Consider the following 261533-nt stretch of genomic DNA (forward strand, 5'->3'; position numbering starts at 1 on the left):
TGGTACATAATTTTAGAATTCTTCAGTGACAAATACCAATGCTTGCAGAATTTTCTACATTATAACTACAGTTTATTTATAATCCAAAGGTACATAACATTTTTATTATCTCTGATGATATATTAAACATCTTTTTGCATAGCAATACCTTAATTAACAATACAACAAAATGTAACTTAACACAGGCACCAAAATGAATTAAATACATCCCTTTCTTGATCTCCTCTCCCCTACAACACAAACACATATCAAGCAAGTGGCAATGGCAAAAGCAAAGGGAGTGCTATCCACTAATCTGTACATCCCTCCTCACAAAATATCTGTAACACTCTCAGCTCCTTAACATATCTGCAGAAACACATTGCAAAGTAAAGCCATTATATATACCTGCACCAAATCTGGGGAGAATGAATGATCTTATGGCAATCTGAATGTGGAAGCTTTTGTATTTCAGTATTTGTATATGTATAATGAATTATAATTATTCCAAAGACTAGAGAGATAGACAAAGACAGAGTGAGTTTTCATGTGGCATTTAAGTAGTAATAGTAAAATGTTTCTCTAGCTAACTGAATACATATACATTTCTAGATTATTATCTGTAGCTAATGAGTCAGTTCTTCAATGCGAAGTTAAGAGCACCCAACACATTGCAGGGTCAAGGTTCCAGTGGATAAGTCAATCTTCCATTGAGTTACAAGCACGTGGGACTAGTTATGAACTACAGATTATTTCTTTATTATTTTATTTATTTAAAATATTTTTAATAAATATTTAAAATATTCGAGGCAGCTTCCAAAAAATTTTAAAACACAATACAAATATATATAAAAAATTTAAAAATACAAGACCCCCAAAGGGACATAAAACCCACTAAAAATGTCTCGAGAGAAGGAACACACACATACAGATTCAAACGCCAATAAAAGCACGAATAAAAAGGTGGCTTTAGCCTAGTGCCAAAACAATGTTAATGTTGGCATCATGCGAATATCCCAAAGAAGAGAATTCCACAGCCTGGGAGCAAAAGCTGAGAAGGTCCTGTTCCACGTAGATGTTCATCTTATTTCCATAAATGGGGGAAAACTGAGCAGAGCCTCCCCAGCTGACCTTAGTCCCTGGGCAGGTTCATATGAGAGAAGACACTCCTTCAGATACTCCAGACCCAACCCGTTTAGGGCTTTATAGGTCATAACCAAAACCTTAAATTGTGCCTGGAAACACACCGGAAGCCAGTGCAACTGCCGGAGCACCGGCCTAATGTGCTCCATATAATGAGTATTAGTTAAAACTCGAGCAGCCACATTCTGGACCAGTTGACGTCTCTGAAGGCTCTTTAGAGGCAACCCCACATAAAGTGCAGTTGGAACATTATGCCTTTATATTATACTTATTTAGACCGAGGGAGAACTAAAGGTCCCATCTCAGACTAGGATGCCATACAAATCATTGGAAGAAATGGTTCCTAACTCATAGAGCTTCTGATTTAAATTTATATCCAGTTTTCCATTAGTCTCTCTTTTCTAGTAATAGTTGATGGATTTGAATGTAGGAAGATATGGGAATGAACATTCCTTTTATATCATATATGATTGACATATATATTTGAATACCTTGCAGAGGAGCAGCCATGTATATGCCAATATCCCTAACTATTCCGCTTTGGGTGATTTTTTTTCTATTATCCAGTTTCCTATAAAATAGATTGCTGGATGTTAGCCATCAAAATAAGGGATATTGCTGACTAGCACACACAAGAGATATGTGGAATATTTTGCAATAAGGGGCTGGGAATCAGAGAATCTGGGTTTCTTTTCCCAACTTTGCCTTGCTCTGTGACCAAAGCAGGTTACTTGAGGCCAGATTTTCTAAAGTGACCTCTAATGTGGGCTGTTTAATGTAAATCCAATCATAGAATCATAGAATCATAGAATCATAGGACTGGAAGGGACCTCGAGAGGTCATCGAGTCCAGCCCCCCGCCCTCAAGGCAGGATCAAGCTCCGTCTACACCATCCCTGACAGATGTCTATCTAACCTGTTCTTAAATATCTCCAGAGAGGGAGATTCCACCACCTCCCTTGGCAATTTATTCCAATATTTGACCACCCTGACAGTTAGGAATTTTTTCCTAATGTCCAATCTAAACCTCCCCTGCTGCACTTTAAGCCCATTACTCCTTGTCCTGTCCTCAGAAACCAAGAGGAACAAATTTTCTCCTTCCTCCTTGTGACACCCTTTTAGATATTTGAAAACCGCTATCATGTCCCCCCTTAATCTTCTTTTTTCCAAACTAAACAAGCCCAGTTCATGAAGCCTGGCTTCATAGGTCATGTTCTCTAAACCTTTAATCATTCTTGTCGCTCTTCTCTGTACCCTTTCCAATTTCTCCACATCTTTCTTGAAATGTGGCGCCCAGAACTGGACACAGTACTCCAGCTGAGGCCTAACTAGTGCAGAGTAGAGCGGCAGAATGACTTCACGAGTTTTGCTTACAACACACCTGTTGATACAACCTAGAATCATATTTGCTTTTTTTGCAACAGCATCACACTGTTGACTCATATTCAACTTGTGGTCCACTATGACCCCTAGATCCCTTTCCGCCATGCTCCTTCCTAGACAGTCGCTTCCCATCTTGTATGTATGGAACGGATTGTTCCTTCCTAAGTGGAGCACTTTGCATTTCTCTTTATTAAACCTCATCCTGTTTACCTCCGACCATTTCTCTAACTTGCTAAGGTCATTCTGAATTATGTCCCTATCCTCCAAAGAAGTCGCAACCCCACCCAGTTTGGTATCATCTGCAAACTTAATAAGCGTACTCTCTATCCCAATATCTACATCATTGATGAAGATATTGAACAGTATGGGTCCCAAAACAGACCCTTGAGGAACTCCACTTGTTATCCCTTTCCAGCAGGATTTAGAACCGTTAACAACCACTCTCTGACTACGGTTATCCAGCCAATTATGCACCCACCTTATCGTGGCCCTATCTAAGTTATATTTGCCTAGTTTATCAATAAGAATATCATGCGAGACCATATCAAATGCCTTACTAAAGTCTAGGTATATGACATCCACCGCTTCTCCCTTATCCACAAGGCTCGTTATCTTATCAAAGAAAGCTATCAGATTAGTTTGGCATGACTTGTTCTTCACAAACCCATGCTGGCTATTCCCTATCACTTTATTACCTTCCAAGTGTTTGCATATGATTTCCTTAATTACCTGCTCCATTATCTTCCCTGGGACAGACGTTAAACTGACCGGTCTATAGTTTCCTGGGTTGTTCTTATTCCCCTTTTTATAGATGGGCACAATATTTGCCCTTTTCCAGTCTTCTGGAATCTCCCCTGTCTGCCATGATTTTTCAAAGATCATAGCTAAAGGCTCAGATACCTCCTCTATCAGCTCCTTGAGTATCCTGGGATGCATTTCATCAGGACCTGGTGACTTGCTGACATCTAACTTTCCTAAGTGATTTTTAACTTGTTCTTTGTGTATCCTATCTTCTAAACTTACCCTCTCTCTGCTTGTATTCACTACGTTAGGCACACCTCCAGACTTCTCGGTGAAGACCGAAACAAAGAAGTCATTGAGCATCTCCGCCATTTCCAAGTTTCCTGTTACTGCTTCTCCCTCCTCACTAAGAAGTGGGCCTACCCTGTCCTTGGTCTTCCTCTTGCTTTTAATGTATTTATAAAAGGTCTTCTTGTTTCCCTTTATGCCTGTAGCTAATTTGATCTCATTTTGTGCCTTTGCCTTTCTAATCTTGCCCCTGCATTCCCGTGTTGCTTGCCTATATTCATCCTTTGTTATTTGTCCTAGTTTCCATTTTTTATGAGACTCCTTTTTTATTTTGAGATCGTGCAAGATCTCCTTGTTAAGCCAAGCTGGTCTTTTTCCATATTTTCTATCTTTCCTACACAGCGGAATTGTTTGCTTTTGGGCCCTTAACAACGTCCCTTTGAAATACTTCCAACTCTCCTCAGTTGTTTTTCCCTTCAGTCTTGCTTCCCATGGGACCTTACCTACAAGTTCTCTGAGCTTATCAAAATCTGCCTTCCTGAAATCCATTACCTCAATTGTGCTGGTCTCCCTTCTACCTTTCCTTAAGATCATGAACTCTATTATTTCGTGATCACTGTCCCCTATACTGTCTTCCACTTTCAAGTTCTCAACTAGTTCCTCCCTATTTGTTAAAACCAAATCCAGAACAGCTTCTCCTCTGGTAGCTTTTTCAACCTTCTGAAACAGAAAGTTGTCTCCAATGCAGTCCAGAAACTTATTGGATAGCCTGTGCCTCGCTGTGTTAGTTTCCCAACATATGTCTGGATAGTTGAAGTCCCCCATCACCACCAAATCTTGGGCTTTGGATTGTTTTGTTAATTGTTTAAAAAAGGCCTCATCCACCTCTTCCACCTGGCTAGGTGGCCTGTAGTAGACTCCTAGCATGATATCACCCTCGTTTTTTACCCCTTTTAGCTTAACCCAGAGACTCTCTACACAGCTATCTCCTACATTCATCTCCACTTCAGTCCAAGTGTGTACATTTTTAATATACAAGGCAACCCCTCCTCCCTTTTTTCCCTCTCTGTCCTTCCTGAGCAAGCCGTACCCTTCCATACCAACATTCCAATCATGCGTCCCATCCCACCAGGTTTCTGTAATACCAATGATATCATAGTTGTATTTATTGGTTAGCAATTCCAGTTCTTCCTGCTTATTACCCATACTTCTCGCATTTGTATATAGGCATCTAAGATACTGATTTGATCTTGCCTCCCTGTTGTGCCCTGACCCTCCTTTCTCCTTGCCATTATAGGCCGTAGTCCCCCCCATTTCCAACCCATCTCCCAGTACCGCACATTCAGCACTTACCTGTGGGCTTTGCTCACCTGCCCCCGACAAACCTAGTTTAAAGCCCTCCTCACAAGGTTAGCCAGTCTGTGTCCATACAAGGCCTTCCCGCTCCTGGAAAGGTGAACTCCATCTCCGCCAAGCAGTCCTTCCTGGAAGAGCACCCCGTGATCAAGGAAGCCGAATCCCTCCTGGTGACACCATCGTCGCAGCCAGGCATTCACCTCCAGAATGCACCTCTCTCTGCCCGGGCCCCTACCTTTGACAGGAAGGATAGAAGAGAATACCACCTGCGCTCCAAACTCCTTCACCCGTACTCCCAAAGCCCTGTAGTCACACTTGATCCGCTCAGTGTCACACCTGGCAGTATCATTTGTGCCCACGTGGATGAGTAGCATGGGGTAGTAGTCAGAGGGCCGGATAATCCTCGACAATGCCTCCGTAACATCTCGGATACGGGCCCCTGGCAGACAGCATACCTCTCGAGATGAGCTGTCAGGGCGACAGATGGGTGCCTCCGTTCCCCTCAGAAGAGAATCTTCCACTGTTCCTGTTCTAGCAAATCGAAGGCTGCAGGAAATAAGAATACTCAGCCCTTCACCAAGATTCAACTCATGTTGTGGTAAGAGAACCAGTTCTCAAAAGACAGGAAAGAACAGAAACACTATATCTGAACTGCTGATCAGAGTATCATCACATCACACTAGCCATTCTTCAGTACAATATGTCCTCAGAATGTTTTGACAGCTGGGTCTAGTTGTCACTTACAAGAGAACTCTGTCACCTGCTCAGGAAACAGAGCGTTCAACAACATTCTTCAATAACAAGCTAGGAAATTATTTCTCTCTTCTCCGAAATGATTAAAAGGGTTGCTGCTATTACATATATAATTCTAGCACAAAAGATTTGAAAAGGGATTCTGTAACTGAACTGTTTCAAGGAATGTTTCCTTAAGGCAACCTGATATCTTTTAAGAATGATCTTCCATGGATAAAATATAATAAATAATGGAACCGGGGAACTGCATGGAGTTGCAGGGTTCATGTGTCTTTCAAATTGATTTTGGATTCAGAAAAGTAGATTTGGTTCACAAACCCTTTCCCCCACTTTGTAACTTAAACTTATGATCCAGATTTTCTCTGAGTTATACTCATATAAATCTGGAGTAACTCCAATGGTGGCAAGTAAAAGTTACAATGTTAAGCATTCAAAAATTAAGGTTGTTGGAGCAATCTCTCTCTCTCTCTCTCTCTCTCTCTCTCTCTCTCTCTCTCTCTCTCTCTCTCTCTCTCTCTCTCTCATAATGATGCATTCTTTTATTATATGATCATATCCTATTATTCCCACAGAACTCCTCCTTCACTGAGTACAGGTGTGACTATGATTTCTGAATGAGACAGTTTTTTAAATATTTAATATTAGCCAAAGTGTTCAAAAGGTGGCCTCTTCTAGCATGCTGCTAACTTTGCAATTTTCAAGATGACTGAAGCGGGAGTCTTGTTCTCCAGATGCAACATGAACCTGGGGGAAATCAAACATCAATTTTTCTTTCAACATTTCCACCGTTATGAGCTGAAATCTTGTGTGATTTTCGTGCCATCTCACAAATTATTGGGCTCAATGCAGGAGTAACTAGGTGAAATTTTATTAGCCTGAAATATACAGGAGGTCAGGTGATCCAGTGGTCCCTTCTGGCCTTAAACTCCATGAATCTATTAGTCTTGATTTGGCCTAAAATCTGTACCCCAAACTCTAGCTTAAATCTATTGCAAAATTGAATAGCACCTCCTTGGGACATCTCTAACATTTGTCAGAAACTGACTCGGCTTAGATCAAAAGGGACTGATTTGGAATCCAGACTCAAATCTGGATCTAAATTTTTGTGCCTACACCCTTATCTGTAAAAAAACAAAACAAAATCAAAGCCCACAACCCTGGATTGAGATGGTTCCAAATTCTGTACTTGATGCCCTTTTCTTTTGTATAGGTGGAGGGCTTTTTGCTGTGTTGCATCAAATCTCTTAGATTAATGAATGACATTTAACTGTTCTGCCGGTTCCTTGTCTATCAAATTAACTGCAGCAATATGGTGCTTATGTGAAACATTTTAAAACTCTTTTATTAAACATCATCCTGTGAAAGAGAAAAAAAGATCTTGCAATTCAAGAGATCTGGGACCATTCCCACCTCAGTCCCAGTCATCCCATGTGACCTTAGGCAACTGGTTTACTCTCTCCATGCCTCAGTTCTCCATCGTAAAATGAGAATGAGAATCCTTTTCCCCCAGCCTTTGTCTGCCTTGTCTAGATAACCTACCAGTTCTTTGGGGGCAAGGACACCCTCTTACAATGTTTCTATATAATGCTTGGCACAGTGAGGCTTTGATCTTGGCTGAAGCTTCTGTACTATAAATAACTAGTAGTAACATACATAGTCCAACAATACTCACTAAATTTTCATGCACATATCCCTTTACGCCATATTTCCATTTCACCCTAAAAGGAAAGCAACTATCTGCACTGGGTTTCGGATAATCCACTTTTTGTTTTGATCCATGTACACATTAGAAACTGTAGGGAAACAAGTACGTGATTCAAAAGCGGAGGTCTATTTTATCACTACAAAAGCTGGTCTTTGGTGAATAAGTTTGTTACTGTTTCAAGCACTGTTTTAAAAATGCAAATCCTGGATAACTTTTTTTCTTTTTTTGTAATTGTCATCAACACTTTAAGCTAGCGCCTCCAGGTTATGTTATGCCCTCAATCTCATTTGCTCTTATCTTTCCTTCCTAAGTCTTACACATTTGGAAACAGGTGGGATCAGCCACTTACAGTAAAACTTCACTGGCAGAAAGAGGGACATGTGCATCAATTTATGGGCCCTAACTATCGCTGAGGCATAGAATTCCACAAGTGCATGCCTCTTAACCTGAAATGAGCAGCAGGCCCCTGGCATTCTGCGTGTGGAGTTCGGCAACAGGCATTGCAGGCATTTCTCTCATTGGTGGGAAATCTCACTGCATTTTTGGCACAGTAAGTCTCATGTTCAGCTAGAACATAGAGATAAATTGTGGCACATTCAACTGCTATTAGTTTCAAATTAGCTACATCATTTTGAATGTTTTGTATCAATATTACGGCAGCTAGGAATTCCAACGACGAGGCCACATATTAACAGCGTGCACTCACTAATCCTGGGAAGATCATGCCTCCTCGTCCATGGGATTTAGGTTTGTCTCAGTGATTAAAACAGATTTGTGGTGTGAATTGTTAAACTGCACTGTTGATCACAAGTCATTCATGAAAGGCAAATACCTACCCCTTCTTGTCTTCATATATAATCAGCTGCCCTGATGCATGTTCTTAAAAATAGAAATAAGTAAATAAGTAAAAAGGTTATGGCCCAGACTGTGTTTTCTTCCATATTTAGTTGTCAGAAACAATCAGCTCACAAAACAAAGGGAGTGTTTTAATCAAAAAGCTGGATTTTTTGAAAAGCATTTTTGGTCAGACCTGTCTCCATATTGCAGCTGAATCATGCAGTGCAGTGTATACAGAAGGAATTAGGCATGAGCCAAAATATTAGCTGAGAGCCATCTACTGGCATTGGTGAATGTGGAAGGACCATAGAAGAGCTAAGCCCATGGCAATATTCTAGCATTACTATCTGGCCATCAGGGTTACTTTTAAAACCTTTTAATTTATTTCCTTCACCATATGTCTACAGTGAGCTCCCATAACAAGGGTCAAGGTCTATGACAGCAGAGCCAACTCATATCTCTTGGCATGGTTCTTGCTTAGCTCATATTTAAGCTTTCTGGCTTGCCTGGGTATAGATGACATTCATTTACATCTCTATCTTATACAGATTGGCCTTTGAGAGAGAAGCTGTGGACCCCTCCACCAGGGGTTCTGAAACATTTTTTTATCAGGGTGTGTGGAGAGCCATTGAATCAAGCTGTAAACCGAGTATATGATGGAAACCACTTCAAATCACAACCAGAATCCCAACACGCGTAGTTTCAGCACCTATGCCCTCTGCTAGGTTATGTTAGCTATAAATCTCAGCCTATGCTGCAGGATTTGTAGGAATCTTTACACAGTCACTGCTAAGATCTCAGATTTTTAGTGAACTCAAAAGTAATGCATTCATCGGTGCAAAGGTATTTTGTCTGCAACTGAAAATTTAGCATTTGACTCCTGATTTCTTTATTTTTTCTGGATATGTAAGTCAGTGGAGTGCTTTAGAGAAGGATTAGTAACATATTAATCTTTGTCGGTGCAAATTATGATCCCTACCCCTGAGTGACTTAAGTTATGCCAACAAACTGTAGTGTGGACATCGCCTCAGTCTGAAGATATAAATTCCAGTCCTGATTTCCACCAATGAAAATCTCAGCAGATAGATTTTCTTCCTAGATATGCATTGTTAGGTGATAGTTATTTAGAGAGAGGTTTTTAAAGGTCCAGATAAAGGTGCACTTTTTGCAGTGGAAAATCTTCCTCTTATTTATTAACACTCTCACTTCCCTGCTGGATATTTAAATGATTTGAAACCATCAAGCACATAGTATATCTTTTACTTAGACTATAAGCTCTTTGGAGTGAGGACTATCTTTTTGTTCTGTGTTAGACAGCATCTAGAAAAGTGGCATCCTCTGCCATGACTGGGGCTCCTAAGCACTGCAATAATACAAATAAAATCATAGAAGTAATAATGAATAGCTATCCAGTATATCCCCTGGGGATGACTTGCCCTTATTCTCCCATTCTGTTCCTTCTGGTGTCTGTCACACTCATTTGTTGCATCTTATCATCAATTAGTTTGTCCACTCCTCATGGAAGGGGTCATGGAAGGGGTCATGGAAGGGGTGCATGTCCCCCAGTTGGGGACAGACAGACACACAAACTAACAAGCAGACAAAACTTCTGAAATATATAGTAGCTAGTGATCCCCTTTCTCAACCCCTGCCCCTTGCTGGCCCAATGGGATTATAAGGGCACGTCTAGACTACTTTTTCCCCCCCAAAAGGAGAAATGTAAATTCAGTGCTAATTTGCATATCTTCTTCTGATCACTTTTTCGAAAGCAGGTTTTTCAAATGTGAAAGTAGTCTGGACACAGTTTTTTTGGAAAAAAACCCTTTTTCAAAAAACTGTGTAAACTTCCTTTTTTTAGGAAGAACAGTTTTTTCCAAAAAGGGGTTTTTCAAAAAAACCCAAAAAACCGTGTCCAGACTCCTTTCACTTTCAAAAAACGCGCTTTTGAAAAGGCGATCGGAAGATGATACGCAAATTAGCACTGAATTTGCATATCTCCTTTCAGGAAAAAAAATTAGTCTAGACGTGCCCTAACTGTCCCAGTCCCCATTTCTGGCCCTTTGCTGCCTCCCCTTGTGGTCATTCTACAGTATAACTGTCCATCCTACCAGACCCCTCCCTTTCCATTTTATGAGAAACAACTGAATTTCACACACATTCCATTATCCTGGCACAACCAAACTCTAACCTTCCTTTAAGTTAGGATAAGAGGAAGCTGCATAGCAAATGTGGTGAGCCTAGCTCTTACCATTTAGGAGGAGCTCTTGAACAAACAGACTCTCAGATGGATGGGATGGACTCTCAGACATTTCTAAAATATATAATAAACTTAGAAAACAACACATGGTCTGGTAGCACTTTATAGACTAACAAAACATGCAGATGGTATCATGAGCTTTCGTGGGCACAGCCCACGGTCATCTGAAGAAATGGGCTGTGCCCATGAAAGCTCATGATAGCATCTACATGTTTTATTAGTCTATAAAGTGCTACCAGACCATGTGTTGTTTTTTAAGTTTATCCTGTACAGACTAACTCTGCTACCCCCTGAAGCTTCTAAAATAGGGTATGTCTACACGACCACCCTACTTCGAACTAGGGTGGTTAATGTAGGCAACCGGAGTTGCAAATGAAGCCTGGGATTTGAATTTTCCGGGCTTCATTTGCATATTGCCGGGCGCCGCTGTTTTTAAATGTCCGCTAGTTCGGACTCCGTGCCCGCGGCTACACGCGGCTCGAACTAGGTAGTTCGGATTAGGCTTCCTATTCCGAACTACCGTTACTCCTCATGGAACGAGGTGTACCAGTAGTTCGGAATAGGAAGCCTAATCCGAACTACCTAGTTCGAGCCGCGTGTAGCCGCAGGCACGGAGTCCAAACTAACGGACATTTAAAAATGGCGGCGCCCGGCAATACGCAGATGAAGCCTGGGAAATTCAAATCCTGGGCTTCATTTGCAACTCCGGTTGCCTACATTAACCACCCTAGTTCGAACTAGGGTGGTAGTGTAGACATACCCATATAGAGTAAGGTTTGTAAAGTCATGGTGTGTTTGTCTAACACTGTGTTATGAAACATGAGTTAAAAGTATCTCTCTGTCGATAATGGAAGACATTGTAATAATGCACCAACAGACCTTTCAATAACACTGTTTTAATGACACACAGGTCAGCATCTCAATTTAGACTCCCTGACTGATATAATGAAGGAAACTAAAAATTTCAGGAATTTCCCTATTATTATTCCATTATAAACAAGTGATATGGTCACTCTGAAAATAAGCTTTTCCTGTACTTGATTTGGAATTTACAACTCCAAAGAAGGGCTGCTTAAATGCCATTGAGTGTAGCACTGTCTTGAGAATTTGTATTCAAATTCTAAGACATTTCATCATTCACCATTGCTTTAAGTTTATGAAAAGTTTGGTTTGCAGAATGTCTGGTGAGGAAAGGTCTTCTTCATGCCAACCTTTGTTAAGGTATCTGGTTACCTTCCCAGAAAAACCATCTTTCAGATTTTGCTCTGATTGTTAATATCAATATGTTTAGAATACCACCTTCATATATTGAAGAGTGGAACTGAGCCACAATGCTTAATCTCACACTAAGCTAAATCCTTTCCTATGCTGATGCACAAGATTAGGGCTGGAAGATAGGTAACAGGACATGATCTCTCCATAGCTCTCTAGAGAATGCTAGGATCAATGGCTCACTAACCCGAGAAGGGATGTGGTATGCTGCTGAGGTGTATTTCTAGTCTATAGTCTACAGCCAGCAACAGAAAACCAGCCTAGAGGATCAGCAAAGTGTATACTGATGTGTTTTTCTGCTGCCCATCATGAAGGATTCTGCCCTGGCCAGCAGGGTAGCTGAAGCAGAGAATGCAATGGCTCCTCCAACCTACATACCTACCTTCAGGAGCTCCCTTATCCTTCTTATCTTTCAATGGTATCCACTACATCCCTCGGGATCCCTGGCACCTTGCTGCATCTGTCAGCAGTGATTTTAGGGCCAAATCCTGTTATATCAACCCTTTCGTGTTTGTAGGACCAGCTCTAATACACTTCATGGGGCTTAATGGAGCCTGGACACTCCAGAAAGCCATATAACCTGGTGGTGCCCCCAAACTGATTAACTGTGAGGACCAGAAGATAAGAAGGGCAAGAGGAAAACTTTATTCTTTCCCTCTTTTGGAAAAGCCAGTTCTTCATGAAAGCTTATCATGAAAGATGTCTTCTACCCTAGGCAGCTCTACCAGATTTGTAGTGCCACTCTCAGGCTTTTACCAGAGAAGAAAGTAAAACATTGCTTGGAAGTTGGGAACTGTAAGTCTGCAGCAAGCCTATTCACTTCCTGGAGAGTGTGTTTGGTGGGGAGGAGAGAAATGACCAAGCACAGGTGACTTTGCTTTTCCCAGTACTCCTTGGCTATATATATATTTTAAAAGCAGCTTTAGCATGAGTGCCTAATCCCCTCTCCCACCCAGTTTTGAAAATACTGATGGTTCTTGCATCAGTTCAGGATCAGACCAAGAATTCAAACATCCATTCAGCTTTCTGTGTATCAAGTTGTTGGGGGCAAACTGTAACCCTGTGATCTTTTTAAAATGAATTTAAAGACTCTTATCACATAACAGTTCTGCCATTCCACCACATCTTATGAAAGGCCCTCCTGATGTCAAATAACATTATATAATTCTGCTGTCAGTGCTGGGCTGTAAGAAAAATGTGTACGTCTATAATTTCCACCTATGAGAGTGTGGCTATATTTTAAACTACATGTAATTTTGGTGCCCATGTGTATGTGCAATTAAACAGTTGCATACAATTTCTCTCTGCACCTGAATTTATATGCCTAGCTTGAACTTTCAGCCTTCAACTTGAAGTTTTTCTCAATAATGGCATGAAAAACATAAAAACGTTCAACCTTTGAACTCCCTGTGTTATTGTAGTGATTCACAGTTCTATTTGAGAATAACAAAAGCAAATCATATACTATAAACAGAGGGAAGATTTAAATAAGACTCAATATGTGCAGTTGGACTTGACATCTTTCACATATTTGTTCCTATAGTGGTGGTGATTCATGACACAAATGTTTTTATCCATTTACATCTTTCTTTGTCACAATAGTCCAAGTAATTAACCAAGTGAAGAGGCTGTCAATTAAACACTGATACTAATCTAGGCATAAAAGCTCCCTTAAGAAACACTGATTTGGAACATATTTTACAGCATCATCAACACTGACTTCATTCAGCTCAATTCTCAAAGAATTGAGTGCTCCAAATATTTATGTGTCAGCCAGGCAACATTTGTTAGATGAATGGCCCTTGCTACAGATAACAGTCAATGCAAAGAATGCTTGGAGAATATGCTGTCTATTGTGCAGCCATGGCTTATTTTGTCAGGGAGGGGGTGTTATATCATTAATTAATGTCGACATCTTTAATGATAAAATTGTCAAGGACAATTAAGAAGATGATTATAGGTGTCCTTGGCAACCAGAATGCAGCACTGATTTTAGCTTATTTTTACTAAGTGTAACTTAAAGGTCAGTTTCTTTGAAGTGTGAAGACTTAAGGATTCCTTGTATAGTTGTCATTATATACTAAGCTTAGAAAAAATATTTTTTCTAATCATTCTGTGCAGTAAATGAAAATTAACATGAAATTCTTGTTAAGAAATTAAGGCAACATATTTCAAACAATACTAAACATCTAGCTAGTATAAGGTCTTCAATAACTAGTGGGGCTTTTCTCTGAGCCCTGGTCTACACTAGGGAGTTATTTCGAAATAACCCCCCCTATTTCAAAGTAAGTGGAGCGGCCACACTACCAAGCCCATTCTTTCAAAATAACAGTCTGCTTATTTCAAAATCTGTACTCCTGCTTTCCTCGGGGAATAACTTATATTTCAAAATAGTTATTTCAGGAGTGATTTCAATTCTAATCATCTCAAAATAATTTCCTAGTGTAGACATGCCCTCAGGGACAGATCCAAAGCCCACTGACGTGAATGAAAAGACTCCTGTTGATTTCCTTGGGTTTTGGATTAGACCCTTGGTCACTCAAACAAATGAATGGATCCTCCTCAATTAATCCACCATCTACTAATAATTTCCTCCTTTTCTTGCCTTGATCTTCCAGCACCCCATTCCAGAAGATTAATATACTAGAATATTGTATTTCACTTGCTAAAGAACAGACCCCTAGGTTTGAAATCAAGAGTACTGGATTCTATATAGGATCCTGACACTGATTTGACTTTGAGTAAGTCACTTTACTTCCTCATGCTTCTGTTTCTCCTCCAACCATTAGTTTGTCTTGTCTATTGAGACTGTCGACTGCCTGGGACAGGAATTGTCCATTTCTATGTTTGGAAAGTACAATGGGTTGTGGCCTCTATCCACTAAATGTGATATAACAGTAATAACACAATACGTTGAACCCCTCTAGTCCAGCACTCTCAGGTATGGCAACTTTTGTGGTTCAGCATGATTTTAGTTAGCTGGATGCCCATTTATTATGGGTGTGGTCAGGGCTGGATTAAGAGGGGGGTGAGCCGGGCAGCTGCCCGGGGCGCCAACTTATGGGGGGGGATCCTGATTGAAGTGGTAAGGGGCGCTGTGCACCCGGGGGTGGGGCCATGCATGTGCCACGCGCCCACTGCCCAGGGCGCAAGTATGGCTCGGTCCAACACTGGGTGTGGTCAATTTTCCTGTGGCATCACAAAGTTTGTTTCCAGCCACCAGTCCTGGCTCTCAGTGTTCTGTGCCATTATTTAGCTCTCAATTACCACTAAATGTCTTCTAAGCACCCATTAAGTAGTGGACATGCTGGTAAAGCTGCTAGACAATACTGACCTCCCGTGATTCAGCAAATTCTTTGGTTCGGCAGTCAGGTCCCAAGGGTGCTAGACTGGAGAGGTTCAACCTGTAATATTAGCATGTGACCTTGAAAGGCACTTAAAAGGACAACACAATCTACTCACCTAGGAGAAAATGCAATTTCATTTATAAGGCATTCCCAACAGAAGCAGAATATGGCCTTTGAGCTTAGCATATCAAACCAATCTCCAATAGTTTAAGAGGAATTAAGGAAAAAGTTCAGAGTTACATGAGAATAAGATTGGATACAACTATAAAAGATCAATCATTTTGTTTCCATAGTTAATTATCTGCACTTGGAACAATACACTCTCTTTCCGGGCGTTATCCTTCTGAATACAAACACATGCACTAAGACATAGCTGTCAGTTCCTAAGTTGTTGTTAGGTACAATGCTGTTGTTTCTACTTCTGTTTTTGACAGGTGACAGTCAGTCATGCATTCAAGAAAGCCCAGGAAGCTAAGAGCTTGTCCCATTCTTTCCATTTGTTTACCAAACACCCCATTTCACATGGAGCCAGAGAGTAATGGTGTTTCAGTTTTGGAAACTGGCTACTTTGCAAAAATGTGAAAAGCTGTAAAAAGCTAAAAGCCACTGATTTAAATGTTAAAGAAACAAACATGCCTTGTTTCCCATTGAATAAACTATGTTCTAAGTCTTCCTTTCAATCCCCCATGCAACAGACGGATTCACTTCATCTCACTATAACACCAAAGCTATTCTTTTAAAGTAGGGAGATGAAGAGCTGCTCTTGAGTTTGGGCTCATTGGAGAGCAGGAACAGAGCTAGGAGCAGTAAAAAGAGTTTGAACATCATAATCAGGACCATTGTATTTACAGAAATACATTAAATTATCCCTTACAGTGGCGTTGGTGGTAGATTATTTTTTGTATGTATTATTTAATTAGATTCACAAATGCTTACAGATGCTTATCTAATCTCTAAACTAAATTCTTTGAAGGTTGCTTGGTGGCCTGCATGAAAGGTTTTCAACCTAATTTTTAGTGGCTAAAGGTTCATGTCATACCAGCGGGCATTAAGTGATACCTTTTTGCCAGCAACCACAGAACATTCTACAAAGACTGACTGGTCCTAAAAAATGTCCATCCCTTCACTTCCCAAATGTTCCCAGGTAGAGGCACACTGAAGGGGAAAACCTGTGCTGTCACTGTTCATGCTGAAACTGTTCTTCAAATAAAGAGACGACCCGAAGAAGAGCTCTGTGTAAACTTGAACGCTTGTCTCTCTCACCACCAGAAGTTGGTCTAATAAAAGATACTACCTCTCCCATCTGGTCTCTCCAACAAGTCTACAGGTCTGTCAAGACAACAGCTTTCACCAACATTAAGATCAGGTCTGCATCTAAAACATAGGTTGACTTAGAGATGTAGATATCCCAGAAAGGTGTAATTAAGCCCTAAGGGTATGTCTACACTACAGCGTTAATTCGAGTGAACTTAATTCGAAATAGTTAATTCGAATTAAGCTAATTCGAAATAACGCATCTATACACAAAACCTATTTCGAAATAGCGTCTTGCGTCCACACTGAGTGGACCCTGAACCGAAGTTAAGGCTGGCCAGAACCAGTGCCAGCAGGGCATCAGGTTAAGACTTAGTGTGTGGGGCTACTGTCTGAGGCTAACTGAGCTCCGTGCTTAAAGGGATCCTACCCCCACCCCAGACAGACAGTTCTAAGGGTTCCCCGCTTACTTGTCTACCTCAATGAGGGACAGCAAAGCAGTCCTGTCTTGGAATGCCCTGAGTGCCCGCACTTGGGACACCACAGCTCTCAGCCACATGGAGCCAGAGCTACCCCTGGGCACACCGGTGCATCTTGTGGGGTCGTTGCCATCAGCCCAGCTGCACTTGCTGCAGGCTGCCATCCGGGGGGGGGGGAGTCCATCGGGGGGCTGTCAGGATCCAGGAGGCCCTACAGGAGAGCATCCACCCCAACGAGCCCTCAGAGCCACCCCAGTACTCCCCACCGGGGGCTCGTGCAATTCGAAATAGTGGTTTGCATGTATAGACACTATTGAAGTTAATTCAAAATAACGCCTGATATTTCAAATTAACTTTGCAGTGTAGACATACCCTCAGTGTTTTCCACAGAATCTTTCCCATAAGATATCAAAAACATTAGAAACAAACAGCTACCTTCCAATATAGCTGCAACACTACAATGAACCATGTTAGTCTTAACAGTACAGTTGCTGTGGTATTAGTCAGCCATGTATCGTGCAAAATGGCAGTTTGATTGTGTGCTAACGCAATTTTATTTTTCACAGTGTCTTCCATACTAACTAATAGATCATTCTGCTGGCTCAGAAACTGTAATGCAGAGCCTCTCTCGTGTTGACAGATTCCATCTGCTCCCCTTTGATTAACATCAATATATAAATCATTTAATACATGTAACACTGCATAACAAGGTATTAAGAAATAGACGGTAACTAAAACTGTGCAATCCTTAGGATTTCATTGCCACTGCTCTGCAGCACCAGAATGAAACAAGGGCTATATGCAAGCAAAAAGGTGAGTAAAATATAGCAACTCACTAAAAAAAATTATATAAATAAATGAGATCATGAAAAAGGCAGGCATGACAGCTTTTATAAATGGAGATACATTTGGGAGTTGTTCCAACTCATACTAGCTGATCTAATGCAATTACAAGTAAATATGGAAAAGTACTACTTTGTATCTCCAATTACTGGTAGATGATTAGAGGACAGGTGAAATTCGGTAAAGCTATGTCTACACTGCAGGCTTCTTGCGCAAGAAGTGTTTTGCACAAGAGTTCTTGCACAAAAGGTCTTGCACAAGAGCACGTCCACACTGCCATGTGCTTTTGCACAAGAGCATCCATGGCAGTGTGGATGTTCTCTTGCGCAAGAAAGCTCTGATGGACATTTTAGCCATAGGGGTTTTCTGTGCAAGAAACCCTTGTTGCCCATCCACATTACCTTCTTGCGCAAGAGCTCTTGCACAAGAGAGCTTAATACTCATGGGGAGAAGAATAACTCTTGAACAAGAAGCCCTCTTTTCTTATGTTTTACTATAAATTTACTTGTGCAAGAACACGCATTCAGTGTGGACACTCCACAAGTTTTTGCGCAAGAACTATTGTTCTTGCACAAAAAGCCTGCAATGTAGATGTAGGCTAAACGTATTACAAGGAAAAGGCGAATCAGGCTGCATTCTCTCTAATATTTGTAGATGGTCAAATGTAGGGAGTAAAAACATGCATAATGTGCCTTGTAGGAAAGCCTTATAAGCAGATTAAGATGTTGAAAGCAAAGTGGATAAAATACTTTTCTCCACTATTGCAGCTGAAGTAATAGGCATGAAATGTATATGGCTAAGGGTCTGGGATTGCCACCATTCATGCCCAGCAAAGTTATGTGAAAGGTCAAGGCCACAATGTCTTTCTGATAACATCTGAGCAGAACACGAGCATTTGGAAGTGCTCATCCACACATCTATACAACTAGATAAATTAAACACCTACACAACAGCTATGGCAGGGCTTGCAGTGCTCAGTGAAGGACAGGAAGATTCAACCATTTTAATGACAAATGAAAGATCCTAAAAGAAAAAAATTACTAGCAAACCCATAGCAATCATTATTTCAAGCTTCTTAAATCATAAAAGAGATAGTGGGAAGGGATGAAAACAGAAAGAGAAAGAGAAACAGAGAATGAGATTGATCAACACTTCCAGTATTTGCTCAGCACTTGACTTTCATTAGAATGTGAGCTATGATTTGTAGTGCAAGACCAGAAGCCTATAATATTGTTTTAAGTTGTAGCAGTTGTTACACTCTGTTTACTTTGAACTAACTGGAATGTCAGCCCTGTAAATTACATTCCAATGGAAGTGCTGTACTCTTCTGACTGAGCAGATCTCTCCAAGAGAAGAGAGGTAATTCATTTTAGGTACCTCTCTCTCTCTCTTTCTTTTTTCTTAGATCTCAATTCAGGAAAATACTTAAACAAGTGTTCACGTGCTTAAGTCTTAACTAGGGATGGACATACTCACCTATAAGCAGATGAATAAATCCAATTGAGATCAATGGGATGTAATTGCATACATAACGTTAGGAAAAAACTTACACTGTTTCCTGAACCTGGACCTAATTGCAGAACAACAAGAGTTCTGCACTAGTAAGGATGCATTGAAGTCAGTGAGACTACTCGCAAAAGCACAGGTAAGCTCATGGCTACCTGCTTGAAGGATTAGGGTACAAGAAAAAGACCTCAACAAATGAAAGAAATGAAGGAGCATAACGACTACTGAAAGGGAAACATTTCAAAGTCACTGGGAAGTGGTCCAGCAAAAGCACTACTAGTACTGGAAAGTACAGAATGGTGTTGTGGTCCTCACCCACCATCTGCAAAACAGATGAGCATTTGAAGAGTGCATGAAGTGCTCAGAAACTGGTGGAGGAGTGCGTTCATAAGCCAAGAAGAATCTCATCCTCACTTTTTTTCCCTCCTTCCTCTGTCTTTTACTCTCTCCTGAGGAGCATAGTTTATTGTTAGTTCTGTAAATAGTTGAGTACTTCTATCTTAACCTCCTCTGGTGACTTCCTTCCTTCCCCTTCTCCCCCACAACACAGGAGAGTATCTACAGTACTCTAATCTGCATTGGCTTAGTTCCCACTATGAAACCCCACCCTCTACATCCTTATAAGAAATGAGCTCCTAGAAACCATAAATCTTTTAGAAGTCTTCATCCAAGGTGTTACTGCCCTGAAAAAAAGTTAAAAAGAATAAACAAGTCCCATATGGCACTTGTTTCCAATTGTTCTCTTTAAATTAGCTAGGCTTTCCCAAGGTATTTATCATACGTATTTGCTGAGGTGACTGAAAAGAGGAGTTACTTTCTGTTCCTATTACTTACTGTGCACATTCTCAGAGATGAATGGTTCCTTCTGATTACTTATTTCATATCTTCTACTTTGCTTCCTACCAGTTTTAGAAGCTGCACTGTTTTTCTTAAAACTTTCCCACCACTCCCCCTAACCTCTCCCCAAAGGCTGAATTCAATGAATAGACATATGATCATTCAGAATCCATTAAAACTTCCTGCAAAGTTGAAGAGTCTCTCTAGGTAAAGTTTCATTCTTATCTTACTTACTAATCAGAAAAGGAAGTCCTGTTACACTTACTCAGGCTTAATGTCTACCACTAGCACTGCTATCTACACAAAAAGTGATGCCATCCTCATGCTTCCTAGCAACTGAAGTGCAATTTGTGTGGCACCTACAGGCAAAGCTCAAGGAAATGTTGACTATTTGCCTGACCTGTCTGTTTGCTTTCTTAGGAGTAGTAACGCAACAGCAAACAAGTTTAAATGCAGATCTTCTTTGGCAAAGTCTCATGTTAAACATCTAAACAAATGTTGACGGCTGAGTTTGAGGAAAGCACTTTATGGGGTGAAGCTTGTACTCATGATTTGTATGATGGGAGAACTTCTACAGGTTTGTGGGGGTTGATTCAGATAAGCAATGAAATCCCTAGTTAGTTAACAGGAATTAGCTTAAATTTTTTATTTTTATTTGCTCTTTTCTCCCTCCTACATCCTTTCCTGAACTTCACCACATCTTCTCCTCTTCTTCCCACTAGTTCTTTAACTGCCCTCTACATTTAGCTGATCCTTCTGCACCTAGATACTGTGAGAGGTCTGGCTATCTCTCACTTGTGAACTGATATATTTATATCTGTTGTGGCTGGCTCAGCCCTTTCTGTGTCAGGTATCAGAGAAAGAGAGAGGAAGAATGACAAGAGTCAGAGGATCCAACCTATGGAATTATATCTAGTGGCGGCAGATGAGAAATTAGAATAAAAATGGTGGGATAGGGGGAGTATCTTACCTAACAAATTTTGGAATAGTTTAGAGTTAAAAGTCTGTAGGAAGGATTTTATCCACTTTAGGACATTTCTCGTTTTCCAGCTATCACTTCTAGGCTCCACTTTTTCCTAATTATATATGTTTTTTGTTTCAATTATACTTATTGCTCTAGATATGTCAGAGAGCTAGTAACTCTCTAAAAGTAACTTAGGGGTGTAAATATCTTGCAGAGATACACTAGGAAAGTATCTAGATATAACAGAAATCAACTGAACACAGCAACATTTCACTATCAGGAAACATTTTGCAATGATGAAGTGTCATTTATTCTGAGGAATGATCTCCTATGGAGAAGCATGAAAGCTCTGTTGCTTGAGATGTTTAAAAATTGTCTAGGGCCTCTCAGAAATGCTTTCCATTTTAGTGGCCAAATGTCCACATTATCAAAAATGGACACTATTAGGTACCTTTATTAATAATCTAAGCATAGAGGAGGGAGAACCAACAGGTTTTGGTTTCTGGTGTCTCGTCTCTAGAGATGATCCTCCAGGCTTAAGACTGAAAAATACTGGTAGAACAGTTGTGTGTTTTGCCACTGCTATGTTATCACTGATTGATCAGAACATGACAATGGCAATCAGATCATTTCAGGAGCCCTTAAACAGTATTTAAAATTGAAACAAAAATCCTCACAAGAAATAACTGAAAATAGTACAAATACTTGCCAGAGCTGGAGGTATTTGAAATGCAACACATCTCTCCGCAAGTATCAGGGTATGTTAATCTTAACTCATCTTCCTCCCTGCCTCTCGCATTGGCCATTTCCCAGGCATCTCCATCCTGAATTCTAGGACAATATCATCAAGTCAGTAGGACCATATTATGTTGAGGGTAAAATTTCCAAAAATGCCTGTGTGAACTTAGGAGCCTAAACTACATTGACTTTTGATGAGAGTGAGGTTCCCAAATCACTCTGAACGTGGCACTTAGATGCCTTGGAAATTTTTACCCAAGAAGTGATTATTATTTTAACACAACTCTGAATTTAAAGTGGAAGATTGTTTTCCATTCTAAAAAAAAAATATCTTTTCACATGGGTAGAGTTCAAGTAAGTTTGATTTCAAATGAGAACTAACATAGTTAAGATTTTTGTTTCTAAAGTGACAGAGATCTGACAGTATTGTTGGTAGATTTCTCTGTGCCTTTAATCAGCATTAACTGCAGCTCAGAACTCGGCCACAATCTGTATTGAACGCAAAGAGAGTAAATTGGGCATGATGGAGGTTTTTTGACGCAGGAAGAAAGCAACATAATACTGAACATGGCTCAAGTTGCACTGTGAGAAAAGAATGAGTGAACTAACCAGGTCTACAATTCCACAATACAAAAAAAGAAAAAAAATGGTGGTGGTTGAGGAAAGGATATAATTATTCAAAAAATTAGAATAAAGAAACAAAGTACTTTGACTAATTTATCCCTGAATATTTTTAGAAGTTAAATGTTCTCAGCCCAGTGAGAAAATATGACTTTTTCAGAAGTGCTTTAGGAGCATAAGTCCCATTTTCAGAAGAATCTTAGGCCTAACTGCCACTGAATATTAATGAAGCTTAGTGCGATTTTAAAAAGCATTGACATGCCTGACTCCTAGTGTTTTTTCACTGGGAGGTAAGTCCTTAACCTGCTTAGGTGCTTTTGAAAATCCTAGTAGGCACCTCATTGCATTTTTAGTCACCTACATACCTGTAAAAATCTGGTCTTCTGTACCTAAATCACTTCTGTAAATGGAATTGTGATTCCTAACTCACATAAGCACATTTGAAAATGGTATTGCCAGTCTAGAATATTATAGGTTATGAAGGCTAAAGCAAAATTCTCATAAAATATATTGCTCTGTGAAATGTATGAATGAGGCAGCTGGTATCACCTTCTATCTCTACTGCTTTTGTAGATTTATAATTATTATTTATCTGTATTACCATAGCTCCTTGGAACCCTAGTCATGGACCAGAATTCATTGAGTTAGGTTTTGTACAAATACAAAGCAAAAGGACATTTCCTGCCCTAAAGCACTTAGGCTGTGTCTACACTGGCATGAATTTCCGGAACTGCTTAAAACGGAATACTATTCCGTTTTCAGTTTTTCCGGAAAAGGAGCGTCTACATTGGCAGGCTGCTTTTCCAGAAAAGCCCTTTTTCCGGAAAAGTGCGTCTACATTGGCCACAGATGCTTTTCCGGAATAGTATTTTCGCCATTTTCGCGATCAGGGCTTTTTTCCGGAAAAGACTACTGGGCTGTCTACACTGGCCCTTTTCCGGAACAGTGTTCCGGAATAAGGACTTATGCCCAAGCGGGAGCAGAATAGTTTTTCCGGAATAGCGGCTGATTTTGTACAGTAGAGCGTCGTTGCTTTTCCGGAAATTCAAGGGCCAGTGTAGACAGCTCGCAGCTTATTCCGGAAAAGCGGCTGATTTTCCAGAATAAGTGGCCCAGTGTAGACCCAGCCTTACAGTCTAAGGATAACTGGAGTCCTTGTTCATTAGATCCCACAAAGAGCTTAGAGTTAAATAGGCCTGGGACCTCCAAAATGTCAGCCTCTCTCTGGTGGGATGCACATGGGAAAATGTTCTGCCCAGTCCAGCCTCCTCTGCAATGGAATTTCCTTTCTGAACCTCACCCCTTCTCCCTCTCATATGGCATTTTGTCTTCCATCCATCCCTGATTTTCTTCCCAACTAAGGGAGCCCAGATCACCCCAGAGGCAACCAGCCATGAGCTCTATAACGACTGCCTCCAGCTACTCAATCTTGGACTCACTGTAGTAGTGTAGGGTTACTATGGGGGCTGGAGCCTACGGATCCCACCTTAACCCACCCCCTGAATAAAGATTAGTGCCTGGACCCTATCTAGAAGCCACTTACACACATGAGTAACTTTCCTCACAGGAGTAGACTCACCCATTGAGTTCAGTGGTACCACTCATGAGGAAGTTACTCATGTGCAAAATGCGTTTGCAGGATGACATCCAATCAGTAAATACAAAAGTAATATCCTCTCCCCCTGGAAAACCTTGTGGTCAGCTCCTAACTGAAGACTCAGAATAAACACAGGACCACACCGTGGCCTTTACTGTACTTAGGGCTCGCGATGACTACATTGATCAACTGGGGGTATGTCTACACTACCCCGCTAGTTCGAACTAGCGGGGTAATGTATGCATACCGCACTTGCTAATGAAGCCCGGGATTTGAATTTCCCGGGCTTCATTAGCATAAGCGGGGAGCCGCCATTTTTAAATCCCCGCTGCTTCGAACCCCGTGTAGCGCGGCTACACGGGGCTCGAACTAGGTAGTTCGGACTAGGGTCCTATTCCGAACTACCGGTACTCCTCGTGAAACGAGGAGTACCGGTAGTTCGGAATAGGCACCCTAGTCCGAACTACCTAGTTCGAGCCCCGTGTAGCCGCGCTACACGGGGTTCGAAGCAGCGGGGATTTAAAAATGGCGGCTCCCCGCTTATGCTAATGAAGCCCGGGAAATTCAAATCCCGGGCTTCATTAGCAAGTGCGGTATGCATACATTACCCCGCTAGTTCGAACTAGGAGGGTAGTGTAGACATACCCTGGGAGAATAATTCACTCTTCCACACTTCTTAGCATTTCACTTGCAGTGTTGAACACAATGGCAGGTGATATAATTTCACTGAGCAGGGGGAGCAGGACCTGAGGAAACTGTTCAGGGCATGCACAGCTCTGGGGTTCCATGTGGAGCATCACGGACTCAATGGAATGGAGCATCAACATTCCAACTTCTTCTGTGGGTGAGGAGGCTGGAAAAAAGAAGGCAAACTCTAACCCTGATGGAAGAATAGGGACCCCCCTTCCTGCACTTATACAGTGGGGTACAATTTGTCCCTGTGTTCAAAACACTGAAAAACCCATTACCATGGCACTACTCAGTAAGGGGGGCACCAGGGTTTTTAGTATTTAAAAAAGAGGCTTTTTTAAATTAGAAACATTCTGATTAAAGCCAAAAAGGTGCTAGAAAACAGTTGCCTTTCAACAACAACACATGTAGATAAACTCCTGCTACCAAAGCGTTGTGGCTGAAATCAACATTAAAACTCTCTCTGACCTCAATAGAGCGTCATCAGGCCCTAAAAGAGCATCTATGTCGGAATAACCCCCATTTAGAATCCTGGAAGCAGCAATTGTTTATTAGAAGTGTTAGCTGAATTTAGATAAATCCTTCCCAATATTTGGTTGTGGAGGTTCTCTAGCATATCCTGGGGATGTGACATGTTGCTTAGAACCTTTGATAATTGGCATCCTTGTACTAGTTGTAGCTTGTGTTGTTATTTTACACACACAAAAGAACACTCCATTTTGTTACATTTCATTTACAATCTCATTTTAAGCTCTTTAGGAAATGTTTTCCCAATCTAGATTTCTATCCTTTTGGGTACAGACAGAATAATACCATTTGTTGTCTTCGTGGATATATATATATATATATATAAATGTTAACAATAGAACACAAGGCCAGAGCCAGCGAATGGCTCTATTATATTCAAGAGATTGAGTTTCTATTCACAAAGAGCCGAGTAGATTCTATTCTGTGGTTTCCCATACAAAACACTGAATACCTCCAAATGGGGCTGTGGGTATCAAAACACTAAATGTGAATAGCATTTTGTCTCAAAGGAAAGAATTAATTAAATCAGAACTGTACAAGTCTATCTTCTAATAAAGCCACTTTGACATAAAACCCCTTTACCTTGGCTCTGAATCACTCTGAGCTCTGCTGTAAATGTCTTTGCCATAAACATGCACCTTACGATATCATACAGAAGATGGGTTTCCATTAAAATCATAAAAGATATAAATGTGCACCCAAACCCCTTAGTGCAGCAAATGGAATTTGCCCTGAAATAAAGTATTTGCCATTTATCTGCTTTGAGAGTTGTTTTTCAATTGCTTTCATATTTAAAATTAATTACAGCTTTTTTAAAAATACATGAATGAAAGTAGTCGTAATTGCCTTTGAGAATCATTATTTGAGTGCTATTGAGGAAAAAGTCCTTACTTCCATGGTCCACTGGTTCAAACACTCAAAAATATGCATTGGAGTGGCAAATCATACCAAAACAATAGGAAATAAAAAGGAGAAAATGTATCTTATTTTGCTTATGCATAAGCCATATAGAACTCTATAAAATTATATGTCTGGTCACCAGGTAAAGTCTGACAGGCAAAAGGAGACAGCTGATTCAATGATAGAAAGTAGAACTGGGTGAATAAATGACTTTTTGGTTCTTGGAAAGGGCGGTGGCAAAGGGGAAGGAAATAAATGAATTTTGGCTTGAATCTGAAAATTTCCACCAGAATTTCAGCAAAATGAAAAATCTGACCAAAGGAAAAATGTCATTTGGCCAGCAATTTTTTTATTTCCATGTGTTTTTAAAGGGTTAGATTCACCAGATAGCTGGAGGAGGAGGAGGAGATCACTTCAAAACTTTTAGCCCAATGGCATAGGTATTAAGCTGAAAGAGGGGGAGATTAGGTTCAAATCCCCAATCTATGACAGGGATTTGAAGCCAGGTCTCTTCCCATCACCCTAAATAGGTGATTCTCAGGGTAACCCTTCTTCAGTTGCCTCATCTGTTGAAACTGTTCCACTTTGTTTAACATACTAAACTAGTCAAAAAGGCAGTCAGCAAGGCTATGTCTACACTACCAGGTTATTTCGAAATAACAACTCCCAAAATAACTATTGTGAAATAAGCTTATTCCTCTTCATAAGCAGAAGTTATTATATCAAAATAACAGGCTTGGTAGTATGAGGGGGTGTCTAGACAACAGGGCTTTTTCGAAAAAAGTGGCCTTTTTTTAAAAAAACTTCCCCTACGTCTAGACTGCTGCCGTGTTCTTTCAAAAGTAAATTGAAAGAACGCAGCAGTTTTTTTGACCATGGAAAACCTTGCTTTACAAGGAAGAACGCCTTTTTTTGAAAGTGCTCTTTTGAAAAAAAGCACTATGTAATGCAAACTATGCTTTTTCGAAAGAGAACATCCAGACTGGTTGTAGTCTAGATGCTCTTTTTTGAAAGAGGCTTTTTCAAAAGAGGCTTGACGTCTAGACATAGCCTGGATGCTCACCTTGTTCTTTCAAAATAAGGGGAGTTATTTCAAAATTACTCCCCAGTGTAGTCATGCCCTCAAGAGTGAGAATGATTCTATAGTCCAGAATAAATTTTATTTTATCCTACCTCAGAATAATAGCCTTCTTGTTAGAGCATATGAGGGAAGGAGAAAATCTGCATCCAAATCCCACCTCCAGAGTGGGGATTCAAACCTGAGATTCTGCCCTGATTACAGAAAAGGTTACAAGGATGGGCTCTCCCCCCAGGCACACTTACGCTGTTTTTTTCATGAATGTAGTCCAAAATGTCTTTTCTGTCTACAACTATTCAGAAAATTCATGTCTGATTCATGAACAGAGTCAGCCAAAATTGCATTTTTCAGCACACTGTCCAAAAAATTTCACCCAGCACTAGCAGAAAGAGAAGAATTCACATGCCAGACAAGGTCCACAATTCCCATTTCCCTATAACCTGAATAGTCCCTTGCAGCATGTGTACTAACATTCTGACTTGGCAGCATTTTACATTCCCTTTGCATACATTTCAATGGCATTGCAACATGAGGACGGGGACAAATCTGGCTCAGGATCTCCTGTTGTCAAGGCAACTCCTTTCTGTGAACATCATCCCAAAGATGATTTTAGAATTCTGTCCAAGGTATATATTACAAAGTTTAAGGAGAGCAGTCCAGATGCGTTTATATGCCACCTTTGTTTATATGCTGCAATTGAGCATGAGGGAGGGGCCAGTATAGCCTCTGTAAGATGCTAGAACTGCCTAAAGGCTGTTGTAACATATGGCCAGCTGCCCACAGTCCCAAAGAGCCATTTCAGCAATCAGGAATTGCCAGTGGGAAAGGAGTCCTGACACAACTCTTTCCCCCAGCCACTTTCCCCTATGCTGAGGTGCAAGAAAAGGTGATTCAGAGTCACTGAATTAGGTTTATGCCACTCAGGAATCTTCTTTCCACAAGGAGAATCCCCATCTCTGGGACAACAACCAGAGCAGGGGCTTTGACTCAATTCAGTGAGCTATGACAACCAAGCCAAGGGTGGTAACCCTTCTACTGGCCTTTCACAAAGCTGTACTGATGGACCCAGACACATCTTCTTAGACATGTTTTAACAACAGGCAACAAGCTCAGAAGAGCAGTTTTAAGTTGTGTGAAAGAAAAATATATTCACAGCTGCACTGTGATTACGCGGATTTATGCCCCGTAAGTCAGAGCGTGGAAGCTGTGTCCAGTCAGTACCCAGCAAACATATGTTCTTATCCTTCCATCCAAGCAAGGAGGTAAAAGACAGCCTACTGGTTCTGGAGGCAAGGACACCAGACCAAATTCTCCAGTTGTTTAAAATGCTATGTTAAGTTCAAGGTAACGTTAGCTGGAAAGGGTATATTTATGTTTTGAAAGACCAGAAACTGCTAGGCCTAGCAGCCATGTGCTACAAGATAAATACCACTTAAGAATATTTATATTTCTGCTAATGGACATATTGTTCAGAGCAAATCAAGAATACAGAACTCCTTGCTATTCCTCCAAACCCAGTGTTTACTAGAAGGGAAAAGACATTGACCTCTGACTTGTAGCGGGTAAATGTTACATTTCATTCAGCAAACCAATGCCCAAGTGCTTTCTATGCGGCTTTTTAGTTGATGGCATCTGTTTTGTAAGTGATGGAGACTGTTGTCCTATTTTAAAAAGACACTCTGGTTACAAAATGTATTTGGCTTCATTATTCCTGAGATGTGCGGTGTGAGATAAATACAGCAAGCAGCCTGTGTTACTTCAGTTTGGGAACTAAGAAGATATTACGTGACTTATGGAAATTACCCACAGTAATTTACTTGTAAATATTTATGGATTGCTATTACCAACTGCTGTGGTCAATTTTATAATAAAATATGAGTTAACCACCATTTATCTTTTATATATCTTAGGAAAGTTTATTGCCCTGCTGTTAATAAGTTCTAGACAACTGCAATGTAACCAGTAAGCGCTTGTTACACCCATAGAGAGATATTGTTAGATTCCACTGTGGATTCCATTACCTTGCTGTGAGAATTTTTTCTCTGGTATATCTCCTCCTAGCAGTGCAGCTTTTTATGGTGTTTTCCTCTCATGATTTCATTTAGAGAACTGATTGCATGGAGGAATTGTTTCATCCTAGATTGTAACCCACGCAGAAGTCAAAGGCGGGGGAAGATTCTTAAAGCCTTCTGTCTGAACCATTTGCCTTTTACGTGGCACTAAAACCTCACTTGGAGCTACATCAATCAGTTTAAGGTTGGTGAGGGGGAATATTTCAATAAGGATTCCCTCCTGGAGATCCCCCCCACTCCCACATTATTCCATCTAGAGCAGCATTTGATCCTTCAGAGAAAGTTAAAGGGCCTATCTCCAAAGTTGGCAGATCCTCAGAAATGCATGGAAGGAAAGAGCCACCCATGCTGAGGCTCACTTATCTTTTCCAGGGATTCTACATGAAATGGAAGGGGAGAGGGGCTCCTTTCCCAGCTCACTCAGCCTCCTCCAGACTAAAGACTCTTTAGTGAAGAGATGGCCTCTGTACCCAGGAGCTCACAATCCACGTACATGACATGAGGGAGCAGGTAGTTATGAGCAACAGACTGAGGAAATAGAGAAGAGAAGAGGTAGCATAAGGAGAGGAAAGGTGACACCGTGGTCAGTCAGTGCACCGGTTCAGCTCTTGGAAGACCTCAGCTCAACCGTGGATTTCCTGGGGGACTGTGAGCCATTCACTTAGCCTCTCTAGGGCTCAACTCCCCAGCTGCAAAGTGGAATAATAGTAGTGCCCAACTTCACAGGGTGTTGTGAAGCTGAAATCATTAAAGATTATGAGGTGCTTGGATACTGTGATAAAAGGGGCCTGTTAGGTACTTAAGAGCATAACGTAACAAGATGATACACGTCAGCAGATACTGGAAAGCCATCTAGAAGCTGATAAGGGTTTTGTACACATCACTGCAGATGAGAGTTGGAAGGAGGACAGTGAAATGGACTCACAAATGTTTACAGGAAATGTCTCCCAGGGTTGAGGGGCAAGAAGCACAATTCCCATTAGTGTTAATGGGTTATCCTAATTACATGCTGTGCTGGCACATCCCAGGAATTACACTCTGATAATCTATTTTGCATTTGATAAGCAGCACATAATTAGACCACATGACACACTGCTCTGTGCAAAGTATCATTCTGATGCACAGATCTGAGCACTGAGCTGCCCTGGTTGCAGCCATCAGCACTGCTGACTGATTCATGGTCCCATCAGGATTCTTTCTATTGGCATCAGCAAGAATTCCAAAGAGAGTTTTGCTTGTAATTAGATACAACCAGATCACGATTGCTGCAGATGCAGAACCTATCAAATCATTGCTCTGTAACTCACTCAGTTAGGGTGAAAGTGCATTTTCGGAGCCCAATCAAATAGCAAATAACATTGCTTTGGTCTTTACTCACAATCTGTGAAGAAAGTATCATCTTCTTTCTCACCCTAGAAATCCAGGCCAGTGTGGAGGAACGTCATGTAGGTGAGGCAGAAAAGCTTGCACTACCTGTAATGGTTCTAGACTTCTCCTTTGACTATAGAGAGACTCAAAGTATTTGGATAGAATCCATTCAAGTATAGATGAGTCATGCATGTACAATAACCATTCTGAACCATGTAAAGAACCCTAGCATTTTATTCTACATCTGTACTAGCACTATTCTAAAGTGCTGAAGATGCAAGTCCATCCTCCAGGAAAAAGGTCATCCATAGTTTCTGGGTGAAAGCTTTTAGAAGCAGTGCATTCTGGGAGATTTCAAAAGTCCATCTGTACATTGTGGGACAGTAGTTGGAGGACAAGTTGAACCACTTCAATTAGCCTACATCCATATTTGCACTGAATTGTTTCAGACTGAACAGTTTACACTGAGCAAGTCCTTGGATCTGCTGGGAGCAGTTTGCTTCAAGTGGAGGTCTAGCTGCTCCTAAACTAGTTGGGACACATTTGTGCATGGATGTAAAATGTTTCACAAGTGTGCTAGAGGGAAGAATGGTTTACGATGATAAATTTCTCTAGTGTAGGCAAGGTTATGGTGCTGCTAATTGATATGCTAAATTCACTTTAAAAGAAAGCAAATTGTGTGTCAATAGGTACAAGAGACCAACACTCTAGCGTGGAACTCAACTTCAGCTCAGATTATTTCACTTTAGATAACTTTCTTATTTGTGAAAATGTAGTATGTACTGGTCACAGGGGGTATGTCTACACGTGGACCCTAGTTCGAACTAGGGATGAAAATGAAGGCGACCGAAATTGCTAATGAAGTGGGGATTTAAATATCCTGCGCTTCATTAGCATGATCCCGCCGGAGTGTTACTCCGCTCAACAGCTGTTCTGAAAGTGAAAGTGTGCCCCGGGACGCGTTAGTTCGAACCAAACCCCTTGGTTCGGACTAATGTTACTCCTCATTTTTTGAGTTCCATGCTCCTTATTTTTTGAGGAGTAACATTAGTTCGAACCAAGGGGTTTGGTTCAAACTAATGCGTCCCGGGGCACGCTTTCAATTTTGGAACAGCTATTGAGCAGAGTAACACACCGGCGAGATCATTCTAATGAAGCGTGGGATATTTAAATCCCCACTTCATTAGCAATTTCGGTCGCTTACATCTGCATCCCTAATTGGAACTAGGGTGCAAGTGTAGACGTACCCAGGCAGAAGTCAATACCACGCTCTGGTTGCTGTTGTTTCCAAGTTATATAAAGTTTCAATTCAAACAATATACACATTAAATACAAGCTCTCTGTGCCTCAATACAACACCACACCCAAGGGTGCACATTGGCCAAAGGGAATTTAGAGAAAATCGAACCAAGTCTTCTCTTCCACTATCTCCTCTCCAGCTTGCAGAGAGGACCTGGTGCCCCAGGGCACCATGCTATTTTCTCTCAAAGAGGTGTAAGACATAGGCATGTGCCCTGCCTCCCTCCCCCTTTCCCCATGAAATGGGGAGCTCTAGGAGGAATTCTGCTACATCCTGGAGCTCATTCTGGGGTAGTGTCAGTTTTCCCATCCCCAGCACAAGGGTCTATGTAATTTTCTTGCCACTAAAATAATCCTATAAACAGAGGGATTTTCATGTTCGCCTGTTTATTTTTTCTTACTCCAGTCTGCGTAGAAAGGATTAGAGTGAATTTAAACTGCAAATGTAAAATGACACAAAAGGTCTCAGTCTCTCAGGTTTTAGTTGGTCTTCAGCACATGCAACACAATTCTTTGGTTTCCTACAAAGAACACAAGAATTTTAAGAATATATTGTAAAAACTGGCAACTTAATCCATTCCCAACAAGAGAAATCCTGCTCCGTGAACTCCCCCTTCCTGCTCTGTCTGGATTAGCCACAAAGTAACAAAGGCAATGGATTTTCACTCAGGTTCTGTGACCGACACAGGGCTATATGGCACAACAAGACAAGCCAGGTGAATTTCATGTTTTGTCTACTCATGTCTCTTAGTGACACCAGCACAGCTTCAAAGGCACAGCATACTTGAAACAAGCCATAGAGGAGTCAGGAATAAGAATCAAAGACTGAGTGCTAATGTTTCATATTAAATGATTTCATATAGAAAAAGACTTTGGAGTAGTAATACTCAGTGTCTCAGGAGCCAAAATAGCCATCAAAGGTCCCCAAAAGAGCCTAAGTAGTGTGACATCATTATTTCATTTTCTAACCATGAAAGTAAGACAACGTACCCCAATGGTCTGTTTCTCCATGTGTTTCTCATGTGTGGAGACAATGCCACTCAGATGCTCAGCACCACTGAGAAACAGTCCACAAATAAATACCAACAACAATTGTGCTATTCTGAATTTTTTTTAAGTTTTATTGGACACAGGCAAATAGACCTTGTCCTGTTTGTATTCAGCAAGTACTGTACAACTGGGGTGGTTTGAGCCAACAATAAATATAATTTACATATTATTTATTTTTTAAACTGCCTTATGCCAGTTACTTAAGCTTCATATAAAATAATGAAATCATACAGCTGTGGCCCTTTTGGGGGCTGTTGATGGCTAATTTGGCTCCTGAGCCACTAAGGTTCAAGTAATGCTGCACTAAAGCTTTTTTCTATATGAAATATAAATATCTTATCAAATATATGTTATACAATTCTCAGACAAATGACTAAGTATTCTACAATTGGTTCATAACCAAGTAAAAGCATCCTGACTGGTTAATAATTAAATCACATGGGCTACATCTACACTGAGGAGCTATTTCGGAATACCAGAAGTATCCTGAAATAGCTATTCCGTGTCTTTTGAGAAAACCTGTTATTTCAAAATATAATGGGCATGCTATTCCGACGTCTCTGTAAACCTTGTTCCACGAGGAGTAAGGGATGTTTCAGAATAGCACTCTATTTAGAAATTAACTCGAAATAAGCTATCCCATTTGTGTAGCTCAAGTGGCGTAGCTTATTTCAAGCTCCAGCTGCAGTGTAGATGGACCCAGGGTGTTTTTTACTAGCATGTATTACAAAGGGCCACAGAAGACATATTGAAGAACTGCTTGTGGCTCACAAACCAGTCTGTATATCACTGCTTTTGTGCCTCAGCTGGGCCCCAATGCAGTGCAAGCAGATATCCCCTCTTATGAAGGCATTTCAAGAAGTCTTGAACTTAATCATGTGTTTAAGAGCTTTCCTGAATCTGAGTTCTGATGACCATTATTACAACAAGTTCATGACCACAGTTGTACCAGAGACTGGACCCTGTTCAGTATAACTTTATTTTCTGTAACATTTCTAATTGAAAGTGGAACCAGAGTATAACACAGCTATTTCTCATGTAATACTAATTACTATTGATCCTGTTCACTGCAAAGTCATGACCTTACCTTATATTAGCAGTAACTGTGACAGTCTTCTCCCTGTATTCACATCTTTCATAGGACTATGATAAATCTTGTACAAAGTATGTCTGCTAAGGTATCATTTGAAAACTCATAATTTGCTGATTATTATTGTCCTGGTAAAAAATGTGTGACACCATTGTATGTAAGTTATGTGATTCCACTGATGTTACTAAGACATATTTGAATCTGGAGAGCAATCTCAGACTGGTTCTCCAGAGACAGAAGGATAGCCAATGCTTCAGCCAAGAGACTATAAGATCAAACAGGTCATTATCTGGTTAAGTGGCCATTCTTTGGCAAGAAAGAAAGCTGGATAGTAGAAGACACACATTTCTGGGAGAAGGTTTGGGATAGGGATTTCGCTGGTGTTACTCTGCAGGGTAACTCAAGAGTAGCTGTAGCGCTTGTACAGTATGCCTGGGAGTAACTTAACATGCTGGAGGCTGTGAGTGAGCAGACCAGGAGCGGAAGCTCTTGAAGCAATGCCATGGAAATGGCATCCCAGGTTGGAGAACTCAGGGGCCATCTAATGGTAGATTATTCTTTATTGAATTCTATTGTGATATAAGCAGGTAGTGATTACAAGGCCTTTGTGATCAAGGATATGTGATGGAGGGGTTTGGGGATGTTAGTGAATGCTGCATCCCAGATTCTACAAGGGGTAACCATGAAGTAAGACAATGTACCCCAGTAGTCTGTTTCTCCATAGTGTGGAGACAATGCCTCTCAGATGCTCAGCACCACTGAGAAACAATCCACAAATAAATACCAACAACCATTGTGCTATTCTGAAATATTTTTAAGTTTTATTGGACACAGGCAAATAGACCTTGTCCTGTGTATATTCAGCAAGTACTGTACAACTGGGGTAGTTTGATCCAACAATAAATATAATTTACATATTATTTATTTTTTAAACTGCCTTATGACAGTTACTTAAGCTTCAGTATATCCGCAATGTATGCACATCACATTTAACGGGCTAGGCTAGCGGTACATGATAGTGCTTTGTTGACTTCAAGCATTTAAATGGACTTATCTACTCTCTCATAGTTGTGACTCATTAAATGGCATGTTTGCAAGCAATGCCAAAATACAAAAGCATCTCTCACACAAGTGATATGCCCTAGATGAGTTCAGCACTGCATAGCATTGCTGATAGTTATTTTGAGAAATCAAAGGGACTTTTGGAAGTAGCAGACTAGTGGCATGTTCATCATCTATCATACAATGTGGACACTAGGCATATGCTGCTGCAGGCACCAAACAGGAAAACCTCCAGTGTCATGTTATAAATTAACAATTGTGCTGCAACTGTTGCTAATGGGGAGAAATAAAGATATCACTGAGATGAACGCATCACAGCAGTTAAGAAACTAGATTTATCAGTGTAGTGCCTTAGTGATTTTTGACCAAACCATTTATTTCAGTGGGTCTGTTTCATCCATTTTATAACTCCATTGACTTTACTCAACGTTCCCATATACTGAAGTACATTTACACTACAGTACACACTTAAGTGTTTTGAAGTACTTTAAATATTCTGTATACAGAACTTACATTTAAGTACTGAAATACAAATAACTAAAGTACATTTAAAGCCTAAGTATCTATTTTTTATCTGCAAGTACTTTTTCAATTTTTTCTGAAGAAGTATTTGCAGATAAAAATAGGTACTTATGCTTTGTTTTTTGAAAATGTCCATGCTCATCAGGCAGATATGTTTGAGATTATGCAGTTATGAAAGAAAATGCTCATTTCATAGAATGATAGCTTATCTGTTCTTCAGAGTTACAAGGAAAGTTTGTAAGAGGAAGTCATAATATAATCACTATTGTTGGGAAATTCCACATCACCAGTGACAACACTGCTCCTGTCTCTTCCACTTACACGTGTATCAAGACAGAGAACCTAACCATGGATTCCTCTATCTAGACCCTGGTGTGGATTTTCAGAGACTGGCCTGCTTTTCCCACCCTCAGAAAGCCAAGCTGGGTCAGGGGGGAGAGACTGTCCAATGTGAAAAGTGTTTCTGGTGGAATCTCTCAGGAAATAGGGAGGTGGGAGAGCTACACAAGGTGGTGGCTAAGCTGAGGAGCATCCGGATAGAGAGGACTGTTGTCATGTCATATGTCTGGGGGAAGATGATACAATTCTGTCACAGGGATGACACAGGCTTGCTGGTTACTTCTGGCAGCAGGCAGTTCTCTATCCCTCCTCCCAACCCACACCATAGCGATGATGAACTATTATACTGCCCTGACATGAAGCAATGAGGTATTGCCCCTCAAAGTGAATAAAGAGAAGCCATGAAACTCCTCTGCCCCCACCATGGCTAGAGGGATCACGGCCACCTAACCAAGAAGAAGAGGTAGATGAGCTTTTTATGAACTAACAAAATTATCCAAAGCATCAGACGGGGTGGCGATGGGATACTTCAACTCTCTAGACATTTATTGGGAAAATAACACAGCAGAGCTCAATTAATCCAACAAGTTATTTGAATGTATTGGAGAAAAATTTTTATTTCATAACAAAGTGACCTGGTGACAGGCTGTTCTAAATTTGATTTTGACAAATAGAGAGGAGCTGGTTGAGAATTTGAAAGTAGGAGATAGCTCGGGCAAAAGTGACCATGAAATGAGGAGTTTGTGATTCTAAGAAATGGTAGGAGGAAAAACAGTAGACTAAAGATAATGGATGTCAAGAAGATATATTTTAGCAAATTTAGAGAATTGATAGGTAAGAGCCCGTGGGAAGAAAATCTAAGAGACTTGGCAATTTTTCAAAGAGATATTATTAAGGGCATAACTGCAAACTATTCCACAGCATAGGAAAGGTAGGAAGTATGGCAAGAAACCATCCTGGCTAATCTGGGAGATCTTCAGTGATCTGAAACTCAAAAGAGAATCAGGCAAAGAATGGAAAGTAGATCAAAATACAAAGAATGAAAATAAGCAAATAACATATAGACGTCAGGTCAAAATTAAAAAGGCCAAGTCACAAAATAAGTACAATTTAGCTGGAGACATAAAGGGTAACAAGAAAACATTCTACAAATATATTAGAAGGAAGAGAAAGACCAATGACATGGTATGCCCATTACTCAATGAAGTGGGGAGGGGGAGGACCAATAACAGAAAATGTGAAAATGGCAGCAGTGCTAAAAGACATTTTTTCAGTTTTCACCAAAAAGTTTATAGCAATTTAACATCTAAATTACCAAAAATCAGGTAAGATCAGAGTCTAAAACAAGGAAAAAGCAAGTTACTTAGGTTATGTCTATGCTGGAGAGCTTACAGCTCCACAGGCGAACTGCTACAGCTATGCCCTTTAAGGTCTCCTGTGGTACGTCTAGATTACAGGGTTTTTTCGAAAAAAGTGGCCTTTTTTTGAAAAAACTATACCTGCGTCTACACTACTGCCATGTTCCATAGACAGTAAGTCGACAGAATGCAGCGGTTTTGTCGACAACAGTAAACCTTCTTTTACGAGGAAGAACGCTTTTGTCAACAGAGATCTGTCAACAAAAGGGTGTGTGTGGACACAGGGAGCCAGTTCTGTCGAAAAAAAAGGCCTCCAGGAACAAGCCCTGGTGGACAGTCTAGCCTTTACCTGTAGAGCACTTCTGTGGTTCCTGGCCACAGCCTCTTAAAGGCACAGGCACCCAGACAGGTATTGCTGTCTGGAAGCCAACCAGAGCACCCGTGCCAGCCACACTAGCCATGTCCCAGCCTCAAGGTCCCCCTATCCTTTCTCGGGATAGAGAGCACCCACTCAGGGGCACCAAAAGGTGGGCACCAGCCTGGTCAGAGCCAGAAATAAAAAACCTGCTGGAGCTTTGGTACCAGGAAGAAGCCCTGCAGGCCCTGCAAACACGCCACAGAAATGTGGACATGTATGAGTGCCTGGCCCAGGAACTGACCACCAAAGGGCATCACCCCCACACCATGGCACAAGTGAGGGCTAAGGTCAAAGAGCTGCGGCAGGGATATGCCAAGGCCCAGGACCAGAGCTCCGCTCCAGGGCAGCCCCACATAGATGCCCTTACTACCAGGAGTTGGAGCACATCCTGGGCGGTGGGGAAACTCAGACTCCACTGCATGTGGTGGAATACGGGATACCTCACCACATTGTGGACCCACCCCTGAGGGAGGAAGAGGAAGCAGGAGAGGTGGGAGAGCTGCACCAGGAGGAGGAGGAAGAGGAGGCAGCAGTAACCGTCTCCCAGGAGCCAGTCCTCCAGACCGCAGAGGCCTCCTAGGCATCCATGGACAGCGGGGAGGGAACTTCAGGTGAGAGCTTTGAGGGGTCACCACACACAGGCGGGTTGGCAGTGAGGAGCCATCTAGTCCCATTCCCACTGTGGGGCCCCTGTGAGGCTTTCAGGCCGCTACCCAACTCACACGCAGTGTCACGTGTAACAGCCCTGAGTCTCCTGTCCAAAAGAGAGCCCCTGAGAGCCACGGCATGCCCTCGGGGACAGCAGGGGTGCACACAGACATTGTCTCCTCTTCTTTTAACTCCATAGACAGACCCTCTACCCAAAAGGGGAGCACCACATCCGCTCCACCACTATCCAGGACTGTGGCACCCGCAGGCACTGGCGTGTCTACACAGACCTGCTTTGGGAACACGTAGTAGCCCTGCAGGACCTCAACAGAACCCTCCAGCAGAGGACGGAGGCAAAGGCCAATGGCACACCAGGCTGCTGGATGAGCTGGTCCAGCAGTGCACTGACATCTGTGCCACAATGGGGGAGATCTTCGCCTTGCCTGCCCCTATCATGGGCACCGCTCCTCCAGCACACCAGACCCCTGCTCCCCCTGCTCCTCCAGCCCCCAGCTCCTCCAGCCTCTCCTTCCCCCCTGCCCCTCCTGCTCCCGAGCCCTCACAGGCCCAACAGCTGCCCCCCATCCTGCCCAGGCCAGGACTGGCTCTCGCTTCACCAGATCCCAAGGCTGTGCTGATGCCAGGATGCAGGAAGGTGGCAGGACCCTGCGATCGGGGAAGCAGCATCCTACTTGAGCTCTCTCCCTCCTCCAGGTTTTCAACCCCCTATCACCCCAGTTAAAGGACATTTCAGTTATGTTACAAAATCTTTATTTTTGACGGACAAATTTACTTTGTGGATAAACAGGTGAACAGTTAAAAGAGAAAGTTTTGTTAAACAGTTCACACATTTTCTTTACTGCTAGTGTTTCTAATTAAACAAATTTCTGTTTACAAAGAAAACCGGGTGTGTATGTATTCTTTATGGGAAGAGAGTGAGGGTTGTGGAGGGAAAGGTAGGGGTGGGCCAGGCCAAACCCCCCATGGGGGAGGCCCTGAGGAGAGTCAGTGGGCTCCTCCCAGAATCTCTCTCTCAGGGCCTCTTGGATTTGGACACCAGCCTGGTGAGCCTGGCGGATGGCAGCCATCCAGGGCTGCTGAAATTGCCCCTCCTCACCATCAGAACCTATCTCCCACCCCAGCAGGAAGGCCTCCCCTTTCCTCGTCACCAGGTTATGGAGTGCGCAACATGTGGCCACCGCTCAGGGACCCTTTAGGCAGCAGCCATGCATGGCATCTCCTTCAAACCTTTCCCTCCGTTTTCCTGAGCCACTTCTTTGTACCCCAGCACCTTCCCAGCCCTTTGTATCGGCGGCCTCATTCTGGCAGCCATCAGTCTGGAGCCCCCTCTTGCTCCCCTGACCTTGCCTAGCACTGCTCTGTCCATGTTGCTGTCTTTAAGGCAGCTAGTCCTTCTCTTTCTTTCTTTGCAGCGAGAGACTGCCCTCTGATCTACTAAGAAGCCCTTTATATATGGCCCTCTCTGGCCCTGAGATTGGCTGCTCCAGCAAGCCTTTCCTTACATTATACATACAAAGAATCTAGCAGGAATATAGAAAAAATAGAAAATGCATCAAAACCAAAAAAAGTTTTTACAATTCTTTTTCCTTTTTTCTGAATAGCTCTAAAATGTCTGCATGTGCACATGTGTGCACCACACACCCCATCGCACTAATTAATATTTTTACTAAACTGTGCCCTGTGTAGTCTGCATGGAAAATAGTCAGTCTCCTCACCTTCCAGCAAAGATTTAACACAGGTGCTGTAGGGAGGTGCAATATTACTTAGACTTTGATGTTTTATAAGCAATAATATATTCACTTTATACAGTGGTGAAACTAAATGGCAGTTGTCAAATTAAATCCACATAGTACATTTTGGAATACATTATCTTTGATTTTTATTGTGTTTATGCACTAACTGATTTGCAAAATTTAGCAATATGCAATGGGTATCCCAGATAATGTCCTCAAGATCTTACCTGCACAGAGGATCAAGCCCCTTTGGAGTAACTCCCACAGAGGTGGTGGCAAGAAGCAATCCTGGGCATGCCTGAGGGAGAGTACAGAAGATCTGACTGTAGCCTGCCCCTGCCCCCTTCTTGTATCCTCCCTCTCCCACACAAATCCACAGAGGAGCAAAGCTCTACCTAGCCCTATTCTTCCATTTTGGCTTTAAAGGACCTATGATGTCTATGGATGTCAAGCCTGAATTTGCACTGTCCCAGACAGGATTTGCTTGCACAGTTGGACAGGTTTCTGTTTGTCTGCAGGATTTGTACACAATGCAGAAACCTTTAGAAAATTTTACTGTAAAAGGATGTTTTGTTTGTGGAGGTGCAAATGACTTTGTGATTAAGTTAGTGGTCTGGTCAAGAGATTTAGCTTCAGTTCCTGGCTCTTTCATAGATTTCCTGGGTGACCTTGGGCAAGTCACTTTATCTCTCTAGACTTTATTTCCCCATCTATAAAATGGAGAGAAAAGAACTTTTCCCATGGTTTGTCTGTCTTGTCTATTTAGACAAGAAGCTCTTCAGGGCAGGAATTATCTTTTACTGCATTTCACTGCCCAGGCACAAGGGGGCCCTGACTTCAGGTGCAGATGCTGAATTCTACCACATATCTTCAGTAAATAATGACAGCAACCCCCAGGTTTGTGCCTGCTCCTTCAACTGAACTGAAAATGCAAATCTCAGGGCCAGACGGTAGACACAAGTCAGGAAGTTAAAGGCTCACATACTTATCGCTGCTACTAATTATTGCAGGTGCAAATCTACAGGTACAGCTTATAGCCTCAAAGAGGGGCTTAGGCCACAGACCTTCGAAAATTTGCCCCATAAATGTCTAATTACCAGAAGCAGCCAGTCAATGCCTCTTTAATTGCTTGTTTTGTTTTGTGTTCAATATGGGAAAGATGGACTATATTGATCCAGAAATTAAACCTATTGGAATTCAGTGAATCATGTGACAATACATTATGGTTGGATGGGCAAAAAGAAAAATAGGAAGGAAGGAAGAGAAAAAGTTCATTCACTGTTTAGACTAGTTCTCTCCTTTAACTTAAGGCTAAGAATTAGCCCTGCTGTTGATAAAAAAGGGCTCAACAAAAATATATTGCATTATAGGAACAAAATACTTCATATATTCCATAATCAGAGGGACAGAGGAAGAGCCACCATTCAGGAAAGAGCTATGTGAAAAGCCATTGCTTCCTTGAGGATACACAGCAAAATTCTCTGTGTGGACAGGGACCAATTTTTTCCCTTTTATAATCATCATAATCCACCAGAAATAATATATAATTCCTTGTAGCTACACGGCTGTCACACAGATGGATGGTGTAATGTGTCCCCACCTTACTTTATCCTCCCCCCTCATCTTTTCCTCCACTCATTGGGCGTTCCTGTATTTGTCATTTGGTAATGTATATTCCAGCACATGGCCATACAGAGGTAATGCTTCATGCTCGTTATGCACTTATAAATGATGTGTACTGCCTTATGTCACAAACAGTAAATCCTTTATACCAAAAGCCTGCTCATTTTCACACCATTCGCTTCTTCAGTAACAGTTGTCCAGATTTTTTAATTCAGCTCTTTATTCTAATCCAGCAACTGCTGGTCTCAGACAGGTGCAGGGATCAAACAGGCTCAATAAACTAAAACATCTGGCCTTAAAATGATAATAGCCCCTTTTACTCTCCAAGTCAGAGGAGGAATGTGAAGTTTCCAAATGTTAAATCATGCAATTAGCCCCTGTTATATTCAGGTCTAGAAAACAAGCAAGCAAGAAAATAGCATTTCCCCCTTTCAGTTATAATTAGTGGTGTTGTTTGGTCTCTTCACAAAACCATCATTCTAAGATTTAGAGGAATGCAAACTGACCAAATAAAGGTGCCAACTGATTATGTGCTAAAAAAGGACCGAGCTTAACAAAATTAGAGATCAGCTGTGCCATTAAACACAGCCCGGCATTGGGGAAAGGGCAACTTCAGGAAGCATTTATGCCTGAGGGAGGCAGATTTGCTGCATGAGTGTGTTCTTGTATAAAGATACACTATTCATTTTTTAGACAGTGCACTCTCTCTCCCCGAGCAGGCTGTTGTGCAGAGAAAGAGCTGCGCCCTGCCACTCTCTGCCCTGATTTATGGCCGTGTGCGCCTTGACCACACGGAGGGAGCAGTCACTGTGGATCCACTAAAAATGGGGAGTACAATCAGAGCTGATTAAAATATTTCAAACAATAACTTTTTTAGCAAAAACAAGGAACTAGTTTTTAATTTAAAAAGTTTCCAACTTCTGACTAATTCTACCAGCAAAACTGATTAGTTCTGTACATAATGTGCAAAGGCAACTCCGAGTGTTCTCCCCTGGGCACCAAAGCAGGCCACCAACCCGGGTTAATGAAGATGGGGAAGGATTTGGCCCTAAACCAGTCTGATCCAACACTTCAGCACAGTGTTAGTAGGTGCTGCTTTTAAGGTGATGTAAAAAATTGAGGTCATCGTTAGAACTGACCAAAGGTTAACAATTCCAGTTTTGTGGAAGCTTTCAAGCTTTTTTAATTCATTTTTGTTCCACATTGGAATGTTCTCAATGTAAAAATGGAATTGTGCTGAAATGTCCATTTGAGCTTTTCAATCCTGGAAGAAGGCAGCAGGGCAGGAGAGGGTGAAGCCTGGTGGTGGGCTGTTGTAGATCCATGTGCAAGTTCCTGCTTTGCCTGACTCAAAGCAGGGTTGGTTCCATCCCAGGTCACATCAATGCCTTAACCACCAGGTTACAGTCACAGAAAGTGCCTCAATAAAACAAACAACATATAAAAAAAACACCTTTGAAATGGAAACATTTTGGCTTCTGTGATATTTCATTTAATCAAAAATGCTCTGATCAGCTTTAGTCCAGACCTCTTATAATCAATGACTATCCTAGGGCAGTGGTCTCCAACCTTTTTACACCCAAGATCACTTTTTAAGTCTCAGAACAGGTGAAGATCTACTGCCCCGCCCCTTCCTTGAAGCCCCGCCTACATTACATGAGGAAAACTAATGTAAATGCACTGCGCAGGTGCGCAGTTCAGAGAGGGCTCAATAGCTACTCTTGGAGCCCCTGAGATCTACCGGTAGATTGCGATCTACTGGTTGGTGACCATGGTCCTAGGGACTCTTTTATAAAATGCCTTAACCCAGCATTCTGGCCAAATAATTATTTGAATAGCTCTGCTCTCTAGATGTGACTTCTGTCAGTTTCTGTTGAATATGGCATTTTTCTCATTTACATTTACACTGTAGCCTTCTTGCGGAAAAGCTTATGCAAATGAAGTGTGGCATAGAATATCACCATGCTTCATTTGCATAATTTATTAGCTGCTGCTTTTGTGCAAGAGGCTTTTGTGCAAAAAGGAGCTGTGTAGACGGCTTCTTTTTGTGCAAAAACCCCACTCTTGCACAAGAGCCGTTCTTCCTCATTTTTTCAGGAAGAACGGCTCTTGCACAAGAGGGGGATTTTGTGCAAAAAGGAGCCGTCTACATAGCTCCTTTTCATATAAAAGCCTCTTGTGCAAAAGTGGCTGCTAATTAATTATCCAAATGAAGCACAGCGATATTCCATGCTGCGCTTCATTTGCATAAGCTTTTCCGCAAGAAGGCTACAGTGTAGCCATAGCCTCAGAGAAAAGGGTTAGTTTTGTTGATAACACACAAAATTGGAAGCCAAAAGATAGCTCTATTGCTATAGTTCTATAGTTCTGACACTACCTTTTGTGTGACATTGGGCAATTCACCTGCCACCGGGTTTTCAAAAGAGCTGGAGGTCAGATTAACAGTTGTTTAGCACCCACGATTGGGCCTGAGTTTCAAAAGTCCTCTGTACCCAAAATGACAATCTTTTTTCAAAATCTGACCTCAATTCCAGATGCTGAGCAATTTTGAAAATGCCATCCTTAATCTCCCTTTGCCTTGGTTTCTTCATCAGTAAAATGGTGATTATAATACTAACCCGCTCTTGTGAAGGATCCAAAAGGCTCCTTGAAGCTGCTGATTTAAAGTATAAAAGAACCCAACCTAGAGACACACCTCAAGGGGGAGGGGACTACACATGAAACATATCCCCACATTCCCCTTTTGATGCTACTGTTCAATGTGTAAATCATGTCTGTCATGAGGAAAAATGTGTCTTTCTTTCCCACTCCCAGTATTACAGGGACAAACAGAGTCCTACATTAAAAAGCCAGTGTTTACTCAGAATGGTATAATCTGAAACATACTCTTTGGGATTGAGTTTGTCTCTGTGCCTCTAGATTAGATCCAAGGCAACACTCTTTGTTCTAATACCTCTCTAGATCAATTTAAAATCTACTATGACTCTGACTGATATTCAGTGTTCCCTCTGGCACTCCCCTTGCTTGTTGACATGGTGCTAGGCTTTACCTTACTCAATCTAATGCCTCATGTCAGGGATGGTAAAAAGGATTTATGTTTCGGCAAGAGCTGAAGCAGGCACCTCTGCACTCAGAGTCCACTCAATGTGCAGCAGCAGTCAAAAAAGCAAACAAAATACAGGCAGTCCCCGGGTTACGTACAAGATAGGGACTGTAGGTTTGTTCTTAAGTTGAATTTGTATGTAAGTCGGAACTGGTACATATTGTAAGGGAAACTCTGGCCAAACATTTCTCCAGAGCTCAGTTTTATTCTCCCACACCTCACTTCCCTCAGTCCTTTATTCTCAAGCTGAGGTGTCTGCTGAGAAAAGCCGCTCCGCGTCTCCCTGGTCTGCTGTGGGGGGGGGGGGCGCTAGCTTCGCGTCTCCCTGGTCTGCTGGGGGGAAGCAGCTAGTGCGGGGTTGCCTCACCCCGTTTGTAAGTAGGGATCTGATGTAAGTCGGATCCATGTAACCTGGGGACTGCCTGTATTGGGAATCATTAAGAAAGGGATCCATGATAATACAGAGAATATCTTATTGTCTCTTTATAAATCCATGGTACATTGACATCTTGAATACTGTGTGCAGATGTGGTCACCTCATCTCAAAAAAAAAATTGGTAAAGGTTCAGAAAAGAGCCATAAAAATTATTGGGGTTTTGGAACAGCTGCCATATAAGGAGAAATTAATAAGACTGGGACTTTTCAGCTTGGAAAAGAGTTGACTAAGGAGAGAAGATAGAGGTCTATAAAATCATGGCTGGTGTTGAAAAAATGAATAAAGAATTATTTACTCCTTCCCATGACACAAGAACTAGGACACAACAAATGAAATTAATAGGTAGCAGGTTTAAAACAAACAAAAGGAGGTACTTCTTCACACATTGCTCAGTGAACTTGTAGAACTCTTTGACAGAGGTTGTTGTGAAGTCCAAGACTGTTACAAGGTTCAAAAAAGAGCTAGATAAATTCATGGAGGGTAGGTCCATCGATGGCTATTAGCCAGGATGGGTAGGAATGTTGTTCCTAGCCTCTGTTTGTCAAAAGTTGGGAATGGGTGACAGGGGATGGATCACTTGATGAGTACATCTTCTGTTCATTCCCTCTGGGACATCTGGACACTGCCAGAAGACAAGATTCTGGGCTAGATGCACCTTTGGTCTGGTCCAATACAGAAAAATGATAATGAGCCTTGATTCATGTTTCTGTAGCTCTTCCTAGAAATCACCAGTATAGACCCCAGTCCTGCAATTTACAACATGCATGCATCCCTCAGAGACCACTTGATGTCACTTGGGCTCTGTGTCTGTGCAGTAGAGACAATTCACATGCTGCACAGTGAAAGATCTTGGCCATATTTTACACTGGCTACTAGTACCATCAAACTAAGGAACTTATCTTCTGTTTATATAGTATAAAAACAATTATTTTTCTAATGTTCTGTATAAATTTCAGAGGCTCCTCATTCATTCTGACAGCTCTGTCACTCTGTTACTTGTCTTCTTAGAAATGTTGTCCCTGGACTCATGAATCTTCAGTTCAAATGCTTACTTTTAGTACAGTAAATCCATCGTATATGGCTCTGTTATAAATAGAATACTGCCAGCACCTCTTGTAGGAGCTCTTTAAATAGCATGCCTTTTCTCACATCTATTTAGCTCTTCAGCCACAGTAACATATCATCACTTCATTACATGCCCAAGGTAATGTCATCCAGAATGACATCACCAAATATAAACACTGCAGAGAAGGGTTTCTCCTGTCACTCAGTTAAAACCTGAGGAGTTTGTTTTCATGAGAGAAAGAAGAGTCTTTCTGGCCTACCATTTGTGAGTGCTCCTTTGCAACACTCGCATGCAAACATGAACCCCAACAATCCCTTTCTATATCGTACACACATTTGAAAGCGCTAAGCACCTGCAGCTGGGTCAAATGTTCAAAAAAGCCCAGCTACTTTTTGGGCACATAAAATAGTAGGCAGATTTTCAGAAGAGAAGATCTGGCCATTGTTCACAGTAGGAACTGCTGGGTGTTGAGTGCCGTTGAAGAACTGGCTGCAACTGTAAGCCCGGAGTACATGAAAATCAGGCCATAAGTTGTTTTTTTGTTTGTTTTTAAACCTATGCCTATAGTCTTGATTTTATTCTTAATTGCATTGATGTAAATCAATAAATTGACACTGGTTTAAAATTAGTATACATGAGACTGGATGCATTTTCTAAAGTGTAGTCTAACGAAAGTTAGATTTCCATATGGAAAAATCTATATTTCTCCATCTGAACTAGATCCATTCCCAGACAGTTTAAAGGAACCAAAGAAAGAGAAAATCTCCCAACCTGTTAATAATAATCACTCACCCAGCCCTCTCTTGAATTATGAAGTTTCAAGTACAATTTAGAAAGTTATCTTGCAATTTTGTAGAAATTTTCCTATCCAACTTGAATGAAAATTTTGCTGCAACTCTGTTAATTGCCACCACTCTATAACCTCATTCTTTATTCATTAACTGCTTGTTTGCATTATTGACTTCCTGTTGTTTTTATTGAGCTATCCTGCTACACACCTACACTGACTCAGGAAAAAAGAGGTAACAATGTGAATGAGTAGCTTAAATTCTTCCTTGCAATATCCTGAACTTCACCTTGTGCATGTAGAGGTGGCTCAACACTGTACTATATGGGTCAAAGGTGACTTTTACCTGCCATCGTGCTGCTTATTCATCTAATTTTGTCTAGTGCCTCTGACATTCTTCACAGTCTTTTCTTTTAAATAATTTTGTGTTGTCTGCAAATGTTGTTATCTCAATGTTCAGCACCTTAACCAACACTCATTCTAGAGGGGAACGTTGGGGTGCTGCTCATTTTCAGCCTCTTGTTAGATTGAAAATTGAACGTTATTCTACCTTTTTGTCCCCTGTCTCTTGGACATGTTCTAACCCATGACGTTGTTTTACCTCTCATCCCATCGATACATGCTTTTCTTAGTAACCTCTTGTGAAGGATTTTTTTAAAGTCCAACCTTTCTTGTTTATTCTAACTGTAATTTCTTGCTTACAAGAGTGGGAAGTTAGTGTGGGAAGACTTCTGCAAAAAAAGTAAGTTTTGCACTGGGCTCTGAAAATGGCTAGACTCATTTCCTCTAATAGTTCACTCAACAGGCAGATACCTGATCCAGCAACACTTCTTCTCAAGCTATTGAAAGTTTCAGTGGATGTTGTCTTAGAGACATGTATCTCACTCATCTGACCACAAATTAAGCAAGGGGATAGGTCTATCCAGGACTATTAACCAAGATGGTCAGGGACACAACCCCATGGCATGGGTGTCTCTACACCTCCGACTGCTGGAAGCTTGGACTGTACAAAAGCAAATGGATCACTCAGTAAATTGCCCTGTTCTGTTCATTCCCTTTGAAGTATCTGGCACAGATCACCATACTAGATGGCCCAATGGTCTGTTCTAGGGTGGCCATTTTTATGTACTTAGTCTCTGGTCTAACCAATCCCAACCTACTGCGGTTCTGAGGGAATGATACAAGAATCTTGAATTGGCACCAGAAGTAAACTGGCACTAGTGTGCTGTGTTCCTAAAATATCAGATTTAGAATGTTAAGGATGTTCCATCAAGATGACAAAATAGCTGTGATGGATGGTAACATGATATAAAAAATTCTAGATGTAAGAGAATTAAGAAATATTAGCTCAGTCATACAATGAAAAAGGAAAGAATTTCTTAGTTGCAGAGATAATTATTCCTGACAAAATTTTGTAAAGGAGATTGATTTATTCCAGTCACCTACTATTATACTTACGTGTTTATATAGAGAGAGGGATGTTAAAACATAGTTTTTCTTGATGGGCAACAGAATGACATCATCATACACTCTCATGCTCTCTGGCTGCAAAAGCAACCAGAGAGATGGGGAGTGACGAGCATAGTGAGCACGGAGCACAGCCCGCTAGTAATTATTAGCCTATTTTACCCAAGTAATTATTTATACCAAAACATCTTCCATTTATAGTAATTGTAGCATAAAGTTAATTGCCTAAGGACTGGGATTTTCAGATTATGAATATGAAAGGATTTTCAAAACTGTTCCTTCTACAGCAAAACAGAGCAAATAAAACAAAATTATGGAAGTCAATTACTGTTTGGATTTTTGTTCTGTTTCTTCCAGAAAAGGAACCCACTTGAAACAAGTGACAAGACTGGGGACAGCTCTGCCAACCCAGCTTTTCACAACCAATTTTTCATAATATACTTTGTAGTCTCCGGGTACATCTACACACTACAGCGTTAATTCAAGTTAACTTAATTCGAAATAGTTAATTCGAATTAAGCTAATTCGAATTAACGCATCTACACACAAAACCTATTTCAAAATAGCATTTTGCTATTTCAAAATAGCACGTCCACATTGAGTGGACCCTGAACCGAAGTTACGGCTGGCCGGAACCAGTGCCAGCAGGGCATCAGATTAGGACTTAGTGTGTGGGGCTGCTGCCTGAGGCTAACTGAGCTCCATGCCTAAAGGAACCCTAACCCCACCCCAGACAGACAGTTCTCAGGGTTCCATGTTTGCTTGTCTACCTCAAAGAGGGACAGCAAAGCAGTCCTGTCTTGGAGTGCCCTGAGTGCCCACACTCGGGACACCACAGCACTCGGCCACATGGAGCCAGAGCTGCCACATGGAGCCGGTGCATCTCGTGGGGTCGTTGCCATCAGCCCCACTGCACTTGCTGGAAGTTGCCACCTGGGGAGTCCATGGGGGGGCTATCAGGACCCGGGAGGCCCTGCGGGAGAGTGTCCACCCCGAGGAGCCATCAGAGCCACCCTGGTCCTCCCCACCGGGGCTCATACCTCCTTCCTCCCTCACATCCTTCCACTTACCCCTCTCCAGCCCCTCTTCCTGATGTCAAATAAAAGACACCTATGTTCAAAAACAGAAACTGGGTTTATTGAACAAAACTGGGGGGGGGGGGGTCATGAACCTCTGGGGAGACTGGGAAAAGGAGGTGGGAGAGGAGAAAAGAGAGGGTGGGAGAGGGGAGGGAGAAACCTGGAAGGAGGGAGCTGGAAGGGGGAAGCGAGGGGAAGAAGGGGGAAGGGAAGCTCAGGGCGCAGGGTTGGGGGTCTCGCTGGACCAATTTAATTGTCATGCAAACCGGCTCCCGGGTTCGCATGTGGCCTTTGGTGGCCAGGCTGGCAGCTATCCTGCCATAGACGGCCACATTCCTCAGTCTAGTGCAGAAATCATGGACGTTGGGGGCATCCCTGCAAATCTGAATAAGGTCCATGATCTCCACCCTGGACCAGGAAGGCACCCGCCTTCTCCAGCCCCTGTCAGGCTCCTGGGAGCTGGCAGACTGCTCCTGGGGAGTGGTGGAGAGCTGGCTGCCAGTGGCATGCTGGCTCATGTTTTGGGGCCACTGGGTCAGGGCCCAGGCACTGTGGCCAGGGTCTACCCCTTTAATGGCTCTGGGGCTGGGGCAGAGGAGAGTAATTTTTCCTGGTTGTGCCCAGAGTAGCCACCAGGGCTCCCTAGGAAGGACTTAATTCCCTATTTCGAATTAAGTGTCTACACAGCACTTAATTCAAAATAGCTATTTCGAATTTGGCGTTACTCCTTGTAGAATGAGGTTTACCAAATTCGAATTAAGCACTCTGCTATTTCAAATTAATTTTGAAATAGTGGTTTGCATGTATAGACGCAATTAAAGTTAATTCGAAATAACAGCTGTTAATTTTGAATTAATTTTGCAGTGTACACATACCCTCAGAGTTGGAGATCAGCCTTCTCTAGGCAGCAACAAATCCAGCATTCCAGTTAAAATATTAATCAACAATCAAAAGTAGGCATCTTCTGTTGTTCCAACCTCTCCTTTTCAAGAACCTGGTGCAAATTGTTAATGCCCATACGGTAGGTTACACTAATAATCCAGAAGTTTACCAGCAAATATGGTTTATTCTTTATGCTTCTGATCCTGTCTCCATTACATCAATGGTGAAATTTGCATTGCCTTCAAATTGAACTAAGTCAGTTCTTCTAGATGCAAAATCCTGCCAATATTATTCAGAGTAAGGCCAGAGTAATCATGACAGAATTGGGACCTATCACAACTGGCAGCCATGTTAGGACATAGGCTAAGAATTGGATGGACATGGAATTAAGTTCCCTGATCCCTCTAAGGGTATTTCTGCACTGAAGCCCATATAGGTGTACTCAAACTAGCTTTGATTAGCTAGATCACTTAAAAATAGCAGTGAAACCATGACAGTACCAGCTAGCCACTAAAGTGCATTTGCAGGATTCCAAGCTTGTATTTGGTAGCTAGTGAATCCTGACCTGACTTCCCTGCTATTTTTGGCAAGTTAGCTAGATCAAAACTAACATTGTTATGTCTACACGTGCTGCAGTCTTTCTGCATGGATACAGTCACATTGATATAAAGGTGTTCTATACAGGTATAACTATTGCCAGACAATGAGGGGAATAAGGATACTGATATAAGGCACCTATGTTAGTCAAGGCACATCACCACTCTGCCTTAGTTTCCCTGCATGTAAAATGGAGATGATACGCACTTCCTTTGTCAAGTGTTTAGAGGTCTACTGATCAAAGGCACTCTATAAGACCTAGCTATTGTTAGTATATTTGGATAGCTGCATTTCCTCTAAAGAGTTTACTGGTGTAATGATATTGTTTAAAAGTCACCTACTTCCCTGAAATATTTTTACCAGAGGTATCCTGGAAAAGCTCTACCTCATCCAAGGAACGCGTCTGCTTTTCCAAAAAAAATGTTGGAAACGTGGATGCGTTTTGTTGGCATCCCTGTAAACCTCATCTTAGGAGGAAAAAGGGATGTTCCAAAAGAGGGTTTTTTCCAAAATTTGGTCCCACGTAGACGGGCCAAATTATGGAAAAGCCTCTTTCAGAAGTAAATGGGAAAAAGGTACTCAAATTGCATTTCTTTTTCCCATTTATCTTTGTAGTCTAGACATAGCCAGACATAGCTCATGCTGTGCTTTTAATAGCAGGTATGAAGTGTACCACTCCTACTCATGCTGAGCAGTATCTTACTCCCTGTTACTTTTACCATTTTCGATTTGAAACTGAAAATAGAGGAAAGATTCTCCCTCTTTTCCTGATTGCTTTGTGATTGCTATCAATAAATCTATAGGCCAAGGTTTTCAAAAGTGACTAATTATTTGGAGTACCTCACCTTTCAGGTGCTCTGCTTGGGACAATTCAGCACAGAATTCCTTTCTTCATCTTTCACATTCATGGACATATGTCACACTGTGGTTAAAACAGAGAATATGGAGAGTAAATGAAGAGATCATGATGTGTGTCTTTGAGACCCACCATCTTGGGAAGTCACTTCATCTCTCTGCAACAATTACTCCATTTACTCAATAGGAAAAATAACATATTCCTAGTCCATGTGTAGTAGTGAGGATTGATTCATTAACGTTGGAAAGTGCTTTGAGATCTTGTAACGGAGGGCACTGGAAAAGTGTCATAGGACCACTACTAAGTCATCATCTCGAATTTAGCAAAAGCTTTGAGTAGTGATGCAGACTTATTGCTGGAATTAACACAACATTATCGCTCAAATTTGATAGTGCCCTTTATTCAGGGTTTTTATTTGTATTCATAGAAAAACGTAAATAAGTGCTCGGGCTGGCCAATCTATTTCCCCTGTAACTGGCAGCATTCACAATCACTTTATTGTATGAAATAATGTCCTGTTTTCTCCTCCCTTTATCTTGCTTGTGTCTGACCTTCCATTAAAAGTTGCTTGGAAACTGCTTAGAGAACAATCAGTGGTGCTTATTGATATCTTCCTTTTGTGTTTCTTTGCTATTCTGTCTTTTTTATTCCTTTCTAGAAGCTTTAAGCTAAAAGAAGATGAAAAGAAGCCTAAGAACCAAAGCCTTTTTTTTTTTTTGCATTAAAAGGAATGAAAAAAACACCCTCCCCTATATACACACTGACGCATTACAGGAAGAAAGAAATTCACTCCCAATAAAGGTTCCAGCAGGTCTTTTCCTCATATGTTTTCATCAAGTGCTTTACACATTCTACTCAGCACCCTGGTAATTAAAAACTGGAGCTATAAAGAAAGATATTTCCCCCTAAATCTACCTTCCAATCACTCCTGTACCAAAGTGGCAGACAATGAACAGCTGTATAGTATCCATTTTATCAGATAAGCATTATAAAGCCAGTTTACATGTTTTGCTAATAGAAATATATTCCAGAGGATTCACAGGATTAGAAATAGGACAATAATGTATATACTTTGTATATGAAATAATTGTGACACCTGAAATAGCCGATGATGGCTTTTTAAAGGCAGACACTGGAAAGGAAGATGTTAAGGCATATCCCTGGAAAGTCAAGCATAGGCATAAATTCTGAGTGCTCCAGGGCACAAACACCCCCAAAATAGGAGTGCTCAAGCACCAGCAGGGCTGGATTAATCTTTTGTGGGCCCCAACGCCTAGATCATGTTCTTATTCCTCACAGTGCCACACTCTACCCGGAGGCCCATCCTCACTTAGCCTTCTCCCCCTGATGCCCTACTTGCTGCTTGCCTGGGAAAGAGAGGATGGAGAGGAACATCCACCAGCAAAAAGAAAAGTCAGCAACTGTAAAGTTTTCTCATACCAGTGTTGTGATTTCAAGAGACCATTGTAGTGAATTATTAGATCTCAGTTTGGCTTGTTGGGGCTGTTGGGCAAAAAGCAAAAGCAAAAGCCAAATGCTGTTCCCACTTGGGAATTAATAACACCCCAACACAAAGTGCTCATATGATGTCTCTATACAAATATATAAGGCCCAGTTCTGCGTGCCTTTATTCTCCCAGGCTGTCTGTCTTGGCTCAAGGTGGAGAATTGCTGTGGCTTGTAATCTTAATGAGCAATGCCACTGTTAGTCTGTGTCTATACAGCAACGTTATTTCAGAATAACTGACATTGAGTGGGAGGACTTCTTACTCTGGCTCCTGTACCCATCATTTTATGAGGAGCAAGAGAAGTCGGAGGAACTCTAACTTGGACTTCCTATAGTGCAGACAGTGCTAAAAGCCAAAATAAGCTATTTCAACGTATGCTATTCAATTGACATAGCTCAAGTTGCTTAGCTTATTTCAGCTTTAGTCTCGCAATGTAGACATACCCTAACTGCGATTGAAAAGTGCTGGTGAAGTGGAATCTATGACAAATTAGAGACATCCCTTGGGTTCCTCTCAAGTTGCCAAAGTAACCCTAAACTGGGCAATGCTTAGGAGCTCTGTTTGTTCCTTTGGCTAATAAAAATGCTACTCTGTAGAAGGGCTTAAAATATAAGGCCTTTTTCACACATATGTGCTTTAAGTATTAAATTTTTCTTTACCACTTCCACAGTATGTCTTCTGTCTGCCACAGTGTAAGTCACAAATGCAGTTTGACTTGTCTTTTAAACTGTCAACATTTAACTTAAGTGTTCCTAACCAAGTCCTCTGAGACTATATTAGGAAAATCCTGTAATTTAAGTATTATATTATCTCTACTATAGTGTAAAATACTAAATTATCAAGTCTAACATAACCTACTCACTCATACTCTGCATTGTGTAAAGTATTATTACAAGCAGGCACACCATGTAAATTATCCTGAGAGATGCTAAGTGCCCCCAGAAAGGGTGTGTGTATTGTGCTGAATGTCCTCTGCTCTCATTTAAGTTAATGGGAATTGAGTAAACATGCCCAGGATAAGACCCCATCTATCTATTATGTGTGTCTTCTCTAATTGCCCAAACTACCACTACTGTTTTTTTTTTTTTAAAAAGGAAGGCAGTAAGAGAAACAGGAGCACTGCCTATTACATTATTTTCTTTCAAATACTAAGCCATCAAAATACTTAGTCAGGGCACGTCCTATCTCCAACTGAATTAAATGCCAAACCTCCCACAAGACCTCAGTGAGTCTAGAATCAGCAGCTAAATGTGCAGCAATAGACATGATAGCACCTTCAATTAAGCTATCATGTGAACTGAGCACTTCCTATTATAAATTATTTGTCAACTTCATCCCAGCCTGGCCTGTGTGTTTGTCACATCCATGTATTACAGGCTATAAACTCTTTGGGGGCAGCGATTATCACTTATTCTATATCTTCAGAGGGGTAGCCAACTTAGCTCATGATACCCATGAAAGCTCATGATACTATCTACATGTTTTATTAGTCTTTAAGGTGCTGCTAGACTATTTGTTGTTTAAGTTTTTCTGTTTATTCTATGTTTGTACAGGGCCATCATTTCCTATGGGGCAAGGAGGGCAGATGCCCCCTTCCCAGACTTTTTGTAAGTCTATATGCTTCATTATGTCTTCCTTGTCCTCTAATACCCTGCTTCTACACTCTGACTTCAGACTTAGTCATTAGGAAAGCAATAATTGCCCAGATTTTCCTCATTTGCAATGCTATTTGGGACGCATGTACTTTTACCAAAAACCCTCTTCAGGGTGAGGATTTACACCTTAATCTGTGAGAGTTCAGCCCTGTTGATCAACTACAGAAGAGAGGTTATAAATGGAAGGGGACCTTGCAGTGCATAACGGAGATTACATAGTGCTTCTTCTATAATTACTTTTATTAACTAACCAAACAAGCTTGTAAAGCAGAGAGAGACCAGTACAAAATAAATATTTGCATAGCTCATACCATGCCTGACCATCACCAAAATCACCAATGCTCATCATATTGGCATCCCCACCAGAGCAAGCAGGCCGGGATAAAAGCTTTTATAATGGGTTAGACAGATGCCCACTGGGATTCACACATTCATTAATTTTAACTCATTTTCCTTATTTGAGCTTCCACACCTCACTACTTTTGGGGTGTCCTGTTTATCATAGCATGGTATTAGTTCCCCTTATAGTTGATTTATATATTTTAAAAATGTGCATCTGTCTGTCTGTCTGTCCATCTGTGAATCTATTTGTTCAAGAACACCTCCTAAACAGTAAGAGCTAGGACCACTAAATTTGGTATGCAGTTTTTTCTTATTCTAACGTAAAGCAAAGTCAGGGTTTGGTTGTGCCAAGAAAATGGGAAGTTCCAGGAATGATACTGTTTTCCATAACATGGAAAGGGAGGGGCAGAGAGAGGAAGGATGCAAAAAGGAGGGACACAGAGAGGAGGGACACATTACTGAGAGTGCTACTTGGGGGCAGTGAGCACAGGGAGAGCTATATGCAAAGTGGCCACTGGGAGAAGCCACACCCCCACCAAAGTGGCCAGCAGGTCTTTAGCTCCACCGTCCTGCCCTGCCCCGCCCCTAACCCTTTGCTTCCCCAATCCTTGGCTGCAGCATGAGGCAGGGAGGGCACATGCTGGCCAGAGGGGCTGGGAGGAGGGGAGAAAAGGTCCTGCTGGCAGGTGATGGGAGGAGGAGAGAAAGCCCTGCCAAATGGGACCCCCTTTCCCTGAGCCCCTCCTAACCCTCACTCTTGCACCCCCCACATGCCCTCAGCCTCCTGCCCTATCCCCTCCCACATTCCAAGGCCCTGCATTGATTCCTGCACCCCCCACACCACAAGCCCCGTGCCCTGAAGGACCCAAGCAATGCCAGAAGTCTTCTAGTAATTAATATTTACATAATCTTATCTCCATAGTTACAGGCAATTACCAGTCTCTAAGATTTCATGTTGGCTACTGATGATTATCTTGTGATGTCTTCTAGGTGTAGAAATTTTTATCCAAACTTAGCAGTTACTTTTTAAACATCAGCATATCATAAACAAGTACAGGCTCAGTAGGCTTATGATTAACTTACTTATGCAAATTGATCCAAGCTCCTAAACCCTAATCTGGCTATGCTAAGTATTTTACAGGCATATACCCTGGGGATCTGTGTTACAACATTAGTACATACTTATATTTCACCTCTATTTCCTATACATACCCGATAACTTTTATCCTCAGTGTATAGAACATTCTCTGTGTAGACTTCTTTCCATCCCCTGATTTTTTTAAGGAATGAAATCCCTTTTTGCTTAGCACCTAAAGGCACTACTAGGATGTAGGATTTAGGCACCATCACACTATAAAAGTCAAATAGATACATATAGACACACACAATGTGTTATGATAATATCAAATGCTAAATTCACAGATTATTGTTTTCCAGTTTTCATTGTAGACTGTCTCCAAAAATGATGCCTCAACCTCCTCCCTAAGCATGGAACATGTAGCAGCATTTTTTAATTTGGCCTAAAAGTTTCCAAGTAGAAGGACTTAATTTCTGGCAACTCAACATGAAATCTTGGTCCCATTGAAGTCAATGGCTTCAGTGGGTCAGGATTTCACCATGTTCATATAAAATAGGTTCCCTTTCCCCATCTACTCAATCTAATGAATTTGTAAATACAGTCCACGAATGAGAAGCATGGCTGCTTGAAACTATGTTGTATTTCAAAAGACATTTACCCCTCGAGAGTCTGAATTTTTCATATCTTCCCCCATACTGCTCAGGGCATAACAGAAACATTATAACCATGACTCTCAGTTCTTTCAATATTCTCCTTTCAAAACCATAATGCTTGAAGTTTTTACTTGTCCTATCAATATTTCCTGATTTCTGCCCTCACACTACTGATCAAATCATTTGCAAGGCAAGGATTGGTGTAAATCATGGGATTTCAGCAGGAAAAAAGCTAACTTTTAATCCATGCTCACACTTTCATACCTGTTGCAACTACAGCCATTGCCTACACACAATGCTTTTTTTTTTAACAACAAATAGTGCTGGTACTCCAGGGGAAAAGGTGTTGAGCTCTGACTGGAGGTGCCGGTACTGCATACCAGGCAGTACCATCACAAAAAAAAGCACTACCTACACAGAAAGTAAAACATTTACTACATTTGTTTTTCAATATGACTTAGTAAATGGAAACAGGGAGGAATCAGTACCATGTGACCAGCCGGTTCTCCTTCCACATATCATCTACTTTTCTTCAGATCAGCAGCGATCAACATGCTTGACCTAAAGCCCTTACAGTGAACACCCATTTTTGCTGCTTCTGATGCTAACAAAACTGATTCTCTAGTGTTTGAAAGCACCATTGCAAAATGTTTCTGACTACATTTCTCATTGTCACTGTCTGATAGGCTTGAAACCTGAAGGTCAGTATTAAGATACATTCAAACCCAAAGATGTCATCATCTATGATCAGTTTCCAGTCTGTCTCCGATGAGGAGTTCTGCAAAGTAACTACATGGAGTTCTTTACATATCTTTACATAGCACTATTCCTTTGACTTATCCTCAAGATACAAGTCAAGGTTAGACCTATCAGTGTTACAGAAACTATTTCTGGGTGAGGAATGCTCCAACTCTTCTGACTAGCTATTTTATTTTATTTTTAGGATGACTATTTTTGTTCTTTTCATCTTCCATCATGCTGCTCAATCACTCAGCTTGCTTAACTCTATCTAGAATTTCTCACAATCCTACTTAGCTTTTATGAGCCTAAACAAAGTTGTATTTTGTTGAAAAATTTCACCAGCTCACTTGCCAAGACAAATCATTTAGGATCAAAACCAACCATGACTTGCGTTCTGCTAGAAAAAGAGCTTTTCTGTTATTGATATACAAATTGAACTGAAATTATCCTGAAAACACCAGGGGCATGACTACACAGCTGGGCAAAAGTCGAATTAAGCAATGCCACTTGAGCTATGTCAATTGCGTAGCTTAAGTCAGAATAGCTTAATTCTGGTTTTGGCACTGTTTACACAGCACTCTTCCTTTGACTTCCCTTATTCCTCATAAAATGAGGGTTAGAGGAGTCAGAGTAAGAAGTCCTCCAGCTCGCCATTATTTTGAAATAACAGTTTGCAGTGTAGACATGCTCTTTGTTATTTTGGAATAATGGCAGTTATTCTGAAATAACGCTGCTATGTTGACATAGCTCAGCAGTGGAACCTCATTCTTTTTCTATTTTTCAAAAAATCTGCAGAGATTCACGATGTGCAAATGCTATTTTAGTATTTGTCCACTTATGGAGAAATGTACAGACACAGGAGCTACTCCTATTTGTGTCACTGGGAGTGTTGCTGTTGGCCAGGTCTAAAATACACCTATAGAGAAGCTATTGATCACAGTTTTAATGAAAACAAAACAAAAATCCACTGAACAGTACCATTGATTTGCACAATGTTTTGTACATGTATGTATAAAATAGGGAAAACACTTGGTTTAAATTTTGCAGCCTATATATTAATTTTAAATGGCTTCTTAAATATATTAGATCAGATTGTTTTGGGCATCTGAGTCAGACCTTGTCAGAGAGACCTCCCGTGACAGGACCCGCACACACACACTATGTTATGGTAATATCGAATGCTAAACTTATAGATTATTACTTTCCAGTTTTCATTATGGACTGTCTCCAAAAATAATACCTCAACCTCCTCCCTAAGCATGGAACATGTAGCAGCATTTTTGGATTTGGCCTGAAAGTTTCCAAGTAGAAGGAATTCATTTCTGGCAACTCAACCTTGCAAAGGAGAAATTGCTGTAGTGCAAGGAATCCACAAATTGCTCTCCAGTTGTGGGCCCAAAAGCAGACACCAAAGGCTCTCCCATATGACTTGTGTACCATGGCTTCCATTCCCCCCCCCCCCCCAAAAAAAATAGATTGCTCTCCTTCAAGGGCAATTTCCCTAAATACTTCCCACAATGTAGTAGGCTAATCTGGTGCAACAAGATATAGTTTGCACCTCATTTTGTGACCTGAGATGCATCAGACCCAGTGTATTTCTAGCTCATGAACAGAAATATGAGATCCCCTAGGGATGACATGGGAGAAGGTAGGTGGGAATACATAGAGGAGTAAAAGGAATGGAAGTGGGAAAAATAGCTCGCTGCACCTAAATTGGCATAATCTTTCCAGATAGGAATAGAATTTCAGCTGTTTTCCAGGATTACTTTAAAAGCCTGCTCTCAAGGGAAGTCATCTAGAAGCCAGTTAAAGCCATTTATTTAAAATTTTAGGTTCCCCAAAATAAGAAAAGTTATGCTCAGCAGAATGGCAGACTTCTGTTCAGGTGCATGTCCTTGACTTTGAGGTCTGGCATGTTTACTGTCAGCTGCTGGACAGTTCTTTCGCCATGCGGCTCAGTAGCTCTGAGCTTCCTTTCATTTCTTGCCCTGTCACCATATTTCTGCCCTTTTAGGCTCATGCTGAGCCGCGAGACCCTCTCTCAGCTTCTTTTCCACCAGACCCCAGTTTCTGTGTAAAGCAAGTTCTAGCTCTGCAGTGGCAGGAGCTGTTGCATGCAGAGTTTGGTTTGTACAGCCGGATGACTTTTGTATAACAGGCTCAGGTGGTTTAGCCTGTTCTCACACAAGCTACTGGTATTGTTGCTCGGTGCCCTCACTATCCCCTAGTTGCAGTAGTTAGTGCACTTGCAGCAGCCATCCATAAGTATGGCCTTGGATGCTTTGTGCCAGGACTGAGGAGGAAGTCATTTGGACGGTACTTGGACTGTACTTGCACTCACTGCTGGCTCGGTGTGGCCCATGTGATTGTAGATGGCTGCTGTGATGTCAGAGAATATGGGGGGGGCTGTCCTTCTGTACTTGATTGTTTATGAACCCTCCTCTTGCTTTCCACTTAGATCGGTACTGAATGAGTTGAGGGCTTTGGTCTCTCTAAACCAGTGTTTCTCAAACTTTTTAAGACCGAGGAACACCAAGGATTTTTTGTTGAGCCAAAAAAAAAAAAAAAAAAAAAAAGAAAAGTCAGGGGAAAGTAATTGAGCAACAACAATTAAAAAAAAAGGCGGCCATTTTGAACTCTGTTGTTCTCCATGCCACACCGGTGTTCCCTGGACCACAGTTTAAGAAACACTGCTCTAAACACACTGAATTTCTGATTTATGATCAAACAAAAAACAGGACTATGTAGTACTTTAAAGACTAACAAGATGGTTTATTAGGTGATGAGCTTTCGTGGGCGAGCCCACTTCCTCAGATCAACACTTTATGATCCACACTTTTCCCCTTATCTGGATAAGACTATTTGGACCCACCTCAGAGCTTCCCCTAATTATACCACTGGGGTACCTACTTGCACCTGCCTTACTGATGAGGATGTACTTTCCAGCTCAGCAACATTTGACAGAAAAAAAATGTGAGAAGGATAATATTTAAAATCAGCCCATGTATTTGGAAACAACAGTCACGGACTTCTGTGCACCTGTGGTTACAGAGCCACAGTTCAGAGAGAATCCAATTCAGATATAAAGTCTGCCTTTTCTGAGCTAAATGGAAGTTGGAAAGCACACTAAGTCAGTGAACAGCCTTGTGAATCAGCCTGTATACTCTGCGCTTCTATTTGCTTGTACAAAGTTCTTTGAACTCCAATTTAGATATCTCTCCTAATTAATGATCATTTCAAGCTGTTTTCAAAAGCTATTGGATTTTGATTAGCCAGCAAATACAGATGGCTTCATTTTCTCCTCTGGGCACATAGTTCCCTGTCTCCTTAGCAGTTAATTGAGTAGGTGAATAATAGTGCCCTCACGCTAACAGGCTACACAGGGTGGGTGAAGACTGCTTGGTCATCACCCAGAGAACTTCACTGACATTAAACAACACTCATCAAATATGAACCAAAAAGGAAAAGAGGAGCCACATCAATGTTTCCTGATGCATCCAGAACTGACATTTCCTGGGCAGGTGGCACCTTAAAAGCCTTGTGCGCATCCTTTCTTTCCAATGAACACTTCAGCTTGTTCCTTCCCCCAGATCTTTCTGATCAAGTGATTACAATCAGGAAACACAGACAAAAGCTTTTTGTTTCTTTCCTTAACTGAAATGGGTCGATTTTTGTCCTCCTCTACACCTGTATCTCTCTGCTGAAGTCCATGGACTTGCTTGAGCAAAGCTAAAACTAGCACTTGACACAACATCGAGATATGTCCTTGTTTTTATTTGTCGTCTAAACGGTGATGTGAATGCCTTCCAAGTTTGAACAACTTTAATACCAAATGTGTGTGTTTCATTCCTTTTATAGCTGTTGTTCAGCACATAAAAACTACAACTAAGCAATATTACGGTGGTAAAGTAAAATGATCTAAAGACAGGAAATAGGTAAGTAACAGTTACATGTGCAAACTTAACTCTTCCCCCTTGCACATATCTATTATGATGTAGTATGTGAACATATGATAAAACACTGTCCTAAAAAATACAATATTTTTTTAAATAAAGCAGTAAAATGCACATTTTATAACACCTTGTAGTAATGGCTACAATTCTGCATATGGGAAAGTGCACATGGTCACACAATTATGCTCTCTGATGTATAATATGCAATTTTTCTATACCTTTAGATATGAGTGTATTGTAGTTACACAGATATCATAGATTTATTAGACATGGTTACATGGTATTTGTCCAATAATTCAGAATTATTCTGTGTTCTAAATAATCTATTCATTCTTTTAAATTACATGTAATACAGGGCAAATGAGAAATGCTTGTGCATTATTTGTTACATTTAATAATGATAAATTATAATGTGTTTTATAAGATTAGATTAAAATGAACATGAAAGGGTTACACACACAGTCAATTTGTCCTTTTCATATGTGTTCATTTTTTAAATTGTATCCTTTGGTATATATGGTTGTGACAATTTTCTTCCACTATTTGATCTGAGGAAGTGGTTCTGGCCCACGAAAGCTCATCACCTAATAAACCATCTTGTTAGTCTTTAAAGTGCTACATAGTCCTGTATTTTGTTTCAGTCAAATCAAAATATGCTTTGGGTGTCAATGGCTAGGCTTAGAAACCTTTTTCCTCACTTTTTTCAGTTCTAGTTGAGACCTCTAGACTATGTGTGAAAAGCTTCTGTAATAAAGGTTTTGTCTACACTTGGACAAAACTTAAAAGAAAGTATATGAAGAGCTGTTTTAATTCTGAAGATTTTTCACCAAAAATAAAGAAATATATTAGAAAACAACATTCTTCACCCTTCCATTCAACTAAGAAACTAATGAAAGTTAAATAATGACTCAGTTCTTTACAGATGTCTGCTTTTATCAATATACAATAGAGACAGTGAAAGCACACATGGATACAAAAGTATAAGTACTTTTTTGACAAGCCAATAATGATATATAGGAATAGACACTGATATCACTTATTCCATTGTACATGTATTGATTTCATTGGAATTACTCTGGATTTGCACTCGTGTGTATAAGATAAGATTCACAAAATGTTTAGTTTTTATTCTATACAATTTTTCATTGTGATGGGCACATCCAAGCATCTGCCTACAGTCATTCGATACAAAGTCTTCAATATTTTGGCACCTCTAGAAAACTTGTAATTGGAAAGTGTGTAGTAACAGTTTAATCTCTCCTTTGTTTTAATATTCTTGGGGGGGGAGGGAGTACATGTACGTGGAAGTTGACTTTGTCCTGTAACAATCTGTAGGAATTGGGGATATTTTGTGCATTTCAAAGGACCCTTAACGTTTCACAGGATTAAGTCCTTACTATTTACTTCCTTAAGGAAAAACCTGCATGTATGCTAGAGAAAAGGGATCAATAATATTAAGAGGTAGAAGGCAGATGCATAAGCTAAAAGAAGGGTTTGTCTGCATGTGTTGCATTTGAGTTCTCTTGGCCTTGGAATGTACTAAATAAGTCATTGTAAACAGAACTGTCCACATAAAGGACTGAGTATAACCAAAGTGTGTTCAATATATTTAAGCCAGCTCCTCAGCTTTTCAAGGGATGAAAGGTGTTTTTATCACTAGCTCCAGGCAATATGTATTAGACCCTGGTGGCTTCATATTGAAAGGCAAACACACAGGATTTGCAGTCATTCAATAGGCAACAATATTTTTAAACATACTGTGGATTACTTTCATTAATTATTTCTGTTTAGTGAACAGAAATAATTTCACAGCATCTAACCAAAAAAATCTCTTGCTATAGTTGGTGATGTCTATTCATCTGTTCAAACTGTATAAAAGATCAGTATGCCTACCTTATAAATATTTTTATTTGGGCAACCCAATGATCTTGCATTGAGTCCTTGGGGATTAAAAAAGTACCTCGCATTACTTCCTAATAACTATCGATCAAATGACGGAGCAGAATTGACAGGCTCCAGAGTGAGCCATCCCCAACCAGTCTCACTAAGAAAAAAGGCACTTTGGTATGGGGCATCTGTTGAAGAGCAGCAGCTAGAAGTCAATGTGAGGAAATAACAGAGGACATCACCTGCAAAGGAATACTGTAAATTAAAATATACTTGATGGGTATACCTCAGCAGTATGCTTCAATATCAGAGTAATTTAGCTTCAGGAATGAATGTTGCTACACTCATGAATGAATTTGATGTGTTTTGCTTGAATAATGAAATTAGGATTTGGTCTCTTGTTTGTAGAGCTCTCTACACATTTACATTGTCAGTCATGTCCCTCATTGTCACTCAAACTCCTGCCCCATAAAACAAGATATATGCACTACACAGCATACCTTACAAACCAGAATAATAAAGCTTTTGGATTACATTACACAAACTTGTAAGAATAAAAACCACCCACAAGCAGGAGTACAGAGCTCAAGTTACAGGATTTCTCCTTTGCACAACACAACATTTTATCCTCTTTGCAATGTGTGCACATTCATCAGTCCCCATCATGAGACAGAACTGACACCTGTCAACACATCACTCTTTCACAGCTACAAACATCCTCACTTCCTTTCACCAGTTCCCACCTGTACCTCCTCAGTAGTGACTCCCACTCTTACATCATGAGCCCAGTCTCTTAACATGTAAAGCTAGTTCTTCTCCTCTTACAAGGTATAAAAGAGCAAATCAACAGCAGCCACATTGGAGTAGGAACTTTTAAGGAAGAAAAATATCTTGTGTTGCAATTTATCTCCCACTCTCCAATCCTTCTCCCACAGGAAGCCTGTGCCCTAACAAAGTTGTGGGTGACTAGCTTTTTGTAGCACAGGACCAGGATGCCCCCTGTCTGGTGGCTTGGCTGGCAGATACACAACTGACAGTTCAAACTTCCTGGGTGAGGATTCAACAAATAAACAAGGACTCTATAGCTGCAGCCTCCTACCCAAGGACTGTGCAGTCAAGCTGTTTATGGCTCTGGTCTTCTAAGTATAGGCTGAGCAATTAAACAGTCTCTCTCAAGCTGGAGTAAACAACTATAGTCTAGCGATCTGGCCTCTGGGTAGGAAGTTGCTCAGACTTCCTAGGGAATGGCAGATTAAGTAACGCTGTCTGGGGCTCACGCCTTCTGGATGGGCTGCGGACTGAAACAGTTTGACTTCCTGGCTGAAGCTAACACCACCACCACTGCAACGGCTCAGGCCTTCTAGGATAAAGGAGCAGGCCGCTTGGTTGAGGATGGAGCCAATAAGAGTCATGGTCTCTGTCCTTCCGACCTAAGAGTTAGTGCACATCCAGCCCTGTGTGTGGAGCTAGGGAGACCCAGGCCCACCCTGCTCCCCCAGGTTTCAGCCCAGAGTCCTAGCAGCTATGGGTGGTCTGTCCAGGGGTCAGAGGGGAAAAGTGAGTCACTATCTCACTCCCTGGTAGGAATATAGCAGCAAAGTCTCATTTCCTGGGCCATTTCCTATAGATTCTTAGTGGCGCTATTCCATTGCTGTCTGGCTCACACTGTCACTGTTGGGGTACGTCTACACTACATGCCTCTGTCGGATTTGCATGTAGATTTGTTTGTTCAGCAAAGGTAAATGAAGCCGCGATTTAAATGATCGCGGCTTCATTTACATTTACATGGCTGCCGCGCTGAGCCGACAAACAGCTGATCAGCTGTTTGTCTGCTCAGCACGGCAGCCATGTAAATGTAAATGAAGCCGCGATCATTTAAATCGCGGCTTCATTTGCCTTTGCTGATCTGTCTAATCTACATACCTCTGCCGACAGAAGCATGTAGTCTAGACACAGGGGACAAAACTTCTTCCATTCCCTCTAGCCTCCCAGGGCTGTGGCTTGCCTTTTCTCCTGGCTGCTGGTTATGGGCTCTGCTGCTGGCCCACCTCCCTGGGAGAGATGTCTGCCTTCTTCCTACTTCAACTGAGTTGCAGGGCTCAGCTTTTATACTTCCTGTCCCACCCTGGCACTTCCTGTGAAGGGTTATGGCAGGGGTAGATGCCTCCAATAGAGTGAGTTAACCCCCACTGTACCAGAGTGAGGCCATTCTGCCTCCCTACAATGCCTTTGGAGCATCGTTTGTTAAGTTTGCCAATCTTGCTGGACATTAATAGCCAAGATAACTTTTAGACCCCAATTCTGAAGAGTGCAGAAGAATTTAAGATAATGGAACCTAGGCATGGGCTTAAGTGACTACAGAGTAGGGATAGGATTGCTCTCACACTTGATGTTCAGCATATGGAGAAGTCTTTCCAAGATCCTGAGCCTGCAGACACTTGAGTGCACAAGCAACTTTACCCATGCAGTTAGTCTCAAAGAAGTCAAAACAGGTAAATCCGATTTGGGGAAGTCTAGAGTAAACTGACCCTGGAAAGGGAGTAGGCAAGAAAAGGACTAGTTTTTTGTATGCTTGTGATATTTGAAAAGGATTTTCTATAATACTAATATGCAAGCAGGCCTTCTATTTGCATGCATGAAGTTAAACATAAGTGTTTTTGGGATCAGGTGCTTCGACTGTAAATGCTTCCGAGCAGAGAATCTTTGTTTTCTGTCTTGCACAGCACTAAGTCTATTGTTGTGGTTGTTTTGATGACAATCAGAATAAATGTCCTATACCATGTGTCCAAGAAAAAGCCACAAATATTTCATTAGATAAAATGCATTTGTATACAATAATCATCATAAGGGTCATATTCTGATAATGGGTGCTTATTGTACCTTGAGTAAACCATTGATCAGCATGCTCTTAAACATAAGCTTTGTCCTGTATTTTTCATACAGCATTTATTTCACTTACTTTGTTACATAAATGTCTATCGACCACAACTGAGATCAGAGCCCATTGTGCTAGGCATCTCAGAGAAACTGCAATCTAAATAGACATGACAAAAAATGGTGGGAAAGGAAACTGAGGCCCAGAGAGGTGAAATAACTTGTCCAAGGTCATAGAGCAGGTCAGCAACAACCAGAAATCAGACTTAGGCACTAGATTCCAGTGTTTCACCCACTTAACACCACTAACTCTCTGAGACACAGGCTATCAGCCTCCCAGAGTAATGCTATAGCAATTGTATTTACAGATTAAAATGTTTCTTCTATTAACTTCAGTGCATTTTGGATCAGGACCTTAGCGTGTGAAAGCTAGCGTCTGCTTGTGAGCAAATGATTTTTTTAGTGTAAATGTTTTATTGCAATATTTTTTATTTCATATGAAATGTATGGTCACGTAAGAGCTAAGTTCCATTATTATTACTGTGTAACTACAATCATTTCTGAATTTTACACACCTGGCATAAACCTCTCTGAACAAGCTATTCCAATCAGCCAAGCCCTTTTATTTTCACATTATACTGATCTGAATTACATACCTGTAGGTGCCATTAGGGCACTGTGAAAACTAACATTTCATTTGCCCTGAGGCAATCTCAAACTGACCTTTAACTGAAGTGCAAATCACTTTAGTCCACTGTGGGCCAGCAGTAATCCTTGCTTAGTTGACTTTGCTGTTGGGCATCTATTGCTTTGATTTAAAAACCTGTATCTCTGGGTGTCTCCTCTTCTCATGCATTGTTTAAAAAAAAATAGACTACTACAGCATTAGCTATCAGCAAGTTTGGAAAATGAGGATGTATTTTTTACTAAGCCTTTTTAAACACTCGCAGCTGTATTATTAAAATAAATTCTTTTCACTGCAAGAGGACTTGGCAAATATGAAGATGTGTTTTAGTAGAAGGCATCGATCTACTAAAGAATGGAAGAAAACAAAGGTGAAAAATGTGTCCTAATGGAACAAATAGGAAGCATTTGCGCCTTTTCTTTTTAATAGTATTAATCTATATGCAACACTTGTACAGCCTTTCCCATCTTCATAGCACTTCAATTGTTTAAGTAGTCTTGCAGAGCCACCATTTCACAGACCTGCTATGGTGCTAGTCCATTCTCTAGACCATGGGTCTCAAACACCTGGCCTGTGGACCACCCCAGGCTGGAGCAATTGCACAAACACTTCCTACTTGTTCCATTAGAACATTTTTCACCTTTGTTTTATTCCCTTTCTTTAGTAGAGTGTGTGTTGTGAATGACGTAGTGGACACTCTTCCAACTCTAGCTAGATGGGTCAGTTACAAGCAGAGAATGGCAGCCAGCTTTGGGGTACCTGAGCTGTTGCTATCACTCCAGTCATAAGATGAGTTAAAGGTTTGGAAGCATCTGGGTATGACCTGGCTCAAGAGAGACTTTAGTTGCTGCAAAGTACAGGCAGTCCCCGAGTTACGCGGATCCGACTTATGTCGGATCCGCAGTTACAAACGGGGATTTTCTCGCCCCGGAGGACTGGAGCGGCGGGACGCCTGGTCCCGCCGCCCACCTCCTCCGGGGCAAGAAAAGCTGCTCCCCGTCTCCCTGGTCTGCTGGGGGAGCCAGCAGACCAGGGAGATGGGGAACAAAGCAGCGGAGGACCCGGGCCGGACCCGCGGTGCTGATCTGGAAGCACCGCGGGTCCGGCCCCGGGTCCTCCGTGGCTTTGCTCAGCGTCTCCCTGGTCTGCAGACCAGGAAGACACTGAACAAAGCCGCGGAGGACCCAGGACTGGACCCGCGGTGCTTCCAGCTGATCTGGAAGCGCCGCGGGTCCGGCCCCGGGTCCTCCGCCGCTTTGCTCCGCGTCTCCCTGGTCTGCTGTGGGGGGACGCAGCTAGTGCCCTCCCCCAGCAGACCAGGGAGACATGGAGCAAAGCCCGGGGCCTGTGGTAGAGCAGGTGGGGCGCTGCCGGTTGGTCCCGCAGCGCCGGTTGGTCCCGCTCCTTGGTGCTACTGGATCAGTTTCAGCAGAGGCTGAATCAGGATGCCTGGGGCAGAGCAGCTGGGGTGCTGCTGGGTTGGTCCAGTAGCGCCAAGGAGCAGCCACGCTACTGGACCAACCCAGCAGCACCGGAGCTGCTCTGCACCAGGTGTCACCAAGTCACACGCTGCTGAAACTGACCAGCGGCTGACTACAGGAAGCCCGAGGCAGAGTTGCTCTGCCCCAGGCTTCCTGGAATCAGCTGCTGATCAGTTTCAGCAGCAGCTGACTTGGGGACGCCTGGGGTTCTTAAGTTGAATCTGTATGTAAGTCAGAACTGGTGTCCAGATTCAGCCGCTGTTGAAACTGATCAGTTTCAGCAGCTGCTGAATCTGGATGCCAGTTCCGACTTACATACAGATTGAATTTAAGAACAAACCTACAGTCCTTATCTTGTACGTAACCCGGGGACTGCCTGTAAACTGCTCATCCTCCTCAAGTGCCCAAGCAAGATTAGAAGTGCGACAAAAGCAAAGGAGGCTAGAAGTCAATCTACAGTGAAATTTTAAAAATATGCCCAACGCTTCCAATATAATGCTGTCCAGTCAAAATAGGTGACTGGTGGTTGATACCTTGAGAGACAGCATTTCTAGTAAGTTAATCAATGTACTGGGTATTAGAAGGCCTGGGTTCTACTCCTAATTCTGTTGACTCACTTCATGGCCTTGGGCAAGTGAACCAACCTCTCTATTCCTCCATTTCTCCAACTATATGTTGGGGATAATAATGATCCATTTTTCCAAGTGTCATGTAATAGGTACTAATATAAAAACAGAGCATTGTTTCACTGCAAGTAGAAATGGCAACTCCAAAGCAAAGAGGTGGCCAGCTTGGAGAGTAATATGAAGTGGGTGGTGGTAAAAAATAAACTGAATAACCACAAAAATACCACAGTATTGCAAGAAATTAAAAATGACAAAGTAATAAATAAAAGTAACTTTCAGCTGAGATGGAATGTGGGGGCCCAGAGGCGGGTTTATTCAACTCAGCTAGGCCTTGCAGAGCAGGTAAGCACATACATAAGTGCATTGCTGAATGAGGGTCTTATTGGAACCACTGCTTAGGAACCACATGGATGCTGGTCTGAATCTCACTGATGGTATTTTTCAGGCTACATCTACACAGAGAGAATGTCCATCCCTGGGAGACTTGGTGCTGGTGAACACCGTAAATAAAGAGATCAAAAGCTGAGAAGTGGCAGGAGAGTCTGATAACAATGTATTACTCATCATTCACTTTCCACAACCCCGCTCCCCTTTTTTGAGATGCTTAAAGTAATGCAAGTTAAGTTCTTAGGGGGCACCCAACAAGAGATTTTAAAGGAAAAACAAGAAACTTTATTGGCAGCTTGTTTTCTCCACATTCTTCCAGTCGTAAAGATCATACTGTTGCATGAACTTAAGAGAAATCTTTAAACTGAGATGAACTCCATACCCTCCAAACATATGTACGTGTGTGTACACACAGACACTTAATTTCCCTTTCCAGTATCACAAGTTCCCTGCCCCTGCGTTTGCAGCATGGCTAAGCTTTAGCTGGCCCCCTGCTGATGTGTCTCTGTTTTCTTCTCAGCTGTCCCATCCAGCAGCCACAGTTCTAGAGTTACAGGACAGTTTCTAACTTTGTGCCTGTCCCAAGGCATCAGGACAGAGGCACATGATTTGTAATTTATGAGGACACCCATAGAGCTGTCACTTTCAAGGCAGGTGTTGTGAAGCTGGCAAGCAGCCTGAGCAGAGAAAAAGACTGACCTCACCCTGAAATAATGGTAGCTAACATGGTCACAGGACAAAAAGCATTGACATAAGCAGACTTTAAAAATAAATAGGTCATCCTGCTAGACTGTGTCACTGTCTTACAGCAAGAAGCCCTGAGGTACCAATTTGTAGTAAAAGCGAGAGTGTGAATGGATATTCACTGGATTTATAAAAGGGCAGTACGGTGATTAATAATTTTGTAGCCTTTACATAAGTATTTCCATTATGCACCACTGCCAGAATTGTAGATTGCCCCACATATACATAAGTCTAATATAATAAAACAGACTGCTTTTCGATCTGCATGCACAACCTGCAGCAGACGCAATATACAGAAGTATCAGAGGGGTAGCCGTGTTAGTCTGAATCTGCAAAAGTGACAAGGAGTCCTGTGGCATCTTATAGACAAACAGATTTATTGGAGCATAAGCTTTCATGGGCAAAGACCCACTTTGTCAGCTGCACAAGAATTTCAATTTCTTGTATGCACAAGAATTTCAATTCATAGGAAAGTTGCAGATAGGAGTCTATCACCACTTCAAAGGAAGTAACTGCAGAAGGCAGTAACCATCCCTGTGACCTAAGCCAGCCTTGTTCTTCAATTTATCCAAATGTGAGAAGGGACTGAAATCCTGTGCTCCCACAGACCAGGAGTCACAGTATCTTACAGGAGGAATTCAGTACCTCATGGGACCAGGCTATTTTGTGGATGGGTAGGGTGCAATGGATTTGGATTCAGAAAGCACAAACCCTTAAAGATTTGTTTTACTATATTAAAGAGAAATCTAAAGTACAAGAGGTTTGCAATATAAGGACCACAGCCTGCTGTCGTAATGGAGGCAAAACACAGTTCTGAGTGACTGAATTAACTACAGGCAGTCCCCGAGTTACGTGGATCCGACTTATGTCGGATCCTACGAACGGGGTTTGCTGCCCGTCTCCCTAGTCTGCTGAGACGGGGAGCAAAGCCTCTGAGGACGCCGGCAGCGGGACAGGCACGGCGCATCTGGGCTGTCCGCTGCCCGCGAGCTCCCCGGCTTTGCTCCCCGTCTCCCTGGTCTGCTGGACTTGGGGACGCCTGGGGCAGAGCAGCTGGGGTGCTGCTGGGTTGCTCCAGTAGCGCCATCTCCAGCAGACCAGGGAAACGGGGAGCAAAGCCTCTGAGGAGACCAGCAGACCAGGGAGATGGGGAGCAAAGCCGGGGAGCAGGCGGTCAGCGGACAGCCCAGACGCGCCGCGGCTGTCCCGCTGCCGGCATCCTCAGAGGCTTTGCTCCCCGTCTCCCTGGTCTGCTGGTGTCCAGCAGACCAGGGAGACAGGGAGCAAAGCCGCGGAGGACCCGGGCGGTGGGAGCGCGGTGCGTCTCGGTCCACCGCCCGCGTCTCCCTGGTCTGCTGGGGGGGGACGCAGCTAGTACGTCCCCGTCCCCCCCCAGCAGACCAGGCTTTTCTCCGGACGCCTGTGGTAGAGCAGCTGGGGTGCTGCCAGTTGGTCCCGCAGCGCCGCTCTGCCCCGGGCTTCCTGGAATCAGCCGCTGATCAGTTTCAGCAGCAGCTGACTTGGGGATGCCTGGAGTTCTTAAGTTGAATCTGTATGTAAGTCGGAACTGGCGTCCAGATTCAGCCTGTTGAAACTGATCAGAGGCTGATTCCAGGAAGCTGGGGGCAGAACAACTCTGCCTCGGGCTTCCTGTAGTCAGCCGCTGGTCAGTTTCAGCAGCGGCTGAATCTGGACACCAGTTCCAACTTACATACAGATTCAACTTAAGAACGAACCTACAGTCCCTATCTTGTACGTAACCCGGGGACTGCCTGTACATGTAATTTGGTTCAGTGAGAGTTAGGCCTGAGTACAGGCTTTAGGATGTAGTCCAGGTTTTTTTTTTTTTCCCCAGAGGGTCCTAGGAGAGCAGGACACCCAAATCCTGTGGTTCCTTTTTTCAAATTTCTAGAGTTAGTCCATACTGTCCAGTGCAGGCCAGATACAGTGACATTTTATTTCACAAAGCAGATTATTACCAGAGGTTACACCACCACAATTTAGTGAAGTCATGTAGTTTCAGTCAGTGGGAAAATCCATGCAGAATTTGATACTAGATAAGGAGTGCAAAATCTAAGTCTAGAGAATCTGCTATTAGTCACAATAGACATAGGATCTGATTGTATCTAGGCTCTATTCACCTCCTTGATTTCATGGGGCTGCACTACTCCAAGTGTGTGCAGAATTTTATCCTCTAGGTCAGGGGTGGGGAACCTAAGGCTTAGGGGCCCGATGCAGCCCCCGGCTTGCCTGGATCTAGCCCTGGAGGTTCGGGGCTGCCCCCAGCACTGGGGAGCCCACACTGGTGAGGGGCAGGGAGTTTTGTTTCTCACTTGTGTGCAGCCCCCCAACTTCTTTTTCTGTGGGTCAAGGACCCCAACCCAAAAAAGGTTCCCCACCCTTGCTTTAGGTGCTTTTGAGTGGCTAATACCCAAGTGCTAAAATGAAAACGACCTGTCATTTAGTCCCATTCCTCCCTTGTGTATGTTGAAATCTCTCTCCCCCCCCACACACACACTGAGCACTATCTTCAGCAATTGCATAGCTCCTAGGCTAGAGTTAAGAGCCATGGTTTTTGTTTGGGCCCTGTCTCTATGTAACCTCCATGTCTTTTAAACACAGATTTACTAATCAAGGAGATATGATGAGGTATCCACTCCACAGAGGACTGAAAGGGGTTAAGATGGCCAGGCAGGCCAACTCCATAGGCTGCACCTGGAGGAGCAGCCAGGGAGCAGGGAATTAATACAGCAGCTAGAGGGTCCTATATAAGTCAGAAAGCTGCCAAGAGACACAAGCTTCTATGAAGTGGGTTGTTGTTTCTCCCTTGGAGAAGTGAGGTGTGATAGGACTATATAGGACAGTCTATAGTTACTCCCTGGTAGAACAGTGTTGGGAGGCTGACCAATCTGAAAAGGGTGGAAGCTGGAAAGATAAGAGAAAGCTTGAGGAAAGAGCAGCAAGGAATAGGATTGTAGGCCTTAGCTGCTGATTAGAAGGCTCCTGAGTGGAACCCAGGGTAGAGGGCAGGCCTGGGTTGCCTTACTAGCCACTGGGGATGTGGCACATACCAAGAAGAGGACAGTGGGCTGCCTAGGACAATTTCTTCTGAGAAAAAGTTTGTTTTTGTTACCCTTTTTCCCCAGAAATGGGAACTATGCAGTGACCTGGCCAGAGGGCCAAATCACAAATAAGAAGCTGCAGTTCTTGAAGCAAGAAGGAGCTGCAGGGTGAGAGGGTGACAGAAGAGACCATCCGGGGAAGGTGCAATGTCTGGCCAGAGTTAATCCTCAGAGCCATCAGGAGGATGTTTCACTTGCAGTGAGTGGACCAGCAGGATTCTTAGTTTCTTGACATCCATATCCAGCAGATGAATAAAGCTTCCTCAGCATGGAAACTAGAAGATACCCCTGAAAATCCAGCAGGTCCAAGAGAATGAAGAGATATATTGGACACATGGGGCGGGCAGCTCAGTGCAACCTGCTAAATAAAAGAAGTTTACCTACAACTGTCCAAAGTAGACAGATGATCCCTATTTGAGATTTAACGTAAGAGCAGCCATATCGGTTCAGACCAAAAGTCCAGCTAGCCCACTATTCTGTTTTCCAACAGTGGCCAATGTCAGGTGCCTCAGAGGGAATGAGCAGATCAGGTAATCACCACATGATCCAAGAAGCAAGTGATCACATTTATAATGTGCAAGCAAAATAAAGTTCAGGCCAGTAATGTATACTCTTGGTGATTCAGTAGGGTCAGTTAATTGTTGAAAACAATTATGAACCAGAACTGGAAAGCAGAATTTAACCAGAAAAATGTAAATGATGGTTGGAAATTGTTTAAGAATCTCTTACAGATGCCCAAAAAGGCACAAGACAGACAGCTGTGATGGTTAAAAAAAACCAATCTAGTGTAGCGGGTAAGTCAAGGCAGGCATGCGTGTGTATGTGTGTCTGTTGTAAGTGTGACAAATGGACTAAAGGGAAGTTAACAGTAATGCATTTAAGCCAGAAGTTAGGAATTATAGAAAATTGATAAGGGAAGCCAAGGGACACAAGGAGAAAATGATGGCCAGCTTAGTTAAGACCAATATGAAGTTTTTAAAATATATTAGGAACAAAAAGAATCTGGACAATGGTATTGATCCATGATGGAAGTGGTAGATTCATCAATAATAATGCAGAAAGAATAGACGTGTTCACTAAACATTGGGAAGGGGGAATGACAGACTCATGATCTGTTGCTGAGAACAGATTTTCCATTCTACTGGAATCTCTGGAGGAGGTTAAATAGAAGCAATTAGACTTTTTTAAAATCAGCAAGTCCAGAAAACTGGAATCCAAGAATTGTGAAAGAGCGTACCAAAGAACTCACTAGACCATTAATGTTGATTTTCAATAAGTCTTCTTATATGTGACCAACATTCTCAGCTCCATGCTACATCTTAAAAAACATTTGACAAAGTGGGTCTTTGCCCACAAAAGCGCCAAAACATCTGTTAGTCTATAAGGTGCTACAGGACTCCTTGTCGCTTTTTTAAAAAAACGTTAGATCACAAATTCCAAATTCCAAGAGAGTAGCTAACCATTAATGAGGTCAAATCTTTCTTGTGCAATTTAGGCACCATTTCTCGTGGTTTTGATTCTAGCTTTGGGCCAGATAACCTTGCCCTTCTTGGAAGTGCTGTGCTTCCCCTCATTTTTTGCTTTCCAGCTGACATTCACCACTCCTAAACCTCCTCTCTGTTCTGCTCAATCAGGCTAGCTTGGGTCTGAAGATATTAAACTGCATAATAACAGATGATATCACAGCAGGAGTCTTAAGACCCACAATGGCTTTAACAGTCTCAGTAAAAGAAAGCATCTCTCTCTTGCTCTTGGTAGCCATTTTGTAAGACAGGCCAAGACAAGCCAAACATCTGTGAACAATTTGCAGCATTTCATGCCCTAAGTAACATTTCTAATTGTGAATGACAGGCCAATTAAGGATGAAAAATTCCCATCAAAGCAGCTTCTGCAAGTACCAGAGGTGAAAGTAAGCTTGTACAGCCCTGTATGCCGTAGCAGCAAGAAAGTGGCTGGCAAGGTCCAGTGCACCATACTGGTTATTTATAGCCAGTACATACAGTATATCAGAAAGACACCATACTGCCCCCTGTCCCTTTGCTGCTGTCCCTCTCCCCCAGCTCCATCTGTGCTGTAGCAGCCCCCTCAGGAGAACAGGCCTGGGGAGTGAAGTAGGGGCAATTCCCCCTAACCTCCCCGCTGCCCTTCCCATTGGCAAAAGGAGCAGAACTCCCAACCTTGTGAAGGCTCTTTCCACAATATCGGTCCCCGATATGTATTATCCAATTATCTTTTTCCATTCTGTTCTCTCCCTGTTCTATATCTGGCTTACTTTTGTACTGAGTTGCCATTACTTGTGTGAGAAAATGACCGGGTGGTGGCTTTGACCCAACAAAAGGATCAGAGAGCACTTAAACATGGCAACCTATGTACTGATCAAGAGTACAGAGGAGACTGTAGCACTTTCTCCAGATCTGTGCCACATAAGGCCTTGATGATAACCGAGTAGGTACAAACCACCTGAGTGTACAAGGCTTTATTGTAGTGCTTCATCCTGTTCTCAAATTATATGTACCAGAGCAAAATGCCATCCCAGAATAAAGTCATAAGGGGTATCATTTTTATTCAATGCTGTTCTAGCATTACCCAAGCAAAGTCTCAGGCAGGAGGAAATTGAACAATTAATTTAATCTGGGCTGTTGAGATGTAACATTGGGAACTACCCGTATGCAGATTATTTGCTCACATGAATGATTTTAACAGAGTCTCTGAAGTATTAGAGAAGGCACCCCTCTGCAAGCCACATGGCTGTGTAGAACTTTTGGGGAGCTGAGAAGACAAGCAAGGTTTTCAAAAGTGCCTATGTGTAACAGAGCAGAACTCACCACCAGAGGTGCCTCCTGCCGGTCACTCAGGGAATTAGCTCTTTGGTGCTGGAGCACCCCCTTGTGGCTGGTATCCCACCTGTTGTTACCTAGTCTTCCTCCACCTCTGTGTTAGGACCCATATCGGGGAGGGGTGTCTTTCCCCTCTGGGAATCCCCAACCCCTATGTCCATCTTGCCTCACTGCCAGTCTTCATCCAGCCCCTGCTACAGGGGCAAACTGCAGTCTGAAATGACCACTCATCTTTGGCATGTGGGTGTGGACCTGCTGCCTTTGCCTATCCTGACTGTCCTTTAGTAGCCTCAGGCCTTGCCAGCCTGGGAGCTTGTCTTCCCCAGCTCTGCCTGCCTTTCCCCAGCCCTACTCTAAGTCAAGAAGCCTCTGACTTCCCTGGTCCAAGTACTTCCTGCTCCACACCTAGAGCAAGAGTGAGTCTGTCTCTACCTCTCCAGGAACATTTATTTCTACTGCTTTCAGCTGGGCTCTAATTGGCTCATACCAGCCACAGCTGCTGACCCCACAGCTCCACTGTTCCAGCCCTCTCCTGGGCTGGATTTTAACCCCTTGAAGGGCCACTGCCGGGCAAATGCTCTGTCATACCAAGTAACTTAGAAGCAGAAATCTCATGGGCTCCTGATGAGACTTGTGCTCTTAAATCACTTAGGTGTCTTTGAAAATCCAAACCTAACTGATCAGAAGTCTGCAGCTTGGAGGAAATTGGGTAGCTCAGAAGAGAAGTGAAGAAAGTTTGTCACCAAGAAGTCAGTTAAAAATTACAAAGGAGTCATTTAATCTGTTCCCTGTAATGCTGGTCCACAGCCATCTAAACCAGCCCACATCGTGAATATGGTACATTAAGCATAGCAGTTCAGTTCCACTAGGTATGGTAACCTGCTCACTCATTCATTAAAAGTACAGCTGGGCTGAGCTTTGCTGTTTCAGTTCTCAGCACTGTGCATTAACCTTTTCTTTCTCTCTGACCTATGCAGTTTCTCATCAATTCACAACCTCAAAAGAGAAACGCAGTTGGAATAGGAATGTTTAACCTGTTTTTTGATCAGCGCTCATAAATAAGTTTAGGTTTGCTGAAAAATTAGAGTCAGTGTCACTCAAAGATCATGATCTAAGTAACCCTTTCAATAAACCTGGTCGGAGTCTTGAGTTTGTAATCAAATGCTGAGGGAGATGAGATTTGCATGGCTTTGGGTCCAGAAATTGAGCCAAGCTTTCACTAAAATTAAGATCTCCTAGTGACAAAGGAGGTGGACCCTCCTTATAGCTCTTTAGATACTCACCCTATTACAAGTTAAATAGGCTAGATGTTTACAGGATACTTTCCAACAAACCAATTAGATATTTCTAGGATATCATCCCCACGTTTGGCTTTTTTATATATAGTTTCATGCAGTGTATGCATTATTCCAATCACACAAAAGCATCCATTATACGGGTGCCAGTCATGGCACCATACTTAGGGCTGCATTGAGTTTGCACTTCCAGCAGGGATTCAATGTATATGTATTTGCATCCCATGAAGAATATAGTACACCCTCCCCAACATTATAACACTTAGGCTACGTCTACACTTGCGAAGCATCCACACTGCAAGCCCATTCTTGCACAAGAAAAAGTACAGTAAAGCATCAGCAGAGAGGGCTTTTTGCACAAGAGTTACTCCTCTCCCCACGAGGAAAAAGCCTTTTTGCGCAAGGGCTCTTGCGCAAAAAGGCTAGTGTGGATGGGCAACAGGGGTTTCTAGCACATGAGAGTACAAGAAGCCTGCAGTGTAGACATAGCCTTACTCTTTGTGTAGAACATGAATTTTAAAATGAAAGTGCTCACAAAAATACAAAAATGACTGACAATAGTAGTAATTTCAGCTAGAAAATGGCTGATTTATTTCAGGCACTCTTTGTTAAACATTATGTATAACATCTGTACATAAGAGGCAGATTAAAATATGTGTGGAAAAAAGCAAGGTTTAGAAAGGGGATTTGATATGCTTGTGCTTCATTTCTAAATAGCTTAACACGTCAGTGGAGGAATGGATGTGGTATTGTTTCTAACCGTTATAATGTAATATTTCCCTCCTGGTTCTTAAATATTTTTAGCTTGCTAACATTTAGTGAATGAAAAGGTATTGCTGTTTTCCATCTAAACTCATGTTACAAAAGCTTCTTGTGAAAGCGTGACCATAAAGTCTCCATTCCCAAACATTATTTCCAAACTGCTTTAAGTCACACCCTCACCACATTCTTTAGAATTTGCACTAACAGAAGTACAGCGTTTACTTTTACAGCCATTGATTCATTGTACTGGAGCTGTTTCAGTATGGAGGAGGTGCTTTTAATTATTAAAGACCCAATTCTGTGGTATAGTACTGGAAACTGTACAAACTGTGCTGAACAAATAAAGCAGATCTCTTTATTCTTCCATAACCCTGCTGTCAAATGTGTTTATAGCTCAAGTTTTAGCAGGAGAATATACAAGAATATCTAAGGTGTTGGGTAGAAAGTCAGAATACATAAACACAAACTTTTCTTTTGGTGGCTGTTTCTCACTCTCAGGTTAGCTCCTTTCCACCCAGCTGGGTGGCCAAGAAAATAATAAATTTGATCCCTGCAGAGCAGTTGGTTTGGAATGTCTCATTACTGGGAGTCAAACACAGAATCAAATTGACTAAATCCTATTGGAATTCCATAAGACAGCAGTTTTCCTTAAACTTTGCTCAGCAACATTTGCACTTCTTGATGGTTACATTAATGCACCAAACACTTTCCTATTCTTTTTCCTTTCACCTCATCAGGAGTTTTAAAAGATTTTCTTCTCATCAGTTGAGGAAATCCTTTTTTTAGAGCACTTGCAGGGGACTTCTCTTTTAGGAGTCTTTCCCTTAACTGGGCTGAGCCTCGAACAGCAAGATCTCTGAGTAGCCTGACTTAGATTGGCACTTTAGCAATGGGCATTTCTACCTGGCTTGATTTGAAGTTACGCAGAACAGCTGTGTCTAGACTGGCCACTTGCCAGCTGTCTACACTGTCCGCTTGAATTTCCGCAAAAGCACTGACGATCTCATGTAAGATTGTCAGTGTTTTTATGGAAATACTATGCTGCTCCCGTTCTGGCAAAAGTCTTTCCAAAAAACTTTTGCGCAAAAGGGCCAGTGTAGACAGCAGAGATTTGTTTTCCACAAAAAAGCCCCGATCGTGAAAATGGCGATCGGGGCTTTTTTGCGGAAAAGCGCGTCTAGATTGGCTGCGGACGCTTTTCCGCAAAAAGTGCTTTTGCGGAAAAGCATCCTGCCAATCTAGACGCGCTTTTCCAAAAATGCTTTTAACGGAAAACTTTTCTGTTAAAAGCATTTCCAGAAAATCGTGCCAGTCTAGATGTAGCCAACCAGAATCTTGTAAATAAAACATTTAAAAGTACTAAATGCTGGAGATTGCGACAGACACCGCAATGTTCCCTACCCAAATTAGAATTTTGAAAACAGCTATATCAATGTGTGGAAGGGTCATAATCATTCTCAACAAAAATATGCAGAAAGCTTTCTCCAAGAAAACTGACATACTTGTTCCTCCCTGTAAAGCCTTGCTAAGGCAAATGCCACTGAGCTCTGCTGTTAAACCATAGTTTAACAAATTTTACTAATTTTTTATATTTGCTTTCATTAGGATCGAACCTGACTATGGCCTTAAGGTACTAAGTGCCATTGTGTTTAATGCTGAACAAATACAGAATGAGACAGAGTTTACCATCTATGAAATCCCACACGCCCCCACACACACACACGGTTTGGAATATGTAAAATCCGTGGCTCTCAAGATCAGCCCTTAACAAAGGTAACACCATAGTGCTGTAATTACTTGTAAATATGTTAATAACCTTTTTTACTTTAAAAAGAAACAAGAAAACTTGAGGTCTCTCTGAAGTGGAGCTTGGGAGGACTAAGTGGAATAGATAGCTCTCAGTGGAGACCTTGTGGGCTCATGTTTCACAACCCTGTCTGTCCCCATTAGTTCCAGTTGCTAGCGGGTTTGACTGTACTGCCCATTAAAATATTATACTTGACCCATTCCCCCACCTCTTGAATGCAGTTTTCACTTGAATGCAACACTTTTCAAATTTCTTAGTTTAAAGATGCACTGTATCTTTCATTTACAGAAGGGCTAACTCAAGGTTGTAGATTCCTGGGAAGACAATTTGATCTGACACAAATATAACTGCATGCAAGAGACCCTGATTATTCTTTGATTTGGCAACAAATAGATGTGTGACTTGCTGTAATGAGAGTCAAAAGTTAAAAAAGAAAGAAAACCATGAACTTAAGATAATCAAAATGGTGAGTGAATTATACAGACAAATATGATTTGTCAAGTTGGCTTAGAAGATTAATGAAAGAGGAAACATATCATTAAATATTGGTGAACTATAATTAATCAGAATGAACCCTCTAATCTCAGTGTTCAGAATTTCACTGATTTTTGCAAATCAAAGAGTAGTTGTAATGGCTTTACATTTAATCCCTTTTCTTTTGCATATTAGAACCATTCGGAACTTGTAGGTTTAGGTCACAACACTTATGACTAATGGATCTGAATATCTGTTGACTAAGATCCTAATTCAGGGACACACTTAAGCAGGTTCTTAAGTCATTCCCTATTCAGGACAACACTTGTTTAAATCCTGTTGATTCCAGTGGGATTTAAGCCTGTAGTCATCACAGAAGCTACTCTGCAGATACTTTAAAGCCTATTTTGTGCAGAGGCAATTAATGGATCACAAGAAGCAGTCGCAACATAGTAACTAAAACAGATTTGATTAGGGTAACAGTGTCAGGTTTACAGGGTTTGTCTGGGAATGAACAGCTCAGGGTATTGGTACCTGTAATTAGATGCAAAACCTTTCACCTATAAGCCAGGGATTAGAAGGAAGCCCATTCAGTAGTCATCAAAAAGCTACTGCCACAGAAGGTTGTTCCCTAATATGTGAAATGAGTTGGTGGTCTCAATCCAGGTGTTCACATAACAAAAGTCCCTGTCACCAGTTGGCACCCTTAATGGCAATCTTAGTGGAAAGACCCAGGACTGAATGAGCATAGAAATAACATTAACAAGAATCTCACTATTCTTGCCTCTCAGGAGGGCTCTTCTGTAGCTAACATAGATGTAGTTTAACATGTAGAAAATTAGGGCTGGATGATGATTTTGTTCAGTTTGTTGGCAATTCTGAAAAAAAAAATCAAGGGACAGTTGGTTCCAAGTCAAACTGAAAACAAATTCAAAAGTTAATTTTAGGTGAAACAAAATTTGAGCCACAATGAAATGTTTTGGTTTGATTTTGAAACTTTTTTTTTTTTTTACATAACGACAATTTTGAAATAAAAGTCATTATGCCAACCCACCCTCCTCCCAAAATGCTACATTTTGAAACTATTGAAACAATGTTTTAGGTTTTTTTCAGAATATTTTAAGTTTCTATATACTAAAACAATTTGAGGAAATTAGCACATTTTTAAAGTTTGTGTTATCAAATAGTTATTTTTCCACAGAAAAAAAATCTTGTATAAAAAAGAAAAAAAATCACTCAACTCAACTGGTGGGGTCTATACAAGACATGTTCCATGAACAAAGGACTTTACACTCCAGGGGTGAAAACCTCAACCTATTAAATTAAATGGCAAAATTCCTCTTGACTCCAGGAGGAGCAGAATTTCACCTTAGGACTTTAGGACCACTTTGTGCAGGCATGAAATAACACTAAGCTTAAAGGAAAAAGACAGACTAAAGCACAAGGCTGAGTAATTGCACAGGTGATTTACACTCAGCAGATAGTTAATTGGATCAGAGATACCAACAGTGGAAAATCTGGCTCCTTTTTTCTATTACATACACATAAGTAAAGTGATGCACAGTGACATTATGGGACTTGCCCAAGGGTGATCCAACAAGTTTGTGGCACAGCTGGAAATAAAATGAAGGCATAGTGACTCTCATCCTCTTTCTATGATCACTGAACCACACATACAAGTGAAACTCAAGCAATGTTATCTCAGCCTTTTCTCCCTTAACTAATGGTCAAGGAAATATGAAGAGGCAGCAATTGTCTCTTCCCAATAAAAAACAAACAAACATAGGAATAAAATATTTTTCACTGATCACATAGAGCTTGTCAAAAGATAGAAAACAGCATCCACTGAGGAATGCTTCAACTCCTTTGATCCTGTTGAAACTCATGTTACCAAATTGTCTCGTACAAATTCCCAGCCACCACTAATTTGTTACTTGCAGGCCCTCTCCTTTTCCCTAAAAGTGACAGATGCTAGAGTTAGAATAATAATCTGCACAGATGAATCCCACCGCCCTCCCAGCCTTTAAATTTGCCAGTCCTGCTGAAGCTTCAAGGCATGGCGAGTTAAGCTTAAGATTCTCAAGATTCCCCACAACATAGCAGCAATGCTTTCGAGAGTTTCTGCAGCTTGTTATGAAAGATGCCATGCGTGATTACTGGAGGGTATATTTGCATTGAGTCTGAATGCTTGGCACAAACTGTAAACAGAAGGCGAGGTAGAAATGGATGGAATTATTAGTTTACACCAGAGTAATTACAATGATTAATCAATTATGTTACTGAAATACAATATCTTGTTAGTAAAAATGCTGGTAAAAATTAAAGTGACCCACAGGCATTTAAGATAAATTATGGTGAAATATGACAAGTATGCAAATTATGAGGGATCTCTTTTATGTTTACATTTGTGCATTTTTCTCGGGCTATTAGTGGAGCTGCCTATAATTTGATCTCATTGGACACAAGTGCGTTCAGTTTGGAAAGTATTCTCCAGTACCAGCTTCCAATCACTATACCGACTTGGAATGTATTCCTATACTGGGGTAAGTGTTAGTAAATATTTTTAAGAGGAAAATTGCAGCTAAAATTAGCCATGACTGCATTGCAGCAATCACATAAAAAAGCCCAGATTAAAAAAAGTTTACAAGACGAGTTCAATTAGGTATTTGGTTGACTTAAGCAGTTGAGTTAGACAATTATAGACAGCTACAGATTCCATTACATAACCATGAAGCAATGTCCACAAGAACTTCTATTTGTGCATCCCTCTATCTGTCCAAGACCTCTAAACTGCTTTTCAGTCTGCTTGTCAAGTACTATAGGTTGGACCTCCCTTGTCCATAATCCTCGGGCCCTAACTGGTCCCAAATGAGGGGGATCTGTTAGACCAGGGGAGGTCCCTCCCCTCCTGCCCCATGCTAAATCACTGTCCCCCTTCCCCCCAGGGCTCCAGCCCATCCCACTTCTGCCTGGCCAGCCATTGCTGCCTGGGACGGAGCTCTCCAGCTCCCACTGGTCCAGCTGCTGCCAGGGCCAGAGCTGTGTGGCCAGGGCTGGAGCTCCTTGGTTGCCGCTGGGGCCAGAGCTCCACATCCGGGGCCAGAGTTTCCTGGATGTCACCGGGGTTGGAGCTCCACAGCTGCTGCTGACCCCCAGCTACTGCCCAGCTGCTGGGGCCAGATCTCCCCACTGTGGCTCTCTGCTGTCCCCTATTCCCCGACACGGAGCTCCCAGCTGAGTAGCTGCTCTCCGCCCAGTCACATTCCTGCCCCATGACCAGACCTCCCTATACCTCGACTCTGTGGTCCAGGAACACCTGTGGTCCTGCCAAATGTTGCCAGACCAGAGAGTACAACCTGAACTCTCTCTCCTTGTGTGGGGTTCTCACTGCTTAACTATGAAATTTGCATTATGAAATGAACTCTGCTCTCCTGGTTTCTGAGCCTACAGGCAGACCCTCACATTCGCATGGAAGTCAGTTGAAATAAATAGGGTTCTGTCCTGGCAGTAGGGTCCATCCATGTGGCTCTGGTTGTGGGACTGGAAGTTAAAGTGGTCTGTTTTAACTGCTTAAGGGCCAAATCCTAAAGACCTTACTCAGGGCTAAATGGTCCCATAACCTCAGGATGAAAAGTCCAGGTGAACTCTCAGAGGAAGAGTCCCTCTCAGAGGCATGCTTCAAACTGTTCCATAGGCAGGAATCGGACTTGTACATGAGGCCAGGGCCATATATCGAGGCGCTTCATGTCTCCAATTGGCTCTGGGACCTTAATGCCTTCCCTCTAGCCCCAAGTAGTGCAGCTCCTTCAGAGCTGTGCTCCAGGCTAAATCACTAGGCACTGGAAATCTCCACAGGAGCAGTGCAACAGTGATGAGCATCTTCTTCAGCTCCACCCCCAAGCTGCCCCACTGAATATGGGCCTGCCTTCTCCTCTTGTAGACCCCAGCTCTGTGGACTGCTCTCAACAGGATGCCAGAAAGACTAGGTGTAAGGGAGGACAGAACTAGTGATGAGACCAAGACCGCCTTTTCTGTGGGTCTGTGAGGCACAATCAACCCCTCAATTCTTTAGTAAAGACTCCAGACAAAGTAAGTAGCAATTTTTCCTTAGTAAGGACTGCAGCACAAGAAAAAGCCCCAGGGGGGGCTGAATGCTGCATGATTTTTACTTCAGTGGGAGCTTTGAGTGCAGAAATAATCCAAGGACCAGCCCTCACACAAGATAACAGTTTTGCTTTCACAGATCATTTACAATCTCTCACAAAAGTCTTTCAGAACAAATTCAGATTCTTTAAAATAAGGCTCACCACTTTAGAGATCTAGAATGACAAGCTCCAAGTTAAGGCTGATGTGGTGTAGAATATAAGGAACAATTTGTTTACGCTTCCTAGCATGCCACTTGAACAAGCCACATTCATGACTCTTCTATCCAAAGTAAGGCAAAACCACTTCAATGTTTTCTGCCTTGATCTTATAAAGCTGCTCCTATTTCTTGGTTGATGTCCTCAACTGTCATAGGGTATGTCTACACTGCAACACTATTTCAAAATAACTTAGTCTGTGTCTACACAAAAGGCATTTATTTCGCAATAGTGTCAAAATACTATCAAGCTGGAGGACTTCTTACTCTGACTCCTGTAACCCTCATTGTACGAGGAATAAGGGAAGTCAGAGGAAGAGTGCTCTATTTCAAAATGTGCTGTATAGATGCTCCCTATTTTGAAATAAGCTACGCAATGGACGCAGCTCTATTTGTGTAGGTTATTTAGAGTTAAGCCCTGCAGTGCAGATGCACTCTTAGATTCAAAATCTTCCATCCTACACCAACATGGTGTACGCAGGCTGTTGCTCAGATACAGGGCCATCAGTGGACCATCGACCAGCACAGTTACACATTGAGATCTCTGTATGCTTTTCTGAGATGATGCACTAGCAGTGTGCCTATGGTGTTTATTTGTTTGGGGAGTTGATTTGGGTTTTTTGTTTATGGGTTCTCTCTTTCTTGGTGCCAAATCTTTCCACAGTTCCAACCACTGATGAGCAATCTAGTGCACCCAGGGCTCTAGATAGCAGCTGGTATTTTAAGCATGGTTAAGCCATCTCAAACCAGGCCTATGTGACATGGCACACAAAATGCTAAATGTATCTTGCAGCCCTCTGTGCACTAATACTTTTACCTCTGCTGGAGCAGGTCAGCATGAGTGACTATGAGGTGTTGTAAAGAAACAGGCAGCATATAAAGAAGGTCTAAAAGAGACTGATTATTTATAGCTCACTACATAGTTGTTACTATGGTTTGATGCAAGATTAAGGCTAGCTTTGTCCTGCAAATTGAAGAGTATTTCAAAGTGTCTAAAGCTGGAATTAAGGTTAGTGTTTGTAGGTGAGTGTGTGTTGTGCATCTTCCCCTATTTTGGGTAACCCCCTCAATGTGCCTGACAGAGAATTTGAATCTGATGCAGCCCACGTGTAGCTGTCCATACATTTCTGCCAAACTTTTAGCACATCTCTGGTATTACTGCACAGTAAAAAAGGTTATGTTTGTGTACCGGGCTCCAGGCCCAAGGAGCATAAAGGGAAAGGAATTGTGAAAGGAATGGGGGGAGCGGGGGAAATAGAAGATGATGTGCTAGATAGTCCTGAAATCCTCACTGAAGGTTACATCTTATTCCCAAACATATGCATGCAGAGCCACACGTGGATATATTCCAGAGCAGAAACTGGAGCTTAGCGTAGCTTGAGATAAAGTCTAATAGATAGCATGTGTATACTGTGAGGACTTGATTCTCAATTACACCAACAGCTAAATGCCTCTCAGAGCTATTCTGGTGCTGTAAAAGGCCCTTTGAAAGGGCAAAAACAGCTCCCTTAGTATGTACCCTGCAAAAATGGTCCCTAGACCAGTCCAGAGCCTATATTAAGGGTCTATGTGGGTCCTGATCCCAGCCCCCAGGACAGGAAGATGACTAATAGAAGGTAGGCTATGTTCAGGGAGAAGCCTTGACTAGAGCTTGACTGTGACAATTCTCTGCTTCCTGTGGCTTACGGAGGCTCTTGGAAGCAGACTGTAAGTTAGACAAGTCCAAAAGCTGCTATATCCCACTCCTCCTGCACTTGACATTTATGACTTCACTAATTCCTTCATTATTTTGGTTCTTGTGAATTGCAAGTGGACTCTGGATACATGCAAGACAATGGGAAAAAAACACAAGTTTAAAAATCACAAGAGTAGAAATGTATGAACTTCACAGGCCACTGTACTTCAGGGATAGATCCTGGCTCTAGAAGTCAACTAACTTCTGTGCTGCAAGAGGGGCAGCCAACAGAGGTAGAATTCTATGTCACTCTAAAAGCCTGAGGCTCACAGTTCTATGGAAGATTTTATTGATGAGGTAATTTTGCCAATGCTTGTGATTTTAACCCAAGTGTTATGTTGTGTATTTCTTTAAGCCCTTGCTTCTGGACACCTGGGATTGTGAGATTTCAGCTTTTTAATTTTTAAGTAAGTTTCTAGCTTTCATGGTTTTGGGGGGAAATTGAAAACAGCACCCAAACTTATGTATTACTCTACAGCAAGAAAAATACACTTGAAACAAAATGGGGAGGGGAGAGAACCCAACATGTATTTAAAATAACAGTTTTTAAGATAGACTCATGATTTTAACAGTCTGTCACTGGATTTTTGAAAACCAGGAGTTGCTGATACTGCATAACTGACTAGAGCTACCAATGTGCTTTCTATTTAGTTTTTTTAAATGCTCATGAAATGTCCCTCTCCTTGGGCACCTTTTAGTGAACTGACCTCCTTTAACATGACTTTTTTATGCTAACACAACAGTATATAGCAATCTTTGGGATAAGTAAAAAATGTCCTTTTCATAAGACTTAGATAAATACTAGTTCTGACCAAACCCTTTTATTGCACTGTTACCTTTTTAGTTGCCTCATTCTCCATTAGCAATGAAAACCTGGTTTGTGTGCCATGTGGTGGCCACTTGGACATCAAGGTTCCAGGAAATGTTCCCTTGCTGCTCTTTGTTCCAGTGCTGTTTAGGAAACCAGCACAACAAGGTTGTACTAGAGATTAAGGATAAGTATTGTGTAATTGACTAATCAAATAGTTGATGCATTTTTGCGTTGACTACTCGATAGGGCAACGCTGCCCCTTTGAAATGCCATTGCAGCGTTTCAAAGAGGCAGCGCCGCACAGAACCTGTGATCAGCTGCGAACTCCCCAGCTGACCCTGGGCTCCATGCAATGCTGCTACTTGAAGTGCCCCCCTATTCTCCTCCTTGTTGCCTTTATCTGATAGAGGCAGCAAGTGGGGGGAGGGGAGAGCGACTAGTTGACTATCCTGTCAACTATCCAATAAGAATTTGCTTATTGGATAGTCGACTAGTCCCTGTCATCTTTACTATAGGTACATGCATACTTCCGGTTCTTTTTAAAGGAGGCCAAAGATAATGTGGAATCAAGTACTCAAAAAGTATTTGTTTCCCTTATGACTGGTGAGGGGCACAGTTGCTTTGAGAAAATGGATTGTTACATTTTGGTGGCAATTGCCTGAATCTCAGCCCAGGTGGCTCTATTGGATTCTCATACACTGAACCAGCGCCTCAACATCCTCATCCCATGGTCAACAACAGCAATCAAACCTGTGACCTTAAGCTCCTATACTAGCATCTTGACTCCGAGAGCTGCTTAGCACCCATTGACTTTAGTAGAAATTGTAGATGCTCAAGCAAGTCTAAAAAACAAAAAAATCAAAGCTGCAACCTTTGTCATTTGAGCAAAACAAATAATTCTGTTAGTACTCATTAAGTAGCATCCTATCTGGGGCCAGCCTTTAATCTAGATGAAGAGATGATTGCAGTGCAATAAGCTGGTACGCTATCCATAAAGTCCAAACCTTTATCAGCCAATAGGATACTTCCTTCTTTCATAATAAGCCTTCTCCCTCTATCACTTTAAAAATAAAATGAGTCATGGTTTTGGAAGAAGTTCATTGGATAATTTTATAAGTACATTAAATTGTATTTTGTAAATACATTAAAAGCAAGAGGAAGACCAAGGACAGGGTAGGCCCACTGCTCAGTGAGGCGGGAGAAGCAGTAACAGGAAACTTGGAAATGGCGGAGATGCTCAATGACTTCTTTGTTTCGGTCTTCACCAAGAAGTCTGGAGGTGTGCCTAACGTAGTGAATACAAGCAGAGAGAGGGTAAGTTTAGAAGATAGGATACACAAAGAACAAGTTAGAAATCACTTAGGAAAGTTAGATGTCAGCAAGTCACCAGGTCCTGATGACATGCATCCCAGGATATTCAAGGAGCTGACAGAGGAGGTATCTGAGCCTTTAGCTATGATCTTTGAAAAATCATAGAAGACAGGGGAGATACCAGAAGACTGGAAAAGGGCAAATATTGTGCCCATCTATAAAAAGGGGAATAAGAACAACCCAGGAAACTACAGACCGGTCAGTTTAACGTCTGTCCCAGGGAAGATAATGGAGCAGGTAATTAAGGAAATCATATGCAAACACTTGGAAGGTAATAAAGTGATAGGGAATAGCTAGCATGGGTTTGTGAAGAACAAGTCATGCCAAACTAATCTGATAGCTTTCTTAGATAGGATAACGAGCCTTGTGGATAAGGGAGAAGCGGTGGATGTCATATACCTAGACTTTAGTAAGGTATTTGATACGGTCTCGCATGATATTCTTATTGATAAACTAGGCAAATATAACTTAGATAGGGCCACAATAAGGTGGGTGCATAATTGGCTGGATAACCGTCGTCAGAGAGTTGTTGTTAACGGTGCTAAATCCTGCTGGAAAGGGATAACAAGTGGAGTTCCGCAAGGGTCTGTTTTGGGACCCGTATTGTTCAATATCTTCATCAATGATGTAGATATTGGGATAGAGAGTACGCTTATTAAGTTTTCAGATGATACCAAACTGGGTGGGATTGCAACTTCTTTGGAGGATAGGGACATAATTCAAAATGACCTTAGCAAGTTAGAGAAATGGTCAGAGGTAAACAGGATGAAGTTTAATAAAGAGAAATGCAAAGTGCTCCACTTAGGAAGGAACAATCAGTTCCATACATACAAGATGGGAAGTGACTGTCTAGGAAGGAGCATGGCGGAAAGGGATCTAGGGGTCATAGTGGACCACAAGTTGAATATGAATCAACAGTGTGATGCTGTTGCAAAAAAAGCAAATATGATTCTAGGTTGTATCAACAGGTGTGTTGTAAGCAAAACTCATGAAGTCATTCTGCCGCTCTACTCTGCACTAGTTAGGCCTCAGCTGGAGTACTGTGTCCAGTTCTGGGTGCCACATTTCAAGAAAGATGTGGAGAAATTGGAAAGGGTACAGAGAAGAGCGACAAGAATGATTAAAGGTCTAGAGAACATGACCTATGAAGCCAGGCTTCATGAACTGGGCTTGTTTAGTTTGGAAAAAAGAAGATTAAGGGGGGACATGATAGCGGTTTTCAAATATCTAAAAGGGTGTCACAAGGAGGAAGGAGAAAATTTGTTCCTCTTGGTTTCTGAGGACAGGACAAGGAGTAATGGGCTTAAAGTGCAGCAGGGGAGGTTTAGATTGGACATTAGGAAAAAATTCCTAACTGTCAGGGTGGTCAAATATTGGAATAAATTGCCAAGGGAGGTGGTGGAATCTCCCTCTCTGGAGATATTTAAGAACAGGTTAGATAGACATCTGTCAGGGATGGTGTAGATGGAGCTTGGTCCTGCCTTGAGGGCGGGGAGCTGGACTCGATGACCTCTCGAGGTCCCTTCCAGTCCTATGATTCTATGATTCTATGAATACTTTACCTTGAAGAGGGAAGTTAATTCATTTGGTCCTCTGGAACAATGCAATTCTCCACAATAAGGGAACAGTTCACCCGTGCAAGAGATAGAACGTTCTCAAGGACTGGTCTGGAATCATGGAATGAACAGCCACGGGAACTAAAGACTATCACAATCTTCACCACCTTACGGTCCAACTACAAGGCACATTTGAATGACCTTGTGTCACACGCCCACCTCCACCCCCAGGGTATATGGGATCGGGGCACCCATGTTAATGGCACTGAGGCCCCGATCCCTGGTTTAATCTGGGCTTGTAAGTCCTGGGGGATAGGCGTGCCCATATAAAAGGGGCAGGCCCGAAGTAGTGTAGCCTACTTACCCCGCAAGCCGACCGTCCCCTCATGGCAGCCAAGGGGGCGGGGTATAGTCCGTGCCTGTTTTGGGGTGTCTTTTCCCTCTCCCTGTCACAAGAGTTCCATAGGAAGAAAATCCCTCCCAAAGGATGGCCTTCACCATCTTTACAGCATTTGGTTCAGGTGGAGTAGGGGAACTCGGGCCCTCCCCCGCTCCCGAGCTCTGGCCCCAGGACCCTAAGGTGAGGCCACACCGACCTCACTCGAATGGTGAGTTATACGTGGATCAGTCTCCACTCCTCTCGGGGGGTCTTTATTTACTGTCCGTGTCAGTGCCCCCATCCTGGGACTGCTTCCTACGGCTTTCAAATGCTCCTCCACTGGGTGCGCCCCTCGTCGGTTGAGAGAGTCTGTTCCAGCGTCCGTGGGTGCTGTTCCCACCCTGGGGCTTGGGTCCCAGGCTCAGCTGCGCTGGCTGCTAAGTCCCTCCCTCGGCGTTTCTGTCTGCCTTGGTGTCGGCCCCCATGCTCCTGGCTGCTTTGGTCCTGGCTCCCGCCTCCCTGGCTTGTTCCCCGCTGGCCCCGGTATCTCTGGCGGCTTCTGCTCCCCTCCCAGCATCTCCGTCCACTCCTCTTCTGGCCCTGGCATCCCCGGCTGCTTCCGCCCCAGCCCTGGCATCTCCTGCCGCTTCCACCCCGGCCCTGGCATCTCCCGCCACTTCCACCCCGGTCAGCTGAGCCGGCGCCGCTCTCTCTCCTGCCAGCTGGGCCAGCGCCGCTTTTGAATGTGGTGCGCAGATCAGGGCACATGTGCAGCACCACCGGAGGGGGGGGCACTCCGGTCTATTCCCGGGCCTGGAGCCTCGGGTATGCTACAGCCCGTGAGAGGGAACGTGTTCACCCTGTCACACCTTGCCTTCTCCTACATAAACAGGCAGCATCACACACATTAAAAAAAAATTGGGAAACAAAGCAGTCTGCTTCCACACATTTCTCCTCTTGCAGAGAAACTGAGAGAACAAAACATGTGACATTTATTAGTCACATTGCTCAGTGCACTATTGGCTGACACTCTGCTACGTCAGTGATGAGCCAGGTGGATGAACCTATACAAAATAGAATTTCAGAATAATATCTGAGTAAATCAAAGGCTGTAAAACAAGGCCGGACCTGCCCAAAGCCAAGAATAGAGTCATACCGAACAAAAATAAACCCTAATAATTTCTTTTTGGTTACTTTTTGTTTGATATTGTTTTATAAAGGTAAAGCAACTGCACTAAAGGTCTGTGATGGTATTCCTTATGGCCCCAACACCAGCAAACTATTAAGTATGTATTAATTTAAGCACCCACTTATATGCTGTGTCAAACAGGAAGAGCTTGATGAATTGAGGGGTTTGTCAGCTGATGTTATTAATGCAAGAGATGGAGAACTTAGGAAACATAATAAATGCGCCTTCATAAAGCTGCAATTTTGCAGGGCAGCAGCAGGCACCTCTCCTTTTACACAGGCAGCTGCTCCAGAAATACTCACTTGTTTACTGTCCACACCATATGGGTGGTGAGAGCATGCTTCTGAGTGTCCACCAAAATGCACAAGAAAATGTAACCCTGGAGCCTGTGACTGGTATCCTACTGTCAGCTGATCCTTTCATTTTCATTTCTTCTTTGCTAGTTTATGAACTCTTGTCTATTTTTTCCCACGTTGTAAACACTGGAGCCCTTACAGATGACTGTCATTCTCCTCCTGCCTGTCATACACCTTGTTTCCAAGTATGGTCACTATGAGAGAGCTGTCGCTTGGAGTCTTTGTGGAAAATTAATGGCAGACAGGGAAGGGCAAAAAAGACAGGACAGATGGCTCTGTCACCACCAGCAGCCTGATACTATGAAAGAAGTTCAGTGTCTGGGTAAATGCCACTCTGTTCCACACACATTGATCCAATTGCTCTTTCAGCAGCTGTCTTGCTTATTTTTTTTACATATTTTTCCTTGTTCTTCTGCTTAAACACACTCACCACAGTAAAGCGGTCAATGTTTGAGTTAGCAGCTAGGTGCTGATGGCCTGAAATGTTGTTTAATTAATTACAAACACATTGTTATTCTGCTAGAGGGAGCTGGTGCTGAATAATGTTGTTCTGAGTCTTGTTTACTTGCTGGTCACCAGCCAGATCTAGTCAGCTGGAAGCTGAAGGGCAATATCTACAGTTCTAATTAAGGAGGCTAGTGTGGAAGGATGTCATCTCACTTTATTCTTTAAGTAGCATTACCTCTGGTTTCACTTTCACAGGGAAATACCTGGTGTTACATACTGGGTGTAGGACAGGAGTATTTAAGAGGCAGTTTATTTTCTCATTTATGAGCCTTGGCAAATGATACACGTTTGTTTTATCCTCATAATCAATGGAAAGGTAGTTAAGCTCTATATCTTTAAGATGCCGATGAAGCCTAAAAGTAAATCAGGATGAGACATCTGATCATGTGGTCACTGGTTTACAGGGAGACAGCTAGTGCTCCGGAGCAGCGGAGCTAAAGCCAAGTCCCTTTGTTATGTCGTCATAGGCCACATTACCTGTCATTATAGTAAAAGTTCTACATTGTCTGTGACTCCAGCCCACATAAGTAAGGTTAGAAACAATTTGCCTCATGACTACACATGTGCAAAACCCAGTACTTTGGTGATATTTTGCTTATTTGATCCATAGAAGATTGTCATTTCTACATGATTTTTGAGGCATAAGGAACACATTTCCAGGCCTGGATGAAGTTATGTAACTAAAGAATTATACTCTTGCAAGTGGAGTGGGTGAGAAGCTAATGCAAGTTGGATCCATGCAGAGTGTTCTTCTTGTTGAATTCAGTACTTCCCAAGCACAGTATTCCCAGTGAAGACCCTCATTCTGAGGAATTATGGGAGATCCTGCAAATTCTTTGGACACTCAAAGGAATTCTGGGAGATGGGAGTTAATACACCATAACTCATTGGGAATTGATGCCATTCCTGCTATGTATCCCACTATGGAGGGCACACAGGAGGAAAGAAAGGAAGATCAGAACAGTTTATTTGTACTGAAAGCTTCATTTGTCCTGAAAACTAGAGTTGAAAATCTGGAAAGAGACAAAGATCAAGGTAAATGATTTTCCAGTGAAGTATGAAAGCCACTAGAGAGAGTGAAAACTGCCAGGCCTGAAGACAGACTCCCCTCTAGCCAGTTCTGGACCCTGTTTGATACAGACTTCTACCAGGATGAGATTCACTTTTACACCAGGACCACAGTCACTGATTAGTTCAGTCCCACTTTGAGCAGTTCTTACCCCAGAATTGCAGCATGGGACTGCCAGGATAAGACCATAACTTGAGCAAAACATGCTACTAGTTACCCTGAGGAAGCTGGCTACACCAGATGTTCACCAGTCAATGGGACACCACTTTGCGATGGGCAAGTCCAGAAGGTGTTTTGAGTGCCTGGACGTACAGAAAGTACTGCAGAGGCATGTCATTAGAGTGGAAAATGGGCTGGCATCACTGTGGACTTTAAACATTTGGGCTTTCTATGTTGTACTGATGTCATCAATGGCACCCTAGTCTATGCTATCAATCCAAGTAACATGGAAACAAGAATACCATGCTGTGAGGATACAAACTATGGCTAGTTTCTGGACATATGAACTTAGATGCCAGGATTTTTCAAAATCTGAATTTTTCAGGTGTGTACAGAATGCTACAGTGTTGCAATCTTACAACCTACACTGGGGAATCTCTAAGCCTACCCTGCTTCTTGTCCTTTGAGTTAGGAAGCCATCCCCTCATTACACCAACCCTGACATATACTACTTTAGCTACACGTGCTCAGAATGGGGATGGATTCTGACTTAGAGGCACAAAGCTAGATGGAGGTGGAAATTGAAATACCGTGACAATTCCACACATTATTTTAAATACACAGGACCATATGTTTAGCAAGTGTAAATTGACATATTTCCATGTCAAGGAACTGGGATTATAACCTATTAAACAATTTTTAATACACACTGTCTACTAGCCCTCTTTTCCCCTGTTACTGCGGAATTGACAAGTGCCCACTTCATTTTAAGTGGTGTCCTATACCATGTGTGAATGTATGCTTAGCAAACTGTCCCACCACGTGTTTATCTCGGACACTCTGGTTACCATCTCAAAATCTAAGGAAGAGATCTGTGAAGCTCAAAAGCTTGTCCCTCCCGCCAACTGAAGTTGGTCCAATAAAAGATATTACTTCATCCACTTTGTCTGTCTTATATCCTGAAACTAAAACAGCTACAATAACACTGCAAACTCATATAGCTACCAAAACACATTAAAAATATAACAACTAGTCACAAGTCCATGGTGAAGTCCAAAGACTGCAAATGCTGTCATGAGGGTAATCTCCCTGTGCTGACTTCAGTCAGGGGCAGAAAGCAAGACCAAGAAGAGTAAGGGAAGCTGGTGCAGTCCAATACATGCTACTGATGTCATGTGGTGTGGTATTACATAGAATCATAGAATCATAGGACTGGAAGGGACCTCGAGAGGTCATCGAGTCCAGCCCCCCGCCCTCAAGGCAGGACCAAGCTCCGTCTACACCATCCCTGACAGATGTCTATCTAACCTGTTCTTAAATATCTCCAGAGAGGGAGATTCCACCACCTCCCTTGGCAATTTATTCCAATATTTGACCACCCTGACAGTTAGGAATTTTTTCCTAATGCCCAATCTAAACCTCCCCTGCTGCACTTTAAGCCCATTACTCCTTGTCCTGTCCTCAGAAACCAAGAGGAACAAATTTTCTCCTTCCTCCTTGTGACACCCATTTAGATATTTGAAAACTGCTATCATGTCCCCCCTTAATCTTCTTTTTTCCAAACTAAACAAGCCCAGTTCATGAAGCCTGGCTTCATAGGTCATGTTCTATGTGAGAAACTGTGCTGTGGCCTCTGGTGCTAGAATATTGCCTTCATTGCCTTAGATATTGGACTCCCAATTAATTCCATATATTCCCTGAGAGTTCTACAACCCTTATCTCTGTGATCCTTCTCATTTGCCTAATTATTGTCCTGGAATTCTGCTCATTGTGTTCATAGATGATTTAATATTCTTAGCCCTGAGTTTAACTATTTCTGGACAGTGGCACAGCCAGAAGGGTCCACTTGGGTGAGCCCCAACACTGGGTGAGTGGACAATGGTGGGGTTACCCCCAGCCATGCTCTCTGGTCGAAGCAGCAGTGGTGAGGGTCTGGGTACTTTCCCCATTTACTAGATATTTGAGTTTGAGAGTCTGTCTGTCTCTGTTCATCCATCCCTGAGTCCGTTTGATCAAAAACTCTTCCTAAACGGCAAGAGCCAGGACCACGAAATTTGGCATACAGCTTCTTTTCATCCTAACTTAAAACACTTGATTTGTCCTATCTGGGCTTTGAAGTACATTGTTAAGCTCAGCTTTCGGGCATAATTTTAAAAAACCTTCCTCTTTTTTCACTAATCCAAATTTTTTGCCATTCCTCTTATTTTTTCTGTATTTGGCTTTTAAATATCTATTTACTCAATGGCGTTTTTAGGTCAGTCTTTTCATTTCTTACAGCACTTTTAGTTGCTTTGTCTACCATTTCCTTCCCTGTTATTCCTATATGCTCTGGGACCTAGGTGACTGCTACATGTATCCCCATCATCTGCACTAAATCTGTTATTGAAAATAGGTCATTGATTAAATCTCTTCCACGCAAGGAAACACCCTGTTGTATTGCCATAAGTTCTGATACTGAATCCAAAAAAAGTGACCCCTGCTACTGTCTGTACATCCAAGATCTAGTTTTACAATAGCATTATTGCTACTAATTTAGCTGTATTTACATTTATAAAATCAGGTATTTTTAGACATACTAGTTCCTAATTTTGGTATAAGTACGCTATTTATTCCCTTCCTGTGTTTTTCCTTTTGACCCATCTGCCGCTATATGCAAAAACAACTCCACTTCTCAGCTATACACTGGTATAATTCACTTTTATATGCATTCTCTCCTTTTTACCTTTAAGTGGGGCAATAGGGCCCAGCAGCTAAATCAGTAATAAATACTCCCTATTGCAGAACAGAATCAGTAAGGCTATCTGGCCAGAATCAGTAGTCCAGATATAGCACCCGCCCCCCTCCTTTGAGAGTTAATTAGTTGGGGTAGTGGGACCCAGGCCCTCCCTCGCCACTGGGTCCCAGCCCAGGTCCCACCATTGGCTCAGCAGGGAATCCACCCAAAACATGCTGAGCTCACAGGGTGCTCCAGCTCCGCACCCTGGGCTACCTCCTACCCTGTTCCAGACCATCAGCATCTTCCCCACCTGCATTCTCCAGGCAATGTGCTTTCCCAGACCGTCTCCACTGGCTGGCCTCCAACAACTGCTCCTCTGGAGGCAGCAACTCCTTTCCCTGAAGTAGTCAGCCCTGACTGAGCTGCTCCACTGGCCTTTATACTGGTCCTCCAGTTGGCGCACGCTCAGCAGGGCTGTGGGGAAGAGGCTCTCTCAGCCCGGCAGGCCTGGTGAACCCCTGCAGGCCCAGTGTGGGGTTGGTACATCCGGTCACACCTAGGTTTAAGCTAGGGTAAGAGGAAGCTGCATACCAAATGTGGTGGCCCTAGCTCTTACCATTTAGGAGTAGTCTTGGAACAAACAGACTCACAGACAGACACACATTTCTATAATATACAGATTGCTTAAATAAAGATCAGGTTGATGACTCCTCCTTGCAATGTCAGCACTCATCTGCTGACCTTTTCTCCTTTTAACCTCCCACATGCGAGACAGGTATTCATGGCAAGGCTAAATAAACCATGCTGATTGGCCCAAGCTCCCCTAGGCAGACCATCTCTAGCTTCTTCTGCTATTACTACCAGCTGTGCCCTTGTGCTGCTGCCATTCTCCCCACAGCCTTGGCTCCCCCTGCTACACAAAAGGAATGTTAGGTGCTCTACCCCATTACACTTTTCTGAGCTCATTTGACAGGGAGCACAGGGGAGACATTGCATACACACATTCCTCGTCCTGGGTCTTAAACAGGTTGCTTGTATTGGCCATAGATTAGAGTAAACTAGCTGCCATTATAAATACTGGAAATTGCTGTGAGTAGAGCATTTCACTGTCACTTTCTGTCTGGCCCCCCAGATTTTTCCAAAAGATTCGGGCACATGATCAGGGGCCAGTGAGAGGACACCTGAAATTAGGATATTCCTGGGAAAAGTAAAAGACCTAACAGGCTCTAATGAGGTAATGTCCACGCACATATGAAGAAAATCTAAAAAAGGAGAAGTCATGGTGGTGGAGAGGTGGTGGTGAAATACAATGGTTATAAAGAAACAGACATTCATTTTTTAGCTATTAGTATTACAAATAAACATATTGTCAGCCTTCCCCCTCTGGCACCTCACCCAAGTCATCATTCTTTAGCAGCCTCCCAAGTGGGTATTAAGGAAGGATTTGAAGAAGGAGAGGGGAGCAGCCTCAGGGCTCAGGCATGAGGGGCGGAGTGACAAAAGCACTGTCACTGACAGGCAGGGATGGCTGGAGTTACGGGATGAGAGGCAAGTCTGGTGATGGGAGATGAGCAAAATAACTGTTAGACTAATTCTTCTGGCGAAGCCACATTTTAGTTTCACAGGTCACAGAAAAAGCATCTCAGAGATTCAAATCTCAGTGATTAATTTTTAAAAATTGAACCTCATGATTGGTAATCGAGGACAAATGGTTTATTTCTAAACAACTAATCTGCCATCTGAGGTTTCACTCTGGAATAAGCTTTCGCAGTCAAGTTACAAACTCGTGAAAACAAAGGTCATGAGTCTCCTCTCCACTTCATTGCACAGGGTGCCACACTGGCTTAAAATTAGCATAGCTGAGTTGGAAATCGGGTCTGGAGATTTCTACAATGGAAATTGTATCATCATCTTAACTTTAGCTATAGTAATACCAGAAGTCATAGGAAGGCCATCTAGGTCTATTTCCCTGAGTTCTAATGCATCTCATATGACCTCTGAATCATAGGAGCCTAAAATGATAAATTACATACAGCTCTGACACTGAACCTGGGTGCATCTAGCGCCTTTTGCTTTTTAATATGTCTACCCTTTGTTGGAAATGAGCATGTGTGGTCACAGTTTGGCTGCCTAATTTTAACGACGAACAGGGTTTGCTTATCCCCCAGGATCCAGATCCAGGCTAGAAATAGGATACAGAGAGATGGTCATGTGTTTGACAAGGAGCCGGGCAGCAGGCCAAAACACATTTGAGCCGGATGGAATTTCTTGCCCCTGTGAAAATGCAGCGCTAAATCTTCCTCTCCCTCACCCCTCTTTACGCACAAGTGGATCTCTCTAGTAGAGTGAACTGTCACCCGAAACTAACAAGGAGGATGTGTCTCCCAGCAATCTGAGCTTCGGTCAAAAGTTCATGACTTACCAGCCCTATGCCAAGTTGGACCAAGATTTCTGAAATGGTTAGAAAAATATTTTAATGTATTTCACCTTGCTATGCTAGTTCATTAATAACCACTAAAAATGCAGCGACTATGGCTGTAACATTCCTTGACATCCTCAGCATATGACTAATAATCATGAAACTCTTTTACTGACAGTGAAAGCACTCTGTGAACTCTCTATTTTCCCTGGAGTTTCATGGAATCTTTAACAAATGTAGCACATTTGCCATGTCCATTTTTACGAGGTAGTAATGGCTGCTTAGCCATTCTTAGCTGAGGCTAGTACTTTGTCTATGTAAATCAGCGCTAGTTTCCTCCCTCTACAACACTACCACCCCACTTGTCTATTTTGAGGAAATTTTCTCCCAGAATATTTTGCTCTTGCAAAGCATAGACATATGTATGGTTTCTTATATTTCCTTTTTACCCACTTTGTTTTAAGCCTCTCTCTGGGGTCCTAATATGGAGATTTGGCAACACATTGAGTTGTTTCCATGTGAGGATTTTATGGACTGAATACTGCACTGAGTGGAAAAGCTCAGCAATCAGAAGGCAGTCCAGAATGCCTAACATGCTGGTATATACTAAAAACTAATGTATAAAAACTTATATCTTTAAATGAACATTTTATGGTGATTCCTACTTTTATGTTTTGCTTATAGCGTCTCTTTTTTTCAAATAGTTCTCTTGGCACATAGAGCAGATATTGTCCACTATTAGAGCAATGTAAGTCCAGAGTAACCGCATTGCCTTCAGTGGAGTTATTTGGGAATTGCACTAGTATAACTGAGTTCAGAATCTCCAGGTTTACGAATCCAGAATGACACTAATGGCCCACATGACAGAAGAGACAGGACAGATGTTCTGAAGTGTTCAGCACCCAGAAGCTACCCAAAACTAGACAAAATCGACTGACGGTTCTTTTACATTGTGATCTGATGAAGCTCCAGGAAAGAACCTGACCCCTATGTCACAGTGCTCTTCTTTATAGTGTACAATGAAGGGCTTGGTTCTGGCCCACATCATCCGCCCACTCCAGAGCCATGTGTAATAGTTGTCAGGAATCAGGGCCTGTGGTGGAGACAGTCTGATGAGTGCTGCTGGCTTGTTGTAGGCTGCCTTAGAGGCTACGCTCCCTTATTGGTTGGAAGAGTCAAGCAGGCCGGCTCTGACACAGCAGCAAGCAGCAACAGTAGCAGTTTAGTGGCTGTTCACAGCCTTTGTCTAAGGGCTGTGCTAGCATCTGCCATGTTCTCAGTCCTGTCCCAGACTTGTCTCACTCCAGGTAACTAACCCTCAGCTCTGATTCCTAACGTCTGACTTCCACTGCGACACCAGGCTTCTGACTCCAGCTCTGACCCGGCACTCTGATTTCTATCAACTTACGGTCCGCTGGGCCTGATAACTCACATGCTAGTCACTGACAGTCCTGACCCATCACACCAAATCCAGCTCCACTGCATAGCAGAACCCTGCAGCTGTTCTAATTTTTACCACAAGTCAGTTGATCTCCAGCCAACTTCAGGATTGTAAAGAGGGAAAGGTGGCTTAGAGCCATTTTTTCTGCCTATTACCCATGGAGCTGAGCTTCCAGTGCATTGATTCCAAATTGTACCTCCCTAACTGAATTTCATTACTCCTACCAATATCCTCCACTCTCCCCCGTTAGTTATACTAAATAAATCCTTTCTAGTTTCAGTATGCACATTTTTCAGACACTTCGAAGGGAAGTGAAAAAGATTTTCTTCTCTAAAAAAAATCCCCATAAATGTAGAGCTTCTGAGGTGCAGGATTCACCTTGTATTTCTATCCAAAGATCTCATCATTAACAAATTTAGCTTCCCAACTCCCCTGTGATGTTGGCAAATATTAGTTTCTTCTTTATCCTCATATATCTTCAGATGCACACGGTCTCCACCAGTTTCTACCATTTATTCTGGTCTTGCACTGGTCTGTTCAGACTACTGCATGTCATATTGATGGATTTGGCTCCTTACTCTATGTTTTTCAAAGCTGTCCTCATTCCCCGCCCCCTTTCCCAGTAGAGTTCATATGCCAGGGAAGTCATGTTGGTGGCATCCGTAAAATGTGTCCATGTTCTTCTGACCATATCTGATTGCTCTACTGACAATCTCTGATGTTACAAGAAACTATTTCAAATGGATTCTGAAGATCTTCCACAGGCATTACCTTTGGAATGAGTTTATCTTCTTAGCAACTTCTGTTGTAGATTTCCATGATTCTGTTCCATAGGGGACAGATGTGGTGCTAATATTAAAACTCGTATTTTTGTGTCAGTGCCAGTCTTGTTTCTTTTCCAAATCTTTTCAAGTTTGTCAAAGTTATTTGCTGTTTTTGATATTAGGTACTTGACATCTAGTAACATGTTGTCATCACTGCAGTTTCACTCCCTAGATAGGAAAAATAACACTACACTTAGTGCTTTTCATCCACACTAATGTGTACTTTGGGGACATAGATAGCCATATATTTTATCTTCCCCTTTTTGATAAACAAACCAACTTGTTTTGCTATGTATATCAAAAGCTGGGTCTTTTCTTGCAGTAAGTGATGTGTTGAAATAAGAACAATATATCCACAAAAACAAGGCCATCCAATTATTCATAAAATTCTTCAGTTGCCTTTTGTGGTTACTTTCTTCATGACACAGTCAACGACCAGGACAAGCAAAACTGGGGACACAGAATATACACTTGCTTTACATTCGCCCCCTTGGAGTACCACTCCCCCTTGTCGCCACAAACCACTGGCTGGTGTCCCCATCTCTGTCTGCATATTCCGCAGTGCCATGTAGATCTTTGATTCTAAATATTTTTGCTGGTATTTTACAGTGTGCTGATCTTGAGAAATTATGGCAAAAGCCTTCTGGAAATGATTATTACAATTTTCTGTGAGGGGAACCGTGTTCCCTCTAAGCTGCACAGCACAGCTTCACAGGTGATTAATCAGCCCCACCCAGTCATTCAGCTCTGTGCAGGGAGCCCTGAGCCTCTGACTGGGTGGGGCTAATTAATCACCTGTGAAGCTGTGCTGCCAGGGCAGCTTAGAGGGAACACTGGTGGGGAGGCAACAGAGGAAATGGTGATTTTTTTCCAAAATATTTTTCTATTTTTTCCCTAAATTAGATAAATGTTGGAATTGGGAATATTTCAATCAGCTAATAGTTAGTCAAAAACTGGAAGGGGTTGCAAAAATGTGTCCAAAATGTGAGGTTTTCAATTAAATTTCCAAAATAAAATAATTAACAGCTCTAACAAGTATTGTCAACCCCCCTTGGGCAATCTACTATGCTGGGAAATAGAAAGTGAAGGCATGGAACGATGCAGCCTGGGAATACCCCGTCCAGATGGGAGAGGGGTACACTTCTTTACCCAAGAGAGATAGTAGCTGGGGAGCTAGAAGTCTGATCATGGCCATTAAGGAGAAACACAAGTGCAGTTGACCAGATCTGTGAGAGGGAATTTTTAGAAAATGGCTCAAGTGTCGATTTTTAGAAAATGGCTCAAGATCAGAAGCACACTTCAGATGGTGTAGGGAGCAGGCAGCTGAGAAGAAGCCTGCTAGGAAAAGGCCCTCAGTATACGAAAGAGAACTAGAAGGAAAAAAGAAGAAAAAAGACTGACAGTGGCAGAAGAGGGAGAGGGACATTACTGCCCCTGTGTCATGGAGGGAGAAGCATTCAGTTAAGAAGTCTAATTACACCAGAAAATGCAAAATGATGATAAGCTATGCTACAGCTTGATACACCTTCAAGAGGTCTGATTTTTGGCGTACTTTCTGGAAATCAGCTCCCTTTATGTTATCTCTATTTGGGCTACCCGGAAGTGGATCCAAACATGAGCTTTCACCTGAGTGTTAAGTTCATAATGGTGATTACTTGTATTACTATAATACATAGAAGCACGAGACCAGGGCCAGGACCCCCACTATGACAGGGGCTCCATAAACAAATAGATGGTCCCTGCATCCAAAGAACTAACAATCTACATAGAAGAGGAAACAGGCAGACAAGGGAGTACAAGGAAACAATGAGATAATAGGGTTGAAATAGACAAGATAGAGATATGGTGGGAGAAGAAGTAGACCACACCAGCAGAGTAAATAAGGTGAGGATGACAATCATGTTAGCTCTACATTTTGGGACAAGGCTTTCTTAGGAGAGGATCCATTAAATGGAAAGGAAAACAGATGAGGGGGGCAGGCCAAAGGAAAAGATGGGGCTAATGTGGTATGAGGCTGAGGTAAAGAGACTGGGAGATTTGGAGCACACAGCCAAAATAACACAGGGCAGAGCAAGTCACCAAGCACTGTCATTCCAGTGGAGAGGAGAACACACACCACCCATGTCTGTAAGCAGAGGAAGCATTTGTGCCCATTTCTATGCCACACAGGATTGAGGGAGAGAGACACCAAGAAGCTTCAAGATTATTGGGGACTAATTTAGCTACAACTACTCAAGGGAGAGAGCTCAGAGTCATTGTGGATAGTTCTCTGAAAACATCCACTCAATGTGCAGCAGCAGTCAAAAAAGCAAATAGGATGTTAGGAATCATTAAAAGAGGGATAGAGAATAAAACCAAATACATAAAATCATGGTACACCCACATCTTGAATACTGCATACAGATGTGGTCGCCTCATCTCGAAAAGGATATACTGGCATTGGAAAAGGTTCAGAAAAGAGCAACAGAAATGATTAGAGGTTTGGAATGGGTCCCCTATGGGGAGAGATTTAAAAAACGTGGACTTTCTATCTTAGAAAAGAGGAGACTAACAGGGGATATGATAGAGGTCTATAAAATCAAATTAGGACTTTAACAGGGTTCAAAAAAGAGCTAGACAGATTCACGGAGGTTAAGCCCATCAACAACTATTAGGCAGGATTGGTAGGAATGGTGTCCCTAGCCTCTGTCTGGAAATGGATGACAGGAGAGGGATCCTATGAGGATTACCTGTTGTGTTCCCTCCCTCTGGGGCATCTGGTATTGACCACTGTCAGCAGACAGGATACTGGGCTAAAGGGATCTTTGTTCTGACCCCATATGGCCGTTCTTATGTCCTTATGTTAATCCCTTATGAAAATACATCAATGTTTTCTACAGTGATAGCGCCCATCACTAAGCTGTGTTCTGGACTATAGTGTGGTGTTTGTGTACTAAATGAAACCCTTCTCCCCCACACAAAAATATTCCCATCAGGGCCACGGTGTCTTTAATTAAGCTGTAGCTACTATCTTGTCTCCTCTGTGTGCAACAGTGATCTGTGCTTTTTGCTGAAAGAGGCCTGAGAGCTGTGTACTGAACTGCAGGAATGTGTGGACTGTGGAGTTTGCATGGCATTGGAAGGCGAGAGGCTGAAGTATGGCTTGGCAAGCTCATGGAGGAAAGGATATGAATGTACTGAAAGACATGTATGTGTCTCATGGGTACAGAAGGCTGGGAAATAACAGTGCATGTGGGAGAGGGGGAAACAAAACCACAAAGGAATTCCTAAGGGATTTCCTTTTGAAATAGGAGTTGATGGCAGGCTCCTGTCTCCAACTTCTTACCCATTTCTGGTTTCACTGTTCCAACGGCCTTGTAGAGGCCACAAAATTGCTCTAATGTGGCAACCAGGGATGCCCAAATATAGGGGAATCCTTGGATAGTGGAAAGCCAATGTACTTGGATCTAAGTCACTTGTTCCTCCTGCCCACGGGGGCAAGAGGGAGCAGGGGTAAAGTGCCTGGTGAAACTAATTCTATGATCCCCTGTAACCAGCATAACATGGATAAATTCTTAAGTTTAATATTGCTCTAAATTCAGCTAGAGGCTGTTTTAACCCCAGCAGCTCCAGGTGAGGGAGACCTGAAAGGCAACTCTGAGTCGCCTTCCATTCCCTCTGGATTTGGTCCTCTCTTGTCAAACTTTCTTCTTCCTCCTGAAAAATATCTTCTCCTTTTTTGGTTAGTGAGTTGTTTATGAACCAATTCCAGTTTCTTCTCCATGGCAAGAGGATTTGATTAATAGTTTTCAACCTATTCGCGCTTATGAACAATGAGTGCTAAATATTCATTATTGGTATTATGCAATCGGTCATTTATGTCAAATAGCTCTTTCCCCCTCTTCCTGCCTGGATGATAAGGCATTGGTGTAGTGGTTTGTGACAGGGCAGCCAGGCCCCACACTAAAGCTCAAAGGGCTCACCTGGCCCCAGGAGTGGGGCAGAACCCGCCCCTACAGCCTTGCTGGGCCTACACCCAAGTGAGGCCAGGAATAAAAGCCAGGGGAAGCAGACCACCAGGGGAGGTAGCTAAGGGGCAGGAGGGCAGGGAAGAGATCCTGAGCTGGCACAGCTGTCCCCGGAGCCTGACCAGCCATCACCGCCAACACTGGAGCAAGGCCTCTTGATACAGATGCTCAAGAGCCGCAAGCTTAATCACAGACCCCAGGACATCGCCACAGACGGGAAAGAGGTAGGAAGTAGTGGAGGGAGGACCTCAAGGCAGTCGGTGTGTTCCGGCAGACTTCCCCGCCAATCAGGCAGTGTTTACTGACGTTGCTAATAGGACCCTGGTCTGGGACCTGGTGGAGTGGGAGGGCCCGGGTTCCCCTACCTCCCCAAATACCCCCGTAAGCCAGCTTGCAGGACTGTGAGCAAGGCTTGGCTTTGTAGACTAGGCTGGATGGCTGTATTTACCCTAATAAAGGGGCACTGAACTATATAGACTTGGCCAGAAGGCTATATTTCCCCTGGTAGAGAGGCCCTAGACTGGGAGAGCCAGGCTAAAGTGCTTATGTATTCCCCAAGCCAAGTTAGATTTGCACCGGGACCGGGGCCTGCCTCTTCATATGGTTTAAAAAAAAGGAGTTGGTAAAGTCTATATTCCACAAATGAGAAGTGGTAAACTCACTCCTACATAACTGCCACTGGGTTTTAAAAAGAGGTAAAAAAGTGAATGGTGCACAGGAAGCCTCTGGAAAGGAAATTTGAGATGAGTTAACTTTCATGCTAAAATTTGTGAAAATGTCAACAGTTGCAAAAATTCTCTGCTCCCCTGAAGTCCTACTCACAGCAAATACAGTCTCATGAGCCCTGATGACATGCACTTGCCAACTATATTTATCCCCAAAAAATGCAAAACATTTTTAATAATCACCCAGCTCTAATTTACATTTTCCCCCAAACAGAAAACTTGTCATAATTATTCTTTAGTAGTAAGAAAATTGCTCCACCTAGATACCAGAATGAAAGATGCATTCCAGATAGCCAAAAGATTGATTATAAATGTTCTTTTAATTGTACAGGAGCTAATTAAAACAGAAAAAGTCTTTATTTCCTGCCTAATGCCCTGTTTCAATAAATTGCATATTTAAGTCCAGCCCTATACAGGTCAGCACTTCAGTACGTGATTAACTTTAACCTGACTTTTCAACAGGATTTCAGCAAATCCTAAAATGGTGTCCTAAATAGGCTTATTGTCTTGAATTAAGCCTGAATTATGTTATTTATAAGAAAATAATCTAGAATATCTTGATGTACAAATTGTATGTGCTTAGCAGAAGCTTCATTTTGGGGTCATACCTCCTCCAAGGGATAAACTCAAAAACTTTGTCCTGCAGCACGTGTGGATAGAGGATTTTTCTCTTCAATATCAGACCTAGTACAGGGGGCTCACACATATATTGCACTGTCTCTGTATGTCATTTGACACACTCTATTGCAAGTTTGATACATAGATTACATTTCCATTGTACAGGACTTGGTGCACGTTACCTTTCCATTCTGAAAGATGTGTGGCACAATTGATTGTGAACATTTATCCATGACATTTACTCCTTTCTCTGTGAATTATTCAGCAATCAATCACAATTTTCTTTTACGAATGTGTTTGTTCCTGGCAATTATTTGACAAATCATTGAAAGTATATATCAGCTGATGATAGTGTACAAAGTTTTACCGGTCAGTATTTGTAGGGCACATATGTAAGGCCCTACAAATTCATGGCATGGGAAATACATCACAGACCATGAAATCTGGCCTCTCCCTGTAAAATTTGGTCTTTTTTGTGCTTTTACCCTACACTATACAGATTTCATGGGGAAGACCTGTGTTTCTCACACTGGGGACCCTGAGCCAGAAGGTACTTGTAGGGAGATTGCAAGGCTTTGTAAGGGGGCTCACAGTATTGCCACCTTTACTTCTGTACTGTGTTCAAAGCTAGACAACCACCTGGCTCCATGCGGGGCAGTGGCGTTGTGCAGTGCTGCCATTTGAAGTACTCCCTCTGCCCCCCCACTTGGTGTCTCTGACTGATAACTTCCTTAATATAGGGTTGGCCATCTAACTTATATGATATTTATTCCATTCCTTGAATGGATGGCCACGGCAGAAGGGAGAAGACTATATTTGGAATAGGAATGCTGTCTTTATTGCTTCTCATGGGTGCACAACAGCACCAGGTACAGAACGTAAAGAGCATATGCTGAAAATGCAGGTACAGAAACACAGCAGCTGCTCACGCTGATCAGTTTGATGTGCTCTGGGCCTGACTCTCTATTTACTTGCACCACTGTCAATCAGGAATAACTCTTGAGAAGTCAATGAAGTAACACCACTGTAAAGGAAATTGGGCCCAGCTCTCCTGTTCCTGTTCTAATTGTCAGTAATGAGGAAGGCACTGCTGCCCAAGGAGGATATAAACAAGAGGGATCCCCAAGGCATGGGAAAGTTCAGGAGCCAGAGTTATTAGAGAGAGAGGAAAGGGCTAAGTACATCGAGGAAAGGAGAGTGGAGCAGGGCTAAGAGCTCCATGGGGAATGCCACTAAAGGAAGGAGCTCTGATCGTTCCCTAGTTGAGTAGTTAGTAAGATCAGGCTCGTGAAAGTGGAACATAGGAAGTCAGTTGGGCAGTCACCTAAAAACGTCCCCAGACCAGAAAACTAGGGCCAGAGGGCCTAAGGCTGAGATCACCAAAGGAGATGCCTGCTGGGTCTGAGCACAGAACTGAAGCCAGAGGCAGGGAAGGGTGAAGATTGGGAATGATGAAGGAATGAGCCCAATGATACAGAGTGAGAACTGCAACCATACCTGAGAAGGTAACAGAAAGAGAAGCACCCCAGCTGAAGGGCTGGGGAGAGGTGGTGTGGTAAAAGACACTGAGCCATACCTGAGAGATGAGGCATGAGGAGAGATGTCAGAGATGTACCAGAGATACTAACTGGGTTGAGAGATGCTAGAGCTGTACTTGCTGCATGATACTGTTGGGACTTGAAGTATTGTTTGGACTGTGCTGAGGAATTCTGAATTTGGTTGAGGGACTTTGGTAATAAACCTCACAATGGACTATTTACATTCAGAAAGCATGTATGGAGTGACTTGGTCCTGGAGAAGAAGGAATTTGAGACAAGAGGCTGTGTGCTGGACCACCATGAGCCACAAGGGGGCACCCTGGAGGCAGCAACTCTGACAGGCCAGAGCAGTGACAAGAAAATTAAGCTTTATTTTCTTTAAGTGTCTGTAACATTTTATTTAAAACAATCACAATAGTTGATGGTGCACATTATTTTCACACATATGCATTGAAGGAGGGTGACAAATATAAAAATAAGTACAGCAGACCTGAGACTGCTGAGCTACAGAAAGTACAAATCTACTATAAATGTATCTGTGGGCACCTCTTAAACTATGGGGTTTTTTTAAAAGGAGATATACAAATTCGGTGCTAATTTGCATATCTTCTTCCGATCACATTTTCGAACGCAGGTCTTTCAAAAGTGAAAGTAGTCTGGACGTGGGTTTTTTGGAAAAAAGTGTCCAGACTACTTTCACTTTCGAAACACATGCTTTCGAAAATGCAATTGGAAGAAGATATACAAATTAGCACCGACTTTGCATATCTCCTTTTAGAAAAAAAACGTAGTCTAGATGTGCCCTGTGTGACTATCCATCCATCTGTAAGTCCATTTGTTCACGAACTCCTCCTAAATGGTAAGCGTTAGAACCGCTAAATTTGGTATGCAGCTTCTTCTTATAACTTAAAACAAGCTCAGGATTTGGTTGTGCTAGGACAATGGGATGTATGTGGAATGTGATTGTTTCACATGAAACAGAACGGGATGGGTGGGAGGGTGAGACAGCAGGGACAGTTATACTCATGAATGACCACAGGGAGGCAGCAAGTGCCTCTGCCCTGGGGAGCAGCCATTGGCCAGCAGCACGGCCCCCGCCATCCCAGCCTGCCTGTGGGAGCAACTGCAGGTTCCTGGACCACTGCCCCGGACCACCACTGGGCCGCTCCCGGGCTGCCTCCAGGGAGAAACTGGTGGGCAGCCTTTACAGCCTGTTCCTCCCCACTCCCGCCCCAGGCAGGCCCTGGGGAGAAGCCAATGGGAGGTCTTAGCCCTCCCCCCCCACACACACACACACACTGCCTGTATGGTCCCCAACCCCCACTCAGACTGGCTCCAGGGAAAAGCCACTATGTGGGCATCATGGCCCCCACCTTCCCAGGCCAACTCCAGGAAACCCTGGATAAGTCTTCTAGTGTTAATATAAAAATTATATCCATGACATTTTCATTATCATTTTGTCCTAACTGGCCCACCTTTCCTCAAATAGCTCAGCTTTTCATCTGTAGGTGGGAACTCCTTCCATTCTTCTTAATTCTTGCTGTTTGTTTTTATCAACTCCATTGCCAGAGAGGGCATTAAGTTCTCCAAACGTAGCAACTAACTGATTTTACTATCTGAAGGCACAAACATTTTAAAAAGAATGTGTTGACCTTTGTGTAATTTCAGTAAATCAGGGTATTTTCCTAACCTTACTCCATGGTAGCAGGAATTTAGAAGGACACGTGTCCCTGAAATCACATCTGTGACCAGAAACTATTCAATTTGTGACAGTCCCAGATGATGAACCGTTGATTCTTTGTACCACAGCACCCTCTCCCTCTCCACTATTTTCTTATTAAATTTCTATCTATATTTTGCCACACTAGTGTGTAAAAATGTTTATCCATCATTTTCCAGTGGCATTCTCTCCAGGCCTAGACCAAAGCCCACTGAAGTCAGTCAGTGGAAAAACTGTGTTATCTAAGCCGATGTGTTTGGCATGAATTGTTTGGGAGCTTCCATTTGACATGACACGATTTGTGCATATAATTTTCTACTAATAAAATGACAGGCTTTCTATGAGCCTGTATTGTCCAAGAGGGTACTGGGCAATCCAAGACACATATGTCTGGGACTCAGAATCTGCTGGTGTCTCTCTGAAATATAATTCAGGAGTGACTAGCTAGAGCACTCACATAGTAGACCTGGGAGTGATTTTACATGCCAGAGGCCGTATGTGGGCAAACCAGGCTGGTCTCATAGCAAACCAATGTAAAAGGCACCCCAGGCTGGAGAATTGAGGGAATATAGCTGTCCATCAATCCAGAGACTCTACCCCTGTCCCCGGCTAATGTCACAGCAGAGCAATCCTCCAGCCTTGGCTACAGCCCTAGCAGCTTCTCAGCTCACTAGGTTTCAATACCCTTTGCGGGGAAGCCAGGCTATGGTAACTGTTTAGGGACTCTCATACTGGGGTTAAGAACCTATGCTATCATACTTACCTCCCTCATATATGAAAGCACTGTAAATAGGAGGCTGGGAGACAAACACCATTAACAAGCAAACACTCAGTCCCCATCTCTCCAAGTGATAAAGGCACCTTCCCAAAAAGCCCCTCATCTGACTGCTCACAAAGTATTCCATATGTGTTGTGAGCATGATGAAACTGATTTGATTAAATGCTTGTGCATGTTTTGTTCATAATATTCACCCAGCTCCATGGGCTTGCTATACTCTAACTTAATAGGATCTGGTATGTGTATGTGATACTGGCACTGCATGGGATCTGGTGCATTCATTACATGGTTATTGCATGTGGCCCACTGCAGTTTTGTGTTGTACTTGTTGTGTTAAAGGAATAAACAAGGAAAGCAAACACTATATTTTTGCAGTTCCTGGTAAAGGTGCCATAGTTATTAAAGTCCCCTCTGTGCGACAATGAAAATATCTGACAATCGATGAATCCTCTGTGTGTGTATGAGATAAGGTGCCAAATTCATGCTGTTGTGATTTCACTGAAGTCAGTACAGATGTACATCAGTTTAAATCAGATTTGAATGTGGCTTAATATATCTGGAAAGAGATGCCAGCTGTATGTATAGTAGCTAAGGGTTTAAAACTGCTCTTGTGTAAGTCAATGGGGAAAAGAAGTTATGAGGTTCTTTGGTGTAGACTTAAGTTCTACATACAATGTATGTTCTCACACATATATTCCTTTATGACAACCTTAGAGTTTTCTTCCAAGGCTGCAGAATGATTTTTTTCATCTGCCACGATCAGTAGAGGAGAGACAGGTGATCCATACGGCCCACTACCCGACATGCTCTGTTAGGATTGGATAAGGAAAGTGATTGACAAGCGCCAGGTGCTGAATTTAGTTCCAGGCTGTATCTCTCCATTTAAATACATCATTGAGTAAAACTCGACACGTACATTCCAGCTGCTTAATAGTGTAGCACTAGAGTAGACATGTCACACACATAAACATGTGCACCAAACAATATGGTGTGTAATTAGTATGGAGCTAACTGTTAATGACTAGACTCATTGTTCCTAGAACACGTGCACTAAACAGAAAGATCCGAAATAACCATACACCGATTCTGAAACTAAACTAAAAACAAACCAAGCCCAAACAAATCCAGTCCCGCAGAACACGGGGGAGACAAGGGAGCCAATGAGAGCCCTGCTCAGAATTCTACTTGACCACGCTGCGTTTTATCTTTAATTTCAATTAATCTAGTGATCAGGAATGGTGCCACTCTAACAGCCCTTGAGACTTAAATCCTTTCTGAATCCAAATACTGTATATTCAGAGAGCGAATCGGAAAAAGGGCCGGCGAACAGCACGGTAACATTTCCCAAAACCTTTAGCAAACAAGTCCTAGAAACAGCTGCCAGGAGAGCGGAATGTGAAGCTTCTCGAGATGACAGAGTGGACTGATAGTCATATTGATCTTTATACGTGTAATCAGGGTTGGGTTTTAGGGATTAGACCCCAATCCAGCAAAGCGAATTTAAACAGGATTACTCCGTTTAACTTCAATGGCGCTATTCACCCTTTCAAATTAAGCACATGCTTAAGTGGATTGGGACTTTAGAAGTCAAAGACCATGCGTACATAGAAAGCCCAGTGTAAACTAAAGATTTGTTCTCTCAATTACAAAATTAACACTACAATAAAACACAAATGAAATGGACAAAGAACTAGTTAACTGACCGATCTCCCAAAGTGATCCTCAGCGGAGCATCCTTACTACTTAGCATTGCTGTCAGTAAGCTCTGTGTAGAAGCAGTGGTCCTTGGAGAGGAAGCTGTATGGGCAGCAGGAGAATGTGTTATCTTGCCACGGTCCATCCTGGAGGCAGAGCTGCTCTCTGGGCAATGGGTATTTGTGTTGGGCTGCGATTCCTGAAAGGAAGGCTCGCCTTGCATGCTGCTTATCCATCGCTGTTCCAGACCTGTTGTACGTATGTAAATAAACCAAGCCGCATTTAGAATATACCCAGACTCCTTGACCATCCTAATGCAGAGAGCAGAGGGGCTTTCCCTTGGGGATAGCCCCAGAGGGACCAAGATAGCCTCCCTCCAGCACAGCGAAGCTCCTCGAAGTGAAACCCCTACAACCACTTCCATACCCCAAAAAATAAAGCGAGTGCAGGAACCTGCGTACTTTTTAAAAAATAATCGCAGGCCATCAGTCCTTCTTTCGTGCTCCCATGGTCACTTATTACTCACACCCACAGCTATTTCACTGGTGGGGGAACGAGGGAGCAGAGAGGAAAAGTCACTTACCCAAGGTCACTCTGACCCAACAAATCAGTGACTTCCCCTGGAATAAATCCTCTCCACTCTTCTGATTTCCTGTCCTGTGCTCTGGACACTGAGCCCGGCGTACGTTTTTATTCCTAAGTACAGAACATATTGGTCCTTGACCGAACAACGGGAAGAAGTAAAATTGGCGTCATTGACTGGCGCTGTAAAGAGTCAGAGACAACAAACTGGTGGTATAAATGACTTTAATGTGATTTTTAGCTGGTCATTGGCTGGCACAACAGTTTCTGTCACTGTGAGCTGGATAAAGTCGTTTGTTCTGAAACTGTCATATACATTTTCCAGCTATCGGTGATGACATTCACTTTAAAAATGCCAAACTTTTTTAAAATACAACGTTTCCATTTTTTAGCTAATGTGTGCAAAGCTGTCATAATTTTGTGAATGCTTGTACGTTGCAAATGTTTTGTATGTTGTACGTTTGGTAAGGTCTACATAATATTTTTCTTCTTTTCGCAGATACGAAATTCTACTTTTTGATTGCATAGGCTTGCGCCGCTGTTAAAACGTTCATCTCTTTCCACAAACCACAATATGAACTGTTCTAGAAGACTAGATATTTCAGGGCATTGAGAATGAGACGTGGTATCTTTCACCTCTGCGTCACAAATTCATCTTCCCCTTAGGTGAGCAGTAACCTAGAGTTGTTACCTTTCATGCTTCAGTTGAACAGTTATGAAATGCAAACATATGTAGTATTCAACTTCCAGCCAATGGAGCTACACTAGTTACATCAGCGGAGGATCTGGATGATTGTTTTGTCGTCCCCCCCTCTAAATGACATTAAATGTGTCATCTTATCTGGAATTCGCAATTGCTTATGATTATTACGAGGTTTCACCCTTTCTGTGTGAAGATTTAGCCTTTCCCATCTTCGCTTATCAATTCCTTTGATTGTTGTTTCAAGTCATCTTTGAATTAACAAATGTTTGATTTCGTGGTTGAACCTATCCAATTTCCAAAGTATCCTAAGACTGTGCGTCTGATTGCGTTCTCCCTTCCGTTGGGTTTTTTCTTTTGTTAAAACATGTGGCATGAAATGTGTCAGTCTCGAATTATTTTAAAAGAGAAGGGTTAGAAACAAGCTTGAACCTAGAAGGATCAAGAGCAGGAAACAACAATAAGCACAGTTCCCCCAACGAGAAAGACAAATGATGTGGTAGACGATTCCGTGATGGCTTAACGTACTCCCAAAACAAAATATGAGTAAGGGGGGAGCAATCGGGGATATTAAAGAGAAAGAGAGAGAGAGAGAGATGAAAACTGAAAGAAACCAATACTTGGAAAGACAGACAAAAAGTGTTGCGCGGGACAGTCACCGTACTCAGCAAGAATAATCAGAAATGCAGATGAAAGGGAAGGATTGAGCAAAGCTGGAATACTGTAATGGATCATAGATCTAGCTAGTTTAAGTTACGTTAGGGCAAAAAGATACAAGCCACAAATCAAACTAGGCCATATCTACTGAGGGAGAGGGCATAAACATCTCTTGTAGCACAAGTATAGCTCTACTGATGCTAACAACATAATTCCCAGCAGATACAGCGGCACCAGTGCACGCCAGAGTCTAGACAGGACTTCACATTTTTACCACTGGTCACCTCGTGGGTCACAACATCTGAGGCCTGCCTACCCCACAGCTGCCATCAGGGCTGCTCGCTAGGAATAAGAAAATGCCCTTTCTTCCAGCGAGAGGGTTCCCAGTTCCTCGGCAGCAGGTGGAAGTGGAGAGGGTGTCACCAGCAGCAATAGCTCGAGGAGTGAGGGAGTGAGCGATCGGGTACAAGTTGAGAAAGACGCACCTGTTGCAATCAGGAGCAGTAGGGGGGTCAAATTGGGGGCAGTGTTGTGCTTGAGCGAGGGAGTGTTTGGAGGGCGCGCTGCGTTACAATCGGGGAAGTGGGGGGTGGCCTCACCGAGAGGGGTAGGGATGTTGTGCGCCACCATCGGGGAGTTGGGGAGGGTGTTTCCTCGCCCCTTAGCTGGGCTATGCGGTGATTACACAATTTCCAGGAAACAGTTAAAATGTTTTACTGATTTCCAAGTCAACTTCCCTTCCCGTCGGCTGGCGCTGGAACCTGAGTGGGAGGTGCCCTCTCTCTCCCCCCGGGCTGCCTCCTCCTGCTCTCTGGAGCCGCGTGGGCAGTGCATCTCCCCTCCCAAAAACCCCTCCTCCCGCCCCGGCCGGCTCGCAGCATCCTCAGCTCCGCAGCTCACTGCGCGCGGCGGGACTCCAGGTGCCCGGCCCGCGCTGCAGGGGTCGCTCCCGCCAGCCCGCCCCGGCTGCTTGCGAACTGCTGGGCTGGGGGAGCCGGGTCCCAGCCCCGCTGGCTGCGAGCGGGACGCTGCTGCTGGCTTCGTGGCTACTCCAGCCCGCCTGCCCCATATTCCTCGGGCGGCTGGGCGCTGAGGGGCAGGGCTGCCCCGGGAAAGCCCAGCCCCAGGGCGGGGAGGGTGCGGGGCAGCCCAGCTGCCCGCAAGGACCAGAGGGAGACCGAGAGGACCAGGCAGAGAGCAGCAGTCACCAGGCGGGCGCTCGGCTTCCCATTGGTCCCTGGCTCCCCTCCCCTCGCCTGACGTGGGGTTTAAATGCCTCCTGGCCGGAGCCCGCGGAGCCTCTTTGCCCCGAGCTCATGTGCTGGAGTTTTATGACTGGCCAAGCGCGGGCGCTCTGGGAGGGGAGGGGGCCCCTCGTCCCCTCGCTCACCCCGCCAATGACCAGCGACTCTAGCCCCCAGGAGCCACCCATGAAGCATCGCTCCCCTTTGCAGCACACCGGCCGATGATCCAAAGCCCCGGTGCGCAGCTGTCGTTAGCCATGAGCTGTCTGGATGTTATGTACCAAGTCTATGGTCCTCCCCAGCCGTACTTCGCCGCAGCCTATAGCCCTTATCACCAGGTACGTGCGGGGCCCCTGGGGCGGGGACAGCCGGAGAGAGAGGGATGCCCTGCGAGAGATGACTGCCCGTGGCCAAGCCACGCCAGCGCTGGCTGTGACACAGAGCCGCAGCCCATTCCGCGGGCAGTTCTGTACTTCGGTGCCGTGAGTTAGATTCATGGGCCTCATGCACCACGAGACTCGACTAACTCCTCAAACTTCTTCTAAAGAATGAATGAGACCCAGCAAGCGCCCCTCTTGTTCAGCGCTGGTCGTGGGGGGGGGGAGGCGCGGGGTGGAAATGGAAATACATAGTGGGAACTGCAGGGGGGGAAGGAGGTGCGCTCTGGACTCTCTTGTCATTAGAAAAAGACTTTGCCACATGTCACTTTTCGACAGCTCTATTCTCCCCTCGTGCAGGGTGCGCTTCTACTGGGGCGTTTGCTTGAGATGTGCTTGGCGGGAGCGTTTTGCACCCTGAAATTTGGAGGGAGGGCTATGCTGATTCTTAACCTGATTCCTTCCGCTGGTTATGGAGGAAGCTGAAGACACCTGGGGTGGGGAAGATTTTGGTTTTAGTTCGTTGGATGCGAAAGGATTGTAGGTGACACTGAACTATTTCGGGTTCTGCAGACTGCGCCTTTGCTCCTGTTTCAGCTAAATCACAAAAAAAAGCGTGTCGGGGGAAGCAAACGATTTTCGTTTCCACACCATCCGGCCTCCGCGTTTGGCGCAGTATTAAATCCCTTCCGTCCACACTGGAAATTGCGGTGTTAGTTTCTTTCAAGGCGCAAACGCGGGCGTTGTAGCGCTTGGGAATACAGTGTTGCTGGCTACCTCCGCACGCGCAAGAGTATTCTTCGTGCCAATGAAGCCCGATCTTTCAATGCCGAGCACTGAGAGATTTCGTTCAAATGAAGTCCATCTTGCAGAGAGAACTTTTCACTCCGATTCATAGACGAGGTCGTTGTGCTAAACGCGACCCAAGACTCCGAGCTCTCTTTACAAGCGGACTGCACCTATTCAACAAGCGTCTTTCGTTCGTTCGTTCTTTATCTCCTCCCCTCTTTCCTTTCCTCCCTCCCTCCAGCAAAGCAGAGTGGGAAAGCTCCACAAACGAAAAAAAAAATGGCCCAAATCCACAAGGGCTCGCTCCTTTCTGCCCTCACTGACAGACGCTCGGAGTCCTCGGATGCTGGGCTTGTAGTTCTCCTGCGGAGAGAATGGGGCCCCTAGCGCGGACGATGCTTTCACTCTGCTCTGTTTGCCCGGGCCAGGGGATGGGCTAGTGGATCCGTCTTTGTTCGGGAAGAATATTACATCCGCCTTCCTGATTTACCTGCAGCTTATTGCAGGAGATCTAGAATCTAGAGAACTGGGATTCCCCCTTGTCTCTCTGAGCATTAATATTAGGGTAACCCTTTAGACTCAAGGGCTGCCTTGAAGGACGGCCCCCATGAAAAGCCATTCTTAATGTGTCGCGTGTCTTGGCCAAGGCCGCTGAAGCAGGCCCCTGAGCTGCCAGGTACATAGGGGGTGGCAAACAGAGAGAAAACGCTTCCCGTGTTCTTCCTTCATTTCTCCCCTCAAGGCTGGTTCTTCCAGCGATTCGCCATTGTACCGCGTCCCAGCTGAGAGCCCCTCTGTCTGCAATCTCCGAATCCAATCATTCATGTCTAAGAAACGGCCCTTAGCAGCTGCAGACACGCTAGGGGGAAAAACGGAAAACATGCAGCACACTTTCGAGTGAGTTCCAGTTTTTTCAAAGAATCCAGTGAAAACAATCCAGGCCTGTAGGAAATACCGTGGGTTTCTTTCTGCTCCCGCTTGCCAAGTCAGCGGTTTCCCCCTGAAATGTATTTGAAGCTGCCCATCTTTTTCTCCAATTAAAACTAGTAAGACCTCGTTTGGGGCCATGTTTTCACCCTTTACACTCCTGCGAGCCCATTGACTTCAGCAGGGATCTGGCGGAGGGTCCCTTCTTTTCGGCCCTTTGCTTTTTAAGGGTTCCTGTGTACATGCAATGCTTATCTCTGGGTAACCGAGCGGGTGTGGGTCTGCACAATTATGTTTATTGAAACGGTGCCCGCCTGGGCTTGGTTTCTTCTGCCTCCCAACGCAAGATCAAAATCTCCACGTTTGATTTGCCTGCGGTCCGTATGGTGCCTTGTGGGAAGGTGATTTCCTTTGGAAGAGAGGCACTCCCGGATTCTCAGCACGTGTGAATTTCTCCTGGCCGTTTCTTGGAGCACTTTGTGTCTACATTGCAAAGCAGGCTTCACTCCTGCGTCGCCGGTCTCTCCTCCCCCTCTGCAGGTTTCCAGACAAGCCAGGTCTTTCGGTACCATGTAGCTACACCTCGCGTAGTCAGATACTTCACACAGTCGGCTGGGATTGGCAATGAGTGGGCCCGATCCAGAGATGGGGGGGCACTAGCGAACTGTAGGTATCCTATGGCTACTGGAAATGCTTGGGCCGACCGGGGGATTGGCTCTGAACTCTGGGGTGGGGGGTATGTAGTGGCTGGCGCTGTATCCGTGCCGCATGGCTCACTGCTGGGCACAGATTCTCCGCCAGCTGGACCGGACTGCACTGAGCCGTGCTACCCCGCTGTGCTTGCCTGGCTTGATTTTCTCCCCTCCTTCCTGACAGAAACTAGCCTTTTACTCGAAAATGCAAGAAGCCCCCGAAAGCGCCAGCAGCGCCAGCACCAGCAGCAGCTCCTTCTCCAGCCACGCCCCGGCCAGCATCAAGGAGGAAGACTGCAGCCCCGAGAAGGAGCGCCCCCCCGAGGCCGAGTATATCAACTCCCGGTGCGTCTTGTTCACCTACTTCCAGGGAGACATCAGCTCCGTGGTAGATGAGCACTTCAGCCGGGCCCTGAGCCAGCCCAGCAGCTACTCGCCCAGCAGCGCCAGCGCCAAGACACCCAGGAGCACCGGCTCTTGGAGGGGTGAGCACCCGGGACTGTTGGGGAGCCCGTAATGCCTCGCTAAAAAGGGACGCCAATAAAAGCAAGAGGCGCAGGGTTTCCTGCAGCCTTTGGATCTCTGGTTTCCTGAAAAGTAGCCCTCCCCCCGCCGGAGAGGACCCCCTGGCTAACGCCAAACTGATGCTGTAAAAAAGCCAAAGGAAAACGACCCTCCAAGGGCCCATTAGAGCAGATCTCATCCAACCTCCAACCAACGCTAGCCCAGCGAAAAGGAAGTTTCCTGCTCCTGTAGTTGGAACTGTGTTCCAGACAGAGGGGTAGCGAGGCCAGGGGGGGCTGGCGAAATGCGAGGAAGTTGCCAAGAAAAATTCCCTGAACAGTCGGGGATAAAACGGAAAGAAATGGCGTTAGACAAGCTGTTCCCTTGTAGAGACCTACCTAAATAACCTCTACTCAATGGGAATGGGATCGGGCTCCATGGTTTTGTTTTGCAAGCCATTTTTAATGTGAACTATAAAATGCCTATTCCCAGCGTTGGCTCGGGCATGGAAATTGAAGCTGGTTAATTATGCTTAGGTGAAGTATTTTTTAGAGGACAGAGCCCATAAATTCTACTGGAGTGCTTTAGCGTTGCAGGTGCTCAGCCAGCACCTTTGAAAATCTGGCCATAAATAGCTATCTGTAACTGAGAAATGACTGTTCAGATACAATCAGGTTGATCTGACACGTGGGAGTTTTACAGATTCTGTCGTGACATATTTTTTTCTATCGGTTAGCAATTCTTACTCGTAAATGTGTTATTTTGGCTTCTCTGAAACGCTTCTTCTAATTAGCGGTCTATAGCGAAGAACATACAATTTCTTGTATGCTACTTCTCCAGACTTCCCTCTCTTCGCGATGACACTGAAATTCCACTGAATATAAAATAGTGCTGAAATTAGTGTAGAGAATTTAAACAATGACCCCGAAATTGTGTGATTCAACCTGTAAGGTCTGAGCGGGGAGGGGAGTTCTCCACAAGGAATTGATCTTATTTTATTTTTTACCATTTACCATAAGTCTTCAAGCGGAAGTCGTAGTATCGAATGGGTACCAGCACCACCTGGCCCTTGATTTTTAGCTTAGTGCATTGATGATAATTACCTTTTTTAATGTAAAAAAAAAGTCACTTCTCCAGTCCCAGCGCCCCAGAGAGATAATACATTATGTACAGACCTAGCTCAAGGTATATAATAGCTTGCTGTATCTTTAGAGGCTGAAGGAAATAAATAAAAACAATGCCTTGTTTAAATCCAGGGCAGCAAGCCTGCAAGATATCCCTCCAACCTTTCAAATTTGTGCAGCGTGGGAAGAAGTTAACTATAGTGTGCTTGGGTTTATCAGGGAACAAGAACTATTGACATGTAGCTAGAGGATATTCATGATCGAGCACATTATGAAGGATACTGTCTTCTACAGCACACTCAGCAACATGTGAGAGAGAAGGCGACCATGACTAAGCCAATAGCTAACTTTATATGTAAGGCTTAAACGGCCATTTACTTCCCCGGGAAGAAAAAAGTATATAGCCTTTCCCAGGAATGCATTCCCATTTCTCACGTAACCACCATATATTTTACTTCAGAGCAGGTATTCTGCAATTTAGCGTCCAAAAAGATAATCAGGCTGGAATTATAAAAAGAGTGATTACAAAATCGTCGACACCCTGGCCCATACCGTATACTAGTAAAATTGCCAGAGAGTTGTTCACTTCAGTGGGAGAGTTGCGTGGGGAGGGCAGGATCCGAGCCCCCAGTATTATCAATCTAGCCAAGATTCTTCTTCAAGATTTCCCAATCTCGCCATTTATTTCTGTCAGTGGTTAATAAAAATGAAATACTACTTGAAATTTGGCAGAGAAGAAAGATACTCCATGCTGCAAGTGCCTGTGATGTCCTACATCCCACTCTCTGAATACAGCTGAAGGATCCTTGCCAGGGATTCAGAGATAACTTCCCTCTGGCTCACACTTCGTTAATGCACATTTTATTTGCGTTAGGAATGCATAACATACCATGTGAATAACGCTTAACATTTCTATCCTCACTATTGGTAAATATTATTCCATCCTTCATATTGCTTGACAGACGAATAAAATACAGGATCCCTGAAGATCTTACAGTCCTAAGCGACGTGCAAAATGCATTACAAATTTTAACAGGTCACCTGTGAGGCAGGCAAGCCTTTTTAGCCCAACTTTACAAGTCGGGGAATTGCCCGCGGTCATTTAGCCAACAAGTGACCTAACCAGTAATGTCTCCTCATTCCAGACCTGCCTGCCTCTAAAGAGCATGGAGGGGAGAGATGATGTAAATGAGTCAAATTCTATAAATGTTAAAAATCTTCAAGGTCTTTTATTTTCCACCCCTGGAAATTGCTCTATGCTGAACAGAGATGACTTATCTCCTCTATTGGGGGAAATAAATCCCGTAGTTCTGGGACTTTTTCCAACACCATCACCCCCCCCCCCAAAAAAAAAAAAACCCCCCACACACTTGGACATCACCTTTGTTTTAACTGATGGTAAACAAAGGCCTAGATGTGTCGAGGCAGCAGAGATCTGACACGTGGCTCGTAGACCGTTAGCTGGAGAAGGAGATGTGAGGATCTAATCTATAGGGAGTGTGAGCTCTTAATGTATTGGGTGTGTGAGCTGGCGGGCACGCTGTTGGACAGTTAGCTGGCAGGGGTCTAGGTGGGGATCTGATGTGTTGCGGCCTGTTGGAGGGTTAGCTGGAGGGCTCCGCTGGGGCGGCCAGGCTGGAGATGCACTGCGGTGCCAGGCGGCACAGAGTAGGGGCGGTTTCTCTTTGCTCATGTTGCTTCCTTCCCGCCCCCCTCTCCCCCCTTCTCTCCCCAGACGGCTCCTTCCCGATGAGCCAGCGCAGCTTCCCCGCGTCCTTCTGGAACAGCGCCTACCAGCCCTCCTCGGTCCCGGCCTCCCTGAGCAGCAGCCTGGGCAGCCCCCTGGCCGCCGCCGCCCACAGCGAGCTGCCCTTCGCCGCGGCCGACCCCTACTCGCCGGCCGCGCTGCACGGCCACCTGCACCAGGGCGGGCCGGAGCCCTGGCACCACCCGCACCCGCACCCCTACCTGGGCGCGCAGGGCTCCGCCTACCCCCGCCCCGCCGCCATGCACGAGGTCTACGGCGCCCACTTCGACCCCCGCTACAGCTCGCTGCTGGTGCCCGCCGCCTCGGTCCGCCCGCACCGCCTGCCGCCCGCCTCGGCGCCCACCCCCGGCAGCCCCCCGTGCGAGCTGGGCAAGAGCGAGCCCCCCAGCGCGGCCTGGGCGGCGCCGGGGCCTTTCCCCAGCCCGGCGGGAGACATGGCCCAGGGCCTGGGCCTCAATGTGGACGCAGGTAAGGCCGGGGCACGGCCTCTTCCCCCGCCCCTGACACGTGCCGGGCCTGGGGAGGCTGGAGTGGGGAGCAGCCTCCAAACGAGCCCGCCTAGCGGGAAGGCTGCTGCCTAAGGGCCCGCCCTGCCCCAGGGCTGCCTGCAGGGCCCTTTCCAGACTTCACCGCCTCCCCCGGGGCAGGGGGAAGCACGTCTGCTTTGCTCAGGAGAAAGTGCAGCGGCTCCCCCTCCCCCTGGAAAGCTGATCCGCTGGTCTTTTATGTGTGATCAGGTGCCTAGGGGAAGCTTTTTGCAGCTATGTTTTCTCTGGAAAGGTGAGACACATATAGGCCTGGTTTCTAGCTGGGTGAGCACACAAAAATAGGGAATTTATCTTCTCTGGGGCTGGGCACATAATTATGCTGATCACAATGAATGATCCCTCTCATGGCTGGGCTTTAGATCCAACAGGGAGCCACGCCTTTCCCTGGCTAGTTTGGGTGGGGTTTTTTTCCTCTGCTTCACCACTGCCTTCCATTCTGGGTAGCCACCACAGTTAGAGTCCCTTCTTTGCTCTCACAAGGAAATGGTAGTGTTTGGCTTTCTCTGTCCTTAAACATCTTGTACCTTTTTTTCTTTCCCCCTTTTTCCCCCCTCTCTCAATTCTCAGGTTTGCAGCCTCAGGATAAAAGCAAGGACCTGTACTGGTTTTAGACCTGTCCTTCACCTCTTCTTCCCCGGGGCTCTCCCCCAGTAAATCTCTGCCTAGTAGAATTGGTGACGTTCAGAGCTGAAATCGAGTCGGTTTGTAACAGCTTCTGATCTTGGTTTTCAGCTCGCCGTTATTCCTTCTGTGGTGGATCTCTCCTGAGCTGATCTGCTGACTCACAGACCCCTGAGTACCCCTTCTTCTCTTCCTTCAGACAAGCCAACCATGGCTCAGCATCTATTCCAGGCATTTCAAGGACAAGAACATGGGAAAGGCAATGGAAATCACGCTACTTGGCATTTCAAGTACAATATCTAAAACATATTGTGGAGGATAAAATTCCTTCTGTTGAAAGAGGAGAGCCAAAGAACTTTTTATTTAAACTAGCTCCACACCCAGAACTGTGGTCAGACTCCTTAAAAAAGAATTAAATAAAGTGGGCAGTGGTGTGAAATCACTGACCTTCTTAAGGGAGGGGGAAGGAAACTGGTTTTTTTGGTGGTGTGAATATTTTTTATGCCAATGAGAATTATTTCTTGAAAGCAGGTTGGGAAGATACTCAGTGCTTTTGAACTGGATTTGTACTTTATAGAACACTAGGAGGAAAAGAAATTTTAATTCATGAACACTTTTGGACTGGTAACAAAACTGGACAGATCTTTCAGCCTGGGCTTATGAGTGGCAAGTGGCTAGTTTGGGCCACCTGCCCTGGGCTTACAGAAATGCAGCTGTTCCAGGGACAACTGTTCAATCTCCAGAAACTTGACAACCAAGGTGGCACTTCTCAGAGTTTGGCACAACAATTGCATTGGAGATATAGATATATTATATATATAAATAATTTTTTTACAATGAATGTTTTATGATGAAAGAAGAAACCCTTAAAAAAATAAAGCCTGGCAGCCTTAATGGGGAACAACTGGAGCACACCAGAAGGAAAAGCACATTGTGGACAATTGATCTCCATTGCTTCTAATATTTCTGTGTGTGTGTGTGTGTTGTGCTGTCATTCGGTCACTTTAATAGTAATTTTTGAGGGTGGGAATAAGGGGCATTTTTAAATGTTAAATGTTATTAAAGATGTTTTCTTTTACCCTTTATGTGTTGGTGAAGGCTTAAAGCTAAACAAAAAGGGTAATATCACAAATTGGAAACTTTAGGGTGGAATGGGAAAAACCACCTGTAACATGGACAAAGCAACCCATTATAGTTACTGTGTATTAAAGCTAAACAAATCTTGCTGGTGCAAAATACTTTCTTACATGAGTATTAAAAGAAAGAGTAACAAGTATAGGCTAAAAGGGATACAATAGGGCTTAGCCACAATATGCTATGGTCTCCCTGTATGGTGAATTAATACAAAATAAGCAAGGTGTCATTCTGCAACAAAGCATCCAACTTCTAAAAGCTGGGGGGCGGGGGAAGGGGATTGTAAAACTCAGCAATTCCTATTAGATTTGTCAATTCAAAATGCTTGTACATTCACATCAGTGTCAACTAAAACTTTCTAGCCGAATACTTAGAAATGGATCTTGCTTCTCCTGAATTTCCCTCCAGCACTGGCTGCAATGGAGCTAGATTTACAGAGGAAAATGGGAATCTTAGTAATGAGAATTAATCAAATCATTAGCAGAAAATTTATTTGAGAAATACTTTATTTGAGAACTGTCTTCACTTAGGGCATGTCTACATTAGGAAATTATTTTGAAATAAGTAAAATAGAAATAATAACTCCGGAACTAACACAATCAAAATAAGCAGCCTGTTATTTTGAAATAACGGGCTTGGTAGTGTGGATACTCCACTTATTTCAAAACAAGGGGGATTATTTCAAAATAACTCCTTAGTGTAGACCAGAGCTTAGTGTTTTGCAAAAGAGGGGGCATATTGTGGTTATTTTAACCAAATTTTTCCTGTTAGTCTGCTGTAAACCAGAACCCAGACAGGCTGCAGAAAGACAGACTAAGGGATTTATTTTACCATTAAGTCAAAATGGTCACAGGATCCTTCAAAGGAAAGAGGCAGTAGCACTTGGCAAAAACACATAGTAAGAGTTAGTCAAAAAGTGATAGTTTGAGGGGCACAAGGAGAAGGATTTTGTCAACAAATGCTGTGTTTTGGCATTTTGAAAATTCAAAAAACTTCAGCCAACACCAGAATTACATGTGCTTCTTTGAGTATGCTTATTATCTGTCTTGTTCCCTCTCTCTCCTTTCTCCCTGAAAATGATAGTGAGCAGAGCTGGCTGAATTCAGCCAAAATGTATTTGTGAACATTCTTGCAAATAAAACCCTGGCATTCACAACAATGATTTGTGAACATTCATTCAGGGGCTGGCAAGTTTATTTGCAATAAGATTTGTACAAATACAGAATCTGTAAATATCAGTATGAATGTTTGTACTCAAAGTGCCCCTACTCTTATTTATTATTGGTACACTGGTGGCAGCCAATGGCCCCATGTCAGAACTGGGGCCTCATTGACCAGGTGCTGCATAAATCTAAATCTAATCTAAACTATTATAAAAGGAGAGGTGTCCGTCATGTCTCTGTCTCTCACAGAGAACATTTGAGAAGACTTGCAAAGTTTCTAGAAAATGCCAGAATGAGTGAGAAGTGATGAGCGAGGCCTGGATCACTCCCCTCAGGGATTTGGGGCGGGGCTCAGCGGCTCCCCAGCAAGTGGCTAGCAGGTGTGTCAGGGAGCTGGCGGTGGCGGTGATATCCTGCATACCTGTGCCTGCTGGGGTGGGCGACTCGTGGGCCAGGGCCCCGCGCTGTGTCCTGGGGGCAGCCTGTCTGGCAGGTCAGGACAGCACAGCATAGCAGGGAGAAATGCCTTGTGGTCCATCAAGCAGCTGCTGCTGCAGCACGATGACTTCTCTGAGCAGCACGTTGGCCCCATGGACAAAGAGAAGCGGGAGATGCTGTGAGTGGTGGGACTGGCGGTAGGTCCCTGTCCACCGCACTCTGCCTACCCCTCCCTCGACCCCCCTCAGCTAGTGGCCCCCAGGTTTTCCCGTGCCCAGCCCTCCCCTGTGCCTACCCCCAGTGCCACCCGCTTGCCTGCCCCACCTCACTGCTGCATCCTCCTGTCTCTGCTGCCTGTCAGCCTGCTGCACAACAGCTGTGAGGTGGGGCTTGGCTAGTATAAAGTAAAAAAACAACGATAATGATTTTCTTACCATTTACATTGATACAAGCCCTGATCCCGCAAAAGACATGCTTAACTTTATACACTGGGGCTGTGTCTAGACTGGCCAGTTTTTCCGGAAAATCAGCCGCTTTTCCGGAAAAACTTGCCAGCTGTCTACACTGTCGGCTTGAATTTCCGCAAAAGCACTGGCTTCCTACTGTAAGAAATCAGTCTTGCGGAAATATTATTCTCCCGTTCAGGCAAAAGTCCCTTTTGCACAAAGCTTTTGCGCAAAAGGGCCAGTGTAGACAGCTCAGATTTGTTTTCCGCAAAAAAGCCCCGATCGCGAAAATGGCGATCGGGGCTTTTTTGCAGAAAAGCGCGTCTAGATTGGCACGGACGCTTTTCCACAAAAAGTGCTTTTGCGGAAAAGCGTCCGTGCCAAACTAGATGCTCTGTTCTGAAAATCTTTTCCGTTAAAAGCATTTCCGGAAAATCATGCCAATCTAGACGCAGCCTGGATGTAGTTTGTTGACTTCAGTGGGACTACTTGCTGTGCATAAACTTAAACACATGCCAGATTGGAGCCTTAGAGTATAAAAACTGAGGAGAAAAAATGTTCTTATGACACGTTTCTATAGTATCTAGCACAATAGAGCCCTTAGTGCTACAGAAATAATTTTTGTGGCGAGTTAGCTGTTTTGGGATTATTTGCATGGCAGATTCATTGGAAAAGCATGAATGGTTGCATATAATCTGTAAATGTGATCGCTATCGCTTTCTGCTTAATAAATCATAGGCTACCCAGTTTTAAGTGAACAGACCCATAATGTCCAGGGCAGTGGCATGAAGCGATAACACTCACATAAATCATATTGTGAACTCCCTATAGGATATTCACACTGTCTGATAGCAGACCAACTAAGTATAACCAAGAAATTAATAAAAATCAGAACATTTTCACAGAGATTTCCAAAAAGGAAACACAAGTAAATTTCACTTAATAAACTGTTTGTTTCAATTAGTTTATCGTGAGTATAGAGTGAGTCTAAAACAGTTCAATGTATATAACATTTAACAGTTCAAGGGTTAATACTCCGGGTATCTTCACAAAAGATTTTTTCTTTTCTTTTTACTAATGAAAATTGAGGACATTTTGCACAATAACAAAACATTGTTCTTTGGTAATATTTTTAGGCGCTGCAGGCTTAACACTAGTCTCCAGCAGGGATACTTTAATAGCAACCGGAGTAGGGGAGAACTTCATTTAAGACATGATAATTGCACCAATCTCTGCTTTGGTTTTGGCTTTAGAAGCAGCTCCTGGGAGCCATCTTCAATACATGTGAAAAAACAGAGCAGATGACAATTGCTATTCACATTGCTGAAGTTAGATTTGAAAGAATTTATCTTAACATTGAATTTGTCTTAGTGTACAAATCCTTGTTTCCCAGCATCAGAGTAATTCCTCTGTCCCTCCCATGAAGCATGTCTCACCTGTCTCTGGAGGACCTTATCTGTCCCGTTTTCATCTTATGTCAGTAGGAGCTGCTGTCCCCACTCACTTTCCCTTTGAAGTTCTATTTAGATCCATGATAAATTCTAAGACTTAGAAGTCGGTCCCTGTTTGGAAGGGAGGAAATGCAGTAGTTGTTTTTGGACATACCAGAGACATTTTACTGCCGGCTCTTGTGCATCTCTTTCTGGGCATGTTCTCCAATGAACACTCTTCTTTGCACCTCAAGGCAGCAAACTAGCTCCTTTGGAGGGCGGTGGTGCCCTGGCTAGTGGGTGTGGCCTGTCACCTAGATGTGCAGTCACTGTACAAGAGGGTGAGGGATTGGCTATTTCTGGGTGTGGTTGGAGAAAAGGTCTGTGATAGGTTGGATCACAGAAATCCCCTTGGGGTTGTCTCCTGGTCTGCTGCTCAAGCCACTGAGCCTGCCTTCCTGCCTTCTAAGGCTTCTCACCATCCTGGCCTGCTGGGCTCAGCCAAGGCACAAAGTTAGGGTTACCTCTCCCCTGCAGAACAACACTGACACTGAACCAGTTCAGCTCCATGAGGGCTCATCTGTAAGGCCCATTAACAATACCCAGGAAAGTAAAACCCAAAAGAGATCAAAACCCCAAATAAATCCTCCTCATCCTATGTAAAAGTTTTACACAGAGAAAGTGCATAGGGAGGTCTGCCCACTTTATCAATGAAAGAGAGATATTCACAGTGGTTGCTTCCTCTCCTCCCCCGCCCCCCACCCTGGTAACAATTATTTACACTGGGCTTGATAATAAACAAAAGTGTTTTTATTAAGTATAAAAAGTAGGATTTAAGTGATTGCACGTGAAAACAGACCAAAGTAAGTTACTAAGTTAAAATAAACAAAATATGCTCATTATAATATACTAAGAAACTCGTTACATGCAAATTCTTACCCTAAACAGTTCTTTTTATCTCAAGTAAAATGCTTCAAGTCAGAGTTGATCTTTACTCTGGCTTGGGTCTACAGCGGCTTTTTTTTCCAGAGTTCTTTGTTTTCAGGTTTCTTCATGTGTATCATCTTAAGGCGGGTGAGGCAGTTTCAAAGGCCAGCTGAATACAAAGACCTGATTTCTTTCCATTCCTTAAACAGAGTTTCCCCCAGGGCGGGAACCCTTTGTTAAGTCTTCCCAGCCCCCTGGAAAAGTACCAGGTTCAAAATGGATTCCAGCACCGGATGGCATGGTCACATGTCTTTCTAGGCCCTTTTATGGTTTGGGCTTACACGACAAACAAAACCATTCACAGGTTGTTGGTTTGAGTACTGAGCCATTAAGTTCCTAAGTATCCGTAATGGCCCTTATTAGCACTTCAAGAATTACAACCAGATCAATTCATATTTCTAATTTCACAAACAAGAATGATACATGCACAACAAAAGGATATTCAGATTGTGCAGATTGTAACTTTAAGCTTGATGTGTTACGAGACTGGTTTTGCATAAAGCATCTCTGAGTTATGTATATTCATATTCATAAGACAATTTTTATAAAGCACGAGGGGCTATGACAGGGTCTTTTTCTTTTTTCAAGTTAGATAGTTGATTGTTTTTCCAGGGAAAGGTGGAAGGGACTAGAAGAGTGGGCAAAAATATGTATCCTAGCACTGACCATGCATCTGGCACACTGAATCTCAGGACCCAAGTTTTATCCTTGGTTCCTGCCACAATAATTTTGCTCAGCAATGGTCAACCAAGATTAGTGAGTGAGCCACATGAGTGGCTCTCCATCTCAGTGGAACATACATGGCCCGCACACCTTCTCTCTGCCCCCCTTTTGTGCACTGGGGCACTGAAGCTCTGCACTTACCTGTTCCTCCCCCTCTCAGTACGTTCAGAGCACCACAAATCCGCTGATTCGCACTCCATCCCTTCTCTTCCCCCTTCCTCCTAGAACTTGAACAGGCACGAACAGCTGATTCACAGTGTTCAAGCTCTGGGAAGGCAGAGGGAGGGACATGGAGTCAATAGATTTGTGATGCTCCAAAAGTGCTGAAAGGGAAGGGGAGTTGGATGTGTGGGGCTCCAGTGCCCCTGTGTAAGAGAGGTACGTAAAGGAGAGGGTAGACAGAAAATCTGGGGGCCACAGGTTGGCCACCACTGATTTAACTGCTTGGGCCCATCTCTAATGTTATATATAGGGCCCTAATAAAATCACGGTCCATTTTGGTCAATTTCATAGGATTTTAAAAATTGTAAATGTAAAGATTTCAGCTGTTTAGATCTGAACATACATGGTGGTGTAACCGTAAGGGTCCTGATTCAAAGGCAGGTTGTGGGGAAGGTCTCAAGATTATTGTAGCTGGGTCATAGTATTGCCATCCTTGCTTCTGCCTCACAGCAGTGCTAACTTTAGAGCTGGGTGGCAGGCGAACAGTGGCTGCTGACCAAGAGCTTAGTGCTGAAGGCAGACCCAGCAGCAGCAGCAGCACCAAAAGAAGGGTTGCAAGTATGGCATTGCCGCTCTTACTTCTGTGCTGTTGCCTGCAGAGCAGGGCCCTCAGTCAGCAAATGCCACTCTCCAAATGCCCAGCTCTGAAGGCAGCCGCAGAGAAGTACGGTGGCAATGCCATATCATGACATCGGTACTTCTGCGCTGCTGCTGCTGGTGGTGTTGCCTTCAGAGCTAGGTTCTCAACTAGCAGCAGCTACTCTGGCTGTCCAGCTCTGAACTCAGTGCTGAAGTAAGGGTGGCAATACTGTAAATCATGTCCCCCTGTATGATAACCTTGTAACTCCACCAACTTCCCATTTTGGGTCAGTTTGGGAAATGTTGATCTCCCCCATGAAATATGTAGAGTATAGGGTAAAAGTACACAAAAGACAAGATTTCACTAGGGGAAACCAGATTTCATGGGCTGATACACATTTTTCACCACCATAAATTTGGCAAGCCCTTATAGATGGTGTTAATTCAGTTATCTGGAAACATAACCATCTTGCTCTTTGTGTAACTCACAGCCTATTTGTGAATAACACACAAAAAACGTACAACTCCTGAGTTACAAATCTAGAAGGGTTAGGGCAAACCCACAGTGGCCTAGTATCAGGACTGAGCCCCCTCCCACTCATGGCAAAGGGGCAGCTGCCTTGAGGCCCAGCAATTTAAAAGGGCCTGAGGCTCCCAGCTGCCTCCACTGCTACTTCAGCTGTGGCAATGGCCAGAGACCTGAGCCCTTTAAAACTCTATCAGAGTACCAAATGTACGCGCCCTGCAACCCGGGAGATGCCGAAGGGCTGACTGGGGGAAGCTAGCTCCTAGCTCTGCTCTTTCTGCCCAAAGCTCTGCTCCTTCCCAGAACTGGCTCCCACACAGCCCAAAAAAGACTCTTGTCAGCCCTGCCTAATATGCCTTTGAGAGTATCCCCACCTTCTCCTGCACACTGCCCATATCACATCCACACCAGGTCCGTGCAGGAGAAAGTGAAGGGTATATTGGCATGTCCACCACAGACACGCATGTGGCCCAGCTGAGTAGGCGCACAAAGCACAAAATGGCCTAATTGTCCAATCCTCTGCTGCCATATCCAGGAGGGGGCTGGCTGAACAGGAGCCGCTGCACTCTCTCAGAAGTGTCTGTGCCTTCCTTTGCATTAGCACATTTAACAGCCTTGACATACTAAGCAACTGAGAACCTGGGTGATTCTTTTAGAATTTGTCAGTTGTTCAAGATACTATTGCGAGACAAGTAGGATAAATATACAGATAGCTAGATGCCCTTTTGTGAGTCTTTGTGTCATGTCCCATGACGGGGCCTTGTTTTCTGAATCATTTACCCCTATTTCCTTTGTGGTATTTTTCATGTTTGCTGTCCAGGTCAGCAATCAGAGCAAAGGAATAAAAGCAGTGGTGACATTATTGTTTTTATGGTTGCTGTTCATATGTAACTGGAGCGTTGGTGTATATGTAGGGAGGAGTGTTAGACAAACACAAACATTCTTCAGCAGAATCCCACCCCTGCAGACCAGCCTCTCCCCCCCCCAAAAAAAGAAAATCCCCCCCATGAGCTGAATCCTAATCCAGTGGAACATCACCCTTTTTCCAACAGTGAAGCCCTAAAGAGCTGCGCCCATCCCAGTCACACAGTAACTCAAATGATTATTCTCGCTTGACAGACCTGCACAGCTCTCTCCCTGTATTTAACTGCAGCCCCACTGAGCTGGATCAGGCAAGAGACACTCGATAGCTGCTGTTTCCGTGGTTGAAATATTTGTGAAGTTAACGCATAATCTGAAAGCAGAAGCTAATAAATTATAGGGTGCTAATTGGGGCCGGCGTGGAGCTGTCAATCATATTATCCTAAACACACAGAGACCCTCATAACCTAAAAAGGCAAGAGAGACTCCAAGAACAGCTCCCAGTTGTCACTGGCCATGACCTCCACTTCAGTGAGAGCACAGAGAGTCAAGGCAGAGAGTGTCTGAAGATTAATTCTGATAAGAAAATGCTCATGCTGTACATCAGGGAGCATGCGTGTGTGCTTTCCTTTGCCTTCCTTCAGTATTCATTACCTTATTAAAGGCAGGTAATTTAATTTACTTCATTATTTTGCTTTGAAGTTGCTGTTTTCAGACCTTCAGTTTTAAAGTTTTTAAAACATACATAAAAGTACTTGTAACACACACATTTCCATAGCTCTCAGCATGAGGGTCACCAGTTTCTGACTTCAGTTAATTAGAACCTGATTAAATGAATTCCAAGTTTAGCAAAGCCATTTTATTGATTGCATTTTTTTTTGTTTCTTGTGCATCAGAAACACAGCAGCATATACACTTCCTTCTTCAATAATGTCACCAAAAGTATTTATGCTGTCCCTTTGCTGCTACTTTTTATTTTTATATGATATAATCTTCCCATATCACCGAGAATAGTGATACTTGGACTGTGTCTCACAAGCTGCAAGTGGCTCTTTAATGTATTTGCTGCAGCTCCTTGCAGCACATAATATTAAAACACTGTCATTTACTTAATATTGACCAATCACAATTTTTAAACTATCAGAATGCTTTTATTACATTAGCAACCCTTAAGTTGTCAGTTTGTACTAAGTTATTAACTTATTTGCTGAGAGAATACTATATATATATATATATATATATAGTACACATACGTATTAAATATTTCCCCATCATACTGTTTAAATATGAATAGTGCCTTAGTAAATGAAACAATGAATCACAGTGTTGTGGGGTTCTTTTGGGTAATGCTGATTGCTAATTTGACTCCTGAACCACTGAGGTCTGACTATCATTGGCTTAGAAGACCTAATCATTGATGCTGGCTGCACTGTGCCAGGAACAGTTCAAACACAGAACAAAACCACCATCCCTGTCCCAAACACTTTGCTGTTTCCTCTCTTAAGTGATCTTCACATAGTTCCTCAAACAGATATATTTTAATTGCATAATACACAGATATGCACACAAAAATTCACTTCTTGGCTGGTGCAAGCAGGAGACATTTCAGCCCCAAAAGGAAAAACTTGAAAAGTTGGGAGCAAATCAAAAAAGGAAGCGGAAAGCCTTCTTTAACCATAGGATGACTGTTAATACACAGACATTGACTCATTTAAATAATTTAGGGCCAAATTCTGCCATCATTGACTTCTATGTAAATCTGAAATAACTGAACATTGTGAAGTCATTTCAAATCCACATCGCTAAGAGCAGAATTTGACATACAATCTAAAACTATTTATTTTGAAACGCACCTTTTCCTCCACAACTCTTTCACAGTTATAGTCCTAATTCTGCACTGCTCAAGCGTGGGGACAGCAGCGCCCCTAAGAAACTTGACAAGATATATTGCTTTCTTAGTCCATTACCGGAAGTTGCCTGCAGACATGTAGCAAGAAGGGGAATCTTTGCATACCTAAGGACCATCAAATGGCAATTCTGCACAGGCTGATACAGGCTCAGCACCTATATAACAGCTCATTCTTATATTTTTGAAACTAACCTCCTCCCCCAAGCATGTTGGTGTGAACAGGCTAGAATACAGTGTTGTCTCATCTCCTCCTATAGTGTTAAACCTGATGGAATACAAGCAAAGTTCCCACACCTAAAGATAGGGACCTAGAAGTTAGGTGCCTATATACCTTTGGAGGCATGGATCAAAAATTCCTTGGACAGTTTTAGGCTCCCACAGCCTAAACAGAATTAGGGATATGCCATTCTGCACTTGTGATTGTTGGCTCCTAAACTAGGCATGAAAATAGCCAATGAGCACATGCACAAATCAGGTACTTGTCGGGGCTGGTGGCCAGTTAAGCACTGTGGGCTTGACCGTCTTTCCATTCAGCCAATGGCAAAACTCCCATGGACTTATATGTGAGTGGGAGCTGCATAAGTGTATGAACCCAAGATGTACTGCCTTGTTTTGGAAATTTGGCCCAAACCAATTGATGGTAAGAAGGGCAAGAGAAGACAAGAAGTGTGTCACCAATCTGCTTTCCCTTTTTTCCCTTCCCCCACCCTCAGCTTAATAGGAAGCCATAACTAACACACTGTAAAAATGCCTTATATTTCACTGTGAAATCAGTCATGTCACTGGGAATAATGACACTGTTCTGTCACATCATCTCTTGGCTGTGAAGCTCAGGGTTTCTGGTTATTTATTAGCATTAAAACACAATGTCAGGTAACCGTGCCAGCTGTCATTGTAAATAGAACTGTGATAGTTTGAAAAATCCTCCAGGCACACACGCGCCAAAGTGAGATGCAGCAGCTAACAGGTTCCATTATAAACACAGCCACATGTTATCTTATATAACTACAATCTTTTGCAATGTGCTAGAACTGAAGTGAGAGTACTTCTGTGTGAAACAGAGGGATGGGTTGCCTGTCCTGCATAGTGTAAGTTAAAAAGTAATGGGCTAGACTGCCGGTGTGAATTGGCATTGTGCCATTGACTTCAGTAGAGTTATGCTGTCTGGGGATATGTGGCGATATAAGAGAGCAATCAGTGTGGCTAATGGTTGAAATGGAAATGGCAGAGAGGGTGGAATCCTGCTCCCACTGAAGTCAATGGCAAAAGTCCTGTGGAGTACAATGGGTCTAGCATTTCACCTGGGCTACGTTTACACTGGCATGATTTTCCGGAAATGCTTTTAACGGAAAAGTTTTCCGTTAAAAGCATTTTCGGAAAAGAGCGTCTAGATTGGCAGGATGCTTTTCCGCAAAAGCACATTTTGCGGAAAAGCGTCCGTGGCCAATCTAGACGCGGTTTTCCGCAAAAAAGCCCGATTGCCATTTTCGCGATCGGGGCTTTTTTGCGGAAAACAAATCTCAGCTGTCTAGACTGGCCCTTTTGCGCAAAAGTTTTTTGGAAAAAGACTTTTGCCTGAATGGGAGCAGCACAATATTTCCGCAAAAACACTGACAATCTTACATGAGATCGTCAGTGCTTTTGCGGAAATTCAAGCAGCCAGTGTAGACAGCTGGCAAGTTTTTCTGGAAAAGCAGCTGATTTTCCAGAAAAACTGGCCAGTCTAGACACAGCCCTGAGGTATTAAGGTGCTTTGCCCTGTGACCTTTAGTAAGTCTCTGAACCTTTGTGCCTCTTTGCCCCAATCAGGAGAAAGAGGAGAAACTAACATTTATGTTTTGAAGCATCTTGTGATCCTCAGAAGAAATTTATTTGTTAGTTAAGGGATCAGGATGCCAAGAGGGCTCACCAAGGAGCATCAGCTCTCCAATCTCTCACCCTTGGTTCCTGTCAGGATCACTGAGGTATGTGAGGTAGGTGGAAGTACAGCTGTGGCATTCTTTAACCATAATGGTCACTAGTCGTTGGTGTTCGTTAACTTCTCACAACACCAAACAGTTTTAACCAGTTCAGCTGAAATTCCTCTCCCCCTCTCAATTACTCACTTTGTTTCTTGTCTGTTCTAATTTTACCAGTCATCATAGAGTCTTCCCGAGGACACAAGATGTACATTTCTAATCTAAAAATAAACCAAAACTCTTTTGTCTACTCCCCATATTTTCAGTTCTTCTTTATAGATTGTAAAGAAGCAATACAAGGCAAGAGCCTATATTTCCACTGGCAGATCAGCTTCTCTACGTCTGTTTAAGATCACTCCAGAGTTTGTGATGACTAGCGTGCCTTAGCTTTAATAAATTGCTGAGGACCCCATGCTGCAATTATGACTCACACGAGTAAAACTTAATTATAGGACTGAACCTATTGCAATCCAGAGGGATTGCTGATGGCAAGGATTATTCACAGCTTTATGTGTTGCAGGGTAGGATCTTACTTCTTTGTCACCCAATAAAATCCTTTAATTTCTGGTCATTTAAAGTATTTATTTCATGTTCTATAGACATTTGAGATTACAGATGAGAAAACCCAAAGAATCACCGACTCCCTAATTGGTCTTTCAATCAATGGAAGTGAACAGCGCATTGGCTGGTAGTCTGCTAGGAGTTAGCTGGTCACTTAGGGTACGTCTAAACTACATGCCTCCATCGACGGAGGCATGTAGATTAGATAGATCGGCAGAGGGAAATGAAGCCGCGATTAAAATAATCGCGGCTTCATTTAAATTTAAATGGCTGCCCCGCTCTGCCGATCAGCTGTTTGTCGGCAGATCGGGGCAGTCTGGATGCGCCGCGTCGACAAAGAAGCCTTTCTTGATCGGCACAGGTAAACCTGGTTTCACGAGGCATACCTGTACTGATCAAGAAAGGCTTCTTTGTCGACGCAGCGCGTCCAGACTGCCCCGATCTGCCGACAAACAGCTAATCGGCAGAGCGGGGCAGCCATTTAAATTTAAATGATGCCGCGATTATTTTAATCGCGGCTTCATTTCCCTCTGCCGATCTATCTAATCTACATGCCTCCGTCGATGGAGGCATGTAGTTTAGACACACCCTTAGTGCTGTCCCAGAACACATCTACACCTGTCCCCCTAAATGTCCACAGGAAGTAGAGGAAAATATAGTTAGATCTCTGTTGGAGGCTGGGGCAGGATAATCCATTATTTGGACTGATTTAAATTAGTGTATCCTTATTTAGGAATTATGTCATTTACATATTTATTGTGTAATAATTTTGCAATAATATCTACATAAGCACTTTCCATTTAAAAACCAATTTACAGCCATTGGTGAATTACCACAAGGTATTTTAAGGTTGGTAATCATAAATGTGATTGGCTACACTTTCTAAACTGAAGCAGAGTGATTAGGTAGCTTAACTAATCCCATAGAATGAGTCCTTATCAGAGTTGGTCTTAGAACAGGTTTGTAGCCCAGGGCGCAATCTCCCTGGACAACACTACCTCTCGATCTTCACGTTTTGTTAAATGTAAAGAAAAGAGGCAATGGAGAGTATTAATGACCAGGCCCAGATGATGAAATGTATTTATTTGAAATCAATGGGAGTTAGATGCCTAAATATCTCAAGAGGATCTGGGCCCTGATCCCTAACTCAAAGACTGACTTCTAGCCAGCACTGCTACCTTGGTCTGGAAGCTGCAGGTAATGAAAGCAAGTGTGTGTGTGTGAGTACATGAACATCCAATGATTCCTAAGCCATAAAAATGTAATTCATTCTCCTTTTTTGGGGACTTATTTCCATAGATATCCAGGTTCTTCATTACAAAAGAAAAAGTTATCGGATGTCTATAAATGCACCTAGAAACAACAAAGCAGCAGCATAGCTGCCTCCAGAGAAGGAAATGGAAGGAAATGTGCTCAGATATGACATTCACAAGTGGAAATGCTGCTACCTACCATCAGCAGGAAACCAGGGGAACCAAGGAAAAAGAGAATGAAACCACCAGGCAGGGGAGAAGAGGGACAGCATATCTCAGGAAGCAGAAAAACCAATTTGTGGAGAAGCTTATAGCAGAAGGAGAGGAGAAAAAGGGTACCAGCCAGAAGCGAATCACGCGCAAAGGATCATAGAGGTAGGCACAGAACACACAGGCAGATGAAATGAAGGACAAAATGAGGCAGCATAAGAATGGTTTAAAAATGGTTTTATACCTTATTAAAGATACCTAGGAATTCTTTTCTAATGTTACTTTTCCCCATAAGCAACTTCTGCAGTTGCTGTGGGAATCACAAAAGGAAACATGGAGTAGGTGACAGGTGTTTGAGACGACAACAACATCATCCCAAAAGCTATGATCTAATGAGCATATCAGATCTGTTATAATAAAATTATATCTCAATTAATTGTCAGCTAATTCTGATTAATCTGAATCAGATTCTGATTAATCGGATGAATTGGACTTTGATGAATCAGAATCCAAATCCGATGAGTATAGCAGTTGTGGTAGTAGTTGTCGTCTGCAAGTTGGTCCATAATTTGGTATGCTGCAATGCGTGATGTCCTCTACACAGTGCTCACAATAAGGGCCACAAGGTTGGGGTCCATGCTTTGGTGCAAAATCCAGAAACCATTGACACCATTTTCATTGACAAATCTTGCTAGTGTAGACATAGCCTAAGGGACATGGAAGTTTAGGAGAACTGATTTATATTAGGTATTTGGAAAATCTTTTCAACTCTTAAGGCTATGACTACACTACCAGGTTATTTTGAAATAACTCCCAAAATAACTATTTCGAAATAAGCCTATTCCTCTTCACAAGCAGGAGTTGTTATTTCAAAATAACAAGCTTGGTAGTGTGGACACCAGTATAGACATGCCCTTAGAGTGGTTATACTCTGGAATAGGCTTCCAAGGGGGTTGTGGAAGCCATATACCTGGAGATTTTAAAGAACAGGTTGGACAAACACCTGTCAGGGATGGTCTAGGTTTATTTGCAGGGCTCGACAAATAATACAATCTACTCGCTCGTGGCAGGTTCAGGCAATCTGCACATGCGCAGAACGATCTGCACATGCACAGATCGCCAGACAGCGTGGCTGGCGAGTGAGGCTCGCCGCAATTCGGCGAGCCCTGTTTATTTGGTCCTACCGCAACACCAGGATGATGCTTGATGACTTTTCAAGGTCCCTTCCAGCCCTTCATTTCTGTGGTTCTGCGCTTAACCTTCATCCCATAAGGCCTCCTACTAATTGCTGGATCAGGCCACAGTGCTCAGCACCTTGCAGCAGCAAGCCCTAAGATACGGATACTCTTTTGTAATCATTTCATTTCAAGACCTTTTTTATTAGGATTTTAAAAACGCAGGAATTTAAGGCCAAATTTTTAAAGATGTTTAAATGTGTAACTCTCATGGAAATGAATGGGAATGAGGTGCCGCATACCATTAGGAATCTGGTCCTTAGTCCATAAAGCCATCTAGTATAGAAAACAGTCCATATATGGAAAGTCAAAGAAAGTGGGAATGACAATATAATTTCTACTACATTATGTTTATTACTTGTTATGCCAAGCACTCTGAAGTCCTTAAACAGAGGAGGTCAAGATAAACAGTGATTTGTGTTTGAAGACTGAACTTCTTGTACCTCTACAGCATGCACACAATGGCTATTCTAGTTCCTCTCTCACAAGCATCTCATCTGTGCCATAAAGGACTTTTTTTTCCTCCTTGACAAATATCTTCATTTGCTTAAAAGCTCATTAGCACTCTTTAACTTGCATTGAAGGCTTGACTCCCAGCCTCAAGCACCAAGAAATGTAGGGTCAAGGTTTCTGCTACATTTTTATGTTACTGTGTCACAGCTGAACATGGTACAGTTCAGAGACAAGTACAGCACAAGCAGTAGCAGCTTCCTTGGCACCCAGATAACAAGCCAGGAGTGTGATTCTAAAGCTAAGAAGGTAAATTATTCTCTCTGCCCCTTTCAGGATTGTCACCAATGCCATCTATCTATAGTTTCTTTGTAACATGGGTAGCTATGCTGTAAGAACAGGATTGAATCACTAATTTAATTTGTTTAGGCCACTGACTGGCCATACAGCAGTAAACAGACATTAGCTAGACTTGGCTTCAGTCCCAACAGACATTAGCAAGACTCGAAGCAGTAAACTATAATGTTGGTGAAAACTGCACTGAGGAGGCATTTTTGTCAGCTAGGATATGCAGAGCCATGGACTGGTGGCTTTCTTTCAAACGTCTATCAAAGAAAAGCCATTCTTCTTCACCTCTTCTCGGAACGTTTGCTTGACTCTACTGAAAATGTGCCCCATATCACTCCTAACACTTTATATTTCTGTCACACTTCACGTGTTCACAACCCTGTATAAATATCAAGGAATAAAACCTCTTAACATCTCTGTGAAATAGCTCAGTGTTATTATTCTCATTTTACAAAGGGGGAAAGCGAGGGAAAGAAAAGTGAAGTGACTTGCGTAAGTCAAGACAGCAAATCTGTGGCAGAGCCAGGTGTAGTATTCATAACTTCTTGACATGCAATCCTGGGCTTGTTAGGGGATTAATGCTGTCATTGCATGGGTCTTAGGGTATCACCAAACAAGTGGACCACTGTGGGAGTGGGCTAAGGAGCCAACAGAGCAGCATGCAATCCAAAGACAGCCAATGATTCACCCATACAGCTTCAGACAAGGCCCCATTGTGCATATGGCTTTGAAACAGTGCAGCAAGGAGGGCTGTGTCCGCAGCTACCTCTCCATCAGGCCGAGACAGACACATCATGGGGTGGCCAACCTCCAGACATGTTTCTGCAGAGCTGCCTGGGCTTGGGGTCGTAATATTTGTAGTGTGACTGCTGGTCTCCTGCAGTTCCCTGCATGGTTGGCCCCTGCACTGCCAACCAGTAAGCACAAAGGAATGTGATTTTGAATGGTGGGTGAGGAGTGTCTTCCAGAAGTAGCTGCTCCCTCCTAGATCACAGAGTCTGCAGGGGCTGTGGTTCCATGTCCCAACTCTACCCCTTCTGCCCTTGCACACTCCTGGAGTGTGTCTAAACTACATGGCTCCATTAATGGAGCCATGTAGATTAGGCTGATCGGCAAAGGGAAATGAAGCCGTGATTTAAATAATCGCGGCTTCATTTAAATTTAAATGGCTGCCGCACTGAGCCGACCAACAGCTAATCAGCTGTTGGTCGGCTCAGCGCGCTAGTCTGGACACTCCCGCGCCGACCTGAAAGCCCTTTATCGACCTCCCCATTATGCCTCGTAGGATGAGGTTTACTGAGGAGGTCGATAAAGGGCTTTCATGTCGGCAGGGGAGCGTCCAGACTGCCCCAATCTGCTGACAAACAGCTGATCAGGAGAGCCGGGCAGCCATTTAAATTTAAATGAAGCTGCGATTATTTAAATCGCGGCTTCATTTCCCTTTGCCGAACAAACAAATCTACATGGCTCCGTCGACGGAGCCATGTAGTTTAGACGTACCCCTGCAGAGCATGTTGTGTGGTGATCAAGTGTGCATAGCTCTCCAGATCCTCAGTGACAGGGTCACCACACCATGCTTATGCTCTGTGCAGTGGTACCACTGGCACAGTCCAGCCTTACTGGCAGGGTTAAGCCCTCCAAACATCACATTTGCGAAGAACTTTGGGCCTGACACAAAACCCGCAAAAGTCAAGGGGAGCTCTTTTCCATCAATTTCAATGACCTTTGGCTCAGGCAGATCCTTGCTGCATTTGAGTAATGCTCTTGACTGAAAGGCGGCTATTCCTGGGCATTAAGTTACTCACATGCATTGGCAGGACTGGTGGTGGACTCACTGTCTTCACTTTGGAATCCTAATATAAGGACTCTATTACTTATTATTGCAGGGTTATCCAAAGGGTAGCAATGCATATAGAATGCTCTTTGGATGACATATTAAGAGGAAGCAAATGTATACACTCTTCTAATCCAGAGACTGTGATCTGGAGGGGGAAAGTGCTACAAGTTTTACAGCTTTTTGTCAGCACCACTGGGCCAGGCTTTCAAGGTTAGCTGTAATCACCGACTCTCAACAACATTTTATAGAGGCTTCGATAGGTGCTTTAAAAAATAGCATTTCTGATTTTATTTTGTCATAATCTCTTAGAAGGCCAGAATGTTATCACCTTGTTCCACTCATTTAACAAACATTCTGAGCCAGACTTTTTGGAGGTACATGCTAGCTGAGGATCAGGCCTTTTGTTTCCAAACAACTCTGCCCACGTACCATATGTTATTTCTTTCTTTCCTACATCCTTTATTACAATATATTGGCATGAAAACAGTCTATTGTAATAACCAATTGATAAATAATGCAAGAGATGCTATTTAATAACTGTAACTTATTCAATTATAATCATGGTTCCAACTGACTATCCATGTTTTTTATTCAGTACATTCCATTTGGAAAACTTGTCAAGCAGTTTGATTTAATTTCAAAAGTAGAGACGTCTGCTAATCTAAGTTCTTGCAGCAGGATCTGTTAACTGGATGTGTCATACTCCTGAATCATCCCATGCCCTGTATAGCCCCATTGGTGCTATCCACAGTATAAAACATTGTAAGCCACTGCCCTGAAAAGGTTACAACCTAATGAAACAAGACAATAATTATGACAAAAAAAGGAGAGAAGACAAAAGTAATAAAAAATAGGATCAGACAGATCCACAGATAAACTAGTGCACAACTTAATGGGTTTAAATTAAGAAATAAAATATTAAATTAAGAAGTAAAATAAATGAGGCACAATCTGTGGGCTGACTTCCAGTTACAGCTATTTCAAATGGAATTTCAGAAAATTAAAGTAATAAAAACACTGCCATTTTTCTTACGCTTTTGCAAAAGTTTGTTTTTACAAAAATCTAAATGTGGGCCAAATGTCAGGTGACGTTGTTGACATAAGCCAGTGAGAACCAGCTTTATAAGTCTATCGGGGTGGCCAAACTTACTGACCCTCTGAATTGCATACGATAAACTTGAGAAGAGCTGGGCACACCTGCTAGGGCTCAGGACTTCCAATGGGTGACATGGTGGTGGGGCTTCAGCTCTGCTCTTGCTGAAGCTTCAAGCCACAGAAGGCATCGCCTGCAGGACTGAAGCCCGGAGCACAGTGATGCAGTCAATGGGCTTCCCCCTTCCTGCTGGGGAGAACTCCATAACCCCACCATCCCACGACCAGGTAGAAGCCTCTAGCTCACCTCCTCTCCAGTCTGGTAGGCAGAAAATAGGAGAGCTTGAGGGGACTGCAAGAGCCACACCTGAACTGTAATACGGTGGCACACAAGCCACATGTATGTCACCCTGAATTATATGTAAGAGCATATCATTGCTCTCTTTTGAGCATGATTGGATATATGCTAAAACTTCATCTTCTAGTAAAAACGCAACATTTTAGATTGAGAGTTGAAGTTAATTAATGCCACAGTAAAATCACTTCTTATCTGATGACATGTCCAATTAACCTAGCTCATATGAAATACCCACATGGTCATAAAATTCAGTAATTCTCAAAGAACTCCTAGGTCCTTGGGTTACTATTCTGATCTATCTTCACAATATTTTCCAGTATTTTCAGTCGTTACACTTTTTAAATAAAACCTCAAAGGACATCTCTAATTTTGACATCAGGCACATGCTTGCTAGGTGCTTAACCTGAAAATAACCCTATTGGATCATTTGTCATGATCAGAGGCATAGTTCACACCTTCAGGATCGCTGAAAGTATGGCAGAGTGCAGGATATTTTCCTTTGCTTATTTCTTCATCTGCACGTGGTGCCTTCTCTTCTTTCCTCAGACTGAAGGAATCAGATTTCATTCAGCTCGTTTGAATCTCTGTTTTCTTGATCTTGGCTGCTTTCTGTGGCTAGTACCAAATAATTTAAGCCTTCCACGTTCCTGGATTCCATTAAAGTTGCTGAAATAGTACTTTGTGAACCAGTAGATGGGGCATCACCATCTGCATCTGAAAGAAAGGCTGCTTTTTTACGACCAATTCAAATGCAACATTAGAAGACAAAGAGTGTCAAGCATCAGGTAGAAAAAGGAAATCTAGCAACCCCAGAAGGCGTGACAGCTTGCATTTATTCTCTACTCCAGCATGCCTGTATTATATCCTGAATCAGAAAATTCATCACCACTCATAACGAAAAGGACAGTAATACAGTTATAAATAAGTTATTTGCTTTTCCTGCTAGGAAAGACTGTGTGCATATTGCAAGAATGTTTGTAACTTTTTGGAAGCAACTTCTAACCATTGTAAAATTGTCCCACCATCTAAACACATTCTTGCCTACTAGCTAAAGACTGGGTAAAGTATAGATTGATCCATTCTCTGCTGTGCTTCTAGTGTCAGAGACTTAAAACCTAACAGGTTTTGTTCATTTCTGACTCCTTTAAATTACAGTATTCTAATTTTGTATTGCTTATACTTGCAGATATGCCCAGAACTGGTGATGGACATATCTTTTAAAACCCAAAAAATAACAGAATAACTAAAAAGCTTGAGTTATTGTTGATATTCTGTGTAACATATACCTTTTTAATTAGATCCCTACTTACTTTTATTTCATGACTGGAGAATGAAACATATGACACCCAGAGTCATCTACATGAATATGAAGTGTGTGACATCCAGGTTCATCAACACTAGGAACCACAAGCATTGTGCTGTTCTACCCAGAGGTAGGGATGTGAACAAACCTGGCTTATCAGTTAATCTAGTCGACTACTCGCATTCCCCTCCTTGCTGCCTCTATATCAGAGGCATCAAGGGGAGGAAGCAGGAGCCGGTGCTGGGAGGAGCCAGCATAAAAGCCGGTTCCCACCAGCACCAGCTCTGCAGAGCCACCTGCCCTTGCCCCACAGAGGCAGCAGCTCAGGGGGGTTAGGGGAGATTGCCTCAGAGCAGCCTCTGTCCACGGCAAACTGGGCCCACCGAAGGCAGAGGCTGCTTCATGGCAGCCTCCCATAGTCCCACAGCAGCCTCTGTCCGTGGGGAGCTCAGACCCCTCCCCGTGGACAGGGGTTGCTGCCACCCCATGCTGCTGCTTCTGTATCACAGTCAACAGCGCAGGGTGGCAGGCAGCCAGTCCGTGACAGGAGCTGGCTTTTAAACTGGCTTCTGTAGTGAACTGGCTCTTGCCTGGCACCCCACGCTGCTGCCTCTGATACAGCAGTGAGAGGTATCAGGGGGCTCCCCAAGAGTGGGGCCAGATTGCACTGGCTGCTGGCCCCGCCCCCGGAGACTATAGAATAGTCAATTAACCACTAAGAATTCATGCGGCTAGTCAACTATTCTATTAACTGATGATATTTAATTTATTATGTTGATTCATCCACATTTTCCCCCTCCTTCTCTGTGCAATGAAGAACTCAGAAGTTAATTGGGTCCACATTAATACAGTCAATTCAGAAAGATTATCAGGAAAAAAGAAGTTTAATTTAAGAACCCTATTTGGAAGAGGGAAGTTGGGAGACAGATCAAGCTATGTTCCCATCCTATGATGACCGACAGCCAAGAACAATCATTTGATAATTCCTTTGTCAGTTCAGACTTGACTTTTTTTTTTTTTTTTTTTTTTTGTGCTTAATGGAGCATCTAATGGAGACTGTCAGGGGCAAGCTGCCTTTGAATAAGCTCGTTGGACACACACTGAGGGAGTATTCTCAGCACACTCTTAAGAGGGAAACATTAAAATAAGGACTTCCAAGTAAAACCGGGTATTTATGGACCAGACATATGCCGGCTGACCAGCCTAAGTATAGAACACTAAAGGAGCATTCAGATTTGTTTCCTGTATAAGTATCTGGAACTGATGAGGTGATGGTTACACAAATGTGAGCATGAAGTCATTGCGATATTTTTACCAGATATATGGATACATTACTAATTCTTTCCCCATCAGTTCTGAAGGATCTCAGAATATCATTAATACTAAATATTATTTTTCATGCCACTGTAACTCCCATTAAAGAAAAAGACATCTTGCAACTAACTTTTCGCCCTGTTTTTAATCTTTGAGCTTTGAAGGCAAAATAAGAAGAAGGACGATTTTGCAGAAGCATTCAATATAGTGTACAAAGCCAGAGAAACAACACAACCCTGTTCAATACTGTATTCCTTACCTTTATGACATGACAGCAGCCAGTTAGAAAGTCACCAATGCTTTGCCATGTTTACCCTCTAAAGCTGAATGTGTACACTCTTTCCATTTGCCTCTGTTGGCATTCCATTCCATATGAAGAGACCAGTGACAACTCTGCATCTTGTACACTAATGTACAAGTTAAGAAATATATGCTAACATGTCAAGTTTTTTACTACAGTGGCCACCTTTTGCAAAGCTCAGCTTAGTAAGGCAAGAAAAGCTAACCCGGATCATTATAGCATCCACAGACCAGCAGAGGACACATATAAGAACAACTACAAAAAAACCATGGCTGGTTGGGAAAGCCTCAGGAATCTAGAAAAAAAAATCTGTGAGCAACTGAAGCAGGAAGAAGGGCCAGAAAACCCATAGACCAGCATCTGAGCTGACTGAGTTTGGATAAGCCTTGGGAGGGAAGAGAAAACGGCTAGGTTCTGAGGCGAACATAAGGAGGAACACTTGGGTGGGGGCTGGTTTATACCCAGGGCACATCAGATTTGTGTGTCAATTTCAACATTGCTAACATTAAACGATTGACTTGTATCCAGGCTAGGTTATACGGGAGTAGATAAAGCCATTAATCATGCTTTGTGATATCTTCAAATTCCTCCAAGCAATGTCTAAATGCTCTATGCAAAGGTGTGGGTGATTCACCTGTGGGTGCTTACTCCTCTAGCACTTTTTGCCAAGAGAAATGTTGTTAAACACAATGAGGTCAGACTGCAGCTGAATTAATTACACTGGACCTCTCCTTATCCACCCTGCACTTTCCATTGCCAAATTTCTGCACTATTCTTCAGTTACCTTCTGTTCTAAATTGATAAGTAGTGCTGTTCAGTGCTGTTACATAGCTACTACATTCAACCCCAGGAGTGGCACAGTCCCTAACTACCTTGTGGAGTGTTCAATTAGTTCATGTTAATACATGTTCTACGATCTTGTGTGGAAAGGTGCAAATTGTTAGAAAGAGTATACACATATCTTCAATGTACTTTCAGCATAGTTTTATTTAAAGACAATTTTCATATACTTTATTTTCGCAGGTGACAAATTATAAAAAAAAATCAATCAGTAGAAGAGGCAATTAGTGATGACAGAGCAAACAGAACATATTTAAAGCTGGCCTAGAAATGTTACTTTTTTCATTTACAATATTTTTAAGAGCTAGATGCTGAGCTGGTACAAAACAGTGCCGCTCTGGCAAAGTCAGTGGAACTACATCAATTAACACCAGCTAAGTAGCTAGCCCTAGATGTTAATGTATTTGTAATAAAGCTGCAACACAAGTCTGCCTGATGTCGTACAGATTTTATATGATGAACAGCACCGTTTCCCCCAACTGAAAGTTACTATCTTATTTTCTTTTAATAAATTATTCAAGATAACTTGCCTCATCCACCATCACTATGCACACCAAACTATTCATGCATTGTAAGAGATGCTTCTGGGAGAGTAGAAAGTGGAGTGTATTCCTGAGAAGTATTCTGTTACATGTCTTTATTCAAGAAATATTAAGGGTAAGAGCCTGGATTTCTTGGTCTCAGACATGTAGAATAATATGAGGGAGTCCTTCCTACAGATCATGCTAATACCAATGGACTACCTGGAGCTGCAGGTACTATATTTCAGTAAGAAGTATTAACAGAACTAAAATATATCTGCTCTAATACTTCACAGTGTATTATATATCAGTGGAGATGTATCTGTGTCTCCCGTCTACTCAAGCATATCATCTCACATGTTTTTAGGATGAGTCACTGAGCTTTGCTATTCTGTCATCCTAAGGACACTAAAAGTGAGAATTTTGCTTAGTCAATGGACAATTGTGCTGAGCACCCATTTTTGCTCGTATTTAAAAAAAATAAAAGTAACACTTAAAAAGGTAAAGTACATTTTTCCAAGAGAGGTGTATCAAGAGAAACCTCTGCATGCAAGACGCACTCTCAGTGAACACAATGCAGGTCACCTTCAAAGCCGATATAGATGCAGACTTGTTTGTTAGACTAAAATGTATGATCATCTAAGAACTCCTAGCAAGGATTAAGGCCCCATTATGCTAGGTACTGCATAGACATGAAAAGCAGAAAACAATTTCTTCTCTTGCTTTATAATGACTTGTTATAATTATTACTTCTTGTATTTTTTTTCCAAAACCTAAGGGAAGATGGGATTGTTGTTTCCCAAATGTGTAGTAGCCATTATTTGTTCTCTCTGAAACGAGACAGTAATTGTCAAAGAAACATAGATGAAATGACCATTCTGTGGCTGCCTTGTTTTTGCATGCAGAGTTGTAGCCACCTCTACAGCAGAAAAGCTTGAAATAAAAGCCTGCTGAAATCAATGGGCTATCATTGACTCTATTTGGCTTTAGGTCAGACACTACGGCCATGTCTATGCACCATGGAAGACTGATGCTGCTGCGATCAATTTTCTGGAGTTGGATTTAGGAGGTCTAGATAAGAGTCACTAAAGTGAACTCAAAGGGCAGCCAGTACTCCTGCTCCTGCAAGGAGTCAGGGAAGCTGACTGATGCATTTGGCCTCCCACTGTGGGGATGATAGGAAAACTCAAATCAAGGTACATTGATCCCAGTTACGTAATTAACATAGCTGGAGTTGTATATCTTGATTCGATCTTCCCTATAGTATAGATCTGGCCTAACTGAACTAAATGGAACAGAGAACAACAGAACATCAGAAGCCTGCACCGAAGGCAAGATACAAGTTTAGGTGAGGTAGCTTATCAGCACTCCTGCTTTAGAGAGACTTCTGCTTGTCCAAGCGATTTACTGAAATGCAGGCAGATGTGCAGAATAGCAGGTAAGTGTGATTGGTTTTAACAAGGTACATGAGTTGAAAACAATTATTAGTCATCCACTCATTGCTCTCCCTAATCCAGGTTTAAATAGATCAGGTCATTCTTCTGACCAACATGAGAATTCAGGAGTGGGTGGGAAGGGACTCATGAGATAAACTAACCTGCAGAGTGTTGTTTTTCTTTTTTTAAAATGTGACATCAGTTCTACCAGTTCTAAAGGCAGAAGTCTCTCTTTAGCCATAAAATAATATACCATGGATAGTTGCACTGCAGCCTTCTTCAAATACCCCCACCCATATGCCCAGAGGTGAAAGTAAGGGGAGGGAGTATGCAGCTCCAGCAAGAACTAGCAGAGCTGCAGCAAGAGCCAGCAGGGAGCTCTTTAAAGAGTTGGCTGGGACCCTGGGTTGTGATAAGACAGTACCTGTAAGAAATGTAAGTTCCTTTCACCCCTGCGTATGCCTTATCTGACCGGAGGAGCCATTTCTAAAAGTGACAGACTAGCAGAAGCTCAAACTGGCACTGTAAGCAACTAGAGATTTCCCGATGCATCTTGGAGCAAGAAGCAGGCACTGAGTAGAGGACTGATTAAAAGTAGTACTGTCCAGGGGACAGGCACTTGGATATTTGATTACTTTCTATGCGATACTCAAAGTACATTCACTTGCAAAAAAAAAAAAGCCCAGCACTCTTGTCCAATGTGTTTTAACATTAGCATTTGGTAGATGAGCCTGGTCTGTTCAATGTGTCTACAGAGATTTCACTCTATTTAATAAAATCCCTCAACAAGATCTAAAGCTTGTAATAATGCTCAGTGTGTAACATGTTAAAACCACATTAAATAGATCTGATGACATTTTCCAGTATCATGGCTCTTTAAGCAAAAGCCAACTCCAGTAATGATTGTTTTGTTTCTGGCAAGGATTTGTGAACTTGTTACAATGTCCAAAACAAATAAACAACGAAGGAGCCCTGCCAGGTCTAAAAGGCAGGGAGCTGATCAAATCACTCAGCTTTGCTAAGAATCCAACCCAGCAGACTGAGATACGGGCAAACCTGTCTGTAACTGCACTTGCAGGCACCATGTTTGCACCCACAAATGAACCAGTTTGGGAATAGCAAAACTAAAAGTCTAGCTTGTGTGTGCAAATGCAGAGGGTTGCTCTGTAAATGCCTGGTTGTATAAATACACCTGCCCTCAGAAGTGACCAATTCCTGTCAGGGCAGGAGGCAAGAAAGGGGGGCAGCACGAGAGCATTCAGCTTCAGCAATTAAAATCTAGGGGGGCATGTGACCGCTAATACTTCCCGCCCCCTCCCCCCCCTCCCCCCCCCGGCATCATCTCTGCTTGAAATAGTTAGCTTCAAGGATAAGTTCTCCTGTCTGTGCAATGGAGGTCTCCTGATTTTTTGTGGACCTCCGTGCCCAACATAAGTTATCCGTCTGCAGTGTAAATCCCTGAAATAGCATTCACCCAAATATTGTCTTCACCTGTGAGGCTGATTTAAGTGAGAGGTGACAATTCAATTTGGGATCCCACGCTAAACTGAGCACTCTTTAATTACTCTCTCGTAAATTGTTTTGGGCAGGAAGCGTCTCAGCCTATGAACGTGAAATGCTGTAACATATCCAATTGATTTTCATTAAGAATAACCCTGAATTTACACATGCTATATAGCGGTGACTAAATGAAGCACATTTATGTTAGAGCTGGTAAAACCAAGGCCAGACCAAGTAATCCAAAGATCTGTTCCATGATGGATTATCTGAAACATGTTTTCCAAAAATGTTACATGATCGTTGGCCTTTTTGTGCAATGAAACTCCTGTTACAAATCTCCAGCCAAGAAATGCTCCCTGTCCTCAAGAGGAGTTGAGGGAAATGAAGTGATGGGCCTAATCATAATAATACTTAGCCTTACTTGGAGTTTACATCTTCCAAATGCTCTAGAATTCTCACCTCACTGATTCTCCCAGCACCCCGGGAGGTAGGTAAGTTCCATGCTATTGAAGGTCTGACTAAGTCACACTAGATTTTCTAAGATCTCTACCAGTTAGGCTAACGTAGGTGTGGCTTGGCCAGCAGGTAGCAAGAGAGGGTGTGTACACAGGGCACTGGCATTTTTATCATCAGGGCATCTAACCTTACTCAGAATAGGTAAAGATCACCCAGTAAAACTGCTTGCTGCCACCACTGCTGTGCATACACTTGTACTTCTCCCATTGCTATCCATCAAGATACTGAGGATAGCACCGCAGTGAAAGATTTCCCCCCAAAAGGTAATGCAAACAGACTGAAAATGTTAGTGGCCTCTTTTATAAAGATGCTGAGCAGTCATTTCCACTAATTTCAACATATACTATAGCCAAGACTGGTGGCACCCCATCTTCCTAAGATTGCCCAGCATCTCTCTCAATAAGACCCTGTTTTTAGCTACATACAATTTTGCCAAACTTTAACTGTTTGGGCTGAAATTTTCCATGCTGGATGTCTGCCTCTGGCTGAATTGAACTGTTTTGGAAAATTTAATCTACAATGGGAGAGCCTGTGAAACCTTAATCCCCCTTGCGCATGTGCATTATGACTGTGGTAACAATCAAAATAATAAGTAAACTCCGCCCTTTCTTTCAGTGATCTTTGCAGTTTATATATAGCATCTGATTGATGTCCATAAGCCCACTGTGAGGGAGATAAGTAGTACTGTCCCCAGTTCATACTGGGGAAATTGAGTTAAAGATGTCACTAAAGGCATCAGGGTCTGTCTGCGCTTTTATTACAATGAATTCCTGAATCCCAGATTTTTTTTTCAGACAATTGGAACATGCTGATCTCCCACTGCTCATAACCTTCGACATCTGTTTCATGTGAGATAGCATTTTCTGGCAAAGGGCTGACAAAGTCGTTGGGCCAGAACCTGATCTCATTTACACTAGATGAAATCTGGAGTTGACACTGATGGAATTACCCCAAATTTGTACCAATTTTGGCCCATTTAAACAAAATATTTTTCATGTCTAAAACACCTGGAACTTTTTTTTGTAACTACATAGCTGTTTTACAGCTTGTTGAGCATTAACATATTCTGCTTCATTCAGTCCTACACAGAATGCAACTCACAGAGAGAGTGATAAGTGACTATCTAAAAGCTAAGTTGTAAATCATATGGAACCAAGGCATGATAATGAATGTACAGCAGAAGAATAAGATGAACTGCTATGCTGCCTGTTTTAAATTATCCTGTGCTCTGCTCTCAAGGGAAACAAGTGAGCTTGAAGGCAGGGCCGGTCCTAACCAATTGGCAGTCCCTGGCGACCGCTAGGCAAAATTTTTTAAGCAAAAGGCCAAAATGCGGTCACGGCCCCTTTAATTGCCACGTGTCCCTAACAGCTTCCATTGGGCTCTGTCGGTGGCCCCTTGAAAATGGCGGACTGCCCAGCTCACCTGCCCCTAACACTGGCTCTGCCTGAATTCACTGGCTCAAACTCACCTTCAAAGGCTTGGTTGAGGACTCCACTAGACATGCTCTCCTCAAGCTGGGGAGTGAAGAACATAGGAGAGTTACTCAGTTCTTGCAGCTGGTCCTGAATACAACAGAATGTTGGCCTGTGGAGAGGTTCTTGGGCCCAGCATCTTGTCATTAAGTCCCAGCTAGAAAAAATAAAAGACGTAGTAAAAGAATTCATGCTAATGTAATTATTGCCACCATTATAATGAATATATGCGAGCCTATAATTAAATCCTCACCACCAACAACTTTGAGGGCCAGGTTCTCAGCTGATGTAAACTGGCTTCTCTCCATTGACTTAAATGACTCTGTTAACGTGCAACCTTAGCTGTAGGTCATAAGGTTCATTGATGGACACACAGAAGAGTTAACATAGCTTTTTGTAAAGGGAAATCATGTCTCACTAATCTGTTAGAATTCTCTAATGGTGTGAACAAATATGTGAACAAGGTCCAGTGAATATAGTGGCCTGGGACTTTCAGAAAGACTTTGACAAGGTCCCTCACCAAAGGTTTATAAGCAAAGTAAAGAATCATGGGGTGAGAGGAAGTTCTTTCATGGATCAGTAACTGGTTAAAAGATAGGAAACAAAGGGTAGAATAATTGCCCAGTTTTCACAGTGAAGAGAGGTACATAATGGGGTTCCCCCAAAGACCTGTACTGAGACCTTTGCTGCTCAATATATTAATAAATGAGCTGGAAAAGGGGGTAAACAGTGAAGTGGCAAAATTTGCAGATGATGAAAAATTACTCAAGGTAGTTAATATCTCTGTCTGTTTTTATTTAATCAAACTTTTGAATGGGGAGGAATTCCCAGTATTGCTCAATGTTACAAGCACAACTGCTTAGTTACACACAGAGTCAAAAATGTTTCTTCATCCAACTCAGCAGCAGGACTTTCCTAATAGTGAGGAGTTAGGTGTGGAAACTATGGCCTCATTTATGTTCAATTCATCTATAAGAGGAGCTTTACTAGTACAGAACACCTGTGTGTAGACAAGACCCTTTCGGGGTATGCACTGATTTAGTTCAATTGTTCAAACCTTGGTTTGCCTTTGTCTTCACTTAGAGATTCACACTACTATAGCTATGCCAACAGGTGATCATCAACTGCTATATCAGGGCGCAGAGCGTAGATAAAGTCAATATTTACTGAAGCATAAGTGCTTGTAGATCACAGGATTCTGTGTTCCAACTCACAGCCAGACGTTACCACACTACTCCTACAGGGAAAGTGGATTATTATCTTCCTGTTTTGAAAAACAGGTCGGGGAGGGGGGAAGATATTCATATCCTCTTCAATACTAACAGAGTTCCCGCCACTTTAAGGCCTTTTATGTCCTAAGGCTTCATGTGAGTTCTACTTGCCACTGCAGTGAAAGCCTACCACAAATTCCTAAACACTTCTTAATTGAAGTAGCCTGGCCTTTGAACCCTCTTCCTATCGATGACGGTTTGTTTTGTAAAATGACAGTGAGCGAGCTGAAAATGCAGAGGAGACGATTAATGGCTGGTGTCCAATGCAGGTTCAAAACCATACAGAGGAAAGCAGGAATGCCAAGAATCTGGGCATGCCATTAATAACTGAGCAAAGCAACAACAAGCAATTTACTTTACTGACAGACTCGACGTGCAGGTGCTGAGTGGTTGGCCAATGAGATAAAAGAAGGTAGAGGACTCAAAGGACTAATTCAGACTCCTAGTTTTAAAATGTAAGCTTATTGGTCTTAGGCCCTGATCCTACAAGTTACAACACATGAACAAACCCCATCACCTCATGTGCAGCCCCCAGATATCTGGTTCTCTGCAGGGGACTACCTCACATTGGTACTTACGGGAGTGGAGCCTCAGAAGAGTTCCTTCCGCTACAATAAATTTTCCTCGGTCCTTTTGAAAGCCTACTTAATTTTTATCAAGGCAACATAGAGCTTCAAATAGCTTCCCACTACAGATGAATTTCATGCCATGTGTTTGCTAAATACTAACCAGCAACAGTCCATGAAACTCATTCTGCTACTCCGTAACACCCCTGCCATAGAGGGAGGGCTCACCAACTCTCCCCAAGCTGCTTCAGAGAAGCAAATGTTTGAGGGATTTTTATGCCAGCAGGGATCTTCAATGTCGACTGGTCTCTCCTTCCATTTTTGGACTGAGTGCCAAATGCCCTGCTGTGACACTTAGATGACATTGTAACTTTGAATACAAGTCCTTCACAGTGAGTTTAAAGGGTGTAATGGATTTGATCCATCTGCCTCAAGTGACAGGCATACTGCGCTACTCTGCACATCAGCCTTGTTTAAAAACTGTATTTGAATTTAGTGCTTAAGACAGCCCTACAAAATGCAGTTTTTACCCACACAATAGTTACAGAACAATCAGAAGAGTAAATTGCCCTCTTCCCACTTTGCCCCAACTTTCACTGTGGGTGGCATTTCTAGGGCGAGGGGGTTGCCCAGTCTTCATACATATTCTATCTATGACTTGTTTTCTGAAATTGCCAAATGTGATTGTTGCACACTAGAAACTAGACGGACCAACAGTTTCTTAAAATAATCATGATTTCTAACAACTATTGAACTGGCTTCTAGTCAAACTTGAGGCCTATGTAAGTGAACAGCTGCAGAGGCCATTACCCATCCTTATCATTACATACATCATATGTGTAAGTGCGTGGATGTGATATATTCTGCTAGTGACAACAGAATATAGATAGAGAAAACCCTACACTCGAATGATTGAATTTAAGGGACAGAAGAACTCTCTGAAATCATCACTGAATTCACGTATTGTCAGTATTTCTACAAGATTCATCCCAATGCAGAATGGCCAAGTTACCTCTGGCTTCCAGCATGTACAACAGCAGATACTCACCATTTAATTGTAGGGCTGAGGTTTCAGCCACAACCAAAGTTCCACACTCCCAAAGGGGGCTATTGGATGAGTAGCTAGCCAGATGGACAGGACCGGATTTCCAATTAGGCACAGTAGGCATGTGCCTCGGGGCTAAGGCTGCTAAGTATGCAATTCTCTAGCCAAACTGGGCTATTTTTAGCTGTCAGTTGCCGGGGATTTTAGCAGTTGTGAGTTGTGGTATTTGGGGCTATTTTGCTGCCCTCCTGCCACCATTTTGCTGTCCACACTGCTTGTAAGTTCTTGAGAGAGAGAGACTCCTGATCTGTTCTGCCCCCTGTAGAGACTCCTCACATGCTGCTTGTCTCATGTGGTGCCCACACCCCTTTGGTGGCATTTGCAGAATGTGTGGAATTCTTGTCTGAGGGAGGCAGATTTTTTTCTCTGTAGAAAATATGCTGCAGTTCCACCTTGTGCCCACCAGAGGACACTGTGGCACCGAAACAGCCTGAACTGGCTGAGACTGACTGGTCTGGTGGGTAACAGCAACAGCACAAAGGCAGATGGCAGGTGCATTTTTTTCCTCGAATGAAAAGTCACAGTAGTCTTCTTGGAGCCAGGTTAAGAGGGCAGAGAAGGCCACGCCGGGCTGCTGGGGGCTCACAGGGTCACAGGGGAATGTGGGAGTAGTGGGGCACATACAGGGCCCCATGGGGAAGGAGGAAGCACTAAAGATGCTGTTTATTGGGGTGTGTAATGTAAATGCAGCTTTTTTATCTACAAAGAAAGAGAACACACTGAACTCTGCAGGGGAAAGCTACTGAGCGTGCAAAAGGCACCGTGCAAAGTAGTGGGAAGGTGGATTGGTGGCCCTCTGTGTCTTATTAATGTTCATACATCTATTCAAATAAAGTTTACTTACAGATCATCAGGACAATTTTTTGGCAACTCCAGCCTCCCTCCTGATCGCACATGATGTAAAACATCAAGGTTGGAATAACCTGGATACGGCTGATGACCCAAGGTTAACGTTTCCCAAACCAAGACTCCAAAAGCCCTGAAGAAGGCAAAGGGAAAATTTTAATAAGATTCATGGCTGCTGAAAATAGATAATTATGTCTACTGTCAGTTAGCCTAATTTTCTCTAACTTCCAAACAAGGTTCCACTAGAAAAATCAGGGTTAAGGAGTTTTAATTTCATATGAATCAGTTTGCACATTCTAAAGCGAGTCTCTAAAGCTGCTAGAAAAACTAGTGGAATTAACATATTATGCCACCTATCCTTCAGGCACATTGGGACCACGCTCAACTTGTACAGATACCATGTAACATACAGTCAACTATATATTTAAGAAAGTTTGTGCATCTGTCTGTCTGCCCATCTGTGAGTCTATCTTCAAGAACTCCCGTCTTTTTTCATTGTATCCCTGTTATATAATGGTCGTGCCAGTTTGCTTTCAGAATATGATCTGAAGAAGTGGGTCTGCCTCACAAAAGTTTATCACCTAATAAACTATCTTGTTAGTCTTTAAAGTGCTACATGACCGTTTTTTTTGTTTTACCAAGATCAGACTAACACAGCTACTTCTGTGACTATTCCTCCTAAACAGTAAAAGCTAGAGCCACCAAATTTGGTATGCCACTTCCTCGTCTCATAAAGCAAGGTTGGTTGTGCCAGGACAATGCATGGAATACAATTGTTTCTTATTAAACAGAAAGGGAGGGCTGTGACAGTATGGACAGTTACATTCCAGAATGACCAAAGGGGGAGCAGCAAGCAAGCATGCCACTGATAGCCCAGGGGAGTCACGGAGAGCTGCCAGCCAGTCAGCACAGCCCCTGCCACCCTGTCCTGGCCCAGAGCAGCAGCTGCTTGCCAGCCAGTGTGGGTCCTCTTACAGCCTGCCCTGGGACCTGCTGGCCAGGCAATACAGCCCTCATCCCCTCCCCGCAGGCTGGCCCCAGGAGCAATGCCACCAGCCACCCATTCCCTCTCCTGACTCCTGCACCTCTCCTTCCCCTCCTTCCCCCCCCAGACTCCCATCCCCCTGCCCTGAAGCAATGCTGGGTAAATCTTCTAGTTGTATATTTATGTAAGCAGCCTCTAGTGGTGTCAATGGGAGTTACACTTGCTCAATAGCACTCAGAAGGCAGGCAGCACCTACAGGATGGGTCCTAGACTGAATTACTGTGTCTTTCCCTTATGTAACTAAAAAGAGTGAGAACTAAATGGCTGCAGTGAAATACTGTTGAAAATTTTGACTTGTGCTGATGCTACGATCCACAATGGGAGGACCGTCTAATGAAGTACATTGAAAACTTAAGTTCGTTGAGAAAATGATGCCAAATAAAAAATATTTGCCTGTGTGAAGGATGCGCTGTTTGGTCTAAAGGAAAGTAGAGTGGGAAGAGCATGATGGGAGTGGTCAGCTCGCTGACCTTAAAACGTACTAGACACTATGTGGCCATCCATATACATTTGTTTTGGTCCTGTGACCTTAGTTACTTCTAGTTGGACTGATGTGAGACTCCATGGCTTTGAATAAGGCAATATATACTTGTAGGTATTTGCCACAAGGCAAAGCCTTTTATTGACTCAGGAAAACATCAGCTAATCAGACATTATTTGCCTCAGTATGTAAATGGCCAGATATAGCACTATAATGACACACCATTATCACTGACTTTTCCCTGCTTTAGTATTTATTATTATTCCCACTGCTTTGTACCCTCAGAAACTTACCATACATCAGATCGGTTAGTAAACACACCGTCAATAAGACTTTCAGGTGCCATCCATCTCACAGGAAGCAGCCCTTCTCCTCTTTTCCTGTAATAATCGTTTTTATAGACATCTCTAGCAAGTCCAAAATCCCCAATCTTCACTATTCGGAAGAGGCTGGTATATTCCTTCACTGACACAAGGCAATTACGAGCTGCCAGGTCCCTAATGAACAAATCATAAACAGTGATGGAATTGTAACAGTTTTTGCCAGTTAAAGTTATTTGCTCCTACAACTGTAGGTAGCAACCTATAAGAACTACAAGGCAATTAACCCCATACCTGTGAATGAAGTGCATTTTCTCCAAATAGACGCAACCTTTGCAAATATCCAGACATATAGTCAGAAGGTCAGCCACTTTTAGCAAAGAACCTTGGAACTAGAAGAAAGAGAGGTAGTCTTGTTCTGACAAAATATCAAAGAGGTGCAAAATCTCTAAGGGTATGTCTACACTACAGCACTAATTCGAACTAACTTAATTCGAATTAGTTAATTCGAACTAAGCTAATTCGAATTAGTGCATCTAGACCTAAAAACTAGCATGTCCACATTGAGTGGCCCCTGAACCGAGGTTAAGGATGGCCGGAAGCAGTGCTGGCAGGGCATCAGATTAGGATTTAAAGCGTGGAGCTGCTGTCTCAGGCTAGCCGAGGGCTGTGCTTAAAGGGACCCGACCCCCACCCCGGACAGACAGTTCTCAGGGGTTCCCCGCTTGCAAAGCAGTCCTGGCTTGGAGTGCCCTGAGTGCCCACACTCGGCACATCACAGCACTCAGCCATCAGCCCGGCTGCACTTGCTGCAGGCTGCCATCTGGGGGGGGATCAATCGGGGGGCTTCAGGAGAGCTTCCACCCTGAGGAGCCCGCAGAGCCACCCCAGTCCTCCCCATTGGGGCTTGTACCCCATTCCTCCCTCACCTCCTTCCACTTGCCCCCCCCCCAACCTCCCCTTCCTGATGTACAAAATAAAGGACACGTGTGTTCAAAAATAGAAACTCTCTTTATTGAACAAAACTCAGGGAGACTGGGAAAAGGAGGTGGGAGAGGGGAAGAGAGAGGGTGGGAGAGGGGAGGGCAACTAAAATGATCAGGGGTTTGGAACAGGTCCCATATGAAGAGAGGCTAAAAAGACTGGGACTTCTCAGCTTAGAAAAGAGGAGACTGAGGGGGGATATGATAGAGGTCTATAAAAGCACGAGTGGTATGGAGTAAGAGATGTATCCCTCTTCCCCAACCCTTCATTTGTTGGGTGTCCTCCTAACATATAAGCTCTTTGGGACAGGGACAGAGTCTTCCTATATATTTGAGAACTACCTGCCCCATGACTGATGTTTCTGCAATGCAAATAATAAAAAGAGGAAATATTATACTGTCAGCCTTATACCTATTTGGGTTACATTTTTTAAAGCACTGAGCAATAAGCTTTCTAGGTCTAAAAATGCTTTTGGAAAATATAGTCGTAGGCCTATTAGCAGCTCAATCTACTGCCACATAAGAGCTCTGAAGTGGGTCATGAGCTCAGTGTTGAGTTCCTGGGTTGCTACAATGAAGCCAGCCCAGAGACCCTCAGATGGAAAAAAGGGTTGGGCAGACATAGGGCCTTCCACGGAGGGAAGAAGAGGGGAATGGTGGAATCCTTCAGGAATGCCACCAGCAACTAAAAATAAAATGTATATATAGGAGTCCTCTGCCTACCTTTTGTCCTCTTGCTCCTCGTAAGTAGCTGAGTAGATCTCCTCCTTCCATCAGTTCCAAGATAATGTACTGGGGTTCATTCATCAGACAAACTCCAAGTAATTTCAGGATGTGGAGGTGATCAAATTTGCTGAAGAAAAGAAAACATATGTTGGAAGAAAAATCCATGAAAAATCATGGACTTTACTAGCTACTGGTGCTGTACTATGCTGTTTCATCTCTAAAATCCTGTCTGTTCCAACAGCAGGATTTTGACTTTTGCTATGTCTTGTATCTCCTCAGTCTTAAAGAGAATTCAAGTATATACACAAAAAACAGTTTTATATTATTCTGTGGGGAAAGGTGGCTAGACACAGACTCATCACAGTGTTTCTAAGAAAAAGGGAAATTTGTAGAAAGAGAATATCCATGTGATTGTCTCTTCTTGGTTGAAATTAATATAACCTGCAAAATTCCCCTGATGTTCTGAAGATTTATGGTATTTAAAGTGTTTTCTTCAACATATAACTAGAAGAGAAAAAAATATGCCCTTTTACAATCACTATTATTAGATTGGAATGACTCACCCAGAGAAATCCATTCCATCATGTGGTTTCTGGGGGCAATACACTGTATTAGTGAAGAGGAATTTCTGCAGCTTTTTGCTAGCTTGTCATGAATTTGGAGTCTAAAGAGGATATTGATTATGGCACAAAATCTGTTGACCGCACAAGAGGTTTCATTAGCTAACACCATGCTAGATGTTGTGTACAAGTTCTGCTATCTAGGATCATCTGTACTGGATAACTTACTTCTAGATGACAACCTTAATTCTTGCATCAGCAGCTACCACATTCAGCCAACTGACCAAGGGCATGTGGGATAACAAGAAACTAACACTGAATACCAAGATACACATCTACCAGATGTGTTTTGAGCACATTGCTATTGGGTGGTAAATCCTGGATCACCAGCTGTCTTTGCCATATCCCAAATATCAAGTGGGAAACCAAAGTTCCTGACACTTGCAACACTGCCAAGTCTAATCACTATTCATGAACACAGATGTCTCTGTTGGCTTGCTCATCTGCACCAGATGTTACATGGACATAGTCCAAAGGATTTCTTGTATGGAGAAGTGGCAAATGCCCTGCCACTACTGGGCTGACCCAGAGTCAGATACAAGGATGTTAGGAAGAGGGACTTGAAAACTTTCAACAGTGACACAGCAAGCTGGGAAAGATATGTAACTCACAAACCTTATGGGTATGCTGCACGGTCCCATCTGCTGGCACTGAGACCACTTATAGAGAAAATAATGAGTCTGCTCTATAGCCTTAGATGAAAGCCAGCTGGCTTTTAGCTCATGTGATAGAGGTTCAGGAACTATGCTCCAGAGCATGGATTCCCAAACTGGGGGGCATGCCCCCCTGGGGGGGCATGAAGAAATTCCAGGGGGGGGTGAGAGGCAACCCAGCTCCCACTCCCCCCCATCAAGTTTTGCTGCCCCGATCAGTTCCTTTTTTTCTGCTCAACAAGTTTTTCTGTTGGGGTATGTGTGTGTGTCAGGGTTTTTCAAAAATCAAAAAGGGGGTGTGATGCCGAAAAGTTTGGGAACCACTGTTCCAGAGTTTCCAGATTCAATTCCACCCACAGACAACCAGGGTCTGCCTGCATTACAGATGCACCTAACAACAGGCTACGCTTTACCATAGAGTCAAGGAGCTGAAGATGGGTTTTTGAGGAAGAATGATTAAGAAAGCTCAAGCCCTTGAGCATTAGTAATGAGATGGCTCCATCCTTCACCCATGCACCTTACATTTGCGTTATCTGTCACTCAAAAATTGGACTTTTTAGCCACTTGAGGTGCTGCTGCATGACACATACTAACTCAACTTCTTTGGCATTTACACCATCATTTTTTTAAGATAGATGGTTGCCATCATACAGTTTTTAGGGGCAAATGACCACAGATTCTTCAGAGTTAGAGATATAAAAGACCCATTAGGTTATCCAGCCCATCTACTTGCTTAAGCAGCACTGCTTCCTCTAGTACATTTCAAAGAAAATCTAAAACTGCATGAGGAATAATGGCAATCTAATCTGTATGCATAAACCCCATAAACAAACTTTTGTGTGTCCAAACAAATAGGGAAATTATAAGCACTAAAATCTAAAACATTTCAAAATAATTAATTAAAAGCAATTCAAGGGTCTGTCAATTTCTGTATTTTTATAATCACATTTCCTTGAGACTTAAAATGGTTCTCTCTCCCCATTGTAAGAGTTCTCAGACAAACCATCTGAGAAACAACATAAGGGATAGAGTGAAACTGACTTTAGTCAAAGTGCTGTCAAATGTAAACAAACAAAAAAAACCTCAGAAACTTTTTTCCTCTAACCTCTTTCAGTTCCAGGAATCTTAGGTGTTGCTTGTAACAATAGGAGGTAAAAACTTCTCAGTGAGAAGTGTGGTTTTTAAGTTGACAGTTTTCTTCCCCCTCCTGGCACATACCTCTCAATCATACATACAATCCAGTGCTCTCAAGAACAAGAGAAAGAGCACCTGGTACTCCCCTTACAAGTCTCCAACAGTTTCTCCACAGACCTGTCATTCTTTGTCTCCCCAGATTTTGGAATATATTTTTGAACACAAGAGACTCAGTTACCAATATCCAATATCAAATGGTTGTTTGAAAACAAAATCTAACCCAAATATTTTTATCACTGGTGCATAATAATAGTAACAGAAGCAATGCATACTCTTTCTTAAAACACAACAGTATGCATAGCATAACTGTCTGCATTGCAATATTCATTTAGACAAACAAGCAACAGAAAAGTTATATTTAGATAAAAAGCACATCAGGATTTTATAAACAGCTTCAATTATGTTGCCCAGTCAGTCTTCAACTTCAATAAATTATGAGACCTAACAAATAAATGTTAAGCATCCACGTTTACATCTTTTTTATGGATAAAGAAAAATATTGTCCTTTTGGTAAGTGTCTTCCCTGCAAACTTGATAGTAAACAAAACACACACAAAAGCTCCTGGTTTAGTGAAGGTTAATGGGAAAATGAAATTCTAAATTATGTTACACATTTTGCCAATCCTATTGTGTATGTAAATGTAATTGTTCTAATTTTCAGCAGTTTCTATTTCCAGGAATTTCGTGTTTGAATTATTTATCTGTAAGAAATAATGCAGTAGGGGCAATAGAGATGCATGAGATATGTTGTCTATAGGTATATAATATTGTTCCTTCTCTGAATAGAATCCCTCTGATTCATTGGTTGAAGATGGTGTGGCTGGAATTGAGACAGACCGTATCCTGATATCATAGGTCTGTTGGAGCTGGGGTTTGAGGAACTGATGATGTTACAGTGTCCATGAAGGACAGGGACTCTGAATCTGGGTAGGTTATGAGAACATCTCAAAGGGTGCATATCAGTTGAACTGGAGGAGAACTGGCTGGAGTCTTAGGTTTCAGGATCAATGGTGCAAGATCAGGCGTGCTGTATGAGACTGCCAGCACACAGGGCATGCACTGCTTACTACCTTTGCACATTCACAGGATGGTTTTGGATCAGCAGAAGCTGATGGTACTATCAATGCCTGCCCCATCTCACTATGAGATTCTAGGTAACCCTGCTGTGGGGTTCAGAGCCTCACTGGAACCTGAGGAGGAGGAGTGACGCTGCTCTTGTATTTGAGGACCTCTGAACAGACTTCTCTGCTCTCTAGTGCTTCTTCCCCTGGTCATGCATCCACTTGGTCTTTCCGCTTGGTGGGATGTTCTGCCAGTGCCAGTGGAGCAGTGCCGAGAGGCTCAGGTGAAAAGCTGGAGAACAGGATGGCCCTGGATTTGCCATAGGTCTCATGGTTAGTTTTGTAAAGGGTTGGCAGACCTGGAACTCTTGAACCCTCCTGGTACAAGGCGAGACAAGTAGCAAATCTCACATTTGGATTAGGGATGTGAATGGGTAACCCGTCAACTGGTTAGTCGATAAGCATCACCTGGTAAGGTGTGACATTTACCGGTAACCAGTTAACTGGCAGCCCCATGGGGCTGGGAGCCGGGAGCCAACAGTCCTGTGGGGCCAGAGGGAGGAAGCTCCGCTGGGCCGAGAGCCAGTTGCCGCATGGGACTGAGAGCCAACAGCCCCGCAAAGTCAGGGGCGAGAAGCTGGCAACCCCAGGAGCCAGCAGCCCCACAGGTGGGAGGTTGCCCCAGCCGGGCCAGGCTCACTACACTACAGAATCCCACTTAATCAGTTAACCAGTCAAATGTAACATTTAACTGGTTAACTGATTAAACGAGATTTTATACCCCTAATTTAGATAGAATGTATGACTACTGGCTGTATGGTGAAGTTAGCATTGAAGGTTATCTAGGGACAGGCAAGGCATGTTTGAAGCTTGCAATTCTAGACATAGGGGAGACACAGGGTGGGAAAGTTAACTTCCCAGCTCCACTAACTAAACTAAATTGGATTTAAGCTAATTAACTATGTACATGTAAAAATGAAATAACTATTTACAATTATTTACAGGTAAAAAGTCAAGTGAAAGAAGAGAATACAGGTGGATTCTATCCCAGATGGCAAGCAGTAGAAGACAAATGGAAGAGGTGCATGCACACATACATCAGAGGGATCCACACTTAAAGAGGGGGGGAAAGTGCACTCAAATATGAGGAAATAAAGCATAAAACCTTAACGCCTTCCCCTTTATGAAACTGCATTTTGGTACAGTCTTTAATTACGTAAACACACACAAATATTTTCACCTTAGTCATGACTCACTCTATGTTCAGTGCAGACAGTATGTACAGAATAATCAAAGGAAAAGTTACCGGGATTTTAAAAAACGTGAAGACAGAAGCAAAGAGGGAGTATGCATGCAATACAGGCAGACCCTGAGTTACATTAATCCGACTTAAGTCGGACCACTAGTTACGAACGGGGGGGGCGGGGTGCAGCTAGTGCGGGGTGCCTCCCCCACTGTCGTCGCCTCTGGTGGTGCAGGGGGCGCTTCCCCCCAGCAGACCAGGGAGATGCAGAGCTAGCGCCCCCCTCCCCCAGCAGACCAGTGAGACGCGGAGTGGCTTTTCTTGCCGCGGAGGACGCGGGCGGCGGGACTGCCGAGACGCACTGCAGTCCCACCGCCCGCATCCTCCACGGCGAGAAAAGCCGCTCCATGTCTCCCTGGTCTGCTGGGAGGGGGGGGGGGGGCTGCCAGGTTGGTCCCACAGCGCCGAAGTGCGGCGTTACTGGACCAACCCAGCAGCACCCCAGCTGCTCTGCCCCAGGCGTCCCCAAGTCAGCTGCTGCTGAAACTGATCAGCGGCTGATTCCAGGAAGCCCGGGGCAAAGCAGCTCTACCCCAGGCTTCCTGTAGTCAGCCGCTGGTCAGTCTCTGCAGCGGCTGAATCGGGGACACCTGGGGTACAATATGTACCAGTTCCAACTTACATACAAATTCAACTTAAGAACAAACCTACAATCCCTATCTTGTATGTAACCCGGGGACTGCCTGTACATAACTGCCTACTATAATTCAATAATATATTTTCAGTGTGAGAAATTCAAGTCCACATTTTCAATATTGGCTTCTCATTGTCAGCGTCCAAATTTGAAGTCAGAGCATCTCTGAAAATTAAGCCTTATTCTTATTCCTTTAAGTCTTTATCTCAAATTGTGGCACATTCACTGGGGATGCCAGAGATCCTGGATTTCCAACTTGAACACTGACCTCTTTATGAAAATTCATTCTCAGATGGCATGTACATATATCATGCTAGCAGATTTACCCAGCATTTCCCAGGGGGCAGGGCCTTGGGGATGTGGAAGCAGGTGCAGGAGGCTGGGGGCCCAGAGCTTGTTCTCTCCCTCCCTTCCTCCCCCCGCTCCAGACCACTTTTCCAGTCTGCCCGGGGCCTAGTTTCTTCTCCCCTTCCCAGGGCACTCCCCCCCAACCCACTCAGAACCTGTTCTATCCCCCTTCTCCTCAGGTCACCCCCTCAGCTCACACGGGGTCTTTTCTCTTTCCCCCCGCCCCCAAGCCTGCTCGGGGCCTATTCTCTTCCCCACATCTCCAGGGCACCCCCCAGCTCACAACCGGGGCCTCTTCTCTTCCCTCTCCCCAGGTTAACCACCAGGTGTCAGGGGCCTAGTCTCCCCTCCCCTCGCCCCTGAGCACTGTGGGCAAGGGTTGGGGAGGAAGCACTTGGGCAAGGGGGGGCTACTCACTGGTGTGCTGTCGGACAAGCTGGTGGTACGACTGCCTCAGTGGTCACTCTCATATTGCGTCCATCTGAAAGCAGTTCCTCCCTTTGATGTTATGGAAAACTGTCCCTTTCCTAGGGCTTCTAGTTGTGCTGACACAAATCCTGACCTTACTTTAAGACAGCAGGAAGCTGCATACCAAATTTGATGGCCCTAGCTCTTACCATTTAGGAATTCTTGAACAGACTCGCAGACAAACAAACAGACAGACATTTGTGTCCTGAATAGGCAAGGAGATATGTGGCAGCCTCTACTGGTGAATATGTGCATATTAAAGCCAACTTTTAACAAGAAATTACTGTGGGGCCTATTCTTATCGTGAAAAACTGGGACTGTCAAATACTACTCTATTATTATTACCGATTACTACTGTTATGTTAATTGGTTCAGAAGGAGGAGAAGACTGGACATCCCAGTCCAAAGGTCCAGTCAAGCTATGAAATTAGTGCAATAACATTTCAATCTTTATCTGAGCCGCAAACAAACTTTGCAGCTTCATTTTGGTGGGATTCTTCAGGGATGCTTTAATTCTTCCGCAAAAATAAGAGACACAAAAGATACACATGAACCCATTCAGATGAAAGAGCCCTCGTTTACATCAGTATTGAAAGGAATGCTGTGGACAATCCAGTATTACCTCATCAAATGTGCCTCCTTCAGGAACTCACTCTTTTCATAGTCTGTCGCACCCTTCTTTAAAGTCTACACAATACAAGACAAGTTGTTAGCACAATTCAATCACGGTCAGTGTAATCTCTGTAACATTTATATAAGAAAAAAGTCAATAGGCTGATCGCCTCTTCTAACACACGCACACACACATGCTTTCTCTTAACCTATATTTTCTGTAGTGGCTACAAAGTAATAGACACTTTCTAAACAGAAGTAGGCATCCATGCCCTCTTCCTACTCTGAGGGCTTGTCTTCACTTAGACCGAGATCAACACTCTGGAGATTGAACTCCCAGGGTTCGATTTAGCAGGTCTAATAACGACCCACTAATCCACTGCTCATGGCACCCCCATTGACCTCGGTACTCCACCGGATCACAAGGAGTAAAAGAAGTCAATAGAGTTTCTCCCGTCAACCTCCCACAGTGGGGATGCTGCGGAAATTTGACCTCTGGTATGTTGACTCCAGCAATGCTATTATCTTAGTGGGAGTTGCATATCGTAGGTCAACTTTCTCCAGTAGTGTAGACCTGGCCTGAGAAGCATACAGCGTAAGTAAATAGCCAGCAGAGTATGAGGAAGAGAGGTAACATCTGAGGCTAACCACACTTAGGAAAACTGTATTCTGGCCCAAAGGAATTGCCTCTGGTATTAATATGAGATTGGTCCTCTTTGTTTTCAGATTTCCTTTTCTGTCTCTATGCAACAGGCCCTTGATAAAGCTTATTCAATGTTCCCGTACAGACTGTTACATCTCCTTGGTCTTCAATTCTTGTTTCAACTGATGGTTAAACAGGAGGGAAATTGGATCCTTATGTCAAGTCACATTCCTATGGCACTGAGGTACACCTACACAATAGTTGGAGCATGCCTCTGAGCCTGTCTAGACAGGCTTACACTAGCTACTAGAGCCAGCACACTGAAAACAGCAGTGTGGATGCTGCAGCATGGACAGAGGCTCAGGCTAGCCACCCAAGTACTGATCCAGGGGACTCAGGCAATGAACTCGAGCTGTGTGCCACAGCTTACACATGGCTATTTTTCACGTGCTAGCATGAGCAGCATTAGTGTGCCTGTGTACCCCAGCCGGGAGGCATACCCCCCAGCTGCAGAGTAGACATGCCAAGAGTCACTGAATGAGCTAGTCTCACATTCAAAGGCTTGGCAGCGAATGCAGATTTGGTCTCGTTGGGTCACTAGTGGAGTGCGATCCAGGATTTAAAAATTCATCTAGTTTATGTTAAAATGTCTCAGATAAGGAAAGGCCCAAGGCTTGATATCAACAAGTCTTGTGAAGGGAACTCAGTTCTTAGTGATTTGCACATGGCAATGAGTGAATCCAGCGGAAGGGACAAAAATAGAATCCACGTTTCTTGACTCCCCTTCCTATGGCTTAACCAACAAAACCACATGTACCCATCTAGACAGCACTATTGCTAGACAGCTACACAGCTGAAATTACCTTCACAGCCACTTTGGACTCCCCACTTCCAGCTCCTGTAATATCTACTGCAGTCCCTTCGTACACCTCACCAAAGGCTCCACTTCCCAGCAGATTATGCAAATTCAGTTTGTCCCGAGGAAAGGCTGGCAGGGAATCAATCTCAGCCCGAGTAGGGAGAGTGCTATAAAACAGTAGGGCTTGTTGTAGCTTTAAAAATAAATAGTCATTTCAATAAATATATGGTTGAGGAACACTCTCAAAATGTTGCCATAAACAAATCTAGCACAATTTGTCTCACCCGCAGTTTAAAAGAGACTTAAGTGAGGCACATGATTTTTGCAAACCCTCCGCAGAGGAAAGAATTACACCCCTTGTGTACCAGCAGCCAGATTTATAAAGGTCACAGCACATAGGCTGCTTAGCTCACATGGACTGATAAGCACACTGGGAGCACCTGGGTCACACACTCTTTTGAAAATCTGGCCCTGATTTAGGTATCCAGATGGAAGCTCTTTTAACTCTTTTAAAAATCTGACCCCAGTTGTGGGCCCTGAGTCACTGTCTCTGAGCAGCAGAGATTTTCTGAGTGCTGATCACCTGCAGTTCCCACCAACTTAGCTCACAGTTTTAGAGATTCAGCATCTGTAAAAATGAGGCTGAAGGAGGCCAGCTAATTTTTCTGCTTTGGAAGTAGCTTTTTACACGTCACAAATACCTTACAGCGTAGCAGGCATTAGACAATCCTACCACATCAGCCAGACCCCGCAGTTGATCTAATTCTTTATCTTCCCTGACAAGCACTGTCTGCCCATGCTGTGCAGACTTTCTTAGCTTCCATCTTCTGTGCCAGCCTGGAAGAGAGTTCACTTTGAAAACTTCCTTTTACACACGTAAGTTGAATAATTACATTTGCTTTGCCTTTAAATGATAAACACTTTTCTAGTTCCTCTCCCACATTTGGCTTTATACATAGGAACATCAGTGAAATATCTGACATGATCATTACTAACCGTACCATTGTGAGTTCACAATGCAAGAACACAAGGGCAACCTCAGCGTCCCTGTTCTCCTTGTAGAGAACCAACATCAATACCATGAAAAGCTTGAGAGCAGGAGTGGGTTGTACCCTGCCACTTTTTGTGCATAACTAGTAATCTCCGGTGAGCCAAACATGAGCGTTCCAAGATACTTTCTAGGCCCAGATCTTATGCTTGGGGGCTCTACAGCACCACTCAGCAAAGATCCAAGTTTGTACTGTGCTGAGGGTTGGAATCAGTAGGGGCAAAGGCCATTAATCATGCTCTGGAAAATGATTGGTACCTCACAAGATCTAGCTCTCAAATACCAGCCAGTCCTTCCCCTAAATTTCTGTTTTGTTCCAGTTTATTGTGATCTGACAAATCCACGAGCTGTATTAAACTTTTTAATCACATACCAAAAGCAAACAGTGCAGTCACCATTAAGATGAATGCAATCGCTCCAGTCACAGCAGCTATGATGATGGTTGCCTCCCCTTCGGATGTAGAGTCTGTTAAAAAAAATTAAAAAATAGTTCACTGGCAATGCAATGCATGTGAGCACCACTGAGCTAAGCAAACCTGTTAGCTCTCTCAGTCTCTAACGTCCCACAGTTGTAGAGAAAAATGCAGAGCCGTTGAATGGCTGAAGAATTAGGGATGGGGTTTTCAAAAGCCTCAGTGTGAGTCTAAACATCTATTCCCACTGAAATCAATGGTAAAACTCCCATGGATGTCAATGGGAGCATTATTAAGCAAATGCAGAGCTCCTTTAAACCACATTCTTATATAATCAGATATACCACAGCATCTCCAGACATAGTAGAAAACCATATCCAACCCAATGCTAACAGAGTTCTATCCCAGTGTTCCTTTGATAAGAAAGTTGGCACTAGTCCAGACAGCTAGAAATTTTCACAGAAACACTACTATTAAACGCCACTTACACATTTTACTTTGTATGTGCTACTATATCTGCATACAGAGAGTGGTCTCTGTTTATAAATCATTAAACAAAAATGACTTGTGTTTGTGATCTAGCATTTCAATGTAATCTGATTAGCAGAATAAAAAGTACAGCAAATACCTTTAATCAACACTATATCGCCACTGATGCCACTGTATTCACCCAGTCCCAGCATATTTGCAGCTGCTGCTCGAAACTGGTAAGTCCCTTCTAAGTTCTTGGCCTTCCACATGCACACACTGCTGCAAGAGCCATTGTAAACCACCTTCCAAGAAGGCTTCATTTTGCTTGTGTTATTGGACCCCTTCCTACAAAGCGCATAGCAAAACAACAGAGATCTATTACCAAGGGAAGCTTGTGTTATTAACAACTTGTGCCATACATCATTTCTACAGCATGACCTCCATGGAAACGCTCTTATTGCACATGCTCTGCTCTCAGGACCATTCCATTCACATGGACTTGGCTATGGAAACACAGTGATCTTAACATGTCATTCCAGCAATGACGTCTCTTTGGTCTGGCATAGAAAATGAAACACCACCTGTTTTGGACATACAAGACAACTGCATCATTTCAGCTCCTGCTGGTTAAATACACAGTCCCTAGCCAGGATCTCAAAACAACGTTATTAGATTTTAGGCAAAACTCTTCATATATTCTTTATATTGTTAGGGGGTTACGTTCTTTCGAGCCTAGTGGCGTTTAGTTTTCCTTGTGTGCCTTGCGTGTCAGGTTTCACAAGCTAATATAGAAAGCATGTCATTGGCAGGGAAGACACAATCCTTTAGCTAGCCAGTTTCCCACTGTATCTGCTGGCTGCCAGGTATATTGCTTCCTTTTGAAGATGGCTTTGAGTGGATCACTTATTACAAATTCAGAGCAGATTATACACCATCTGAAGAAGGAGCATACAATTGATGTGTAAGGCATGTCTGAATCATCATTTTATGTTACATGATATAGCTATATTTCAAGTGACCTTGTACTGTCATTGTACAGTTTGCATGCCAACAAATCGCACACCACACTGTGAAACAGCACACTAAAACAAAAACTTCTAGGCCCAAAAAAGACGTGGAAGGTAAATATATATGTTGTTGGGTTATTCAAGTTACTGACAGCATTCTCTGAAAATCTGTGGTTATCATCAAGGAGAATATGTAAATATTTTCTTTGGTATTGATTAGCTGGGTTCTCATTTACCTAAGTGGGTTGAACTGAACTTCGGAGACATTGCAAATCTCATTTGAAACCACTGACTTTCTCCTGGTTTTACAAAACTGATGAAAAATCAAAGATGAAATATGGATTGATTATGGACTTTGGAATCATGAGAACACAAGGACTGTGACTGTGCATGACCCTTCCATGAGACAAGGGTCCTCGTGCCTTTTCTCACTTTGGACTCCCACATATGCGTCAGGTGCAAGCTGGCCTTTAGCAGACCACAATTATCAGGTGTCATGGTATATCAGTTATTGTACACAGTTCAGTGATGTCATGTATTCGCAGAACTGTGGAAGAAGCTTACACCACCAGGAAAGTATGTCTGGGTGAAAGCTTATGCAGCTGAAGAATGCCAACTCTAGGAGTGCTGTCAATCTTTCACTACCCTAAGCACTAAATTAACTTACGAAAAGAACACAGAGAGTTTAATTTTTTGGTTCCTTTCCCCAACCTCCAATCTATACAATTTCACAGAAATATCTCAGAAGAAGAAACTCCTTTGATACTCTGTTATATATTAATGTTTGGGAGATTTAATTCCAATATTGACTCTGTAATACCGTGACAAGATCCCACTCCAGATTTCTTCTCGGGAATTGGAAGAACCAAAGACAACTCTTCCTACAAAACAATATCCTAGTTAAAAAATATTCTAGGCTGTATAGGCTGATCCCAGAACAAGACTTTTTAAAGTTTTAGCTACTGCTGTGTTGATGCCTGTGAGTACAGACCTGTCCACTAAAGCAAACCATTTGCAAATGAATTCATTCAAGAAGTTCCCATAACCTGGAACATTTAATGTCCATGTCTGACAACTATTTAACATTGTCCCTCAGTTCATCTACGTAACGAGGCATCTAAACTTCAGCTAGTGATGAATATGCATTAGTTGATTCAGAGGTTTGATTTAGAAAAGCATCCAAAACTTCATCTGATTAATCAGTTTATCCAATTAGGTCCATGTATCTGGGAAATGGCCTGGAAATCTTGTTAGAAATAGTTTTCTGATGAGATTTCCAGAGCTCTCTGGTTTTGTCTGAGTTTATAAGAAATACTGAGAGGATAGTGTTTCCTAAGACTTTTCCTAAGCCCCAAGGAGCTGACTAAGGAGATATCAGAGCCATTAGTGATCATCTTAAAAAACTAATAGAAGATGGGAGAGATTCCAGAGGATTGGAAGAGGACAAATTTAGTGCCTGCCTATAACAAGGGGACTAAGGACAACCCAGGGAATTACAGATTAGTCATCTTAACTTCAGTACCTGTAAAGAGAAGATGATAAAGTGTTAAGTAACAGTCAGCATGGATGTTTCAAGAACAAATTATGGCAAAACAACCAAATAGCTGTCTTTCAAAGTGGAACAAGCCTTGTGGATGACAGGGAAGCAGTAGATAAGCTATATCTTGACTTTAGTAAGGCTTTTGACGTTGTCTTACATGGCCTTTTCACAAATAAACTACGGAAATACAACCTACATGGAGCTACTATAAAAGAAGTGCATAATTGGTTGGAAAATCATTCCCAGAGAGTAGTTATCAGTGGTTCATAGTCAAACTGGAAGGGGGCATATCGAGTGGATCCTACAAGGATCAGTCCTGGGTCCAGTTCTAAGACCTAACATTTCTAGGTACTTTGGAAAATTTAGGCCATTGTGCTGGAGAGTTCACTGAATCTCATCAACCCTTCAATGTACCTCATTTATTAATAAGCACAAAGAAGAAATAATCTGAAAGCCAGAATTTTCCTCTTCAGTCACAAAGCATATGGATGATCTGCCTTCCTGTCTTGTTTACAGACAAGATGTGCAAGGGCACAGAAATATAATTTCAAAGAAAAGACACCAAATGTTTAGAAATTTCTAACATAGCTTGAGATCAATTTGTGATTTGGGCCAAAACTTAGGCTCATTCTTATTTAATCTGAACCTATTTCTTACTTAGTTACTATAAAACATTCTACTGGATAACAATACATAAATGAGTCATCTATCATTTGCTAGCATGAGCGTGCGCGCCAACTAATTTACCTGCTTTCTAAAATGTGGTAGGTAAGAGAGCTTCCATTGTCTTCGGCTTTTCCCCACTCTATAGAATTTTTATTCTCCTCTGCTATTTTGGGGATTCCCGGTTTACCTGGAACTCCAGCTATTTTGCAAAGTGAAAAAAAGTAGAATTCTTAAAACACAGTATATTAATACTCACATCGTATTCTGAGAAAAAAGTGACAAGAGCAAGGGGCTAGAAAGACACAGAGCAAAACTCAGATGTGCATTTGGATGTTCAGGCATGTGAAGGACCTGGAGGCTAGCAGTGGCAGATCTACAAGGCTACTCATGAAAAGGATTCTTTGGACTTATACTCATGGCAGGAAACCTGAAATGTTTCATTCACACACATTCAGACTTCTGCCTGGATTCACAAGTATCTTATCACATTCAAGTATTTCAATTCCACTCTTCTTCCCCATCTCTCATCTTTGAAAAAATGCTTCAGTTTTATTTTTGGCAAATATTAATTTTGTGACTTTTCTTTTTTTAGAGTTCACTTAGAGAGAAATCAGTGATTCTTATATGATGGATACTATCTGGCAAAGTATGCAGAAAATATTTACTTGCACCCTTAGAATAGAGTTAATCTAGGAACACATATTTGGAAGGGCTTACCCCTAGTTTTAAAGCTTCCTGGAGTTGATGTGCTTTTTGCTCCAGTTATGTAAACGACTCCTACTCGCACAAAGTAGTTGGTGTTAGGACGAACACCCATGAGATGACACTTGTACAGGGGACCAGTTGTACAGGTGATGTTCACAGGACAAAACCAGTCATTTTTGGTTTGCCACTAGAAAAATAAAATATCTGAGTCAATAGCCCATCACAATCAACAATCTTTCTGTTGACTTCAGTAGCCTTGATATGATGCCCTTAAAGAAGTGTGTATACAAATATGAGTACTGGGAGGCTATTGAGACTGAGGGAGCATAAATTTCAAACCCTCTTCCTACAGACCAAGGCCACCCAGAAATTTGATGTTCTGAGATCTACGAGGCTTGGAAATCACACAGGACAACAAAGTGGGTGGCACATGCAGGAGAGACCGTATGCAGCCTTCCTCTTCCATACCTGTGTTTGGTCTATACTTTTGGCTCACTGTGAGCTCTCCTTCCCATGCTGATCCTAAGTGAAGCCATGTGATTATGATCAACTCTGTTAGGACATTCATGAACCTCTGCTGTTCAGAGATTAAACCTGAAATTACCATGTATACGGCTACCTCTGTAGCATCTACTTTACAGTGCATGCTGCAGAACTAATTTGTTTCCCTAACAGTTTCTCTCTAGCCCTGACCCAAGTAGGAGATGAAAATTAAATCCACGGACCACTTTTTTAAAAATTATTTCAACATTTAAAAATGGAAGCCCACCTGTTTCTTTCTAACCACAGCATGCACCGGAGTGTGCAAAAGGGAACTGCTCCTTCCCCAAGAGGTTCTGGATGACTCAGCCAAAATCCTTTGGAACTGCGTGTACCTCGGGAGCAGTTCTCCCCTGTCCCTGGCCAGTGCTCCCTGCACCTTGCCCCTTGTTGGAGCACTAGTACTGACCCTGACATTATAGTGCCTGAATTTCCCTGATGGGCTCCTTGCACCCTTCTCTAGCTCCCCACCATCTACAAGGCTAGGCAGAATCTGGCCTTTAACCTGAAAAGAAAAGGGTATTTTTTTTTACCTTCTGCAATTCAAACCAGAAGCTGGTTATGTTGCCTTGCAAAGGAGACCTCCATTCTAACTCACAACTGGTGTTGCTGGCAGTTATATTAACTGGGACTGGTGGAGTCTCAAATGTTTCCGCCAACACTAGGGCACTCTCAGAAAACCAGTTCTTCTCGGGGTGAAAGGCAAGAACCTAAAAGGAAAAACAATGGAACATACAGTCTAAAGCCACTGCATTTGGTTTGGTTTTAGTGGCTGTAGTTTTGGCAATGAGATGGCCTCAATGAAGCCCCTGCGGAGTTCCAGAGAGAAGCTTCTGCCAGAGACGTGGAAGACTCAGCAACCACATGGGATGTGGATCTGACCACAGTGGTAGGAAGTAACCCAGGAAGGGTGCAGAAGCAGCCTCTCCCACCAAGGTACACACGGCGTGTTTTGGCTGAATTCCCCACCAAGGGAGTGGCAGGCAGTGCTGCTGTTTGCAAGGCTCTGTATTGGGACCCGGCAGAGCAGGGTGGGCCTGGGTCCTTCTACCAGGGTGTTAGCCCCAACACTATTAACCCTAGCCAGAGGGCTGTGCTGCCCTGAACTGAGGGCTCCGTATTAACTCTGGCCAGTGGGCAGTGCTGCCCTGAAATGAGGGTTCCTTACTGACTTGGGCCATTAGGTCATGTGATCTGGGGGACAAGGTCATTTGTGGGCTTGGGGTTCCCTGGAGACCAGAGTTATTTTGTGAACTGTAGAGACGGCCAGCTACCTTGCCTGTGACGGAAAGCACATACGCCACCAAACCACAGAATTGCTCCCCACTTCAGCTTTCCTTCTGTCACTAGCTTTTACGCAAACCTTTGGGTGATATTTTGAAACTGACTGAATCTTTTTCTCCAGGGTTATAATCACCAATTAAAATATCATCCATTCTCTCCACGTATGTCTCCTTCCTTTGTCTGCAGCCTGCCTGGACAGTGTCATGAATAACATCACACTTCAGTGGAATTCAAGAACCTCAAGGAATTGCAGTATTTTCACCAAGAAGATGTTAAGGGCCAATCTCTGCAATCCTTTCCTCAGGCCACATCTTAATTTGGAAGACGTTTTTCCTCCTAAAGTCCACAAAACAGCCACACGATGCATGCATTTTTAGGCCACCGCTAACCTGCTCTTGCTAATACCAAAGAAATATCAGAATTGGTATATTGTTTCTCCCGCTATTTATTTGAAAAACACATTTTTTTTCTAATTTGGTATACTGCTGAAAGGAGGAATCCACTTTATGTGCCTGTCAGTTTTCAGTGAAAGAATCAAGTAGGGTTCTCTGGATAAAACAGAAAAACTGGAGGCTACAAAGGGCCTGTGGCCTGGTGATACTCAGCTTCCCAGGGCTTAACTTTTAGGTGACTAGAATATCACAGCCACAACTCTGTGGCCCATAAAGCCCGAATTAGGCACTTAGGCACCTTAGCGTGAGATTCTCAAATGCCAGAATGCTAAGTGGGGAGCTGCTTAAGTTAGCCTGTGGGAGATGCTGCGGGAGGGGGTGTGTCCTAATACCATGCCATTCTCTCCAAGATAGACTCCTGAATCCACCCTGCAGAGAGGCACCTGTCTCTGCTTAGTGATCCACAGCCAAAAACCTTCTCCAGGCAGTGTAGGCACTTACGTCATTTTTTGTGAGAATGAGTTAGACACATGCTCCACTCCACACAAAATGTCTGGGGAGGTCTAGTGACCTCTTTATGCCTTTTAACCCAGTCATTGGAGTACTTGCCTGGGCTGGAGAAACTCAGCTTTAATCTATTCCTCTATCTAATGGGGGAAAAGGAGTCTCCCACACCTCTCAGAAGAGTGCTCTAAACTGTGAGCAATGGGATATTCTGATGTGGGGCTCTCTCCGTCTCTCTGTTGATGTTGTAGCAGGGCCATAGACAGTGAGAGAATGATTTTGTAGCCTGGTGGTTGGGGCACCAGTATGGGAGATGCAGAGTCCAGTCCCACAGCTCCAATGACTTTGCTTACATACCATGGAATAGCTTCAACAGGAGAACCTGAGGAAGTGCTCTCTCAGGATATCCCTGCTCAAATTCCTTTTTCCTCCCCAGGCAGTGGTGGGAACTGAACTCTGGTGCCCCGCCTTCCAGATGAGTGCTCTGTCTAGGGATCTAAAAGCTGCCAGGTGAGTCCTACCACCAGCCAGATTTTGAAAGAGACCCAATCCTGCAGGCAACCTCTGAGCATGCCTAACAAATCAGGCCCCTCACACACTTACCCTCCTCTAATCATCTTCCTAGTCATGGATCAGCATGGGGCGTAGGTGAGCAATAGGCTTCTGATACCTAGAGTGAGGCAGCAGAGTGTACACCAAGGGCAAGAACACAGGTACCAAGAGAACCACCTTGAAATGTAGGCACCAAGTGAGTTGAGCACTTACAGAATTAGGTGGGAGTTTCATGGATCTCAGTGGAGCCTAAGTGCCAGACATAACTAAGCCGGGAGTTCAGGTGTCTAATTACCTTGGTCGATCTGGATCAAAAAGCTTTTAGGGAGAAGTAGGAATTTTCCATTTTCCACTACATAACATTAAATAATAATAAAAACAATCCTACTAGTAGGCCAAAGACCTGATCCTACTGCCAGAGAAGTTGATGGAAGGTTTCCCCTTGACCAGTGGATCAGGATGGAAGTTTTGCAGAGGAAATTTCACCAAATAGCATTTTACATTTAAACTTAAAAAACAACAGATAGTCTGGTAGCACTTTAAGGACTAACAAAATATGTAGATGGTATCATGAGCTTCCATGGGTACAGCCAGATTTAAGAAGTGGGCTATGCCCATGAAAGCTCATGATGCCACATGTTTTGTTAGACTTTAAAGTGCTACCAGACTATCTGTTGTTTTTCTAGTTTACCCTGTACAGACTAACTCAGCTTCCCCCCCGAAGCTTATTTTACATTTATATAGCTCCATTTATCCCATTGCAACCCACACTGCTGCATCTGCAATAGGACTGAAAAACTCTCCCTTGCAAGGGAAGGTTGGCAGCCATCTGATCAACTCAGCATGCTGCAGGACAGTGCCACAAAGAACTGCTGGCTATAGCTATCAGAGTTGTGACTTACATTTATACCTGGAGTCTGAAGTGTCCCAACAAAACAGAAAAGCCTCAGAGCTCAGGTTTTTAAATCTTATCTGAAAGACCCTCACAAGGAGAAATGAATGGAATTTGATTTATCTTCCTCAGAAAGCCAAGCCACTGAGACAACTCTGCCAGTGGTCTGAACCCATGTTTACAAAATGCAAGCATGCTCTTACTTTACAAAACAGTGGTTTGGTCCCTTGCTAGTTATTAACTACATCATATTTTCAGGCTTCTTCACTATACAAAGTCACTTATACCTTGAATACGTTACATGTTCCACCATGGAGGCTGCTAATAGACCAAGCAAGTGTTCCATTTGGAAATTCATTTTTTCTCAAAGGAGTTGCAGGAATTGGTGGTAAAAAGTTGATAGCAATTTGATAGCGGACAGAGTCTATGGGTCCATTTGGCTGTGAAGATTCATTCCAAGATATCTTGATGGTGTTATCAGACAGAACCACTGTCTCAATGATGTTAACTGCCTCTGGTACTGCAACAAAGAGCAAAACAAAAATCTTGTAGACGGAGGCAGGGGTAAAAGTTGTTTTCAGAGAAATCAGGAAGTATCAGTATAGAGAACTTTACATATACACAAAAATATGCAACATATGATTCATTTTTAATAATTACACTCTACCCCTACAAACCATACACACAAAATCCACATTCTTATGTATCAAAAACTGTGCCCTGACTCAAAAATATTTTGAGGTGCTTAATATGTCATTGGCTATCCCACAGTGTATCCTTTCAGCTGTTCTTCTTTACCAGCCTGGCAGTGATGCCATAGGACTCATGTCCCTGCTAGATTCCCAACTGGGATCTCAGATACACATAGATTCTAGGCACATATTAGAAAAAAATGCCTATATAGTGAAATTAGAAATTATTTGCAAATGTCTGAAGGTAAAAACATGAAAGTTTGGCTTGTTTTGTAGCTCCTCTTGAAATATAAGGAGTAACTCAGGTATGAAGAAAGACAGTTCAATAGTTTTAATTTTATAAAGTGTACAGTATTATCCAGAGAGTCAAACGTTGGTTTAATTTTGCTTTGCTGAATCTAAAAAAGTTAGAAAGTTAGAACAAAGTCTCACACAAGGATAGCAAGGTGTAGGTAGCCTGGCTTTAGGGGATATCTACATCAAGGAAGTGACAGTTTCTGTAAAGCTCTTTTTTCTTGCACTCTCTCTTTTTGTTAAAAAAAAAAAGTCAGATGCTGCCTGGCACTACAGATTTTTCTTAGCAGTACAAGAGTGTTGCCTCTTATGATTATGAGCTGCTCTTAGGCACATATTCTAAGAACATATAAAATGATACTCTGTTCATGATCTGCCAAGGAGAAGCACAGCCATCTGAATATATGGAAAAATATTTAATAATAGATGAGTTATCCTAGAAAGAGATTTTAAACCCAGTGGATGCACTGCACTGTACTATTTTCTGTATTGAAAACCATCATATTATTAGCTCATTTGTAAAAGAAACACAAATAAAAAATCAACTCATAAGTCATGAAATCGTAACACTTAGAAATGAAAAAGGCTGTCAGGCTAACCAAATTCCTGCCCATCTAGTATTGTTTCCTACAAATATTCTTCAGTGCTTTGTTCTGCCCAGTTTTACATTTATAAAGCAATGAGGTTTTCACCAATCCTCTTGAGAGATAGTTCCACTATCAGATTCACTAATCACTGTTGAAAATGTAGGCATACCCTTTGTGGACTCTGCCAGAAACTAAGAAGTCTTATTCCACATACCTGTGTGCATTTTGTTAGAGGGTGTATCTGGGCGGGGTTTCATTTTATTTTGTTTGCTGTATTTTTCTGTCTCCTCAAAACTCATTCAAAATTATTTGCTGCTCATGGTAATTGTGAGAAAACCATGCCCATTTGCACCAAACAAACAAAATGGAATGAGCTGATAGAAAATTCTATTTGCCAAAGCATTATTTACTGTTATTTGTGGCTTTGCTAAGGAAATGCACTCAGGGGAGCCGTTTCAAACACACTGCTTTGCTAGGCATGGACCCATGTCAGTTGGTTACTAGATGACCATTTGCAAAAACCAAATCCTCTTTTGAGATTTACGGATAAGCTTTGAACTGCTATATGGCATGCCTCTACTGGTTCTGCAGGAAAATAATTTTATATGCAGAAACCTAGGCAGCTAAAATGTCAGTATTAGATTTTTAACAAGGTAGAGTCCCAAACACATCAGAATGAGAGACAGATACAAGTTTATTTAGTTATTTTTTCCCCTAAGGTACACTAACAATTGGCTGCAGGATAATAGATTATTCAAGTGAAATTTGTATGGACAAGGAAATCAGATTTTCTGCTACGCAATATATGGAGTAAGAGTGACACTCTGTGGCAACACTAAAGCATTTGTTTTTCTTAGTCCTATTTCCTTTGATTCTCTCCCTCTTAGGTATCTGCAGGGAAGTAAAAGTGATTCAAGCTTCCTTCATTTTGACATAGAAAGGAAGAGAAGATAGAAAGAATCCACAAACATTTTGATGTGTTGTTAAATAAGCTCGGAACATGAAGACATTTTGGCCACAGCTGATTTAATTCCAAGCTTTAATAAAATTGTTACTTGCACACAGAAAACTCAGGGTGAAAAAGCCAGGAAACATACATAGTCTGACAGCAGTGTGGGAGTTAGATTCCTGGGAGGGGTGGGAGGGTTCTTGATATTTTACACACAAGAAATTATTTTTAAATGTTAACACACAGTCAAAAAGAATCACTGCACCTGCTTAACTGATGCTTTCCGTCTTCTTAGGAAGTCAACATGTCAGAGCATTAGGAATATGGATTATGCCCCATGGACCCAAATCTTTTATATTCAGGGCTTCAGTTTTTTTAGAGTTTATTGATTTCATCTTTTCAAGGTTTTTTTAAGCAATTTTTTAGTTTTAGGTGGATACCAAAAACTGAGTGTTTTCAGGACTTTCTCTTTGTATATACCACTATGAGTAATGTATATAATGTATACACCAGACTGAGTAATCTCGTTGGCTACATCTAGACTACAAGCCTCTTTCGAAAGAGAGCGTCTAGACTGCAACCACTTCTTTTGAAAAAGCAAGCCGCTTTTTCGAAAGAGAGCACGAAAGCAGTCTGGATGCTCTCCTCTGAAAAAGCCCTGTTTGCATTCAAGAACACCTTTCGAAAAAAGGCGTTCTTCCTCATAAAATGAGGTTTACCGCGGACAAAAAAAACCCGCGTTCTTTCAATTTAATTTCGAAAGAACGTGGCGGCAGTCTAGACGCAGGGGATGGTTTTTTTTGAAAAAACCCTGTAGTCTAGACACACTCTTTGAAATGTTCCATAATGCACTTTAAGATAGTATACTGTTTCAAGCAGCACTATGTTGAAGCACTCAAAAGAATCTTTCGTGCTTACCAACAGAGCCTATCCAGCCCAAGCAATGTGCAACATACCAGTGAACTTTAGAAATTACATACCCCTAGCTCACTGTACTGCTCTACAAAGACAAGCCCTTACATTCAAGAAACCATTTTTTATGTTCTTCCAGTACCTATTGCCAGGGCTCGCCAAGCGGCAGCCAGCCCCGCTCGCCAGCCGCGCGGTTTCGTGCTGTTCTGCGCTCTGCGCATGCGCAGATCGTTCTGCGCTGGCTCTTCCAGGTTGTAATCTACTCGCCACGGGCGAATAGATTACATTATTTGTCGACCCCTGCCTACTGCATAAGCCCCCCTTTTTTTTCCTGTTATATGTTTTCCAAGAATAAGTTGCCCCCCTTCCTTTTTTTCCTGTTATATCAGGGTGTTTTATCCCTTATAATTGGTTAAAACTGAAAATCACAAGCTCTCTTTATATTGTTAGTCCTACTGGCTTTTGCACAGGTCTGAGTAGATTACATTTTGAGCAGACACTTCCAAACTCTAAAATAGACACTACATAATTAAAGATAAAAGGCCTGATTTTGCGCTCACATTGATATAATTCACCTGATGTAGCTCATCTGAAGAAGTGGGTTTTGCCCACGAAAGCTCATAATACTATATGCATTTTTGTTAGTCTCTAAGATGCCACAGAACTACTCATATTTTTTAAAGTTGGGCTACGTCTACACAGTGGAGCTATTTCAGGATACCAGAAGTATCCTGAAATAGCTATTCCATGTCTTTAAACCAGCCTGTTATTTCAAAATAAATTTTGAAATAACAGGTGCACTATTCTGGTGTCCCTGTACCCCTTGTTCCATGAGGACTAGCACTTTATTTTGAAATTTGGTGCTGTGTAGACAGCGCCAAATTTTGAAATAAGCTATTTTGAAAATACAGTAAACTTTCAATAATACGGCACCTTTAGGACCCAGGGAGTGCCGGATTATCAGATATGACGGACTATCGGAAGGGGGGGCTAAGAGGGGTCTGGAGTGGGGTGGGAGGAGATGCCCCCCCTTCCGATAGTCTGGCTCTGTCCCAGGCATCCCTGATTCAGCCACTGCTGGTCAGTTTCAGCAGGAGCTAAATCGGGGATGCCTGCAGCAGAGCAGCTGGGGTGCTGCCGGGCTGGTCCTGCAGCGCCGAGGGGAGGCGCTTATGGGACCAATCTGGCAGCACCCCAGTTGCTCTGCTCCCAGCTTCCCCCATTCAGCTGCTGGTCAGTTTAAGCAGCGGCTGAATGGGGGAAGCCTGTCTGGCTGCCCCAGCACTTCCGGGTTCCTGATGGTGCTGGACCATCAGGAGTGCCAGAGCATTGGATGCCAGACTAATGGAGTTTTACTGTACCTCAAAAGAAGCTATGCAATTTTATTTCAAAGTGTAGACACACACTTGGAGTTTTAACACAGCTACCCCTCTGAAGTCAATAGAGTTACATTTGCCTAAATGAGATTAGATTTAGGCCCAGAAGTTAGAGCAGTGGTCCCCAACGCGGTGCCCGTGGGTGCCATGGCGCCCGCTGGGGCATTCGTGTGCGCCCGCCGACAACCTGGGCCGGCCCCGCCCCCGGCGCAGGGGAGGCACCGGCCCCAAGTGCGCAACACGCACCGGCGCTGGGTGCGCGGCGCTCAGGCGGCCCCAGGCGCGTGGTTCGGGTGGCAGCGCTGGCCCCGGACCCACGGCACAAGGCGCTCGGGCGGCCCCAGGCCCGGCCCTAGGGCACACGCCAGTGCCGGGTGCAAGGGCATCCCAGTCCCCTGGCCTGCCCCCGGACGCGCGGCCCCGCCCCCGGGCGCCCGGCGCGTGAGTGGCCCCCACCTCCCGGGCGCCCGGCGCGTGAGTGGCCCCACCTCCCGGGCGCCCGGGAGCCTCTAAAGGTTGGGGACCACTGAGTTAGAGTAAAGCCTAAAACTCACCTCCATAAAGAGTTTTGCCAATGGTCTCTTTCCCCAAAGGTGGCTGCTCCGAAGAATCTGAATAATAGTTTTTTACAGCAGCTTGTATCACATAACTTGAAAATGGCTGTAGGCCTTCAATAAGTGCTGTATTTTCCTGAAGTTCCTGTAATTAAGAGGCAGAATGACAGACAAATACTTGTAGAAAATAAAGCACCATATGTCCAAACAAGCACCTGCCATGAAATGGGAACATAGGATTTAACTACACAGAAAAAAGTCAAAATATCACATACTTTTTACAAAAAGTAAATTTAGTGATCATGAAAGATGCCAGATTGCCCACATTAGAATGTTAACATCTCTGACAGATCAGGGTGGGTGAGATCCCGATTTCAGTGGGTCATTTCTAGGAATGAACTAGGTTACGTCTGGTTTTGTGCCATTTTAATCCTTTACTCAGATTGCCAACAATTCATTAATTCAGTTAAATAGTGCCAAATGCAATGGTGTTCTTTGTGATACAGGTACCTGCCTGTAAGGAAATAGACTGCTACCTGCAACTCATTTCATGGGAAGTACCAAGGAATCATCAAACTGTGTCAATTTTGAGCTCAGACAACAAACTTCCATCCCAAAAAATGTTTTGTTATTTTCATGGTATAATAAATATGTGAGCTAGGGGTCTTATCCATCTCCCACTGAAGTAAATGGAAATCTTTTTAATGATTGCAGCAGGCCCACGAGCGAGGTGCAAATAATTACAATTACAATTATAATAATTATTGTTCAGCCACTGTCAGAGGGATTAGAAATAGCAACCGAAAAAAAAAGTAAGAGCAGAAGGCTATTCATTTCCAATGGAAAGGACAGCTACCACAAAGATCAAACTGGTCTCAATGGCTATTTAAATAGAGTATTAACAACCACAACCTGCTTTTGCTCAGTAGAAATAGAAGTGTCCCTTCAAATGAGCTCAGCAAGGAAATGTTACAAAAGTAGAATGTCAGAGAGTTATCTTGTGTACAAATATGTTACAGTAAGCCAGGGAAGCCACCATTTATGACACAAAGAGTCACATAGAAAAGGTGGCATGGTTTGATGGAGTGGGAAATTATTACCTAGTCATGTCCATTGGTGGAAAATTTCAGAACAGATTATCAAACATTTAGAAGTGTTATGAAGTCACCTCTTCATACATGATACCGTGCAAGTTTTTGTTCCAAAATAGTCTTACCATGACTGTACAATGTAGGCCAGACATACAGCAGGCTGAGCTCCTGAGATCATTAGTAACTTTTCCATAGTAAACCAGGTATGTTGGAGTAGGGAGGGTTATGCCAGTGCAGTGAAGTTGTGTTTTGATAGGTGGTAAGCAAACTGTAAAACTGGTGTTTGTAATATTGAGAATAGTAGGTTTCTCGGCATGTGAAGCTAAGGTCAGGCACCCTTTATCTAGAAGAGATGGGAAAGAAAATATTCTGAAGTGTAATAGCTGTAGGGACACTCTAGATTTTAGATGTGATCCTACTGTTTTTGGTAACAATTTATATAACTAGCAAATGCCTTTTTTTCCACTGGTTTCATACACAGGAGAAGAAAAAAGTCTACATTTAATAGTTTGGGTTCATTTTTCATTGCCAGTAAAGTAGAATTTTTCAAAGTGAAGGACTTGTTTATTTTCTTGTAAGTTACTCAAGGGCAGATTTTTAAAGGTATTTAGGTACATTGATAAGAGCTACTGGAACACAGACCTACATTAGATGTGGGTGAACTATGGTATTGAGTTGGGATATTAGCATGGCAACAGACCCAAAGCATTTGACCAAAGAGAAGATGATCCTGAGAAAGAAAAGTTGTCATGTCAAATTTGTAGCTTTTGGATTTAGTAAAGAAGTTTATGGTTAAATTAGTGTCGTGGCAATACACTGCATAAATAACAATAATTCCAATAAGTACCTAAGTACCTATGAAAATCTGGCCCTAAGTTGCTATTGTGACAAGTGCTGTATAGACAGAGTAGACTGAATTTGCCTGTCACAGCAGAAGAAGACCTGTAGGTCAAAGTCTAATTTTAATTTGCTGTGAAGTTTTCTCATACTTTTTTCATCCCTGTACTCACAAGCTGCCTTCACACTCCCTAATTAAACTCTACATATAGGTGCCGGACAACTAGGGGTGAAGGCGATGCTGCAGCACCCTCTGGCTTGAAGTGGCTTTCATTATATAGACGATTTACAGTTTAATTCAGTGACTCTGAACCCCTCCCCTTCTCCCCCCCCCCCCCCACACACACACATTATAAAAATGGTTCCAGCACCCCTGCTCTTGCAATTCTACTTTGAATCATCACACTGTCTTCAGGATGCCTCACTTACAGTTTACCTATGGTTCCACTGTAAATCACCTCTTTTTGAACGCCCTGCGGGTTCCAAAGAAGTTTTGTCCATTACTCGTCACAACCCATGCTCCTGGATTGCATGCAGCCTCTAATATCATGAGGCACTCTCACACAATGTAACATGCAGCCAGTTCTTAGCTTCCATTCTATCTTCTAAAATTGGTATTGTATTACAAACTATTGCGCTGTCCTATATATCTAAATAATTTTCCTATAAAATCCATCTGCTGTCGGCTGGTAAATTATAAATCAATACTTCTAGAATAATTTACAATCCAAATAATTTATTTTAAAAAGACAAATTAAAAGCCTGATACCTGGATAGGGCTGCATGGCTGTGCTATATGCTAAGATTTGCACCTGTTCCTGTGTTCTTTCCTGAAAAAAGAGGATTTTGCTTTCTTTATTTGCTTGATAAATTGCCGTATAGTCCTTTGCTACAACCGTCCAGTATATAAACAGTCTGTCAACAGTCAAACTGCCAATTGTCATGTCTGTAGAAAAATATTACAGAGTTAGGTTTCAAAATAAAATTAAAGGGGTGATTTTCGAAGGCAAAAGTGCTGTTAGATATCCAATCCCACTGCAAGTCAAAATGAGCTGCACACTAATCTGAGTCTTCAGAAAGACTTCTGACATGTCTCAGAGGTAAAGTATTTTCCTGTTTAATAAACTGTATATTTGATGCTTTCTCTTCTTATCCAATTATTAGAATTAAGATTAATTACAGGAAGTGATAAACACTGGTGATCATATAACACAAAATTGGAGAGCTCGTTATTGGGCATGAATGCCACTACAGAGTCCAAAGACTCTTTTATAATAGGACAGTTTTACCACTGTTTGGCTACAGTGTCTAGGACCAAGATGCAAACGGAGTCTGGGTTACCATTACATGGGTTACCAGTGTATGAGTCATCTTATAAGACTTTTAGTTTGTGGAACACTTGCACCACATTCAAGCCATCCTTTTCATAATGGAAAGGGAGATACTGAGGCTGGTATTACTCTCTGGTTGTTGGAAGTGGCTACACAAATTTATATTTCCAATATTAAACCCTCTCTAAGTAATATAGTAGTACTAAGACAATGTAGTAAATACAGAGGCACCTACTGACAAGCATCAGGAGTTGATGTCACACTGTGCCTGTCTGATGGATGAGTTAATAGGAAATAATAGTTTCTGTAAATATCCCACATGGTTCTTTGCTCTGCTCTGTTTCAATGGCAAGCACAACTAAACACTCAGACATAGGCTTCTTTCTTCTGTCTTCATTTCAAAGTGGCTAATCTTGTGGAGCAAATCCCTGATGAATATTGCATTGTTTTTGCTGAAAAGTAAATGCTTTGATGGAACAGACTGAGAATTTAAGACACATCCGAGTGATCTCACCTTGAAGATTAGGAACATTGATCACTTTCCAGCAGTGGCATCCATCTATATCTGAGACCCAGATTTCATCCCTTCCTTTGATAAAGAAAATCTGGGATTTCTTAGAATCAGACATATCTATAGTCATTGCTCTGCCAAGCTCTGTTTTGGTCACATTGCAACTGCAGTGGCTTCTTCTTATCTCGTGTCCCAAAATGTGGTGCATGGTGTTATTCACAATATCATCATAAAATATCCTGCTGCTTGAATCAAAGGTTTCCATCCAATACAGACGGCTATCAGGTACAGACAAAATATATCATTTACAATAGAAAAACCTGCCACAGGCAACCTTCTTTAAATACAGTCTCAAGATTGAATACAGCGAGGGCCAGCCAAACCATATAGGTGAAGCAGGTAGTTGCCTACAGCACTGGACTTTAAGGGGTACTAAATTAGTCAGATGTTAATTTTGTATCTATTTAAAATATATTAATATATGATCTCATATAAATAAAAATATCAAATATTGTACTTGTAAAACAGTGTGCTATTGCCATGTCAGAAGTTGAGTTATATTATTTATTTCACATGTGGCACATGGCAGTTACATAGGTACAGTTAAAATGTGTCATGGAATAGCTTCAAAAGAGCACCCCCTGGGTTTGCTGCCTAGAGGTGGGGCCCAGCAGTTCATTCAGTCATTCTTAGCTGCGGTGTCATACTGTTGAGTCAGTGTTGCTCGCCACTTATTGAAAGCTGGTTAGCCACCTACAACAATTATTCTGCCATTTACAGGCCATGATCCCGAAGACACTGTGCCCATAAAGAATTTGTATAGTGTTGGACTTGAAAACTTTGGTAAAACCAATTGGGTTTTAACAAGATTGTAAAAGGAGAATCACAAGTACCTGTAAGATTAAGATTTGTATTCGTACATTATTCATTTCGAATACCAAGTAAGTAAAGGTAAAATTTCAGTTTAGACTTCTCATTTTGCTCTATATTGAATGTGATGGGGGCACCAAAGTCATAGTTCGCCTAGGAAACCAAAAATCCTTGGGCCAGCTCTGAATACAGCCATAGAATCATTAAAGTTATTGTAGGGTAGACTCGATGGAATTCCCTCACAGTGGTGTCAAGTTTTTTGTTGTGGTTCTCGGGTTTTGTCTATTTTATTTTACTTTGTTTGTTTGATTGCTTTTAGACAGAACATCTTTAAACAGAAGTCAACTTTAATCAGGATTGTAATTTGCACATTGCAGAAATTGTAATTTAGCTACCAACTTTCATTTTGCTTGACTATATACGGAGTTTCATGTCAGTATAACCATCACATGAAGTCTTTAAATCAAGAATGGAAATTTTTCTAACATATATACTTGAGCTCAGCCAGAAGTTGTGGAGACAGAATTTCAGCCACTAATCCCATGGCTTGTGTAATGCAGGAGGTCAGACTAGAGGATCACTATGTTCCCTTCTGGCTTCAAAAATCTATTAATTTGTTTAAATCGCTGTATTTCAGTTAAATTAAAAACACATGTTATCAGTCATTTCATACTACACCTTAAGAAAGGATATGTTGAGAGAGATGATATAGTTAAATATTGGTTACTTGACTGAACGTTCAAAGTTTTAAGAGATTTTGCCTTGAGTTCAAGATCCATAAGTAGTATTTGAGTTCCTTTCTGTGATGTTTTCAAGGAAAAAAAGAGGTGTCTTGCAATCCAGTCAATTGTAATAGCTGTGACATTTCGGAGAAATCCATGTCTGAAAAGCTTAAGGGAAATAAGAAAACAGTGTAGTAGAATTTTTAATCCTCAGGGAAATGTGAACAGTTTGAAATTAGTTTCTGTTTCATTTTGTAACGAAGTCAAAAAATCAAAAAATCATGAAATGAGAAATTTTGACTTTTTTGACGGAAGCAAAAATTTTAATTTCAAATCAACATTTCAACATGAGTTGCTTTGGTTTTCTTAAATCAATACAATAAAATACCATTTTATGCTGAAATGAAACTCATTTTATTTCATATGTCAGTACCAAATGAAAATCATCATCTAGATATCATTTGTTGGGAAATTAATGTTTTTCACAAGCTTTGACATTTTCCAGCAAAAGTTTCCAGTTTCAATATAACCATATATTTATAGGAAAACTTTCCATATAAAAAATGCCAACCAGTTCTAACAGCTACAGATAAATTGATTTTTTTTTCCAGACTGGATGAGGATTTTTATATTACTAGAAATTAAATAACCCAGTCATATACAACTTACACTAAGCATCTCATACATGCTGGCAATAATTAAAGCAGAATAGGCTATGTTTCTAATGCCGTTTTCCCCATTAAAAATGTCAGGTTTCTCTTTTCAGTTTTATACTCTAATTGTGATCTAATACATTATAACACTATCCCCTAATAACAGCAATAATATACCTATTTTACATGCTCCTTTCAAACAAGGAGATAGACAATGGAATACCTGAAGCCTGGAATTATTCTGTACGTTCAGAAGAAAAAGGGAATCTTCCTGGATATAATACATTGTCTCGTCATCAGCAGTGTAACAGACAACTTTTATACCTCCTTTTGCTGAAAGGCTCTGGATGGTCTGATTTCTGTCTATGTCAGTAATGACTATCGTGTTGGCAGAAATAGTTATCAGAGTTGGAACTGGAAAAAGATCTGGAGGGGAAAATGATGCAGATCAACTGACACCAAATACTCTGACAATAATATTAATTCATTATGATAAAGTCAGGTTCTAAAAATAAATTAACAAGGGCTCTATACAAACTGTGTCTGAAATTGCACTACCACAAATATGCAAGCATATTTTTAGGATAGTTTTGCATCATGGCCATCCCTTCCCTCTAGGAACTATGTTCTACAATAATGTCCTAGACGACTTCGGGAGATAGCCTAAAATGTGATTTAACTAGTAAAAAAAAAAGTTCTCAGAAAAGCACCCCAATTCATAGTACCCAAGGAAACTGAGACTTGCGCTAACCACTCTGGAGATTAACACAATTGTTGCTTACATAATTTCAACTGGAAGGAGAACTAGAACTAAATGAATAACAATATCTACACAGGAACTTTTAGCCAAGAGCTACAAAGGTGCCATTCAAGGAAACATTTATATTACTCAGTATAGTGTGCTGGCTGATGTGTGATTTATACTGACTTTTACTGGATGGAACATAACATTTGCTTGTTGTTTGTGACTACATGGAGTGTGTACAAAGTGGATGTAAGCCTTGATACTAGCAACAGCTAATAGATTATTTCTGCTTGCTCAAAGCGTAGACACATAAGATTTTTGGTTTGGGTCATGGGTTCTAATGCTCCACACTACACATGCTATTAAACTGGCAAAGTGTCCGTTGTTTGCAGCAATGTATTTTTTACAACAGCCCAAGGAAATAATTGTCATAGTTTGTTACAATGGGGAAGTGGCTAGGGCTCAGTATGTGAAATTTGCTTTCATACAGAGAATATAAATTTGTGTTTAAATGCAGAAATCAAATTTGAGCTATATTTGAGACACGGTTCTAAAGGTAAAAGGTTCATTACCAAACTCCTGTACTACTGAGTCTGGCATTAGCATTTGCAAGGCAAGGGATGGGGGTAATATCGGTACCTGATGAGTTAGCTTCTACTATATTAGATAGCGGTCCTGGACCAGCTGATGTGAAGGCCTGCACCTGGAGATAAACAGAACAGGAGAAATATTACTTAGCAACATACACTGAAATCATTTGAGCACCTGCTTCACAATAAGAACATGAATAGTTCCGCTGACAGCTCACATGTTTAAATTCAGTGCATTTAAGTGCTTTGGTGGATCAAGGCCTGAGTGGAGAGGGGCTTCTAAAGATGGTTGGGCTATAATAGTTCATCCTGCATCTACAGTAGGTCCCCATGTAAAGGAGACAGGCTCTTCTCATTTCAGATAAAAGGTCTGGAAGCACTTCCACTTGCTGCTTCCGTGTTGTAATTCTTCAGCAGGCCCAGCGGTTTCATCCTTGGACAAGGACACAGCTCTCCTGGCCCCTTGTGTTTTGAATTTAATGCACTACCAAGCCATGCATTACGAGGTGGCTCTGTTCTCACCTCATAATGAAAAACAAAGTGCCACACTACATTTAAATATGGCCCGCTGGTAACAGACATCACGTAAATCCTCATTCTTCTTCACGGGGCAGGGTGGGGGAAGGGAGGGAAAGCTTTCAGGGGATGTTCTTATCATAGAATCCTAGGGATGAAAGAGACCTCAGCAGGTCATCAAGTCCAGCCCCCTGCCCAAAGTAGGACCAATCCCAACTAAATCAACCCGGACAGGGCTTTGTCAAGCCGAGATTTAAAAATCTCTAGGGATGGAGATTCAACCATCTCCCTAGCTAACCCATTCCAGTGCTTCACCACCCTCCTAGTGAAATAGTTTTTCCTAACATCCAGCCTAACTGTAACTTGAGACCACTGTAACTTGAGACCACTGCTCCTTGTTCTGCCATCCACATTCTTGATCTGTGGAACTAAGCTCTGTTGGGTCTTTGACTCTGAGCCACCCAGGAGTCAGATCTACAAGTCAGAAGAATTTGTACTTAACCTACTGCTACTAACAGGGACTTGGGAAATCAGGAAACTTTCCTTTAGGCCACTCCAAACCTGTATAATAGTAATGGGAGATAAAACAGTTTTGCTGTCCTCATTACACTGACAGGCACAGCAAAGCACAGAATGGTTAAATAATTAACCCAAGTTCCAACAGTGACTCAATGACAAAGCTACAAAAGGAAACCAGAAATCCTGGCCCCCAGCCCTGTGCAAATTATTAGATAATACATCGTGACATGGTTATAACACCGGAAAAAAACCAGATCACCACCTTATTAATTTTCCATACCTGAAACCTCACTGTCAGCCTGGGAAGCACATCTTGGAGTGAAAAGGACATCAAAGAGGGTGTAACATCACTTATATTCCATTCTGTAAATGTCTCATTTGTGCCACTTTGATTTACTATTTGATAGTAAATTCTGAACTTTGTTAATACTCCATTTTCTGTCTTCGGTTTATTCCACCTAAATTCTACTGAGGCTCTGTGTTTGCCTTCATATGCACCATGTGACACATAGATTCTGGGATTTGCAGGTGCTGAAGGAACTGTTTTCAAAATACAAACATAGCAGAGAACACAAACATAGCAGAGAACTTGTGTTAAAATAGGATGTTTGATAACCCCTGCCTTTAGCTCCTGAGCCTAGACTCTACAAATTAAAAGCACCAAGGCTGCTAAAAAGAGAAAAAATATATTTAGACGAATACAGCAATTTGTGGAATTCCTACTTCAGCCTAAAACTGTCCTTCCAAACAAATTTATTTTGAGGAAAAACACAAATATTTCATTACATAAATAGGTATGTGAAAGCACGAGTGTATGTTGGAATGGCAAGATAGTTCCACTAGCTGCTTCCAAAACTCCCTACACATGATTGTGACTGCTATGTGCTTTTCACTGTCACATGTATTTCATTTTAGCTTGAGCAACACAAACCCACAAAACTGGCACTACTCTGTATATACAGCAGAACTCTGTGAATGTCAGTGGAGCTGTCCACATTTGCACCACCTACACATCACAAAACATTTGCCCTAAATCTTTCAAACTCTGTGAAAGTGGCATATTGCATCAGTTTTTCCTTATGTTTTGTCCAGATGCATTAATTCTATAGTAATTATATTGTCAAGTATCCTTTTAACTGATTCATCTTTGACCTGACCTGAATAAAACAAGACATCTAGGAAGTAAAAAATGATTACCATTTCTAAAAACCCAAATAGCTGTCTAAAGTATTATATGCAGGATTTTACTGGTCATTTTACAATACATTTCAGTCCATCAATCTTGCTTAATATCACAGGCAGGGGAGCATGGGCAGCCAATGAACCAACTGTTGAGGAAGGCTAGTCCCTTACCCTTCCCATTTTGCCTCTCCCTCTTCTGCAGGAACCCAGAGCATACACGTCACTACCACTGGCCCCCTGTGTCCCAGCGCCAGGCTATCCAAGCATCCCCAGACCCTCCCAGAGCACCGGCCTGGTGAGTGGTGCAGTCCCATTGTCCTCAGTACCAGGCAGGCAGCACAACCTCGGCCCCAGCACCAGCCACTTGGAGTCCCCACAGCATGGCACCAGCACCAGCTTTAACCACAAAGAGTGGGAACTGCAGGAGGAGGTCTGGGGCCACAGTGTAGGTAGTGTCACACCAGACTATTTTGGCCTAGGAGAGCCAGCATCCATGCAGAGGTGTTGATATTGCCATGTATTGTCTGTGCAAACATCTACTACTACAGTGGTGCATTCATGCATGTGCAACTGTGATTGTCAAAGCCACTCAAGAATAATGATAGAAATGTAGCTGTGTTAGTCTGGTGTAGCTGAAACAAAATACAGGACTATGTAGCACTTTAAAGACTAATAAGATGGTTTATTAGATGATGAGCTTTCGTGGGCCAGACCCACTTTCTCAGATCAAATAGTGGAAGAAAATAGTCACAACCATATATACCAAAGGATACAATTAAAAAAAAAGTGAACACATATGAAAAGGACAAATCACATTTCAGAACAGAAGGGGGATGTGGAGGAAAGGGGGAGGAAGGTAAATGTCTGCGAGCTAATGGTATTAGAGGTGATAATTGGGGAAGCTATCTTTGTAATGGGTAAGATAGTTAGTGTCTTTGTTGAGACCGACACGTAGAGTGTCGAATTTTAGCATGAATGACAGTTCAGAGGATTCCCTTTCAAGTGCAGATTTAAAAGGCTTCTGGAGCAGGATGCAGGTAATTAAGTCGTTGAGACAGTGTCCTTTCTGGTTGAAATTTGAAGAAACTGTTTTTTCTTTGTGATCCTGTCTAATATCTGTTTTGTGGGCATTGATCCTTTGGCGAAGTGTCTGAGACGTTTGTCCAATGTACAAAGCAGACGGACACTTTCGGCACATGATAGCATAAATTATATTTCTGGATGCGCAGGAATATGTTTTCTTGATCTTATAACTTACTTGGTTAGGCCCAATAATGGTATCAGCAGAGTGAATATGTGGACAAAGCTGGCAACGGGGTTTGTTGCAAGGGAAGGTACCAGGGTTGGTATTAGTGTGGTATGTCCTGTGGTTGTTGGTAAGAATCATCTTGAGGTTAGGTGGTTGTCTATAGGAGACTATGGGTCTGTCTCCCAGAGCTTCTTGGAGTTTAGTATCCTGTTCCAGTATAGGCTGTAGTTTATTGATAATGTGTTGGACAGGTTTAAGTTGGGGGCTGTAGGTGATGACAAGTGGTGTTCTATTGTTGCTTTTCTTGGGTCTGTCTTGTAGTAGATGGTTTCTAGGTATTCGTCTGGCTCTTTCAATTTGCTTTTTTACTTCTCCGGGTGGGTAGTTACCTACCAGAGCCCCCCTATCAACACAAAAGGAAAAATAATTCTATATGGACTCCCCCTGACGGTCAGAATTACAATCCGCAACAACACCCAGACTAACATTATTTGCAAACAACAACAAGCGACACACAATCTCAGCCACGCTGAATACCATGCCATCCAGAGTCTCAAAAAGAACCTGGACATTATAATCAAACCAGCTGACAAAGGGGGTGCTGTGGTCATTATGAATAAGGCCGACTATAACCAGGAGGCAACCAGACAACTCTCCAACACCACATTTTACAAACCTCTCTCCTCTGATCCCACCTCGGAATACCAAAACAAACTACACTGTCTCCTTAAAAGCCTCCCTACAGCTACTCGGGAACAAATCCACACAGAAACACCTTCTGACCCCCGACCAGGATTGTTCTATCTGCTTACCAAGATCCATAAACCTGGACACCCCGGACGCACCATCATCTCTGGTATTGGCACGCTCACTACTGGTCTATCCAGCTATGTAGACTCTCTCCTCAAACCCTACGCAACCAACACCCTCTGCTATCTCCGAGACTCTACTGACTTCCTAAGGAAACTACAAAACATCGATAACCTCCCCAATAACACCATCCTTGCCACCATGGATGTAGAAGCACTATACACCAACATCCCACATGAAGACGGATTACAAGCAATTAGAAACACTATCCCAGAGGACACCACTGCCAACGTGATAGCAGACCTATGTAACTTTGTTCTCAAACTGGAAATAATTGTGGGTGAGAACAATTTATACCTCCAGAGCAGCGGCACAGCCATGGGTACACGCATGGCCCCACAGTATGCTAATATCTTTATGGCTGACCTAGAACAACGTTTCCTCAACTCCCGTCCCCTTTTACCCCTTCTCTACTTATGCTACATCGATGACATCTTTTTTATCTGGACGCATGGCCAAGAAACACTGGAGACATTCCACAGAGATTTCAACAACCTACACCCCACCATTAACCTCAGCCTGGACCATTCTACACGAGAGATCCATTTCCTGGACACCACAGTACAAATCAACAATGGAAAATTAGACACCACCCTCTACAGAAAACCCACTGAGTCATACAGTTACCTACATGCTTCCAGCTCCCATCCAGCACACACCATACGATCCATCATCTATAGCCAAGCCCTTCGATACAACCGCATCTGCTGTAATCCCACTGACAAAGACCAGAAACTTCAGGATCTCTACCAAGCATTTATAAACCTCAACTACCCACCCAGAGAAATAAAAAAGCAAATTGAAAGAGCCAGACGAATACCTAGAAACCATCTACTACAAGACAGACCCAAGAAAAGCAACAATAGAACACCACTTGTCATCACCTACAGCCCCCAACTTAAACCTGTCCAACACATTATCAATAAATTACAGCCTATACTGGAACAGGATACTAAACTCCAAGAAGCTCTGGGAGACAGACCCATAGTCTCCTATAGACAACCACCTAACCTCAAGATGATTCTTACCAACAACCACAGGACATATCACACCAATACCAACCCTGGTACCTTCCCTTGCAACAAACCCCGTTGCCAGCTTTGTCCACCTATTCACTCTGCTGATACCATTATTGGGCCTAACCAAGTGACTTATAAGATCAAGAATACATATTCCTGCGCATCCAGAAATATAATTTATGCTATCATGTGCCGAAAGTGTCCGTCTGCTTTGTACATTGGACAAACGTCTCAGACACTTCGCCAAAGGATCAATGCCCACAAAACAGATATTAGACAGGATCACAAAGAAAAAACAGTTTCTTGCCATTTCAACCAGAAAGAACACTGTCTCAATGACTTAATTACCTGCATCCTGCTCCAGAAGCCTTTTAAATCTGCACTTGAAAGGGAATCCTCTGAACTGTCATTCATGCTAAAATTCGACACTCTACGTGTCGGTCTCAACAAAGACACTAACTATCTTACCCATTACAAAGATAGCTTCCCCAATTATCACCTCTAATACCATTAGCTCACAGACATTTACCTTCCTCCTCCTTCCCCCCGCATACTCCTTCTGTTCTGAAATGTGATTTGTCCTTTTCATTGGTGTTCACTTTTTTTTTTTAATTGTATCCTTTGGTATACAGGCAGTCCCCGGGTTACGTACAAGATAGGGACTGTAGGTTTGTTCTTAAGTTGAATCTGTATGTAAGTCGGAACTGGCGTCCAGATTCAGCTGCTGCTGAAACTGATCAGTTTCAACAGTGGCTGAATCTGGATGCCTGTTCTGACTTACATACAGATTCAACTTAAGAACCCCAGGCATCCCCAAGTCAGCTGCTGCTGAAACTGACCAGCGGCTGATTCCAGGAAGCCCGGGGCAGGGGCTTCCTGTAGTCAGCCACTGGTCAGTTTCAGCAGCGGCTGACTTGGGAACGCCTGGGGCAGAGCAGCTGGGGTGCTACTGGGTTGGTCCAGTAGCGCCGCCGGTCCTCGGCACTACTGGACCAACCCAGCAGCACCCCATCTGCTCTGCCCCAGGCATCCTGATTCAGCTGCTGCTGAAACTGACCAGCAGTGGCTGAATCAGGACGCCTGGGGCAGAGCAGCTGGGGTGCTGCCTGGTTGGTCCAGTAGCGCCCAGAGCGGCGCTACGGGACCAACCGGCAGCGCCCCAGCTGCTGTACCACAGGCGTCCGGAGCAAAGCCGCGGAGCACAGGGGCAGCGGGACAGCCCAGACGCGCCGTGGCTGTCCTGCTGCCCTTGGGTTCCACGGCTTTGCTCTGCTTTGCTCCCCGTCCCCCTGGTCTGCAGACCAGGGGGACAGGGAGCAAAGCGGCGGAACACGCGGGCAGCGGACAGCCCAGACGCGTCTGGGCTGTCCGCTGGCCGCGTGCTCCACCGCTTTGCTCTGCTTTGCTCCCCGTCCCCCTGGTCTGTAGACCTGGGGAACGGGGAGCAAAGCAGAGCAAAGCGGCGGAGCACTGTAGACCAGGGGGACGGGGAGCAAAGCAGGGCAAAGCAGCGGAGCACGCGGCCAGTGGACAGCCCAGACGCGTCTGGGCTGTCCGCTGCCCGCGTGTTCTGCCGCTTTGCTCCCCGTCCCCCTGGTCTGCTGGAGACCAGGGAGAGGGAGGGCCCTGTTCGTAACTGCGGATCCGACGTAAGTCAGATCCGCGTAACTCGGGGACTGCCTGTATATGGTTGTGGCTATTTTCTTCCACTATTTGATCTGAGGAAGTGGGTCTGGCCCATGAAAGCTCATCATCTAATAAACCATCTTGTTAGTCTTTAAAATGCTACATAGTCCTGTACTCAAGAATAAGTATCTGCATTCTCTAGGATTCACGTCAATGTCTGGAGGCAGCTTCCGCCTCTTTAGAAAGGCCCCTCCCTCTCTCTTCCCTCCCCCCCCAACATCCTGAAATAAACTAGGTCTGAATGAACACATTAAAGATTAGAAATGAAATTTGAAAGCTTGGTACCTTCTTCAGGGGCTCGAAGGAATATGGATGTTGAAGGTCCTTCCCCCCAGTAGGTATAAGGAGTCACTGTAAAATCAAACAGTATATAGGGCTCCAGCCCTTCAACTTTGTAGGATGGCACTGTGAGACTCTGAGGAGGCAGGCAGCGTTGACTGTCGACAAGCTAGAATAAGCACAAAACATTTTTCTCCTCTTAGAAAAACTTGGTAAACATTCCCAGTCTTTACTTTTTACAAAACAACCCCTACCAAAATGAGGAGACTACATTTATTTTGAACAGTCGTAGCTCCACTGAATTCTATAGAGCAATGACCATTTACACCACCTGAGAATCTGCCACTTTGATTTGAGTGTAACAAGAGTTTATCAAATATGCTAAAATCAAGTGATGTTTATAACTAGACCTATTATGGTCTATTTTGATTGGTTGTTAAATCAAAGTAATTCAAGCATTCTTTTGAAGAGAATGAAGATCTGTCATGTATCTATAAATAAATACATAAAGGCATAAGCGGTCTAATTTTTAAAGCTGTCAGTGTCCAGGAGCAATATTTCTAGATGATGGGAAAGAATCTCATGAATACCCTGGTCTGTAGAACTTTGGACTCCACGCAGTAGAAGACAGTGCCCCATTCCACAGGGGTGGAAGCATTCCAAAGGATGTGAAAATGTGAAGAATTCCCTTCGATTCTAAAGGAAGATTCCAGAATTAATTCTGGAATCACCCTGGGTGGGGAGGAAAAGTTGCCTGTGGTCCAGAAAATGAGAAAAAAAAAGAGTTATGAACAATAGTGAAATTTACAAATCTATGTGATTTATGAGCACAAGTTCCATTAACCTCCATTAATAAATTGTTAATAAAATGATTTAAGTTGGTTAGACCATGTCAATATTATTCGATTTGTCTTCCACAGGTTATCCATCTCTATTCTGATAAATGTATTAACAAGAGGGCTGTATTCACATCTTTTCCCACTCAGCTGTTAATAATCAAGAATTACAAGCTGACAAGGGATACATTTTAAAGATCTATAGATCAGAAAATCAAATACCTGGCAGAGGTTTGAGTGACCTCTGAACTAGGGTAAAAGTTGCAAATTCTGCTGGTTGCGAAAAGGGGATGTTAATACTCTGATTAATTTCTTGTATCGTAAGGAACCGATAGCCATTAATCCAGAACAGCCGTCCACTATAATACAGCAGTGCACTGTAGGATACTTCTGAAGAACTCCATCCTGCAAATTCAGTGACTATGGCATCACCACAACTGTGAACATAAATATGGTATTTCCTAAGCCACAACCTGCTTTGTAAGAAGAAAAGGATCTAGGTAACACACTTGGATACCTTAAACTTTATCCTTCAAGTTCTCCTTCCCCTTAGACAAGTAATAAGAACAAATAAAAAGTTTTTCTTTTAGTTCCTGCTTCCTCCCCTCCACTGAACATCCCTCAATCAGATGCACGACTAGAGCCCCCAAAACAGTTTGTTTCTTCAGTTCTTAGAAGATGACACCTTTAAAATGAGGTAAACATTTATGCTAAGTATGATAAATTATTCAAAAGGAGACAATATAGTATCCTTTATTAAAGACATCCCTGTCTTTTTGTATAACTGAAAACAATCCTCCCATTTTGATTAGCCACTGTGGTCTTTATTATCCTGCTCTCTCCCTTTCATTTCCTGCACCACTGCTGCCTCTGCACTCCAATGGAATTCCCCGGCAGCCTTGTGAGACATACAGACAGTAAATTCCTCTTTAAAGAAGGTTAGATAAGATCAGCTCCTATAGGGTGGCTGATGGGGTTCTTCCAGTAGTTCGCTTGGTACAACTGCCGCCAACAGAGCACACAGAACAACCAGCCAAGGGGATATGTCTCCGCTAACTGAAAGAGGACTCCAGCATGATGATGTTATCGCAAGGGTAAGAGCAGCGAAAGCTTAACTGAAGCCGCCGAATAAGGCCTGGCGTTTGGTGCCATAGCAGAGCGGTTACTTTCCCAACCCTTCCTCTCACCCAGTCCTTAACTCCTAACAAAGAAAACAAATACGAAAGATACAGTGATCCAGTCAGGACAAACGAGCCACGGATTTCTGCAAAGATCTATCTGTGCAACTGGCACAGTGGCTCCATACGAACCCTCTCCGTCTCACAGAGAGTTGCATATCTATTGCATGGGTAAGGGCCTATGGTATTGGAGACATGGTATAAATGTTCCTTGTCCACTTGGTTCAGCCCTCTTGAAAGGCTCCTTATAGCATAGACTCTAATTTCTTCTTCATTTTCTTGCTAAAGTAATAAAGCTAACAGACTTAAAATGGATACATAACTCACTGGCAACCTACAACCAGCGAATCAGCAGCCACACAAATAATTTGCCTGGCAAATCTCCAGTGCACTGTCACATTATTTCCATATGAGAAATGCAACTCTATGCCCAGCACCCAAACTCAGGAGCCTAAATCAGGAGCTCAGTTCCCCCAGATGATGCCCAATCATACCTCCTTTTGCTCATTTTAGAACCTACATGCAGAACTGAACATTTTGAAAACTGATCTCCTTCCTATCACAGCTCCAGTGAAACATCTGACATGCAGCTCACATTAGGAGCTCAATTCTGCTCCCACTGAAATCACTGGAAAGCAGGAGATGAACTTCATTAGCAACAGAATTCGACCCCAAGGTATAATGTGACTGATTGTTTTCAGGGTAACATGCCCTTATTTATTAAAAGCTATTAACCCTTGCCCCCAGCAGTAGGAATGGTGATTTGATCTAGCATGCCACTTCTGTGTCAAATCTTGTAAGTATTCTTTGATCCCAATTTATCTTCTGGGCAACAGATTAGATATGTTACCAAGACATCATTTTACCACCTTAGAAATATCTTTCAGCTTTGACACATGCTCTCCAATACAGATCTGAAAGGCTCCTACATGCTGTTTGGTCCATTAAGATTGATTACTCTGACTCTCTTTGCTCTGAATACCATCAAAGATGATATATGCCTTGCAGCTGGTTCACAATTGAGTTGCAAGTATTGCCCCTCACACAAACTTATGTGTTCATAGTACACTGGCCACCAGTGAGTCTGAGATTAATCTTAAAATTTAGTTGATGACATACAGGACTGGGTCTTCAGTCCAAGCGAGGGGCGTGTTTCTCCTGCTCATGTGCCCATACTTGTGCTAGCTGTCCTTGAGTTAGTGCAAGTATAAATAGCAGTGTGGCAGCAGTAGCACTGGTAGGGGGCCGCTGACCTGTGCCAAACACTTGTCCACTGGTTTCAGGTGGGTTTGTAATGGGCACGGTTCAGCCATGCCTCTGCGGCCACTACCAATGCTACTCCTACCACACTGCTATTTATACTTGTGCTAGCTCAATGACAGCTAGCCCAAGTATGTATAGATAAGTAGCGGAATCACACCCCTAGCTCATAGGTTAGATATAGCAGAAGACTCCATGTGAAATAGATATGCCTTTTAAGTCATTTTTAGAGGTTCACTCTGATTCCTGTACAGTTGGACTTGCAGTAACTAAAAGAAGCTTTACATATGAAAGGATACCGAAAAATTAAAAAAAAAAGTTGTAAACCCTTTGTAAGTAGTTTTTCTGTTCATATATGGCACATGCATAAAACACGGGAAAGTGAGCTAAAGGACTGATCAACATTAATCTAACGTGACCTATGAAACACGCTTGTGGCTTTTCCATTTGTGAATAAGGCATCCATCTCATATTCATGGGGTCAAAAAGACTACCATGTGACTACTGATTGCTCATGTGGGTAAGGGCTGCAAATTCCAGTCCTAACCCAAGGGCAAGGAGTATTAGTTGCTGCCCTTGATATTTGAGAAATGTCAGATTTACAAAATGATCCAGATTCAACATAATATGGAAAATGAACCACTTATTTCTAATGTTACAAGTCGAAGTATAACCTCAACTGAACCAAGCGTCCATATCCATGCTGTTTCTATCATTATGAAAAATATGAATAACTTCCTGGTAACACAACCCAGAGTTGTCCATAAGCTACAGGTGATCATTATTTACTTAGGATTAACAACATGTTCAGCTTAGTACAATACACATAATATAAAAGAGTTCCTGCCTTGAAGCCCTTTCAGTTTAAAAAGCGGAAACACAGAAGAAAGGATGCACTGAAATTCTCATTGGTCAATGTATTTGAGAGAGAGAGAGAGAGAGAGAGAGAGAGATGTACACTTAGAAATACTGTTACCTCTCTCCACAAAGTGATACTCTGTACAGATTTAGACACAGGCTGTCTTGCACAAGCCAATAGAGGAAGCCATCACTGAGATCCAAGGTTAGAGCAATTACCTACAAGACAGAAAAATCCAAATAGGAACGTGAACAAAATGAATACATTATGGAAAAGATCCCTTCAATTCTGAAAGATATGTGGCATACTTGTTTATTATTATACAGCACCTTAGAGTAAACAGCTCTTTACTAGAAAATACAAATTATAAATCTTTGTCACAATGATTTCCCACCCTAAATCAGATCTATGTAAAAAAAAGGATAACAATAAACAAATCATTAGATCCTCAACTGGTGTAAATCCGTATCACTTTATTGATTTCAGCAGTGTGACATTAATTTGCAGCAGGTATTTAATTATATTTATAAGCATCTGCTATGTTGCTCATCCCTGTAGTAACTGAGTACCTCAGATACTATTGTAGCCATATATCAATTAGCTAATGAAGCCTTCTATTCCTAAAATTGCATAAACACCTCTGGCATTTTAATGTCCTCTGTCCAAAACAAGTTGTTTGTTTCTAATCAGAAAAGCAGTGCCACTCTTTAGAGTAATATTTCACAGTTTCTGATTGTATTTTTACAATTTGATTTTACATAAGCTCTATCACTTCTGGGCAATCAAACCAAGGGACTCTTAGACAGAGTCTGATCTCATTATTTATAGAAAATGATATGCCAATTAATTAAAAGACATTTAATTCAGTTTACATTCAAAATAGCCACATTTCAGTTAGAACAATGTGCTATCATTTTTATTTAGTAGTAATCTGAAGAAAAAATAGAGGACTCTTGTTGGCCCTTACCTCTACTCTCACCTGCACAAAAATAAGGTGTTTTTTTAAATTAGTCCAGATGTTCCAAATAAATTGTGTAATTTCACATCTGTAGTCTACAGCATGAACAATACTCTATGCATAAATGGTAAAAGTAAGAATCAACTGACCTTCTTTGTGAGTGAAAATAAGATTTACATCCACAAATTAGGTGGCTGAGTTCTATCATATGAACCCTCAGCTAATTGTGCCTGCAAGTTTTTGCAGTGCAAGTGCAAAATTACAGATAAGGCTGACACCACTGAAATTTTGCCTTGACATTTCCCATATGCTGCTCTCTGGTCAAGGAATAGATCTCTCTAGTTTTTTAATATTAAGGTTTCATTATAGATGTGAATGGAGCATCCATTATTTTATTCTTCACTCACCAGAAACAAAAGATGTTGACAGGAGAGAGAAAAACAAATGCCATATCACAAACCTGGATCTTTGTTGTCCATAGTGCAATTCCCATCATATTTGTATTGATATTGCATGTCAGAAAATCAAGGTCTGAATTATTGCTCTTGTAAATTTTCTTTGTAAAAAGTAATCTTGGTATGAGCATGTATGTAGTCAGAGTAGGATTTTATATATATTATTTATGTTACCGATTATATCTCTCTTACCCACTCTCAGGGTATGTCTACACTACCCCGCTAGTTCGAACTAGTGGGGTAATGTAGGCATACCGCACTTGCAAATGAAGCCCAGGATTTGAATTTCTCGGGCTTCATTTGCATAAGCGGGGAGCCGCCATTTTTAAAACCCCGCTGGTTCGAACCCCGTGCAGCGCAGCTACATGGGGCTCGAACTAGGTAGTTCGAACTACGATTCCTATTCCGAACTACCAGTACACCTCGTTCCACTTATGCAAATGAAGCCCGGGAAATTCAAATCCCGGGCTTCATTTGCAAGTGCGGTATGCCTACATTACCCTCCTAGTTCGAACTAGGAGGGTAGTGTAGACATACCCCCTGTGGCATGTTCTATCAAATTTTGTCTCCAACATCCCAATAGCACATCTATGTTCTTTAGCCATTTTATTCTTTAGCCTCTTTTGCCCACCCCTTTTCTTTATCACTACTAGCTTCTTCCACCAATTCAGGTTTGTCCATCTCTCTCCATTATTACTTAAATTAAAGCAAAGAAAAAGGTGTACTCTTCATATTTAGAGGTCATGTAGTAATTTAACGCCTCTCCTTTCATGTGTTACAAAAATAGACAGATTTTTTCCCATGGTGTGACAGAGATTAATCTCTGAACATGATGTATAGTTGTTAACCTGCAATGTAATCCTATATCATAAGATGCAACATAAATTTAGTTTCTTGAAATAGCCCTTGACTTGCCATATCTCATGACGCAGTACTCAACAGGGTTCTGGCACATACTGCATGTGGCATGCTTTGCTGCTCCTTTATAATGTACTGACCTCACAAGTATATTGTAAAGAACGGTCAATGTTTATACAGCGCTTTGAACATACTGAGTCAGATCCCCACAGCTGGTGTAAATCTGAAGTCAACAGAGCTATGCCAATATACACCAGCAGAGGTATAAAGTTTATGAAGCTTATAAAGCACAACCCTCATGCTACATTTTTGTATATAATAGTTAGCCTTCTCACTTCTGCACAGTGCAATATCTTTAACGGTATCTATAGCTCCTTAGGAGCTGTACCAGGTCAGAGACCTACTCCAAGACTCAGGTTTAAAGCTCATACAGGTGAATAATTGGATTGGTGAAGATCTTACAATATTCTATTAATTTTGTTTTTAAAATAAGCTTAGTAAATTTCAAAGAATTAGCATATTTCAGCTCCTTGAAACTTGAACACTCTAAGTCACTTTTTTTCTCCCTTCCTTCCCTTCTACTTTCCTTATTTATTCTTGGATCTGGACTTTTAATGCTCCATTCTTCTGAAGAAGTGGGTTGCACCCACAAAAGCTCAAGATACCATCTACATGTTTTGTTAGTCTTTAAAGTGCTGCTAGATTATTCATTGCTTTTTAAGTTTTTCCAGCAAAGAATTAGTTATTCATATAAATAAATTTACGATCTGCAGTTACAATGGCTCTAGGGCAATAATAATTATTGTTAATTGGTACATTATTTGCCTTGTCATAACACCCAAAAGCCCCAGCCATTGGCACAAAAATGACCACCAGAGCAACAGGATAACAGCAATGAAGCAGACAGCTGCAGAGTTGGCAAAAGCTTTGAAATTCAGGAAGAGAAGCTTGAAGCTGATGCGGGGAGCTAACTGCAAGGATTCAGAGAAAGGGAGAAGGGCAAAATGCATGGCAAGGATGACTTTAAGAATCATAGATTAATGTAGGAATTATCAATCCATATGTGTTAGAGTAGATGCTGATCACCAGGGAGAAATCTCATTTTGTTAGGCACATTACAGGGCATGGGAATTTGACAACTTCCAGTGAAGAAATATGCATTGGCCAGCATCCAAGGTGGGACATAAGGCAAGTAAGTGGATGGCCCATTGATCTGTTGTGTTACAGCATGGAAATATTATTCTGCGTTGCAATCACTTTTTAATTCTTCAGTATTTAGGATTATAATATAATATTCAGTATTTAGGAGTGTAATATCTTTGTACTATTAGAATTTGTCATTAAATGTACTAGCTGAGCCCTCTTATACAGAGTGGATGTAATAAAAAAAGACCTGTAAGATGAACTGACTTTTGAAATGCCTTTAACCTTTAACAGCATTAAGTTTTACATCCTAGAAACGCAGATGGTTATTAGTTACCCTCTATGGAGAGGAAAAATATTTTGAAAAGTTAAAGATTCCAGGAAGGGTGATGAAACTAGCAAGAAGAAGTCAGTGGGAGTCAGAAACAGTGAGGCTGTGTCTACAATGGCATGATTTTGCACAAAAGCAGCCGCTTTTGCGCAAAAACATGCTGGCTGTCTACACTGGCGGGGAGTTCTTGCACAAGAACACTGACATTCTAATGTAGAAAATCAGTGCTTCTTGTGCAAGAATTATGATGCTCCCGCTCAGGGATAAGCCCTCTTGCGCAACTGTTCTTGCACAAGAGGCCAGTGTGGACAGGCAACGTTAATTTCTTGTGCAAGAAAGCCCGATGGCTAAAATGGCCATTGGAGCTTTCTTGCGTAAGAGAGAGTCTACACTGGCATGGATACTTTTGCGCAAAAGCACATGCCAGTGTAGACGCTCTCTTGCGCAAATATTTTAACGCAAAAACTCTCGCGTTAAAAGTATTTGCGCAAAATCTTGCCAATGTAGACGTAGCCCTGGAGTTCAAAAAAGATCTTTGATAATGAGCAGTATCTGTGGAAGATGGGAGCACACCTTGTATAACCTTAAAGAAAAAGTTGTATCAGTAAGAGATACACTTTAAAGAAAACCATTAGATGGATGCTGCAGCAGGCTGCCTTTTTGGTATTCTTGAGCACTTCAACAGTAATTTGGCAACAACTATTCCAAGCTCTGAGAAGGGGACTCTTTTTCCTGAGGAGGAGACTCAGCACATGTCACGGCCTGAATGAAGGCAGCTATTAGCCAAGTGCTGATGAATATTTATGGTGATGGAGCCGACAGCCTTTGTAGGCCCCTGGACAAAGCATTGGGGTGGGGATGGGGGGCAGGGAAGCTACAGAGGCGGTCAGCTCTGCTGCATACAGATGGGGCATGGCATTGGGTGCAAGGGGAGAGGCCAGCGCAGCCAGCTATCTGCGCACCACCTGGAGCATGACACTGCTCCCCCTCAAACTTGAGCGCCTCACACTGTGCACAGTGTGATGCTTTGACAGTGATTTAAAGGGCTAGGGCTCCTGCCGTTGTCTCAGCTGCAGTAGCAGTGGTGCAGGCTGGAAGCCCCAGGCCCCTCTGAATCGCTGTTCCCTGAGGCAACTGTCCAATTTTCTCCCCCTGTTGATGGTCCTGGCCGGACCTAAATGTGACGGCTCATTCACAGACCCTTATTATAGGGAAAAACATTGAAAGATTTGCCCCACATCCTGGACTGCTCCTAAAAAGTGCCCGGTGTAGCTGAGGAAAGGGGAGTGGAAAAGTACCTTTGAGCCAGATTTGCATTCCCTTCATCCTGGGGTTAATGAGGGCAGGTGGTCCTCTGGCTGCACTGACTGCCAGTGTTCCCCAGGATCCATTCCTGCAGACAGGGTCGCAATGTCTTTCCCCCAGCTACCTCAGTGCTGGGAGAGCAAGTGATACAGAAATAGCTACTATGGCTCTGTAGCAACAGACAATCCCTTTAGGCAAAAGGAACCTTCACATGGTCAAATACATCAACTGGGGAAATGGCACAAAGCTGCCCTGATGTAGTGGAGAATCGGGATCTTTATCTACTTTTTACGTTCCAACTTGATATGGATAAGACTAATTTGTTTGCAAAAGTCAAAACCAATCACTACAGTAATTCTATTTTGGGAACAGAAGGGAAACTTTAGAGAATACATTGTCCATCTTCTTGCTTACAGACAGGCAACATTCATGTGAGTGATAGCCTAGTTACTTGCTGTGACACCAAAGCCAAACTGTGGTTTTCAGCCCAAAAAACGGTTTAGTGGGTAGAAATGGCAAAATAACCAGCAGGAAACCATACAATACAATATCTTCCTCTAAATGTCATTTTAAACATTCAGGGCCAGACAGGATTTCAATTGAGCCAAGGTGGTTTACACCAGCTTATGAACTTCAAGATCTACAGTAGTCATTATTAAAAAGTCAATATTTGCCCATTACTACTGTCCAAGTCTATTTTGACATACCACAACTCTGTCTAAATACAAAAAAATAGCTCTCACTCTATAGGATAGCAGTAGGTAAAGAGTCACTTTTTAATGATAGTCACTGAAATTAAAAACTTGATTAACACAAATATTGTTATTCACATTCACACTTCCATGATAATTACTCAATAAAATAATAATTGTATGAATTAACTACTAAGGTATAATGCCAAGTTACACCCAATAACAAATGAAAGATTTCTTCTTTTTACAAATGAAGTATTGCTATATTTGATACACCAGGCACTAATACGGACTGTAAGCTGTGCAATTAGACACTAAAACACTTATTTTTAAATATCAGTCACCTGTTTACCAGAAAACCGGGGCTGCTCTTGTAACATACGGTAGTTCTCCCCATTCAGTCTGGTGCTTTCCACTGAGCAAGTTGTGGCCCAGTACAGATAGCCATTGATTGCATCAACCACAAGATCCTTCACCGGGAATGCAGCATGCACCACAACATCCATGTGTCCTACCAGCAGTGATTTTCTGTAGATCTGGGGGGAAAGGGTGAGAAATAGCATAGTTCCTCACACATTAGTTATGAGCCACAAACCACAGCCATATGAATACATGTATGTGATTACTTCACAGCATTTTATTTCAAGCTTAGGTGTTTAAAGTGTTGCATAAAGGATTATGCAAAATTAGCATTAAGGTTCTGCTATTCAGTGACAAAAGCAAAATCTGAAACGTCTAATCCTTCTTTACCATTCCTTGTTTTACCAGCCTTCTGAGCTGATCACAGTTCACACCCAGTCTTCACTCCCTATGCACAGCTGTAAATTAGGATTCAAGGCAGTGGCGCATTTAGACCCATGGTTCTCATTTTCAAAAGGGTCTCTAACTTTGCACTCATGTAATTAGAGGTAGACTTTGATAGCACATAACTTAGCACTGCATTTTTAATACAGGCACATTTTATATAACTTGCAAGGCTAAGCAACTGATTTTGGGAGCACAAAGTGCATTTGCAGCTATTTGGGCACAAAATATCAAAGTAGTATATCAGAGATGACTTCTGAAAAACCACCCCTTTATTTAATGAAACGCCTCAATTTTTGTACAATACCAAGGAAAATACAAGCGTACATTTCTTCATCAAGTGAGATTCACTTAAGCAATCTTTAGCTGAACACTAACTAACACTAAACTATTTATATTTATATGTATATTTTGAACCTGCAGTTCAGTATACTGGCTTTAATTAATAATTACATTTCATCTCAATTACATTTCATCCTTTCATAACTGGAAAAAAAGAAATATCTCAATGGAAGGAAAGGTATAATGTTATCTAGTTACAAGTTACAAGTTATCTACTATAAAATAAAGGGTCGACAGCAGTGCTCTCAAGTGATAAGAGTTGTTAAACATCTTTCCAAATACTATTCAATGTTTTTTTGTTATTTGTTACTTTAGCCATGGTGTAACACTCTTACATACCATATTTGCTTTGCCAGCCCAGTACAAGTACTGGCCCAACCAATCAAAGGCCACTATCCTTGCTTTTCTGATGTCAGATATATGAGACATCTCAATGGCACCTGTTGTTCTGCTCAGCGACCACATATGAACGTCCCCTGTTGAGTTGCTCCAGTAAAGAGTGTCATTATACCAGTCTATGTCTGAAACAAGAAAAGATACAAGCAGCTATTTCTCAATCACGTCAATAAAACTACAGTTTTTCAAGAACAATTTAAAATATCCAGTGAAGATCTTGTCTACACTAGCAGCAGCATGTAGGATACATGTAGCTATATGCTATAGTAGAGGGCTGGCCACATCCAAAGAGTAGCAGGAGAGAGCTACCAGAGCTTTTGTCTGATGCCCCAGCCTGCCTCTGTGGTAGGGAAAGGTTTTGCCAGTGGGGAAGACAGGAGGACATGACACTGCTAAAAGTAGCAGTGTAGCTGGGGAGGCACTGCTTGGACATTCAGAGAGCAGTGTAAGGTATATATCCTGGGGCTCAACTGTATCTTTACTCCCTCAAGCAGTACCCCACTGTCTACACTGCTGCTTATATCTATGCTCCATGTCATGAAGTTGCTATTCTCCACATAACCCCGTAACTACCTTAAGGCTGAAACAGGTCAAATTTGCTAAAAGAGCAGGAACAATTTGCAAAGGATGATACAGCTCTAAAACTCAGCTGAGTGCGAGATAGTCATCATGATCTCTCTTACGTAGAGCAATTACCTTATTACACCAACCTCATTCACATTAGAGTAACCCCATTGATTACAATGCAGGTTGAACTTCTACTACCCAGGACTCTCTGGTCCAACAACTTCCATGATCCAATACAGATGTTGCAGGACGAAAGAGTCTAGGTGAAGGGCTGGTGGCCAGCAGTCCTGAGAGGCAGGGTGCATAGCATGCAGCAGTGGGGGCCGGCAGCAAAGGGGAAGCCAGCCTACGGTCAGTAGTAAAGCCAGGGCTGGCAGGGATGTCAGTGGGAGATAGGAAGACCTTCCCTGGTCTGGCCAAATCCCTCATCTGGGACCAGTCATATCTCAAGAGTGCCGGACAAGGAAGGTCCAACTTGTAGCACTGCATTACTTTGAAACACTGAGGTTACACAGATGTAGAGAGATTGGCAGAAACTGAACCAGGGAACTTAACTCATCCCTAGTGTAAAAGCATTTCACCAGGGATAAATTTGGCCCAGGGAATGCAAGGCGTATCTGTCTCAAGACTCAGCTCAGCTCAAGCTGTTTCACTGCACATTCAGCTCTTGTAAGATATGATGAATGTTCTCATCTTTCGGTTCCTTTCATCCACTTTGGGTTACTCTGATCAGTGCGGACAGGCCTACTATAGGAACCCAACCTGAACAGTATTTACCTGAGGCATTCCTTATATCAGGAGAGAGGAATACTCCTGGCCCAAAATTATCCAATGGCTGCTTCCAAAGTCCGCCATCTCCCACAGCCAAGATATAAGGTTCTTCTTCAACTGACAAACAATGAACAAGTTGAAACTAGGCAGTACCCTATAAATAATCAGCACTGCATTATTGGTGTGCCAGCAGTCAGGATCAGAGACCCATTGTGCTAAGGGCTGTACAAACACATAATAAGAACCAGGCTCTGCCCCTAGGAACAGTAAATCTAAATATGCAAGAGAGACACAGGCTGTGAAAAAAGAAGTATGTGCCACCCATTTTTAGAAAGGCAATGGAGACACAGAGAGATTAAGTGCCTCACGCAAAGCCCAAAATACTTGGTGGAGCCAAGAACTGATTCCATATTTCCTGGGTCTCACTCCAGTGCCTTAACTATAAGCCTCTCCTACCCTCTCCATATGTATTATTCTAAGTACATTTAAATAAATATTTCAACAGTGTACAGGTTACAGCCATCATACATATGCTTTCTGAGGGCCTTTGGCATTTCCCCAGTAAGCCACCCCTCCCCTTTGTTACATGGTGACAGGGATACTCAGCTGTTTCCAACTGCACCCATGCTAAGCCACCTGCTACTAGTCCCAACGTGCCACCCTTTGCACTGGTCCCAATGCACTTTAAATGAGGTCCCAGATGCTCATGTCACTCAAAGGAAGTACTATGTGGAGAGTAGGCACAGTAGAGGATTGAGCCTGTGATGTTCCTCGGGTCTAGGCCTCGACAGGAGGAGAGTATGCACAGGACAAGTTCCTCCCTACTGCTTGGTGAAAGAATAAGTCTTACCTTCTTTTAAAGTGGTGCCCCTAAAAGGCTCTGTCCATGGTCCTTCCCCAGCAGGAGATACAGCTCTCACTGACACCTCGAACGCAGTGGAGAAGACCAGCTCTTTCATTGTAAACCTAGTGCCACTGATGTTAGAGACAACCAGAGCCTCACGGGCCTGATGCTGGTCCGATACCTTCACAATGTAAGTCCAATTCTGCCAGGCAGAAGAACCTGAAGGGTGCAGATAATCACATTGCTGGACAAGAAACTACTACAACAGAAGTCAGGGAAAGCGCAGTTTTAGAGACGCATTGCAAAGCTCCCAATATCCAAATGTAGAGATTTCCTAGTGATATCAGCAGGGGTGAATATTTAAACTAGTGCTGCGTGAGTCCCTTGTGCCATGGCAGCACACCATCAAGCCTGCCCTTCTGAACAACCTAACTGGGAGAGACAGACAGCTCACACAGCCCCAGACGTACTTCTGGCCTGGTGCCCGCAGCCCTCACTCCGGAGGTGGGAGATTGTCTCTGAGGCTCACTCCCTGGGGGAGGAGGTTACACAGAGTGGCCAGTTCAGACACACTTGCATGAATGGCAGAACTGATGACTATCTTCCCCAGCCATACCTGCATTGCGTGACTGTCCGTGGAGGTGTGATAGCACTGCTAGTCAACACTGCCATCATCACACCCCATGATGTAAGGTGCAGCCTATTTGAAACCCTGCTAGATAGAAATACTGACTCACTCAACTAAGTCTCCATTAATTTGGCACGGTGCATTCCTTATTTTACCCGGAAATCTTCGCTTAAAATTTTGTAAGCTTTATCGTGGATTATTGGGCCTGTTTTTCTCCCACTCCTGTTTCATACTGAGGTAACTCCATCAATTTCAGTAGAGTTATTTCTGATTCACACCAGCATGAGGGAACAAAAGATCAGGAAACGCTTTCCATTCAGTACAATGGAACATGGACTAGACCAATAGGATGGAGCAGCTGGACTTACTGGTTCCAATGGTAAGTTCAGGTGGTCTCCAGCAGATCACAGCATGGTCTGATCCAAACAGCACCGTGACCAGCTGAGGATGAGCTGGCAAAGGATAAGGCTGGGTTGCTGCTCCGTAAGAAAGCAAATTGTTGTATCCAAAATAATCGACATGGGTAAAATCACAATCCACCATAAATTCATTAAAGGCTTTGATTCCAGCTGGAGACAGCTCCTCACGGAAAACTGCCCTGCCATCCGTGACAATGAATGTTTTGTTCTCATAAATAAAGCTCTCTATGTCTTTAAATGAAACTTGAGGTCGCAGTATGTTAAATTCAGAACCATCCAGAAAGCTGGACACAAAGGATTGATCAGTTTTGTTGAAGTAAATTAGCCTTTTGGACTGAGAGTTTATCACAAAGTCTTTCAGAGCACTGATTCTCACAATTGGCAAAGCTTCAGGGACCTGTCCAGGATAGACTGGGAGGCATGCCCTATAAATTCCATCCTCCAGTAGATAAAAGACATACCTAACAACAGAATAAAACAGCCCATAGTACTTACACCACAGAACACCGTGTAGATGAGTCACTGATATTTTAGTGGCTCAGACACACACCTGTCCTTCTAAAAATATATAGAGAAATTATTTTCATTCATATTTACTTGTATCCTATGAGAATTAAATACCGGAGTCCCAATTCTCAGTTGATATAAAATAAAGCTACATCATTTTATACTAGCTAAGGATCTGGCCTGGAAAAACTTGACAAAAGTTAGATGGCTGGTGTGCTGAGCCTGACATGCTGAGCCTGACATGCTGATCGAACAGGGCTGGACTGAGGGGTGGGTGAGCCAGGCAGCTGCCCGGGGCGCCAACCAATGGGGGGCACCAGATGGCAGCTGTAAGGGGCGTGCGGCGTCCCTTATAGCTGCCATCAGGCACCGCGTGCCTGGCTCCCGCAGTGCCGGCCCCACGGTGCTGGCCAGCAGTGCCCTTCCCCCCATAGCTACGGGGCCCTGCACGGCCCAGCGCACGTGCCAGCAGCAGTGGCCGGGTCGGGCTGGGCAATGCATGTGCCATGCGCCCCGGGGATGGGCCTGGGCTGCACACCAGCGGCCGAGGCCGGTCCACGCATGCGCTGTGCACCCGGGGGTGACGCTGCGTGCCCGGGACCGGGGCGCTAAAATGGCTCGGGCCGGCCCTGTGATCGAGACTTGCCTCTTTGTTTCCACAACTTCCATTAGTAGCCATCTGTTGTCTCTTGTCCTATTCTTAGATTATAAACCCATTGGGGGCAGTGACTGTCTTTTGTTGTGTTTGTACAGTGCCTGGCACAATAGGGTCCTAACCCACCAGTAATGCTCGTGGTTAATCTAGTTCTACAAATAATAATGATCAGAATAATGAAAAGAGCATTCAAATAATACATCCACTGTTAGGCATAAACAGTTAAAACTCAAACAACTGGGTTGATGAAAGAATTCAATGTCTTTTTTAACTTCATACGTTGTCTGAAACAAATCAAAAGTGATGAGAAATGAGCGTGCTGAAGAATAACAAGGGAGCAAACTTGGCCATCCATATAACTGAGGGGAGGGCCAGTTTATCAAGAGGTTAGTACTTGGGTGGCTAACTAAGTGAAGACGATTGCCAAAGAGACCAACGGAACATGTGACACCAACAGATCAAAGGAGAAAAAAAACTTACCCATTATATGGATCAGCTACAATTTTCTTAGGGGAGGTAATAGAAGGAGAAGTAAGATCTTCCACAACTGTGCAGTTCTCTAAATTACAGACACATACCTGGGGAATCAAAATAAAGAGAAAGGCATTTGTGTATTAGTAAGATTTTTACTGATGAGTAGAACATGACCTGGGCATCCTATCAGGGAGACAGGCAAAAACTTATGGCAACTCCGAGGACCTATATGTTTTCAGTCATTCAATTATGAAGGGCACTCAGTGTGCCAAGCCCAGGTACATCCTTTAAGTGTTACCATGAAGGAATTTTCCATTCATTCTCCACTTACTTAGTGGTCTTCAAACTGGAGGAAAATGAAAAGCCAGATTTGTGGCCCAGCCATGCTTTGAGCAGGACCTGATGGGAGGAGGAGAGGCGATCTATAACTACCTTTGCGCTTGTCCTGCAAGCAGACTGGGACCAGTTTGGCCTCCAAACTTTCCTACCGTACATCAGCTGCAATGGACTCCTACGGCCATTGTTTTAAACTAGGGCTTCCAGAGTGCAGATATCTCTGGCAACATTTCCTCCTGACCTATAAACACCCTACGCACTAAGTGGAGGGGCTGGGCATTGGCACAACAAACCCCCATCGAGGGCAGCTTTCTCTCCCTTTGTCTCATATGTATGAGAGGAGCAAAGGAGCCAGACCAAGGACCTCAGCACTAAAATCATTAAAGTTTCACTAGCGAGGAATTAAATACAAGCTTACTATCTCTGAACAAAACTGCTATGAGCCTGCATCACCTTCATCATCACAAGAAAATATTTAGCCATCTCTTATCATTTGCAAAGTGCAAAGTAATCATTAACTAATTCTCATAACACCCCTGCAAGGTACAGTAAGAAAGCACTGTACAGATGAGGAATTGAGTTGTAAAGATTAAGTGACTTGCCACCAAAGGCATGAGCTACAGGCGGAGTCTGTCAGAAATGACATAACTTTTTCTTTCACAAGAATAAAAATTAGCTAAGAAGCTGGAATTCTAAGCAATCAGTTTACTTTTAATGTAGCCCAAGACTTCCGCAGACTGGAGTAGAAGCAGATATGACTTCTGTGCCAGGGAAGATAATAGAGCAAGTAATTAAGGAAATCACCTGTAAACACTTGGAAGGTGGCAAGGTGATAGGGAACAGCCAGCATGGATTTGTAAAGAACAAATCATGGTAAACCAATCTGATAGCTTTCTTTGATAGGATAACGAGTCTTGTGGATAACGGAGAAGCGGTGGATGTGGTATACCTAGACTTTAGTAAGGTGTCTGATATGGTCTTGCATGATATTCTTATCAATAAACTAGGCAAATACCACTTACATGGGGCTACTATAAGGTGGGTGCATAACTGGCTGGATAACCGTACTCAGGCAGTAGTTATTAATGGTTCACAATCCTGCTGGAAAGGTATAACTAGTGGGGTTCCACAAGGGTCTGTTCTGGGACCGGCTCTGTTCAATATCTTCGTCAACAATTTAGATATTGGCATAGAATGTACGCTTATTATGTTTGCAGATGATACCAAGCTGGGAGGGGTTGCGACTGCTCTGGAGGATAGGGACATAATTCAAAATGATCTGGACAAATTGGAGAAATGGTCTGAGGTAAATAGGATGAAGTTTAATAAAGACAAATGTAAAGTGCTCCACTTAGGAAGGAACAATCAGTTTCACACATACAGAATGGGAAGTGACTGTCTAGGAAGGAGTACGGCAGACAGGGATCTAAGGGTTATAGTGGACCACAAGCTGAACATGAGTCAGCAGTGTGATGCTGTTGCAAAAAAAGCAGACATGATTCTGGGATGCATTAACAGGTGTGTTGTGAGCAAGACACGAGAAGTCATTCTTCCGCTCTACTCTGCTCTGGTTAGGCCTCAGTTGGAGTATTGTATCCAGTTCTGGGCACCGCATTACAAAAAAGATGTGAAGAAATTGGAGAGCGTCCAGAGAAGAGCAACAAGAATGATTAAAGGTCTAGAGAACATGACCTATGAAGGAAGGCTGAAAGAATTGGGTTTGTTTAGTTTAGAAAAGAAAAGACTGAGGGGGAACATGATAGCCGTTTTCAGGTATCTAAAAGGGTGTCACAAGGAGGAGGGAGAAAACTTGTTCATCTTGGCCTCTGAGGATAGAACAAGAAGCAATGGGCTTAAACTGCAGCAAGGGAGGTTTAGGTTGGACATTAGGAAAAAGTTCCTAACTGTCAGGGTAGTTAAACACTGGAATAAATTGCCCAGGGAGGTTGTGGAATCCCCATCTGTGGAGATATTTAAGAGTAGGTTAGATAAATGTCTATCAGAGATGGTCTAGACAGTATTTGGTCCTGCCATGAGGGCAGGGGACTGGACTCGATGACCTCTCAAGGTCCCTTCCAGTCCTAGTATTCTATGATTCTATGACTATTTTGTTCTATTTCTATGACAAAAAAAATCACATTAAAAATAAAAACATTATCATAGTAAACAGTCCACCAAACATCCCAACCATAATCCCGGAATTCCTTTTTGCCCTGTATAAGATAGGTCACACATTAGTAGCTGTTCATAATTGTTAAGAAGGAAATTAAACTCTAGAGCCCAACCTTTCCATTTATGACAAAGTACATCCGCTGATAAAGCCAGTCTACTGAGATGGATGTAATTTTCCCCAGGCCAGCATAAAAGAGCTTCAGATCAGACACATCAGACATGCTGGCAGCTCCTTTCACCCAGATAGAATTTCCCTCTGAGAAATAGACAACCTGCTGGTAAATGTTTACAGAAATCCCTGGAAACACAAGACAACACACACACAAGGTTAACGTGAGAAACACTTTTTGATTTTTCATTACTTTTTAAAAATTGTCATAGAATGAAGTAGGCAGCCCTCTATCTGAAACCTAACATGACCTAAATATGTTGACATTTCTCTCACCATTTCTAGTATTTATTTCTTTCACTGTAATCCTGCAATTATACACAATGGCCCTTAGGACTGATACTACAGAAAACCAACAAACGGATTAGAGAGAAAGTTAAATGCATAGGTAGACAGACCAATCAACACCACTTCACCCAATCTGGTTCTGGGAGAAACAATGAAGCACAATTCATTCTGCATCAAGGCAGGGGCTCATCCCCTGGGAAAGAACTACCAGTGTCTGCATCCTCAACATGTGATGAGAGATTACTGTAGCTGGAGGTAACTTCAATTTCTGCTTGGTACAGCATTCAAGGGAGCCCTGATTGGCACTGCAAACTACAGGGCACATGCCCAGATACCTGTATTGTGTCTCCCAGATAAAGGACCTGTGCGCGCACACAGCCTCATTAGAGCATACAAAAACAGACAATGTGTCTGTGCTCTAGCAAGTTAGGCTAACATGTATTAAACCATGCTTGCTTCACCCCTGCTTAATTTATAGAGTTAACATAGCTCAGCATGCCTCAGCAGTGTATGGCTGATTGAGCACAATTCTCCAGCTATCCTAGCTACATCCTTTTCCCTAACCATTTGAGGGGAAGGGGTTGCTGGCCCCCTCATGCATTCAAGGGAGGTTGCACCAATTTTTCTCTAGCTCTATCCACACACACCTCTAAAGAACATTCTTCGGGCAGAAACAGAATATACCAAAAGTGAAACTGGCCCAATATGTCAATATTCTTGATAGCCTAGTCCTCCCTATTGTCTTCCTTTCTGGTTATGGCCCAGTGAACATCACAAAAGCCAGAGATTTCATTTGCAAAGGCACATCATCTTCAGCTGTTGAGCCATCCCACCACCTGACCACTATGAGATCTCTCTTTCTCTCTTTGTTCCTCCTTCTGCATGGAGTCCCTCCACTTTCTAACAAGCTTGCCACACATCCCAATCCTCCCTCCACATTGCCCTGAATCTCACCTACCATATTTCATTTGCTTCCCTTTCCACAGATTCATTCAACAGATACCTGCTGCTCCTTGAACCCTTTCAGTGCCACATGACCGGTATCTAAAATCATTTCAAAGGACTGGGTAACATCAGGAAAAGTTTGATATCACCCACATAGCTCTCAAATTGATAGAGAGAGAAGTCTGCAGTTTCAAGAAGGTGTGATGGTCTTGTGGTTATAAGGCATGAGATTGGGATTCAAGAGATCTTACTTCAACTGAAGGTTCCACCAAAGATCTTGCATGGTCTTGGGACAACCACTTAATCTCTCAACGATAACATTTTCAAAATAACTTAAGTGAGTATGGACTTTCAATGAAACTTAAGCTCCTAGGCGCCCAAATGACTTCGGAAAAGGGGACATTGACTCCTAAGACCTTTAAGTTCTTTTGACAACTCTGCACTTTGGCTCAGACAAACCTCCTATTTCACACTCGTGTCTGGAAGGCACTTGTATAATGCAGTAATGGGAGCTGTATCATTACCTATGGTAGAGAGAGAAAGAGAGAGAACAAACCTGTAATATTGTGTTGTATAACATCGATCGGAAGACATTGTGCGGCTTCCAGGAAAAACTCCATGGATCTCTTTCTTAGAGATTGCTTTCTGGCTAGAAAGAGCCATTTCACTTTTTCCTTTACTGACAATTAAAAAGACAATTTTAAAATGAAACAGGAAAACAGAAATGGAAATCAGAGGGCAAACTTCCTAACTTGTAGCTCATCAATCCACAATCCATCATTTGCATGCATATCCAAGACACAAGGCTGTTCACCACCAGGTCCAGCAAAAACAAAATTCCCAAGTGCTGTAATGATATCCAAGAGTAAGACAATTTTTGCAAAATATATACTTTCCTGCTACACAGCTTATCATCACTAGCTAAAACTAAAGCTGTGCTGCTGTAGCTCTGTGGGTCCCAGATTATGAAGGATACTAGACAGTAAGGGTACGTCTAGACTACAGGCTTTTGCCGACAGAAGTTTTGTAGACAGATACTGTCGACAAAACTTCTGTCGACAAAGAGCATCTACACTACATTCAGTTCTGTCGACAAAGCAAGCTGCTTTGTCGACATGGTAGTGTAGACGCAAAGGACAGTTTACATGCAATAACACCTTCTGTCGGCAGAAACTCTGTCGACAGAAGGCGTTATGCCTCGTAAAATGAGGTTTACCAGCGTCGACAAAACTGCTGAGTTCTGTCGACGTTATGTCGACAGAACTCAGCGGTAGTGTGGACGCAGGTATAGTTTTGTCGACAAAAGTCCTCTTTTGTCGACAAAACTCTGTAGTCTAGACACACCCTAAAGTAATATCTCTTATTGGACCAATGTCTGTTGGTAGAACGAACAAGCTTTTGAGCTTCACAAAGCTTTTCCTTGGTTCTGGAGAAATTGCCTGCTAACCCTTAATTGCCCACTTCATTTTAAGTGGTGTCATACAGCTTGTGTGAACCCCTTATACTTAACAAACTGTTCCAGCTTGTATTTAGTTTGGTGACCTTTTCCAGACCTGAGAAAAAATTCTGAAAAAGCTCAATAGCTTGTCTCTTCCACCAACGGAAGCTTGTCCAATACAAGAGACTGCCTTGCTTTCCTAAAACTAAACCTTTTCAATAAATGGGGGAAGTACATGTGGTGGTGATATATTGTTTGGTTTTCTGTCTGTTCACATACTCACTTTAACTTGAAAAATTCAGTAATTTGTAAAGTGTTTTAGCCATCAGCGCAAACCACTGAGGGTTCTCTGATTTCCAAAGATGCCTGAGAGACATGGGCTGTACATGCACAAAAGACATTAGATGTCTGAAGTTCCCATTTTAGGTACCCAAGTCCCAGGCTTGGGGCCACTGCGATGCACAAGGCTCCTGCTGAACCCTATAAGTCCGTGGTCCCCAACACGGTGCCCGTGGGTGCCATGGCGCCTGCGGGGGCATTTCAATGCTCCCGCCAGGTGCTCGGGGCTGGCCTGATCCCGGGCACATGGCACACGGGCGCTTGGCGGGGGGAGCGCCGGGCGCGCGGCACGCGGCGGGGGGGAGCGCCGGCCCCGGGCACGCAGCCCTCGGCGGGGGGAGGAGCGCTGGCCCCGGGTGCGCAGCATTCGGCGGGGGGGGGGGTGCGCCGGCCCCGGGCGCGCGGCCCTTGGAGGGGGCCCCGCCCCTGGGCGCGCGGCAAGGGGGGGCCGCCCCTGGGCGCCCGGCGGGCAAACGGCCACGCCCCCTGGCGCCCGACAACCTAAAAAGGTTGGGGACCACTGCTATAAGTGCTTCCGCTCACTTGAAACCTACATTTTTGCAGTAAAAAGTTCCCTTGGTGCCTACCTCTTGGCTTCTGAGTATCCACACTGCTGCCTTCCTCTAGGAGCCTGGATACTTACCTCCCACCTAAGCTATATAGTGATTCACAAACCAGGGGATCACAGATGTTTGGCTTCGTGAATTGCATATAGACCTAATCCAGAAGACTCCTGAGCACACGTACCGACTTAGGGCTTTCAGGAGAGTTCACACAAAATGGCTGGAAGGGGGAGAACCCACCTCATAACTTTTAGCCCAATAGTTAAGAGATTTACCTGGGATGTGGAAGAGCTCTGTTCAGATCCCTGCTCTGACCAAGGAGGAACAGGGCTTTGAACAGGGTTCTACTACTATCCCTAGCCATAGGCTATAAATATTTTGATATGAGCTCTTAACTGTGGATAAGAGAGTCATTGGAGCAGGGGGGACTGGACCATGCAATGGGAGCTTATGTTCCACTGATTATCTGCCACCACCCGCAAGTCCTTTTCAGAGTAGCAGATTGCCAGCGTACAGTTCTCTGTTTTATAAATACAATCTACATTCTTTATTTCTAGATATTCTTTATTACTAGATATACAACTTTACCTTTATCTGTGATATATCATGTGATATATCACATGTTCAAATGAGCTCACTTTACCTAGAAACTCTGGAGAGTGAGGCAGGAGAAGCAGAGAGAGAAAGGGAAATGAGGTTCTTGCTGGGGAACATTTATCTTCAGCTAGATTTGAAGCAGCGGGTGAAATAAGGAAAATAGGGAATATTGCCTAGTTATTAGAGAGGGGGAAGCCCCAGGATAGAGGACTACCCCAGCCCTCTCTCACTGCAGCAACTTAAGGTCAGGTGAGAAGCGCCTCTACATGGATGCTGCCGGTCCAGGAGGCACAAACAGAGGAAAGATGCATGTTCCCCAGATGGGGCTGCTCCGTGCTCTCCAGCCAGAGTGAAGAATGCAGCAAATTGTGCACTTTCCCCTTCACTCCCTGACGAATTGAAACAGACAGCAATGTCCCTGTACAAATTGGGGAGTGAGGAGCTTTAGCCCCCTCCCATCCTTGCTAAAGGGAGGCTCAGGGCTGGGGCAGTCCCAGACAGGGGGCGTGCCCCCACCCAGTCCCTTTCACCTACCTGGTGATTCTGTCTCTTTTTTGTGAGGCTTGATGAGAAGCAATCCCATTCCAGTCACATCCCATTTTCCTCACACAACCAAACCTTTTCCTTGCTATAAGTTAGGATAAGAGGAAGCTGCATACCAAATTTAGTCATTCTAACTCTTACCATTTAGGAGGAGTTCTTGAACAGACAGACAAACAAACTCTCTTGAATATACTGTAGATTTTTAGAGTATCAGTTCTGTGGGCTATATCAAATACAGGCAGTCCCCGGGTTACATGGATCCGACTTACATCGGATCCCTACTTACAAATGGGGTGAGGCAACCCTGCACTAGCTGCTTCCCCCCAGCAGACCAGGGAGACGCGAAGCTAGCGCCCCACCCAGCAGACTAGGGAGATGCGGAGCGGCTTTTCTCAGCAGACACCTCAGCTTGAGAATAAAGGACTGAGGGAAGTGAGGTGTGGGAGAATAAAACTGAGCTCTGGAGAAATTTGGCTAGAGTTTCCCCTACAATATGTACCAGTTCTGACTTACATACAAATTCAACTTAAGAACAAACCTACAGTCCCTATCTTGTACGTAACCCGGGGACTGCCTGTAGTGTGTTTTGAACTTTGATTTGAATATAATCAGGCTTTGGCTTAGTCTGATTTCTGCTGGTAAAGAACTACTTAACCAGCATCAGAACTATAAAAATGTTCTTTTCCCACTTCCTGATATTTGGAACCAGCTACAACATCCCCGGGGAACACAATTATCTCCGGCAGTCCTGAAGGGTAAGACAGTCTTTGTGGTAGCTAAACTCCTATACGTCTGTCCCACATTTATACACCTACACAATGGCCAGACAGAATCTTTTTAATGTATGGGGCTCAAATACTCAGAGATCTTGCTGTATGTAACAAAAAACATTCTATATTTGACATATGACTTGGATCCACCGTTCAAGCCTAAGAACATAAGAACGGCCATACTGGGTCAGACCAAAGGTCCAACTAGCCCAGTATCCTGTCTGCTGACAGTGACCAATACCAGGTGTCCCAGAGAAAGGGAACACAACAGGCAATTCTCACGTGATCCCTCTCCTATCACCCATTTCCCAAGTAATGCAAATTGCATACATATTTAGACTTCAGATACTCAAATGGGCAAACTAAAGTCTGATGTGGCAGCTAGTGAGATTTTGTTTACACTAAAGATTTTCTGTCACTTAGCTCTAATTAACCAAACTATTGGTACATCCTAATCTGGACACTCTGTAAATGCTTATTCCAGGACACACATGTTTGTGATCAGGGCTCAATTGACCCTAGAACAAATGTTAATGGAGTATCCCATCTAGCATATACCAGTAAGGTGGCCAATTTGTGTCAATTGACAATCAATAAAAATGAGTTTAGCAAACACTAAAGTTTAGCAAACACTAAAGTTTAGCTTCAGTGTCTCCAACCAAAAAGTCAGAAAGTGGGTGAAGATACTGGAACAGAGTTAAGGCTACTCTTGTAATCTTTATGGAGAATTTCCTGAGAGTCTAGCATTTGGCTTCTTTCAGTTTGGTAATGTTGCTTTTATTCCCATTCGTAATTCTATTTGAACATATTTCTCCCTGGGAATAAACTAATATTTGTAAAATATCTAACGAGACTCAGATAGCGAGGTGGCCATAATGTATTATTATTTGTATTATTAATAAATGAAAAAAAGAACAAAGAAAGAGAAATAACAGAAAATGTTAAGATCTGATGTTGTTTTCCATGAAACCATTCAGGAATTTCTTATTTGAGGTTAACATGAGTTCCCCGCACATGGATACTGATATCACGTTCCAGAAAATGAAAGCATCTTCTGTCAAATGCTCATTCATGCTTATTTGATACTGTTCACCTTTTTGTCACTTGTACCAGACTGAGTTGTTGTGCTCAACAACCAAGCTGTGGTTGTTGTTGTTGTTATTATGTTTGTTACAGTAGTGCCTTGAACCCAACCAAGAAAAGAGCTCCATTGTATAGGTGGTGTTCAAACACAGAGTAGAAGACAGTTTCTTCCCCAAAAAGCATCCAGTCTGTCATTCTCTTCTGCTGTATACCCCTTAATTCATGTGAGCCAGAATTAGCTCCCATTTACCAGGAAACTATAAGAAATAGTGTACCTGTAGGTTCTGGAGTAGTAATGTTAGCTTCTGCAGGTGGCCCATCACCAACCTCATTTACAGCTACAATGGTAAACCTATAATAAATCAAAGAGAGATTTTTCAGAACTTTATAAATGCCCAGAAAAACACTTTCTCAGCCAGAACAATAGAGTCCCATGCACTTACAGTGTTTCTCTTTCAGTGAAAAAAATCTGCATGAATAAAGTTATTCAATGACAACTTCTAATAAAAATATAATCAAATGAGGATTTGCGGTCACTAGCCTGCAAGATAAGGTAACACAATCTAGTAAATTACATAGCTACACACTGCCCTCAGATGTGCTGCCCTCACGTGGGCAACTCAGTTTCACTGCAAAGGAAGATCTATATTCACCTTGGAGAGCAAAGCGTGATCATGTGGAGTTTAAACGGAAGGGAAATTTACAAATGCTAAATTAGTCAGAAGAGAACTCCCCTATAATTCTCTGAACACAACAGAAGTGTGCATCAACAGGAAGAAAAATATAAAGGTTACTGAATTCAAAATGCTACATTCTGGAACTGCATCAGATTGTCAGTCCTCCCCTCACCAAATTTGCTTTTGCCTAAAATCTGATTTCAGTTATACATGAGGAAATGTAAAACCACTCCATCAGTTCAAATTGAGATACTCCAATATTGAAAACAGCACAACTGAGAAGAGACTTTTGCCAACTGATTCTGCAAAAGCCATGTCAATGTGCACTCTGTTCTGTCAATCTCAGACCACCCAGCATACACATACAGCTTCTGGATTGTAGGAACTCTGCTGTCCATTTTATGACACAATCTATCCAGCTGATCACTTTTCTTTGGTACCTGTAAGTAGTGTTTGGAAAGGTGGAATAGAACTGGAAACTATGACCTCTGGAGGCTGTGCGCAGTTCCTGCTTTTCACTGGTTAATAGTAAATTATAGCCAACAATCAATCCACTGGGAAAGAGTGGTGGAGACCATCTGACTTCCACGGTGTCAGGGCCCGCACTTTGAATATCTTTAATGATAGGAGCTGTCAGAGGAACTGCAAAAAGACAGAAAACAGTCATTATAAATTTGGCTTTTCAGATGTGATTTGTTTTTGGGGGTGGCTGGCAGAAGATGTGGGGGATGAGTTAATAATAACAGTCCATTTTTGCTGGGGTTATATATGCTGCTGAGAAGTTCAATATTAGAGTCAAGATCATATCCTGGATTTTCAGGCATGGAGAATTTCCTCCATCATACCTGCAGAGGAGGGCAATGGAGGCAGTTTCCCTGGGGCCCAGTGATACAAAAGGGCCCAGGGCTTCTTCTGGCTGCCATCATTGCTGCTACAGCAGGAGCGGCAGCAACCAGAGTCTGGGACCCTTAACTTGCTGCCAGCGCACCGCATGGTGTGCTCTGGGAGGCTCGCAGGGCTGGCTGGAGAGAGGGTGGACCATCATGGCACACCCCTGGTGGTGTCAAGGGCTGGCTGCCGCCAGTTCTGCCCCTTCCACCCAAGGCCCCGCCTCTCTGGGAGCATAGGTCTCTCTACTTTGCCCAGGGGGCCGTCAAGTCTGTCAGCCTCACTGCCCTCCATGTAGCATGAAGGAAGATGGAGAATACCAATTTTGTGTGACATTTTTCCCCAGACTCTGCTCAGTATCAGTTTGTTCATGCTGTACCCCTACATACAATTCCTAGATGTTTATTGGGTGAACCAACTACAGAAAGGGAAAGGGAGGCAAGAACTACATTCCTACAGGGTGGCTTCTGATTCCACACACAGAACTAGGTTCCTATACCCAGGAATGCTGAAATACAAAGGTCTGATTTGTGCTTAGCCCCCTGCATCCACAGCTCACCCCAAGTCCCTCCCACCAAAGGGACAGTGTAGAGAAAAGTCTCAGTGAAGTATATCTCACTGAGTTTTATTCCTTCCTTTAAATATATCCCGTGGGGTTTTCCATAAAAAGGTCCAAACTAGCCCAAGAAAATTAAAACAATAGCACTTCATTTAGGGACAAGAAGCAAATTGAAACCTTTTGACACACCATATGTACATACAGTTTTTACACACACACACACACACACACACACACACACACACACACACACACACACAAACACACACACACACACACACACACACACTTACCTCAGTATTTCCTAGTTTTGTCCCAAAGTAAAAACAAAGTATTGCAAGGAAAGCACTACACAAGTGGAGTATAAATCTCACATTTGTCATATGATCCATAGACAAGAAACAACATAAGACCCAAACATAGTTATAGAGATGCCCCAATGGTAAAAATATCAAGTTTGGAATGCCTGCACACCGCAATATTCTGGAGAACACTTACAGGAACTTCTATTTTTACTCTTGCCAACAAATTAAAAGATTGAGGTGAACTTGCTGCTTTCCCTTTTTAAGATCTCATGGATTCTATTGTATTCTCACTCCTGGAGATGATTCATCCCTGGGTTCATAAAATACATCCAAAAAGCAAAATTCCAGACAGGTATAGATTTGTTTGGCTAGTGGTATCACCTTCCTTTCCTGGTTATGGCTGTGAGAAACCATCTCTGTTTAACTAGACAAACATATGACTAGGTTTCGCAATCCCACACTCCTCTTAGTAGCACCATGCACTCCTGGGTCATAAGGTTTATCACAAACTAAAGATAATTTTGTGAGAGCCTTTATTGTTTTGTCAGCACATCACTTGAAGTCCCAATAAGTCAGCCTATCCTTCCACTATTCTAAGACAGACATATTAGAATCACATAATTTTCTGTGTGGGTGTTTTAGAGGGGACCTTAAAAACTTAGGGGCTATCTGCTGTGACTAGTTACTGTAGATCCTGTGATACTTTTTGTAAGAACGTGTCCAGAACCAAAATTCTATCCTACTCCATTTGTAAAAACAACTGTGCACCCATTTGGTTGTTGTCCTACCACCAGAATGTAGCCTACACCATAGACTAATTTTTGATAGTGCTGCCTTTTGTTCTGATGCATTTACCCATTTCTTTCAGCATGAGAGGTGGTATATAAAGCTAAATTCTTACTATTAATTCTAAACTTTCAGAAACTTAGTCACTTAAAACATGTAAATCTTTTGAGGTTCATCTATGTCTAATTTAAATATAACTTAATGATTTACATAACAGGCTCACTACCTACTCAATACAAGTAAATGCAACAAAAAGGAAGTTGAACAAAGATTCTTTTTTTGCCTCAGATATACACTAACGCTTATACATATAGTTGCTGAGGGGTCTGCCCTTATCCAAAGCCCAGAGAATAGAATGGAAAGACTCACATTGATTTCAATAAGCTTTGAAGCCTAAAGCCAAAAATCAATACTCTCTCTCCTTTCTCCTATTGAACATTAATATCTGTTTACCCAGCCCAAGCCCAGGAAGCTAATGATCCAACCAGTAGACCAAACTCTCTGATGAACCCTGGTCAAATGTCACCTGAAGCATGTTGTGCTTATGCTAAGAAGATGACTTCTGCTAGTACGTGGAACTTTAAAGCTCCGGTGGCTTCAAGTGTTACCCCAGGATGAGATTTAACATGCAATTAGATGTGACAAGATGCACCTTCACTGTATCTTATTTTTACATAGAAGCATATTCCTAACAATGTGAAGCAGGTTCTACATCACCAGCAGAAGGAGAGCTCATTCCCTGAAGCTGGTTCTATACAAGTCGTTTCTTATCTCTGTTTTATGACAAACTAATAAAAGTAATGATTGCGTCAAATGATTTCTTAAAGGCAAATTACAGGCAAATATTGGGAAATTTGCCTAAACTAATATTGCTTCTTTCCATAGCAAGAATGTTACAAACTTGATAGTTTCTTCCTGCCCTGATGCTATGAACTTCACCTAAAAGTCACCATGGGTTTTATTTGGTGGTGGGTGCGATACATTTCATACAAATTTGTTTTTCTTATTTTATATAGTTTGGTTGTGCATGATAATATTCAGATATAATAGAGATGTGGCATTTTCTCTATGTAGCTCTACAATGGCAAGAAGATATGTTAAAAAGGCTTTCACTGTCAATATGAAAGCCCAAAAGAGTCATCTAGAGATAGGATGAAAAATTACATTTGAGAACAAATGCACATGACTTTCACACTGCAATGGTAAAAAAAAATCCACAGAGGCGCACCATGTGAACAAGTAGAAATATAATTGTGTGTAAAAGATAGGACAGTTTTGAATGCACAATGCATTCAATCCCAAAGGGCACCTGTTAACATCTATATCTAACAGACCATAAAAGGGAAAATAAACTCGAGATGACATAGCAAAAATGGTGAGAGACACTAGCAGCATGTGATTTTCTACACTGGCCTACAAATGGATCAAGAGCACTTTTTAAAGGTTAGAAAATACACATAAAATATCTTCTCCTTCTTTTGCCCATAGCCCTTTCATTTAAAAATTAATTTGTAAGTATGCATGATTAAAGTTACAAATGTGGGGAGATTTGCATTTTTCAGTTGGTTTTAGCCCATATAGCTTTTCCTCTTTTTCTTTCAGTCCTATTGTTGTCAATGTAAAACTGTGTAAACACCTGAAAATAAATTTCTGAAAAGGAAATCCATTCAGAAGGTGATTAGTAACACTTTTGAGTCAGACAAATGGATTATGAATCACCTGTGCCCCATGACTGAAAGAAATGTAAGAGTATCCTGTTTTTTCCATTCTAGTGCTTCCGTTAAGTACGCTTTTATTTGAAGAAACTTTAGAAATGCAAATTAGCCCATCAAGTTTGGCCAATCAAGGCTAAAGTTTCAGGCAGTGTTAAACCAGCCATCAGTTCTGTGTCTACAAAAATAATCATCAAACATTTTCACTCACAAAGCTGTGTGAATACATATTAGGTAACTAAGCACCCAACAACCCAATCTGCCCCCGAAATTTTAATGAAACAATTAGTTCCGTGTGCCTTTATTTGGCGACTAAGCAGGAATCACAGCTGAAAAGTTGGCCATAGTTCTTTCAAATTAAGCTAGATTCTTTAGTAATAGAACCCAGCACTCTGTAGTTTTACAATCTATAATGCGCATATGCATCTGAAAGGGAAAGATAATAAAACAGAAAACATTACAATGCCACTATATAAATTCATGGCACTCCCACACATTGAATTTTCCATGTAGTTCTGGTTGACCTGTCTCAAAAGATATATATTAATATAGGTGTAAAGATGCAGAAAAGACACTTTTCTGCAGTACTCCTTCCTAGGAAGTCTTTTCCCATTTTGTATACATGCAACTGATTATTTATTCTCTCTTAAGTGAAGAACTTTGCATCTACTCTTATTGAATTTGATCATATTTATTTTGGGCAATTTCTCTAATTTTTCAAAATGATTTTGAATTCCAATCCTATCCTAATCCAGGCTGCCAGCATGGTATCATCCACAAACTTTATAAGTGTTCTTAGTCTCTGTGCCATTTTCCATAACATTTATGAAGATATTGAATAGAACCAGACCTAGGACAAATCTCTGTAAGATCCCACTCAATGCCTGTGTCTACATTGGCACCCTTTTCCGTAAAGGGGATGCTAATGAGACACTTCGGAATTGCAAATGCCGCGGGGGATTTAAATATCCCCCGCGGCATTTGCATGAATATGGCTGCCCCTTTTTTCTGGCTCGGGGTTTTGCCGGAGAAAAGCGCCAGTCTAGACGGTATCTTGCAGAAAATAAACCCTTTTCCGGAAGATCCCTTATTCCTACTTTCAAGGAATAAGGGATCTTCCGGAAAAGGGTTTATTTTCCGCAAGATCCCGTCTAGACTGGCGCTTTTCTCCAGCAAAACCCCGAGCCAGAAAAAAGCGGAAGCCATGTTCATGCAAATGCCGCGGGGGATATTTAAATCCCCCGCGGCATTTGCAATTCCGAAGTGTCTCATTAGCATCCCTTTTCCAGAAAGGGGTGCCAATGTAGACACAGCCAATATGTACTTTGAGTTCAACTGCAAACCCTTGATAACTATTCTCTGAGCATGGTTTTCCAACCAGTTGTATCACCTTATAGTAGGTTTGTGTAGGTTGTATTTTCCAAGTTTACTTATGGAAAGGTCAAGGAGACAGTATATAGAGCTATACTAAAATCAAGATTTATCACATCTACTGCTTCTACCCTCATCCACAAGACTTGTTATCCTGTCAAAGAAGGTTGGTTTGGCATGATTTGTTCTTGATAAATCCATGTTATCTGTTATTTATCCCCTTACTATTTGATTATTCATTTGATCCAGTATCTTTCTGGGTACCCAAGTTAAGAAGACTGGTCTATAAATCCTTGGGTTGTCCTTATTCCCCCTTTTATAGATGGGCATTATATTTGCCCTTTTTCAGGTCTCTGGAATCTCTCCCACTTTCCATGTGTACTCAAAGATAATTGCTAAGGGCTCACAGATCTCTTCATCCAGTTTCTTAAGTGTTTTAGAATGTATTTTGTCAGAACCTGCTGACAAAGACATTTGACTTGCGTAACTATTTTGTAACTTGTTCTTCCCCTATTTTAGCCTAGATCCTACACCATGTACACAGATGATCATCCAATCCAGATCCTACAGATCCCACACCAGTTCACAGATGAACAGACCAATCACTGTTAACCTTCTGAATAAAAACTGAAGTAAAAAAAGGCATTTCACTTCAGCCATTGCTGTTTTCTTCTGCTATTGAAATGAATATGCAGCAGGTTTAAAACAAACAAAAGGAAAGTACTTCTTCATACATGGTCGACCTGTGGAGCTCATCCACAAGGGATATTGGGAAAGGCAAAGGTATAGCTGGGTTCAAAACAGACTTAGGTAAGTTCATGAAGGATATGTTGATCAGGACTCAGACCCATAGTCTGGATCTCCCTAAACCTCCAATGGTCAGAGGCTGGGATAGATGAATCACAGAAGATTAGTGTTGGAAGAGACCTCAGGGGGTCAACATGACAGGCGATGGATTACTCAAAATTACCCTGTTCTCTTCAATCCCTCTGAAGCTTCTAGCACGGGCCATTGTCAGAAACAAGATTGGTGGTGTGGGAGGGGAAACAGGGCAACTGCCACGGGGCCTGGCAGTTCAAAAGGGCCTGGGCCTCGTGGATGCAACTACTGCAGCAGTGGTGGTAGCCAGAGTCCTGGGCCCTTTACGTTGCTACCAGAGCCCCTCGTGACACACTCCAGGTAGCACTGAGGGTTGCCTAGAGGGAACAGAGGGACTGCAATGTGGCACACTCTGGATGATCCTGAGGGCTGGCTGCCTCAGCCCAGCCCCTTCCACATGATGCTCCCCCCTTCCAGGAGCACAGAGCTGGGCCTCCTACTTTGCCTAGGGGTCTGGCAAGGTTGTCAGCTGCCTTGGACAAGATACTGGGCTTGATTGACCATTGGTCTAAATAGTATGGCTGTCAATATGAAAGTCAATGGTAAGTAATTTTTGGCTTTAGACATCAAAAGAAAGCAACATTTTTAGCACTGTCCTTGAAGCTGTGATCAAAAAGTTTAAATTACCTCCAAATGCATGTGTCCGGTAACTGGGACTAGACAGAGAATAGAGCTGTATCTGAGATGTGATGATCCAAACTACTCGAAACACATACTGTGTGAAGGGTTGAAGGTTACCCACTGTGTACGAATGCTCAGATATTACCTAGATCAATACATATAGATATCATTATCACTGTTCATCTATCTGGAGTTATTTTATAAGATCTCAGTCTAGCCTAAGGTGACTATATAAAACAAAATATACATATTAGGATATCACAGACCTAACAAGTATCCCTTATAAAGCAGAACAAGTTCTAGGTGATTCCGTTTCCCCAGGCATTAGGTACCAATTACTCCTTTACTCTTTTCTTCAAAACCCACTACCAAATATTGGATGGATGGAACACTATTAGGAAGATAGGACATACGACTGGAAGAGTTCTCTTTGATCAGATCAAATGCCCTTATATTGCAGGCAATCCAAAATAGAATCCTGTTCCTACATTTATCAATTTTCATTTTAAAACTAGTTAGGTTGTGTCTCCCCACTATGCCTACTGTTTCAGAACCTCACTTCTCTGATTGTTAGAAACCTTTTAATTTCCAGTCTAAAATAATTTTAAACACCATTATAATTTTAAGGAAATAAAAGATAAAATAGTAAATATACTAACACTGGTAAATTTTAATTTTTTGTCACACCCAAAGGCTTCTGGGTACCTAACAAATATACTTAAACTGAACATAACAGACGTTTACCCAAATAAATCCAAGAACAAAAACCAACAGAAAAACACTCCCAGTAATCCACTGCCAACTTAGCTAAAATACATTAAGAATTTCAAAGTGCTTTACAATCTTAACATATTGTACACAAAACCCATTGCATTCACCACTTAAATGCAGCCACTTCTAATGTGAAATGTGGCAACTGTTTTATGAAATACAGAATAGGCGAGAAGAGGGGGTGAAGGATACCTTCTCAATTGAAACATGATTTGATTGTGACTGAGAATACATTGTTTTATTAACAGGTTAATTTTTTTTTAAAGTAAGTGGGAAATATTTTGTCCTCCCTTACCTCAGTATACCTCCAGTCTCCAGGGAGTTGATTGTACTTCCACTGAATAATGTATGTCACGCCAGAGATATTAGCCGACTTCCATCTTAGTGTCATATTGTGGCTTCCAATGGAAGATGCAAATGGTGCTGTAGGTGTGTTCAAATAACCTGAAGGGAGACAACCAATAAAACAAACAGGGTTTAAGTGATTAACCTTCTCACTGTGGTATTTTGTGGCAGCTTCTAGGCAGCAAGAGAATGCAGCAGCACTCTCTGAAGGATTGGATGTTACACTGGAATACACTTTGTTGGTGACACACCTAGTACATTGAGTAAAAGTAATGTGCATCTTGCTCCAGGGACCTGGCACATTCAGCAGTTGTGAAGCCGATAAAAATATGGCAAACATGCATATCAGGAAAACAGTTACCGAAAGAACCACAATAATGTTATAAAATAATTGATACAGTCATATTAACTGGGCCAAACTCATAGTGGGAGCTAGAATGAAATTAATGGAAATGTACCCATCTAAGTTAGCAGTGAATCTAGCCTGTTATGTTAAACTATATCCCTTAAATGTCAGCTTTGGGAGATTTATCCATCTCTTCACTGTCCTCACTTCCTTCTCCACTCAGTGATGGGTAAATCTTTGAAGGAGAACCCCTTCCATTAAAACACAAATGCATGTGCTTATTGTTAAGCACATGTGCAGTCACATACGTGATTCAGTGGCATTACTCCTGTGCTCAAAATTAAAATACATGCTTTAAAAATATCCATCCCCAATACAGCAGAGCAGCAAAGCCGGTGTTTAATTTTAAGCACGTTGTCTAGTCCTAATGAAGTGTTCTGTTGAACTACACAAGGTAAGCAAATGCTTAATGCTTTGCTGAACTGGGGACCAATATTTAAATAATCACATGGAAGATCATGACTAAAAGACCTGTCAAATAATGAACTTATAAATAACAGGAACTATAAAAACTAGACAGGGAATAAAGAATAGGACATCTCCCTCTTAAAATGTTGATTCCATTCTATTTGGAATTTTGCAACTGTGATAAAATTACTATCTGTGAGAAAACTGGATCTGCTTTCTTAATTTTTTTGGTTTGCTTTGATTTAAATGAAGTCCCTAGTCCTTCAGTGAAATCAAGGCTGTTTCGGTCTATACACGTTTGTGGAATGCCAGAATTGTACTGTAAATTAGAACCATGTAAATATGGCTACCTCCCTATGTCCTGTCATAGCTAGTAAGATCTGATCTGGGACATTCATGCTTGTAGCCTCCTCTCATCACCCTCCTCCAATTTACCTCTCCATAGAGCGGACAGCAAAACATTTCAGACAAACACAATCAGTTGTGGAACTTGCTCTCTGACATCTTGTCAGAGACCAGCTTTGACAGTCATAGGGCCCAAAGTATAATGTACCTGTTCAGTCTTGCCTTTTAATATATTTCCATTCAGTCAAAGCATGGGTTTGCTGTGCAACAACAGATAAAACATCTTCCCCTGGGGTCATCAACAATCAGTATACATATGCTTGCTTTAAAAACGGAATGTGAGGGACCAAGTTCTCAAAGCAGTGAGCAGCACACTAACACCGGAATATATATATATATATATTTGGTTATAATGTGGAGCTCAGCAAAGCTTTTATTATAAAGCTCTTCTGAATGGAAATCTGTATTTTTTCCAGTCAGATAGGGAAGATCCAGGGGAACTGACAGCCTGGCTGGCTCTGCACTCTAGGAAGGGTGCACACAGCACATGACACGCCCCTCCCCAATCCTGCCTGAAGCATCCTGCACCTCCACCTCCTCAGGCAGCCCAAAGGGCCACCCAAAGTGCACCACATGGGGCTCCGACAGCAATTAAAAGGCCTCAGTTTGCCATTGCTGCCACCAAGGGCCCTTTTGAAATGCCAGGCTTGGGAGCAACGGCCCCCTTTGTTCCCGCTTCCCCGTCAGAGGGCCTGGACAGATCCACAGGTGCTGGAACTCAGGGTGATGCATCCCTTGGCATGAAGTGTTTTCTTCATATATAGGATTTACAGCTTGGTTCACTGGCTCTCTGCACCCCAGTATGCTCATTATTCCAGCATCCTTAGGTAGATCACTCAGGGTGGGACTCAAATGCATTGTGCATTGGCCTAACTGCTCCCACAGTTCACCCTTGACTTCAACACAAGCAGAGTAGGCCATACCTGAGTGCATTTGAAAATCCTACCATAAATGCCACATTTATATCCAAAAATTCTCAAGTTCCTGGAAGAAAAACTTTTTTATGAGAGAGCAGCCATTGCTACTTTTAAGCTACAATAGCCGTGTAGAAAACAGAAAAGGAACAAGATGTTTCTGGAGATGTTCAAAGAAAATAAGGATAACAAAAGCAAAACAATATCCCTAGAAATGAATTCAACACACCTTGCTTGGGTTACTGCACCACATTAGGTCTGTGCTTACCTTGTACTTCAGCACCATAAGCCTCCTCTGCACAGCTGCAGCCAAATTTACAGGAAACTCTCTGCATAAGACATAGAGCTCACCAGTTAATTTTGGTTCAATGAGATGTGTTCTTGAAAGCATCCAAACACAGGAATACCACAGAAAATAGTTACACTCGTTTTTAAAATATTGACATGGTTACTCATTCCAAAAATCTATTGGCATCAATGGCAGTCTTTCCGTTAACTTCAATGGGCATTGGATCAGGCTCTATATTCTCTATATAGCCTGCCTGCTGCAACCCACAGTTCTGGGGACAAATACATATGTGAGAATAATCGAGGAAGGGAAGCAGGATATGGCCTGTTTAATCTATTACTGATGAAAAGCCCTAAGCATTGAGCCCATCCATGCTTGCTTCACATATTTCCCACCAATGCTTCCTGCTCTTAGCCAATATGCTGTATTAGAAGCTTTTTTAAAAAGACATTAAACATCTAACTTTTTTTTATTATCTGTGTTATAAGTTGTGTCTAGGTCTTAACCAGCCCTAGAGCCCCCATGCAACCAACACTGAACATACTCACAGTAAAAAACAGTCCCTACTCCCAAAGAGCTTACCATCTAAATAGAGAATACAGACAAAAAAGCCTTACTAGCTCCATTGAACTGAAGCACAGAGAATAAATGATAATACTTTCAAAAATGCCCCATGGCAGGCAATCCTAAGCCTACTTTTAAAAGTGACTTTGGTGCATAGGAACTGAGTCTCACTGTAAGGGTATGTCTACACTACCCCGCTAGTTCGAACTAGCGGGGGTAATGTAGTCATCCGCAGTTGCAAATGAAGCCCGGGATTTGAATTTCCCGGGCTTCATTTGCATGAAGCCGGCCGGCGCCGTTTTTAAATGCCAGCTAGTTCGGACCCCGTGCCGCGCGGCTACACGCGGCACGGACTAGCTAGTTCGGATTAGGCTTCTAATCCGAACTAGCTGTACACCTCATTCAAAAAGAAAACTATTAACCCATTTTACAGCAGGGACACTGAGGCCCACAGAGATTAACATATTGCCCAAAAATCACATAGGCACTCTGTGACATAGCCAAGAATAGAACTCAACTCTCTTTAGCCACAGTCCAATCTTTAGCCATCAGACCATCCTTTCTCTTTCACCGGCTTAAAAATAAAGACAATCTATGCTCCTGTCTGCAAACCTCATCCAGACATCTACATTCAAGCTTCACTTCTAGGTCAATATACACTGTGTATCTTATACTTTTAACAGGAATACAGCGATGTCATGCTCAGGGTTTGCACAACACAATCAGTCACCTGGATTTATAATTCTGGATATCTAAATTGTGTTTCAATCAGATGGGTCAACTGAAGTTATTTCAAAATGTTTAATCTGGTCTTATTGGCATTTCACTTACCTCACATGCTCTGATGTAAGTCTGATTCTGTAGAGAAGCAAACCATAAGAGACAAGCTTAGTAGGAATATAATTCTGAGTGGCCCGATATTCCAAGTAAACTAGTATCAACTCATCAGACATTTCTTATGCACAGAGTACACAGCAAAAACTTTTCAGTGATAAATGAAGAAAATCCACATTCAAAACTGGAACGCCAGCTTTTGAATTATGCCAAGTCTGAATGAGCTCCAGATTTCTCAAGAAAGGGACCCAGTTCCTCTTAGAGGGAAAGTGACTTCAAACATTTCCCTGCCAATTGTCCCAGAACTTGTGGTTCATGTCCGGATACTACTGGTTACAGCAGGAAACATGGTGATGACATATATTGTAAAGATTGGGGAATAAAGGGGTCTGGTGCAGAAAAGTGTTGAACATGAACAATTCTGACATACTGAAAACCAAGCAAGGGAGTTTAATTTTCACTGAATGTTAGTGTTCACATTGTGGCAGACATATCGTGGGTTTGTATTGTGACAGTACTCCCATGCCAAGAACTTGTGATTCCCAGGTTATTGTAATCTTATTTTAAAGACTTCTGAACTAATGAGTGATAAAAGCCATTTGGTTATTGATAACCAGTGCTACAGGTAAGGCAAGTAAATTAAACTTCTGAATTAACAATATGATGTTACATATTCCAAAAGAAAACATATAAACTTCATGAAAAACAAATTATGGCTAATACATTTTTAATTATAAAAGGTTGATTTGGTATAATACTTTTGGATAATTTAACAGGTAAAAAGCAAAGCATAGGAAATGAAACCATGACTAATACACTACTTACACATTGCAATGGGCAACTTTTTTGCACTGTTGTATTCCAAAATTGACATCCCTGTGCACACTGAAAGACAGAGATAGTTGGTACTTTAAAGGGTGGCAATCAGACAAACAAGGAGGAAGGATGGTCTAGTGGTTAGGATGCTACTATGGGAAACCTAAATTCAATTTCTTGCTCTGCCCCAGACTTCTGATATAACCTTTGGCAAGTCATGCAGCCTTTCTACGCATCCATCCCCCTTGTATAAAATGGTGTTACAACGTTTCTCTACCTCATGAAAATAAATATATTTAAGATTGTGTGATGCTTTAACACTATGGTTATGCAGTCTATATAGATAAAACTCCTGAAAGTTTCCCCTAAAAATTAATATAATGACAAAACATAGATGTCTGTGTGAGTGATCCACACAGCCACTTCGAGACAGGTCCTTGACAGAAACGTCCTGACTGAGGGTACTGTCATGGCTGGTGTGCAGCTCTATCATTTTGGTTTAGACCACAGTTTTACACTCTGTTCTGAGAGATGGTACCTGCTACAAAGCTTCAGAAACAAAGTAAAGAATGAATTTTTGCCATGGGAGCCCCAGTTACTCTCTTGCTCTGGAAAGGGCAAGGGCAAAATTAATTAATTTACTCCCATTGTGAGGATCTTTCTTGGATCTGGCCAGGTGGAGCAAGGAGTCCTCCTACATCTACTCTTGACTTTCTGGTAGAGAGAACAAGCACGTTTTCAATAAATAGCTCCAAACATTCAAAAATGGACCCTCCAAAAATCATCATGAGATATGAAAAATAATAATGCATGTTGGATTTTTATCTTCTGGTTTTGTTATTGTGTTAATTACATTTCAGTCTTTTCTCTGCTTCCAGGAGGTTTACAAATTTTCTTTAAAAAAAAAAAGTTGACGTTCTCTCATAATCACTTGACTCCAAGAGCTGGGGCTTTATGAAAATCACCAAATATGATAAACCATAAGAAAATCATGATAATTGGCAATTCTTGATCAGAGTAAAGACACGTAAGACAAGCATGGGGGAAGTGCTGCATGGACCAGTAAGCACTGTGACAGTCTAGCTACTTATATATATACACCAAGGCCAGTTACACACAGAATGTACTTCACTAAAGATTGTGAATAACACTGATGATTGCATCCTCAATGTATCTAGCAAATAAGTGAGAGTGAGCCTTCAAGGGGCCTTTGGCTATCAGGATAATTGTGTTAGATATCCAGGCTCTCTAAGGGAACCTCTCCTGAAGGCTGCTGCTTCTTCCAAAAATCACACCATCAAAAGTTTGTGTTAACCTGTAGCGATCTCCAGCATAAACCCAATCATTTATAATTCCAGGGCTAACACACTAACTTGTAAGACTGTAATTTTAGTTTGCTCCCTGTTAAATGTATGAGAAAATAAAATGGGTGTTATTTTAAATTTACTGGACTACTCAGAGTGCAATAGTAACAATTTTGTGCCTCTCGGGGATAGGAGGCCCATACATCCATTTTGGTTGGGACAGTGCCCTTTTTCAAGTTCTGTCCTAGCCATCCCGACTTCTTTGATAAAAATGACTATTTGTCCCATTTGCTCTTGTGAACTGAACTGGCAAGAGCAAATGGGACGAAAGAGTCAGCACAACCCGTGGCAGGGCATGGAAGAATGCTGGGGTGGAAGAAAGCACTGATTTTGGGCACTCAATCCCCAATCCCAGCCATGGGCAACACAGAGCTTGGGTGGGTCAGCCCCAGCCATAGTCAGCACAGGGCTCAGGCGCTCAGCCGAAGACCTTGACAACACGGAGCTGGGTAAGCTGGAGGGTCAGCCCCAGTCCTAGGTGGCATGAAACTCGGGGAGAGGTCAGCCCCAGCTCCAGACAGCATGGGACATGGAGCTGAGGGGGGTGGGAGCTCAGCTCCAGGCTGTAACCAACCCCGCTGCTTGGATGAGCCCTGGACTGTCCCATTTGACCTTTAGGAAATATGGCCATCCTACTCATGGGAGCACTGACTCTGACACACACCCAAATGATCTCAAATATTTCTTCAATCTGAACTTTTTTTAGACACTGGCTTGAAATAAAAGCCTAAATCAAGACTTGTGCCCCATTATGGCAGATTCACTCTTTTTTTGTTTTTTTACAAAACTACATGCCTGTTTAAGAAAACGGGCCAAATTCAGGCCTGCAATAATTAGGTGTAGCTTCTCTGGTAGCAGTGGAGTTGCACCCATTTACATGATGTCTTAATATGATCCACCGTACTGGCAATCAGTTAATGTGACCACTGCACCCTCGTTATCTATACAGCAGGAAACAGTAACAATGCAAACCATTACTCACGGCTCCACTGATGTCACTAACATTGCAAGCATTATTGCCAAGCTCTCCTTCCTGTAAATGAAAAAGTATATTTTGAGTTTTGATATTCAGTACTTCTCTATGGAAAAAAGCAGCACTTCACTTCAGGTTTTTTCCGGATCAAATGAAACTTTTAAAATTATTGTGGAAATTGTGCTTCTTATTTGCTTAAGACATGGAAGTGGATGGAGTCAGATGGAGCCAATTAAGTTATCTCGGGGATATAGTTGGCCCTTTATCTCCCGAGTCATAGATTTTAAGGCCAAAAGGAAATAGGATGATGATCTAGTGACTTCCTGTAGGCCACAGAGCTTCCCCAAAATAATTTCTTTTGAACTACTCCACCGTTCTTAAAAGAACATCCAGTCTTCATTGAAAAATTGCTAGTGATCTACCACGACATTCTGTAAATTGTTCCACTCGTTAAATACAAAAAAAAAATGTTATGTAGCACTTTAAAGACTAACAAGATGGTTTATTAGGCGGGGCAGACCATAATAAACCATCCTGTTAATCTTTAAAGTGCTACATGACTGGTTTTTTTGTTTTGTTTTACCAAGATCAGACTAACACAGCTATTTCTCGTTAAATACCTTCACTCTTAACCTTTTTTATGCCTTATTTTCAGTCTGAATTGGCCTATCTTCAACTTTTAGCTACTGGGTCTTGCTATACCGTTGTCTGCTAAACTAAGGATTCCACTATCAAATTCCTATTCCCTGTGTCAATATTTATAGACTGTGATTAACCTTCTCTTTGCTAAGCTACATAGATTGAGCTCCTATAAAGCACATTTTCCAGTCCTTTAATCATTCCTATGGTTCTTCTCTGAGCCCTCTCCAATTTATTCAGATTTACTGAGCCAATAATAAAGGCATAAAAAACAAACCTGGGGCACAAATGGCACAAGTCCAACAGAGTATGACTTTCAAAGTGCACATTTCAGATTTTGTTTCTTTAAATTAAATGCTTTTCCTCTGGCTTCCTCCTGAAATGGCTGTATCTGGCCATGTGAAAACTGATTCTCTTCTGGTATGAAAAGTGCTTCAGATCTATGGTTCCTATTCCCAGAGCACCATGGTGGAAGTGTACAAGATCAGGCAACCTTTTAGAAGTGTAATTGATTGTGGAATGGCTCAAACCAGCCTTGAGTAGCTCAATGTGGGGTCATGGGCTGTGATCTTACAAACACTTATGACATGTGCTGACCCCTAAGCATGGTGCTACTCTCATAAGAAAAGTTGAACATGCATTAGAATTTGCAGAATAAAAGGTATATAGTGTGGCAATGGTTAAGAACCTCTGCCTGATGCAAATCAGTGCCACAGCAGGTGTGGTCACACAGGTTACCTTTGGACTGAGGGGAAATGGAAGCGTTGAACTGCTTCGAGGATGGCTTTTTCTCATTTCGGTCTCTGTCATAATATTTCTAAGGGTATGTCTACAGTAGCTCATTAATTCGAGCTAGGTAGGCAAATGAGGCGACTGGAGTTGCCAATGAAGCCCGGGATTGAAATATTCCACGAGGAGTAACAGTTAATTCAAACTAAGGACTTAGTTCGAATTAACGTTTCACTGCCGCGTGTAGACACGCAGCAGTGAGTTCGGGTTAGTGAAATTTCAAAATGGTGACCGGACTGTAACATGCAAATAAAGCCCGGGATATTTAAATCCTGGGCTTCATTTACAACTCTGGTCGCCTAATTTGCCTACCTAGCTAGAATTAACGAGCTAGTGTAGACATACCCAAAGTTACATATTGAATATGGATGTCAAATGTTTGGCTTTTGAAGTTACTATGAAGAGTGAATCATAGGCACCAACTCTGTGGGTGCTCTGGGGCTGGACAGCCTCAGGGAAAAATTAATGGGTGCATAGCACCGACCAGCGCAAGCTCCTCTCCTGCCCTCCTCTCCCCCTTGCACCTCTTGCACACTAGCAGCCCTGTGCTCATCCACTCCTCCCTCTCACTGCTTCCTGATGGTCAAGCTCCAGGAGGGAGGGGAAGGAGCAGGTACTGGGCATGCTTGGAGGAGGAGGCAGAGTGGAGGTGGAGCAGGGTTGGGAAGAAGCAGGGTAAGGGTTTGGGGGAATGGAAGGAGTGTGGGCAGGGCCTGAAGTGGGGAATCAAGTACCCCCTGGCAGACAGAGAAATCAGAGCCTATGAATCAAAGAATCCTTGTTAGGGATACTACTACATCTTAAGCCTGTTGCAAGAAAGATGAGTAATCCTTTCACTGCTTCCAGGGTTCTTGTATGCATCTGGAACAGGTTTTAAAGATTGGACATTTTAATAAGACTGTGTACCTGGTACATCCATCTTGTACATTTCATGTCCATAATCAGTATGTTTTTCAGTATTACTGACAGAGCTAATTAGCCAGAAAACACACACAGTCACTTCTACAGAGCACAAGAACATGGTCTTCTAGACAAGATCTATTGACATACTACAAGCCAAATAACAATAAAATTTGAAGCATAATTATTGATCAGTTTTCAGTAAGCAACTGGGCTTATCATCTTTATGCATCAACAGAAGGAAAACAAATAAATTCCACTTCACTACCCAAAGGAACACTATGAAAACATAAGATTAAAGATACAACAACCCACTCTCCTACTTAAAGAGACACCAACAATTTGAAAGTTTTAGAGTCCCCTGCCAATTGCTGTGATGTTTACAATTACATTTTCCAATTTTTAAAATGTTTTATTCTTCCATGTTGCTGTGCGAAAGACCCATCCACTTAGAAGGTCTACCGGCTAGCTAATTTTACAGTAAAAGGTGTACATTAGACAATCAATAAAAAAAAAACTAAAATAAGTAGCTGTTATTTTTTCCTGTAGTCTTCTCAAGTTATAATAATCTGATGTCATTGTAACAAAAGAGAAATAAAATTCAAATGGGGTATGATTAACTGGGGTTTCCCTTTAATAAGTACAATATCCTTCTCCACTGCAAACTCAATTTTTAAAACATCATTTTAGACCACCGTTTTGTCCACATAAGTCTTTACACACAATTTCAAAAAAAGCAGTTTTCATTAGAAATAGTTAACTGTGGTAACAACCATCATATAACTAAAAGTTAAGAATAGTTTTTACAAAACTTACCAGGCCACTTGTACATAAATTCTGACAGTTAATCAAGAAAGTACAATGTACTGTAGAAATCCATAGGCAGTAAACAGAAAGAAGAGTGAGTAGCTTAGGCTTCCACAAATTAATGTTCCTCATAACTTGAGCTACTTCTTTTCCTCAGGCAGTCTTCTACTTTTCTTGTTTCAAGTCTTACAGATTCCTTGGATTCTAGATGCCAGATAGAAAACTGCATTTCAATGTTAGTAAAATCCTTCTTTATAATCCATCCATTCTATGACTTTGGGGCTTCCTGGATTACTTGAAATTGTGCAACATCTATTCAATAGTTTCTTATTAAACCACTCAGACAAAGGTGCCGACCAAAAGGTCGCATGACTCCTTATCACTGAAGTGAAAAGAAAAACTACGTGAAGTGATCTTATCAATGTATTATGATGAAAGCGGAAGAACATAAGAGAGAGAAAGAGGAGCCCTGTTTATATTTTCTCTTATGAGAAAAACCATTTTTAAGCACTGTTTTTAAAAATGGCTTGAGGTAACACAGCTGTGCTCACTGGGGTTGTGAAGAATGACTTAAAACATCTTTAACAAATAATCCACACTGGCCAGCACGACCATGATAGCTAAGACTATTTTCAATAACTGTTTCCAAATATGATACATGATGTCACATATAAACCCAAAACTCATCTGTGTTGAAAAGTTTGGTTGGGTTGTGCATGTAATGACAATAGATTGTCTACTGATCCAATTAAATTTTAAAAGTATTGATGTTGTAATTATCACTGTTTTTAAAATATCTATATTTGGTAGCAAAAGGAAGCCTCACCAAACATTTTGCTAGGTACTTTGCAAACACATACAAAGGGCTTGTCTATCCGCCGAGTTTCACCAGTTTAACTTAAGCTGTGATTATGTACTGTTGCAAAAGGCTGAATGGACACTTATTTCCATTAGAAAGTGCCTTATTTTGGTCTCTCTTAAATATATTAGGACATATATAAACTAAACTGAAATATTTAATTTAACCCAGATAAATATAGGCTTAGCCACACAGGGATTTATCCAGAATTAACTAAACCAGTTGAATTAAACTGACACAAGCCTATATGTGGACAAGCCCAAAGACACAAACCTTTCCTGAGTAGCTTGCTTTAAAACATTCTAAGGGAGATCAACAGACATTAAAATGTAGAAAGTTCTATTTTCTAAAATGACCTCCAGTAACTGTAGGGTATAAAACTCCATATGCAATTCATTATCCCTGCAATATCATCTGTGTAGACATTAATTAATTTGAAAATAATCAAGCACAATCTGTTAGTCAAGCACCTAAATTGGTGTAATTGTATTTGTAACTTTGTGTCCACGACACCAGAGAAGACTGGTGATGCTCAGACCAAAATCAGGGCCAAAATATTCAATTTAAAAAGAAACCAAGTATCTGAATGTGCCAAGTGAAGCCCTTTGTGGAACACAGCTCACTCCTTCCCTTCCGCAGCTCCTCCCAGCCTGACCCTGGAGCAGCTCTGCAATCCTCTCGTGCCGCTTCAAAGTCCTCAGCATTGGTCAAGCTGTTGATTGTTACGTTTGCCATATACACACCAAGAAGTTAGATATAAAGTATAAAATACTCTGCCGGGGGCTTGAAATACAGCCCTGCTTTACTGTTTGACTGCAGAAGCCACATATGCAAAAACCCCAAAATAGAGAGACTCAAAGCTTCCTAGAGAAAAGCAAGTTCCCTGACCAAGCTCTTTGCTGCTCTTTGCAGACTGACTGCTCCTGGTAGGACCACATCACACACACTTCTCTGCAGAGCCCCCTGTCTTGCATCTAGAGTGATAGTTTATAATCTACTACAGGTTGCATCTCCCAAATCCGGGATTCTCTCATCCGGCAACATCCGTGGTCCAGCATGACCACAGTTGTTCCTGGATGAGAGCTCCCTGGGGCAGGAGGGCCAGCAGCTGGGAGCCCAGTATAGCCCCAGGAGTTTTCTAGTAGTGGGGCTGCAGCAGCCTAGGCAGAGTGTAATCAGGATTGTCTGCTGCCCAGCAGAAGGGCCGGGACCACAGCAGCCCAGGAGGGGAAGCCTGGCCGGGCCATGTCAGCCTGGGAGGTGGCAGTGGTGATAGCAGCAGTGTGATGGGGGTTGCCTGCCACCTGGCAGCAGGGCCAGGACTGTGGCTGCAGCAGCCCGAGAGGGGATGCTGGCCAGGTGCCACTCCAAGCGGGACTGGGGCTGCAGCAACCCAAGGCAACATGCTGTTCAGCAGTGCGGCTGTAGCTGCCTGGTGAGCTAGCAGCGGAGCTGGAGCTGGGGCTGGCCTGCAGACAGCCCAGCCTGACTAAAGGAGCTGGCAGCAGGGAGGGGCAGCAGGCTGAGGGGCTGGTGTCAGGGGACCTCCCATTGTCTGGTAAACTCCTCATCCGGGATCAGTCTGGTTCTAAGGGTGCCAGATAAGAGAGATCCAACCTGTATATATTTGAGAAAGTTTGTGTCTGTTTGTTCATGTGCCTGTGAAGAACTCCTCCTAAATGGTAATAGTGAGAACCAGCAAATTTGGTATGCAGCTTCCTCTTATCATAACTTAAAGGAATATAAGGGTTTGGTTGTGCCAGGAATGGGATTGCTTCTCATAAAACCACACAGAAAAGAAACAGAATCACCAGGCAGGAGAAAAGGATTGGCTGCACCACCCCCTACCTCCCTCTGGAACTGCCCCAGCTCTGAACCTCCCACCTCCTAGGCACCTATCAGCTGGGCAGGGGGCCTAAAGCTCACCCCCACCATTTGAATGGGAACATTGCAGGCTGTTCCTCTTTGTCAGCTAGCAAGGGGAAAGTGCAGTTTGCTGCATTCCTCACTCTGGCTGAGGAATGCAGGGGGCAGATGAACTTGGACCTGCCCCAGCTGAGGGACATGCACACCTTCCATGGCTGTTCCTGCTACAGCTGCAGCAGCCATGGAGAGGTGCTTCTCACCTGGCTCCAAGCTGCTGCAGTGAGAGAGGACTGGGGTAGTCCTCTGTCCCAGGGGTAACCCCTCAACCCTAGCCCGACCCCAGAGCAATGATTTAAATGTAGTACAGGCAGTCCCCGAGTTACGCGGATCCGACTTAAGTCGGATCCGCACTTACGAACGGGGATCTCTCGCCCCGGAGCTCGCAGGCAGCGGGACCGCCCAGAGCGCAGCGGTCTCACCACCTCGACCTCTGGGGCGAGAAAAGCTGCTCCGGGTGCCCCTGGTCTGCTGGGGACCATCTCCAGAGACCAGGGACACCTGGAGCAAAGCCGAGGAGGCGGAGGGGTCCCACGCCTCTGAGGCTTTGCTCTGGCAAAGCAGGGGAGGCGCGGGACTCTGCCGCCGCTGCGGCTTTGCTCCCAGTGTCCCTAGTCTGCTGGAGACGGTCCCCAGCAGACCAGAGGCACCGGAAGCAAAGCGGCAGCAGCAGCGGCGGTGGAGTCCCGCGCCTCTGAGGCTTTGCCAGAGCAAAGCCTCAGAGGCGCGGCACCCCACCGCCGCTGCCGCTTTGCTCTCGGTGCCTCTGGTCTGCTGGGGACCGTCTCCAGTAGACCAGGGACACCTGGAGCAAAGCCGGGAGGCGGAGGGTCCCGCGCCTCTGAGGCTTTGCCAGAGCAAAGCCTCAGAGGCGCGGCACCCCGCCGCCGCTGCGGCTTTGCTCCCCGTGTCCCTGGTCTGCTGGGGGGGGCGCAGCTAGTGCCCCCCCCCAGCAGACCAGGGAGACGTGGAGCAGAGCCCCGGGCCTGTGGTAGAGCAGGTGGGGCGCTGCCGGTTGGTCCCGCAGCACCATTCCTTGGCGCTACTGGACCAACCCGGCAGCACCCCAGCTGCTCTGCCCCAGGAGTCCCCAAGTCAGCCGCTGCTGAAACTGACCAGTGGCTGACTACAGGAAGCCCCTGCCCCTTGGCTTCCTGGAATCAGCCGCTGATCAGTTTGAGCAGCAGCTGACTTGGGGATGCCTGGGGTTCGTAAGTTGAATCTGTATGTAAGTCAGAACTGGCGTCCAGATTCAGCCGCTGTTGAAACTGATCAGTTTCAGCAGCGGCTGAATCTGGACACCAGTTCCGACTTACATACAGATTCAACTTAAGAACAAACCTACAGTCCCTATCTTGTACGTAACCCGGGGACTGCCTGTAGGTACGTTTTCATTTCATTTTCAAAAAAACAAAAATGAGTTAAGGACTCAAGCAACACTGGGTACATCTTGTAGTTTTAATATAGTTTTCAATATACCGCAGTGCTGAGGTACCTTTCATGAGGTACCTCAAGCAGGGCCATGGACAAAGTGAGGGGAGGCCCAATGCAAGCAGAGTCATGGGTCCTGCCAGTAATCGGCAAGCACATAGAACTCCTCTGGCCCCAGGGCTGCGTTGGGAACACAAACTCCTCTGGGGCTTTGGCAGGGGCCCAGAACCTGCCCGTACAAAAGCAGTCAAATTCTATACACACCCCTGCCCTCAGGATATAGTCTACAGGTGGCCAGTTGCGTCTAAGTCCATAAAAAAAGATAAGACCAGAATATATTTAGATTTGCTTATCTGAGGTGATTCTTATATACTAATAAATTATTAATAATTTGTATTGTGGTGGCACCTAGGAGTCCCGGTCCCAGTCCTGTGCCCTATGATATTAGGTCAGGGGTGGGCAAAAGTCTCTCAGCAGGCTGGAACCAGCCCGCAAGGCACTTTCCGGCCCTGCCCCCTAGCTTGTTGCCTCGGAACAGGAGAGGGGCATGAGCCCTTCAAACTGCTTCTGTTTAAAGGGCTCCTGTCTTCCCCACGCCTTGTCTAGCAACTGTAGGGGAGGCACAAGCCCTTTAAATAGAAACAGCTGAAAGGGCTCTCAGTCTGGCAATGCTCTAGCGCCATGGGGAGCCCAGGGGAACAGGAGAGACCTTTAAACAGAAACAGCTCAAAGGGAACCTGCGTCTCAGGCAATGTGCTAGAGGCATGGGGAGCTGCAAGCCCTTTCAGCTGTTTCTCTTTAAAGGACTCTTGTGTTCCCCAAGTAGCTAGGGTTGCCTGCCAGGTGCTGGAAAGACCTTTAAATAAAAGTACTTAAAAGGGCTTGCAGCTCCCTCAGCCTCTAATGAGTTGTTAGGAAGCCAGAGATGTGAGCCTTTTCAGCTGCCTCTATTTAAAGGGCTCACCTGCTGGGCTGCTGCATTGCCTGACAGCCACACCCGGCAGGTGTAAGCCTTTTAAACAGAAGCAATTGAAAGGGCTCACAGCTCTGAGTCCCACTGGCCCATTGCCGGGAGCTGCCCAGGAGGCGTGAGCCCTTTCAACTGCATCTGTTCAGAGGCCTTGTGCCTGCTGGGCAGCTGCCAAGCAATAAGTTAGAAGTGGGGGGCATGGTTTTGTTCTCCTCTCCTTTCACAGATGTGGTGGACAATGTTCCAAGTGACCTCCAAATTGAGCTTATTGACTTGCAGAGTTATGCCATGCTTGCAGAGCAATTCTAATCAACGCCACTTCTGGAATTTTATGCAACTCTCAATGAACAAAGCTTTCCGAAGATCAAGGTTCATGCCCAAAAGATGCTTGTGTTGTTCGGACCATCTGTGAGCAGATATTTTCTGTGATGAAATTCAATAAATCTAAGAACAGATATTCTATCACTGATAACCACCTTGCAGCAGTGCTCCGCATTGCAACAACAGAAATGACACCTGACTTTGCATACCTTGTTAATGCCCAACATAGACTTTCTTCTTCACACTGAGTTGCATTTTTTCTTTTATACTTAAATGTAATGCACATAAGTTGCATTAAATTCCGGTGGACAATAAGTCGAATGTGGCTTCTGCCAGTGCTTATTAACCTGTGCCTCTGCAGATATGGCCATTTAAAGCTCCTGTTGGCTGTGGATCACCATTCCTAGCCCATGTGAGCTGTAGGAAGTGGTATCCCAATTCAAGCAGTGTCCATTGGCTAGAGATGGTGCTCCATGGTGAATGGGAGGTTGAAGCAGCTGTACCAGTTGAGGTGTATGTAAATAAAGCATTGGTGGCTTGCCGGGGCTAACCCTGATGAACCATGTCCGCTCTATGGGTCAGATACTGCCCACCACTGATGTAACTAAAAGTGTAGTGTTAGTGTTGTTGTTATTACAAATGCTACAAGTGTTCTCAAAATGTTAGTGTTATTAATACACATTTTACAAGTGTTTCCTTCTATGATAATCTTTGGATAATGTTGTATGTAGTTAATTATTTAAAATTAAATTACTTTGTTGTGTAAAAAACATATTGGTGTCTTTTTACAGAACATGGTCTGCCCCTTCTGGGTCGGCCCACGGACACTTCTGAAATTTGTGAAGTGGCCTCCCTTCAAAAACTATTGCCCACCCCTGTATTAGGTGCTATACAAACACAAAAGAATGACGTGTACACTGAGTTGTATATATGAAGCAAATTTTATCTCTGATATAACTCAAGGAAACTTTTGGCCCATTGTATTTGAGGAAATAAAGCCTCTGTACGTAAAATCATGGTGTAGTGACATATATATGACGGTTTCTTTTAAAATGTAAATATCTATGCAAATATCAATAAAGAAACAGTGTGTATGTATGTTTACACATATCCATGTGCAGTACCTTGCACAAGAGGACCTGCTTGTGTTCTCTAGACATAATACACAAATAATAAATAAATAAAATAATAATAATAATCTTTGTTACTGCCAACTTGTTTCTGAAAAGAGAAATCCTTACATTTTGTATTCCACCAGGTGGCACTGTGACACACCACATATCAGCAGGCTGGAGAGAAAACAAATGTAGATACTTTGTTTGAACTAATGTAGCTATAGTATGTATGCCAAACAACTAATGATATTAACCTCAGCACAGGGACACTTGATGATAAATCCAAAAAGTGTCTGCAGATAGGAAATTAATTAACAGTTTTAGAGACCAGAGTTCAAGAGAGGAAACTGTCTCTTGACTAGAGTTCACAAAAGGTGAAATACTCTCTACAGGCAATTTGGTTTTTGATCTGCTTGATCTGAGTACCTATTAGCCCAGAACTGTGAATCCCAAGCCCACTGAAGTCCATTAATAAAACTTGACCTTTATAATGCAATGCAAAGGGGGCAGAATTAATGACAAAAGAGCCACACTGTGGTGTTTTAGATGCTGCTAATTATTAGAACTGGGAACATTGGCTGTTGGGAATCTGGAAGCACAGAAAACAGGAAGGAGGGGGGAGGAGATGGGCCAGGCCTGAGTGAGAGCTACAGAGGGGAGCAGCAGCAGCTTTGTAAAGAGGTTTCACCTTTGTTAAATAAAGGCCTGTTGAAGTTTGTTACTATCTTGCTTGCACGATACAACAAATACTTAACAGGCTGAGAACAACCTGTTCTATTAAAATCTATTAAAATTCTCAGCATGCACACAACTTCCATTTTTTACCTGTTTCATGCATTTACTCATAAACATCACTTAATTTATCATCGCAGCACCTCTATGGCCCTGTCCTTGTTTCACAGATGAGGGGTTAAAGATACAGATAGACTGAGCCCTGATCCAGCAAAGCATTTAAGCATATGCCTAACTTTAAGCACATGAATAATATCACTTAAGTCAATGGGACTTCTCACATGCTTCAAGTTAAGTTCATACCTAGCTGGAACACAGCCTAAGTGATTTGACCTGAGTCACGCATGAACTCCATAGCAGAGTCACTACAGATTGGACTTCCTTGGTCCGGCGCCCTCAGCACCTGACTGGTCCCAGCTGAGGAATTTTTCCAGACAAGAGGAGGTCATTTCTGGTCCCCCTGCCATCCCTCCACCCCCCACAGCACTCCAGGACTCTCTGATCCTGGAACATCCTGCAACATTCCGGATCACAGATGTTGCAAGACCAGAGAGTTCTGCTTTATAGAAGTGCAACCTGTAGCAGAACCCACATCTACTATATTCAAATCAAGTGCTTTAACTGCAGGGCCTTCCATCCTCCCATATGAGCACTGGCCCTTCTCAGGGGCCAAACAATCTCACATCATTCAAATCCTAATTTAACATAGGGAGGAGGGTAACAATCCATACCACTATAAAACTGGGGGGCTGTGTCTAGACTGGCCAGTTTTTCTGGAAAATCAGCGGCTTTTCCGGAAAAACTTGCCAGCTGTCTACACTGACCGCTTGAATTTCCGAAAAAGCACTGACGATCTCATGTAAGATTGTCAGTGTTTCTGCGGAAATACTATGCTGCTCCCGTTCGGGCAAAAGCCCTTTTGCGCAAAACTTTTGTGCAAAAGGGCCAGTGTAGACAGCCCAGATTTGTTTTCCGCAAAAAAGCCCCAATCGCGAAAATGGCAATCGGGGCTTTTTTGCAGAAAAGCGCGTCTAGATTGGCACGGATGCTTTTCCGCAAAAAGTGCTTTTGCAGAAAAGTGTCCATGCCAATCTAGACGCTCTGTTCTGAAAATGCGTTTAACGGAAAACTTTTCCGTTAAAAGCATTTCTGTAAAATCATGCCAGTCTAGACGTAGCCAACTTGAACATTGTGCCTGAACTGCATTGTCTGTCTCTGATTTAAGCTTGTAAGCTTCTTGAAGCAAGCACAAAATCTCAGAGCCTGCCTTATGGGGGAGAGGGGCTATCCGACAGTTGCAACCCAGCCAGCCCAATTTGTAGGGGCTAGAAATGAAAAGGAGATTCTCCAATTTTTTGAGAAGTTTGTAGGCCTTCTTCTTGTGCAGATAGCCTTGAAAATGTAAAGCCTTGCAAAGAATCACTGGACTTGAAAGCTTGTCACTATTTCCTAGATATCAGAGGTTATTCACATTTACCCTCCAGCAATGCTTTCTCACTAGCTTGTGACTTTCTTAAGTGAAGAAACTGAACACAAAACCTGGGGGCTGTGAAATATTCTATACTTTTATTTCTCAGTGATTTGCTTGGCTATGATAACTGACTGGTTCAGGAACACTTTGCACAAATAGGGAGAAAAAACCCCACCGAATCTGGCTCAAGATTTATATCCATCCCCCCAGATTAGGGAGGCAGTAAGAGAAAAACAGACTGTTAAACTGGATCAGTTTGGAAAGACAGTCATATGTGAGAGATACTTAGCTAAACCAGTTGGGAGACAGGGATTTGCTTCCACTGATCTGGAATAATGATGACTGAAGAAATGTCTCATTAAATGATGTACAACAATGGACAGACTGGGAAAATTCAGGCTGGGGAGATTAACAATGGTATGAAAACTAAAGACTAGTCTGGAATGCAAAACTGAAGGAATGGTTAAGAGATAATGTAGGTCCATAAATACATCAACTATATCTTACCAGGACCAAGACAAAAAGAGAAAATACCCATTTACTGAAAAATTCAAATCTGAAAAATCCATTGCTTATTAACCTGTCTGTTCAGGTATCCTACAATATACCACTGGAGACAGAGGAAAGTTTGGTAAACTGTGACCAGTGAAAGCAGGTTTTCTTTTAAGGGAGATATCCTACCAATTCACCAACCTTTTTTTAATTATTTTTGCTTTGATGTTTCTATAAAGAGGAGAAGTTAGCAAAATTACTGCAATATTCTTTAACCACTTGTTTATTTATGTGTCTGTCAATTTATATAATGTTTATAATGTATCTAGAAAGACAGTCTTTCCTATTAAGAAACTGGATTTTGAACTTACATAGTTACTATGTGGGACAATAGCTCAAGTACAAGGCCTTAACAAATTGTCTCACAGGAGAACTGCACAGGAAGGATACACAAAAACTATAAGGAGAGAGAGGAAGGAGGAGAAGATGGTTGCTGTAAAGGACACTTAGGCTACGTCTACACTGCTTCCTTCTTGTGCAAAAGCCTATGCAAATGAAGTGTGGGTTAGCATATTGCATGCTTCATTTGCATAATTAATTAAGAGCTGTTTTTGTGCAAGAGGTTTTTGCACAAAGAGGAGCCGGCTACACAGCGCCTTTTTGTGCAAAGACCCCCTCCTGAAAAAATGAGGAAGAACGGCTCTTGTGCAAGAGGGGGTTTTTGTGCAAAAAGGCGCTATGTAGATGGCTCCTTTTTGCGTAAAAACTTCTTGTGAAAAAATGGCTTCTAATTAATTATGCAAATGAAGCACTGCAATATGCTAATCTGTGCTTCATTTGCATAGGCTTTTGCGCAAGAAAGAAGCAGTGTAGACATAGCCATAGAGAATTGATCTAGGCACACAAATAATTAAGCATGTAAGGAGATATAAAAGCCAAGAGAAGGAGAAAAACCTAAAGGGAGTGGAGCAGTAACTCAGAGTATGTCTAGACTACAGGGTTTTGTCCACAAAAGTGGACTTTTGTCGACAAAACTAAACCTGCGTCTACGCTACCGCTGAGTTCTGTCGACATAACATCGACAGAACTCAGCAGTTTTGTCGACGCTGGTAAACCTCATTTTACGAGGAGATATCCTACCAGAGTTCTGTCGACAGAAGGCGTTATTGCATCTAAACTGTCCTTTGCGTCTACACTGCCATGTCGACAAAGCAGCTTGCTTTGTCGACAGAACTGAATGTAGTCTAGACGCTCTTTGTCGACAGAAGCTTTGTCAACAGTATCTGTCGACAAAAGCCTGTAGTCTAGACATACCCTCACTGTATCTTGACTAGTGGACAATGAACTTCAAAGGGTTAATATGTTCAGTTTTGATGAACATCCAAACCTATCTCCTATGGAAATCTTGCCCTAGAAGCCTTTTTACAGAATTTCCAGTTTTTCCTGTACCAGCCAACTTGGAATATCACATAAATTGTTATTCTCACAGCTGTTCTGCATGCAGAGCAGGATTTAGCCTGTAGGCAGCATACTATGCTCTCAGAAGCAAAAGTCCATGCATCAGTTCACTTCCATGGGATGTCATGCACAATTGAAAACTGATCTCCTCCAGCAAAACCACCAGGTAGGAAGCTGTGAAATCACCTTCTTCCTACCCCGGTCATGAATTGCTAGCTAAGCCCCTGCTTATTTTTTAAGAATGTCTTGTCTCAAAAATGACATAGGGTACGTCTAAGACTATGGAGATTTTTGGGGATACCTCTGGTATCCCCAAAAAACTCCACCACATCCAGGAAACGTATCTGCTCTTCTGATTTTTTTTTTTTTTTTTTTTTTTTTTGTGGAAGAGCAGATATGCTCTTTCAGAAGCCCTGCCTTCCTCATTCCACGAGGAAGAAGGGATCTTCTGAAAGAGGAGGTTTTTCCAAAATTTGGCCCAGTATAGATGGGACAAATTTCAGAAAAGCCTCTTCCGTCAAAAGTATAGGAAAAAGGTGTGCAAATTGTGGAGCACAATTTACATACCTTTTTTCAATACAAGTTTATAGTCTAGACGTAGCCGAAGCCTAGAAATCTCAGATTTGGTTTGCTCAGTTGTCATTGATAAGAATTGGTGCCTTTGATTATTTGTAGAATGTTTGGTGGATTAATCACCTAGTATGTTTTAATATTAGCCCATGATAACGCTGCAGCGTGCCCAACAGATTTTGTAAACATCATAGAATCCTGGCAGGGACTTATGCAGGATTTATTAATGCTGCAAGTTTTGTGGATCATTTTAATTCCAGAACAAGAGCAGCCAGGAGAAAGAGTGTATCTATTTCAGCACAATTTATAAACTCTACAGGCTGCCTTGTCTTATAGGATCTCCTTAGTCCCATTCCTGGCAACTTTTGAGGATCCCTTGTGCTCCAAATAGATAGAAGTTTTAGGGGGCCTTCAAAGATTATAGATTCTGAAAAACCAAAGAAGATGCTGGAGCTGGGACTCCTGCAGAGTCTCTAAGGCCTTTAAGAGTCTGATCCAAAGCCTCCTGAAGTCAATGAAAAGATTCCCAATGGCTTTTTGACTTTGGATGAGGCCTCAGGAGTGGAGCTAAAGGCTGAAAAAGATGAAAGATGAAAACTGTTCTCATTATTAATTACTATTATTGTTATTATTATGATCTCATTATTATTTGTATTACTACCTTGGAGACTAGTCATAAACCAGGTTCCCACACAATAGGCAATGTACAAACATAGAACAAAAAGACAGTCCTTGCCCTGAAAGAACCTACAATCTCAATAAGAATGCAAAATTTAAAAGATGAAGTTAGTTTTACACACAGATTTTGGACAGAAGGTACTATACCTATATGTATCCTTGTATACATACACGTAATATATAAATAGCATTACCAGAGAGAAACAGCTATTTTTTAAAAAAAAGAACAACTCTGGTTTTTAGAAAATTAATACTCTTCATTTTTAATTTCATCTAATGATGTAAAGAGATATTGCACTGGAAAATATACTGAAATGCTGCAGTGAAAATTTTTTCATTTTCTATTTGAAAAACTAAGAAATCCCCAGATACAAAAGTCATGAAGATAAAATGAAGGTTTTAAGTATATATATTAGAATAATTTTAACTATTTAAAATGAAAACAAAGAATAAAAATTCACATTAAAATACAAATATTTTAAATTGAAATATTGTACTAACAATTAGATAAAACTCATAAGAAAATGTGGAAATACTTCACTAAAGCACTAAAGTTTTCTTAAATTAGACATTATACTCAAAGAAAGGCAGCAGACAGTCTGCATATGTTATCAGTATTTTGTGTCTACGGTATCTTTGCAATGTTGTTTTAGTTTCTTCTGCTTTAGCCTTGCTGTTGAATTATATCAACACAGCTACATAGCTCTAAACACAGAAAATAACCATGATGCTGAAATAAAGGAGGATGTGAAAAGATTAAAATTATCTATACTTAGAAGGTCTTGCTGGCACGGATATATCAGTCAGCAATATAATGGTGATGGTGTATGATTTTTCACTGACAAAAGCCCCCAGTAAAGATGAAGTTATACCAGAAAATCTGTGCTCCTGCCCAAATAGCTTATGTTGCTTTTCCTAGTTGGAGTAAACAACAGTACATAGAAAAAAGTTCAGTTTCACTTGCATATCTGTGTCACCATTAGGAGTATTTTGCCAGAATGGATATATAGCCAAGCTTTCTAGTGTAGACAAATCCTAAGAAAACTCATCAACACTAGATTAAAAATCTACAGTAAAGTATGTTAAGGGACATGATCCCCGAATAGTGACCTCCTGCAATGGGAGGAATTAAGACAACAATGTTGGATTTCCCATATTAGCTCAAAGGCTTATTTCTAGTTGAGAGGAAGGTAAAAAAAATCATCTAGCTCCCTGTGCTTGGTATATTAGCAACAGTCACATTAGCTGTGACTACACTGACTAATCCAGAAGTTGTAACTCACCAACTGTGCAGCCCCACCAGTGATAGCAACAGCAAAACTTCTAGCATGAACAAAGATTGCATATTTTTATCATTGTTTTGTCTAGATTTGTCTCTTAAGATCAATGCCAAGAGTCCCATGAAACTCAGCCTGGTCTACATCTAAATTAGATTGATCTAACTTATCTGGCTTAGGGGTAAAACTTCTACCTGTGCAACACAGTTAGATCAATCTTATCCTAACTGTTAGTGCAACTATGTAAACAAAAGAATTTTTTCTCAGCCACTTGAAAGGGGCAGCTACCTACCTACATGAACAGAAAAATCCCTTCTATCGACAAAGGAAACATCTCCACTACAGTAGCACAGCTGCAGCACTCTAGCTGTGTCGCTATAGCACAGACATGGCCAGAGTTGTTCTGAGAAGGGCAGAGTGCTCTCATCTTCCATTGAAATTTGAAACTTGGGGAACTCCAGGCAGTTCAGAGTGCCTGGCAAGTCTCAGGACTTGCAACTTTGCAATCAGCACTTGAGCTGTAAGAGGGCCAAAGTTGGAAGCTAGTGAAATATAATTTTTAGGGGCTGCTTCTATCCAGATGCCCATTTCCCTATACCAGTGTTTCTCAAAGTGGTCCATGAATCCTCTCTGAGAAAGCTGCCAATGAGCCACTCTAATTTGTTTATTTACTAGTGCTACAGCCATGGAGCCTCACAGCTCCCATTGGCTCCAGTTCGCTGTTTGCAACCAAGGGGAGCCACGGGAAGCAGCATGGCCCAGGCCACTGCTTCCCGCAGCTCCTTTAGGCTGCAAATAGAAAACTGGAGCTCCAAGGCTCCATGGCCGCAGCGCCGATAAATCAACAAACCAGAATGGCCCATTGGCAGCTTTCTCAGAGTGGATCTGGATCACTTCAAGAAATGCTGCCCTAGGACGACTTCAGATAGGGCTGCCAGATGGCTTCAATAAAAATACCGGACACACTTGACATTACGTCACAATCTATATAACATCTTATTTAGAAAATACCGGACATTTATATTTTCTCAATTTGTTTCCCAAACAGAAAGCTTAAATACTGGTCTGTCCGGTTCAAAACCTGGCAACCTTAACTTCAGGAAGGAGGTCTGTTGAGACAGCAAAAGTCACAGGTAGAAGTCGCACAGCTCCGGACCATTCACACTCACCATCTAGGATACTTGCAACTGGGCCTATGACCTAATCTAGATTAGGATTTAAGGCATGGTATTAGCACATAGAAGTTAACATGTTTTAAAAGTCTAGTGTACACAAGGCATACTGCCTTTAGCACATGTTAAATTGGTTAAATTAAAGTCAAAGAGGAAGATTTAGCTAATTAGCATCACACTGAACTCTTATTCTAGACTAGGTCTTGAGGGAATCTGCTGAACCACTGTCAACAGTGCCTGGCACCATTCCCACACAAATACAAATATTAACGGAAAAGCAGAGACCAGCAGCAGATAGAAGTTTTCACTGAGAGATTCAAAAGGGACCCTGTAAACATAAAACTTATTTCCAAATATATATATATATATATATATAAACAAAAGACAGGAATATGCAGCATTTTAAAGACTAACAAGATGGTTTATTAGTCTTTAAAGTGATGCATAGTCCTGTCTTTTGTTTCAGCAAGACCAGACTAACACGGATACATCTCTATTACTATTCTATATAAATTAAGACATCCAAAGCTTAAAATCTTTTTGGACTTATTATCTTGCATATTGTTTGCTTATTTTCTGTATTTCACTTTCCTTTGACAAAGAATCGAATACAGACTCATTCATTTTTATTTCAGGCACAGACAATGTTCTTTTGGTTGCCATCACTGGACAATATGGAAATATTAAATACTACCCCCACATCTTTGTTTTTCCTGTAATTATTTTTAAAAAGCCATCTTTGTGATAGTTCTACTCAAATAACAAAAAAGTTTTTCTAAAAAAAAAAAATCTAATAAACTTTTGTCCTAAAACTAATTGACACTGACCCTTTAAACTATATTTAAAATTGTAATTGGCAGCTGTGACAGTCATGAATTACAAGAATTTGACCTTGTAATTCATGGGTGTAATGTCACTATGCTATATGGAAAAGTTGCACAACAAGCTTTTTCCACACAAGCAATAATTATTAGAGATTTATGACCCATGATTCCACCATGCGTAACTGGCTTACTCTCTGCAACACTTATAATGAATGTGGATTTTAAAAAGCAGCCAAAAGGAGCTGAACAAAAACTGTTTCACTCAACACTACTTCCTAAATTAATGAGCATGATTTCCATACTTTGTCCTCCAAAGGAGCAAACAGAAAGAATAGAACGAGCATCTCTGGATCTGTTTCTCACCATCAGAAAATCTCAGACTGAGTTCATGGCAGAAGTTGCTAGATTTCTTTATTCCAAGAGGAAAGTTGGAACTAGTGAAGGGCCAAATTCAGTCCTACTATAAGCTCATTGACTTTAGTGGAATTGTGTCCACACTGGGTAGCTTCTACATTCCCATTTGATATCCCTACAAAACATGAACAAACATCTGTAAAGGCAATAAATAAAAATTGTGATTATGGCGGGGGAGGGAGAAGAAATTTAGTTGTTTAAACCCACAAAGCTATAATGTGCTTTTTAAAACATACTAGGAGTGGATAGTTTATTCTATTTTGAAAATAAAATATTAATTTAAATATGAAAAATCCACAAAGCATACAATGTGTAATGCTGGCCTCACTGAAAACATTGAGAATTTTGCCTTGGCTGCAGTGGGGCCAGCATTTCACCCATGGAATACTGATAACCTTTAAAATAATACTAAGGTTGGCGCAGGGCGGGGGGGAGGTTAAAACAAAAAAGACTGATCCATTTTTAAATTATGTGGTTTTACAGGTAAACTTAAAGCACATCTTTAAACAAAGAAACGGAACAATCTGCACAAGCACTCAGTAGGACTGAATATGACAGCCATGGCTAACTATCAAGTAGCTGTGAAAATCTGCAGAATCTGTGAAGTGACAAATGAACATTTGTAATCATAATTAGGTCATAAAACTGACATTACCAGATATGCAACAGTAATTCAAGTGATAAAAGGAATACATCCATCCACAGTATGGCTCATACTGAAGTTAAGAGTTACATCCAGATTTGGTTACCATATGAATTAATCATGTGCCACAAATTATTTACATGGAATAGTTGGAATCCCTACTCTCTTTCAATTTAGATTGTGTCTACACTGGGGATTTTAGCCATCAATGTAGCTGCACCAATTCAAATCTATACTACAGGCACAATGCATTGGTCTGGTAAAAATAGTGACTTGTATCCATACGGTTATCTTCAGAATAGTCTCAAAGGCTATGTCTACACTAGGTTATTTCAGAATAATAACTCCCGAAATAACTATTTCAAAATCAGCTTGTTCCTCTTCACAAGAAGGAGTTATTTCAAAATAACAGGGTTGGTAGTATGGATGCTCGCCTTGTTATTTTGAAATAAGGAGAGTTATTTTGAAATAACTCCCCAGTGAAGACATGCCAACAGATGGTCCCTCAGATACAGCTGAATTAACCCAGTCCCAGCTAGATCTCTGAAGCTGATTTTGACCTGAGCACTAGGATGACATGTTCTCAGCTGTGTGTGTGTGGTGTTATGCAGAAGTGCTGCTGTGTGCTGAACAAATTGCAGCTTTTCAGAGTCGATCAAAAATGGGAAAATTTGTCCAGTGTTTTCCCCCCCCCGAAAAATGATTCCCTTTGTCAAAAATTTGTCTCAACATTTGTCATGGAGCTCTAAGCTTTTTCTGCTTTTTAAGGTTGTGGTAAAGGTTGTGGTAAAGCTAATTAAAAATAATGAGCACTGCACATTACAAATACATGGGCAGGGGGGCCAATCCAGCCTGCTGCTACTTCCAGTCCCACACTGGGCTGCCGCAACCCTGCTCCCCAGGCTGAGGAGGTTCACGGGTTGGGAGCTGGCATCCCTTCACCCCGGCTGCCGCTTCCAGCCCCACAGGACACTGCTGAATCTCAGCCCCCATCATGGGTAATGCTTATTGGGTAACTGGTTATCCATTCACATCCCTGGTGTGAACCAGGCAAGAGGGACTCAAGACTTGTTGTCAGCACCTTTGGAAAAGGGGCTTTTCACATCAATGATTATGTATATATCCAAAAGCAGTGCTGAGGACATGGGATCACTCTGGCCTCAGCTGTCAATGGTCTGTAGACCTTAATAGAAAGTGATGTTAAAGAGATGGAAGAGTTTTTCAAAACCTTCACTCTCTCACCAGCACAGTCTCAGTCTTCCCATGATTCAGTTTCAACCAGATATTCTTCACTCAGGTTATGTCTACACTACAACGTTAATTCGAACTAACTTAGTTCGAATTAGTTAATTTGAACTTAGCTAATTCTAACTAACAGATCCAGACTAAAAAACTAGTTCGAATTAGCGTTATGCTAATTCGAACTAGCATGTCCACATTAAGTGGACCCTGAACCGGGCTTAAGGATGGCCGGAAGCAGTGCCGGCAGGGCATCAGAGGAGGACTTAGAGCGTGGAGATGCTGTCTCAGGCTAGCCGAGGGCTGTGCTTAAAGGATCCCGACCCCCACCCCGGACAGACAGTTCTCAGGGGTGCCCCACTTGCAAAGCAGTCCTGGCTTGGATTGCCTGGACTACCCACACTGGGCACATCACACCACTCGGCCATCAGCCCGGCTGCACTTGCCACAGGCTGCCATCTGAGGAGAGGGGCCAATTGGGGGGCTGCAGGAGAGCTTCCACCCCCAGAAGCCCGCAGAGCCAGCCCAGTCCTCCCCATCGGGGGCTCGTGCCCCATTCCTCCCTCACCTCCTTCCACTTACCCTTCCCTAGCCCCTCTTCTTAGTGTACAAATTAAAGATAACGTGTCTTCCAAAATGGAATCTGTCTTTATTGAACAAAACTGGGGGAGACTGGGAAAAGGAGGTGGGAGAGGGGAAGAGAGAGGCTAGGAGAAGGGAGGGCAACTAAAATGATCAGGGGTTGGGAACAGGTCCCATATGAAGAGAGGCTAAAGAGACTGGGACTTTTCAGCTTAGAAAAGAGGAGACGGAGGGGGACAGAATAGAGGTCTCTAAAAGCAGGAGTTGGGTGGAGAGGGTGCATACAGAAAAGTTCTTCATTAGTTCCCATAAAGAAGGACTAGAGGACACCAAAGGAAAGGAATGGGTAGCAGGCTTCAAACTAGTAACAGAAAGTTGTTCTTCACAAACCTGTGGAACTCCTTGCTGCAGGAGGCTGTGAAGGCTACAACTAGAACAGAGTTTAAAGGGAAGTGAGATCAAGTCATGGAGGTTGGGTCCATGGAGTGCTATTAGCCAGGGGGTAGGAGTGGTGTCCCTGCCCAAGGTTTGTGGAAGGCTGGAGAGGGATGGCACGAGACAAATGGCTTGGTCACTGTCTTCGGTCCATCCCCTCCAGGGTCCCTAGGGTTGGCCGCTGTTGGCAGACAGGCTACTGGGCTAGATGGACCTTTGGTCTGACCCAGGACGGCCATTGTAAGCTCAGGGCTCAGGGTCGGGGGTCTCAGTGGACCCCC

The 261533-nt window shown here is 42.7% G+C and overlaps 2 protein-coding genes across 4 annotated transcripts; one reads left to right on the top strand and one right to left on the bottom strand.

The window, feature by feature from the left end:
* The first annotated feature begins 116066 nt into the window (after window positions 1-116066).
* On the top strand, window positions 116067-126454 carry VGLL2 (vestigial like family member 2). 2 transcript variants are annotated; one of them, XM_075924042.1, is made up of 4 exons: window positions 116067-116375; window positions 119007-119307; window positions 122186-122686; window positions 123334-126454. In XM_075924042.1, exons 1-4 carry the CDS (start codon window positions 116259-116261, stop codon window positions 123375-123377), a joined length of 963 nt encoding a protein of 320 aa, XP_075780157.1. In that variant the 5' UTR covers window positions 116067-116258; the 3' UTR covers window positions 123378-126454. The 2 variants fall into 2 exon arrangements, with proteins under 2 accessions (XP_075780157.1, XP_075780158.1); XM_075924043.1 differs by having other exon boundaries at window positions 116069-116375; window positions 123499-126438.
* Window positions 126455-141244: 14790 nt separating this feature from the next.
* On the bottom strand, window positions 141245-242989 carry ROS1 (ROS proto-oncogene 1, receptor tyrosine kinase). 2 transcript variants are annotated; one of them, XM_075924044.1, is made up of 44 exons: window positions 242656-242986; window positions 239521-239571; window positions 237184-237243; window positions 236356-236382; window positions 234940-235000; window positions 232489-232637; window positions 231429-231567; window positions 224742-224943; window positions 223900-223976; window positions 218848-218970; window positions 217003-217187; window positions 214388-214485; window positions 212695-213206; window positions 211705-211917; window positions 210861-210971; window positions 209460-209641; window positions 208319-208510; window positions 202350-202450; window positions 199158-199372; window positions 198690-198853; window positions 198106-198268; window positions 192095-192354; window positions 190829-190892; window positions 189668-189870; window positions 188748-188959; window positions 187203-187477; window positions 186127-186303; window positions 184646-184863; window positions 183430-183574; window positions 178353-178585; window positions 174975-175151; window positions 173914-174088; window positions 173278-173395; window positions 170141-170328; window positions 169473-169565; window positions 168753-168888; window positions 168056-168218; window positions 166560-166624; window positions 159654-159783; window positions 158242-158339; window positions 157921-158124; window positions 156100-156234; window positions 152310-152470; window positions 141245-143821 (listed from the first exon to the last, which is right to left on the bottom strand). In XM_075924044.1, exons 1-44 carry the CDS (start codon window positions 242776-242778, stop codon window positions 143664-143666), a joined length of 6936 nt encoding a protein of 2311 aa, XP_075780159.1. In that variant the 5' UTR covers window positions 242779-242986; the 3' UTR covers window positions 141245-143663. The 2 variants fall into 2 exon arrangements, with proteins under 2 accessions (XP_075780159.1, XP_075780160.1); XM_075924045.1 differs by lacking the exons at window positions 141245-143821; window positions 152310-152470; window positions 156100-156234; window positions 158242-158339 and having other exon boundaries at window positions 157961-158124; window positions 242656-242989.
* Window positions 242990-261533: the final 18544 nt, after the last annotated feature.

This window comes from Pelodiscus sinensis, chromosome 3 (genome assembly GCF_049634645.1).
Source record: "Pelodiscus sinensis isolate JC-2024 chromosome 3, ASM4963464v1, whole genome shotgun sequence".
NCBI lineage: Eukaryota > Metazoa > Chordata > Testudines > Trionychidae > Pelodiscus > Pelodiscus sinensis.

Excerpts from the sequence above, each read along its gene's own strand:
- ROS1 (XM_075924044.1), bottom strand. The coding sequence starts at position 242,778 with ATGAGGAACATTAATTTGTGGAAGCCTAAGCTACTCACTCTTCTTTCT. Across the intron at positions 199,373-202,349 it reads GTATCACTTTGTGGAGAGAG|TTGTGGTGATGCCATAGTCA; the intron begins GTAACAGTATTT and ends TTATGTTCACAG. Across the intron at positions 192,355-198,105 it reads CCTTCGAGCCCCTGAAGAAG|TTCCTTCAGCACCTGCAAAT; the intron begins GTACCAAGCTTT and ends TTTTGAAAACAG.
- VGLL2 (XM_075924042.1), top strand. The coding sequence starts at position 116,259 with ATGATCCAAAGCCCCGGTGCGCAGCTGTCGTTAGCCATGAGCTGTCTG. Across the intron at positions 116,376-119,006 it reads CCTATAGCCCTTATCACCAG|AAACTAGCCTTTTACTCGAA; the intron begins GTACGTGCGGGG and ends CCTTCCTGACAG. Across the intron at positions 122,687-123,333 it reads GGGCCTCAATGTGGACGCAG|GTTTGCAGCCTCAGGATAAA; the intron begins GTAAGGCCGGGG and ends CTCAATTCTCAG.